The 250,392-nt window shown below is 41.4% G+C and overlaps 9 protein-coding genes and 2 long non-coding RNA genes across 33 annotated transcripts; 6 read left to right on the top strand and 5 right to left on the bottom strand.

Moving 5' to 3' along the window:
• Window positions 1-2,762: 2,762 nt before the first annotated feature.
• TPMT (thiopurine S-methyltransferase) lies at window positions 2,763-12,947 on the top strand. Of its 3 annotated transcripts, XM_082235061.1 has the most exons (9): window positions 2,770-2,954; window positions 5,018-5,173; window positions 5,971-6,063; window positions 7,703-7,832; window positions 8,345-8,397; window positions 9,400-9,474; window positions 10,364-10,449; window positions 11,228-11,272; window positions 12,578-12,947. In XM_082235061.1, exons 2-9 carry the CDS (start codon window positions 5,034-5,036, stop codon window positions 12,688-12,690), a joined length of 735 nt encoding a protein of 244 aa, XP_082091187.1. In that variant the 5' UTR covers window positions 2,770-2,954; window positions 5,018-5,033; the 3' UTR covers window positions 12,691-12,947. The 3 variants fall into 3 exon arrangements, with proteins under 3 accessions (XP_082091188.1, XP_082091187.1, XP_082091189.1); XM_082235062.1 differs by lacking the exon at window positions 5,971-6,063 and having other exon boundaries at window positions 2,763-2,954; XM_082235063.1 differs by lacking the exons at window positions 2,770-2,954; window positions 5,018-5,173 and having other exon boundaries at window positions 6,060-6,194.
• Window positions 12,948-16,332: 3,385 nt separating this feature from the next.
• On the top strand, window positions 16,333-23,244 carry NHLRC1 (NHL repeat containing E3 ubiquitin protein ligase 1). Its single transcript, XM_082235015.1, has one exon. The coding sequence runs from the start codon at window positions 16,764-16,766 to the stop codon at window positions 18,015-18,017; it is 1,254 nt and encodes a 417-aa protein (XP_082091141.1). The 5' UTR covers window positions 16,333-16,763; the 3' UTR covers window positions 18,018-23,244.
• Window positions 23,245-27,359: 4,115 nt separating this feature from the next.
• Window positions 27,360-101,047, top strand: KIF13A (kinesin family member 13A). Of its 6 annotated transcripts, none has more exons than XM_082234934.1 (40): window positions 27,360-27,949; window positions 29,305-29,398; window positions 41,077-41,089; window positions 43,009-43,069; window positions 44,828-44,920; window positions 46,511-46,691; window positions 48,868-48,955; window positions 49,541-49,675; window positions 50,980-51,092; window positions 52,315-52,426; window positions 53,002-53,214; window positions 53,577-53,687; window positions 55,621-55,755; window positions 57,426-57,556; window positions 60,551-60,637; window positions 62,101-62,267; window positions 62,708-62,918; window positions 63,663-63,825; window positions 64,257-64,397; window positions 66,711-66,860; window positions 67,489-67,650; window positions 68,165-68,338; window positions 69,244-69,395; window positions 69,761-69,893; window positions 69,977-70,123; window positions 72,262-72,306; window positions 74,174-74,273; window positions 74,645-74,771; window positions 75,583-75,638; window positions 76,123-76,247; window positions 79,952-80,128; window positions 80,729-80,821; window positions 81,014-81,166; window positions 81,489-81,566; window positions 81,985-82,029; window positions 82,643-82,754; window positions 88,052-88,200; window positions 88,666-88,770; window positions 96,502-97,564; window positions 99,473-101,047. In XM_082234934.1, the coding sequence occupies exons 1-40, from the start codon at window positions 27,895-27,897 to the stop codon at window positions 99,754-99,756; spliced, it is 5,934 nt and encodes a 1,977-aa protein (XP_082091060.1). In that variant the 5' UTR covers window positions 27,360-27,894; the 3' UTR covers window positions 99,757-101,047. The 6 variants fall into 6 exon arrangements, with proteins under 6 accessions (XP_082091060.1, XP_082091059.1, XP_082091063.1 ...); XM_082234933.1 differs by having other exon boundaries at window positions 96,499-97,564; XM_082234937.1 differs by lacking the exon at window positions 88,666-88,770.
• LOC309539178 lies at window positions 57,592-74,164 on the bottom strand. 2 transcript variants are annotated; one of them, XR_014222740.1, is made up of 4 exons: window positions 72,676-74,164; window positions 62,519-62,626; window positions 61,848-61,896; window positions 57,592-59,255 (listed from the first exon to the last, which is right to left on the bottom strand). It is a non-coding gene; the product is annotated as an uncharacterized lncRNA (long non-coding RNA). The 2 variants fall into 2 exon arrangements; XR_014222741.1 differs by lacking the exons at window positions 57,592-59,255; window positions 61,848-61,896; window positions 62,519-62,626 and adding exons at window positions 66,896-67,139; window positions 67,743-67,833.
• Window positions 101,048-104,181: 3,134 nt separating the features above from the next.
• SIRT5 (sirtuin 5) lies at window positions 104,182-115,506 on the top strand. 3 transcript variants are annotated; one of them, XM_082235301.1, is made up of 9 exons: window positions 104,182-104,361; window positions 106,603-106,734; window positions 108,177-108,310; window positions 109,651-109,876; window positions 111,273-111,360; window positions 111,947-112,000; window positions 112,171-112,288; window positions 113,343-113,458; window positions 113,805-115,506. In XM_082235301.1, the coding sequence occupies exons 2-9, from the start codon at window positions 106,620-106,622 to the stop codon at window positions 113,878-113,880; spliced, it is 927 nt and encodes a 308-aa protein (XP_082091427.1). In that variant the 5' UTR covers window positions 104,182-104,361; window positions 106,603-106,619; the 3' UTR covers window positions 113,881-115,506. The 3 variants fall into 3 exon arrangements, with proteins under 3 accessions (XP_082091427.1, XP_082091428.1, XP_082091429.1); XM_082235302.1 differs by lacking the exon at window positions 104,182-104,361 and adding an exon at window positions 104,403-104,581; XM_082235303.1 differs by lacking the exon at window positions 104,182-104,361 and adding an exon at window positions 105,175-105,281.
• A 725-nt stretch (window positions 115,507-116,231) lies between these two features.
• NOL7 (nucleolar protein 7) lies at window positions 116,232-133,747 on the top strand. 3 transcript variants are annotated; one of them, XM_082235068.1, is made up of 9 exons: window positions 116,232-116,454; window positions 117,608-117,668; window positions 118,530-118,588; window positions 119,852-119,883; window positions 120,541-120,622; window positions 121,543-121,664; window positions 121,741-121,818; window positions 122,574-122,671; window positions 133,059-133,747. In XM_082235068.1, exons 1-8 carry the CDS (start codon window positions 116,276-116,278, stop codon window positions 122,639-122,641), a joined length of 681 nt encoding a protein of 226 aa, XP_082091194.1. In that variant the 5' UTR covers window positions 116,232-116,275; the 3' UTR covers window positions 122,642-122,671; window positions 133,059-133,747. The 3 variants fall into 3 exon arrangements, with proteins under 3 accessions (XP_082091194.1, XP_082091193.1, XP_082091192.1); XM_082235067.1 differs by lacking the exon at window positions 133,059-133,747 and adding an exon at window positions 128,635-128,836; XM_082235066.1 differs by lacking the exon at window positions 133,059-133,747 and having other exon boundaries at window positions 122,574-123,018.
• Window positions 123,303-151,485, bottom strand: RANBP9 (RAN binding protein 9). 2 transcript variants are annotated; one of them, XM_082234983.1, is made up of 14 exons: window positions 150,929-151,485; window positions 145,434-145,545; window positions 141,845-141,897; window positions 140,646-140,813; window positions 138,693-138,715; window positions 135,294-135,478; window positions 133,770-133,882; window positions 132,160-132,268; window positions 130,390-130,580; window positions 129,620-129,767; window positions 128,641-128,714; window positions 125,165-125,316; window positions 124,709-124,820; window positions 123,303-124,266 (listed from the first exon to the last, which is right to left on the bottom strand). In XM_082234983.1, exons 1-14 carry the CDS (start codon window positions 151,356-151,358, stop codon window positions 124,136-124,138), a joined length of 2,001 nt encoding a protein of 666 aa, XP_082091109.1. In that variant the 5' UTR covers window positions 151,359-151,485; the 3' UTR covers window positions 123,303-124,135. The 2 variants fall into 2 exon arrangements, with proteins under 2 accessions (XP_082091109.1, XP_082091108.1); XM_082234982.1 differs by having other exon boundaries at window positions 128,593-128,714; window positions 150,929-151,479.
• Window positions 151,486-166,788: 15,303 nt separating this feature from the next.
• On the bottom strand, window positions 166,789-183,553 carry MCUR1 (mitochondrial calcium uniporter regulator 1). Of its 3 annotated transcripts, none has more exons than XR_014222706.1 (10): window positions 183,124-183,553; window positions 182,238-182,354; window positions 181,541-181,644; window positions 180,686-180,787; window positions 180,183-180,224; window positions 177,823-177,894; window positions 176,403-176,456; window positions 173,528-173,642; window positions 172,736-172,976; window positions 166,789-167,107 (listed from the first exon to the last, which is right to left on the bottom strand). XR_014222706.1 is itself a non-coding variant. In XM_082235031.1 (9 exons), the coding sequence occupies exons 1-9, from the start codon at window positions 183,419-183,421 to the stop codon at window positions 172,921-172,923; spliced, it is 960 nt and encodes a 319-aa protein (XP_082091157.1). In that variant the 5' UTR covers window positions 183,422-183,553; the 3' UTR covers window positions 171,585-172,920. The 3 variants fall into 3 exon arrangements, 1 of the variants encoding a protein (XP_082091157.1); XR_014222707.1 differs by having other exon boundaries at window positions 172,844-172,976; XM_082235031.1 differs by lacking the exon at window positions 166,789-167,107 and having other exon boundaries at window positions 171,585-172,976.
• A 12,961-nt stretch (window positions 183,554-196,514) lies between these two features.
• On the bottom strand, window positions 196,515-201,386 carry LOC309539710. Its single transcript, XR_014222973.1, has 3 exons — window positions 200,597-201,386; window positions 199,683-199,766; window positions 196,515-197,212 (listed from the first exon to the last, which is right to left on the bottom strand). It is a non-coding gene; the product is annotated as an uncharacterized lncRNA (long non-coding RNA).
• Window positions 201,387-202,658: 1,272 nt separating this feature from the next.
• On the bottom strand, window positions 202,659-224,215 carry RNF182 (ring finger protein 182). Of its 5 annotated transcripts, none has more exons than XM_082235056.1 (3): window positions 223,904-224,215; window positions 209,244-209,346; window positions 202,659-205,445 (listed from the first exon to the last, which is right to left on the bottom strand). In XM_082235056.1, the coding sequence occupies exon 3, from the start codon at window positions 205,211-205,213 to the stop codon at window positions 204,476-204,478; it is 738 nt and encodes a 245-aa protein (XP_082091182.1). In that variant the 5' UTR covers window positions 205,214-205,445; window positions 209,244-209,346; window positions 223,904-224,215; the 3' UTR covers window positions 202,659-204,475. The 5 variants fall into 5 exon arrangements, with proteins under 5 accessions (XP_082091182.1, XP_082091186.1, XP_082091185.1 ...); XM_082235060.1 differs by having other exon boundaries at window positions 209,251-209,346; XM_082235059.1 differs by having other exon boundaries at window positions 209,244-209,342.
• On the top strand, window positions 223,719-250,097 carry CD83 (CD83 molecule). 4 transcript variants are annotated; one of them, XM_082235042.1, is made up of 8 exons: window positions 223,719-223,812; window positions 224,381-224,586; window positions 230,963-231,110; window positions 232,060-232,178; window positions 237,047-237,177; window positions 244,365-244,581; window positions 244,668-244,765; window positions 246,998-250,097. In XM_082235042.1, exons 2-8 carry the CDS (start codon window positions 224,541-224,543, stop codon window positions 247,085-247,087), a joined length of 849 nt encoding a protein of 282 aa, XP_082091168.1. In that variant the 5' UTR covers window positions 223,719-223,812; window positions 224,381-224,540; the 3' UTR covers window positions 247,088-250,097. The 4 variants fall into 4 exon arrangements, with proteins under 4 accessions (XP_082091168.1, XP_082091167.1, XP_082091170.1 ...); XM_082235041.1 differs by lacking the exon at window positions 223,719-223,812 and having other exon boundaries at window positions 224,325-224,586; XM_082235044.1 differs by lacking the exons at window positions 223,719-223,812; window positions 224,381-224,586; window positions 230,963-231,110 and adding an exon at window positions 235,442-236,908 and having other exon boundaries at window positions 232,067-232,178.
• Window positions 250,098-250,392: the final 295 nt, after the last annotated feature.

The following is a 250,392-nucleotide window of genomic DNA, read 5'->3' as shown; positions in this document are numbered from 1 at the left end:
TTACTTCACTTTGGCCAAAATGGGCAGAGTTATATTCTATTGAATATAACACAAAGCTTCGTTTTATACAGAGGTCAGAACCCAAATTACAGACTGAAGTGGTGAGTGCACTGAACAACTCAGAAGCATATTTGATTTTTCAGGATGCACAAATACAAGGCAAATCTTGGGGCCTGTGCACACCTCTGGAATATAACGCTACTAACATAGAAGATATGAGCCTCTTTTAAGAACATTTCAAAACTTCCATGCCCTTGAATTCATACTTATTAACTTTTTCTCTCTAATATCAAGACCGTATTTAAGCTCTTGCTGGAATGAAGTGACACAATTCAGTGCACCTGAATGCAAATTTAGATTTATTTAGAATATTTAGGATTTAATGCACAGTACACGCTTGCAAGGGGCAGCTACAGTGGTACCTCCGGTTACAAACTTAATTGGTTCTGGAGGTCCGTTCGTAACTGGAAACCACTTGTAACATGAGGCGTGCTTTTGCTAATGGTGTTTCCCGTTGTGCGTGCACCGCCAGAGCATGACTTCTGCTCCCATCCTGGGGCAAAGTTCGCAAAAGGAGCACCTACTTCTGGATTAGCGGAGTGCATAACCCGAAGCATTCGCAAGGGGGACAGTACATAACATGAGGTACCACTGTATAGGCTACCAGCTCCAGAATAACCCACATAGGCTACAGATAGGAATGTGGGCTGCAATTATGCTAGAAAGATAATTATGTTCACTATGGGTAACTTCCACCACAGGGAGAGTAGGTTTCTGCTCACCTCTGGACTCAAATCGCCCAGCTTTCAGATGTCAAACTAAACAGAGCTGTAATAATAGAAAAAGAGAAAACATGGTAAGAAAATGGTATCTTTCTAGCCACTGAATCCTACCCTCCTGATTCAGACAACAACATGGTCTCCACAGGAAGAGTCTATTTCTAAAACCTCTGAATTCTCTGTACAGAAGGTGTAAGAGAAAGTACTCCCTGGAGCAGGACTTTTCACAATGAGGTATTTGGTCCCTTAAAGGCTAATGAAGGCCAGGGGAATATGCACACGTATCCCAATCAGCTTGATACAAAAGTCCATCTATGTGGGAAGTGGAGGCTTTTGTCAGAAGTGTGTTGACTTGTCGCACGCAGCTTCCCACAAGCTCTACTGCAACTATTTTGATACGTGCAGGCTGGAGAGTTCACAGGATCCAACCTTGACTGGGCTCACAAGTGGAATTCAGGGCAAAAATAACAACAACCACCCTCCGATGTGTAACTAACATTTTGAAAGTACTGCACTTCCCATTTCTGATGTACCATTTAATTCACCAAGCTGACAATGCAGAGAGTGGATACAGTCATCGTGGGAACACAAAAGATAAAGACTGCATCTGATCCTAACAGTCAAGATTTGGAATTTTGCGCATCCAAATTCTGAAGCAGAAGGCCCTTGAAAGGTCTGGAGATGAAACCCCTGTTCTAAATGAACGTCGAGAGCACCCCACAGCTTCCCCCAAAGCCATAAAACAAGTGCAGCCATTTAGAAGTCATTTACAAATGTGTGGCCTAGCATTTGGAAATTCATGGGCTGTAGCTTTTGACTATGTTTGTGGCTCCCCCCCCCCCAACTACTAACCTACCTTTCAGCAGTTAAAATACCATTTAAAATAAAAGCACACACTACTTACACTATCCAGGGTTAGCCCCTTTTCTTATCAGGGGTTTTAAAGTGCTACAGGGAGGTAATAATTGCTGGGCAGTAGATCAACTTTCCCTGACCCGGTGCCCTCCAGAGGCTGCAACTTCCATCAGCCCCGGTCACGATGGCCAGTGGTGAAGGTTTATTGGAGCTGTGCTCTAAAACATGCGGAGGCACCAGGTTAGGGAAGACTTCGCACAAGCTGCAAACTACCCCCCTTCCTATGCAGCGGGCATCTTTCGTGCGCCTCCCACAAACAAACAGACCCCAAGATACGAACTCAGGGTCCTGGTGGGATTACCCACAAAGCAAATAGGTAGCAGGGCTCAAGCCCGTCTTGAAATCACACCCTCTGGCCCTCTTCCTACAAAAAGGCGAGCGCTCCGTAGGGTTTCCTCGTCGTTGTGCACATTTGCTCAGCATGCCTTTCTCTCCTCCCTCCTCCCTGACGCTGGGAAGCCACTCTGCCATCGGCTCGGACGCGCGTCCCACGGGCTTGTTTTGTTACTCCAATGTGCACCCTAGCCCGGAAAACCGGCTGCTGCTAGTGGGGTGGGGTGGGACGGGCAAATCCCCACCCTACAAATAAAACCGTGCCCCGATTCCCTACAGATCCACGCTGGGCGACCCCCCCTCCCCTGTGTTCCTCCCCCCAGGAAGCGCTCCTCGCCCTACTACCCCTCAACGCACGCTCACACATGCAAGTCCCGCACCAGGAGGAGGAGCGGGGAACCACTCGCCCTTGCATCGACTGACCCGGTGCCCGGGGGGACGAGAGACCGGAGGCGGCGCCGCTCCTTTTGTTGCCCGGGCTGCCATCCACTTGCTGCAGCAGGTCGGAGCCAGGAGAGCAGAGCAGCGACGCAGCAGCAGCACCGCCCCCCTTTCCCCAGACGAGGAAATCCCTGCCTCCGTCCGCTTCCTTGCCCGGCCGAAGGAGAGCCAGCCCCCGAGCCGAGCTCACCAGCGTCCGGCTCCTCCCGTCGGTTCCTTCCCCCACCTCCTCCCCTTGCTGCTGCTGCAGCTGCAGCTTCCGCTGTCCTCAGCGCGTAGCGGGTGGGGCGAGGGGAGGAGACAATGTAGCCAGGCTCCCGTTTCCTTTCCGCGCCGCGTGGGGAGGCGGAGAGAAGAGCGCGAGCGCGCAGAGGCGGAGGCAGCCGCGGCGCGAGCAGGTGTCGCTCTCCCAGGGTTGCCGACGGTGAACCCGGCAGCCGGCGAAGCCCCTCCCTCGCCTGGACTGGGCCGTCCTGCCTCGTGAAGGTTACTTTTTTAATAAATTATTGTGGTGGTGGTTGTTTTTCTGTCCGGAGAACTCCCTCAGTTGTCTTATGGTGAAGCAGAAGCCCTCCACACCTGAGCGTGGCATTGCTTCTTCCCTCAGCACTTGGATGTGGTTTAGTTTATTTCGTGGCATTTTCCTTTTAAAAAAAAACTATTTTGGGGTCAGGAGTGCCAACCTGAATATTGTGGGTCAGCCGCGCACGGCATGAGCGATCACATGACGCGCCATTTGAATAGCAATGCCCATCAACTCTGTGGGGGCCCAGACCCCTCAAATATTTTATTGTGGGGGGGGGCCAAAGGCTCCATGGCCCCTAGGAGTCAGCTCCTATATTTGGGGTCACCAGAAACTCTACTTTTGCCCCAGTCCCCAAATGGATAAATGTCATGTGCAGCCTTGTGACAGTGTAATGCTTATCAAGAATTGAACCTGTGCTTGCCAGTTCCTAGGGACATAGCGTTTCCCTGGGCTCATCCAGTTGTCCATCGTCAAAGGCAGCGATAAGAGTTTATAGTCTTTCAAGTCAAGTCAGTCACTATCACTACCGCCCTCATTCCTTCTGATAATGAAGTTGGATGTGTGTACATGGTCATGGCCAAGGGGGGTCAGGGAGGGGCCTCCACCCATCACCTAAATCAATGCAAAATACTTTACTAACTGAGGTTCTGCCACCACCCCCAACACAAAGCCTGCCCCCCAGCATAAATTCTGGCTACACCCATGTGTATGCATCAGTTCAGAACTGAAGCAGGACCTCCCTGTAGTGATTTCTGAATTCGGGGGACTTATTTCAGTTGTAAACAAAATCTGCCCTTCTACCCATATGGGGTGTCCAAGAGCCCATATAGAGTCCTTACATGGGTTCCCTATTGGTAGGAAAAAATAACAGAGGCCAACCAGAGAATATTGAGAAGCAAAGCAGCTGGTAAGCCTGATCTTTATTGGTCTGTTGCAACACGCAGGAAAGGAGGAGGACCCCAAACAAAGGTGTGCCTGCCCTTATATAGACATTTTAAATTCCCTGACCTGGAGCTCAAGACCACCCCTCCATACATCATGCATGCATCACAGAAAAGGCGGTCTACAACAGAAATTTGAACGTTGTTGTTTTTCCTGTCTGTCGGGTTATCTGATAATGCCTTATCTGATTGCCTTTCCTGGTGGTGTGTCACCCTTTGAAACTAAATTCCTGTAACAATGGGAAGGTTCCCTGACCCCCTCCCTCCTTGCAGAGAAAACATTTGGTCAGTTTGGGAGTCAAAAATGGTTTTAGGTCCGTTTTCCTGTGCTGATCTATGTATGTGCTTGGTTGGTACGTTTATGAACATTTATTATGTATTTAAGACCTTAAAGTTCTTATAACATTTGCAAATAGCAAGCAGTTTTTTTTTAATGTCAAAAAATAGTCCAAAAAGGACTTACTGTATATTCAATGAACTACTAGGACCTATGGAAGGGTGAGGGCAGTTGAGCCATGGAATGTTGAAGTTGCCAGTTGAATGAAATGAGGTGGTTTCAGGAGGGTGAGGAAGAAGAAAAGGAGGTGTGTCACCCTCCCATGAACCCTAAACAGCACTATAAGGCTGTTGGGGATGTAATGCAACATTTTGCTGCAAGTCCCCATTGTTCCTTCTGACGCCCAACTTCCAATGTCTGCTTGGAAGCAAAATAGTGCCACTCACTTCCTGCATGTGCAAGAGACCACCTGTCAGTTACCTGACATCATACAAACATCAGCCCCACTTGTCAGGACTTCAGAGCGTTGTGCAGGACTTTCAAACAATGTATTTTGCTTCGAAAGGCACATTCTAGGAAGAAGACTCAGGCTGTGCTTTGAGAAGCTATTGTTATATGGTACAAATGATGCTTCTTTGCAGATTGTGCAATGCAATATTTTACAGACATTCCATAAACTTTATTTTATGAACTTAAGCAAGGGGTGGGGAAGCATGTAAACATGTACAAAGATCCTGGCTTAATGGGAAGGCTGGAACGTTCAGTCAATGTTTCACAAGTAGTTGCTGTTCATTTTTCTTTGTAGAAAGGTTGCCTGGGCCATGGAAAGTTCTTCAGATAGGTTTGGAAAGGATGACTCTGCTGATGCCAAGTTACAAGAATCCAGAGTAGTGACTGAAGAAGAATGGCTGCAGAAATGGGAAACTAACAATATTGGATTTCATAACGAGCAAGGACATCCGTATGTATTCTATCCTCCCATTTTATAATAAAAATTGTTTGTAGAGATATTTGGCTCTTTCTCACATACACGGCTTGTTTAAAATACTGTGTTGAGGACTTGTTTGTGAGCAATACAGCAATCTGTTAATTCAAGGTGACTAATCCAAATCAGATATTTTTGCTTCACTGAATCACAGGATGCAGGGGGACTCCAACTTTTTTGGCACTTTTTTGGCACTGAAGCCAAAACTTCTTCAGTTTTGAAGAAGTTCTGTGGACACTAGTCTCAAAATGGCTGCCATGCCCTGGAGGCATGGCATAACACAAAATTAGAATCTTGTAACCATAGCTCTCCCCCAGCCCTAGACAACCACATGCTTGCAGGGGGAAGTCCTTATTATATAGGCAGCCCTATATAATAATTTTTATTTTATTTTTTATACCCTGCCCAACTGGCTGTAGTTCTCCAGCCACAGGGAAGTTTTTAATGTCTGATGGAGCGTGAGAGGCAGAGGGGCACTAATGTCTGATGTTGTATTATGTTTTTAATATTATGTTTTAATATTTTGTTGGGTGCTGCCCAGAGTGGCTGGGATGACTCAAGTCAGATGGGTGGCATTTAAATATTAGTCATAGTAGTCGTAGTTGTAGTAACCTGGATGGTTTCATTTATTGTTTGTTTGAAGCTGTCCTTTGCAATAGTTGCAGTGGTTAAAGAATTAAACGTTCCCCTCACTAGCTATGATTATGTTCCACTTGTATACTCAGTCAGTAAAAATAAGATATGCTCTTAAAATAATTTATTTTCTTCTGCAGTCTCCTAAAGAAGTATATGGATATATTTCTCGATGGCAGGAGTGGACTGAAGATATTTTTTCCACTTTGTGGCAAAACCATTGAAATGAAATGGTAAACAACACACCTCTAGCTTTCAGAAACTTTATCTTAGTAGCTTGCTTTTTAAAGGGGTTCTGCTGGGTTAAACCACAGAGCCTAGGGCTTGATGATCAGAAGGTTGGCGGTTCGAATCCCCACCACGGGTGAGTTCCTGTTGCTCGGTTCCTGCTCCTGCCAACCTAGCAGTTCAAAAGCACCTCAAAGTGCAAGTAGATAAATAGGTACCGCTCCGGTGGGAAGGTAAACGGTGTTTCCGTGTGCTGCTCTGGTTCGCCAGAAGCGGCTTAGTCATGCTGGCCACATGACCCAGAAGCTGTACGCAGGCTCCCTTGGCCAATAAAGCAAGATGAGCACCGCAACTCCAGATTCAGCCACGACTGGACCTAATGGTCAGGGGTCCCTTTACCTTTACCTTTACTGAGTTGGAGGGGATACTGCTGCAATTTTAAATGCCTTAATGCTGTGCCTAGTCAATCCATAAGGGAATCCTATGCATTCCCCATTGGCATGAATGAGATTATGAGCAAGATTATAAGCGCTCAGGCCACGCTCTTAGCAGGTATCCATAGGACTCAGCTGACCATTCCACAACCATAGATAGGTATGATGCCTGGTGTTTGGAACAAATGGTAACCTGAAAACTCTAAGTTTGGCTATGGCTAATTGTTGTGATGCTGGACTGTTCAGTCCATCCAGATGCAAATGGGTTTGGAATGCATTAAGGTGGTCTGTCCGTGTTGGGTTCATAATCAAGTTTTTACCCAAATGAATCTCTTCATTTTATTTTTATTTTGTAAGCCACAGACGCGTGCACAGCTTGTTATACATCTCACTTTATATCTGAAAGGCATAGGCAAACACTCAGAAAGAACATCCATGATGTTCGGATGAGAGGCAGATTTAGGAGAGTGCGCACTAGGTGCAGAGCCCAGTAGCACTGCAGGAGGTTCTGTTATGTAGAATGGAGCGTGAGAGGCAAATGGGCACTGAATTTTGGGATCCCAGGGTCTTCTACTGTTGGGAAAGTAATGCAAGCATCCACACTTTTTTCATGGAACAGAGCTGGTTTAGATGATAGGGAAGTGACTTTCAAAATTTAAAAGAGAATGAATTAAGCCAAATTTCATTGTGGTCCTTAAATCAGAGAAGATGTCACCACCACACTTTGTATGTATGCATTTCTGTACATGGAACCTTCCTGTCTTCACAGGGAAATGTGGAGAGCCGATGTCTTGAGATTCTTTGCCTTTACATGTCTTCTCCTAGTCATAGGAGCACCTAGTGCACCATTTTCATGAATGCCCAGGGGGCTAACTAAAGATGACTATCAAGTGCGTAAAGAGGTCAGCTTAGAAAGTATCATCTCAGAAAGAAAAGCAGCTTGCATGAAAACAGAAAAGGAGGTGGACACCATCACTCATAGTTTCTCTGCTTCAAATTCCCTACTCCCAGTGGTACACTTCTTTGCTTTAAAAAGCATCAGTCCCGTGTTGGGGTTCTCTTGCACATACTTGCCTATCCTCAGACACTGGTGTTTGAGGTGTGGCCCTGCAGAGCACCAGCCACGTAGACTTTGACCATTTTTTCTTTGTCTTTGTTTTAAAAAACAGTAATAAAGCATAAGTAAACTTGCTGTCTTGTCAACACATAGGTTAGCTGACATGGGGCACCAAGTTGTTGGTGTGGAAATCAGCGAAAGTGCACTGAAGGACTTTTTCACAGAACAAAAACTTTCGTTTTCGGAAGAAGCCATTCCAGGCATCCCTGGTAAAGTACTGAAGGTGTGTATTGGAGATCAAGGAGATGTTCATTTTAATGTGAATATACCTGATTCACACTCCCTTAATCAATACAAGAACTGAAATGCAACTTTCTTTGAAAATTTGTATTTCTCCAAATTTCCCGGTGCAGTTGGTGGGAGCTAAAGTATGCATGGAAATGTATATATTAGTAAAAATAATATACAGTACAGGGATGCATTATCAGGAGAAATTTATTGCAAAAATGCATACACTAGGTAAAAGTGCACACAAAAATATGAATTTTAGGAGAAATGCCAACAAAAATGTATACAATGTTTTGTGTGGATTTTTCAAAAAAAATTCAGAAACTGATGCAGAAATGAGGTGAAATGGATTTAAGTAACTCCATGCATTAGACTGTTTTATGGTTGTCTAACAAATAAAACAATAGTTAATGTTAATTTTCAATTAAAATATCTTACTAATTGTTCTTTCTGCCTTGTTTTATTTAAATAATGCTAACTCAATGTTATCCCTATTTCTCACTGTAGAGCACAACTGGAAATATTTCTTTGTACTGCTGTAGTATTTTTGACTTCACTAGGTAGGAACAAAATGATTACTCTGAATATTTCTGCAAATTAGAATGGTGCTAAGCTCTGTTTGATCTGAACCCATCAAATATTTCCTAAGAAATAAGGACAGACGTTCAGAATATGCTGGATAGAGCATATTTTCCATCTTAATGTGGTAATTGCTGATGCATCATTATTTCCAGAACAGTGAGGTATCTTTTCCAATTAACTATGATTCAGTTTGCAGTTTGCAAGATTAAATATCTCTTGTGAACACCGAAAGTGCTTCAGAACAGTTATATGTACACAGATTGCAGTACTATTGGCTAAGAATTCTTGGTGCTGCCCATAATCTTTGTAAAACTAACTGTTGACTTCAGTAGTATGTGGCCTGCACCCCCAGACCAGATAGTCAAATTTCCCTAGCTGGGGTTAAATCTCTGATCAGTCAATTTTGTTCCTAAATAGAGTGGACTGATTAGGTGGACCGAATTATGATCATCTCTTTTGTTTCAGCATGGGATCTTTAAATAGCATTGTATTAGTTTTACTCTCATCATTCTGTTTAGTAACTTAAGGAAATTCCTGGAATGACAGTTTCCATCTCCTCATCTCAGCAGCTCCCTGCATGTTCTGTACACCCCAAAAAGCCTCTAAGGAGGATTGGACGTCCTCTTGAACAATGTGGGGTGGAACACAGGGGATTGCTGAAAGGGGAAGGATAAGTCAAAAGCAGAAAAAGTTCATTCCATGAACTTGTTTTTGTTCATGGAAGGCGTAGCCACTTTCATATGGGGCGGTTGCTTTCCTATGTTTACAGGATGCAGCCTGTTCATTTTGACCTTCAGCTTCATTGAATGCTCTGGATGAAAATCCCAATTGCATCATCTGGGTGGCTCTTGCTTAAGCAGACTGAGAGCTCTGTGCAGTAATTTAAAACCCCACTGCTTTTTTATGCAACATCTGTCTTTCCTGTGGTTGTTACAGCTTCTGATATGCAATGCTTCCTCCCTCTCTCCTCCTTCTTGTAGCGCCATCACTGGCAAGTTTGATGCGATTTGGGATAGGGGATCTCTAGTAGCTGTTAACCCTTGTGACAGAGAACGGTTAGTAACTATCGCTGAAATTTATGCTCTGTTGATGTTGAGACCTACTATCCTTTGCTAAAAGCCTCTGGCTTTATGGAAAGAATAATTTCCTCTTTGGCATCACTGAATAACTTATACAAGCCACTCTGCCACTTGAGGCTACTCAAGTTCCGTAATACTCAGTTCCATAATAAATGGAATAGCAATGGAAATCCCTGGCTTGTTGAAGTTAAGCCTAAAGCAGTTGCCTCACACACCAGTCCAACAGTGCAGGGGGATTGCACAGGCAAGGGGCCACATGGAGTGTGGGTGAAGTGCTCATTTTCAGGCCAGAAGGCCTGACCTTTTAAGGGACTTTTAATGGGGCAGGGCCTACGAGAGGTGAACTGGAGGCAGAGGCCCAGGTTTGTCCATTTCCCATTCTGTAACAATACTCTGTACTTTGTTGTTACAGAGCTCCACTAAAGATGAACCCACCAATATCAAAGTTTTGTGCTAGATTTTGGGAGATAATAGAGCTTTGTTACAGTGGCCCTGCAATGGAGATTTGTTACAGTGCTGGGGCAATCCTTTCTTTGTTAGGGAGATTGCTTGTTAATGGCCCAAAATGAGCATGTTTCCTTGATGAGAACAAATGCCCAGATAGGTTTGCAAGGAAGAAACTGAGTGGAGTAGCAAATCTGCTACTTCCATAGAAGTGCAAATGCTGCTTTTCTCCAGTTAGCATTTTTCTCTTTGTAAATAAACCAAGTATTTTTAAAAGGCCGTAAAACTCAAGTTCCCTCTCCTCCAAAGGGAACTGAATCCAGGAAGGTCTTACTGCTTGGGGAAGTGGGAACTGTGTGATTGTGTTAAAATCCACTGCCTGAAGTGACACAATGTTTGGGCTTCTTAATTTTCTTTTTAGCTATAGCCAGTTGATATTATCACTAATGGACAGCAGGTGTCATTGTCTACTAGCAACCTGTTTATATGAACCAAGCAAACATAAAGGTAAGATATTATGACTGAACTCCATCTTGACATTGTGAAAATCCTACTTATGAATCATGCAGCCTGGTTTCTTGGGAAGGGGTGACCTTTTGTGACTAGAGATGATTATGAAGCTCAGGCATGGGCCCAACATGAGATTTTGAGGCAGCACACGTTCAGCAAGACTGAAAAGTCAGGTTTCCCAAATGTCTGTTGGTCTGTGATCCCAGCGCACATTTGATTTCCCCCATTATTACTTGCCTACTTTTTCATTCTAAAATTGTGCTCCAGGCAACTTTAAAATACAACGGAGAAGGTTGTAGCTCAGCAGTAAAGCATCTGTGTTGCATGCAGAAAGTCCCAGGTTCAATCCATGGCTGGAAATGGCCCTTTGTGAAATCCTAGACAGCTGCTGCCAGATGTTGTAGACAATGCTCAGCATAAGGCAGCTTTCTATGTTCCTAATTCAATGCAAAAACAAGATAGCAGGTCAAGGGATAACAACATAAAAGAATGCACAGTCCAAGTGTTTGTGGATTTCTACTGCCAGTTGATTTCAAAAAGATGCAACTAAGGTTAGTATTTAGGGATCAGGAGCAAGCCACTGTACCAGGCTTACCCACTTTCTCATAAATTGCACCCATCCTTCTTAACTAGGTTTGGCGGTACAAGTGGCCCTCACTAAACTGGCTTGAAATTGAACAGGTTGCATACGTAAACTTGTGTAGGGTTCTTAAAGTGAGTTTATAGCCATACTTAGTTTGATTTCTCCTTATTAATTGGTTGGTTTCTTTTTCAGGTCCACCCTTCTATGTTCCTGATTCTGAAGTGAAATATTTATTTGGTGAGTCAGCTGAACAATGGTTTTGACTTCTGTCAAAATGCATGTGGCAGACCCAGCATGCATTCACGATGTAGGAGCAAACTGGGTGTTTTTCCACTGACAAAAGACAGTGACGCTGTTTGAGAATGTTTGCTTCCTAAGCAGAATCCGATGGCATTGGAGTCTGAAAATAGACACCAGAAATGTATCAGAGCCCTCAAAAACCATTACTTCCCCAATTTCTTTTTTCTGCTGATTATTTTGTGCTAGGGAAAAGAAACTTGAACCTGCACGTCTAGTCTAACAGATCCTGTCTCCTTGTGATGCAAGGTTACCTTCAATATGGAGCCCTAGTCATTTAACCTAAATTCTTGGACCATTCCTTATTCTCTTTAAATGTTTCAGATTGCCTACCCGCACATAAAGGTGGCATCCTTCACCTTGCTTCTCCCTAATTTCTTTAGACAATGCCTGCTCTGTGGATTTGAGCATGGTGGTGCTGTTTCAGTTTCATCTAAGTCTGGCTCCAGCCTGTGCAATCTGCACATCGTCACACAATTCTCTCCACTTCTATCAGCAGATGCAGGAGTTATACCCTAATAAAATACTGGTTCTGCTATCCCTGTCACTGCCAGGAGTGCTGTGGCTGCCTACTCTGGTTTCTTACTGCACAATATGTGCACAGAGGGTAATGTGATCACTGTATACAAGTATCACAGTGTTTGTAAATGCAGCCTCACTGTGTGTGTTTGTATCCCATAGCCCTTTTATCATATACGTGAACAATGCAGCGTGCCTTTTTGCTCACGTGATTTGGAGTCAAACTGTGCAGGCAAAGGAACATATTTCACCTGCCTTTAGATTAACCACAGTTTGTTGGGGATGGATGACCTGACAAGCAGCAGCTAATCTAAACTGGAAGGAAAAGCTTCCAAACTCCTCATGGCTACACAGAAGAAAAAGGTGGGGAGCACACTAAACTTGATGTGGCTAATTCTCATCATGCTCAACTATGATTTGACTCAGGGGTAGCCAGTGTGGTGTTCTCCAAGTACTGTGGACTACCACTCCCATATCAGTTCCAGCCAGCATGGGATGATGGGAGTTGTAGTCCATCACCTCTGAAGCGTGCCACATTGACTAACTTTGTTTCAGCATGGCATCCAAATGAGACCATTCATGGCTGTTGCGAGGGCTTAACTTCTACTTGCTTAAACGAATGAATGGCCCAAGTGAGAAGACTTTGTCTCTACCAAAATTTATCCCTGGCAAAACACAAAGCAAGCTTTACTTGTCCGTAATTTCTTGTTCTTACTTTCCTTTCAGGCAAATCCTGTGATATTACATGTCTTGAAAAAGTCGATGGCTTAGCAGAGAGGCCTAAGAAGTGGGGTTTAGATTACTTTTGGGAGGTGCTATACATGCTTGTGTTAAAATAGCCAAGAAAGATAATAAGCATCTTGGGCTGCAGGTCTGTACTCAATTACCTTGAAATAAGTCCCACTGAATGGAGAACTCTTCAGAGTAAACATGTATAAGATTTTCCTGTTAAAAGTGGGAGGGTGCAGCTCAATTACTAAACATTTGAACATTATTCAAAATGAATAATTCTCTAGCTGTTAGATTTGACTTATAAAATCTGTACTTCAAACTCATTTTATGTGAATTTCCATATAAAAATCACATTATTTTTGTCTGTTTTGCCTTCTGAATTATTTCACTATAAATACAGTTTTGTAAAGTTGCCAACCTTAGCCTTTTTCTATCTAGTCCTCAAATAATGCAAAGAGGCAGTCTCCTTAGCCATATTGATGCTCATCAGCAGACATGTATAGGGTTGCTATATTCAGAGAGATGTATTGTTATGTAATTGCCAGCTTTCCAGTTTTAGGAGATCCTTTCACAAGGTCTGCTTCAATTTAAGGAAAGGATACTGGTGACATACTGGAGTTAAGAGTTGTTGCTGTTGTTTTTTGTACCGTTTTTTTGTTTACAAATGTACAGGTTGAGCAGGAGGAAGCAAGCACACACCCAGATAGATTGTACTACTTTTGTGACAGCATCAGTTCATCCCTAATATCTGAGAAATTCCTAGCCCCACATGTCACCACCAAGATCAGCAATACTGAAGGTAAATTATTAGCAGAGCAGCGGAAAACTTTATACTCATTTGATTTCTGTAGGTTACAATGGAGACAACTTCAAGCTGTCAATTTCAGGGTACAGTCTAGGCGTAGTGAACACATCCTAGTGGAAGCTGCTTTACTTTATGTCGAAACAAAATAAAAAAAATTCCTTCCAGTAGCACCTTAGAGACCAACTAAGTTTGTTATTGGTATGAGCTTTTGTGTGCATGCACACTTCTCAAGATACATACTTTATATGGCATTCATACCTGCTATGGGTACATGTGCGTTTCCTACAGCAAACATATAATGTGTAAGGGTAGACAGAGTTCTGCTTGTTTGAAACCTTTTTACACCACTCTTCAGTCAAAAAAGCCTCTCAGTACAGCAGACATAAGCTTAATCATAAAAAGTAGCTCCTTCCCACAGAATTACAGTGGAAAGCACCTGATACAAAAGGAGAAATGGATGAGGAGTAAAGGGTGGGAGGGGGGAAGAAACAACAATGTCAGGCACCAGCTCCTAAAGTTACAACATTATTACAATGGTTAAGAGAGTGTAGGAGCCAAATGGAGGTGGCCTCTCAGCAGAGCCACTTGACAACACAGTGAGCATTTTCAGGGGAACGGCAGCAAATCAAGGCTTCCTGGTGTGTATGTCTGCTCCTCTTACTGTACTTTCACTAAGGTTTCCTGAAATAGTTTAGCCATAGGAAACATGAAAGTCATATAAAAGTGTGAAGTGCTTCTGATTCAGAAACCTTGAATGGATCAAACCTCATGAGGTATATAGCCACTCCTCCTTTGCCTCACTGAGTTATCACTTAAACCAGGCGTTCCCAATTTATTTGGGGCCCACTACCTGCTTGATTCCATAAACTCATCCCCATTGCCCCCTACCCTATAAAAAGCATTATTCAGACCCTGTAAGGATCCCACTAGGAAGATAATAACACAATGAACTTCAAAACAGTGACAATTAACTGCAGCATTGGATTCAGAATCCAGTTAAAACTAAAATTGGTTAACTTGATCCAGTGATACTAGCTATTCAAAGTCTGATAGTCTAGGGTTGCTATACATCTGGACATATCCAGAATACCGCATTTATCAGCAGTGTCCTTGCGGAAATCAGTCAAATGTCTGGGAAAATTTGGATGTATGTCAGCAGTGCTGATCTTGCAGATTTCCCCTTAAAATGACTTCGGCAACTTGCCACTGTCCCCTTTCCTCTTAGCGGCCTCCTTTGGGAACCACTGGCTTAAACCAATAGAACAGGGCAGTGTAGGCATTATTAGTTCAGTTGCTAGAATGGCTGGTGTCATTCATTACCTGAATTGCCTTGTGTCTATATGAACCCTTCTGATTCAGCTGTTCCCTCTGCTTCTGCCATTCCATACCTTTATTACAAGCGTCTTTTCCATACTGTGAAGAAAACCCTGCAGCTGAGGAAACAGCTGCTGCCACAAGAGCCCTTTCTTTTGCTGGCGGGGGGGGGGGGGAATTGAGAGGGACCAGCCGGGAGAAGCAGCTGGTGGCATATGTAGCAAGAAAGCACTTTCCCCCCTCTGTATTCCATCCGGGTGCTTTTCCCCAGGAAAGTGGAGAAGCATTCTGTCAAGGGCAGGATGGTGTTCATGCTGTTTTCTTTTTTTAACAGTTTGAACATTCACAAGACGGGGGGGGGGGGGAGGCTGCCTGTCATTTGAAAACAGTGCCAAACAGGCCTGGGATGGTCACTTGGCTTGAATGAGCAACTAAGTTGAGATTATGTCAAGAATGGCAACTTACCGTATTTTTCGCTCTATAACACGCACCCGACCATAACACGCACGTAGTTTTTAGAGGAGGAAAATCCGTAGGCATTACCTCCATAACACACACAGACATTTCCCCTTACTTTTTAGGAGGAAAAAAGTGAGTGTTATGGTGCAAAAAATATGGTAAATGAGGCAGGGCAGGACTTCCTTTAAAAATAAGACAGTTGATTGGTAAACCATTATTCACTCAAGCCCACTATGAAGGTCCCTTGGAAGGCATGGAAACAGTATTTTGTCCATGGGAAATGAGTGGGAATTTAAGGTACAACAGGATTGGCTAGGGTTCTTCTGTGCAACCTCCCAAAAGCTTTGTTAAAACACACACACACGAGGCTCTGTGTTTTTTAATCAATTAAAATATATCTGAAGTGATCCAGTACATGTCAAGCTGCACTCACACCCACACAAATATTCTGTCTGCTATGCAACGGTTAAAAGAATAGGATTAATACTACTACTACTACTAATAATAATTTATTTATTTATACCCTGCCCATCTGGCTGGGTTTCCCCAAGCACTCTGAACAGCTCCCAACAGAAAATAATAATAATAATAATAATAATAATAATAATAATAATAATAATAATAATAATATAATGCTGCGATAAAACATCAAACATTAAAAACTTCCCTAAACAGGGCTGCTTTTAGATGTCTTCTAAAAGTCAGAGAGTTGTTTATTTTCTTGACATCTGATGGGAGGGAGTTCCACAGGGCAGGCGCCACTACCAAGAAGGCCCTCTGCCTAGTTCCCTGTAACCTCACTTCTTGCTGTGAGGGAACCGCCAGAAGGCCCTTAGCTCTGTACCTCATTGTCCGGGCTGGACAATAGGAGCCACTCCATGGGGATGGGAGTCAGGAGGACAAAAGGGGGCAGCGACTGGGGGAGAGGAAGCACCAGCAGCAGGAAAGAGAACAGAGTTAGATATAAGTAGATCTAGAAGAAAGTGAGACAGCAAATTTGCAAAATAAATAGGAGTCAGCCACAAGGGCAGCCTTAGGTCAATGGTGTACCTGATCTCTCTCTAAATAATTAATAATCCCTATTTTTTAAGAAAACACTACCAAAATGGTTGGCTTTGGTTATACCTGAGGGCAGAGTCTCTAGTAAATCTATAAATGTTTCTCATGCTGAAGTCTGGAAGACAGCCTTTGAAACCAGCCTTTGCCCCCACCATTTATTTGTTTTCGTGGATTTTAATTGAACAGTGATCCTTGAGAAGTGGAATGGTACAGTAAACCCAAACATACTGGATTCAATTTATACGGGTAAAGATGGGCACCTTACCAGTATTCAGGTTCATATTGCAATTGAATCAGGAGCATATTTATTCCCATTTTCACGCAAGCTAAAAATAAACACTGGAAAGAGAAGGCGAATACATGAATGGCAGGTTGGTGCCCTTGTGAATCTGCTGCTTTATCGTAAAGCTTCCTCAAGGGGGCAGCAAACTACAACCAACGCTGCCATTGCAGAATATCGCTGTCGAGTTCACTGTACTCACTCTGCACGAAGGCCTCTCTCTCTGATGTAAGAGGGTCTTGTGACTGCACCCACGTGACCAGATGGCACAGGACACCACCAGCAGAACAACAATCCTCTTAAGAGTTGCACAAATGTCTGCCAAGGCCAGTGACAGCATGCAGACCACGACAGAGCTGCTGGACCAGACAGAGAACAGTCTGCTCGAATGCAAAGTGTGCTTTGAAAAATACAGCCAGCAGAAAAAGCGCCGGCCCAGGAACTTGCCATGCGGACATGTCATGTGCCTGGAGTGTGTCACATCACTGGCCCATCCCCGGAGTCTTAAGCTAGAGTGCCCTTTCTGCCGCAGGGCTTGCAAATCTTCCGAGACCAGCGATTGCTTGCCGTTGTTGCACCTGATGGAGATCTTGAGCTCTTCATCCATCAGTGTTCCGGTTTCAGGAAGGACCGTTGGAGCAGCTGAGGATGTGGTGATGCCAGGATCTCAGGTCTTAACATTTCACCTGTCTTTCGGAGGATGGGGGACCCTGGTCAACCCGACAGGGATTGCTGTGTGCCAGAGGTCTGCCTGCCTAGCGGTGGCTCACGACGGCAAGAAGAGGATTAAGCTGTTCAGTTTCAACGGGCGCGTCATACAGCAGTTTGGAGAAAGAGGGCAGGCAGGAAATGACATCAGGTACCCGACCGATGTCACCATCACGCTGGACGGACATATCGCAGTCACGGACAGCGGGGATCGTTCTGTCAAAGTGTTCGACTTCAACGGCAGGGGAAAGCTGGTTATCTCCGAGTCCTTCGGTTTACCTTGGGGTCTGGATACTACGCCTCAGAACGATGTGATCATGACCGATTCGGTGGCAGGTGCTCTGTATCGCTTGACAGCCGACTTTAAGCGGGGGGAATTAAAGGGGGTGGAAAAACTCTGTTCTAATTTGTGTGACCCGAGGAAAGTGGCCGTTTCTCAGGCCTCTGGGGCCATTGCTGTCATAGAGCATTTGATGGCGAAAGGACCTAGCTGCGGCTGCACCATGCTGAAAGTATTCGCTGCAGACATGCAGCTCATAAGCCAGTTGGACACTTTTGGCTTGAATCTAGTATTTCCTTCCAAAATATATGCCAGTGATGTGACCTTCAGCAGGGAAGGTCAAGTAATAGTAACCGATGGCTATAACCAAGCAGTCTTCTGCCTTGGAAAACCTGAAGAGTTCCCTATGTGTAAACCTATCATTACCCAGGGTCTTTCTTACCCTTTGGCATTAGCTTTCACGCCAGACAGTTCTCTGATTGTCTTGGATGGTGGAGATCATTCTTTGAAAGTATTCACGGCTAGCTGAAATATGGGGGTGTGCTGCTTTCACATTGCCTGATTCACAGCTTAACAGAGAGTATGTGGAAGCTCTTTGTGCCTAACACCCCAACTTCTCTAAGGATCGCTGATGGATTATGCCGAAATGGCTAAAATTACCGCAAGAATTAGAAATCAGGAAGACCAAAATTTTAATAAGGAATGGGGGAAATTTTTTCATTTATATTAAAAGCCATTGTAAACAGCTAAAATCGTTAGTAGGATTGGAATAACGCTTGTAGTTTAATGGTGAATTTTGAACACAACGGAGAGGTAAACGATTTGGATCATTATAAAAGATGCAGGAGGAAATTATTAACAATAGGACCCACAAAGGGGAGGAGGGAAGTCCAGGAGATTCTTTGGAATCTTGTTTCTATGTTGTATGTTGGATATGTGACGGAAAAATTTTAATCTGAAAAACCAAATAAATAAATTGAGAGAGGGAGAGAGAGAAGCTGATATGAGTCTTATCCATGTTGTGTATTGTGGAATCAGTTCAGCGGATGTGAACTAGACTACTTAAGGCTGTGATATGTACTGTAACCTCAGACTAGTGAGGAAATCCCATTGAACTAAGGTGCTGGACGTTTATGTTGGCCATTGCCAAAGGAGTTACTGCAGTTGGGTATTGCAGAAGCTGTACGTGAAGAATGCTGGTAACTTTCTATGCTGGGCTGTAGACAGGCTTGTGTTTCCCTTGGATTTTGGATGGCACATGTGAAAGCCCACCTTCAGCCAGAATGTATGACCGCCCCGCCCCCCTTGCATAAGCAAATGAGTGTTTAAGAGAATGGCCAGCATCTGTTAGTGCAGTCTTCCCCCTACCTGGTGCCTTCTGGGTCTTTTGGACCACAGGTTCCATTCACTCCAGCTGCATCGCCTTCCCATCTAGCACTGATGACAGTTGCAGTCCAAAACATCTGGAGGATACCAGGTTTACGAAGTCATGTTTTATGACATTGCACTGGCCATTGTAAGCTGACCCAAGAAATTAAACACTGTGGCAGCATTAGTCAGGGCTGGCTACACTGGGGATAGATGCCTTCACCAGATGTGTTGCCAGGTCATCCTGCAAAGCATTTAAGCGGAACAAAGCGGGGCAGAGAAGGGGCATGTTCAGGATGGTGGAGGCATGGGAATGACTCATGGCCATGCCATTAAACCAGCTTTTTCCACACACCTTGAAGCCAGTTAAACTAGTGCAAACCTGCCTTTTCAAGGGTGTTCCGCTGGGTGTATATTTTATAGAACAGATCATCTCCATCTGCTTTATATTGAATACCTCTGAATACCTCTGAGTTTGTCAGTGACCATTGTAACTACACATATTTATAGAAGGAGTGCCTGTTTGGCTGGTTATATATTTTTTCCATTGCAGATTTAAAAGAAACTGTGATTTAATTGTACTTTTTGGGTTGTTGTTTAAATATAAAAAATGTAAAAACTATTTATTTTGATGAATGTAAAGTGCCGAACTGCGCCTTACACACAGCTGTGCTTCTTTTTTATGAGTTTCAGTTAAAAAACAATGGGGGAGGGCTGCTTAACTATTTCCCTTCTGGCTGTTTTTCTGCAGCAACCCCCCCCCTTTCATTCCATAGAAGAAAAAATACAGGTGCCAATATAATATTTCCTGTACTGAGAAACACACCTGGGGTTAATTTTGAGTTGGGGGAGGCAGCTGGAAGAAAAGTTACATAAGCCCTCCTTCCTGCCATTTTTCGACTGAAATTTGTGGCCTCAAAGGCTGTTTTTAGTTTTTAAAAATCATACACATCAGAAAGAAAAATCCCTTTGGTTGCATCTTGCCCCCGCCCTCACTACAATACATAATCTTTGTTGCTGTTAGAAACAGAAGGCCCAGTGTATTGCTGGTAACACTAGACACAATTTATTTCTGTTTTCTTAAATATAACATAGAAGTGTTTTTAGAATGTTATTGAGATGAGCTTAAAGAATCTCTGATCATGGGATAATCAGGCTCTTAGGACTGGGGGGGGGGGGGGAATGCAGTGCCTTTTCCCCACTGGTTATTCTGGTAGAACTGTTACCTTACTCTTTGATAAATTAAGGAAGAAATAAATTAAAAACTCATGAAATACTACAAAAAAGTTTTAACATTACAGGTTGACCTGGAGGGAAAGGTTTACTGCATCAAGATGTTGATGACTTAGGACCTTGTGAGATTTTTTTTTAAAAACCCTCATTGTGTTTAATAATGAAATAAAGATAGTCATTTTCTCTTTTCCTTTGGTTGTGGGGAAAATGTTGGAAGTCCAGTACCTACTTGTGGCAAAAAATTGTGGAATTGCTTTAGCATGGAAAGGACCCAATGAACTCTGAGGTGTATCTTCCTTTTTATCTGCAAACGTGATCTTTTTAATGATGAAATTGTCACTGTATCATGCCATGCTGTTGTTGTTTAGGAAGCACTTTTCTCTGGCTGACTCAGCCGTTTACCTTCTACACACTGAGAGCCAAAACAGACACCATTGAGATGGTGGTAGGAAGGGAAGAGATTTGGATATACGGAAGATTAAACTGTGAATTATATATTTTTTAAAAAAGTTGGAGCCTAAGTTAGTTGTACTTAATAGCTACTGAAAAAATGGGATGAACAGAGTCATGACTTATGTTGCATTTGGGGGGGGGCACCAAATTTTGGCCTTGCACAGGGCTCCACTGAAATTTGAAAAACCAAAGTCCTCCCCCGATTTGTTACAGTTGTTTTTAAATATCCCACAAGATAAACTATGGCAACATTATTAATACAACTTGTCCAGTAGCTCAGGGCTGAAATAGACTTGATGTGAGGGAATCTATAACTGGATCGCAGGACTTTTTGTTTTTATTTGAAATAATCCACAAGACTTGAACCTTTCAGCATCCGACTAAAAACTGCCCCCACCGTGAAATCTGTAATGCCTTCACACCTACATTATGAATTTTATTTATGAATGTGCAGTTCTGTTTTCTTAGAATAGTCTTCCATGTTTTATGTCTCCCAGTGCATTTGGGAGTACTGTGGATGCCCCATGAAAATGATGGATGCTGCTGCCTCGATCCTTGAATTGTCACATGCTCCATCTATGGCCAGCTTTCTCTGTACATTGAAAAACACCATTATCATGCCTTTCTATTGGTCTATTTAAGTTTGTTGGAACTCCAGATAAATGTGAGCACTGTATGTTGCAAGACAACATGTACAACAGTGATTCCCCTCCCCACCGAGTGTTATCTTCATCACCCTGTCACATACAATGATTCACTGAGTTTCAAATCACATTGTTTTCTGTTAAGAGCTAGTAGTAGGCATAGCAACCCATCAACTCTTAATGAAAATAAGTGGCTTAGTCTAATGCGTTGACTATGCTTTGAACGCAAGTGGAAGAATCTGCAGTTTTGCAGGAGGAGGAGGAAGAGATGGGCAGTGAAAAGAGGATATTTTGCCTCCCACCACCCAAACCCGTGTTGGCACACCTGATCCAACTAACGTAACATGCTTTTTCCAGCAAGCACATCTCTTTCCCTGCACATACTATTTGCTAGATCAGGAACCATGGCTCAAAATGGGATCTGCATCCACTTTCCCATCCCAGTATGAATGCTGTTTTGCGCATCCTGCATTGCTTTCAGTGGAATCGGTGCTCAGGTGCATGTCCTGATGCACATTTGCATCCACAAGCTAGAGTGTGAATGCAAAACTGCTGAAAGCAACACACTGTAGACAGAGCACGTCTGATTTGCCTCTCAGTCATTTAAACTGTCTCAGAACCCCACCACAGATGTCCTTCCTATTGTGCATTTACAGTGATTTGTTTTTATGATGGTATCAGGATGGTCAATACTCTTTCTTCCTACAAAAGTTCGGGGGCAGCCATAGCCGATTTGTTTCCAGTTGGTGTATGACCAGTAGCTTCCTGCTGAATTTCATCCCACATATGGTTTGTGGATTTTCTTTATTCCCATATTGGTTGCACTATAGAGCAAGTGTGACTTGCCAGACAGCAATGCAGGAACATCAGGGGATATTGTGGAACAACTAATAAAGTGGACTGGCGTAGGGGCGATCCTTTATAAATCCACCACTGTGGATGCACTTATTGTGTTATTGCTCATGCCCCCTTGCCACGGAAACTATCCTTCAGAGGAGGAGAAATTGAGCTCCAAGAAGAAGTACACCACCCCCAGAAACCAATTGCCTAATCCCCATGATCCTTTAAACCGTGAAGGCTGTTAAGAGGTGCAAATTTTATATCAGAAACAGAAAATGTGTTCTACACAGAGAATACTGCATAAAAATACTTATTTAACAAATGCAAAGACTTTAAATTTCTACAACACAGCTCTCAGGTGGCAGCAGTTCCAAGAAGCAGAGATCTAAGCTCCAAATAGAATTTGGGAATAGAACTGCCAATTGACCTTTATTTTTATTTAATTTTGTAAGTTCATCCTTAGTTGCCAAGTAATGGCCTTTAGAAGAATAAGATATTGTGTAAGTGTCTCAAGTGTCTCCAACCCATCAGGGACGAATGCCAACAGGCTTCCTTTGGCCATGTCTGAATCTCCAGAGAGCTGCTTAGGGGATGGCCCTCATGCTTTTGAACAGAAAATGACTGGTAGGGAAAGGGTTAGGTAAAGACCCTTTCATTTCTCACTGCTTTGCTCAAAATCACTCTTTTGAAACTGCCTTCCAATATATATTCAGGCTTCCTTATACATGTACTTTGACTCTCATTCATGAAAAGAGTATTTGTGGTGTATTTGTTGCTTTCCCTGACAACTCTTGTAGTTTTAAGGTTATTTTTAATAACTCAAAGTAAGAGGCAGATACAGAAACAATACCTAAACAGCCAGTGAATGCTCTATCTGGATATTTATGAGAACTTATCAGCAAGCCAAGTTTATAAGTAGCTAGAAGCAGCAATGTATGTATTATCTCTGTGTGTGTGGACAGATACTGGCACACATACTGCCACATTTGGAGTAGCTTTACAGATTGTGGGATGCTACTATTATGGTGAACTTTACTACTTATTTGCTAATCCAGGAAGGTAAGCAAATGGGCTGCCCATTTTATAGAAAGCTGGTGCTTGCTCATTATAGTTTGGAATGATAGCTTTCAGGATGATCTACAGCTTTTCACAGGTCATTCTTAAAGTGCAAAGTTGTACAATTTCCTTCCTTATGTATTGCTGTCTGAAAATGAAATTTTTTTAAAAATAAATTTGTCCCGAATACATAAATAATAACCTAACAGTATTTACCAGCCGGCCTCCTGCTTTGTTTTGTCAGGAGCCCCTCATCTCAATTCAGGATTCATGTTCACAATAGAACTGTGGGGATCTGCTTCAGCCATACTTGCATACCAGACATTCTTTATTGTAATGATGAAGAGAGTGAATGCTTTTTTTAGGGAGGGGCGAATAATGGAAGGCTTGTCCTTTCCGCAGCTCATGCTCATTTATGTTGTACATGTCACAAACTGAATGTGGCAGTTAATTACTTTTTAGGGGGTAAGCAATTCATTTTCCAGAGCTGGGTGTGCAGAAACGAGAACTTAAAGTGAATGTGGTAGGGCAAAGAGCCTCAAATATAGGAACTTTGAACCTCTAATCTCTTTTTCAAAGGTAATCACTGTGTTCTACATTAGAAGAAAAGGCGACTGAGAGTCAATATCCTCCTTTCTCTTTCTCTCTCGCACAATGCTTCACTTATGATTCCTGTCTGCCCATCATAAAGCATACCACCACAGTGGCATTTACGGGACTGATTAAACTATTGATTAGACAAAAGAAATCTGTCCTTTTTTTCTCCTGTTGTCCGAGAGAACTGTGTGTGCCTGACTGTTGTTACAAACTGTAAAACTTTGTTGGTGGAGTTCCTAAAAAAACCTGAAGATTTTTGATGTGTAATTTGCAGGCATCAAGAAAACCTCATTTTATGGCTTGGCAAATGACATTAAAAAGAACAAAACACCACAAAGCTATTTAGCTTCCATCTGAGAACTTGTTAAATCGTAATTAACATTCTTGCTGCATCCTGAAATAGTTTAAAGCAGTGTGGCTTGGATAAAGGTTAGCCTGAAGACCTCTGGCCAGAAAAGACCCCTCCCTGACTTTTTGCGACCACCTGGGGAAATTATTTGTGGGAACACCCAAGGCCCACCCAGTCACTGTCAAAGTGGAGAGGGAAGAATGCTGGTGTCCTACAGCTCAACTGCTCCTTCTTCTCTCCCTGGATTCAGATGCCCGTGGTGGAGTTGGTAAGCATGTTTTGAGTCTGTTGCAGCTGGTCGCACTGCACAACCTACTTGTGGAAGTTGTTGCTTCTGAAGACAGCAAGGACAAGAAGAAAAGGCATTGAGGACAGAAACTAAAAGGAAATGAGAGACTGGAGGAAGGAAAAAAGAGAACATAAGAAGAGCCCTGGTAGGTCATATAATCTAGTCCAGCATCCTGTTCTCAGTGGCCAACCAGATTTTATTTATTTATTTGCCTTTATATACCGCCCTATACCCGCAGGTCTCAGGGTGGTTCAGCAGATGCCTATGGGATGCCCGCAAGCAAGACAGAAGTGCAATGGCACTCCCTGGGCTTATGATTCTCAGCAACTGATATTCGGAGGCATAATGTTTTCCAAAGCAAACCCTGCATACAAGGACTCCCCAATGCAACATTTTATTGCAGGTCCCATTTGTTTGTTATACAAATCTGACAGTTTAGAGGTACAGTGCAATTCTCCTTCCAACACTACTTGACGCCAAAAAATTGCTTTGTTGTTGTTTCATCCCTGGGATAGCAAAGAAATCATTTAAGTAAACATGTACCGTAAGTAAATCAGGGGTGCCTGATGCAAAATGGTTAATGCAGTTATATTTATCGAACTACCTTCTGATGACATAACAACACACAACTTTTAAAGCTATACACAGCGATTCCCCATTGCTTATAGCACAAGGCAAGTAAAGTCAAGACAAGTGGGATCAAAATTGAACTTTAACATGCTTTACTTTAGCTGGACTGTGCCTTTAACTTTGTTCTCTCTATATGTGATCAATATTGCATATGAATAAGTTTATTGTACATTGCTTATAAACAGAAATCACTTTCCCCCCTGCCCCTTACTGAAATAATCCATGGTTTGGGCCAGTGCCTAAGTCACAAATTTTCCATTGATATTTATAAACAAGGTTATAGTAAATATTTAATTTTATCAGGACATCTTACTCAACAGTACCACCTCATTTCTCTGGATGTGAAATGCTTTTGAATTGTTTCACATCCTACTTAAAACAAATTCCACATTGCCTATGGCACTGGGATCAAATGAGAAAAACATTGTTTTTGAGAAGCAAGTAGCTTTGCAGGATAATTTAGTAATAGTGCCAGTAATAGTAATAGTGCCAGAATAATTTAGTAATAGCTGGCTCATTTTGTCAGATTTAATAATAGATTTTTTTTGGGGGGGTATCATTGTTTCTCCTCACTATTTTGAGAGTATAGGGTTATTTTCTACAGAGTTTTAATTCAACATCATTAAAATAAGTTATTCATGCAGAGGTATTTATCAAAACGTTTATGTACCTTTTCTGTTGTGCTGCATGGTAACTGGAATGCACCACAAAATCCAAAATGGTTTGGATCCAGACTAAAGGAGGCTGCAATCTTCCCATTTACCTGGGAAAAGCCCCATTAAACTCAGAAGGATCTACTTATGATCTATCAGATGTCTGCACTATGTTAGTCATCAATTCCACTGAAATAAACAGGACTTGTTAGCTATATGACTAATTTGTCCAAGTGCTTTAAATGGGACTAATGTGTGACTAACATGCTTAATCCTGTGCTAAATCCCTTTACTTACTCCTGTGTGTGTACAGAACTGCAAATTTAAGATTAGATCAAATTCATTCCAATTGCTGGATTAGTTCAAAGATGTTACAAAGATGTATATCTAATTGCCTCAAGACCTCAGAAAGATATGGGCAATGAGCGATCCCACCTCAAAAATTATTGAGACTTAAAAAGGCTGCTTTTAACATTTCGGAGTTATGTAGATGAACTCTGGATCACCAATGATGAGACAAACCTTTATTACAATAGTTAAACTCAAATCTGTATATAGTTTAAAAAATAACACCAAAGAACATATGATACAAATTGTCCCAATGAAGTTCAGCAAGAATAAAGTGTAGATCTCTTCTTCCTTGGCTGGGAGGGAGGGGTCCATGATTCTGGGATCCAGCTCAGGTGCAAAATGTCTTGGGTAGGCCTCCACATCAAGTGACTGAATCGTCAAAAGGAAAATACATTTGAATGCACTCCTAGTTTTTTCTTTTGAATTTGCCACCTTTCTCTGTGGAGCAACATTTAATCCAGGAAGGACTTTAATATAGGGACTGGACGCTGGGGGAGCAGGAAACATTTTGGGGGAGGCCTGGGAGTAATCAGAAAGAATTGTGTTGAAATTATATATAACCAGTATAAAACGATACTTTGTAAGGGGTATGTCTTTTTGGATCTCTTTGAATACGTATTAATAAATAAATTTAAAAGAGAAAGAGGAGAAAGAAGGAAAATAGAAAGATAAAAAAACGGGTTTTATGTTGCAGGAAGGGGGCTAAAGATCTCAAAAAGCTGGGTCGCCCCTGTCATTCATGTTAAAAGTACAGTTCTTAAACCGCTAAAGATCTCAAAAAGTTAGGAAGCCCCTGTCATTCATGTTAAAAGTACAGTTCTTAAACCGTGCTGAGAAAGGGCTAAAGTGAAAAGCACAGAGTGGAGCAGAGTATCTCGGGTAGCTTTAAGATGCTGCGATCGTCCTTAAAATGGGCAGCTCTCATCCTCTGGCTTCCCATTCCTCTGCATCTCAACCTGCTCCTTCCCTCCGGGGCCGCATCCCGACCCATCGCTGCCTCAGCAACCCTCCTGCTGCCTTAAACTTAGCCTTGCGAGGCGGCTGCGGCGGCTGCCCGGAGGGCTCGTGCGCTTTTTGCCGCCTCCTCCCACTCTTCAACTTGACACCAAATTCGAAATGGTGGAGGCGGGGGAAGCGGAGCAGGAGGAAAACAAGCCTCTGCCGCTGGAGAAGCAAGCTTGAAACACACTCTACCCTCCCTCCCCGTCAGCGCTTCCATCTGCGCTTGCGCGAATTCCTATTCCTGGCGAGCGGAGGGTCCCGAGAGAACTCGCGCATGACCGTTAGGCTACCCAACTCCCGATCCCCTCAGTGCCGAAGACGCTCGGCTATCTCCGTCGTTTTCCGACGCGCCCCTTCCCTCCCCCGCTCGCCCGCCCGCCCTCGCTCCGTCTGCCTGACCCAGGAATCTCAGCAGAGACTGAGGAGAGAGAGGGAGGGAGGGAGGGAAGCGAAGGCAGGAGCCGCCGCCGCCGCGGGGGCTGGAAGATGGCGGTTGGAATGGGGAGGAGGAGGCGGAGGCGGCAGCAGCAGCAGCAGCAGGCACGGGGCTGTGGGAAAAGGCAGCGGGGCTCTTCGCGCAGGCGAGGCTGAGGGAAACGCCAACGCCGCCGCCGCGTCCCCGGGAAGCTCCTCTCTCTCCGCCTCAGCCGCCGCTTGGTGCCGGTACGCCGCCTCCCGACTCGCCGCTTCCCTGCCGGCGTGAGATGGACGTCGGCGCCGCCGCGCTTCCCTCGCTGACGGAGCCTCGTCGTCCTCGCCTTGAGGCTCCGCCGCGGTCCTGAGGGGAGAGGCGGGCTCCGCCGTGCGCCGCCTGCGAGCGAGACTCGCTCTCGCTTCTCTGCCCTCCGTCGCGAAGCGGCAGGGCGACCCCTGAGGGAGCTGGCTGGCTGCTGAGGGGGACGGGACACCCGGCGCTGCCTCCGCCTCCGCCGCCAGGGAAGATGTCGGATACGAAGGTGAAAGTGGCCGTCAGAGTCCGGCCCATGAACAGGAGAGGTAATAATAATAATAATAATAATAATGGGACGGAGATGGCTCACACTCGCCTCTCAGCAGTCCCCACTAACCCCGTCTTCACCCCTCAGAAGCACTCTCTCCCTTCCGCCCCTCCAACTTGTTTGCAGAGTTGAACTTTTTTCTCTCCCTTGGATTGGCGGCGGGGCGAGGAAAAGGGAAGGGTGTCCCCTCTGGCTTGAGTAAAGCTCTTGCCTAGCCCTTCCTGGCGAAAGTCTCGGGAGCGGGGAGCTCGGGGTGTGAGCCCCGCGGTGAGCAGGATGAAGCCCCGATCCCTCATTCGCTCCCTTGGTTTTCTTCGCTGGAGGGCAGCCTCCCTTTTCTTGCAGCGAGGGGCGTGGAGTTGAGGGCAAACCCCGTCGGCTCCTTGTAAATCTGTTTGGAGCTGGGCTGCTCGCTCGCTGGGTGGGTGGGTGGGGAAAGCTGGCTGGCTTCGGGGCGATTTCTCAAACCTGTCAGGGGTGCCAACATTTATGGAGCGGGGGGGCAGATGAGCCCCGCCCCGCATAATTGATCACATGACACAGCACACACCGTTTGAATGGCAGTGCCCATAAACTTGGGGGGAGGGGGTATATGATTTTTTTAATGGGGGTTTCCGAAGTAAAGTTACCGGATTTTTTTCAGACGGACTTTGGCCCCTAGGAGTTGGCTTCTATGCAACCTATCATAAAGTTGCAAGGGGCCACAAGGATTCAACCCCCTGCAATGAAGGAATCTTTTGCCCAATGTGGGGTTCAAATCCATGACCCTGAGATTAAGAGTCTCATGATCTACCCACTGAGCTGTCTCAGCTGACTAAAACCTGTGGATCTTCTTCTCTCTTCCTCACTTCCAGTGGAGGATCTGACACTATCATCTCCTAGTCTTGGAGAAATGGCTTACATGGTCACTTTTGGGGGGGCGGAGGAGATTTTCAACACCGCTCAGTGTGACCTGGTCGCCTTAACTTGCCAGCTGTTGTTACAAAAGGTGGTTAATGAAAGCAAGAGAGTGGTCTTCTTTCCACCCTTTTAGTGCATGGCTGGCTGTTTCATTTCACACGAGTAACATGCGGAGAACATACAAGCCAGGCAATGAGACTGGGCACTGGTGGAAAGCCTCTGTCAATCTGTAGGTCTCCAACTTTTTGCTCTTGGATTGTCCTTTTCCCCCCTCCCCCACATTTTTTTTGGAGAGCAACGCCCATGCCATTTCCTACACTCTTAGCAGCAAAAGGGAGTTGTTTTCTAGACACAAGAAGAAAGAAACAGGAAAAGCCCTGCTGGCTTGGGATGAGCTGTATATATCATTTTGTAAGGGAACGTTCTGAAATTCTCAGTTGCATTATGTTTCAGAGCTGGAGCTGAATACAAAGTGCATTGTGGAGATGGAAGGGAATCAAACTGTGTTGCATCCTCCACCTTCAAACAACAAGCAGGGAGAAAACAGGTAAACATCCAAATCTATATTCTCAATTCAAATAAATGATTTGTGTGCTTTGTTAAGGAAGCACCAGCTGTTTCTGTAACTTGTCTCTACTCATGGGAAAAAGTTATGGGAGATGATCCTTCTCTGATTCACAACCATATAAAAAAAGAAGAATTACAATTAACCTTCAACAAGCTGAGTGCTGAGTTGCATGAAAAATAGTTATGGATTCTGACTTAATGTAGAATAGTAATGATAAACTAGTAAAATAAGCTACTAAGAATGTCGGAAATCAAAACACTGTAGGTTTAAGTACAGTTACCTTGTAAACCACACTCCCCTCCCCCAATGTAGTATTCTTCGTTGATTCAGGAACGATAGAATACTATGGATTCTTCGGCAGCAGTGAAAATTGTTACTGATTTCAGTGTACATACAGCTGAGTAGATGTATTTCCTGGATTCTTTATTAAGTCTGCTTATTCTAATGAATGAAGAGTGAAGAACTAAATCATATCTGGCTTTTATTTGTAAAGGCCTGGAAAGAAATTGTTGGAAAATATCCAAAATACCAATGTGCTGGACTGTAAAAATAGATCAGATTTTTTCTTCATAAGGGGGCAGGAGGGAGGTTGTTCAGAAGAGACATAGAAGGAAAAGTTAGTGTTGTCTGTGTTTTTTGGGTGGGTGGGTGGGTATGATCTGTTGATTGTCATAAGCACTTCACTCTGAATGTCTTCTTTGAGTGTTGTAATTACTTTTTAATAGGAAAATGTTTCACATAGTATAGGTGCCAGTGTACTATTCTACTGAAACAGTTAGTTGAGAAGCAGCATTCATTACTGAGAACGGAGGAAGGTTGGCAGAATATATGATAGTGTTGAAGAGCTGTCTAATTGTCGGGCTTTTACTTGCAAACTGATGCACAGATTCCTGTATTTGGCATATTTATTTTAAAGTTTGACATTAGGAAATAAAGATGTATGAAACTACATACTTGGTTAATTTCATTTTTAAACAATAAAGATAGGCTTACTCAGTGCTATTTTCCTAGAAAAAGAGGTGCTGGAACTCACCATGAACACCTCTCATGTTCTCTTATAAGGCAGTGCCACCTATCTGAGAGGTGCCGGAACTGAGTTCCAGTGAGTTCCAGATGAAAAAAAGCCCTGGGCTTACTCCTGTTTGCCATTAAAACGGCACAAAGTGCCACAACTGATTCAGCCAGTGCAGCTTGTGACATGTTAGAATTTCAAGTGGACAGCAGCCTCCAGTCTTAAGATAAAGTAGACAGGTGTCATGTTTATGTCTTCTACAGCACAGAACCAAGGCTTGGTGACAATAAAATTGGAGTAGAAGTGGGGATTATTTGCATATGCAGCACATACAAGATATTTTACTGAACTGACCCGTGTTGCTGTATGCCTATATGTTTGTTAGATTCATTGATCACTTCATCCCAAAGGTTACAGTCAAGTAACAATCTGAAAGTATATTAAATCCCTTAAAAACAACAGTTTTGTATTTTTATGTTGGATTATATATAGTTGGTTGTTGTGTGCCATATACATAAAAGTTATAAATAATCAATTTTCTACCTACAAGTAGCCCTCAAAGTGGCTTACTGTCTATGCTAAAAGTATAATTTATATCAATAAACAGTACAAACTCTTTTAAATCCCTGTGCTGGCTGCAGTCCACTTTCTGATGCTGTGTAAATGTCTCTTTGTCTTGAAAACTTTTCCCTACACCCTGTATCTCTCTGTTCTTGCATTCTAAGAAATCCCTGCTTGTGACCCTTGGTTATCCAAAGGTATCCTGGCTGCATCCCAAAAAACATGATGCCCACTCTCACTTCCTTTCTTATGTCTGAAGCTACCTCCCAGATGTCCTCCACAAGTCCCTTTCTTCCATCAAATCCCTCATGAAAACCCACCTTTTCAATGAAGCCTTTGGAAGAACTCTTTAGAATTTAGATACAGTATAGAATCTGTGAACCTCTTTCTGGACTTCCATCAGGATACTGCAACTGTTGCATCCCATTTCACCCACCTTTAGGATTAAGATACTAACTTTTCTTCTTCAATTTTCCACCTACACATTGAAAAAGATTGTCCTAATATGGATAAGTTATTTTGTGAAGAAGGAAAATAGTTTTATATATTGTGTAGCGGATCTATTTTGGTTTTCGTCAAAGAACAAAAAGGCTGTTAATGACAATGCAAACAGATCAGCGACATTTATAATAGCTGAAGAAGTTTGTTCTTTTCTTTCAAGCCTTAGAGGAAGTTAGGAGGGAAAGGTTCCAACTCCAGGGAGTTGGTGTTTGTTGCAAAAGCCTCAACTTATCTAAATGGAGTGTCAAATGAAATGAGACAATTACCAGTTGTCTGTTTTATCCAAAGGAATTATCAGCAGGAAAGAAACAGCTATGCAGGCGCTCTTAATATTACCTGCATGAGGTAGCAAATAGGATAACAGCTGACAACAGTCTTTGTCTATTGGAAACTGTAAAAAAGAAATCTGATTTTGATCTTTTAAAAATTGCCTTTCCTGGTGGAAGTTATTGTTCAGCTTAAGAAGTGCTAGCTTTGATGTGAGTAGGAGATATATAGATATAGACAAAAAACATTTATGAACTGCTTTAGCAGTGTTTCACTAATCTCATTCTAGCTAGTGACCTAGATACTATTCCAGTAGACTATCCTCCTAAAACTGTGCATTATTAAAACCTCAGAGTTCAGGTTACAGGTTTGTGGTAGTGTTTCTGATACATATGAAATCAAAGTGGAATGAACTCTCACTTGTTCTTGTTAAGTATCATGCATACTTTTTAAATGTGTCTGTAGATATCAATGTTTAAACTTTCAGCTGCTCTTTTTCTGTTCAGAGAAACTAGACACATTCCTTCTACAGATTTAGAAATATGAGAATAGATTTCTGACAAAGACTTCTTCATGTTGTTTTTGAATGAGAAAATGAGATTTTTCTGTTGTAATGGGATCTGCAAGCTCTTGAGTGCACAAAACCCTTTAAAAATAGTTTATGTATTTACACAAGGCCAAATATCAGAGCAAAGGAAAATAATGACACAATAAATAATTAAGTGTATTAAATGGATTAAGTCATTATCAATTAAAACAGTCAAGTAATAAGCCAGTTAAAACCATTTCTTATTACTTCTGTGTAATAGAAAATCTTCATGACTATGCATGCAAAAGTTGATCTAATGAAATATTACATTAATTTTGCAAACTTTAGAAACAAATAGAAAACTAACAAGAATCTTGTTTTCATTAACCAGTTACAAAGTTAACAACTATGCAGCATGTTGTAGTTAGTGAGAGATTAGCAAACATTTTAATATAATTAACACATGTGGCTACAGAAGGGATGATTATACCTATACCTTATTATTATCCTTGCAGTTCAGACAGATCATTAGAGGTGTGGAACAGTTTTAAATTTAGCATTCTGCTTGTTACGTAGGCACTGTAAATAGTAAAAAAAGAAGAAAAGAACTTTTCTGATACTTTAAAGTTTTAATGTTACAGTAGCTATATGCACCTCCATATGATTTTGATTTATAAAGCACTTCATAGTTTTTAGTGCAAGGGTGGGGAGCCTTCTTTCCATTGTGATCTGCATTCTGTTAGGGTATGGTTACCAGATTTTTTTCAATGAATCCGGGAACACTTTTTTTTTTTTTTTTGGCTGAGTAGCAACAGGGAGTCAGTAGTGGGGATGGTGAGGCAAAAGACCCTGGCCCCAAGCACACATGCATATTGTATAAAGGTGCAAAGCCCTTCTTTTGCACCCTGTGAAACATAAACGCTCAGAGTTTTTTTTTAAAAAAAGGGAAATGGTGCGCCGTCTGCCAGTGACTCCCGAGCCTTCCCCGATCTCCTTCCCCCTTTGTTTTGACAGATCAGGGGAGGCTTGGGAGTCACGGGCGGGTGGCTGTTGCCCAGGAGGAGCCAGCCTGGTAGTGCAGTTGGCTCTGGCTGGCTTCAGGAGCTGCTCGCTGCCATGGCACAGGAAAAAATGGTGGGCCCCAGGGCAGCCAGCAGCTAACAGCTCCTGAAGTCAGCTGCTGAGGCTGCCTTTGCCACGTTTCCCGGGGACAGATTTGCAAATCTGGGGACATTCTGGGGACGGAATTTGTCCAGGGACAGATCTGCAAATCCGGGGACGTCTGGTAACCCTATGTTAGGGGCAATCTGTTGGGGACTACATCCCTACCCATTTACTGGGCCACTGGGGAAAGCATAGATGACTCTTGCCAAAGGTTTGAACCAGTTGCTTGTAGAGGGCTCTCCCTTCTCCATCCATTTTGACCTTGTTTTCCTGTCTTGCCCTCTTCTCTCCCTCCAAGCTCTCCCCATCTGTGTAAAATAAGGCCAAGGGCTTCAGGTCCCCCACCCTTGTGTTAATACATCTCTATAGTGGACCACCCCCATTTCTTAGTTGTGGAATGCTGTGTAATCTTTAGTACTGAAAGCTTAGGCAAATATTCGCAGTGAAGCTGTAAAATAATATTTACTGGACTGTTTTGGTTTTGAAGTCAGTAGTGTGATGTGGCTTTCAGCTCTCACATGGTGGGAGTATTTTTTCAGGTGACCTTCTAGGAAGATCACAGGTCATAGAATTTGTTTTAGAAAAGACTTCCCATCCTCCGTGTTTGTGAAAACTGGACTACAGAGGTACCTCCGGTTACAAACTTAATTCATTCCAGAGGTCTGTTCTTAAGCCAAAACTGTTCATAACCCGAGGCATTGTCGGGACAAAGTTCGCAACTGGGAGCATCTGCTTCCGGGTTAGCAGAGTCATAACCCGAAGTGTTCGCAAGAAGGATGGTATGTAACACGAGGTTCCACTGTAATCAGAAATTTGTGTGTACAGAATTTCAAAAGTATTATCAAATGGTTGCTTAATAAGTGAGCAAATTATAGTTCTACCAGAGCAATTTGCAACAGATTGTTGCAGTGCAGAGTTTTCCTATTCATTATGGCAGCTTGTATTCCATGTCGTTTTCCTACTCCATTCCTTTCTCCTGGTTTTCTGTTGTCTGCCTAGCTGTACTCAAACCTTTGCCACTTTCCCTTTTTGTGTTCCTCTATCCATACTTTACTCAACACTGTACCATTAAAAAAAATAAAATCCTTTCAGTGTCTTTCCACTTCTGCTTTACCCTGCCACTGTTTGAAACAGCTCCTTTCTCCCTTCTCGCTATACTTAAACTTCTCCCTCCTCCATTCCTCACTTGCTTCATGTGAGAGAGTTAAAGGATTTGGAGCCCTCAAATGTTCCATAGGTCATTCACACAGTGTATTTCACTTCTGGTAACATGCATTGTCTTAAGCATGGAAGTTCCATATTGAATGTAGTAATTTAAAATACATATTTCTTTCGCAAGCAAGCACCCATATGTGTACATCACAGGATATGGAGCCCTCAAACCTTCCATAGTAGTTTATTTAAACCTCTTCCATTGTTTAAATTTGCCAGTTTCCTCTTATTTCCCTCCATTCCTGCTTTACTCACACTTTTGTTTTAAACCATCTCTCCCCCCCACTTGCCTTTCCATTCTTTTTTCCATGCTATGGCCACTGTTGTTGTGCAACCTTCCTTCACTTCTGTTCCCCTATCTCACTCAGACTTAATGCAAATGCAGCACTACAAATCCTGTAATGATGGCTGCACTATGACATACTTAATTTTTATTATAGAGAGAGATGGAGGAATGCACAGATTTGATGAAGTGTCACCTACCTTCACCAGGAAGAAATGGGCTGCTGCAAACATAGCTTAAATATATATTTAACCCTGCCTCATTTCAATTTCCCGCATCTTCTAGTGCTCAAGAGCCTCTGCATTTGGAAAATCCTCATGTCTTACAAAACACATTTTTAGTTTGTGAATCCTTCAGGATTATTGTTTGCATTAATTGCTACTTTGTTACTCATTTTTGAAGAAAAGATTAAGCAAACCAGATATAAATGTTTATACTGTCTACATGCTGCTGTATACACCCATAAAATAACTTTGAGAAAATGTCTTCTTTCATTGCAGGGTGAAAATAGGGACTATGAAAAATTCAATTGCACATTTTTATTCTATTCATGCAGTTTGCCATTAGTCTTCTGGGGTACTCTAAAAATTGATGAAAATGAATTGTTCTCACAAAAAAACCAAGCTAGTACATAATACCAGTTTCAGAATTATTAATCAGAGCTGAAAGCTTTTAAAAGAAAAAACTCAAAGCAAGACTATGGGTGTAGACCACCCTGCAGACTCCTTCCTCATGCATATCCAAAATCTTCTCAGAGCAGATTGCGGAAGGCTGCAAGAGGAAGGAAAGAAATAAAGGTGATGTCCATTGTACAAGTACGTAGGCAGTGTTGGATGTAACACTAATAATTCAGGCTGCAGTCCTGACCCTACTTACCTGGGATTAAGCCCCATTTAATTCAGTAGAATTTACTTATGGGTAGATGTGGTTTGGATTGCACTGTTATGTTTTATGAACATAAAAAAAAGTTCACAGTGGGATTTTTTCCTTTTTCTTTTTTTTATATGATTTTTATTAGTTTTCTTACTTAACACACACACACACACACACACACACAAACACACAATATAATAACAAAAACAAAACAAAAAACCATACATACATCCATAAATCCATACGTTCTTACAAAAGAACTTATGCCACCATGTTCTTAATTCCAAATTCCTTATCTTACCCAATAGACTTCCATCTTCCTCAACTTTTGTCTTAACCAAACATGGAATGTAGTACTACCCATTTTTTAGTTGGAAGTCTAAATCCATTTTATTTCAGTTGGATTTGCTTCTCTAGTAAGTGTACAGCTGTACTCTTTTATTTATCCTTTCTGTTGTTGTGTAGTTTGGCTTGTTTCTGGATTTTCCAGAAAGAGATTATTTTTATGCTTGCTGTAGATATGCATAGGAAGCCTTTTTTGGTTTTCTTCGTACGTAAGATCTAGCTCCTTAGCTGATTTTGTTTAAACTCTGCCATCTCTCATAGCCTGGATTATGTGCTTTTTTATATATAGAGGGATGAAACTAAGGATGTTGGGTAAATAAGAATCAATGTGCTTATTCCACATTCAGTGGACAATAAATTATCCTTTGCAATCTGCATTGTGCTGTTGATGGATTGTACACTGGGTGTGCAACTGAACAGAGTGATCTTTGTTGTGAAGTATATTGCTGTTGGTACAACTTTAGTCTTGGCATTAGGTCTTGCTGAATATTGATGAAATTCAGGCATAACTAGGCACTTGCCTGATTGTGTGTGACAAACAGAAATAGTGACCAGGCAAAAGCCAAAAGAAAAATAGTTTGCTGTTTGATAAAGTGTGTGGCATCATCAAAAGGGCCTCCTTAGCAGACTGTAGGAATCAAATAGGTGTGTAGATGGACAGATGGTCTTTTAGGTAAGCTGGTCCTGTATAATTTTGGTATTATGCACATATTTCAGCATATTGACCATGTCAGCAAATCTTCACAAGGATCTCAAGACACATGCAGAACAGAACTCAGGATATAGACTACAATTGAAGTAATATGTATAAAATGTATATATTGAGGCTGCAGGCTTTAACATACCATCAAATAATTTACAAAACTCAGGCAACAGAGCAGAAAGTATGAGAGGTAGGGACACAGAACTTAGGACAGCAAGCACATAGAAGATGAAGCATCAGAGGGCAACATGAAAGAAGCACTGAGGAGACAGGGACCAGAGGGCAATACATTGTACACATGAAACTTTCTACTATCTGTTGAGATATCTACCATTGGTTTTTAGCAAATTCAGTGCTGTACACATTTGCTTGGACTATTATTTGGTCCAGCACTGGGAAAGCCCCACCTGCTTACATGGTTCAGGTATATTATTTTTCTTTCTACACCTCTACTGCTGAGCTGCCTGCCCCAAATTCCCAAAATAGGGATCTGAAAGTGAGAGAGAGATTGGAAATGCCCAAGCAGGCATCAAAGAGATAAAGGTGGGATATTTATTTCAAAGATTGTGAAAGCAGTTCCACATGCATACACAACTTGCAGGTTTACTGCTTCACAGCACACACATATGCACATCTATGCATGTGTAAAATGAGCAGTGTTTAATAATAACAATGGGAACAGAGGCTTTAGGCACTGAGGCAGAATAATCTGTCTACTGGTTGACCTTGATTGACCCATCCTTGATTTATACAAAGTTACACAGGAAGCTGCCACTATACCAGGAAAATTTGCCCTTAGATTAGCTTCACATTGTTCCTGCTAGAAAGCATTTTCAGTTTTGTAGCAGTCATATCTTTTATGGAAAGCTTTTATAAATATAGAAAATGGTTACTCAGAGTTTCAAGCTATTAACTATGCAATTTGAACTTATGAAGCAGCCATATACTGAATTAGAAGAAGAGAAAGAGTTTGAATTTGATATCCCGCCTTTCACTCCCCTTCAGGAGTCTCAAAGCGGCTAACAATCTCCTTTCCCTTCCTCCCCCACAACAAACACTCTGTGAGGTGAGTGGGGCTGAGAGACTTCAAAGAAGTGTGACTGGCCCAAGGTCACCCAGCAGCTGCATGTGGAGGAGCGGAGACGCGAACCTGGTTCCCCAGATTACGTGACTACCGCTCTTAACCACTACACCACATCATGCTGCCTAAGATTTTTTTATATATATAGGAACTGGGATTTTGTCCATGAAAAGTATATGCTTTATGACGAAGTCAGTGGCACCAACTTGAATAAAATATTTGGGGAGCCTGCCCCCCGCTGGAAGGTTGCAGGAAGGATGGACAGAGGGAGGGCACCCTGGGAGACAGGTGTGTGATTGGGTGCCTTATCTGTGCTTTCATGTGTGGAGATGGAGGCTGAGGTGGCTCAACACAGTCGGTTTTGGGAGTCCCCAGCCTGCCAAAACATTTGTGGGGGCGAAGGGGTCTGAACCGCTTTGAGTTGGCGCCTATGGTGGTTGCTCCTTTTGTGGTTGCATCCAGATATAGTTCCTACATAGATAGATATCTAATCCCACTAGAGAATACATTCCTCATTCAGATCCTCATTTCAGATGTTGAGTAATGTATAATAATAGACAAATAGTAGACAAAGCCTTTGTTGGCACTCCCAGTAAAAGTGAATTTAGCTTATTAATGTGAATGTCATTGAAATAGTTGTCTAAACAGCAGTTTTGCTCATCTCAAGCAGTTCTCTCACATGCTTCTGCTTTGTCAGTGCAGAATTCCTAGTGACTGTGTCTATCCGGAATAACACATGAAGTGTTGTTTCCATTATCGCTCAGGAAATTGAGATTGTTGTGTGGAAACATGAGGCTTGGAATGTTTATTTCTTCTGTTGTGGTTATAACACCGTTTCTGGAAATATCATTAAAAGCTGGTCCATGCATTCATATATCTCACTAGATATTTCAGCTGATTTGGCTTAATTTAAGTGTCTGTTCTGAGGTGATACAAAACTTCTGCCTGTGGTGTGTGTTCTGTGATGGCAGTTTTGTACATACAAGTCACTTTTTAAAAAATGAAACCAAATAGATTTTATTTCAGTTAAACATGCTAGCATCTTAGGACAACCAAGGTAAATAGAACAGTCCCAACAGATAACTAGCCCAGTAATCCAATCAGCTGAACACAATACAATGTATTAATGACCGTAGAAAGGTACCATGACATGTCACAACACATACTTTTGAAACAGTCTCAGCCAGCTACCATGCAGTCTTATGTACAAAGAGAGAAAACCAGTTCAGCCAGTGTGGTGTAGTGGTTAAGAGTGGTAGACTCATAATCTGGTGAACCGGGTTTGATTCCCCGCTCCTCCACATGCAGCTGCTGGGTGACCTTGGGCTAGTCACCCTTCTCTGAAGTCTCTCAGCCCCACTCATCTCACAGAGTGTTTGTTGTGGGGGAGGAAGGGAAAGGAGAATGTTAGCCACTTTGAGACTCCTTCGGGTAGTGATAAAGCGGGATATCAAATCCAAACTCTCTTCTTCTGCCTAAGATCTCAATGGATGCATGCAGAGCAAATTGACTGCTGTTTGATCAAAACTGACCAAAGCACGACACACTGTAGTAAATGTGCTTGCAATATGTTGCAATCTCAACTAGAAACCACAAAATAATATTGTTTATATGTTGCACATACAAGTCATAAATTGATTGGTTGTTCACCCTTATGCAGCTCTCTAATTATGTGCAATTACTTATGTGAAGAACTAATGGCCTCAGATGGGATTGAAGATTGACATCTGCATCAAAATATATATATTTTTTATTTTATTGGTTTATTGCAAGGAGCTGCACATATTTTCCCCATCTCAATTAATCCCTACAACAACCTTGTGAGGTAGCGGTAGGTTAGGCTGAGGGATCGTGGCTGGCCCAAAGTCACCCAGTGACTTCATGGCTGAGTGGGGATTGGAATCCTGGTGTCCCAACACTCTTAATAATTTATCCAGCACTTAACATTTTTATGTCCCCTAACTGAGCTATGGAAATTATATTTAATATAATATTAAATTTAATTAAAAATTAGTATCTTTGTCTCTGCCAATCAAACAACATGGAATTTACCTTCCATCTAATAGAAAAAACACTATTTTGTTCAGGAACTACCAGAACGTGCTGTGGGAAGTTCTGGATACTTACATCATATGGAAGTATAGAACTAGAATGGGTACTTCTGACCCACTATGCAAACCTGGTCCACCAGGCCTTCCCACTTGGCCTCCAAAGCTGTTTTGGGAAAGCCATGTCCCTGCCCCCCACCCTACACCTGATGTCATACATTTAGTCAGGTGTGGGGCAGGTAAGGGTGGGGTTTCAAAAGAGCAATCAGGAACTTAAAGTGGGCTCCAGTTTGATAGAGCAAGGTGTTCTTCCCACCAGAGGAGTGCAAATTGCTCAAAGAGGGAGAAGCAGCTTCTGTTTGATGGAAACCATTTCCCCTTCCCAACAGTGCTCTTTGAAGGTCCATGTGCAGGCCACTTCAAGCAGCAGCATGGGAGGGGTATGAAAGGGAGAATTCTTTCTTTCCTTCAGTCCCCTTTCCTGCTGGGGGAGGTAAGGGAAGAAAGCCTTCCTTTTAAAATGCTGACTTTTTTTCAGAGTTCCCTTAGCAAAATGGAGTTCTGAACAAGGCATACTCCCAACTGCTCATCAACTGATGGGCAATAGCATCATACTTTGCTCAGTGAAAGAAAAGCAGAAACCACCTCTTCCTTCCAGCACTGTTCTTTGCAGTGCCAATCTGCGGGAGGCAGTGGCAGACAGGAGTGCCTGGCATGCTCTGGTCCATGGGGTCACGAAGAGTCGGACATGACTAAATGACTAAACAACAACATGGGAATGAAGGGGGGAATTCCTGAATTAATACTGTAATTGCATTCTCTCCTGTAAGTTGTACAGGTGTGTTTCTTCTTAAAATCTTGTTAGTATGCATTATTTTTGGAAGAGAAATTATTGCTTTCCTAAGTCATTAAATATTGAATTCACTGATCTTTCCAACCAGAATAATTTATGGTGTATACAGAGTGTTCTAATAGTTTCAGGCACTAACCATACATTCCCTTTCTTTTTAATGCTTTCCAATCTGTCGATGATATACTGACAATCCTTTTCTGCCATCGCTGTATTTCTATTCCTCAGAAAGTCTCCTAAGGTAAGTGACTGATCTTTTAAAATACTGTTCCCTATCAAAATAAAGATAATTTGCTCACAGTATCTAGCATGCTTTTCCACATTCAGTTTAATAGCTTTGCTTTCTAATAGGATTTAGAACCTGCATTATTTCTATCTAATTTTGTTCTACAACCTGGTGCAGAGAAAAAGTTTGGAAGTTGCCAGCTCTGGTCTGTCTTTGTAATATGAATTTGATACATTCAAGTGTGAATTTTTGACAGTCACATAAGACTGAGGTGCATGTTAAGCAGACCTGCTTTGCCAGGCATACATACAGAATTATATGCATTTTACTGAGGGTCATTTCATATTTCATTGACACAGTGGTAACATACATGTGGTGTTGATCTGGGACCCAAGGTTGCATGTATCACCTTAGTGTGATGTTGAATTCCATCCCAGATTGCCATCTTCCACTAGGAAGTGTCAGGTTCACATAATCTTAGTAACTACCGTATTTTTCCATGTATAAGACACCCCCATGTATAAGACGTCCCCTGTTTTTGAGGACTCAAAATTAAGAAAACACCCCTCAGCACTACCCGTGTATAAAATGAGCTCCAATTTCAAACCTAATTTTTTGGTAAAAAAACCCTAGTCTTATACACAGAAAAATATGGTATGTCCACGTCCTCCTCTATGTAAGAATGGTAGCTGAGGGTCAAACACAATATATAGGATATCCATGATTAGATCTCCCAACACTAATTTTGTTTTTTAAATAGCTTTAAAGTGGATTGCCCATTTTTATTGGCGCATGAGTTTAGGAAGAAGGAATTTTTAATCCTTCTCTTTGCACAGTTTTCAAAACCTAAAATGGTCTTGCTAGAAGAGAAATATATAGATACTTGTATTTTTCCCCTAGTAGGGCTAATAGCAGCTTGGGGGAATTTAGTTTAGAAAATACTGCAGAGGAATAAACACTATTTTCCTAGAGCCAGTACTCCAATAAAAATTGGAGCCCATCAAAGCTGCATTTAAGAAAATGTTTGTGTGTTTTTAAAAAGTGGTAGTCAGGAGAGCTAATGCCCAATTTCCTGCATTATGTCTGGCTCTGATACATTTTCAGCCTGGAAAGATGGGAAATAAGTTAGACCTTTAGACAATAAACACCTGAACCTCGCAACTGACATGAATTTTGAGTAAATTTATCCACTTAATGTAGTGTGCATACAGAGAATGATATGGCAAGAAGCACTTTTAAAATGTTTATTAAATATGTACAAAATACAGTGGTACCTCAGGTTACAGACTCCGCTAACCCAGAAATAGTACCTCGGGTTAAGAACATAGCTTCAGGATGAGAACAGAAATCGCATGGTGGTGGTGCAGCGGCAGCGGGAGGCCCCATTAGCTAAAGTGGTACTTCAGGTTAAGAACAGTTTCAGGTTAAGAACGGACCTCCAGAATGACTTAAGTTCTTAACCCAAGGTACCACTGTAGTAATAATATAATGAGCACAGCTGTCAGAATTCTGATGATAAGCGATACATAATTGCATGCTTTAGTTTGTTGCAACCTTCCCCAACCCAGTGCCCTCCAAATACTTTGGACTGCAACTCCCATACGCCCCAGCCCACATGGTCAATGATCAGAGGCTATGGGAGTGGTCCACAATGGCTCAGTTCATATGTCATGGCATGCCACAATTAACTGTGGATTACTTTTACTACTGCTGCTGATGGTCACTCTCCAAGCCCACTAACAAGTTGTTAGTTAGTACCTCATATAAGAAGAAGCTAACTGCAAATAATCAGAAAGATCTGGGATTTTTAAAAAGACATTTGAATATAAATGGTTTATTTTGCAAATTGTGAATGTTGCATTTGCTCTTCAAAATGGTGTGAGTTTTCATAGTTTTTGGAAGTTTTTAATTTACTTTTTTCTATTCATATGCAGGTGTTTGCCTTTGATTATTGCTTCTGGTCTATGGATGAATCAAATACTGCAAAATATGCAGGTATGATTTGTAATTACTACAAGGCTTGATTGATGATTTATAAAATTCTACTTCCCTCCCCATATTTAATGGAACCCACATTTTCCTGTTTTCTCTGTTTACAAAGTTATTAATTTTATTTTGAGTTCTAAGTCCATTGTGATTTGGTTATGTACTTGACAGAAAATCCATGGTTTTTGTTAGTGTTTTAAAACCTGTAGATAAACCCACTGTGGGTTGATTAGTGCATGTCTGAGTATTCTTTTACTGCGACACACCCTGGCCTTTCCTTGTAGTCATCTTAATTTTCTAATTACATTTATTCTATTTGGTTTACCCACACTGAACTCATGACTTTAGACAATAAAGAAACAGCAGGATGAAACAACATTGAAACCATCCAAATTGTGTTCATTTCTACATTTCCTTCTCAATAGGACTGGGAAGAGAAAACTGACTATCGTAGCAGAAATATTCATTTAAAATACATCAAAGATTCTGTTAAAAGCAGATTACTTGAAAAATTAATTGGATGGTAGAAATACTGCATCTGACATGCTTACTTTAAAGTGCTGGACAATACCTGCTTTTTAGAAGCTGAAGCTTTCTCCTTTATTTCTTCAGACCTATATTTGAAAGCTTTTTTTCTCGTGTTGCTAGTTATTGGAGGAAAGTCAATTTTAGTTTTGTTATATAATAAAATGGTTTGGGCATTGTAGTTTTTATGTTTCATGAATGCACAAATTAGTGCTGTTCATTCACAATGTTTAAAAAGAGTTTTAAGGAGACACATTATCAACATTATTTAATTTAAAAACATAATCCACATTCTGTACGCATGTGAGAAAGAAAATACTGGTTCAGACAGAGGGACAAAAAACAGCACAATTTTATATATATCATAAGACTCACAAGTGGATCAATATTTTAGAAGCAACTGTTCTGGCAGTGCTACAACAGAATAAGTTGGTATAGGACAACCTAATGCTGTCAAGCTCTCTCGAGACAATACTGATAAAAATAGAGGGTTCACTCCAGACTTTGATGGTAATCAGAAGCTTATTTGTGGGGGAGTAAGTATCATTAAATGTGGCAGCACTGAGTAAATATGGCCAGGGTTGCACTGTAAATCATGTTTAGAGTAGACATATTAACATCAATACTCATCATTACTAACTTTAGGTCCGTTGAAATCAGTGGGACATTTCTAAGCATGACTTGTATCTGGATCCTATCAAGTGATTGCAAACTATGTGGTTGGTACCAGTGCACATATATCCAATACTCAACCAAATGATGAATTTTATGCCAATGTGGATGCAATGGCTTCTATCCAATGAAGCACTAAGTAAGTGGTTTGCCAGTGCAAGGATTTGTGGTTGTACAGCAGGATTTCCCCTCCCTCTCCTCCCCCAATATACCCCTTAAATCTCTTCTGGGGCTTCAACCCCTGGAGCAGACTTGGGGAGGATGTGGGGTGTGCATGGGGTAGGAGAAAGGGAAAGTCTTGTTGTGCAAGTGGGAATTCTTGCACGGGTGAAACACTTAGTGATGCACTTGATACAAGCCAAAAATTGCGTATCAAGTTGATACTTTTGATATGGTTAGAAAATCATTGTGTTAAAAACTAGATATGGATTTAGATGTCATATTTAAGCAATCTAAGCAAAGTTTTTCACAACTGCTTTATTATTCACTTTTTTAATTGCTTGTGGTGATAAAACTTAGTTTATTTAATTTTGAGGCTTTGGTTTCTCAATCGTGTATTAAATTTTGTAGGTCAACAAGTAGTGTTCAAGTGCCTTGGTGAAGGGATTCTTGAGAAGGCCTTTCAGGGGTATAATGCTTGCATTTTTGCCTATGGACAAACAGGTGAGAGGTTTTTACAAGTGGGGATTTTTTATTGTGCCAGGAGTGCTGCTTAACTAATGCCTTTCTTCAGCCCGAACCTCTCCTTGAGTGCAGTGTTGGACTTCTCCTTTGCCACATATATTTTCTCTCTTGCAACACATCCCAGTCACTTCTCTCTTAATACCTCTTAACTCAAAACCTAATAGCACTCATGACTGTCTTCCTATGTTCATCTACCTGAACTTAATAGAGCATACTCCTGAATAAATATACTCAGGATCTGGTTGTAGATCTTTCTGACTTTGAGACAAATGATCAGTAAATAGACAAAGCTTCACATCCTTAATCTGAAAAAACAAGCCTAGTTTCATTAAGGATAATCTTGAACTGTGGGATCAGTACTGTTCTATACAGACAGGTTCTTAATAACAACATTGAAATCTGAGACTATACAGATGCCTTCTCAAACCATTATGCTTTGGTTGTGTATGCATAATCTAATGAACTTAGTTCAGAAGAGGAGAGCACCAATTATTGTGCTAAGACAGTTGCATGTTCATTTTTGTACACTTGCAAATAGGTCAGAGGAACTGAGAGCTCTACTTGAAATAGTCCTCTAAACACTTAAATATAGCAAGACATGCATTTGATGAAAATTCACAAAGTTAAGTCATGTGCAGACGACAAGGTGCCAGCTTTTTATTTTACTTGTTTTGCATATGCTTTCCACAAAAGAAGCATCTATATATTTTCACAACATATTAGTTAAACTAATGAGATGAGAAAGCAATCTGTACTGTCATCATCATATACACTAATGCCATTGTGAGTTGTCTTGTGTTTGTAGAGCTAGAGTCAAAATTGCACCACCTGTGTACAAAAGAAAAGGCATCAGCATGCTCAGAGTAACCCTGAGGTTTGCAGATATGAAAAAATGGCTTAGGATAGTCCTGCAGTGTAGTTCATATTATATGCTGCAGTTCAGCCTCTAAGTAGTTTATGGTATTGTCTAGAGCAGTAGTTTCTGATCTTTTCAGACCTGGGACCCACCTTTAATCCAAACATGCATTTGGGGACCCATTTCTTAATATTTTGCCATATATTTAAAGAGTGTTTGTGATGTTTTCGCAACCCACCTTTCATCAGGCTGTGTGACCTGATAATAGATTCTGACACATCAGTTGAAGGCTAATAATCTGAGACCCCTATGGAAGGTTGGTTGTTGGGCTGAAGCTGAGAATTTGCAGATTATCCACATTGCAGATTTGGTTGAGAGAGTAGTATATAATAATCCTGTGACATAGTTCACTGTAACATCCCTGTTGTAGGTTGCAGGGCTGTGCTGAGAGAGCAGCTTCCAGCAGCCCTTATACTGTAGGCCACTGCTAATGTTGTAGGACAGAGGTGGGACTTCTTAACCTGCCCCTCACAGACTTCTTCCCAGGTCAAACCCAGCACTTAGGCCAAACCAAGTACTTAATTGCATGGAGAACCCTTAATTGCATGTTCCTTTGACTTACATGCAAACTGCCTTCACCTTTTGTAGGAAATAATTTGAAAATGCAAGTAGAGCTTTTATAATACATGTTTCTTTTCTATATTCTGTTTTAGGCTCTGGAAAATCCTTCTCAATGATGGGCAATGCAGAACAACTGGGTCTGATCCCACGGCTCTGCTGTGCATTGTTTCAAAGAATCACTTCAGAAGAAAATGATTCACATACTTTTAAAGTTGAAGTGTCCTATATGGAAATCTATAATGAGAAGGTCAGAGATTTACTGGACCCTAAAGGGTAAGGAACTTGTTTTCAATGTTGATCAACACAACAGGTTAGGAATGAGAGTATATTTTGTGCACTGAGACCCAAACTATACATGATTGCTTTAAATGTGACTGTGCCTCAGATGTGTGGGAAGGTTGTGATTTAAAGGACCAGAGGTTGTACTGAAACCTTTTCTGACAACAGCATTCCCACTTGCAGCTCCAGGAGTTCTCTCCCCACCACCAACCAGGCTCACTTCTGCTATCAGAGCTCAGTAGAGATAAAAATGTTTGGAGGAGTCCCCTTTGGAATTAAAAGTAGTGAGTGGGGGGAGGAAAGAAGAGATTCAGCTCCCTTTATCTGCATGTTTCGAATAGCACATCACCACCCATCAAGCAGACCCAGTCAGTCCCATAAGGTTATCATCTGTCACTTCCATGTGTAGTGTGAACTTATCTGCTCTTACTAGAGAGAGCTATATTTACCAAAGTGAAATGCCAACCATCTATGATTGGTGGTCATTAAGGAACCTGGTTTTCAGAATTTGCTTCATGGAATGTGAACAAAATGAGCTATGGGAGTGACTTTTACTGCTGCGTGGCTATTATGATAGCTGGATATCTGTACAATAGCAGAAATGAATAAGAGAACATGGTGGGGTTTTTTTTGGGGGGGGGAGTCTGTCATTGTCCTGTGTATTAAAGTTTGGGGCTTATGAGCCAGATAAAATGTGAGTAAGAAGAGACATAATAGAGGTATATAAAATTATGCATGATGTGGAAAATGTGCATAGAGAAAAGTTTTTCTCTCTTTCTCATGATACTAATGGTTGGTATCCAATGAAGCTGAATGTTGGAAGATTCAAAGCAAACAAAATAAAGTATTTCTTCAACAAACATACTTAAACTATGGAATTCACTTCCACAAGAAGTGTGGGAATAGTGCAAGACTCAGCGAATCCCTATTTTCTGTTAGGGGAGATTTAAGAATATGATTATAATATAATAAGTAGATTTAGAAGTGATTATTGATATTATTGGTATTATTATATTATTTTAAGGTTCATAATATTATTAAGTAGTTGTAGTTATGAAAACTAGTAAAATTGATAAATTAAATTGTAATTTAATTTCAAAATTAATTATAAATATAAAATCATTTAAAACAGCAATAGCACATTCATAAAATAAACTCAAACCCAAAACAGATACCAATTGGGATAAAGATTTAGAAGGCTTATTGAAAGAAGAATGTCTTTAGTAAGCACCAAAAAAGAATACCACCTCTCTGGTATTCAGTGGGAGGAGGTTCCAAAGTGTAGGAGCTGCCTCACCAAAAGTTGATTCTGACATCCTGAAATCAACCTTCTGTAGATCTTGTAGGTCATACCTACAATATGCCATCTCCTGAAGAATGATTGGTAGGGTATGTAGGGAATGAGGTAATCTTTTAGATAGCTTGGTCTCAAGATGTTTATATCAGCGCCTTCAACCAAGCCCAGTAGCTAATTGGCAACCAGTGCAATTCTTTCAGTAGTGCTGCAGTGTGATGGTGTGTTTCCATCCCAGTGAGCTACTATATTTTAAACTAACTATGGCTTCTGGGTCAAGGGCAGCCCCACATAGAGTGCATTTCAGTAATCCAATCTGGAGTTTACCAATGCATGGATTATGTTAGTTGGGCTCTCCTGATCCAGAATAGCTGTAGCTGTCTTACCAACTGAAGCTGGTAAAGGGCCTTCCTAGCCATTTAGGTAATTTGGACTCTTAGTGACAGAGATGGGCCCAGGAGCACCCTCAGACTATGAACTTGTGCTTTCAGAGGGAGTATTACCCCAGCCTTGGATAATTGTATGCCAGTTGTTGGAAATCACATGTGGGGAGAGTGCTGTTGAGTTCAGGTCCTGCTTTTGGGTTCCACATAGGTTTCTGATGTGCCACTTTGAGAACAGATTGCTGGACTATATGGGTTCTACAGCTGGTTCTTCTTACAGTAAATCTTTTCACATTGAGGCTATGAAGATGAGGGCAAGTTAGAGGTTAAAACAAGTTATAGGGAGAAAAATACCAAAAGTCTTTTTATAATGTTATTAAAAATTATTTGATTAAATAATTATCTTGGTAATTACCCTTGACATTTCAAGCAGATGAGCTTTTTTAGAAGTTGGTTGGTAAAATTTAGACTAAGTCCATTTTTTCTTTCAAAGGAGTCGACAGTCCCTCAAAGTTCGTGAGCACAAAGTTTTGGGCCCATATGTAGATGGTTTGTCTCAACTAGCTGTTACTAGCTTTGAGGTAAGTAAAAACCAAATATCTAATGATATTAATAGTATTCCTAGGGTATGGTGGGGCAGGGCCATGACACACTGCTTTGTTACAGGCTGTGAGCACCGTGAGCTGAGAAAAGAAACAAATGCATATACAATTTATATAATGAAAACAATTTGTCTTACCCAAAATTGAATAAATACATAAGTAAATATTAAAGATTGGTTGAAGAAAAAGCACAGGTGGCATAGAAAAACATTTTAAAGGAGAGACCTTGTGTATATTCGGGGCTGATGAGTGTTTTAAAGTAAAAAATGAACTTTCTAAAGAAATTCAATATGGAAATCATATTAGCAGTTTTTAAGCCATTGATTTCAATTATTCTGTTAACAATGACATTATATTAATCAGCTAAAGATAAATTAAGGTACCTTCTATTTTCTAAACTGTTTGTGGGTGGGGTAAGCCTGTGATTAGGATGATGTAATTGTCTCTGGGCTTTATATGGAGAAGGTAGTGATTTTAGGTGAATCAACTCTTTGAGCCAATGGAAACGTTGTGAATGGGAAGAATAAATTCTTTGTTTCATCCATTGTTTTCATTATGCTTCAGGATATTGAATCATTGATGTCAGAGGGAAACAAGTCCCGAACAGTTGCAGCAACCAACATGAATGAGGAAAGCAGCCGCTCCCATGCTGTATTTAATATTATAGTAACTCAGACGCTTTATGACCTGCAGTCTGGCGTAAGTGAATTGAGTTTAAGGGCCTTTGGAAATTTTATTGTGTGACTAATGTGATTCTAAGCATGTGAACTTGTAAATTCCTCCCCATTGATTTCAGGGACGCCCCAGTCCCAGACACATGTGTTTTAAAATAGGGATGTCAGATTAACAGTGTAGAAGAATGTTAATGGACATGTACTGAAAATGGTTAAGTCCCAAATTAAAATCTGTGATACACATATGAGTAGTATTCCTTAATCTGAAATGAGAAGCTAACACGATGGAGGATGATCTAAGATGCCATGCCAAGCAGATTCCAGCAAAGAGCGCAAATGTCATTTGTAGACACACATAACTATTAGACACTGTATTTGTTATTCTTCTACAGATTATCGAGGTTTGTAAAAATCCTTACAGCACTTCCTGTGTTGCTTTGGTTTGATGTGTCTTCATGGTGATGAAGACATGGGAATGGGCAGGTACAAACCAGCCTCCAAAAACCTTATGGAAGTAGTTCATCAAGACATGATAGTCAATATATATCAGATTGCCCCACCTTATGTATGGGGGCAGGAAGAGAAATGTAATATGGTCAATAAAGGTATTGGAATAGAACACAACCAGAGATCTGTTGCTTGGTAACCAGATTTAGGATTGGTTCCAGCAAGTCAGAAAATTTAACATCCTCTATTAGGGACTGATATTGACTGCTACTTGAGGGATCCTTAGAAGAAGAGTATGTAATACAGAACTCTCCAAATAAATTTCATCAGAATGGACATAGTGATCATTTGTGTGGAAGTGTCCTCATGAAACTTTTCATACACATGGAAAACTAAAATATTTTGGAGATGTCTAGGCTAAGTAGAAGGACAGAGATGCTATATATAGATCCTGAACCTCCAAAAAGGTTTCTACTGACTTTATCATGCCTGCACATGAATCTTCATGAATACACAATGAGTAACTTTTACAAATGTGTTAGACCCCTATTTCCTGGTAATGAAATAGCATGCACCTTTACTATAACTGTCTGGTGTTTTCAGCTTTTCCTTTACAGGGAATTGTGATGCCAATATGGCGTATATAATTAAATGTAAATTGGGCACAGTTATTATTAGTATTTACAAAGATTTGCTACTGTTAATTCTAAAGCTGTCTGTACTAAACAGTAATGTGAAAGTGACTTAAAAATATCACAGCAACTGCTTCTTGCTGTTGTTCAAGTTTATTTGCCAGTATTTTATGGTTTCTTGCACTGTGTGAAATCATAGTAGGCTATTAAAAAGATTGATTTGTTTTTGTATGTTTGTGTTTTTGCTTAGAACTCTGGAGAGAAAGTGAGCAAAGTCAGCCTGGTAGATTTGGCTGGTAGTGAAAGAGTATCTAAAACAGGAGCAGCAGGAGAACGTCTGAAGGAAGGCAGCAATATAAACAAGTAAGGGCATGAGTGAATTTAAATTATCCAAATAAACGTTCACTTTAGTTGTACTCATCAGAAGGCCCTTTAAATCAAGCTTCTCATCAGACTACATTCAAACAGCATTCAAAATTTTGAATGTTACATTAGGTTTACTTTTCTGCAAATTTTTTCCATTTATGATCCAGGCATGTGACTAATGTGAAATCGTTAACCTGAAGTGACAGCAGCACTTTATAGAATGAAAAGGTGCTTGCACATTGTAATTTCTTCACACCCATTTCCCCATGCAGTTGTGGATATTGCATTAAACAGCAACTAAGTAAGAGTAGGGTTTTAATGGTTGCAGAGTTCTCAGTAAACTTGTTGCTTTCCTTAAACATTCAGTGTATTGGTCTAAACTAGATAAGGAGCATCTCCACCCACATCGTTCAGCCTGGACACTGAGGTCCAACTCCAAGGGCCTTCTGGCAGTTCCCTCTTTGCAAGAAGTGAAATTACAGGGAACCAGGCAGAAGGCCTTTTCAGTTGTTGCACCTGCCCTGTGAAATGCCCTCACAGCCAATGTCAAAGAGTTAAAAGAACTATATAAATTTCCATAGACTTCTGAAGGCAGCCCTGTTTCAGGAAGCTTTTAATGTTTGATTTATTTTTATTTTTATTTTTTCTGCGGGAAGCCGCTCAGTGTGACTGGGGAAACCTAGTCAGATGGGCAGGGTATCATATATATTATATCATCATCATCGTGCAACAAGTAGTTACAGTGACTCTCAAATAAGAATTCTAAAAGCTGCTTCATTTGTTTGCGGTAAATTTGCTTTTGCTATCCATCTATTTTCTTAATAAACAAATGGCAGATAATTAACTCTTTTTTACATAGCTTTATAGTAGTAGGAGGTGCTCTTTCCTTCTAAAACTGAATATGCTTTTTCCTATTCTTGCACTGTTTGCTTGCTTGTGTTTTTGATTGTAGTGCTACAAAGCACCCTTTAATACTGTTGTTGCTCATTCTGACCTGTATGGAACACCTTTTAGTGTTTAGCTCCATAGGCTTTACAGAGCAGTTTTATTCTTCTACAGATTTCTATTACTTTTGAAATCCTTTTGAAATCTTCACAAGTTCTAGAATTTATCACACCCCACAGAAGCTACCTCCCCCCCCCAAGATTAAATTTCATTGCAGCTTTTGACAAATTGTATGTTACATGTTCTAGCTGATAACAATTTGCTGCTCTCCTAGGTCACTCTCAACACTAGGTTTGGTTATCTCATCACTTGCAGACCAAGCAGCAGGAAAGGGGAAAAACAAATTTGTGCCTTACAGAGACTCTGTACTCACCTGGCTTCTCAAGGTAAGACATGGCACTGTATCATTCTAAGTGGAACTGTCATGGGCTGATATGCTATCTTGCACACCAGTGTGCAAACTTTTTTGACTAATTAAGAAATATTCCAGATGCAACCTCTTCCTGGTATGATACATGCTTTTTCTTGCTATATTAGCCTTTTGACACAACTGTTTACCTGCCATTCTGATTTTTGCATGATACTTTGTAATGCTGAGAGCTAAATATACAATGTGTTGTAGATCAGATGCAGTTGAAAGCAATGCACCTTGATTTTAAAAGTGTGCATTATATTCAACTAAATCATTATGTGAATGGAATGACTTTTGCCCATGCAACAAAACTTCCCTTTCCTCTCCATCCCCCATGTGCCCTCTGTTCCACCACTAGATCTACTCTGGAGAGTTGGGGAAGGGGGAGGGGAAGTTCTCTTGTGCAAGTGAAAGTTGTTCTGCTTGTGCAATGACTTCAATGTGAGTGCAAACCTTTGTATGCTAAATGTAGTGAAATTGTGCGTTTAGAGAAGGGGGATATTTTCAAATTGCTTCACCTATTTATGAATTCCTTATTATACTCTTTAGGACAACTTGGGAGGAAACAGCCAAACAGCTATGATAGCTACAATTAGTCCAGCAGCTGATAATTATGAAGAAACACTCTCCACACTGAGATATGCAGACAGAGCTAAAAGGATAGTTAATCATGCTATAGTAAACGAAGATCCAAATGCCAGGGTCATCCGAGAACTACGTGAAGAAGTAGAGAAACTAAAAGAACAACTTTCTCAGGCAGAGGTAACTTTATGGTAATATTACTGGTGGGATTCAGTGAGTTGTCTTTTTTATTAGTTCCATACATATTTTACAAAGCGGGGTGGGGGGGTTAATGTTTTTGAATTGGCTATAAAATTTGTATCACAACAGGATTTATTTGAAGATGAATTGATGATCTGAATTTCTTGTGGGAAGGGGGAAATCCAAATGGTGAGCAAAATTAAACATAATGAAAGAGTAGTATGGGGTTCTAAGTATTTGCACCCATGTATGTGATTCTGTTCACAACCCAATTTGTTTGACTAGCAGAACAGGATTAAAATTTGTCATGGATAAATTGGGAATTATAAAATGTTTGTAACTGACATATTTTTGCTATGAAGGCTATGAAGGCACCAGAGTTAAAGGAAAAATTGGAGGAATCTGAGAAACTAATAAAAGAACTGACTGTCACTTGGGAGGAGAAGTTAAGGAAAACAGAAGAAATTGCACAGGTATTCTTTTCAGTATTCTTTCTGCTAAATGCTTAATTAGTGTAAGTTTGCATTACAGTACTTAGCCTGAGACCTGTGAATATAGGGCAGTATATAAATTCAATAAATAATAATAAGATAATAGTCTATGGGACAGAGATGGACAAGTTTTATATTTCCAAAAGTGATCTGGCTGTCAACATACTGTTTCCTGAAAATCTGTGGCTCTTGCCATTCACCTGGATTTTATGGATTTAAAATATTTCTTTACTGTCCTTCATTAAAATAGTCCACTATAGTTTACAATAGTGTGAATAAAACTAGGCAACAAACCAACAAATATGTATTGTGACATGCAACAAGACAAGATGCAAATTAAAAACTTGGAAAACTAAAGAAAATTCCAAAAAATAGAAAGTTTAAGAAAATCCTGAGGAAATAGGTTAATTAACACAGTTTATATTGATGTCACACAATGCTAGCATACTTGCTGTGGTTGCATAGGCTTTACTTAGGTATTAAACAAAGCTGCTCACTCTGTAGATGGCTGCAAAAATAACTGCTGGATTAAAACCTACAGTCACAGTAGGCAGCTACCCAAACATTCTTTGTTACAGCAAATAATGGTCACAGCTCACTGTATTGCTATGAGCATGCTCACTTGAAGCAAGGCTAAGGAGTTCTAAAGCTGAGGGCCAGGTATTAATATGGCTTAGTTTGCCCTAAATGAGTGGTTTTTCAGTGTATTTTTGTATTCCTTCATGTTTCATCAGCAAATTTTGCAAGAGAATATGAAGTAAGGCAAGTAATTGTGCCCTGTGTGAGGTAGTACTTCCTTTTATCCTGGGTTCTAGTATTATATGAGAGGGAGAGAACTTTTCCGTAGTCACCTTCTTCACCCCATTAGCGTATATGTGAAGTTAGGATTTTTCACCTCAGTGTGTTTTATACTTGCTCACATTGGAATCCATTTGCCATTTTAATGCCCATTTGCTCAGTTGGAAGAGATCCTTTTGGAGCTCCTTTCAATCCCCTTTCGTTTTTACCACTGGTGTCATCAGAAAACTTGGCCATCTCATTGCTCACTCCAGATCCTTTTGGATTAAGTCAAAATGCACTGATTTCCATAAAGGTCTGTGAAGGAACCCACTGCCTACTTAGCACCACTGCAACAACTGTCCATTAATTCCTGCTCAGTGGACCACTCTCATGACTGTTAAGTTTCCTCTGGCCAGAATCTAGTTGTATGTTCATTGGTACTTCTGTTGTTCTAAGTTATTCTGTTCTGTTGTAGGTTATTGTGAAGGAAAGTGAAAAAACAGCAAAGATGAGAAGAATTAGTTTACATTCTAAATGTATATTTTAAAAATATTTTTATTGTGGCATAGTGTCCAAACCACAGTTTATGAGAATGTTACAAATTGTAATAATATGTTTCATTGTTTTAAAAGGCACTGATAGGACTGTATGCATGACTTCACTAGTCTGTTTCATTGACTGATGATCAAGAGTCATAATAGATGAAAGGCTTACTGGATAGTGTTACTCATAGTTTTGCAACCTCTTTTGTTATCTGTTCTAGACCTATTATTTTAGCTGGGTGCAGATTAATGGTAACTCTGTTTTTACTTCCAATGGTACCCTTTCACCTGAGGAAGGCTGCTTCTGCTCACAGAAGAGTTTGTTTTATGTCTCAGAGTTGAGCAGTTTGTGAGAAAGGTGATTCTAAATCCAAATAGGTTTTCCCCCTTGTACCACCTTCTGGAAAAGTGGAAGCATGGAAACTGATATGGAACCTACCTATTATAGTGCTATGTGAATTCTTGTGTAAAGATTTGTAGAGCAGTGTCAGCAGCTGTTTTTCTTTTGCCCGTGATTATGTCTCAAGTCATAATATTTAGGTTTATTGGCACTTAGATCTGATGTATTAATTTTTTTCCTGTGTATTTTACAGGAGAGACAAAGACAGCTAGAGAGTATGGGCATTTCCCTTGAAACTTCTGGCATCAAGGTTGGGGAAGATAAGTGCTACCTGGTGAATCTAAATGCAGATCCTGCACTCAATGAATTATTGGTTTACTATTTAAAGGTAAAAAGGCATTAAATTCCGTAATGTTTTGGAACTTCCCTTGAAATATTGTGCTAAATTTGAATTTGTGGGACTATATCTACATTAGGGACGTGGGTGGTGCTGTGGTCTAAACCACTGAGCCTAGGGCTTGCCGATCGGAAGGTCGGTGGTTTGAATCCCCGTGACGGGGTGAACTTCCATTGCTCAGTCCGAGCTCCTGCCAACCTAGCAGTTCAAAAGCACACCAAAAAGTGCAAGTAGATAAATAGGTACCGCTCCAGCGGGAAGGTAAACGGTGTTTCCGTGCACTGCTCTGGTTTCGCCAGAAGCAGCTTAGTCATGCTGGCCACATGACCCAGAAAAACTTTCTGCAGACAAACAGCGGCTCCCTCTGCCAGTAAAGCGAGATGAGTGCCGCAACCCCACAGTCGTTCATGGCTGGACTTAACTGTCAGGGGTACTTTACCTTTGCCTCTTTATATATACATTGGTTCTTAAAGTGTGGGACTGAAACTTCCTTACTTTTTTTTAATAAAAAAACTTTTCAGTCAGTACTTTATTTGCAAAAACTAAAAGACATTGCAGAAAATCTGTTGCTCCTTCCATTCTTTAACCTGATCATTCACAATGATTTCTCTCAGTTTAACCCTTCCTTGTAAGTGTTCAAAAAGGCTAATATGAATTCTTGTGTAAGCACGTGCTCTTACTTCTAAGGCTTTATCATAATTTTGGTCCAGGAAGGAGAAATTTAGATTCTGTGTAAACTTCTGCTGTTTGTTATGCATATAGTCCATACTGCTGTGAATTTAATTTTGAGAATCAGTTCATATATCTCAGAAAAAAATAAAATGATGAGATAGTTTGCTGTATGTATTCAGTTTATTGATAGGCATACTAATAAATGTGTATGAAGATAGCTTTTTCATTCAGTGACCTCTATCTCTTAAGATTCAAGCCAAGTTTTTCTTTCTCGTATATAGTACTCAGTACTGATTCAGGTTTTTTGTTATAGTTAAATTGGATTGCTATCAGTAGATTTCAAATGGGTAATTATTGTAATAATTAAACCTAGCTCTTTTATCTTTGTTCTTAGGAACCTATTTTCTTAGACCTATATAATAAATGCAACCAAATGTTTCTAATGTTATAAGCAGAAATTACTGTGAACAATTAAGATGTGGAAATATTCCTAGTTTGCAAAGGCAATTGGTTAATCCCACGTACAGCATTATGTCTCAATCTTTGTATAATAATTAAATGTGGGCATATATTTCTGTGAGATCAGTTTTAGCGAGCTTGTACAGGGCCCTTGTTACCTCTTCCAGGCTAGCAATAGTTTCACTGTGTAATGAATATAGTGGTACCTCTGGTTATGTACTTAATTCGTTCCGGAGGTCCGTTCTTAACCTGAAGCACCACTATAGCTAATGGGGCCTCCTGCTGCCGCCGTGCCGCCGGAGCACAATTTCTGTTCTCATCCTGAAGCAAAGTTCTTAACCCAAGGTACTATTTCTGGGTTAGCGGAGTCTGTAACCTGAAGCGTATGTAACCTGAAGCGTATGCAACCCAAAGTACCATTGTATGGCCATGGGATTCCAGGGTGGATTGCACATACTTTGTGATGAATAAGTATGTGCCTATGTCAATAGAAGCAGCAGATTTATTTTCATTGTAATTGTCTTAACCAGGATCATACTAGAGTTGGTGCAGATACTTCTCAGGATATACAGCTATTTGGGATAGGGATCCAACCAGAGCATTGCGAGATAGATATTGCAGCAGATGGGGAAGTTTCTCTCTCACCAAAAGAAAATGCAAGGTAAGAGAAATGCAAAATCTGCTTCAAGCTACAAAAAAGGGCGGCATTCATGTTTGTAGAGAAATTTATGGAAAAGCACCCTGATAACAAAAGAGGAAAACTTCACATATTTAGTTTTGATACTGTCAAAATGATAAGAGCAATAAAATAAGTGCTTGTGCTGTTCTTGATGCATAAGCATACCGGGAGAGATGCTTCTCATATCGTATGAGAATTGAACTGCTCAGACCTTTCTTTGAAATATGGAGCAGTACATAAATTACCTTAAAAATATAACAACAATAGAAGGTAAAACAAAGCTATGTCCCAGAATATTTTTCTCTGTACTTTTTCTAGGTGTTTGACTTTGGAAATATTTGAGCATTGCCAAAAAAGAATGCTAAGAAAAAACAAATGTTAAATGTAGAGATGAACCACAACAAACTCAGTCAGTTTAAAGGAGTTTCCATAACTTCTTGATGCCAGCACTAGCAACATAAGTGAAACAGATATCCTGTAATCATGATTGCATACACCAATTATTAATAATCCAAATTTGTGGATTACTTAAGAGTAAGTTTTTTGAATACTATTAAGGGAAAGGATTACTACCAATATCACCATGTCCAAATAAAATCTAAATCTCTTTGAAGACATGATGCCAGCTTTAAGGACAAATTGGGAATGTAAATGTATAGAAATAAGCACAGTGTATTCTACATAAGCTTTATTTATACTTTTTGCATGGTATACCTTAGTGTGTTATACTCCAGTGCTGTAGCCATAAGAACAAAATTCCAAACAGATGGTGTTCTGTGTTATTATGATAGAATTACATTGCCAGGAGTTAGTCATTTTGACTGGCAAGAACAAAGAAGCATGTCATTGGAAAAAATTTATAACTAAATAGGCTTTGTTTAATTTGTTCTTCATCCAAAATGCCTTAATAGGCGCAAACCTTGTTACCAAAGTTACAACTGACAGTACATTGAATCATTTCATTGCTGATTCTCATGGAGATTGAAAGTAACTTCTTTGTGATATGGAGATGAATTAAAATACTGTTTCACTTTCATTCACTACACTTGGAACCCAGAGATTTTTTTCAGCAGTGAAATAAATAGAAGACAGCTGTTTTAAACGCTACCTTTCTAACAAAATTAGGTGCACAATGATTAATTTCCCTGTTTCTGCTTGCCTAAATTTAAGGGCAATGAAAATGTATACAAAGCTGCCTCTCTAACGTTTCCTCTAAGGTCTGCACCAAAAATGTGTTCTTTCTGCTGTGGCTAATGTGAAATAAACTTATTTTAATCAGAGTAACCTAGTTTTGGAAGATTGTTTTTTTAAACTCTGGGAGCAACATATGTACAAGTCTCATTAAGAAGGTTTTAACTGGGTTTGTGCAGACTGCTTACGGTAAACAGCCTGTGACCCAATTACTTAAACGTATATGCTGCATGTTGCATTGCTAAAACCAAGCCACTGTCAGTCCTGCATACAATAAAGAGGTGCTGCAGCAGCAATAATAATTTGTCAGTAGAGATCAGGCTCTTGTTACAGCCTTCATGACTTTTATTTCACACATTTTATGCATGTTTAGGGGTTTCTGTTAGTAGGCCTTTGTGGTGCTGAATCAAGAGAAAACACTTCTTCATTCTTCTCCACGTTAAATGAATAGGTAATTCATCCAAAAGTAGAGAGCTTTCCCAGTCTGCATCTGTATTGCAAGAGTTTTTTAAAAATATGTTTTAGTTGTTTTATTGTTTCTGTGTTTGTCACCCTGAGCACCTTTGTGAGGAAGGATGGGATACAAATTAAAAGTGTCTATTGACACTTTTATCCGTGAGCTAGGAACAAGCTGGCTGGAAAAAAGAGAGCACATGTCTATTGGAGTATCTGCAACACCCACTAAGACTCATAAGGCAATTACCGTATTTTTCACTCCATAAGGCGCACCTGACCATAAGGCACACCTAGTTTTTAGAAGGGGAAATCAAGAAAAAAAATCAAGAAGCCCGGGTCCCCCCCCCCCCAGCCCCAAAGAGCAAAGAAGCCAAGACAGCGAGCGGGATGCATCCTGCTGGCTGTCTTGGCTTCTGCCATAGCTGCACACAGCCTCTCCGGCCGGGAGAGGCTGTGCGCAGCTATGGCAATTCCTCCACCTCCCGCAATAGCCCACAGGAGCCGTGCAACCTTTAAGGAGCGTGCGGCTTCTGCAAGCTTTTCTACGAGGATGGAGAAGGGAGTGACTGGCCGCGTCAGTCCCTTCTCCCTCCTGGGGAAAAGCCCGCAAGAGCTGCATGGAGCTCTTGGGGGCTTTTCCTGCCTGCCTCCCCCCTGCATTCGCTCCATAAGACGCACACACATTTCCCCTTACTTTTTAAGAGGGGAAAAGTGTGTCTTGTGGAGCGAAAAATACGGTACCTCTTTGGGACACTGCAAAATCAAGTAATGCAAACTGTAACTGTCGGAGCTCAGTATGTAGACTTTTCACTACCTGGTCTGTTTAGCACACATCATCAGGTTGGAATGGGAAATTGTAAAGGGCCATTTTCTTATCCTTAAAACTTCTCATGCCTCTTCAGAGAAGCACACCTCACACTTTGAGAACCGTAGAAATGAGAGGCTATGAAGAAAGCACACGTGTTTGCACTGCTGAATGTGCATATTTCTGCTTGCCCCTTCTCACAAAGTATTTGTATGTGCCTTGGTTGGGCCCAGAAACAAAAAACCACCTTGCTTCTCCTGATGTGTTTCATGTGAGTAAGAATATATTTTATAACATGGTTCCTGGCAGCTAGGTGATACACACTCTTCACTGTCCCTGCTGGACCAAAGAGCAAGAGTGACCAGTGGGTAGGAGAGAATTTGTCCCCTTCTGCATCTCTGTCTTATATAGCAATTCCCGTGGACCAGAGTGAGTAATGGTTTGTGACTACTGGGAATTGCTGCTGGAGAACTCAGGTTTTAAAGGATAATTTCAGTCTTTTCAATCTTGTGCTTTGCTTTCAGATCCTGTGTAAATGGCACATTGGTGTGTTCTGTGACACAGTTGTGGCATGGAGATAGAATCTTATGGGGAAACAACCACTTCTTTAGGTAATATCTCTCTCTCTCTCTCTCTCTCTCTCTCTCTCTCTCTCTCTCCCACTTCTTTATTTACAGAGCCATGTCCAAATATTATTAGTGAAGAATCTTGCTTCCAAAGAATGATGCTAAATAGATCAACTTCTTCGTTACAGCTCAGACTTCTATAGTGTTAGCTTTTGGGCAACTAGTCTGTCTAGGTTTCCATCTAGTCCACACAGTATCTTCTAAGATAATATTTCTCCTGTTATGATACTCTGTTGTATAGAGCTTGAATTTGTGAGCATATTTTCATAAAACTGAAATCATTCCAGCCTTAAATACCGACCACTTGCTTTAGAGCAAGTACCAGGAGCTATGCATCCTGACATGAACAGCCTTGAACGGAAGATGGAAGCAAATTGGCTTGCATTGTGTTTGGCAAATACTACATTGTAGTGTAGAAATTTGTTGCTTTTAAGTCATTGTTATATGTACCCTTGTACATGGGGAGAACAATGTCTCAGTAAAAAGATAAATCTGTTGTGACTCATTGTTAGTTGTGGGATAACCTAACTACACTTGCTCTGGCAACCTCTAGGCTAGATTACTGCAACACATTATACTTAGGGCTGCCTCTGAATAGCGTTTGGAAGCTTCACCTGGTAGAGAATTTGGTGGCCAGGTTGCTGACTGGGGCAAGATGGTTTGAGCATATTACACTGATCCTGGCCCAACTGGCTCCCAGTTAGTTTCTGGGCCCAGTTCAAAGTGCTAGTTTTGACCTATAAAGCCTTGAGCTGCTCAGGATTGCAATACCTCAAGGACTGCCTCTCCCCACATGAACCAACCTGGACCCTGCAATACTCACATGAGGCCCTTCTTCATGTGCCTCCTCCAAGAGAGGTCTGGAGGGCGGCAACACAAGAACAGGCCTTTTCTGCAGTGATTCCCTGTTTGCGGAATGTGATTTGTCCAGGGAGATTCATCTGGCATCTTCATTTTACAGTTTTAAGTTCTAGGTGAAAACGTTCCTCTTCAACCAGGCCTTTGGCTGACTAACATCCTATATCCTTTTAAATGTGTTTTGCGGGAGGTTATTGTTTTGCTTTGTTTTGTTTTTGTTCTTGTTTTTCTTATATATTTTGTGTTTTTATCTTGCATTTATATGCTGTGAGCTGTCATGAGATCTATGGTCGGTATACAAATTTAATAAATAAATAAAACATATATATTACTGTACCTTTAAGGTGAATAGAATCTTAAGAGCAAGACTTGTCAGTTGGCTTTGTCTGTTAGAGAAGGTTAAAATTAAATTCAGTGAAGGTTGTACATATTTGTCTCCTTATTAATTTACTGTCAACACTGTAGCTTCCTTTGTTTTGGAACACCCTGCAGCATGCCTTTCCTCCCTGCTCATGGGTTGTACAAAATCCAGCATTTTTAAAATGGATTTACCAAGGTATTTCATAACTACTTTCTCAACTTTTTAACAGAATCAATCTGCCTAAGAGAAAGCGAAGAGATTGGTTGAAAGACTCTGAAAAAGAGCAGCAGTTAGCAGAACATGATCTAGATGCAGCCAGCGAAGCTTCTTCGGAACCAGACTATAACTATGAGTTTGCACAAATGGAAGTCATAATGAAAACACTGAATAGCAATGGTAAGAAGCTGGTGCTCAGCATCACTGAAAATGTCAGACAGGAGCACATAAATTTAAGGGTCCTAGCAATAGATAGTTTTTTTAATCTGTTCCTTTATCCTGATGGTTGTAAATAAGGAATGGATAATTTTGTTGTGTTCAATAACTGTTGTGACTTTCTGGGAATAGAGACTGTGGAGGAGTAAATCAAGTATGACCAACTGATCCCAATTATATTTACTAGGAAGTAAGTGGATTTTTATGGGATTTACCTCATGCTCATCTTCCTTTTCTTATATAGACCCTGCAGCAGAAAATGGTACTTTGGATCTTTTGTCTCTCACCTTCTGATCACTGTGGCTGTAGAACTGTGTGCTCTCCTGTGTTAAGAAATAACAAAGTGGAATTATTAACAATGTAGATAATGAATTTTAAGATATGCTGGTGCTTTCCTTATCTAGATCCAGTACAAAACGTGGTCCAGGTCTTGGAGAAACAATACTTGGAAGAAAAGCGTAGCGCTTTGGAAGAGCAGAGGATGATGTATGAGCGTGAGCTGGAGCAACTCCGACAGCAGCTTTCTCCGGAAAGACGGTATCAGCATTCTAGTGACAGGCTTTCAGAAGCTGCCCAGACAGCTCAGCAGAAAGTGAACCTCTGGTCAGAAGAGAGGTGAGAGCATTGATATTAAAACCATAAGTAACTATGAGAGAATGAGTGACGGAAGAAAAATACTATTCTGTGTGTGAATCTGTCCAGGACAATCTTTCACCCAGATCCCAAATAACTTTAGAACATCCTTCCTGCAAACATGTGCTATGAGTAAGCTAACCATACTCAAGCTGCTTGTTGTAAAACTTAGTACCATTTAAATTCTTCAAACGCAGGACTCATTGGGGCCCAGGCATTTGGTATGTACCTTCCGTAACTAGAATGTAGTCCTGCTTATCTAGTGATTCTGACTGATTTGGTCTTATCTGCGTTGTCTTCTCAGTTAAGGACCAATCATGTCATAGCACAGGCATTGTGCAGTGCCCATATGGTCAGAATTACTACAGGGCTTTCAAGGGAAACTCATTATAGCTCTTGTATAACTTGTAGTTTTCATCTTGGTATACATATAATTTTTCTCAGAATGCCTATAAAGACGGATTAGCACGGTGGGATTTGTTTTGTTACCAAATGGCATTTCCAAGATAGCCTTGACATGTATTAAAAAAATAGGAAGCATTCTCTCATTTGAAGCTATTATTTTCTCTTGTTAAAATATTTGAACATAATTTTTAAAATCTGGAATAATTAATATTCTTATGTTTACAACCTTGTTCATTGTTTCTGCCAATGTCTTCTTACCAAGTTCTCAATTTCCCAATTAATATTCTACTACTCCTCTCCATTTTTCTTTCCCACCCCTAGGGATGAGTTATTTCGACAGAGCCTAGCAAAATTAAGAGAGCAGATAGTTAAGGCCAACACATTAGTGAGGGAAGCAAATTTATTGGCTGAAGAAATGAGCAAGCTAACAGATTATCAAGTGACACTGCAGATTCCTGCTGCTAACCTGAGTGCCAATAGGAAGGTAAGAAAATTGATAATTGAAACTATTTTGTAAAAGCCCTTGGAAGTCATTTGAGTCCAGAAGTAGAGAATGAACGAGTGCATGAGGGAGAGAAAATGGAACATAAATTAAAGGAGTTGTATGGACTGAATAGATATAGCTTCTCTAAACTTTCTATCTCACTGAGCTGATACAATATTATAATACCCGTAAACATACAGTAGAAACAGGACATTCATGCCTGTGCTATCTTGATATGTTTCCAGTCATTTATGGTTTCTAGTTCTCAGCCACCATTATATAAATAATTGGAAAATGCAAGAGAATGGAGTACCAAAATATTAACATAGCTATGTAGCATATGTTGTTCGAGTTTAAATTTGAAAAATGGAATCACTTTGTTAAAATGCATATTTTATCTGCTTAAGATACTTTGTCTTGTCTTTGTTTAGAGAGGAGCAATAGTAAGTGAACCAGCTATTCAAGTGAGAAGAAAAGGGAAAAGTACTCAAGTATGGACCATAGAGAAGCTGGAAAACAAGTTAATTGACATGAGAGATCTGTATCAAGAATGGAAGGAAAGAGCCCATGAGGTATTCAACCTGTTTTTCAGTTTGGCCAAAATCGTACTCTTTTAATAAAAACAGAATATTTCTAAAAGCATTATATAGCACAGTTGTGCATATTCATGTAAGCATTTCTGCTGTTTATCTAACAGCAGTGCTACATTCAGTTGTATGTTTATCCTAATATTTGTAGTTTATTTCCCTTATACATGTCTGGGAACAGACTACAATGACTACATTTGGAACTTAGTATCTCTAAAACTATTTCAGTATTATGCAGAAAGATCGTGTCTTGCATGGAGGTTACATTCTGAGGATGGCGTGTAGACAAAAACCACCTCCTTGGAACTGCCCCCACTCAAGCACCCTTATCCTTTCTGGAGCCATGCCCCAAGCAGACCTTGCCCCACAAGCAAGGCAGAGAGCTTCTAAGCTCCCTTGCTTACTAGGCTCTGGGAGGTTCTCTCGCAGGCCATCCATGTTCCTGCCAGCTTATGCGAGAGCCTTCCAGAGCCCGATAAGCAAGGCAGAGAGCTTAGAAGCTCTTTCTGCACTGGCAAAACTGTCTGCAAAAAGTACTTTTAAGCGCTCTGGCTTCTGTGCATTTAATTTGAGTGACTTCAACCTGTCAGCCTTCAACTGTGTAAAGTTGAAATCACACATGTTAAGCTTGTGTCAATTGCAATCATCCTGCAATTTATTTTGCTCTGCATATGAGATTTTAAAATAGTGTGCTTTTGGATATGTTTACAGGTAAATGTATTTTTTAGTGTAAGTGAAGAAATATTTTTAGTATTCATCAGAAATTTTAATGCAAATGTTTGCTAATATTTGACCTACTATAAGGAATATCAGATTTTCCATAGTTTGTTTCTTCAAAGCACATCAGCACTGAGTCCTACTATTTTAAGTGAATGGATAACAACTTAATATAATTCAGGATTTAATTATACGGTTGTTTCAACATAAAATGCTATCTGCCTGAAGATGATGATCAACATAGTACTTCGTGCAATGTAGTATTTTTGACTGCATCAAAAACTAGTACAAACAGTTTTTGTTGTTAGTATTTTTGCACACAGGGAATTTAATTTTGGTCTTCTGTGAGGAACACAAAATTGTTGGAAGTGTTGCTACTCATTTACAGTATTTAAATGAGGAATAAGCTTTTGGTGTTAATAAGAGTTAGGTTTGTATACATAGAATCATAGAATCATAGAACTGTAGAGTTGTAGAGTTGAAAGGAACCTCAAGGGTCATATAGTCCGATCCTCTGCAATGCAGGAATCTCAACTAAAGCATGCATGGCAGATGGTCATCAACCTCTGCTTAAAAACCTCCAATGAAGGAAAGTCCACTACCTCCTGAGTGAGACGATTCCACTGTTAAAGAGCTCGTAGAAAGCTCTTTCTGATGTTTAGTTAGAATCTTCTTATAACTTGAAGCCATTGGTTTGGGTCCTAGTCTCCAAAGCCAGAGAAACAAGCTTGCTCCATCCACCATGTGACAGCCCTTTAGCTATTTGAAGATGGCTGTTATATCTCCTCTTTTACAGATTAAGCATACCCAGTTCTCTCAACCGTTCCTCATAAGGTTTGGTTTCCAGACCTTTGATCATCTTGGTCACCCTCCTCCTCCATACATTCCAGCTTGTCAATATCCTTCTTAAATTATGGTGCCTAGAACTGGACACAGTACCCCAGTTGTGGTCTGACCAAGGCATAATAGAGTGGGACTATTGCTTTCCTTGATCAGGTCCCTATGCTTCTGTTTATGCTTCCTAGAATAGCATTAGGTTTGTTTGCTGCTGTATCACACTGTTGACTCGTGTTAAGCTTGCAGACCAGTAAGACCCCTAGATCCTTTTCACGTGCTTCTGGCAAGCCAGGTGTCCCCCATCTTATATTTGTGCATCTGGTTCTTCCTGCCTAAGTGTAGAACCATACATGTGTCCGTATTGATATACATTTTGTTAGTTTGGGCCCAGTTCTCCAGTCTGCTCAGGTCATCTTGCATCCCGATTCTGTCTTCAGCAGCAATGGTGTCATATGCAAATTTGATGAACATCCCTTCAATACCTTCATCCAAGTAATTTAGAAATAGGTTGAACAACAACAGGCCGAGGGCAGGTGCTCTATATACACTCTAGTGCTCTACATATACTCTTGTCTTCTGCTATCATCTGACCTGCCTTGTTTAGACATGTTGCACAGTGGTGAAATGGGGATTTGAATATGACTTTATTGGGCGTAGCGCATAATTTTTTAGCACATCCATGTTGGATCACAATGCTAAATCATTTTTGTTTTTGAAATTTTAATTGTCTTTTAAAAAAAACAGATGAAGAGACTCACTGGAAAAAGAGGTGATCCTTTCTATGAAGCACAAGAAAACCACAATTTAATTGGTGTAGCGAATGTCTTTTTGGAGTGCCTTTTCTGTGACGTTAAACTTCAGTATGCAGTACCAATAATCAGCCAGCAGGGGGAGGTAAGTTTCAGTCTCTGGTGTCAACTATTCACATATGTATTCAGGAAGGAAAAGCACAATAAATCCACTATTAATGCATCAGTGATGTCTTGCTGCATACACCTTCAATAAGACAGCAGTCAGGATGGGCACACAGTCTTGGGACAAGAGAAGATTGGTGCCACTGAAACATTAAATGGAAATGCTTTGAATAGAGGGCAAATGACCAAGCCACTGAATTTCATGTACTGACGACCAAATTTTTGACTATAGTTCACTTGCTCCCCCGGTGTTCTAAATCTAGAAGTCAGATCAAAGGGGAAAGTTGTGAGTACACAGAAGGCAATTCAAAACAACTATCAATAACTTCCATTTTATTTTTAAATATGTAAATTTTGATAATAGCTGAGCAACGAAATGAGAATTTTACTGGTTAGATACTGAGCACCACATCTCACATGTGAACCTCCATAATGTCAAGTTGGATCTGAGACAGATTTGAGAATGGGCGTATGTAATGTGCAATTGTTATCTGCATGCTGTTTTTCTGTTCAGTTGAAGCTACAATTATATTATATATATAAGTGTGTGGATTACTGATGCTATGCAGTACTACAAGGTCTTCAATATTAATATTTTTGGGGTGCAGGTTGCAGGGCGTCTGCATGTTGAAGTGATGCGTGTCACTGGTGTTGTCCCAGAACGCCTAGTGGAAGATGATTCTTCTGAAAACTCAAGTGAAAGTGGAAGTATAGAAATCATGGACAACAATGGAGAAATTACTCACAGGCCAAAAAAACTCACCTGCAGGGTATGGACATACGTATATTAATATTTTAATAGGATATACCTATATAATACTCTAAACATTTTGCATGTCTTACAATCAGCAATGGGAAATACCTTGTCACTCATCCATTTCCAGTTGGTTTCCATACACCTTCGGAGATTTAGTTTATCTTTATTTGTCATATGTTCATACTATAGTCTGCACCTTGGATGGAAGTTTTAGACAAGTAAAGTCATCAATTTAAAAATGTAAGCCATTCATTGGGGTTAGTTAATTTACAGCAGTTGAAGTTTTCAATGCTTGTCCAGCAGTACATGTGTGTGGACAAGGATTACCAAATAATCTTACGATGCTTTTGTTTGTTAAACATATTGTATATATTGAGTGTTAATTTTTAGATTGTTTTATGAGCCTAGCTGTGAGATAAAATTGGCCTTACTTAGTCAACCATTGTCTAACTGAATATTCTGAGTATAGCTGAATATATTAATATAAATATGCCAGTATACTGAATTACAGTTTTACTGTTGTCTAGGTAAAAATTAAAGAAGCAACAGGACTGCCTTTGAATCTCTCAAACTTTGTCTTTTGTCAATACACCTTCTGGGATCAGTGTGAGTCAACTGTTGCAGCACCAGTTGTAGACCCAGATGTGCCTTCACCTCTGACCAAGGATGTCCAGTTTACAGTGACTTTTGCTCATTGTAAGGTAATTTAGTTTGGTTGGAATGCTAGAAAAATACATTTGAGTCCATATTTTACACACACACACACACACACACACACACACACACACACACATATGTATGATTCGATCCTACTGTACAGTGAGATGGAGATTAAACAAGGGGTTCTAATACCTTCATTAAACAACAACAAAAATTCATTTCCATTGCTTTCAAGTGCCTCCCCCACCAATTACCTTCAGTCCATTCCACTCACCTTTTGGGCAGGCCACCAGGTTCTTCACACACACTCTGGGCCACAGTTTGGGAACCCTGACATAGGTTAAACAGAATTCTGCAAGTCATTAGTGGCATTGAATGCTGGAGTTGTGTAACCTGCTCCTGGTACTTTTATTTGTGGTTTCCAGTGGAAAGAGGAAGGAAGACAGAACATACAACTTGGTTCTTAGGAAACCTAGTCAGAGAGAAGATGTGACCAGCCTATTCACTGTTATGGAAAATGGGATTGGATTAAGGAAATGAAACATTCATTCTTTCACAAAAACATATTAGTTAGGAGTGAGTTAGTCTGGCAAACTTTCTGGTCTCTGAAAATGGAGCTTTGTTATTCCTAAAATGTTTGGTGGTTATGCTTATTTCAATATATCTCATTAGAATAGGGACTACAATATTAAATATGTTGTAGTAATCAACACAAAATATGGAATTTTGACTACCTGTGCAAATATAACTGAAGTATTAATATAAAATAGTGGTCTGTTCAGTATTATACAAAATTCTGCATTTTACCTGGTTCATGGAATTAATATCTTCATTGGGAGTTTTTTTCTGCCCACAAGAACATTTGAACATTCACCTGGTTTTTTAATCATAGAGCTGATAAAAATCATGCTTTAAGTGTTTTGCAGTAAGTATTGCAATTTTCTAGGATTATGTGGTGAATGTAACAGAAGAATTTCTGGAGTTCATTCAAGATGGAGCACTTGCTATTGAGGTATGGGGTCACAGATGTGCTGGAAACGGCAGTTCCATATGGGAGGTGGATACTCTTCATGCAAAAACCAGGACCTTGAGAGACAGGTAAACCTATGTTGTATTTTCCTTATAGTAGTGAAGCCTCACTTCAAATATAGGGAGAAAGGAGGAAGTACAGCACATGTGCCAGAGATGAATTGAGAGCTAGAGGGTGATGGGTGTGTATGCCTGTGAGAGGTGGTAAGAGAGAAATTGAGTACAAAGAAGAGATTTCTCATAGTCTTCTTTCTGCAAGAATATTTGATTTGTTAATTACTAATTGTATTGTTGCTTCCTGCCCTTGGCACCTTGGGGAAGAAGGGTGGGATAAAAATCTAATAAGTAGATAAAATGAATGGTTCTACAAATTTCCACTAAAGTGTAAGGAGGAGTATTCATACTACTCTTATTGCTTTTTGGATTGTCTCTAGGTGGAATGAAGTGACACGTCAAATAGAAATGTGGGTTTCAATTCAAGAACTGAATGAACTGGGGGACTATACAGCTGTGGAGCTCCACCAGGCAAAGGATGTAAATACAGGAGGGATTTTCCAGCTTCGACAGGTACAATTAATTTTATCCCTCCCAGATAAGAATACTAATGTGTGTTTACATTAATTTACATGTTTCCCTACTTATATGACCAGGGTCATTCTCGCAGAATTCAGGTGACGGTTAAACCAGTACAGCATTCGGGAACATTGCCACTTATGGTAGAAGCCATTCTGTCTGTCTCCATTGGCTGTGTGACTGCCAGATCAACCAAATTGCAACGGGGGTTGGACAGTTACCAGGTAGGATAAGTGGCTTTAAAGTGCTAAATTATTTTATTGTGGTGCAGATTTGTTGTTTTCACTTGTGCCTTTGAAGGATACTGTGTGGAATTTGTATGTACACTTGAAGCAAGGCATGGATGATAGCTTCTCAAGGACCATTAGGAATGGCAGTTAAATGGAACATCATGTCTTGAATTGGTATCCCTTGAATGCCAGAAACAATATCAAATTGGTGACTTTCAGGGGCTTGTAATCTTTCAGGGGCATCTTGCTGGCCATTATCAGAAACTGAATGCTGAGTAGATGAAGTTTGCTGATGGGAATTGTAGTTCAAAATGTTTGGAGGACACCAAGTTGGAACAAGCTGATTTTAAAAGTTTATTGTAAACTAGTTATCGCAAGCCTCAGGTGCAATCTCTTCCTCCTTTGTAAGCACAATGAGGAAGGGCTACCTGGAGATGCTAGGAATTGAACCTGAGACATTCTGCATGCAAAAGCAGATGGTCTGCCATTGAGCTACAGCCCTTCCCCTCAACAACCACTTGCTCACCTCTTGGGCTCTGTGAATAATTGCATTTGCATAGCTGTCAACTGTCCCTTATTTGGCGGAAAAGTCCCTTATCCCAGCGCTGTGTCCCGCTGCTTTCCCTTATTGATGATGTCCCTTAAATTTCCCGGGTTTCAAAGGAAGCAGCTCCTCTCCCTCCCTCCCTGCCGGCCAGGGAGGAGGGAGGCTCCAACCGTGTTGCTTGGCTGCGTTGCTCACCCAGTAAGGAGTCTAAGAACGACTGGGGGGTGGAGCTTGCATGGCTTGTGCCGAACAAATCGGCCGCATTGCCTGGGGACTCACCTTTGCCCAGCGCTTCCCAGCGAAGAGGTGACGGTGGTTTTCCTTGCTGCATCCCCTTTGCCGGGTTGCTGCGCTGTGGGAACCACCGCTTGAGGCTTCGTTTGGCTACTGGCTGGGTTTTCTGCCTTTGGCTCGGAGGGGCTCAGAAGTTGAACATACCTGTGTTCGGAAAATCCCTTGTTTGGCTGCTGATCCCTTATTTTCGAGGCTGCTGGTCCCTTATTTTCAAATCTGTAAGTTGACAGCTATGCTTGACACAGCTATGATTGACACTTGATATGCTTTGGAGGGACTGAATCCAAGTCTTCCCTCCACCCACAATGGCCTTGTTTGCATGTAACTTTAAATCATAGTTAAAACAACAACAGCTCTGGAAGGGCTTTCCAACCTTTTTGGACCCATAGGCACATTTGCAAGCCAGACAAATAGTTGTTGGCACCTCCCCCTGCCCCCTTTTCAAGCCTAATTTCTACAGCCTCCTTTCTGTGACATGTGGTAGGACACAAGCCTGAATCTGCCTTGCAGTGGTGGGCAAAGCTGGACTCATGATTTGTATCTCTCCGTATAAATAAAAAGTGGTAAGCCAAACACAAATATTGGCTTCCACTCATGATTTATTTGGAAAGAAACAAGCCATGAGCCCACGTTTGCATGTCACTACAAGACAGACTCTGGCTTCTTTCCTTTCCTGCATGGCATAGTCAGGTGCGAAGGAAGGAGGAAAATGTTTGTGCACATGAAAACATAGTTTATTTTAAGCTACAGTTTAACATTGCACGTTAATCTGGCTATTATGTGATTGCTGAATGCCCACTGTTACTTCAAAGATGTGTAGACTGAGTGCATAATGATAAAGATCCAGCGTAAATTACCAGAGATATACCTTATGTAGAAGAACAGGTGGACACCTCTCCCATCAGTCATGTGCTTCAAAAAATGAAGTAATTAATTTAAAACACAACAACCCAATGCTTGAAAGCATGAAGATATCATATACATAATTTATGTCTCTAGAAAGCAAGGGAGCATCATTGCATGAATTTTGCTTCTACGTGATTAGGTATTAGCCTGGAGGTCCTGACTCTCAAACCTTTTAGCAGTAAGTGGTAAAGGGGAGTGGCACATGTCTGTTCACTTCACCATACGAGTGGGTCACTAAACCTTTATATAAACAATTAAATAAGGTTTGATGCTTTCTGTTCTGTCTTGTTCTAATTTGTGTCCATGATGTGTCCTCTTATTTGGAGTTTGTTAGCAAGAAAAATGCATGTTCTCTATGTTTATAAAGTTTATTTTTTTCTACCAGAGAGGAGATGATGATGATGATGGTGGTGATATGGATAGTTATCAGGTATTGCTGCTGCTGTTGTTGTCGAATCACATAGCATGGGGCACAGCTAATGCTAATAGTTATCAACTCCAAAGAGTCACTGAAATAATTTGCTCTTGGAACTTTCTGCATTAAAAGACACTGATTTAAAGAACAAGCCTCTCAGCTTAATTTGACAATACACTATGCTCTTTCATGTGACATTTCTTATAATCAATATATTAATGATTTATTTATGAATTAATGTTGAAAATTAAGAAAGAGCATGGTGGCTTGCAACTTAATTAAAACAACTGTCAATAAAACAATGTAAAACAGATGCAGGAGATACAAGATAGCAAAGAAATTTCAGGGAGGGAAAAGCCGAGGATTAAAAACCACGTCAAGTACCTGCCAGAAAAGGAATGTCTTCACTCACTGATGAAAGTCCATCAAAAAGGGAAGGAAGTCCCGCAGAGCCTGGGCAAGGCAACAGAGAAAGTTGTATTGTGTGTCGAATTCAGATGTTGGTGTAATGCAAGGGAGACGTACAAGAGAGATCTATAGACACCTCTTATATGGTAGAATTGAGGCCAAAAGCTGAATTCTTCATTTTTTAAACTAAATAATGTTTGAAATCATAATAATTTTTACATACAATTATTTGTCATCCATAATTTTTACAGGTTTCATTAAATCACATTTTGTTCAGTGCAATAACAAAAGCATCAAATATTTGTGCGTACTGTACTGTTAAACCATTTTTTAATAATAAAAAAGCTAGTCCTGTAAACTTTGCTTTCCTGATGCCTACAGCTTTAATATATTTATGAATTAATGAATTCTGTATGAATGCTTCCCAATATTAAGGGTTTTTAAAAAACTTTCTAACAAGCAGCAAAAAACAAAACACCAGTTGTATAAATGTAGGTATCTATGCAAATACCCTAGTAAGTTGTACAGTCGTTCCAAAAACCTACAGCTCAAACTACAGGTGATGGCTGATTCAAATGCCTAAAGCTCCTCTCTGACCCAGTCCTGTGAAACAAGGAAACTAGAAGTCCAATTTAGGAGTATAAGGAATAAATGGGTGAGCAGTGCTAAACACCCACATCCGCACACCAGAGGCAACTCAACACACACTGCTTACCTTCTTGCAACCTTCTCCCCAAGCACTCTTCTCACAGATAGAGACACTTCTGGTATTTAGCCTGGATGAGGAGAAAATGGCTTCAGAGAACAAACTGCAAGTAGATAAACCACAAGGAGAGGGAAGGCTTTGCACTTCCCACCCAGGAGGACCCCCACCTCCATAATTATGGTACTTCCATAAGTTAGGCAGATCCAGATTTAAATACACCATCCTGCTGTCAACGGTAGTTTGAGCCTGAATTAGCTACTAACTTGCTTCAAGCGGTTCATGGCACTTCCTGGTAATGAATTATGAAGAATGGATCAAACATTCCTTTAATACCAGAAAGCATGATTGCATGATGGGTTTTTGTTTGCATGTGGATGATTTAGTTACTCTGGTAACAGCTTCTCATAATGGAGTTAATACAGGTTTAAGAGTATATATGTTGATGTCTCTTTAATTGTTTTCAGTTTCATATGCTACTAAATAGTTTGTTGGCCAATGCATTATTTTTCTGCTTGGATCTAAATCACAAATTTGCAAGAGACAAAATACACAAAGAGCTCTAACTATGGAGTGGGTGGTGCAATTACAGCTTTTCATTCTTTATGCTCTTTGCAAGTTGGGTGAGCTTACCTTCTTGGGTTATGTACTATCTGATGTAAACGTGAATGAACACTGTTGGGTAACATCTTACAATCAAAGTTGAAAACTGCATAAAATTAAATGTGTATGTTGTATATGTTCAAAAGAAAAAAATCTCTTTTTCCATAGGAAGAAGACTTAAATTGTGTGAGAGAGAGATGGTCAGAGGCACTAATAAAACGCAGAGAATATCTAGATGAACAGATTAAAAAAATCAGCAATAAACAAGGTTCGTGGATCTTGTGAAGAACTTTTCATTCCTTTGTATCAAAAAAGAATGTTAGCCTGGTGTATTACTGAATTATTTTTAAAAGTTGTTTGTATTTGAAAGGCTTTTTGTGATGTTCAGCTTGTTATAAAGTGAAAAATTAGAATAACTTGCTCATTACAAAGTGAATCCACCTTTGAGAGCAGAATTCTCATTAGCTTTATTGGATCTAATCTGCATTCATTGGAATCCAAAACCAAACTGTCACTTTGCTACTCTTAAATAATTGGAAAATGTATTATTAACCCGTTGTTTTCTGGATGCCCCTGGAAAAAGTACTTCCACAGTATGTGACCAATATTCCACTCTTCATATCCGATATCACATTATAGATAAAACAGAAGATGACATGGAAAGAGAAGCACGTCTTGTAGAACAGTGGGTAGGGCTAACAGAAGAAAGAAATGCTGTGCTAGTCCCAGCACCAGACAGTGGGATCCCAGGTGCTCCTGCAAATTGGTAGGTTGACTAAAATGCATTATATTTCAGCTTGCTTGCAAAATAACTTTTGAGTGAATATTGTATGCAGTTAACAGGATAGTGAAGATCTGAGGGAAGAATAAGCTGCTAAAATGCTAAATGTGTGTTCACTTTTTTTAAAAAAATTGACCTTTATATTCCACAACACAGAACATTAGTGCCCTTAGTTCAGCTAGAAACATATTACAACTAGAAATAAAACTGCTGGTGAACTGGTTGTTTTATTGCTGGTCTGTGTATCCTGAAGATTTATCTCACCCAGATATGGTTGAATTAAGGGCAGGATATAAATATTTTAATAAATAGAAAATAAAGGTTTCTGGCGGTGTAATGCACAGTCATGTAATAATGTAGAACCGGGCTTTATATACAAGTTCATTTACAGGTTCCATAATATTTCCTGTTGTAGTAATGCTTGTAGTAGGTGTTAACACCTGTACTGGGGTCCTGAAGTAAAAAAGACACTTTCTCCTGTCTCTACATTTCACTCTATTATGCATTGAAGCAATTAGATTCAGGACTTGCCTCCAGCTCCAAACACTTCATTTCCATAGAACTAGGGACTGTTTAGGAGATATGGTGGAGAAAATATCACCACCCCACCCCTGTGAATTCTTTTCTCTTTTGTGAACAGGAGCTCTCCTGTTAGGGTCCAAGGATACACTGTAACATTTTGTTGTAGGTTCTCCCTAGTTAATGTCATTTGCTTTTAACGCTTTCAGTTTTCTATTAAAATATCTGTGCATGTGTATGGTTTATTTTATTAACTGGGGTGTTTCTTTACTGTTAGGATCCCACCTTCTGGAATGGAAACACATATACCTGTACTTTTCCTTGATTTGAACGGTAAGTTGCAGCTTATGAAGGGAGTGGAAGTATGAATTCCCTTGAATATGCTTGACGTATTTATACGCTTTCGTATTGCTAGCGTTTTATTGCTGTGTGGGAATCTGAAGTGCTTCAGATCTGGATCTGGTGGCTTTTAAACAATCCAGTTTTTTCGTTTATTGAATGTATTGAAAGAAGCACAGTTGTTGGGCATTAGAGTTCTTCCATCATGTGTAAAGACACATTCTTAAACATCTTCATCAAAAGTTCCAAAATGATATTTTGCAATAATTTCTATTTGTTGCCATGTACTTGCATTGTGGGGTAACAAATTCCATTAAGCTGATGTATACAAATGTAACATGAGAAGTGTAAGTCTATCCTATCTAAAGCATTGTTTTCCAATTATGCATGATTTCTGTGTAATATGTTTAAGACTGGGACATAGGAAATAATTAAAGCTAAAAAAAATGTCTTGTAACTTAATTTTATTTTTTGTTAGCTGATGACCTCAGTGCCAATGAACAGCTTATAGGTCCACATGCATCAGGAGTAAATTCAATACTACCCAAAGAGCATGGAAGTCAATTCTTTTATCTGCCAATCATAAAACACAGCAAAGATGAGGTAAATGTCTAGTGAGCTATTCTGTACAGCAGATGTATGGCTATCATATTTTTACTGTTTGCATTTCATCAATCCATTTTCTTTCTTTTTCAATACATTTAATGCTACATTATACCTTTGAAACCTTGAATTTACTCTTTTCTACTTGATTTTTGTTGAACAAGTGTGTATAGTTTATTGTTATTCAGAATAACCTCTTAACAAAGTGATCTTTGATTAGTTCTTAATTCATGTGGGGTTGAAATACTTATATTTTGAAGAATAAACATTTAATATTCTTGAATTGTATAAATGAAGTCCAACTTCTTCTTAAAGTCTCTTTGTAGGTGTTCCTTCCTTCTCATAGATACTTATAGCTAGTAACGTAATATTCCACACCCTTTCTCCAAAGCCTTAGAAAATGGTAAATGCACTGACTTTCATGCTAGCGCTAAAAATGTCTTAGTTAATATATCCATAGCTGTCTCCCTGTGTGCTCAACTGACTTACCTTTTTAGTTGTCATAGAATCATAGAATCATAGAATCATAGAGTTGGAAGAGACCACAAGGGCCATCGAGTCCAACCCCCTGCCAAGCAGGAAACACCATCAGAGCACTCCTGACATATGGTTGTCAAGCCTCTGCTTAAAGACCTCCAAAGTAGGAGACTCCACCACACTCCTTGGCAGAAAATTCCACTGTCGAACAGCTCTTACTGTCAGGAAGTTCTTCCTAATGTTTAGGTGGAATCTTCTTTCTTGTAGTTTGGATCCATTGCTCCGTGTCCGCTTCTCCGGAGCAGCAGAAAACAACCTTTCTCCCTCCTCTATGTGACATCCTTTTATATATTTGAACATGGCTATCATATCACCCCTTAACCTCCTCTTCTCCAGGCTAAACATGCCCAGCTCCCTTAGCCGTTCCTCATAAGGCATCGTTTCCAGGCCTTTGACCATTTTGGTTGCCCTCCTCTGGACACGTTCCAGTTTGTCAGTGTCCTTCTTGAATTGTGGTGCCCAGAACTGGACACAGTACTCCAGGTGTGGTCTGACCAGAGCAGAATACAGTGGCACTATTACTTCCCTTGATCTAGATGCTATACCCTTTGTCCCAAAGGGATGGTTTATGGATTTAATTTAATACCTTGGCTTATTATATCTTTGATACCCTGTGAAACATCTATCCTTTATTAACCTGAATACATTTCTAACAAAAGTGGGCCAATATTTCCTTGATTCTTCAACATGAATCAGATAGGTACACTGGGATACATTTTTGAAATTCTTACAGGGATATAATGCCACGTACAGTGGAACCTTGGTTCCCAAAAAGCTTGGCTCCCGAACAAATTGGCCCCCGAACGCCAAAGTAAGTGTTCTGGTTTGTGAATGTTTTTGGGAAGCCAAACACCAATTTCAACTGTCGGCATTGTTTCTGGGGCCAATCAGCCAATCAGAAGCCATGCCTTGGTTTGCGAATGTTTTTGAAGTTGAATGGACTTCCAGAATGGATTGAGTTCAGGAACCAAGGTACCACTGTATACAATATATTATAAAAGTTTCTATTGAATCCACACAAAGTAAAATAGTTTTTGGCTCATTATTTCTATATATAATGCCATTCTATACCTGTCATTCTAACAATTTCTTTCTCTGAATTTTGTTTTATTAGTTGTTTCTTGTAGATTTCTGATTATAATTCAAAATATGGAAGAAGTCTGCTTATGTTTGTTCCTCTTATAACATGTTTATTGGGCTTCTAGACTGGCAATTTAGCATTTGGTTTGTTTTATGCAAACTGAGCATATTAGAAAACAAGAAGTTGATTCCCTCTTCCTCCATGGCAAAATGTCATGCACTAGTGCAACTAATATCATACATGGTGATAATGGTTAATTTTTGGTGCAAATCAATCATCCAGGCTGGAGCTTATTCAGATTCTTTAGTGATATGTTAAAAATCAGCAATAGAAAAATAAATACGATCTTAGGCAGAATCTTCATTTTATAACTTCTGCTTTTACTGACAATGGAATTAGTAATTTTACCAATCTATACATACTCTGTTTGCTTTCTCCCAATAGGCACAAGCAGTTGGTTTATAATAGACTTGAAATATTGATAAATATATCCCTAGCTATTTTATTCTTGGTTGCTTAATGTGAGAAGGGAAGGGATATTTCCTTACTCACTTTATTTAAAAAAGCCAACCACCTTCTGCTCCAGCGGTTTTCCCAAATCCATAGTCCTGCCACCATTCAATATTACTTACCGTATTTTTCGCCCCGTAGGGCGCACTGCCCCATAGGACGCACCTAGTTTTGAGCTTCCCCCAATCCCAGCCCCAAGAACAGCCTGCTATCCGCAAGCCTAGGGAGGCCAGCGGTAAGTCGCGCCGGTCTCCCCAGGCTTCGGAATGCAGGCAGCTCTGCGCAGCCATCGGGAGGCGGGCGCGAAGTGGCGCCGGTCTACCGAGGGTTGCGCAGAGTTTCCTGAAGCCTGGAGAGCGAGAGGGGTCGGTGCGCACTGATGCCTCTCGCTCTCCAGGCTTCAGCGAAAGCCTGCATTCGCCCCATAGGACGCACACACATTTCCCCTTCATTTTTGGAGGGGGGAAAGTGTGTCCTATAGGGCGAAAAATACGGTATAGCCTTAGCACCCTTAACTTATCAGTAACCTGAGTAACTGTTGATATCAATGTAATACAAAGACTGTCAGGTATAGCTATTATATTTGACAAAGAAATCAATATTTATTTATAGCATTATGCGGTTCACAAGTGTATGCAGTTACTTCATACTACCTACTTAAATGGATATGCACTTTGTTAACATGTTGCTTAAATGCAGCTTATTTTACATTATTACTAAACTAAGACAGCTTTGAAGAACCTAATTTAAGATTCTTTTGCCAGATTGTTCTTCTATTTACTCCACCCCAGTTAAGCCTCACCAACTCTATAACTGAGGACCTTTACTGAAGCCTCTCTTTTGACCTGTACTGACCTGTTGGAAACAGGGCTGTTTCCGATGCTCTGCCCTGAAATCTCTCTCTCCTACCTGATACCAGACAGAGTCTGGCATTCCAAACTGCCTCTCTCTTCTCCCCCCCCCCCTCTTCAGCCTGAGCCAAGCCAATTCAGCTACCCCAGCCTTCCTTTCATGTCCTCTTCTTCCTTAATCTTCTTTGTTCTCTTCTTCTGGCTGCCCACCATGAACACCAAGCACCAACAAATGCTGGCTCCTCTCTGAGCAACATGGACTAATCCTAACTGACCCTAACTGCCATATATTCACTTCTTCTTCCCCCTCTGGTCCAGCCCCAGACAATCACATTGTCTAACTGAATATTCTAAACCTGCAACCACCAATCAAAATGTGGGTACCTTTTATCCTTCTTTTGCATACTGATAGTTCTGTCTCCAACCCTTCCTTGGCTGTCTGTTAAGCTCCCCCAGTGACAGTTAAACCAACTGATACCTGATCAGGCAGAGCACTTTCCCCATTAAGTACATTACAAAAAAATTGACAGAGGTACTATTCAACTCAGTTTTACTTAGACTCATTGAAACCATGGGACTTTAATCGTGTTCATTAATTGCTTTTGTTAATGTCGTGTTAATTGTCTAAGCATTTCTGTATTTCAGGAATGTTAAAAGGGTAGGGTAAACATTTAAGCAATTCAGATCAGTTTCCTTTATAATATTCTACCAAACTGTGCTCCTAGGTTTCGGCCACTGCTGCATGGGACCCTTCTGTGCATGATTCAGTGCACTTGAACAGGGTAACACCTCAAAATGAGAGAATCTATTTGATTGTGAAGATTACAGTCCAACTCAGCCACCCTGCTGCAATGGAACTTGTGCTACGTAAAAGAATTGCTGCAAATATTTACAATAAGCAGGTGATGGATGAATTCTGCTTAGTGTATCTTCTTTTGACTGTATTTCTTTTTTGTTGACTTAACTGTTGGGATAAAATTTAGAAATAATAAACTAAACCAGGAAGTATTCACATACAATGATGTTTTTTAAAAATAAAAAACCACAGAAATGTTTTATTGATGTTTAGTTTTGTTACTAAAGTAACATGCAGAGTAACAAAAGGAACATAAACAAAGGAAGGTATACAAAACTTGATAAATGTTTAAATAAAAAGGTTAGCTTATGGTTGTAGTAATTTACATTCCAATTTATGCAATCAAATAAAGGTGTTTTTCATAATGTTGCATGTGTTGATGGAGGGTGAAAACAATGTTCAATTGTTTTTACAAAGTAAAATAATACCATGTTTCTTTTAATTTTTTGCCATTCCCAGTGAGGTATCTGGTGGGATGAAAAATATGCAAAAATATGCAAAAATATCCTGGCTGAAATGGAATGCCAGGATGAGAGTTAGCCCCTACCCCATTGCATGTGACATGAACCTGCAAGAAACCATTTTCTTAGCTTGCTTAATCACACTATTCATCATATGAATACTTTATTCTTTAATTCCCTCCTAGAGTTTTACGCAGAGTCTCAAACGAAGAATATCTTTGAAGAATATATGGTATGCTTGTGGTGTGGCCTATGAAATAGTTTCAAATATACCAAAGGTAAATTCTACTGTACTTTTTCAAGAAGTTAGAATAAATGAAAAAATCAAAGTAAAAGAAATTCCTGTAAACTGCATCCTCAAAGTTCTGTTTTAGGCATTCTAAAGTAGCATCTGTATAAAGACTGCATAATGTTGCATTCTGTTTGTGTCCCAGTTTTAAACAGATTAAATTAAACAGTTTAATTTTTAGGCCACAGAAGAAATTGAAGATCGAGAGACACTGGCTCTGATGGCAGCCAGAAATGAAAATGAGGGTGCATCTGATGGTGAAACTTACATTGAGAAGTATACTCGTGGAGTGTTGCAGGTAGAAAACATTTTGAGTCTTGAACGATTAAGACAGGTGAGTAGAAAAAAGCTTCAGGCCAAATTAGTTTAGTTATTGTAAAACAATTGCCGCAAGAGATGTCTCATATTTCCATTTTCTTTACCGTTACTATCAGAATGCTGACAAACGTTTAATGTGATCTTGCTCTTCGGATGCCATTTTGATATAATGTTCCATTCTTGATCTGTCTTCAGAGACATCAAACCTGATTAAAGTAAAAATGATTTTTCTGTATTAATAAATATACCTTTATATATACTTTTTGAAGTGAGTTTTAATTGCCTAGATCTCTGTGTGAAACTACGGATTTCAATTTACTCATTCTATCTTAACGCAGGCAGTCACAGTCAAAGAAGCTGTTTCTACTAAGACTCGACACATGCAGCGGAGTGTCAGTACACCAAACGTCCACAATGTAAGATAATTTTTCAAGGTGAAAGACTCACATATTACTAAAAATGTTAAGGTTGAAGACAAAACGTATTCATTTTGACCCTGGAGAAAATGAGATTAATCAGTAGAATAAATTGTCAAAGGACATATTCTACATATTCCAGTAGGTATTTATCAGGGATAATTGTCAGGGATAATTTAGGTTTAATGCTCCTTTCCTACATGCAAGTATAACCCTCCTTTCCTTTAAATGCAGGATATACAGTACATGAGTGTTCATGAAGTTCTATTGCCATGTTTGTCAGTCTTTTGTTTATTTCAAATGCAGTCTAGGCTTAGCAGTGGGTGAGGAGACGGTGGTTCTCATGTGAAGGCCACCCTGCTGCTAAGCAGGCTGATAGCATTCATTGGGCTCATATTTATTTATTGTTGTGTTTTAGGTATCCTGTAGTCGATTAGATATTTCTGGCTGTGATGAAGATAAGGTATGAATATTAAGAAAAGTGAACAGGTGATGTGGCACCTTTTTGAAAATGTAGTCAAATAGACTTGCCTTTTCCTTCCTATTTGATACAAGAAATCCTTAACTTTAGTCTTCAGTAATAATGATAGGTTGTTTAGAACAGGAATGTATAATTTGATGCATTACTGACTTGAGAAAATTAAGTTGAGCTGATCTCAGGGTGCTTCACAAAATAAATTATTAAAGACTGTCAGTTATTTCTCTAGTGCAGGGGCATGCGGGGGTGCAATAAATTTCTCAGGGTAGTTATTATTGGATCAGTTACCAAAAAAGTCCTAGGAATCTTCCTGTGAGATAGGAGAGATTACAGGATATTTTTGTAATAGATTTTAACAAAATAAGACTCTACTCCTAGACACACCATGGAGCAAGTACCACTGAATGCATTGGGGATATACTTCTGAATAAAATGCACAGGATTGCGTTGCATAAAATAAATTTGAAACGTTTTGGTACTAATAAAAAACATGTATGTGTGAAAGAACAATGACCATTTTGAAAGGATCTGAACTCTTTTCTTGTATCTTGAAAATGAACATTTTCCTGTTTCTTTTCTTGGTTGTTTATGACTTTAGGGTTGGTCAGAAGGTCATCTAGATGTATTAGATTGTTCTTCCAGTTACCAAGATGTATCATGTTATGGTACTTTACCCAGAGATTCTCCTCGCAGAAGTAAAGATGCTGGTGGTAAGATTTTTATTGTGTTTAGTTTTAATTGGGTCAATATATGAAATTATTAATATACACACACACATATTCATTCATATATATATATATATATATATATATGCAGGTTTTGGTGTCTTCGGGTGTCTTCCCGTGTAAGAGTCGGGGTGTCTGTGCGACGTTTCGACGAGGTCTCACTCGTCATCTTCAGGCTGGTGCTTTCGGCTTCTTGTTACTGGAACAGAGCAGAGTCTGGTGTTTGAGTTCCTATAAATACTGTTGAGGGGTGTGGTGTATAGCCTCCAACGTTCTGGGCAGAGAGGAAGTTCCTAGATTAGTGTGCCTTTTCTTCTTTTGTTCCTTAATTACTTGAGGGATATCTTGGGTGATTTCATGAGTGATATTCTGAATACCACTGGGTGGGTCATTAAGTGTAGATTAGTTGCTAAAGCTTTCGTGTCTTGACCTCTTGAGCTTGTGAAGAGTTTTTCTGAGAAGATGGCTGTGCTGCATTTAGTTGTGCTCTGGCTTGGCTTCGTGTATAGGGGCGAGCTGTGGTTTTGTGCCTTGTGCCAGCCAGATCTGTGTAGGGATTGCAGGGGGGTGCAGCATCCGGAGGTGCCACTATAGTTTGGCTACTGGATGGAGTCTGTAATATGTCTGTGGAGAGGGTCTGGGTCTGGGTTTGGGTCTGGTGTGGTTGATTGGTGACGGCGTTCTGTGTGCCTCTGGTTCTGGTGTCGGTTTTTGTGGGGAGGGCTAATTTCCAGATGTCTGGCAGGCGGGACGTGTCGTCACGCTTGTTCATGTTGTGAGGGTGTTTCTCTATCTCGATGGCTTCCATGATTATTCTCTTGTGGTGATGTTCCATGTTAAAGAGCAATTTGGAATCTGCAAAATTAATTTCGTGTCCTGTTTCTTTCATGTGTTGGAAAAGAGAGGAAGTTTTTTCTTCTTTTTTGACGGCATTCTTGTGTTCTGCGATACGTACATTTATTCGTCTGTTTGTTTGTCCAATGTACGTGGCTGGGCAGACTTTGCAGGGTATTTCATAGACCCCTTGGTTTTCCAGCTGGATTTTGTCTTTTGGGTTTCTGAGGATATTGGCTATCAGTGAAGAAATCCAGCTAAGAATCATCCCCAGAGAAAAATCATCCAGATGCCCCAAACTCTACGGTCTCCCCAAGATACACAAAGAAGGAACACCACTCAGACCAATAGTCAGCTCCATAGGCTCACCTCTACAAAATCTCGCTAAATTTCTCGCTAAGCAACTTCAGCCCTATGCAGAATCCATCGCTTCACACGTTACTAACTCCTTCCAGTTCATAGAAACAATAAAGAAACAATACCTACATCCCGATGACCTACTTGTGAGCTTCGATGTTGTATCTCTCTTCACTCAAGTGCCCATTAATGAAGCCTTGACAGCCATTCAAAACAAATACAACCCCCCCAAATACATCCTGGACCTGACCAACCACTGCCTAACCAACACGTACTTCATCCACAATGGACAAAGATACAAACAGATAGAAGGAGCACCTATGGGATCACCCCTCTCACCGGTCATCGCAAATTTGTACATGGAACACTTTGAAACCAATGCTTTAGACAAGTCAGAACACAAACCCAAACTTTGGCTCAGATATGTTGACGACACCTTTGTAATTTGGCCACACGGGAAAGAAAAACTAGATAGCTTCCTCACACATCTCAACAGCCTACACCCCAAAATACAATTCACTATGGAAATAGAAGACAACAACCAACTCCCCTTTCTTGACGTCCTAATCTACAAAAAACCTGATGGCTCCCTAGGACACACTATCTACCGGAAAAAAACACACACCAACCGCTACTTACATGCACAATCACACCACCACCCTGCACAAATAAACTCCGTAGCCAAGACTCTCATCTCCAGAACCAAACGCCTGGCTGACAAAGACCACTTGACAACTGAGTTACAGAATCTCTCAAATGTGTTAATCGCCAATGGATACCAGAAAAACAGGGTTACGAAGCTAATCCAAAAAGAAACACCCCCCAAAAACCAAGACACAGAAGAAAACAATGGCATGGCCCTCCTTCCTTATATCAAGGGCACTACAGACAAAATCAGCAAAATCCTCCATAAACACAATATCAAAACAGCCTTCTGCACCAACCAAAAAATAGCCAATATCCTCAGAAACCCAAAAGACAAAATCCAGCTGGAAAACCAAGGGGTCTATGAAATACCCTGCAAAGTCTGCCCAGCCACGTACATTGGACAAACAAACAGACGAATAAATGCACGTATCGCAGAACACAAGAATGCCGTCAAAAAAGAAGAAAAAACTTCCTCTCTTTTCCAACACATGAAAGAAACAGGACACGAAATTAATTTTGCAGATTCCAAATTGCTCTTTAACATGGAACATCACCACAAGAGAATAATCATGGAAGCCATCGAGATAGAGAAACACCCTCACAACATGAACAAGCGTGACGACACGTCCCGCCTGCCAGACATCTGGAAATTAGCCCTCCCCACAAAAACCGACACCAGAACCAGAGGCACACAGAACGCCGTCACCAATCAACCACACCAGACCCAAACCCAGACCCAGACCCTCTCCACAGACATATTACAGACTCCATCCAGTAGCCAAACTATAGTGGCACCTCCGGATGCTGCACCCCCCTGCAATCCCTACACAGATCTGGCTGGCACAAGGCACAAAACCACAGCTCGCCCCTATACACGAAGCCAAGCCAGAGCACAACTAAATGCAGCACAGCCATCTTCTCAGAAAAACTCTTCACAAGCTCAAGAGGTCAAGACACGAAAGCTTTAGCAACTAATCTACACTTAATGACCCACCCAGTGGTATTCAGAATATCACTCATGAAATCACCCAAGATATCCCTCAAGTAATTAAGGAACAAAAGAAGAAAAGGCACACTAATCTAGGAACTTCCTCTCTGCCCAGAACGTTGGAGGCTATACACCACACCCCTCAACAGTATTTATAGGAACTCAAACACCAGACTCTGCTCTGTTCCAGTAACAAGAAGCCGAAAGCACCAGCCTGAAGATGACGAGTGAGACCTCGTCGAAACGTCGCACAGACACCCCGACTCTTACACGGGAAGACACCCGAAGACACCAAAACCTGCATTCCTGTACCCGTGAAAATCTACGAAAGCAAACATACATATATATATATATATATATATATATATATATATATATATATATATATATATATATATATATATATTTGCTTTCGTAGATTTTCACGGGTACAGGAATGCAGGTTTTGGTGTCTTCGGGTGTCTTCCCGTGCACAGACACCCCGACTCTTACACGGGAAGACACCCGAAGACACCAAAACCTGCATATATATATATATATATATATATATATAGCAGTGATGCAAAGGGTATTTCCCTCTGTTCTACTGTCTTTAAATTCTTGTGGTAAATGTGTATGTATAAAGGCAGCATTCAGTCCTAACCGATACAGTGTTTTAATTTGCTAGCAAAGGCTATTTCTCCCATGATGATGAAGGTTAGCTTGTGGTGCTTTGGTGCTGCAAGGGCCGAAAACAACTATCCCAGCACCCTTTAAGAAGGTTCTGAAGTAAAAATGGGATGTGCCTCTCCAGGCCAAGCACTTAGGATCATATACCAATACGTTTTATCTCCTAGAACAAGCATTATTATTTTATATAGTAGAATAAATGCACATAGTGCTTTATGTAGTGATATGAGCAGTGATATGTTTAGAGAAGCTTTTAATATACGTGCATTGCAAAATATTTTAATATTTTGTTAGAAGCTGCCCAGAGTGGCTGGGGAAGCCCAGCCAGATAGGCGGGGTATTAAAAATTATTATTATTATTATTATTATTATTATTATTATTATTATTATTATTAGACAGTTTCTCCCCTGAGGAGTTTACAAAAGCAGAGGAAAGAGAAGTAGGAAAAGAAAATGTGCATATGCATATTCATGACAGCATAAAGGAAGAGGAGGGAGATTTAGTGATAAGAAGGAAAGAAAAAAATTATATTGGAAGCTGCCCAGAGTGGCTGGGGCAATCAAGTCAGATGGTCAGGGTACAATTATTATTATTATTACCAATATTACTGTTGCTATTATTATAAAGAATAACTGCTTAGGGAACAAGTGATTAAAATTTGGTTTTAGTACTAATGTAGCTTTGTGACATACTTTGTTTTAAACTGCCAAATTACATATCAGTTGTCACCTTATGTTGACAGGTACATTATCATTTTCTCTTGGGTTATATTAACCAGCAGCTGCACTGAAATTCTAGTGATGCTACAAGTCATATGTAAATAATTACCACTATGTACTTCCACAAAGGGACGTGGGTGGCGCTGTGGGTTAAATCACAGAGCCTAGGACTTGCCGATCAGAAGGTCGGCGGTTCGAATCCCCGCGATGAGGTGAGCTCCCGTTGCTTGGTCCCAGCTCCTGCCAACCTAGCAGTTCGAAAGGACGTCAAAGTTCAAGTAGATAAATAGGTAGGAAGGTAAATGGCGTTTCCGTGCGCTGCTCTGGTTTGCCAGAAGCGGCTTTGTCATGCTGGCCACATGACCCGGAAGCTGTACGTTGGCTCTCTCGGCCAGTAAAGCAAGATGAGCGCCGCAACCCCAGAGTCAGTCACGACTGGACCAAATGGTCAGGGGTCCCTTTACCTTTACCTTACTTCTACGAAAGAATGGCAGACTTTTCCTTTTGAGACATCCACAGCTCATATTTAGTTCTCTTTGAAGTATGTTATGAATTGCAGACAAGCTTTTTGCTAAACTTCGTTTAAGCAAAACCTTCTTGATGCAAAAGGAGGGAGTTGTAGGTGATAAAGTATGTTTACTTTACAAATAGCAGAGAGCATGCTTTGAGACATGCTGGACTGGTTTGCATATAGCTTGAGCAAACCTCTCAAACAGTGTGAGAGATGGCACTGTGGCTACAGGAGGAGGGGAAATCAGCAAAAGTTGCCATGCCCCCACCCTGTCACTTAATTAAAAGCCTTTTTCCATGGTGATAAAGTCTGGATCCAACCCTCTCTGTTACTCCACTGTTATTTTGTTGTACAAACAACATTTACCATGAATGGTAAGCAGGGAAATGAACATATTTCATAACATAGCACAAATGAGGATCTAATATGCTCACCATCATGGTTATTTCCTGTGGTGCTTTATATCACTTTCTTTTTCATTTTTTACTTATTTTTGCAGTTGATGTTAGAATAACTAACCTATTTGTGTGTGTGTGTTTATTTTCATTATCCAAGGTTATGTATCAGAGAATCCTCATGCATCTACCGTCAGCCCATTTAAAGCATTTTCTCCACAGCCACCCAAGTTTTTCAAACCTTTAATGCCAGTAAAAGAAGAACATAAAAAGATCTCCTTTGAAAGTCGGCCTCTACTTAGTAAAGAGGTAGGTAGTTAAGAACTATTATAGTTTCTTAATCTTGATTAATTTATGTGCAAGTAGCTATTGTCTTTGCCAGTAAATAACTTGCAGCTTGCATTTGTGATATGGAGAATTTGGAATCCTACATTAAAATTCAGCAATTCCTTTTCTCTGTACTGGAATGATAATCCTATTTCAGTTTTGTCTCCTTTTGTTCAGCATGGAGTGTGTTTCTGCTTAATCATTGTCTGTGTAAAACAGCTGTCCTGAATTGTCAATTTCTTTTATTAGGCTATAGCACCATTTTAGGAAACGGTGTCATGTTTTCCACAACTGAAGACAAATGTGGTGTTGCATGGATTTCTGTAATTAAGCTATTTAACCTCCTTGCCTGAGTTGTTTTAAAAACGTGTCCTCCTGTCTTACTAACATGCATGGGTTTGTAAATACCTTATTTGTGTGATGTTTTGTGTGTCTTAACCTTTGCAGAGCATGCCATCATCTCAGGTACATAGCACTGGTTGTGTTGTGCCCTCAGGAAGTAATGCCAGTAGCATGCCGGTAGAACACAATAGCATACATGAGGAAAATATTGTAAGTTTTGCATTGGTTTCTGTCATAATGCCTGGTGGTGGTTTAAGGCCCTCTCATGGGATGTAATTTTTGCTATACTGTATAGTGAAGAAAACAAGATGTGCATACAATGTGCATGTTGGCTTTTAAATATGTGGCAAAATGCATAATTGGTTACAATTATTTTAAATTGATCATTCATATATTTTGAAATGATCATTCATATATAAGTTTTCAAGGGAAAAGGTAGAACTTTGTAGGGGTTATTCACTGGTAAATTCAGAATGTCAGCATTCATGAACTTTCCAGTACTTCCACATGTTTAATTTGTAGATTGGTTTAGACTGAAAAATGTAAATGTTGAAGTGTACAGCAAAGCAGACTTGCCATTCATTTTCATATATTTGAAATGTCCACCTTTCTTGGCTTCCTCACATAGACAATCAACTTTATAAAATAAAGTGTTGTATACCTAGCGTTGACACTGAAGTGGATATACTGCAGTCTTGGGTTTAGGCCTGGTTTGGGGACTGAATAAACTTTGGTTGCACTGATGGATGACCTTTACTAAGAGGTAGATGGAATTGGGACCCTGTTACTCATGGTATCCTCCACGATAAACTGTGTGGAGTGGGTATTAGAGGCACTGTATTACAGTGGTTCCACACCTACCTGCATAGCTGAGTCCAGAGAATAACATTGGGGGAGTGTTCTTTATCCCCTGGGGTTCTGACATCTATATGAAGTGGTTGGGTGTGGTCGTTAGGAGTTTTGGAGCAGTACATTGATGATATGCAGCTCTATTTATCCATAACATCTGAATCTGGAGAGATTGTGCAAGCCCTGGACCAGAGACTGGATGCAGGCTAATAAATTGTGTTGAAATTTTGTGAAGATTGAGGCTCTTTGAATAGGTGGTTCTCGTTTCCAAATGATAAGCCAGTTGCCTCTTCTGATTGGGGTTATGCTCCCTCTAAACATCAAGAGGTGCTCTAGGATACATCTTTGTCATTGAAGGCTAAAACATTTGCACTGGCTGCCTATATGCTAGCAGCCCAGGTTCAAAGCCCTTGTGATGATATGAAAGCTGTGAACAGGTTGGGTCCAAGATAATTTAACTACGTTGGTAGTTAATCCTCACGACCATCACAAAAGGCATTTTTATACCACTCATAGTCAAAGTGCTTACTTATTCTGATGCTAAAGGTAAAGGTAAAGGTACCCCTGCCCGAACGGGCCAGTCTTGACAGACTCTGGGGTTTGTGCGCCCATCTCACATCTATTGGCCGGGGGCCAGCGCTGTCCGGAGACACTTCCGGGTCACGTGGCCAGCGTGACAACGCTGCTCTGGCAAGCCAGAGCCGCACACGGAACGCCGTTTACCTTCCCGCTGGTAAGCGGTACCTATTTATCTACTTGCCCCCGGGGGTGCTTTCGAACTGCTAGGTTGGCAGGCGCTGGGACCGAGCAGCGGGAGCGCACCCCGCCGCGGGGATTCGAACCGCCGACCTTTCGATCGGCAAGCCCTAGGCGCTGAGGCTTTAACCCACAGCGCCACCCGCGTCCCTCCCTATTCTGATGCTACCTGACAGCAATTTATGGCCAATCTTGGCTTCTGGAAGCAGATAAGCTTGCAGTTACCTGGCAAGATTCTTAGAGATCAGATCTCTGCCTAGAATGGTATGTAGTGAAGATAGGCCAGAAAGTTTGAAGTTAAGCATAAAAGGAGATGAGCCGGAATCAGAAAAGATAAATAAAAAAAATCATTTGAGAGGTTTTGGGTGGTGGGAGCAAGGAAAAAAATATATCTTGAGGTGTACATTTAGCTGTTGAAAGCACAGGAGAACCTTCAGCCCAGGGGGGAGAAGTGTGGAGGGAGATTTAGGGAACAATTGTGTGCCTGGGTGTGCTTTATCTTCTAAGTTTCCTCTTTTTCCATTGCAGCCTTTATTGGCTTGGCTTGGCTTGGCTTGCCAATTGACCTGAAGACCCCATAGACAGGCCTGCTTTCATATCTTTAACATCTATACAATGTGAGAAATCAGCCAGGATGATTGTAGGGCATGGGAATCAATATGACTCGCTTCTAATGACACCCAGTGAACCAGTTGTTGCAGGCAAAGAAGCAGCCAGAAAAGTTGGCAACCCTGTAAATTACACAGGAGCCTGGTTAGGGAAAAAAGTTGGTAACCCTTAGTTCTAACCTTATTTCACTTAATAAATTAGCCACTTAATAGGCACGAACAGTTGTAAATGAATTATTGCCCTTATAAATGGTGTTATTTTATATCTCTCTTTCTTTCTGGGGTTTTTGATTTCAAGTTTGCCTGATGAGGGTACACGGATGGCACTGTGGTCTAAACCACTGAGGCTCTTGGGCTTGCCGATGAGAAGGTCGGCAGTTTGAATCCCCATGACGGGGTGAGCTCCCGTTGCTCAGTCCCATCTCCTGCCAACCTAGCAGTTCGAAAGCGCACACAAAAAAGTGCAAGTAGATAAATAGGTATCGCTCTGGCGGGAAGGTAAACGGTGTTTCCGTGTGTTGCTCTGGTTTCACCAGAAGCGGCTTAGTTATGCTGGCCATATGACCCAGAAAAACGCCGGCTCCCTCGGCCTGTAAAGTGAGATGAGTGCTGCAACCCCAGAGTCGTCTGTGACTGGACTTAACTGTCAGGGGTCCTTTACCTTTACCTTTACCTTTTTCCTGATGAGAGAGTTGTAGCATAGCCTTCTCAAAATGTAATCATATTTAATTAACAAACGTTCTGTAGTTATTCCAGTTTCACCACTACCTTGGAGCTAGATGGCTATAGGTGTCAGTGCAGTGGACCTAGGTCCCAGATTTGTCTGAGCAGATACATGAAGCTGCTATTATCCTTTTATGTTATGCTTTGTTTGTAGACAGCTAAGTGAACTTGATTATGGTATCTATAAACAGCAATGCATTCTGGTTTACTGCACAGCATAATTCATTTCTATACAAAGAATGTACAGAGAAAGCATTGAGAGGATTTTCCACTTCACTAGTGGAATATTATATTTAAAATTATCTAAGTTTCTTTTGGTATAAAAACATCAGTTACATTCACTGTTAAAATTACAATTATTTTCATATGTCAACAAACAGTTTTCTTCAAGGTATAGAAACCATATAGACTGCAGAGTAGTTACTTATTGTCGTGTTCACCTGATACTGCCCAAACCTAATTTTCCCCTGGCTTTTATGTTTTCTCTGAAAGGATCCTTCAGTGTAGAAAAAGGTTGCAAGAAATTTTCACTTTTCAAGGACATTGACTGGACATAGTGTGCTGACTGTTGATTACTGAGCTAGTGGAGGATAAGCAAGAAGATTCTGAAATGATTAGACCATGTTGGACTAGTTAAAAATGTCTAATGAATGGTGAGCCCTATCTTACAAATTACTCAATCTATGTCATAGAAATCAATTTTTAGTGGGTAAAACTTCATTCAAGTTCTAACCAGTATACCTCAAATGACTTTTCAGTATTGGCACTGTTCCACAAATTGGATCATATCATTATATTCAGACTTTATGTCCTGCCCATGTAGTGCTAAAAATGTTGCTGTGCAACTTTAGATTGATATATCAGTGAGAACAACTTAATGTCTCACCAGAGTGGTGCATGCTCTAGTTATCTCTCACTTGGACTACTGCAGTGCGCTCTGTGTGGAGCTACCTTTGAAGGTGACTCAGAAACCACAACTAATCCAGAATGCAGCAGCTAGACTGGTGACTGGGAGCAGCCGCTGAGACCACATACCATTGGTCTTGAAAGACCTACATTGGCTCCCAGTACGTTTCAAATGCAATTCAGAGTGTTGGTGCTGACCTTTAAAGCCCTAAATGGCCTCGGTCCAGTATACCTGAAGGAGTGTCTCCACCCCGATCGTTGTGCCTGGACACTGAGGTCCAGTGCTGAGGGCCTTCTGGCGGTTCCCTTGCTGCGAGAAGCCAAGTTACAGGGAACCAGGCTGAGGGCTTTCTCGGTAGTGGCACGCGCCCTGTGGAACGCCCTCCCACCACATGTCAAAGAGAAAAACAACTACTAGACTTTTAGAAGACATCTGAAGGCAGCCCTATTTAGGGAAGCTTTTAATGTTTAATAGACTATTGTATTTTAATATTTTGCTGGAAGCCACTCAGAGTGGCTGGGGAAACCCAGCCAGATGGGCCGGGTATAAATAATAAATTATAATTTTATAATTATTATTACTATGTGAATTATGCTAAAACAAGTATTTTTGCCTTTGGAAAATATATCTCTCACCATAAATGGCCACTTGATAGTGAAGCCATTGAATAAATCTTTACTGTTAACTATTTGGGACCACTGTCTCAGAAACAAGTAATTGGATACATGCCATTTAATCTCTACTAAGCATAAAGCTTTGAGAGCACTGCATGCTGTTTTTGGTTATGCAGAAGTCCCCTCCCAGCTGTTTTACTGAACTGAGATTTGGAAATTAACAGAAATGGAACATCTAGAAATTTCACAGAATGAATTTCTAAGATCTACACTTAGAACACTACATGGTACTCCAGTAGTTTGTATTACTGCAGAAGTTGGGTTAATGACCACAAAGTTCCTCACTCTCATGCTGCTTGTATATTATTACAAGTAGTTTAGAATAAATTGTGATACACTATTGCAAAAATTATTCTTGGCGCAAAGCAGACGCAAATGCAACAACAGTTGACTAGCTCACTGTGTGCAAATAATGTCACATCAACCCCTATGATACCAAGAACTAATATTTAGCTTGCCATGACCACCCCCCTCCAATTATCAAAACTAAATTAAGGGTGTATTTCTATAATAAAGTTAGCAAAACACCCCACTCTTCTATTTTTTTTTATATCTTTGATTATATATAGCATGCTTTTGAAGGTTATTTTCTATGATTTCACACATTTTGTCCTGTATGTGGTTGGTTCCAAATCATGCATACTCTGTCTTGAGAAATTATATCAGAAGTATCCTTTCAGAGCAATTGCTGTTTGTGAAATGCAGCTTGTTGAGGTTTCTCAATATGTACTTCATTTTGTTATTTATACTAAACACAAGAGGAAATTCCTATAACCATTTTCAGATAGCCTGGCCAGTTCTGATGATTTAGCTGGAAAAAACCCATCAACAACTGATAGAATTAGGTTACACTTAAGAGCTGCTAGAGTTGCTGTTACACAGAAATGGACAACATAATTTACTAAAACAAATTCTACAAAGTGAAAATGTGTGATATATGTAAAGATTTGGGCTTTGATCCTAACATCAATTCCATGGATGGAATGGAGTTCCTTTTCACAAAGTGGGTTTTTTCTAAGCCCTGAAAATTGTTCCTGAGGCTTAGGGGATTCTCCCAATCAGCATAGCATATGAAACAGGGGACTGCAGTAGGAAGCGGGTGGCATGACCATTTGGTTAAATGGAAGTGCCTTCTGCTTGTACACTATACCTTTTGGATGCAAATTCTAGAGTGCCTCTATATAGGTTGCTTGTTTTTACTTTGGGTGTATTTTTATAGGATCACCACCTTCTGTCTACTTGCAATGAGGATGAAGTCTTGTATAACCTACTTTGATTAAAGAACAAATATTTGATTAGTATATATTATTTGCAATACAGAAATCTTAGGAAGCTTTATTTAATCCCATTATACTCTCACAAAAATCCTGGCTAGCACACAGGTGTGTAGTGCTTATCAGCAATAAGAATTTTCAGCTCATCTGCATTACCATTACGAACTAGTTGGCTAGTCTAGGTCAGGCTTCCTCAATCTCGGCCCTCCAGATGTTTTGAGACTACAATTCCCATCATCCCTGTCCTGCTAGCTAGGGATCATGGGAGTTGTAGGCCAAAAACATCTGGAGGGCCGAGGTTGAGGAAGCCTGGTCTAGATACTCATAATTTTAAAGTGTAGAAGAAGCTTCGCAATGAGCAGATAGGTGAGAGAAAGAAGTATATCCTAGGAAATTCAAACAAAGGTAACACATAGAGTGGTATTAAACTAAGTAATTGCATGAGCAGAATGATTTCCATTTGCATAATGGAACTCTGAAATCTCCAAAGGATTGGGGAAACTCATAGAACATATTTAGGTGGGGGTGGAAAGGGTGGGGGAATTCCTTGCACTAATGGAACCAGTGACTTAGCACTACTTTGAATTCCACCCATAGATAGATAGCAATTTTAGCTAGATAATAGAAATTGTATACACAAATATTATAAAAGTTACATGCATTACTCGAAGTAGTACAGAAAGAGCAGAAGCATTCCACTGCATACTTGAATGGGCAGGACATCATCTGTTAATGAGAGCTGATTACTTGTTCTGCATTGCTAGAAAACTAAAAAACTAGAGCGACTATTTATGCTGCTGCTTTAAATTGCACATAACGTCAGCAGTATCCAATCCAGATAACTCTATTGTACTAGCTATTGGCCATGACAAATACTTCAGCAGTATAGACTTTGGACTCATTTCATTGCTTTAAAAGCAAAGCAATGCAGACCAATAGTTCCGTGGAAAGATGCATGTTTTTCCTAGTGCCTGGTAGATTTCTCATAAGCTCCACTGTTTCAACTATGCCAGTATTACCTATTGTTTAACACCTTGTCTATGAACACATAGTCCCGGACTAGTTTAATAGACTACTCCTATACTACCTTCCCTTCTTGTATCAAAGATTTAAAATCCACATGCATCTTATGATAAATGCAGAAAGATGTTTGGTTCTAAATATTGTGTATATGGCAGTATGGTGATTAGGATGTAAAACCGGGGTGTGCAGATGAATCAGACTTTTACAAAATATTTTGTAGCCTGCTTCACCACAGTTGGAATCCTGACAGAAATTTGCTGTAATCATTACACATGGCAGGAATTTTAATAAAGCTCATTTAATCATTATCTTATTCAATTTAACACAGCTGTGCAGGTGGCTAAAAATGGAGTTGCACAAAAACAAATTATTTGTATTGTATAAGAAAAAATAACTGGCACTACAATCTATACACGGCCAGTGAAACAATATTTGTATTGGACCAACAAGTGAGACCTGAATTAGGATCAGACATCGTTGCTTAAAATGTAGGGATTGAACTCCTTGATGATGGGGTATCTAGTAGGAATGGGGTATCTAGTACCACTAGCCCAAAATAGCTTTAGACTATTTTTTTCAGCTATACTGTGCCCCACTCCCACCTGTCATACCTCAGTTAAAACTGGGTGTTGGGTATGGCACGAGGAGTTGGCTAGTAAAAGAAAGTAAGAACAATTGGATGTGCTCAAATTCTTAAGTAGCAAATTGGATCCCAATCATAAGGTGCGCACACATACATGTACGTGCACACACACACTCGCACACACACACACAAATCTTAATTTCCTTGATAATCAAGCTCTTAGAATAAAGTGAATGGCAAGTGTTCTTAAAATAGCCAAGTTCTGGCAACATTCCGCATTACCCAAGCAGATTTTTGCTTGTGCAGCAGAACTTCCCCTTCTCTCCTCCCACTTGCAACCCCTCCCTAAAAATCTGCTCCGGAGGGTTGGTGAAACCCTCCAGAGCAGATCTTTGGGGTGCACAGGGGAGTGCAGGGGAGGCAAGAGGAAAAGGAATACTCATTGCACAAGTGGGCAGGCATTTATTTATCCTTCAGTGATAACTTGTCATGCCTTTGTTTAAAATGCAGAAGTAGTAACTGTAAATCTTTACAATTTTAGCAGGACTCTGAGGATGATGATGAGTTGGAGGCCATTAACAAGAAGCCTTATGTACCCGAAGAATTTGCTGACTTCAGTGTCTACAATGCCAGCTTGGAAAACAGGGAATGGTTATCCTCTAAAGGAGACTTTGTAAACTCTCGTGTTGTTGAAAAAGAAGTATCTCGTAGTCCTACCACTAGCAGTATTACTAGTGGCTACTTTTCCCACAGTGCCTCTAATGCTACTTTGTCTGATATGCTTGTTCCCTGTAGTGATAGCACAGATCAATTAGCCAATCAGATGAGGGATTTGGATTCTAATGACCATTCTGTAGCCCATCTAACTCACGATTTAAGACCTTCAAACAAGGAGACTTCAGAACCAGAAAGAGACTTGGCAAAATATAAGGTGCTCATGTCACCAGTTAAAGAAAATAGTGCCTTAGCAGCAGAGGTTCCACTGTATGAAAGTACTACTACCATTCCCACACAGTTACAGTGCACAGGTTTGGATTCCTCAGCTAATAAAAACACACCACATGGGATTGAATTTCCATTTCGAGAAGCAACAGTTGAACACACTTCAAATGTTTTTGAGGATCATGCATTTACAGAATTCATGGGTGCTGAAGATGGAAAGGAACTTGAATGTTCTGTAGGTCCACAGTTCTGTTCCAGCAGCTCTTCTAGTCAAAAGAAAAAGGTCTCAACAGCTGGAACGAATTGTGCCTCTGGTTTCTCAGATAATATTTACAACCAGGACAATCCTTTGAGCCATTTGCAATCTGCACCAGTAGGATATCAGCGGTCAAACAGTACTGAAAATCCTTCATTGTCTGTCAGAATAAAAGAGGCTTCATATTGTCAGATGTATGCAGACTCTTTCCTAGCAGATGACTTCATTGGAAAAAATCATTTAAATGTCTCTCATTGTGAAGATGTTACTTCTGAAGAACACCCTAGTTGGCTGGAAGTGGGGGAACAAGTGTATATTGGTAGTAACAAGCCAGGCATAGTAAGATATGTCGGTCCTGTTGATTTTTCATCTGGTACCTGGGTTGGCATTGAATTACATTTTCAAACAGGTAAGATATGGTCCTTTCCATTATATATTTAGAATCCTAGATAGAAGTTGTCTGGTGATATTTGTATATTCCAGTATTTTAGGACTGGAGAAGTCCAACTGGTGAAACTAGTAATGCCTGTTTACTTTTATTCATTTACATCCCACCTTTCTTCCTTCATGAAACTCAAGGCAGAGCACACACAGACATTTCATTGAGGACCCTAGAGGAAGGGGTTCAAAGTGGGGTTGGGTCCAAACCCTGGGATAATTGGTCAGAAAGACTGTTGTAATCAAAGCTAGTTGATAAAGAATAGAGAAAGCTGCAGCGTGCCTGCTAGGACCAAGCAGATGATTCCATCATCATGGGTGTAGAGCGCCGATGTGCAGTGAGGAGCTGTCAAATACTATTCCAATACTGGCCCAATCTGCATGCCACAGTCTTCGTTTGTCTTAAATCATGGTTTAATTGGATGCATGTGTCTCCCCTGCCTTGTTTCAAACAAGGAATACTATGGCTTATTGTGTTTTCAAACAAAACACAAATAGATTAGACTCTAGTCACAAATTTCTTGCAAGCTCTTCTCATAAGATAATCAAATATAGCCATACCTCTCTAAAACATCTTTAATTCCAACACTTTTTCTTACAAATTTTAATGATTAAATAAATGAATTTAATCAAGATTATCTCACTTTATGTTCTGGACCTTAATTCACCATATGAGAGGGAAACATTGATAAACAACTGAGGCAACAAAATAAACCATCAGCAGCAAGTCAGAAATATACAAAGTATGGGGAAGGGGAAGAAACTGCACAAAGATCTGCATGGTAGAAGAGAGGCACTTTCACAATTAAACCATGGTTAAATACAAACAGACTTACTGTGTCATGCAAACGAGCCTATTGATTACTACTGCATAGCAGAGACTTTTAAAGATATTATGATGTATTTGCATGTCACAATACTCCCAGCATACTTGCACAACCAGGGAATTTTATTTTAGAGAAGATTCATTAGTAAAATTGACAGCTGAAGATATTGAGAACTGGGAACAGGACTTTTCCCACAGGTTCCTGTAGTTAAGGACAGAATAAATTTATCCATAAAATCATGCAGTGCTTAATGGTCAGCAGCAGCAGAAAAATAAGCAACTGAAAATATCCCCAGACTGCTCATGGACACTTATATAGGGCACTGGTTACTAAAAAGTCACAAAAGAATCAGAATTGCAGAGTTGGGACTCAAGGGTCATCTAGTCCAATCCCCTGCAATGCAGGAATCCAAACTATAGCATCACTGATGGCCATCCAGCCTCTGCTTAAAATTTTAAAAAGAAATGCATAGGTCATTCAAGTATAGTGCACAATTGTTTATTAAATTGGTATGATGCACAACAATTGATGTGACCAGGCAAAAGCAGCATCATATATTTCTAGAAATTGCTGAAGTCTCTTTTCCCATTAAAATCATAGAGGAGCTGCTGTTCAACCAATTGGCTCATGAAGGAGTTGAGTAGGAATTGCAGCTTCCAATTTTTTAGATCAAACCACTTTACATACTGCAGAAAATATGAATGCCACAATATGTCAGTTGCATCTAATTTTGTGCCATTTCAATGTGCCCAGATGATACAGTTAACTGAGGCTCTTGTGTGTGTTTTCTGATCACATGCTTCATCCCGTTCGTGATGGTTTTTGTGCTTCCACCATGCTTGAGGCTTACATCTGATCAACCATGAGTAACACTTACCATTACTTCCTCTTAACCAACTGGTTAGTACAACACAGTAAAGAGTGAACCTTTGTAAGCATTAACCATGGTGAAGGCTAGTATCAGTCTCTATGCTTTAATAAAGATTTAATAATTCAACCCATGGTTTCAAACTTCTGTTAATTCTTACTGGAATTATTTGTGTTTATTTAAGGGAAACATGATGGAACTGTAAAAGGCAGAGAGTACTTCCGCTGCAAACCACGACATGGGATATTTGTTCGTCCTGACTGTGTCACTAAAACACCAGCTCCAACAAAGATATGCAGTAGCAGTTCACGATCTCAGGTATCATCCACCATGGACACACGGAAGAGTTCAGTTCTGCAGAAGGCACCCTCTTCCAAAGCAGAGGCAGAATCCTTCTGTCAATCAGGAGATGCAGCAGCTTCTGCTTTTTCTAGAAAACAGGAGATCAGGAAGTCTTGGATTAACTGAAGCTGCAGTTTTGTTCTTGTTTTTGCACTTGCTGCACACATCACTGTGTAGACATTTTTTCAAAGTAATTGTATAGTTTTTAATTTGTTACTGAATGTTTGAGTCATGGGCATAATTCTCTGGTTCTTTTTAAAAAATAAGTAATATATATATATAGAGTGTGTATCATTTGCCTGCCTAAAGGCAAACATGGCTGCACACTAAATTAAAGTCAGGCTGAAATCCTAAATTCTCTTACCTGGGAGCAAGCCCCATTGAACTCAGTAGGTTTACTTCTGAATTGAAATGTAAAGCATTATGCTGTTTGTAAATAAAACTGTGAGGTACTTGACCATTTGCTACTTAACACATTAGATCATACAAAATATTGTGTGGGAGGGCAATGGGATGTAAATATGTATCTGAGGGGAAATCTACCATATGCTGTTACTTACCAAAGAACATGTATTAGAATGATACACTTGCTGTTTATATCTTGGGTTGTATTGTATATGTTTGTTTTACTTGATAGCTTGGTGCCATATTTCTACAAGTTAACACCAGGCACCACGCTGCCTTATATCCTGTGTTTATTAAGCACACTGAAGAGACTGCTATCATTTTGTTTTCTATTTTGTCTTCCTATAGGCCTGCCACTGTGCCAATTTGACATTTATTGAAAATATTAACAATGCCTAAAGTTTATGTGTTGGGCATTTTTCATGTGCCAACCAGGTAATCTGGATGCAGAAACAGTATTACTGCAAAGGAGAAGGTGGACAAAATTTTCAACAAATGGCTTTTTTTTTTTTAAATGGGGGAAATGCAAAGCAGCAGTAGTGGATCACAATTACAAATCATGCACTGTTTGTTACTGGCAATGACCAATCTCAGATGAAATGTTCAGAAGTGATTTAATCTGTAAAGTTCATTTTTAATTGTGGATTTGTATTATGTGTTCGAAATGTTGGGGAACTATTCCATGTATAGATACTGTCTTGAATATTTGTAAAGTAGAAAATGGTAAAAAGGAAATATAAGAATGGCCTGCTGTATTCTTTATATTTTAGAAAGAAATTGAGATAATGGGACCTTACAGACAAGTTGCTGCTGTTCTTCGATTTATATGTATAGTAAGCTAACTCCTAGTATTTTGCAATTACTGTAAAGTGTAATTTATATTATATTTCTGCTATACTGTATTTAATTGGTACAGAACATTTGTGTGTTAGAATACAGATGGTTTACTTCAGATTTTATAAATGTTTCTGCCTATTTGACTTCATATTCTGTAATATAAGACTTGAACAGATATATTGCTTATTTGGTTACTAATTCATAGCTTCACATATGCTGTATTTACCTTTTATATACATACTGAAAAGATAATACAGTATTAAATGAGGTATATTCATCACTGGTCTCATCAAAAGCCCCTGCCAGGCAGTAAATGTTCTTCACATAAATTATGGGAAATATATAATGCTTGATACTTCCAATTTATGAATTGTTCAGATTATTAATATGGCTACAATTCCATTAGCAGTTCTTCATTCCAACAATAAATTTAGCCATACTTCTTTTCTATATTGGCTGCAACATCAGTGTAAAGGTAAAGGTAAAGGTACCCCTGCCCGAACGGGCCAGTCTTGCCAGACTCTGGGGTTTGTGCGCCCATCTCACATCTATTGGCCGGGGGCCAGCACTGTCCGGAGACACTTCCGGGTCACGTGGCCAGCGTGACAACGCTGCTCTGGCGAGCCAGAGCCGCACACGGAACGCCGTTTACCTTCCCGCTGGTAAGCGGTACCTATTTATCTACTTGCCCCAGGGGGTGCTTTTGAACTGCTAGGTTGGCAACATCAGTGTAATGTGTAGTAAACTACTACTGTTCATTACACTAGCCATATTTGGATGTTGCATTAAACTGACCTGAATAATTCTAACATTTTTCGGAAACTCTGATGCTCTCCTTTTCTCCTTCCATGCAGCCAGGAGGCATTTGGAAACTTTTGGTTTTGGTTAAGTATGGTTTGTCTTGTTCAGACGTGACAAACTCTAGATAATTGGCTTATTTTAAATGTCAAATAAATGTTTGTAAAACTGGTTTATTTAAACAAACCAAAATTAATGATAGGCATAATTCATAGTTTAGACAATTCAACAAGCTGTGGTTAACTGAAAGTAGAAGTGAACGTTTCTGAAACCCTCCTAGCCATGTGTGGGGTAGAGGGAAGACTGTAGTCTTGTTCATGTCTTACTAAACTATACAGTGGTACCTCAGATTACATATGCTTCAGGTTACATAGGCTTCAGGTTACAGACTCCGCTAACCCAGAAATAGTACCTCGGGTTAAGAACTTTGCTTCAGGATGAGAACAGAAATCGTGCTCCAACAGCGTGGCGACAGCGGGAGGCCCCATTAGCTAAAGTGGTGCTTCAGGTTAAGAACAGTTTCAGGTTAAGAACGGACCTCCGGAATGAATTAAGTACTTAACCCGAGGTACCACTGTAGTTTGGATGCATTTGGATGTCAAGCATACTGTGATGAAGTCCTTTATTGCTTAAATAGATTGCTTTTTGAGAAGGTAGGTATGAATACATCAGTATAAAGCACAGTTCTACTGAAACAAAAATATTTTGTAATCTGTAATAAATATTCAGAGAGTACTGCAAATTATAGAATAATGACTGCTTAAGTGATCTTAGTGTTCAGATTACTTGAGCATGTTTCTAAACCTGATTTTGGCAGAAGTCTTCAAAGTGGCATATAGTTTGTGCACACAATTCTATTTATATTATGCAGAGCTGGGACTTATGTTAAGAGCTTTAGATTAAAAATTGTCAAATTACTACACTACATGAAAGATTGCTTTTAGTTAATGCACCAGTTATGTTTTGCACTCAACCTGTCTCATTAAAGCATACACAATAATTTGTTTTGTTGGAATAGGTAACCTATGTATTTTTTTTAGTCTTGAGGCTGTTGGTCCATTAGGGGGCAAAGGTTTTTTGGGGGGGAAACATGCTAACAAAAAATAGATATGACCATTTAACAATTCAAAAATAATGTCACAACAAATTCTAATTCAGAGTTTACAGACTTTGTGAACTTCATCCTCTTCATTTTTTTCTTTTCATGCAAAAGTTGACAATTTGCAGCTATGGGACAGCAGAAGCCAAACAATGTTCCACTGTCCTTGAAACTATCGAGTCTGTTTCTTTAGCTGTGTTTATCTAAGACTAATGCAGATTCATTTCAACTAGATGGTGTCTGGTAACCTACTACCCTAAATTAGGGTTGCCATATTTCAAAAAGTAAAATATAATAAAAACCACTGAGCCTCTTGGGCTTGCCGATCAGAAGGTCAGTGGTTCGAATCCCCATGATGGGGTGAGCCCCCGTTGCTCAGTCCCAGCTCCTGCCAACCCATAGCTGTCAACTTTTCCCTTTTCTTGCAAGGAATCCTATTCGGAATAAGGGAATTTCCCTTTAAAAAAGGGAAACGTTGACAGCTGTGTGCCAACCTAGCAGTTCGAAAGCACACAAAAAAGTGCAAGTAGATAAATAGGTATCGCTCTGGCAAGAAGGTAAATGGTATTTCCGTGTGCTGCTCTGGTTTCGGTGTTCTGTTGCGCCAGAAGCGGCTTATGCTGGCCACATCCATGGAGGTGGGATGGATGAAGAAGATAAACTGAGCTTGAATCCTAACAAGACAGGCACTATGGGAGAGTGGTTCCCATGTGAGAGAAATTGGTCCACTGCCTGTCCTGGATGGAGTTGCACACCCCCTGAAGCAGCAGGTACGGAGTTTGGCAGCGCTTCTGGATTGTTATCAGGCATTTTTGTTTAGTCTACCCACACATGTAGAAGTTATAGCTATTGTTGATTTTAATCATATGTTTAATACCTGTTTTTAACACACACACACCCCAATAATTTAATGGTTTATATGTATTGTAAACAGCTCACCAACACATTCGGGCTGCAAATCTTTCAGTATTGAGCTAAGCAATATGAATCCCTATATTTGCATACACTTTCAGATCTTTAACCAGGCCTTTTTGGTTGTGACAACTTTAAAAATGTGCTGGGGAGTGGTTTATTCATTGACTTGTTTCTTGTTTTTACTTTAATTACGCATTTCGTTGGTTTCTATATTGTGATTTTATGTTGCAACCGCCTCGAGACCTGCGCGGTATAGGGCGGTATAGAAAGAAGGATTAATAATAACAATGTGCTTGTTTCCAACATAATTGTGAAACGTGTTTTTTAAACTCTTAAACACATCGATTACAAAAGCCTCTGGGAGCGAGTTCTAACGCGATTTCCAATGCAACCTTATACGTGCCAATGAAGAAGAGGGGGCGGGTGGGCTTTGCCCCCACAGCGCCCGACGCCTCGGGCACCATAGTAACCTCTCGCCAGGCCCGGAGCCGGGAGAGGGCGACGTGCCGGGCTCCACGCAGGCCTCTCTCCTCGCGCCCCTCGGAGGCCGCTCCGGCGGCTGGGCCCTCCCTCCGCCTCGCCTCGCCTCGCCCGTCGCCGCCGCTCCTGTTCCTGCTGCTCGGCCTGGCGGGGCGGGACCTCACGAGGCGGGCGGCTGGGTTGCGGTGCTGGCGGTGGTGAGTAGCGGCGGGCCGAGGGCGAGGGGCGCAGGTGAGGGTCTCAGGCCCTCGGAGAGCGGCTTCTCGGCTGCTTTCCTCGGCCAGCTGCCTTTCCCTCTGTGGCGACGGCGGGCCTCGCGCCTTTCCCCTCTGTTCCTTAGTAACCTTCAGGGCGGAGGAAACACATGTGAGAAAACAAGTTTCCTCGCCCCGATATTCACGGAAGCCACCAGGAAGTGTATGTGTATTTGTATGTATATACGTGTGTGTGTGTGTGTGTGTGTTTGTATATATACACACACACATTGTGAGTATAGGAGCCTATACTCCCTAGGGACTGAGGTCCCTACGCCCCCCTAATATTTGAGGGGGCTGCCCACCCCTAAAGTTGATGGGCATTGCCATTCCAATAGTGTGTGCGTGCAACGTCATGTAATCGATTATGTGGGGTGGGACTTACCTGTCCTTCCTCCTCCCCATATTTTATTCAAGTTGGCACCCCTGAATGTGTGGCGGGGGGGGGTGTTTCCCCAGGCCTCTTCCTTCGCTCTTTCATCAGGAACAGAAGTTGCTCTAATAAAAGGCATGGTGCTTCTCGTTGTGTCCCCCCCCCCTTACCCCCTCTCCTCATTTTACCTCGAAAGGGGTCCATCAGCTGCATAGATCCTAAATTTAAAGGGGCACTTATGTAAAAATAAAAAGGGCTTCGTAGGCTTGGCTCTGCAGATCCAGGTGCTGTTACTTCTGTTTTGTGTATGTAGCTAAAGAAACCAGATCCAGGTGCTGTTACTTCTGTTTTGTGTATGTAGCTAAGGAAACTAGCACAGGTACAAAATAGAGTTTTTTTCCAACCAGATAGTCAGTCAGTTGAGACTGGATTTCAGCATTTGTGGTCCACTTTCAGAGGCAAGCATACCAGTGCTAACATGGATCTCCAGGTATTGCTCTCTTTTTTCTTAGCAGCGTTATGTTTTTATATCCTACCTTCCAAATAATTCAGGTGGTTTCCCATCCAGATGCTAAGTAGATTCAGGCTTACTTTGCTTCCGATGGCATTGTTTCACCTCCAGAATATGCCCGCCCCCAGCCTCTGCCATGTACCTCCCCCCCACCCCACCCTAGATCTGAAACAAACTGTTTGGGATTTAACCTGGCTACTGTTAAAAGTGCTCTGTACTTGGTACGTAATGTTTTGAGAGCAGAAATGTCCATGTCCTGGTGAATGAGACTTTATTAAATATGGTGAAACTGTTTTCATCTGTTATATGCTAGTTGGCATCCTGAGTATCATTAGCTGGAGATCTTTGTAGCAAGCAAACCTTCAGAGTTTGTTTTGATCCAATTTGCCTAGCCTAGAGACACCTGCATGGCTCAACTAATAGTTTTTAAAATGTTCTAGCAGCTTGTATAAATCAGTACATAATAGTATTGCCTTCAGACAATAGACAAGGTTTTCCAGAACAAGGCAGCTCACTCCTGGGATAGGGGAACATCAGGTTAGGAAGCCTGGTAGAGTTTTTGTACGTGAATCAATCAGAATGGGGAAATTGCAACTCTTAGTTTCTGTGAAATGTGGCAAATATGGCTGGAGAATATCCAGTTGAAAGGTATATGTAATTAAAAACTTTGCTTACACAGGCAGTTTAGGACTAGAAGAGAATTCCTGTTTACAATGGAATTTTAATAGTCCCAGTGAAGATAAAGTATATACTGTAAAGTGTTGTAGAAAAGCTCTTGAGAATCATCTCATATACTTTATTTAATCCATGCCCCAGAGTGAAATTGATTAAAGAACTCGCGGACAAAACGTTAATTTGGCACCACTGTTGTCAAAGGCTAGGTTAAAGAACAGAGCCTTTCTGCTATGGCCTGCAATTCAAAGTCCACATTCTTCAATTTTGCAGCAATTGCAACTAGCAACAGACACACAGAAGTGTAGGTAGTCTTCTTTCTTCCCATTCTAGCCCTAAAGAAGTTGTCAGTACCATGAGTGTTGCTCTTCTACCACTCATGCTGGCCTTCCTGTTAGAATCTTCCCTCAGCTAAGTCTCCAGCTGTTAAGCTAAAGTGTATTGCAGAAATAGCTCTCTCTTTCTGAGCACAGTGGCAAGTATTTAAACAACCCAATGAGGAAGCAGGACACTAATCACAATGGAAGGGGGGTCCCAGATAACTCCAGAGGCAGACAGCAGATGGAGTTTCCTTTGCCATCTTGTCAAATACATTCAGATTTTTTAATTTAACTTTCTTCCATGTTAGGACTGTAAGGAATCCTGATGAATCTTTTCCACTTTACCACAAGAAGGCTGGTTTCTCAAGTATATTGTGGACTGAAACCTGCTTCTTCCAAGAAACAAAGGACGTGCTTTGAAATGGCCCGACCAAGTTCAAGTAAGATAAGATTCTGCCCATGTTGTATATTTGTTTTCGTGTCCACACACAATATGATTTCTGTGAACTGATTATTTTTGTTCCTGTTGTAAATAATGAATCTTGAAATCTTAAAAGTTTGAAACCTTCCATTTGAATCACTTGGGTTTGGAGAGCTGTGTTGGTGAAGATGATTGTACAGATGATATTTGTTTAATTACTCCTATTTTTTAAAATGTAGCTTATTAAATATAAGGGGACATTAAGGAGATATTAAGGAGACATCTATTCACCTTCCTGTTTAAGAGTAGAACTGCATGCTGTCTTTACAAATGTGTGTGCCTCAAGTCCGTCTGTGGAAAAAGGGAGTAATTGTAAGGGAGACTCTGTAAAAGGAAAAATTCTCCCTTACAAATATTTCCCAACAGCTGGGCTTTCTTCTGGTTTTAGAGCCCAGCTAGATTTAATAACAAAAAAATTAAAAAGATGGAGGAGGAAGAATATTTGTGTTCCTCATAATGTGCAACCAATGTGAGACAGCTTACTTTTTTCAATGTCTGGAAATTCTGTAAGTTGCTAATTCTTTATTTCTAAATCCATTTGAGATTGGTCTTGCTTTTATGGTTCAACATAATTTGTGGTCCTGCTGCTTTTCTTAAAACTGTACTGCATTGTGTTAGCCATGAATATAGAAATGCAATCATAATGGGAGGTAACCCAGAAGGCCACTAACTTGTGATCCTAAGAAGGCATCACTAATTTTACAAGAATAAATCAGTTAAAATAGTTAGATCCACACAAAGGAGCTCACCCGTACAACTTTCATTTTTTAAACTTATTTTTTACATTTAAATACCTTAAATAAAATGAGAAGTTGTATTCTGTTATGTTTAGACAAGAGTCTGTATAACCAAGTACTTCAGATTTGAATATCAGCAGGTCAGGTCTTGTTTCTAAGCACTTTCTAGTTTTGCTATGTAAGATTCCTTAATGAGCTGAAATGGAGGCCTCATAAAGCAAAGCGTACATTCCATTTATTTAATTTTTTAATCATGAACTGGCTAACCTTTAAAGATCAATAGGGTATATACTTCAGTACACCGAGTTGCATCATGAATGAAATTATTCATGCCCTACAGTTTTGCTTTTAAAAAAACCCTCCATTTTAGGACTCATCAAACTCTTAAATGTTTCCAGGGTCAACACGTAAACATAATTTTGTGTCAGACATGTCTTCTGATTATGGTCTGCAGAAGTTTTAAGATACAAAATTTAAGCACAGGCAAAACTAGTCAAGCTCAGGGAGACTGTTTTGTCCAGGTCATCCATTCCAGACATCTTTAAAGCTGAGGAGTTTCAAACTTTGGTTTTCCACTTTCAGATAAAAAATAGCTTTTGTATGTGCTTAAAATGTGTCATTTAGAAATAAATCTGACTTTTTCATCTTCTCTTTTTTTTTAAAGGTATGGCTGATTTTCGAGAAGTATTTGCTAAAGCAAAGCATATAGCTATTATTACAGGGGCTGGTGTCAGTGCTGAGAGTGGTGTTCCGACCTTCCGAGGTGCAGGGGGCTACTGGAGGAAATGGCAAGCTCAGGTGTGTGCTACTGACCCGTTTTCCCCCCAGGATGCTAAATACTGCTACTTAATAGCCTTTAAGTGCAATTCTACACACATTTACTCATAACTAAACCCTGCTGAGTTTAATGAGGTTTGCTCCCAAACAAGCATAGGACTGCAACCCTAGTAGCTTTGAGGGAATGTAAGGAAATGGTTTTATTTGTTTATTAAAACGTTTATTTCTCTCCTTTTCGTCAGGGAGCCCAAGGTATTGTGTATGGTCCTTTCCTTCCTCATTTCATCCTCACAACAACCCTAGGAGGTAGTTAAGGCTCGGAGATACTGACCTGGTTTGCACAACATGGTAAACCAAACTATGGCTTAGTTAAGGTTAGATATTGTAGCTATAAAGTTATCTTGTAGACTTGGTTCCAAAATGGTGATTTCAGGCTAAATAAGTATCTGCTAGGTCAGAGCTTTTCAAACTTCATATTGGTGACACTTTTTAGACATGCATCATTTTGTGACACAGTAATTCAGCTTTACTATAAGAGTACAGGGAGCGTTTGTGGGACACACCTACACACTGCAGCCAACACACTAATGTGTCGCGGAAAGCTCTGTGCTAGGTGTTTTCTAGATATCAGGTTATACACCTAGGATTCTGGGATAAAGAAACAATTGGCTACAACCCATTTTTAAGAATGTAAAGTCTGGCTGCATTCCAAATCGGTCCCATACCTTAAACAAAACACACAGATTTCCAGATAGGCAGTGAGCAGAAATTAATAGAAACTGCCAGTCTTTATATTGGCCAAGCTAGGGACTGATTTTGGTTGGCAGGTTAGATAAAAGACAAAGTAGTTACTGTACAAAGTGGTTATATTTACAGTGGCAGAAAAACTGGAGGGGATTTTGTGAAGCTGAATGCATTTCAGTGTTATAGTGACACTGATCTAAATGTTGCATTGTATGAAAGCCCTATTGATTGGCTTCTCAGTTCTGATCCCGTGTTTTATATTGTTCAATTGAGTTTCTGCTTTGTTATTGCATGTGATATAAAACAAATAAAGGGTGGCATTCATCTAAGTTTTACCCTTGAGTAGATTCAATGAAATTAATGAACACAACTAAGTTAGGTCTGTTAATTTCAGTGAGTTTTCTCCGAGTATAACTTAATTTAATACCACCCAAAAGACTTACCTCAATCTAGATTACTCCATTATTGTCTGTGAAGTACTGAACACACTGAAACACAGTATATAAATGCCAAATATTGTGCTTATGGCTGCTTGCAAATGAATGTGAGGCTTTATAATCAGGTATGGGTGTTGTATTGACAAAGCAACAAATGATTCCTCCCCCTCTACCCCACAGGAACTGGCTACTCCAGAGGCTTTTGCAAGGAATCCCTCTAGGGTGTGGGAATTCTACCATTACCGTAGAGAGCTTATGATGAGTAAACATCCAAACCCTGCACACACTGCCATAGCAGAGTGTGAGGCCAGGCTAAGCAAGCAAGGAAGGAGTGTTGTGGTTATCACGCAGAACATTGATGAGCTCCACAGAAAAGCAGGAACAAAGCACCTCTTAGAAATCCATGGTAAGGAATCCCCAGCAGTGTGTTACAGATATCTCTTTCAGCTATCTTTTATAAGATGTTTGTTGATATTTCCAATCATAAAGACATGGAAATTAAAGACCTGAGAATTAGCTGTGATGGGACATTTCCCCTCCCAGTTCCTCTCTCAGGTTTCTTTGAAGGCATGCACAAGACGGAACTTGCTTAATTGCAGCTGGAAGACTGAGGGTAAACATGTGATAGCGAAGAATCGCACCTGTATTTTTCCTTTACTGAATTAAAAGCAGAGGAGGGGTTTTGATTGGGAAACAATATTTGTTGTGTTGGAGGAAGTATTAAGCAGAAATGTTGCTTTAATCAAATTGGGAAATAGCATGGCTGCATTTCATTAAAAAAGAAAACACTGGGAAATTCAATAATAGTTCTCCTGTATAATGTGTAAATCAGCCTTGAAAGGCACATTAGAAATTACCATAGAGGGTAGGAACTTAATTAGTAAAGAAATCAGGGACCAGAAGGTCATACGCAGCCTTTCATATATGTACTAGCACAGGCATAGGCAAACTCTGCCCTCCAAATGTTTTGGGACTACAATTCCCATCATCTCTGACCACTGGTCCTGTTAGCTAGGGATGATGGGAGTTGTAGTCCCAAAACATTTGGAGGGCCAAGTTTGCCTATGCCTGTACTAGCATGTTGAGGTGTTTCCCTTTCCCAGTGAAACATCCTTTGTCCGACTGAGCTATTCTTGAAGGATGGAGGTCATTCAAGGGGCTCCATCAGAAAGGGAAAAATAGCAGTGCCCCTGCTTTAGGAATGGGATTCTGCAGATTCTGGCTGTAGTATTTAATTCACTTCTTTTAAGAAGTTTGTTTTCCCAACCTTGGGCCTCCAGCTGTTTTCGAACTACAATTCCCATCATCCCTGACCACTGGTCTTGCTAGCTGAGGATTATGGGAGTTGTAGTCCAAAAACAGCTGAAGGCCCAAGGTTGGGAAATGCTGGTTTAGTGCTTCTACAATGCATGATTTTTAGAAGCTAGAAAAGTAGCCTTACTAAATCTGCTGTTGACTATGTACTTTGTAGAATTATAGAATATCTGTGTGTATGACAAGTAGTCAGAAGAACAAATAGTTACTTGGGAAATGGTGAAAATTATTAACCTATGATATTTTATTTATTTTGGCTTGTCTTTTTGCAGCTCCTGTTGCTTAAACATTTCAGTAGTCTCCTTTGGCTAGCCAGTAGGTTGTTTCACTAATAAATATCTAATATTCTTCCAGGCTCAAAGTGCTGAATTAGGCAATTTTCAGTTCTTGTAAGAGGTATGAGAATCACACTGCTGGTATGATGTGTTAGAAGTTTTGTATTATCAACTGTGAAGTCCATGTTTAAAATATGGGATTGTTATTTACAGGTAGCTTATTCAAAACCCGATGCACCAGTTGTGGAACTGTGACAGCAAATCACAAGAGTCCAATCTGTCCTGCTTTGGATGGGAAAGGGTAATGGATCTGTGCTGTCTTACCTACAGTTTGTGTCTGTTGGCTCCCAATGTAGACATTTTCTCCTGTCAGATTAGGTGAACATTCAGTAGGTAAGATCCTGCATACTTCATGGGGTACTGATCCAGAGGGCCCTTCAACCTTTGGAAGGGGTTTTTCCCCCTGCAGGTGAGGGGCTGATGCTTAAAGGGAATGATTAAAAGCTCCTGTCCTGCTCAAGAGTAGAGCTGCCTTTCACACCAGTCTGGATCCCAGTAATAGAGTTTAAGTAGTCTGCTCTGAATAGGACCAGCATTGAATCCCACTTGATGAGCAGGATTTACCTAACCAGGCCCATCAGCAGAAGCCTTGAACAATTATTTCTGCTTGCTTATGGGGCTTTGCGTGCCCCTCAAAATTGGCTCTTGGAAGGTTGGGAGAACCCCAAGAACAGTGCAGGGGGGCAGGAGAGGGGGTTGTTCTATTTCACAAGCTGTGGTGCTTGCACAGAAAAAAGAATTGGAAGAGCATGACATTGAGTTCCACCCCATGTGATGATGGTGATGATTACACTTGCAATGTTCACAATCTTTATTTGCATTTATAGTGCTCCAGATCCAGATGCTGAGGACAGCCAGATTCCTGTAGAAGATCTTCCTCGGTGAGTGCTGAGCTGCTGAAGCATTCAAAAATTGCACGCAAAGGAGATGCTCTGTTACTTAACATATTGCAGCAGAATTTGTAATAAACTAGATGAAGATTTTTAATTGCTTTGCTTTCTTCCCAGCTTTGTGGCAGTCTAACATATATCTCCATAATTTTTCTTGGCAGATGTGAAGAATGCAATGGCCTCTTGCGCCCTCACGTTGTATGGTTCGGAGAAACTTTGGATTCTGATATTCTTACAGAGGTTGAAAAAGAACTTGAGATTTGTGATCTTTGTTTGGTGGTAAGTGATTTTTGGTCTGTTTCTTTGTCTTTAATTTGTTAGAGCCTATAAGTTAGTATCAGCTCATGCTTCCCAGGAAAGGATTCATTAGTTAACTGTCAAATGTAACAGACATGAAATGTCAATATTTTCACATAGCACAAGGTTGGGCATTTGAGTGGTCCAATTGAGTTGTTCAGTTGATGGCTCAAATATTGTCAACGAATGGTCAGATCTTTTTAAAGCATTCATTAAAATAACAAGCTTCAACAGAGTTTAAACTTGTGGTGATTACAAAAGGAAATTAATTACCAATAAATGTGAAGTTCCCTTTGCATTGAGGCTCTTGTCATAGTTTGAAATTTACAGTTTCCAGTAGAATTGGCAGGTTATCACATACCAGTGGCTTTCAGTGGCATATGTATAACTTATTTTACATTACCCACAATACTTATTTTAAGGGCGCACAGAAACATCCTAAACTGTGCTAATCTTTGATCCAACCAGATATGTCTGCAATGGTGTAATAGTAGTCATAGGTTAAGGTAAACGTACCCCTGACCATTAGGTCCAGTCGCGGACGACTCTGGGGTTGTGGCCCTTATCTCACTCTATAGGCTGAGGGAGCTGGCGTTTGTCCGCAGACAGCTTCTGGGTCATGTGGCCAGCATGACTAAGCCTCTTCTGGCGAACTAGAGCAGTGCAAGGAAACGCCGTTTACTTTCATGCCGGAGCGGTACCTATTTATCTACTTGCACTTGACGTGCTTTCGAACTGCTAGGTGGGCAGGAACAACAGGAGCTCACCCCGTCACGGGGATTCGAACCGCCGACCTTCTGATCGGCAAGCCCTAGGCTCTGTGGTTTAGACCACAGCACCACCAGCGTCCCGCAGCTGGTTTACAAACCCTTTTTTAAAAAGATCAATGCAGTCCTCAAGCTATAGTATGGTTAATGTTGAAAAATGTAGGGCACTCCCAATGTCTGGTTGAAAAAATGTGATAGCTGCAACAAGCCAAAGTTTTGGGCAGCTAGGTTAATGCTTATGAACCACTGCATTTTCTTCTCTTTCTCAGGTTGGAACTTCCTCTATAGTATATCCTGCTGCTATGTTTGCTCCCCAGGTATCTGCCAGAGGAGTGGCAGTTGCAGAATTCAACATGCAAAGCACCCCGGCCACAGATAGGTTCAGGTAGCACCCTAATATTCTTTAGAACTAGTAAATGCCATTATCTGCAGAATTAATTAAAATGTAAAACCTGCTGTATCTAAAATGTTTGCTAGCAAAGGCAATGCAATTTTCTCACTTGCAGCCTAATCTGCAGACCAGCAAATTTGCCATTAAACTTCTTAAACTCCATAGAAATAAATGGGATCTCAAACAAATGTAAAAGATTTACTGGTTTATGGAAGGGGGGGGGGATAGGTAAAAGGACTAACAATGTTCTGATATTTGTTTAGGGTTAGGGTTTTGGAATTATTTGCCGAAGTACAATTATATTTGATTAAATACTATTTATATCCTGATTCTGTTTCAGGTTTCATTTCTCAGGTCCCTGTGGAACCACGCTGCCCCCAGCACTTGCACGCCATGAAACTGAGATAATCTCATGAACATTTATCAGCAACACAGAGGAAAAAACCCAGCTGCTCATTCAGCAGGGTGCAAGCATAAGAGAAACGTGGGACTTGTAGAAAACATCATGCCTGCAAGTGAGCAATAGGATTTAAGGGTGACACTGAAGAAAATAGATCATGATTTTCCAGTTGGTTACAAGAATGAGCAAAGCAAAAGAGTTGTCATGGTCAAGGACATTGGATAAGCAGTTACATTTTTGTTAGACAAAAACGATTTATGTGAAATGAGAGCATAAAAATGCCAACAGTTCAAAAGAAGACATTTGTGCCCTGAAATATTAGACTACATATTTGGCAAATAATAATGGGGAGGGACTTCATCACGACCTTACACTTCTTTGTGACTACACAAAACAATTTTATAAACCAACTGTAAAATTCTGAGAAAGGTAAGAGTAAGCAAATGGGGCAAATGACAGCTTTTCATATAGCCTATACCAGTTTTTGTAGGAAAATGGTAAACAAGGTGGTTTTTTTCATGAAGCAGTGCAATCCTCTAAAAAGGTTTACTTCCAGGATGGTGTACATTTCTTTGTGGTGATCAGTATGAGAAAACAATTAAAGGAACATAGGTAACAGCATCCATGTGCAATGTAGACATGCTTAATTTCTTCTCGCTCTTGGACTTGTATGAATGTATCTGTGGGTTTGTTTTATTAGTCTTTTACTTGTTTTGTCTACTGTTCTAAGTCACTAAGATAAGATAAAGCAATGCTTTGTCTGTTTTGTTCCAAAGCAGTTTTCCTATCAAAACATCAATATGTATTAGCAGATCTCATTATATAATTAGTGCTGAAGTAGATACCACACTAACCATGTTTGCACTTCCTCTCAACTATGATAAAACATCAGTAACTGAGAAATGGAATAGAACGCAATGCTGAGTTACTGTGAAACAGAACTTCCAACTTTTTGATTATAATATGGGTCTGCGGTTTTCTTTTTTAAATTTAATATTAATATATAATATATAGAAGAATTTTGGAGTAATCAGTGTGCTTCACATATATTATCAATATCCATCAATTGTAAGAGGCTTTGTCATGAGCAAAGTTTCTGGAGCTACAAGGAATATAAGCTCTCTCAAAATTTGAAGTCAGTTTAAGCTAACATCCCCCAACCCCCATAAACAAACGGCCTAGAAGGGGAAGCCAGCAGGGCTTATGCTGGCACTATCTGCCAGAATGAGAAAGGAGTATAGCCTTGCACATGGTGCATTCATGCCAGTTTGGTGCTCAAAGATGTGCACCACCCTCAATCTTAGAACAATCATGTTGAAGAAATGTTAGATGGCAGCTTGGTGCAGCGAAAGCTACATGGCAGCATTCTGCATGGTTATATGGGAGCAAACACAATGGAATTTATATTTGGGTAAGCATGGATAGGCTTGTGTTGTTTTAGTATATGCTTTTGCCACGTTTCTTTGGGCTAGTGCCTAAGCGCAGTTGCATTCTGGATATTGGAATCTTTGGCAGCGGATCAGAAATGGAGTGGTTTCTACTGCGCAGACGCCTTATGCCCTAACAATGCGAGGGGAAATTATGTGATTTGTACTGTTCTTTCACAAAAGAAAATAAACTATGTATTAATCCGAAAACAGAATCACTGGTATCTAATTGACTGAATCCCTTGGTTGCTGCGTATGGAACTCAGACTGCCCCTTTCACCTCTTTCTGCATTTTCCCTGTCCAGAGGTGGAATCCAAGCTTTAAGCGTAGCTGTGACTGGACACCAGGGTGTCCATCCAGAAGCATGAACTGGTAACAAATAGCACTTTCTGTTCTTTCTAACTTGGGTCCTGTTGTGTGGGCATGTGTGTTGGGGTGGGACATTTGCTGTAACAATCCCGATGCAAACTGTTAAATACACCCGTACTTCAGGGTGGGGGGACGCTTGTGCTGAGAGGGGATTGTGATCGCTTCGCTGTGCAAACTCAGCCTTAACGTTGCAAATTAAAGAGTCGAGGCTAGTTTGCTTTACTTATAAAATCCTCAGTGCAAACTTTCCTTAAGCTGCAGCAAAACCCGCCCCGATCCAGTAACTGACTGAAGCAACGTTGCAACTGTCGCGATTTTAAAAAATCACGTTTCCACAAGAAATAAGAACCAAGCTGCAAAGAGCAACAGATATATTACTGTGTTGCCATCCCTTGAGGGAGAGCGAGGGAAGAACAACATCCCTACTAATTGACTTATTTTGGCTTCGACGGGCAACTCCAACGCTCTCGGAACCTCGCCGCTCGGCCAACGCCGCCTGCCCGGAAGCTTATTTTCGCGCGCCGAGTTCCGCTCTTAGCAAGTCCCCGCTCCGCCAGGCTGCTTCCGGGTCAAAGGGACGAAGGGTCAGCCGGAAGTTCGAGAAGTGGAGAAAGATGGTGGCGCGGAGCACTCGCTCGATGGCTAGGAAAAGAGTCGCTGCGGAGGCTGCTGCCGCCGCCGCTTCCTCAGAAGAGGACGAGGAGAGTGACGAGGCTCCCGAGGAGGTGACCTTCGAGAGCGCGCGCGCCGCGGCCGAGGAGGCGCGCCGGTTGGCGGGGGAGCGCGTGCGCAGGTAAAGCTCGGCGTGGGACTCTCTCCATCCCGCGCCTAGAACGAGGCCTTGCGCTTCGGGGGTCAGCCTCGTCGTGGCGGGGAAGGGCGGGGGTCGTAGTTGACCGGCGCCTGCCCTCCCTCCCTCCTCCTCCTATGGGGCGGGCGGGGGGGGGGGAGGCAACGCCGAGAGCCTTTTTGTGGGAAAATCGAGCCATTCGGCCGGACTGAGGCACCAGAACCGAAGAGAGAAGCTGACGTAGCTGCATCTTGGGCTTCAAGGAGCTGCTGCGTTCTTTTCTTGTTATCCCTGTGTCTTCGTCCCTTTCTGGTGTTGTAAATGGCCTTTGCGTAAAAGGTCGAATTTGTCCATGATAGGCCTCAGCTGTGAGAAAGTATCCCTTCCTTCGGTAGGAAAATAGTAGGTGGAGTTTGCTGGGAGAATAGTTTGCTGCATGCTAGAGAGAAGAGAGTATCAGTTCTTCAGACAAACAAGAGCCAGGATTTGGTAGTGTGATTCCACCTGGAGAAACGCTTGAATTTTCTTCATTCTACTCTTAACGGTTCAGTTCTGCAATTCCTCAAGGACCACCTCTCCCCATATAAACTGACCTGGACCATGAGGGCTTTTCTGCTGGGGCTCCCTAATCCTCTTCCACCAGGCCTCTGGCTGATAAATTTTCTACGGCCTTTTAAATGTGTTTGTGGGGAGGGGTCTTGTCTTGTTTCACTTATTTTGTGCTTTTACCCTGTATTTTTTTATCTTGTGAACTACCATGAGATCTTCAAATGTTATAATAATAATAATAATAATAATAATAATAATAATAATAATAATAAAACATCTTAGTCCAAAACTAAGGAAATTAGAGATTTTTCTTGGTAGATTTGATAATACAATGCTGAAAGTAAATTTTCAGTCATTCATATTATAAGGACAATTTACTGTGTTCACGTAATAGTTAAGTGTTTATCCCTCCTCTCTTCTAAATGTAGACAATTGTGGCCATTGTGAGAATGCATTCTTCTTTTCCCCTGACTGCACTTCTTAGCAAGTTTCTCTTAACTTTGTTGATAGCACTTGGAACAAGCACTCACAATTGACTATACACATTGATTCTTCTTGTGCCTATGTCTTCTCTTCATAAACAACATCTTATTATTTATTTACTCAGAGAAAAGGCTACCTTAAAAGAAAAGAGACGACAGAAAGAAGAACTATTTAAGGAACAAAAGGTAATGTTGAAGTTTTTTTATTTTTCATGCCCAGCAAACTTCCACACTCTGAAAATGTTTAGCAGTTGTACCATACTGCCCCTGCAGTTGCACACCATAAGACTGAAAATCACCATGAATAACATCAGAATTCAGTACCAATGTGTTCTTTTGCAGATACCTGTGTGAGGGATTTACATGTGTAATATACAAATGTTATCTACAAACTAATTTTCTAGAGTTTCCAAACGTTTTTAAATGTAAGTGAAATATTACACATAGTTTTGCACCACTTTTTATCTTAATGATTGCAGTCTATTGAGGTAAACTATTTCACTATACCCGTTAATGTATTTTTAATCCTAGCCCCTTCCTTTGCTTGTTGCAATTTATTACAGTGCACATCTTGGGTACAGCATAGGCTGTTTTGCTCAAACCTACGTGGTTCCTGTTTGTATGGTTTTATAAGGACCCATGAACAAAGTGGAGGCAGGATATAAATATGCAAGCTTAACGACTTAAGCTCTACCATTCTGGGTCAGACAAAAGCTCTATCTAGTTCAGTGTCCTTAAACAGCAGCCAATCAGATGCCTCTGAAAAGTTACAAAGTGTCCTGTTCCCTCTTCCCATGGCAAGACTTGTCTGGAAGTTTAATCTGGGATATACTGAACCTAACTAAAGATCTTGTACATAGCCCAGCTCATTGGTCATTCAGTCACAAAATCATAATGATCAAATGAGATATCAAGGCAAAGCCTATTTATCCCTTTCCCAAATTAATGCATGGTTTCCACTCAGCTGTCAGCTAGGCATGGTATATCATTACTGCTAGCATTGTCAGAGGGGTTGCTTAATAATTTGCTAATGTTGGTTTCTTTTAGAAAAGAAAGCTGCTTCCTGAAAATGTGTTGGAGGAGTTGGCATCATCAACACAGACTAGGTAAGCAAAGTATGTTCTGGAGCACCAATAAACATTTCAGTGAGATTGGGTTGTATGCTTCCTTTGGCTGCAATACCCATAAATGACTAACCCCCATCTACACTGATGAATTTATAATTTCCGGATGTCAGGGGCTCAGGAGCAGAGGCACAGGGGAGAGAGGAGATGGAGAGCGAAGAGGAAGGATCTGAGGGCAGCGTAGGGGAGTATGGCAGTGACCCGAGAGATTCCATGAGCTTCTCTAGAGAATCAGAAGATTCCCAGAAGGAGGCGCCGATGGTCAGGGCAAGGGGGGTCCCAGGGAGGACACACCAAGAACGGGGGGCCAGCGGGGACTCCCAAAGCAGCAGCTGGAGATCAGGACCAGCTTCCCCACCAGAGCAGAGTGGGGGGGAAGAGTCTCAGGTGTCAGGGGCAGCATCTCCTCCAGCAGGGAGAGAAGATGAGTCGGAACTGACCACGCCTCTGTCGGAGAGTGGGGGAACGGAGGGGAGGTCAGGTCCAGCTAGCCTCCCCGAAGGGGGAAGCAGTGACAGGAGCAGTGTAATGGTCAGGAGGAAGGTTGGCGGCTGGGCGCGCGCGCAAAGTTCAAATGTACAGGCGCGCGGGACAGCAGAAAACCCGGATGGGGAACCAGGTCCTAAAGCCCGCCGGAGGCAGGGGGAAGACTCAGCGGACTCAGCGTCAGAAGAGTCTAGAAAGGGCGAGACTCCAGCTGACAGGAGGACCCAGAGGCGGAAAGAACAAAGGAAGAGGTGGAGCAAGGCTAGAGTCTTAAACTGGTGTATGGGGGGAGGAGACTCAGACGGAGCTTCAGCGGTCTAGAGTTTCAGACGTAGAGATGCACGCTGCTGATGTGAAAGACAAACTGAACTTCAATAAAGACTCTTGTATATAACAACGAAGTGGCGTTGGTCCTTTGTGAGCTGGGACCTAGGGCAGCTCTGACACCAACCAACACCAATGGCCAGAACTGGGAGAGCAGCACATGAATCAAGTGTCATAATATGCAGCTGGTGTATGCCCTACCTTTAAAAATGTCTCTTAAATAGTAAGGGAATTGGAAAGTTGAGTTACTGGGCGCTTGCAGAAGCCTTCCTATCTTAGTTTTGCTATTATATTCATGATAGGTAAGCACAGCTATTAACAGTAATTGCTGTGCGTATTTTAATAGGTTCCATATGAATGTGCCATTTTTGTATTTGTGAATAATTGATCAAAAGGTTCCTTACTAAATGTCTTCCAATGTTAATTTCTCCTTAGCAGAAATCAGCCATCAGCCATGCAAGAGCAAGGTATGTGTACGGTTCTGCCCACGATTACATTGCATTTATTACGTACTTTGTATCATGCCATAAATATTAGGATCTACTTGACAATGCCCATAAAATATTATGACTATTATAATAATGACCATGCTAACAATTTTTGTGTTGTTCATTAATCTTATAGTTTGAAATAATACTTTCACTTCTCACAAAATGCATTAGTGCAGTAAACTTTGTTCTTTAATTCACATATTCATCATAAATGTGCTGGGTCCCCAATTAGCTGCACCTGTTTGTCTGATAACAGTGGTCATTCTTTCTCTTACCACATACATTTGTGAATAGTTTAGTTGCTAAAGAGGCTAAAAAAGCTACTGGAATGGGTTTGCAACTAGTTGAAAAGTATTACAGTGGTACCTCAGGTTAAGTACTTAATTCGTTCTGGAGGTCAGTTCTTAACCTGAAACTGTTCTTAACCTGAAGCACCACTTTAGCTAATGGGGCCTCGCACTGCCGGAGCACGATTTCTGTTCTCATCCTGAAGCAAAGTTCTAGAAGAGCACTATTTCTGGGTTGGTGGAGTCTGTAACCTGAAGCGTATGTAACCTGAGGTACCACTGTATAGTCCTGCATGGTATCCATTGACGTGTAAAGTTTCAATGAAAGTTTCCATTATTTTTATAGGTCAGAATGTTGAAGATGATTCTGAAAGTGAGAATGGCCAAAAAGATACAGAGGAAGACAGTGAAGACAACTTGGCAACTAGGTATGGCTGAGCGATTCTTACATGTCATAGTGTTGTAAGAAAAGCCCATTTATTTGATCTGTTCTGCACGTGCATATGATGTTCTTATTGCTCCGTGCTCTGCCATAACCATTTATTTGGTCACAAAATCTCAGGTCCAGCCGCTTAAAGTACTGTACACAGATAGTGTTGCATGTCAGTTGTATTGCAGGATTCTCCATGTACAAGATTTGGCTATTTCTGTCCATTAGTTCAGTAAGATTCAGGAAACTGCTGTGCTTGGCTTGAGGATGATCCTGGGTTTTATTACTATAATTGCCTTTTAAAAAAATCTTGGAGACCCACAGCCAGTCACAATAGATAGTACTGATATAAGGCATCTTTTATTTATTTACTTAGGAAAGTTTATAACCCTGATAGGTTTTTATACTGTTGATGAATTAGCGTTGTTCATTTTGAACAAGCCTGAATTATTATTATTATTATTATTAGTGAAGCTGAGGAGTTATTTAATTTTATTTTGATAAATCAAGGTTTTAGTTGTAACATTATTTTCCCCTCACAAGCCATTTCTAAAATCATGCAAGCTTTAAAATATGGTGCCACGTGTGACAGTGTATGTTTTCACAAAATACATCTCCATGTTAATACAAAGGCAAGCTTAGAGGCAGCTTCTGTTCTTGCAACAGTATCCTGTGAAGACTGTCAATAGTACGCAAAGTAGGACTGCCCACTAAGTAATAACCTCAATACCGGTTAGGTATTTTTGACTTGTCACTTAAATTAGCTTTATGTATGAAAACATGATCACATACATTAGATTACTAGGAAAAAAGGGAAATTGGAAATCATTTGACTAAAACTTTCTGCTCTAGTAGGACTAGGTCTGCTCTAGTAAGAAAAGTTACATTACAGAGAACTAAGTATCATTTTATCATTAGGCTCCAAGAAAGCTATATGGCTGTGCAGCTAAAAGATCAGGATTTAACCAACAAGCAGCAGCAAGCGGCCAAAAACTTCCTACAAAAACACCTCTATGGAAGAGGCTGCCACCGAACAACAGGTACAGTGGCCTTTTGCTTAACACATTTGTAGAGTTATACATGTAGCTTATGCTAATTGACTCTTTGTCTTTTCAGCAAACCAGTATTTTTCTGTTGGAAACAAGAGAAGTGATGTTAAAAAAGCTGCATTCCAGTTTGTGAATAAGTCTTGGGGTAAGTGTTTATTTTTTGAATGTGCATCCTATGTGGGGAATGAAGACGTGGTATGGATGCAATCCCCCAGGGAGCTGTTTGTTATGTAGGAGCGATGTAAAGGAGGTTTTCTTCCTGGGACAGTGCTTGTAAGTGTCATGTTCAGGTTTGACACTGATCCATCTTTAAAGGACAAGTGTTTTAAAAAAGCAGAAAACCCGGCCAGAATGAAGTGTAATTAGCTCAGTGGTCGAACACATGATTTGCCGAAGTTCCCAGTATTTCAAGATAAGCGAGGGAAAGGTTCCCCTGCCTGAAACCCCAGGAGAGCTGTTGGTTAGTGTAAACAATACTGAGCTAGACAGCAGTGGTTCATCTTGGTAGACAAGTCAGCTTTCTATGTTCCTAAAGAAGTTTGCTTTCTTGTTTGTGGAAGATTGGCTAGACATGCTAATATAAATAAAATAAGGGTTGATATAGTCCTGAGCATGGAGCTCAAAGCACCTTGTTTGTTGGTATTATTAGCGAGATCAAACAGGCCTCCTAAGATAGAGAATGTTGTTTTAGATACTGTGTTGAGAGAATGGTATCACACCTAGTGCTGTGGATAAGTTGATGTGAGACTTAAGCCAAAAACTGTCTGCCTTAATGTACTCAGTTACTGTGGCTTTCTCAACCCAGAGGTGAAGGGGCAGATTGGCACTTCTTTCATAGGCAATTTGGAAGGGACCTGGCAGGAGCTGTTACTTAATAAAATATTTTTTCTTTCCTACCAGGTGAAATGAAAAAGCAAAAGGCTAAGAAGTTAACAAAGCAGTGGGTTTCTTCAAAGACTACATTTTGACAAGTTGTGGAAAAAAATTGGAGTTTCTAAGTAAGAGCTGTTCAATATGATTTCTTACATGTATATTGAAAAGAGGCTTCATATAAGCCAATTTCTGTAAATACTATAAAGTATTAAGGGCACTGTCATATTTTTATCCTGCTTTTCTCCTCTGAATGGTGCAGTGTACTTTATTAGCTTTCCACATTTAAGCTAAATTTAATGCTGAAATGCAATTCTATTCCTTAAATCCTTAAAGGATTGGAATGTCTCCTGCAGGACAGCTTTTTCATAATTGTTTTTATTTAAACAAATCTCTAGGTTAATAATTGCATATATGCTTGTAAACAATATCTGCTGGAATCTCAATTGCTAAAATAAAAATGCAAAAGAACCAATACGGATTACAAAATCAAGTTTTTCTTGGCCCTGAATTTCAACTTTCACATACAAGCTGCACTGTGAAAATAAATACTTCTGATAAAGCTATGCCACCCCCATTGGTGTTCAGTTAATATTAAAGCAGTGTAAGACAAAAAGTGAACCTAGACTGCTATGATCTCTCATGAAAAGGTTCTTTAAACCCTTTTAACACAAAGGAATCCCCTGCAGCCCATGTCATGACTTTCATAACTAGAGATGTTTAATTAACTAGTCCCAAGTCCAAAACACAACACAAGCAAAGTAAGGTAGCCATCCATATGTAGAAGTATTTAATGGCTGGTTAATTATGGTATCACTACATTTTATTGCAATAGAGTACTCATTTAAGCACTTTTAAAAATGCAGGGTGTACAAAGATTAAATTAAGACTGAAATTGACTAAATATTTGGTTTTTATATAAATAGGCCATAACCACACTGTGTTGACATATAATACTGTTATAATACAACAGTTAAACAGGTGAGTCTACAACATAAGTTGTCTGCAGTTAAACAGGAAACAGAGTTGAAAAGACCATGTTAAAACAAAAACCACTAGGAAACAGGTTGAGATTGTAAGTAGCAACAAACATATTCACTCAGCTCCTGAGTATTTCAAGTTTTACAGTACACATTAAAAATATTTCTTCCCATCAATACTATACAGCCAAACTGTCAGGTACTTATGCATTTTGCAAATTACACTGATTGATCTATGTAATAATGGGGGTGGAAGTTGGCAAATTATCCTGCTTGAAGTTTACATCACCCACATACTAACACATCCACAACATCATCTATTTCGTCCAACCTTCCATGAAGGCAGGACTTTTTTGGTTTGTCTGGAACAATTCAAGGGTTTGTCAATCTGATGTTACCAATGATACTTAACTCTGGTTAAAGATGGAAAATTTAGCCTAACAGTAGGTTAGAAAATCATTTGCGTCATGCTGTAAACTAGGAAGCAATGTAAAGCAACAGACCTGTCCTTAGTACATAATTTAAAAAATCCAAACTCCATTCAGCAGAGCTGGTCTACTTTCATGTTGAATATAGCCACATTATACACCTTGGACATCATCATATGCATAGCTAGTGTAGATAATCTTCCACTGTGGCAAATGCACAGGATCCAATTCCTGACCGGGCCATCAGTCCTAGACACTGTGAAGCCTGTCCCATTGCAAGAGCAAGTGGAGGTTGCTTTGGTAGATTGTGTGTCTCTGAAAAGATTACATAATATGTTACACTTAAGATCAGGGGAGGGGGAAATCTTTCCTATCAGATACTTTCCCTACCAAAATATTGTGCCTCTGCAGTTACCAAACTGGACTTTAAATTCTTCCCAGCATCCCAAAAGAGACTGAATATTTCACATCACAAGACTTTACCAAAACCTTGTGAATCTTACCAGTCAAGATTGGTAAGAATTTAAGAATTGGACAAATTTAAGATTTGTGCCATTTGATGTACCACGTCATACAAAAAATAATCCTTCAATGAAAATGAGTGTGTAACTTTGACATTTACGGCAAAGGGATTTGGTTAAGTGCCAAAAATTGCCATTGCAATTTCAACAATACTGTTTTTGGCATACAACACCATAATTGCTTTAGGTTAACTTACAATAATAAATGTGCTATGAAATAAATTGGCAAGCCTTACCTAGTATTGCACTATTGAGAACTGAACACACAGGCTCTCTCTGAATGGGGTCCAGCTGATTTCCTACTGGACTGCTCCAGGGATCTGAATATGCAAGTAAACTGAATGCATCCTGTTGAGAAATCCGGGCTTAATTTTGTCATTATCAAATTAGTCATTTTCCACTACATTTCCTTAAGTATGATCCAATTCATTCCTCCACACAGAATTCAAAACCAAAGCTATTGTAGCTACCAAAAACAAATCAAACTGCTTTTCAGCTGCACATTGTACTAGTTTTGTTATTTGGGTGGCTATTTGACACAAATAGGTGCAAGCACATTAATGTTTCACAGATAACAAGCTAGTGAGCTGAGAACTGCAAACATCACCCTCTTCCTTGGCATAGACTGGATTGCACATCAGTGTGGATATCAGCGCAAGCTCATATTTTACTGGAAAGACCTTTTAACTTACTTTGAGCATTTTCTTATTTGCTGTGTTTTTGCCACACTCTCTTCTTAGCTGCTCACTCATGGCTTGCAATTCTCTGCCAAAATGAATCATTCTTTCAATAGCTGCTTGGCTACCTCCACACAGTTGACGTCTTAACTGACTGGAGTCAACCTCTGTGAGAATGATAAGGCACTATCACTAAACAGCACAGCAGTGAGAACACAGTGTTTTGATTACACACAAACTCAATGAATTAGGTCAAAGTAATAATTGTGGTTGATCAATTCAGGGTTTGGGCTTCTGATTTAAGACTAATTTCTAATCCATTTTTCAACTTTGAGAACTCTGCAAAGCAGCATACAATAAAAGTGACAACAGCCCAGATAAAACCACATAAAACACACACACACAGATCCAAAATTCAAAAGGTATGACAGAATGCTGGTTTTATTGTTCTTCCAAAGGAGCCAAGAATGTGGATCTGGAAAGCTTCCTTGGGAAGAAGTTCTACAAAACTGAGGTCAATGCCAAAAGTGCATTATTCTTAGTAGCTGACAAGTCTTGATAGCAGTGGTCTAATAAAAACACAAGCCGGAGCTGTTTAAGTATCTAAGATAGACTTTGGTTACAAGGAAGGTCTGCTGACTCAAATAAAAACTAATTTAGGTTTGTTTAGTGTATCTATACTAACCCAGAGGATGGAGGAGGGGAAGAGAGTCATCCAAGTCATATTATCAACTGCTTTTGAAACTTCCCTCAAATTCAGAAGCAGTTGTCTATGAGGTAAGCAAGACTTTCTTGGGCTCATGAAACTGGATCCTGACCACTGTAAATATTACTGCAAATGTAACGAAGCAAGCTTTATTTTGTTTTTTCTGTGTGTTCTGTTTTTAAATTTAGCCAGTCGTATCAAACATTTCTCATTAGGCAAGTTTGTATTGATTAAATGAATTTAAATATACTATTCTGTGATAAGCTATCTTAAACCATGCAACTGATTCTGCAACTTGCTCATGCATTAAAGAAGTATTTGATATGTGATATTCTGGGCTCACCACATAGCAAGGCATCTTGCTAATCTTGTAGACAGACGCTGGGTTTCACAGAATATGCCTTTTTGTGCATAAACATTTTTACAGGGCATGAAAGTGGTGACAATTTCCCCTGCAGTCTAGAAGTCCTTGTGCTGGGTTGGATCTCCTCCAAATCATGGTGATGGAAGTTTTATTACAAACAAGTGGGCCTTTATTTTAAATAAAACCTGATAAACATCTGTCTGTAATTTGACACACTATGGAGAAATACCAGAATGTGTTTACAGTACACCCTCTCTAAGATTATAGAAATAAGCACCCATAATTCTTAAAGCAAAGGATATTCACTAACTGTTCCCGATTCTTGGACTTCAGCTGAGTAAATATATTCCTTTCTTGGAAATGCCTCCCTTTACCACAGTTATGGCTCCAGACCTGATTCAGGCTTGGTAGCTATAGAAATGTAACTGCTTTCTGCAATGAAAACAATCTTTTTTTCTTATGAAAGTGCTTCTGAATCTTATATTTGGATATTCCCCGGAATTTGTTTTTTAACTAAGTAGTGCCAAAAATGTGGATGGGGGGGGGGTAGATAGAAGAGGTACATTAATTGTCACAGACACTTTTTGATACACACCTACAACAATAGCTAATCAAAAATTCTTAACAGTAGTGTTAGTAGGTGTGTGTTTTGTTTTTCAAGGTACAACTTGGGAAAGTATGATGAAAATTTACAAAAACTACCCAGAATGGAGCACAGACATTTGCTAAATTTGCTCGGCTCTCTTTTACATGTAGTTCTCCTTTATCTGATCCATTTAAACAAATTAAGTTTGTTCAGTACCTACCGTATTTTTCGCCCCATAAGATGCACTTTTTCCCCTCCAAAAATGAAGGGGAAATCGGGGTGCGTCTTATGGGGCAAATGCCTGCAAGCCTCGCGCGCCCGGCAGGAGGTCCCACCGGGTGCGCGAGGCTTGGGGCGGCAGCCTGTCGCCCGAAGCACGGGGAGCCCTCGGGAGGGCTCTCCCTGCTTTGTGCGAGTGTCTGCAAGCCTCGCGCACCCGGCAGGAGGTCCCACCGGGTGCGCGAGGCTTGGGGCGGCAGCGGACTGCTTGCGCGCACCTAGAAGCTTGGGGCGCGCAGCACGCCCCAAGCTTCTAGGTGCGTGCAAGCAGTCCGCTGCCGCCCCAAGCCTCGCGCACCCAGCGGGACCTCCTGACGGGTGCGGGAGGCTTGGGGCGGCAGCGGACTGCTTGCCGGCATGCAGAAGCTTGGGGCGCGCTGAGCTCAGCACGCCCCAAGCTTCTAGGTGCGCGCAAGCAGTCCGCTGCCGCCCCAAGCCTCGCGCACCCAGCGGGACCTCCTGACGGGTGCGGGAGGCTTGGGGCGGCAGCGGACTGCTTGCCGGCATGCAGAAGCTTGGGGCGCGCTGAGCTCAGCAGGCCCCAAGCTTCTGGATTAGCGCAGGGGTCCGCTAGCCCTGGGAGAGGCGCCCGGCTCTCCCACGCAAGCGGAGACCTTGCCTGCACGCAGAAGCTTGGGGCGCGCTGAGCTCCGCACGCCCCAAGCTCCTGGTGTAGCGCAGCGCACCTGGGGGGGAAATAAAAATTTTTTCCTTTATTTCCCCCCCTAAAATCTAGGTGCGTCTTATGGGCCGGTGCGTCTTATGGGGCGAAAAATACGGTAAATGCTCTATAAGGCTGCAAGATAGGAAGGATTTGGGGAATGACATCAAAAGCACACTTGCACACTACCTCAATCACGCAGATGCAGACAGCATCCTTGTACCTCATTGGTCTATGACACTGGGAAAATGAGTAACATAGCTCATTATGCAGATTAACTTTCCCCAACCTGGTCCCTCCAGATATTTTAGAGCACAGCTCTCATCATGCCTAATTATTGCCCATGTTGGCTGGGGCTGACGGGAGTTGTAATCTAAAACATCAGAAGGGCTGTGGCAAAGCTGATGTAGTTGTTTCTACCTTACTCATTAGCATGAAAAGTGTGATGCTGGTGTGAAGACATTCCACACAGTAAGAACCACTTAGGAGTTATGGTGAGCAAAAGGTGTAACGCTGAAGCCATTTCAAGCAGCATCTGTGTGACAATTCCATCTCTTCCAAGATTATGCAAACTCATATGATATTTTACAACAATGGGAAGGAAGTGTGAGTCTTTCAAGCCATAGTGAAGCACCGCAGAGTGAAAACAATCCAATGCAAACTAAGCAAATTATAAATGCAGACGTTACATATAAAGATTTTCCACTGACTATAGCACTTCAGAGCTATATAAACTGCCTGAAAACAGGTTAGGTATGCCTAAATATCATTTGGAAATAACTGCAAGTAAACAAAACAAAAAAATGGTGATAGTAATATTAAATATGTAAGAAATTTTGCTGCAGACCCATTTCTGTGTCACATTCTTCCATTTCGTGATCATGTTTAGAACTACCGTTAAGGAAGCCATTGGATGATGTCTCTGCAACCCCATTGGAGTAGTGATCTGTTTCCATGTCTACATCATTGCTGAGAAGAGGAAAAATGCATCATTAAGTGTATAAAGAGTTGGAATGGGGGTCTCATTTTTAAATGTGCACCTCACTATGTCCCACAATGCAACTGGGGAAGAATAAAAACCTATTTTACCATACATCTGCATCTGACTTATGGTAAAAAATAAAATAATCACTTGACTGATGGGGTGACAGAGCTCTTCCTTGCATAGTCTAGTTCTCTGTGTGAGCTTGTGCATCCAAAAGTATTGTAAGAAACATTACTATTGGAATATGAGAAAGTTGAATTTCATGAGGGAAAGGGATTTCACAGAGAAGTATGTGCTGTACAGCAGTTTCAAGAATGGTGGCTGCCTACAGTTGATATGAGATTGGGGAGAAAAGTCCCTGAATAGTAAGTGGTTGACGTGGGAAAAGTAGTGATTGATTAGTGCACACCCCATACTAAAAACAGAGAGAAAAATATTTGAAGTCCACCCACTAGGGTGATATGGAGGCACTGAAGCGTGTAATAATAGCCTATACAGGTAACTCACCACTTGCACTTATCTTACTTATGTGATCACAACTTTGCATGGGTGGGGAAAACAACCCACTCTCGAATTTACTTACTCCCCTACATCTATGCAAAGCTGTGATCGTGGCACCCAGCTTTGGGAAGATGGTGCAAGGGCTCTGGCAGCATCCCCAAACCCCATGCTGCCTTCCCAAAGCTGGACAAGCAACTCTCCACCTTGCAGTGAAGCCCAGTTCTGGGGGATCCTGGCTTTATGCAATTTCGCTTATATGCGTAATGGCTAGGAACGCAGCCGCCACATAAGATGCAAGTTACCTGTCCTAGAAAATCAGTACAATACATAAATCACGAACAGTGGTGGATGAAGAACAGTGGTATCAGGTTGGAATGAGTGTACTTACCTGGAGTAGCTGTTAACTTGCTGTGATCGTGTTACATTTATATTATTGAGCTCTGGTACATTCAAACTGGTGGACTGATGTTTACTGTGACAGTAAGACTGATATGCTTTGTTTGATATCACTCCATTACTGCAACTACTTTCAAAACCTAAAACCCAAAAAGCAAAAAATCTTTTTAAAAATAATCTAGTGTTTGAATTTACAAATGTGTGCTTATTTTGAATATTCATAATTCCATACAACATGGGTTTTGCATAGAAGGCAAGCTAACCTCAAAACAATACGGTTTCTGTCTTTCGGCACCTGAAAGGACTCTCCTCCCATAATCTCTCCTCCCTCCCCAGCAGTAGTATGAAGAAGCTGTCCATTATTTGATCTACTGTGGTCTAGATAGCATGGGATGCAGCAAGAGAAACCATTCCTTTTGCCTGCGAGACAACTAATGAGGTTTAAACTTTTGGAATAATCTCTTTGCTTGATCCTTATTTGCTTCTTAAATAAAATTATGACAGTGGCAATAGCTGCAGTGGTTAATTGAAAGAGAGGCCCACTTGTCCATACACTATGGGACATGTCTGTCTCTATTGTTAGAAATAAGACACGTGCAGAAGAAAAGTTCTTAGTGCCAGCAAGGAGCTGAGTGGCAACACTGCAGGACACCAGCCACAACACAAAGCATTTCATATGCTAATAGACAGATGGATGAAAAACTGAAGATTCAGAAGTGGAACACCTCTGTATAACACCAGCTTCTGCCAGCTCAAACTCACCAGAACAGTGTGTGCTACTTCCTTTGCCTGTTGCTAGACTGTGAATATTCATTCCATGGCTGGGGCTCATACTAGGACTACTAAACGATCGAGGACTAACAGGATAGCTATCTTGAGATTTTGGACTGTGACCTCCTAGACATCGTACTTCACTGTCTGTACCATTGACCATTTCTATGAATTGCCGTACCCTAGGAAACATGAGAGAAGAGTTAGTTTATGAAGCCAATATAATTTCAACAATCTAATAGCTCTCAGTATTATTAATAATTTGCATTATAGTAGTTTGGATGCTGTTTAATACAAATGAAGGTCAGTGAAACATATAATCATTACTGCAGAATGAGAGCATCTACTTCTTCCCCCGCCTTTCCACAGCTGTAACAGTAACTGCCACTTGGAAACCATTCAAAAATAGAAGATTGGGGAATAAATGAAGGAGCTTTGCAGCAGAGGAAGGGCCTTTTCTCAATTCCTAACTGCAGCTGCTTCCTCAAGCCCCATAAGCTTTACAGCAGGTTTTTAATTCTTCCTTTTTAAGTGGATTACATGGCCAGTAGTGGAGATTCACACACCTGAGTGTACAAGAAAAAGACTACTCCAGTGTTGAAGGAGAAAGCGGTGAATTGTATTGCTCATCCCCAGTAATAGGGGGACTATTTTTAATTCTTAAAGTGCCACATGACAGCACTTCACTATATTTTAAAAATCCGGTCCAGGTATTTCAAATTAGCACAGACCTATTTATGTACTTCATTCTCAGATAATGGGGGTGGGGTGGGGAGGGGCATTTGCTCCCTCTCTTCCTGGTTAGAAGCTGAAATTATAGAAGGAAAAAAGTAGTAGATTTCTGTGAGGTTGTTGGGCAACAGGCATTCAGAGTTGTCCAAGGCAGGGATGTGTGAAGGGTTATTAGCAGTTTCACAGAAACCAGGTACAGTGCTACCTCGGGTAATAACATTCCTGCTTACGAACACTTCATGTTACGAACTCCACAAACCCGGAAGTAGGTGTTCCAGGTTGCAAACTTTGCCCCAGGATATAAACGCAATCCGCTTCCGGGGCTGCGGGAGGCCTATGTAGGGAATGTGTGCCTCGGGTTAAGAACGCTTCAGGTTAAGAATGGACTTCCGGAACAAATTAAATTTGTATCCCGAGGTAGGTAAAGGGACCCCTGACCATTAGGTCCAGTCGTGACTGACTCTGGTGTTGCAGTGCTCATCTCGCTTCATTGGCCGAGGGAGCCAGCGTACAGCATGACTAAGCCGCTTCTGGCGAACCAGAGTAGTGCACGGAAACACCATTACCTTCCCACCAGAGCGGTACCTATTTATCTACTTGCACTTTGAGGTGCTTTCAAACTGCTAGGTTGGCAGGAGCAGGAGCAACGGGAGCTCACCCCGTCACGGGGATTCGAACCGCCAACCTTCTGATAGGCAAGTCCTAGGCTCTGTGGTTTAACCCACAGTGCCACCTGCGTCCTGTAACCCGAGGTATCACTGTATAATCTGATATTAACTTCACATTCCAAAAGTTCTGCTACAGAACTTTCAGGATTATAACTGTGCTCTTTAAAAAAATAAATTAAGAAGTTCTGAAGATTGAGGAATAAAAGTTAATACTCAAAGTAACTTTTTGCAATTCACTGCACTAACATAACCAATAAAATCATTCACTACTGTGGAAGCTTGAAAGTCGTAAGGGTGTCCACATAAACTCCTAACGATTAGACAGCAATTTACAGTACTAACAATTTACTTTAAGACTTACTTCAAAGCAAATAAGAGATTAGGATTTCTTTCTAATAAACTTGGATACAATTGTTGTGTTGTTTCAATGGCTTCTCCCATTCTTCCTGCTAAAACCAGTTTCTGAATTCCTGTGGAGAAAAAGAAGAAACAGATTAAGAACTGTACATTCCCCCTCTGCTTTAGCAAGCTCTTTCAATGCAACCCACATTGTCTAATGCAGCAGGTCTCTTTGAAGGCAACCATCAGCTGAATGGTGCTGGGAGAGTACCTTCAAAAGAGACCAATGTAACCATTCATAAGCTATGCTGTGGTTACGGAGATCACCTGACAGTGGTCTATCATCTGATGCCACTGTTACATTAGGTGATTGACAGATGTGTGTAGTCCTACTCACCTGTCAAATTTGGCCAGCGGAGGAATCCCTGCACCCCTGATATAGTTCCACACCCTTGATGTAGTTAAACATTTCTTGTTAAAAGTCCTCAACTTTCACCAGATTTTGCTAGACACGTTTGCAACAAATACTTTACATCAACTGTGAACTGCCCTGAGACCTCCAAGTTTAGGGAGGTATATAAATTGAATCAATCAATCAATCAATCAATCAATCAAATCAAATCAACAACAAAATCCAGTATTTTTCAGAACATCTAAGTTGGTATGTTGGAACAGAACGAAAAGGGGGGGGCGGAGCCTCTCTTATTACTGTACTTTGCTTTATTATATTATTTGGCAACACCCCCCCAAGAACCGTTTACATTAACTATAACAAGCGAGATTGGAAAGTTTTGTATTTGTTAATATAATATGGCTCTAAATATATAAACTGTGTGAAAATAATAATACTATATAATTAGGGCTTTTGATCTTTGATTTGATTGGAAGAGGATAAAAGATTCTCCAATGTGTGGACATCAGACAGAAGCAGAATCTCATTAACCGCTGGAGAGACATTAAAAAACCTTGGACAGTTTTCTGGAATCTGTGTGGGAGCTGTGTCACACTTTTAATTTGGAAATCCGCCATTATTGGAAGTCAAGACCGGGCTGCAGAATTACAAATCGTCATAGGGGGAGGCAAGCCTTTAATATGTCATTATATTTGTGTTTCCAGTTTGATTTGGTAAATTTCCCCTGGAAAGGCTAATGTTTGATGCAAGCGGTCTGGGAAAAGCAGACGCTTAGATTTGATTTTATCGGAACTGAGTAAAGATGGTGGCTGCCAGCAGCGAAAAGACTTTCGGATTGATTCGGCAGAAACACCAGCGTGTGAGATGCTGCGAACTTACAGAGGGGAATCATAGACATAAAACCCACACAGAAACACATCATTGTTTTAACTCGCTTGTGGGAACAACTCAGAGGCTGTGAAAGAATGAAGGTCAACAACAGAAAGAATTAGAGGAACCATCAGAAATTTCTATGAAAAGCAGTAGAAGTATGAGATGATCAGAACCCTCTGAACTTGAAGCATAGGAAGTCCTATTAAAAATTTATAATTTGGCAAAATATTCAGACAATTTGATATGTATAATTTGGAATATTTAATGTGATTTGATTGGATTGTTAAAGTGGAAAATTCAATAAAAATGAATTTTTAAAAATAAATTACAGTATTTTTCAGACTTACTTTGTCTATTTTTAATGGAAGCCAATTCTTCTAGTACAGTCTGATCAGTAGATCTAGCAAAGGCCTCTGCTGTTGCACAGTACCCATGATGTACCAAATAAGATGAAACCATCCTGTAAAAAGTGAACATATGCAAGTAAATACATAGCCTGGAGGCAACTTTTCAAACAAAGAACTCAAAATCCTTGAGAAGTGGTTTTGGTAAATTTACATTATGAAATATCCTGGGATAATATTCTAATATTCACTTTTAGCACTACAAATTAATTTAAACAAGCAACTTCCATGCAGAGTTACCACTTTTTCATGTTTTCAAATGAAACATGTATGCTTATGTATATTTTAAGTATGCAGCAACATTTATTTGGCTGCTTGTTACTAGGATACTGAAGATGCAAAACATGAGAGTGGCCAAGGTAACAACCCTGAGACCCCCTGCTCTTACTTCCTATTCAAGACAATGGAGCTAGTCTAGAAGAGTTAAGTGATTTAATGCTGCTGCTAAATCAAATATTTAATTTAGGCATACAAAGCAGCACTGAGCATAGGAAATTTCTTAAGCTCTGAAACCTAAGGCAGTTCTGGATATTAACACAGAAGAGGAGCAATCAGCAGTTCCCTGGAGGGGCAAACAAACTGCACTTCAGGTTGCTGGTGCAAACTTTAGCATCTTCAGCTGCAAGGTAGAAATAGGCTGATAAATGGTATGTTAATTTTGTGTTTACAGAACGGAGAGCATGTGCAGTATCATTCCTCCCTTCCTCATCCAAAGCAGAAACAGAGTAAAAACGGGAGCACCATGTCCATACAAAATGGAGGGCAAATAAATATATCAATCAATTAATTATATGCACATGGCCAAGATTTTCAGAAGCTACTCAAGAGACAAAAAACAACAGTATTTGAAGTTTGTATGGTGGCATCATTACTACTATAGCAAAAAGAGATATTGTCAGGTGCTTCTGTTGTTTAACTGGCACAATCTAGTATAAACTGATAGCACTGAATCAGAAATTAATGTGCATGTCATCATTCTATCATTATTGTCAGATACTGGCGTGACACAAAGTGTGCAAGTCTTTTAATTGTTTTATATATAGGAAGCAGACCTAGAATCATTGATTGACAAAAGGTAACAGCTACTTCTCATATTACTTAATCCAAATTTACACATATTGAAGGAGACTGTCAATGCACAGATTTTAAAAAATCAAGATCCATGGGATGATTTTTGCATTGCTGAAGTTTGAGAGAAAAAGATATTGCAGTTACCAGTAGGCATTGCTTTCACCTCTCTCTAGCCCCCTTCACTACACAAGAAGAAACATTATTCTACATGAAGATAATGTCACCAGACAAATACAAATGACAGTTTAACAGGTGTTGCAAACTTACCTCCACTGACATAAAAGTATGCAATGACATATATGCAGACTAGGATTTCTAAGACTGAAGAGACTAATCAAATCTCTTAAATTTGAATAGAAATTTAGGAAGGACTTATTATAATCTTCAAATGCTTACTTTTGAATCATAGTCTGCCATTCTCCTTCCCGATCTCCTATAGGAAATCGGTCAATCTGAGCTTGAATTTTGGTTCTCCATTCTCGCATATAGTCTTCAATATCAAACACAAATGGATGCTGTCCAAAATTCGCATCCACCACTTCTCCTGGTGTTTGAAGACCAACTGTAGGATACAGGTTTGGCTGCAAGAGATAATTGCAATACATACTTTAGTCTCTCAAAATCCAAATCTACTTTAAACTGGCATGAAAGCAAATTACTGGATATACAGAGCAACAAAATGAGTGCAAATGCCACTAGCAGAAAACAAAACTGAATCACACTTGCCCACCCATTCTCTAAGACAGTGGTTCTCACCCACTGGTGTGGCAGAAGAGGATGGCAAGTGTGGCGGGAAGAATCAAGGGCAATCTAAGTGATATTTAAACATTTCAATGTAGTGTAGTATAGTATTAGCAGAGAAGAAATTTTATATACACACAACCAGAAGCAGTATTCACGTCTCTCTTCAAGAGCATTGCCTATTCTTCTACATCCCCACAACATATTGTTGTGAACAGGGATTTCAACTGACAAATATGAAAAATCAGAAAAGAGAAAGGTTTCTTTGTGTTGTTGAGGAGACGAGAGTTTGACTCAAATTAGACCGAATATCAATGAGATTACCGCAAATAATAATAATAATAATAATAATAATAATAATAAGGAAGCCAATGTGTAATGGCTGTAAGTTTGTTTCTTTTATGTTAATATGTGTTAATCTGATATCTATTTTCTATTCTTCTATTCTTTTTCTTTTCTATTTTTTTCTATTTCTTTATTTTTACCTTTTAAATGTCTGTATGTTTTGGCTGATGTAGTTTGCAAGAATTTAATAAAATTTACAATAATAATAATAATAATAATAATAATAATAATAATAATAATAATTTATTATTTATACCCCGCCCATCTGGCTGGGCCTCCCCAGCCACTCTGGGTGGCTTCCAAAAGAATATTAAAATACTATAATACATCAAACATTAAAAGCTTCCCGAAACAGGGCTGCCTTCAGATGTCTTCTAAAAGCCTGGTAGTTGTTCTCTTTGATATCTGGTGGGAGGGTGTTCCACAGGGAAGGCGCCACTACCGAGAAGGCCCTCTGCCTGGTTCCCTGTAACTTGGCTTCTCGCAGTGAGGGAACCGCCAGAAGGCCCTCGGAGCTGGACCTCAGTGTCAGGGTAGAACGATGGGGGTGGAGACACTCCTTCAGATACACTGGACCAAGGCCGTTTAGGGCTTTAAAGGTCAGCACCAACACTTTGAATTGTGCTCGGAAACGTACTGGGAGCCAATGTAGGTCTTTCAAGACCGGTGTTATGTGGTCTCTGCGGCTGCTCCCAGTCACCAGTCTAGCTGCCGCGTTCTGGATTAGTTGTAGTTTCCGGGTCACCTTCAAAGGTAGCCCCACGTAGAGCACATTGCAGTATTCCAAGCGGGAGATAACTAGAGCATGCACCACTCTGGCGAGGCAGTCCGCAGGCAGATAGGGTCTCAGCCTGCGTACCAGATGGAGCTGGTAAACAGCTGCCCTGGACACAGATTTGACCTGTGCCTCCATGGACAGCTGTGAGTCCAAAATGACTCCCAGGCTGCGCACCTGGTCCTTCAGGGGCACAGTTACCCCATTCAGGACCAAGGAATCCTCCACACCTGCCCGCCTCCTGTCCCCCCAAAACAGTACTTCTGTCTTGTCAGGATTCAACCTCAATCTGTTAGCCGCCATCCAACCTCCAACCGCCTCCAGGCACTCACATAGGACCTTCACTGCCTTCACTGGTTCTGATTTGAAAGAGAGGTAGAGCTGGGTATCATCCGCATACTGATGAACACCCAGCCCAAATCCCCTGATGATCTCTCCCAGCGGCTTCATGTAGATGTTGAAAAGCATGGGGGAGAGGACAGAACTCTGAGGCACCCCACAAGTGAGGGCCCAGGCTTCTGAACACTCATCCCGCACCACCACTTTCTGAACACGGCCCAGGAGGAAGGAGCGGAACCACTGTATAACAGTGCCCCCAGCTCCCAGCCCCTCAAGACGGTCCAGAAGGATGTTATGGTCGATGGTATCAAACGCCGCTGAGAGATCCAGCAAAACTAGGAAACAGCTCTCACCTTTGTCCCTAGCCTGCCGGAGATCATCAACCAGTGAGACCAAGGCAGTTTCAGTCCCATGATGAGGCCTGAATCCCGACTGGAAGGGATCCAAATGGTCCGCTTCTTCCAGGCGTGCCTGGAGTTGTTCAGCAACCACTTGCTCAATCACCTTGCCCAAGAATGGAAGATTTGAGACTGGGCGATAGTTGGCTATCGTGGCCGCATGTAAAGATGGTTTTTTAAGAAGCGGTTTAATAACCGCCTCTTTCAGCGGGTCTGGGAAGGCACCCTCACGGAGGGAAGCATTCACCACCCCACGAAGCCCATTGCCCAGTCCTTCCCGGCTAGCTTTTATAAGCCAGGATGGGCAAGGATCAAGGAGACAAGTGGTTGGTTTCACTCGTCCAAGCAGCCTGTCCACATCCTCGGGGGTAACAGATTGGAATTGATCCCACACAACTTGACTAGACAGGACTCTAGCACTCTCCCGCCCCGGCCCTGCTCCCACGGTGGAGTCTACCTCTTCTCGAATCTGAGCGACTTTATCTGCAAAAGCAAGCTCACACCTCTCACTGAGTTTGAATATATACTTAAGGTACGTATGTAAGAGGCTCATTTATAATTATATTTTGGGAATGATTAATGTTCGTACATAACTGCATTGTTTTATACATTCTGAATGCCCCATGATCATATTAAAAAGCAGTTGTGTTCTATGTTATAAATCAAGCACTGCTAGGAGTTTTCTTTTTGTTTTCCAATGTATTTCTTATCAATAAAAAAATTGGTGTAGCATGAGCAAATTTTTATTCTGAAAGTGTGGCCTAGAGAAAAAAAGTTTGAGAACCACTGCTCTAGGGTTTCAACAGAGGTCTTTCCAAGTCTTACCTTCTGCTGCTAGAAATTATATCAGGGACCTTTTGCATGCAAAGGATGAGCTCTGCTACTAACTTATGTCCCCATACTTGTGACTCCTATGTAATCTAAATATTTGCTGAAGCATCAAAAGTCATAAATGCTAACACAATGTACTAACACACCAAATGGAAGGCAATGTTTATAGCATTTTGCCAATATTCTTGTGAAAATTGGAAGTTTCATAAAAACCTCCAGTAAAAATGAGAAACATTTGTTCCAATTGCAAATTGTTGTTTTGCTACCATTTTAAAACACAAAAAAGGAAAAACACATATTATACAAGTAGGGAAATGTATATTTTACATTGGAATGCTATTGAATTTTTTAGTATGTTTATCTTACCGGCAAATCCGTGAAAGCAATACCTGTAATCAAGAGATATAAATTAAGATTTGTGCTGCCACAGTCACATAGAAAAATGTATTTTAATCATACAACATACTTAGTGCTCATATAATCTAAGTTGAGCAGCTTAGATCTCAAGAGGACAGGAAATATTACTGGTTAGTTATTCTCATTTTTTAGAATTTACTTAGGTGTACTCTTATGCAGTTAAGAAGCAGGCAGAGTGTACCTATGATAATGCAACATAAAAAGGCAATAAAAACAGGGATGCAGAGTTGGCAAGGGGGTTATCAACTCCTGTTTTACCAGGTAAATAATAGTTTACACAGTTTACAGGAAAACTTGTTAAGAAACCTGTATCGCCAAGGAATGAACTAACATAAAAGTTAACTTTCAGCATCTGTTTTAGGGAGATGGCAACAGTATGTAGCTTACAGTGGTACCTCGCAAGACGAAAAACGCGCAAGACGAAAGAGTTTTCCGTTTTTTGAGTCGTTCTGCAAGATGAATTTCCCTATGGGCTTGCTTCGCAAGACGAAACATCTTGCGAGTTCTTTTCCTTTTTCTTAAAGCTGCTAAGCCGCTAATAGCCGCTAAGCCGCGCTTCGCAAAATGAAAAAACCGCAAGACGAAAAAACCGCAAGACGAAGAGACTCGCGGAACAGATTAATTTTGTCTTGCGAGGCACCACTGTATTTGAGAATTTGTTTTTTACTTTAAAATAACCAGCCCATGGGTTAGAGCTAGATTTCACCTCCACGAGCAAAAGCGATTCTTCTATCCACAAAATGCTTTTGACTCAGGGGAAACACATTGACTTTTGCCAATTTTCCCATCAGCCTCCAGCACATACTCCTACACTGCTCCACAGAGTATTCCAACCCTCTGGAGCAGACTTCCTGAAGGAGCACAGTGCTGCAAGGGGAAAGGCAAACTGGCAAAAGTTACCTCTCTAACTTCTGCCACAGCAGAAGTGAAGCCTAGATACAAACAACTGCAAAGCTATTACAGTGGTACCTCTAGTTGCGAACATGATCTGTTCTGGGGTGCCGTTTGCACCCCGAAAAATCCGCAACTAGAGTAGCACTTCCACGCAGAGCGCGATAGAGCGCTTCTGCACATGTGCAAAGTGCACAGAATGCTTCTGCGCATGCACATGCAGGAAAACCTGGAAGTATACACTTCTGGGTTTGCCGCATTAGCAAGCCAGAAATGCGCAACATGAACCTAACACAACACAAGGTATGACTGTACCAGATTACCAATATTTTTACAGTTTTCATTATTATATTAATTTTGTTCTATGTTTTGCTGATAAAAACCGTAAGAACTGTGCAAAATGAATTTTGGCTTGGGGAGCAACAGAATAGGAAGAAAATATGATCCTAATTATTGAGATATAGAAAGTCATACGGTAAGTTGCCTCTAGGCTGAATGTTTATTTTAAATTTGATTTTCTTCCACTTTTGAAGTGAGCCATTTTGTATATTAATGTTTGAAACCCCAAAGAGCTACTGACAAGAGCCCTGACAAGTGTCCTCCTAGAACTGAGGAAACAGTATTTGAACTTTCTTTAACGTTTTCTTTCTGTGCTGAGCTCCAACAACAAAGTAATACGTAACATCTTAGATTTTGAAAGAGTGCTATCACCATTTATTAGGTATCTTGATATACAGTGGTACCTCACAAGACGAAAAACGCGCAAGACGAAAGAGTTTTCCGTTTTTTGAGTCGTTCCGCAAGACGAATTTCCCTATGGGCTTGCTTCGCAAGACAAAACGTCTTGCAAGTTCTTGCGAGTTTGTTTCCTTTTTCTTAAAGCCGCTAAGCCGCTAATAGCCGTGCTTCGCAAGACGAAAAAACCGCAAGACGAAGAGACTCGCGGAACGGATTAATTTCGTCTTGCGAGGCACCACTGTACATTTAATTATCAGTGACTCTTCTTCATACCCAAACTATGTCCGTTCTTTGTGTAGAAACAGGTATTGTTGATAAGGTTTACACAACAGCCGATGACATCACCAGTTGTAAATGTTGGACCGTAGGGTTGTCCAGTTCCAGAGGAACAAAATGAATGTCCATCATCTCCATGGTACCCATATGAATGCTTATCCCAACCTTAAAACAAAACATGTAGCATTTAGCTTTGCAGCACATCAGATGATGCATCTGAAAATAAACACAACTGAATTCAAAAAGGTTAAGCCATAGGCATATGCCTAAATTAAGCATAAGACTATGCATAAACTGGAAACACAGTTTAACCTCAGGGCTGGGGGGCAAGCACAGGAGAAGAGTATTGGAATGCTGGAAGGAAATTCAGATGTAATGCAATATTTATCTTCTTATCAAGCTAAAACTTACTTTACTACTTTAAGAACATGAAATATATGGGTATGTGACTTGGAACATAAAACTGTACTTCAGCATATTTATGAAATTTTAGAGTATAAATGCTTTGCTGTATTAGAAAGACTACAAAGTAGCATTAGAGCTGCAGCAGCAAGCTGCTAAATCCAAAGGCCTCTTATCATAGAACAAGCAATACAAAGAAGCACAGAGATGAGACTTCGGAGTGTTTGGTAGCATATTTGTGAGGCTGGAGGAGAGAATAAGTTTTAAAGCCTGGGGCAGCAATAGGTGATGCAGAGATAGAGGATGAAACCATGAAGTGTCGGGATACTAGATTGGGAGGATGGGGAAAGTGCCTTTCAGCCAGCACCACCTTCAGTAAGCTCATTTAAGCTTAATGGACTTTACCCCTAAGTAGACATATATAGAATTGTACTGGAATGTGGATAGGAGGAGGAAAATAAAAACTGTTTTGAAATGGAACTTGGGGTGAGGAGAAAGATAAACCTTCTCATCACTGCTTATGGAGGGAAATTTAAGAAACTATTTGAGGGTGGGATCAGGTTTGGATAACTTTATTAAGTGATGGGTGTGTCAGCTGGAGTATTTTTCTTGCTTGGAGAGCATTTTTACAAAACCCTACACTCACATGTGCGGGCGTAACTTACAAAATGCTAGCGACAGGATTTTAAGGTTTTTACAGGTTATCTGGATTAGTATATAAAAAAGATGTACTGATCAGCATCTCACAGGAATAAAGCAATGTTTTAAAACAAAACAATGATTTCTTATCATACCTGGTAGTCTGTTCATATTCACACCTTGAGCAGAGAGCCCAATCCCCATATAACTGTAATATTGAAAAAAAAAGTTTATCCTTTTTGAATTTCAAATGACCACTTCAAAACAGCAACATTGCAAGAAAATCTATTTGCTAGAATTAAAGAGGTATGGATTGGCATGACAACTTAACAGTCAGTTTCTCATATAGCACAATATATCACACATGCTCTTTTGACAAGTACTACATACACATTTCATTGAGAGGTGTGAAGTTAGATTTGTGGTGCAAGCAATCTGGACTGGCTTCTGTAAACTTGGGCCAATGCAAATGCAGGATGTTTCTATGCATGTGAAAAGAACAATATTGAGAAAAAAACTTGCATTTTGGTTACACTGCTTTTGTAACCCAATAGGAGGTGATTTGGTAGATGGGCATGGATTGGCCAAAATGGTCTTTGGACTGGCCAAAGTAGTAGGCTATACTACAAACAGGAAGGGGAAATGGAAAGCTTATTCCTTCTTGTAACTTTTTTGTAGACCCAGTGGGACTCAAACCAACACTAAGAAAAAATTGCACAAAGCCACCTGTTACTTTATTTTTTCAATATCCACAACAGGAACTGATACCTTCAGGAGAAGAAAAGCCGATTAGGGGTCCCCAACATCCCTATCCATCAAGCTCTGATTCCCCACTACTCTGTTAGCTAAACAGGGTTTTCTGCATTTTCCTCAAAGAGCTTGCCTAATGTCTCAGCAAGATCAATACACAAATGAAATGCAGCATGTCAGCATTTCTAAGATAAAGTGTCATCATCAAACATGGACTGTTAGCTGGTAAGGCTATAGCTTAAGAGAAAATAAGCTAAGGAAGAAGAGAAAGAGCAAAGGAGCTTCTTCCTAACAAGGGAACATATTCTAGCATGAAGAAAACAAGTTATGTAATACCTCTTGGAAGTATAGGGACATTGTGAAATGCAATGACTAGGAGACAATAAAAAGGAGTAAAAATTAAACTACTGAGGTTAAAATCCTACACCTACTTTCTTGTGAGTAAGCCAGACTGAATTCAGTGGGTTTGACTTCTGAGTAAACATGCAGGATTACACAATCACAAGGCATTTTAGGCAAACCTATTACGATTTCTACCAAGCTGTAGAAAACATCAGGAACCTCGGTGAGTGTAGTTCTTCCCACATCCTAACCCACAGTCTATGATCGACATACTGTTAGCTACGTAAAAACTGGCATGAATCAGACACATCAAGCTCCAATAGCTGATCAAGTATACCTCCAGATACAATCACTATGGCAATTCATGTCTGATTAATCAATTTTCTTCAGATAAATGCAATAAACTATAGGAACATGAAATTCATTTCAGTAATAATTCTACTCTTCAAAATATATCCATATGTTATTCAGCCTCTTAATGCTACTTTGATATACAATGGTACCTTGGTTCTTGAACTTAATCTGTTCCAGGAGTCGGTTTGACTCCCGAAACCGTTCGAAAAACCAAAGCGCGACTTCCAATTGGCTGCAGGAGCTTCCTGCACTCAAGCGGAAACTGCATCGGACATTCGGCTTCTGAAAAACGTTTGCAAACTGTAACACTTACTTCCAGGTTTGCGGTGTTCGGGAACTGATTTGTTCGACAACTAAGCTGTTCAAGAACCAAGGTACCACTGTAGTTCACATATTCCCGTTTCACCATTGACAAATACAGGAAGGAAGGTAGCAAACTGACCAGGTATACCCACTGAATCCAGGCTAACCAAAGTTAATGTTTAAGATCAAAGTCCAAAATCAGCATTGCCATACAGTGGTACCTCATGTTACGGACGGGATCCGTCCCAGAGGCCCGCCCATAATGTGAAATGCAACTTGAAGTGCTGCACCTGCGATTTGGCGCTTTTGCGCATGCACGAAGAATGATTTAGCGCTTCTGCGTATGCAGCAAATCCTGGAAGTAACCCATTCCAGTACTTCCAGGTTGCCGCGGGAAATAACGTGAAAAGACGCAACATGAAGCAGATGCAACACGAGGTATGACTGTACTGACTTTCAGCTTTTCTAGCACTCGCCCATATCTACAAAAGCTGTGAATTATACATAGGTGCTTATTGTGTTATCCATACAGCACTTTACAATCCAAACCTATTGTCACACCCTCAACCACTGTCGTAACCACATTGCAACAGATCCTATCTGTTCACATTTTGCAGATAGGAAGATCTGGAATCAACCATAGTCACCAGACCCATACTTCAACTTAAAGGTAAAGGTAAAGGGAACCCTGACCATTAGGTCCAGTCATGACCGACTCTGAGGCTGTGGTGCTCATCTCACTTCATTGGCCGAGGGAGCCGGCGTACAGCTTCCGGGTCATGTGGCCAGAATGACTAAGCCGCTTCTGATGAACCAGAGCAGCGCATGGAAACGCCGTTTACCTTCCTGCCGGAGCGGGACCTATTTATCTACTTGCACTTTGAGGTGCTTTCGAACTCCTAGGTTGGTAGGAGCAGGGACCGAGCAATGGGAGCTCACCCTGTCGCGGGGATTCGAACTGCCGATATTCTGATCGGCAAGTCCTGGGCTCGGTGGTTTAACCCACAGTGCCACCCACGTCCCTACTTCAACTTAGGTCTTCCAAAGCCATCTAAAACAGTTACTTCATATTATAGCCTCCACCACAGATGCAAGTTTTGACTCTAACAATGCAAAACATTAAGGTGTTAAAACATTGCAGTATGAATGGCTTTATCAGCATAGAGAGCCTTTTAGTCAGAATAAGTCTTATTCTGAGATTACTTCTTTGAGATTCTCCCAAAGGCAATTACTAATTGAAACTCATTGTTGCCCATGCTGGAATTATCAACAACTTCAGTTCTGCACTCCAGTTATAATATTTCTAAGACTGGTTCTTTAAATCAGGCAGCAATTGAGACTTTTCAACATCAGTGCCCCAGAAAAAGATGCCACCAAAACAATCTGTGAAAGCTATGATCAATTTGTGTCCTAAATATTAATTTTCTGCATGCTAGATAAGCAGGATTGTAGAGTAAGACATATCAATTCCAATCACACGAGATCAGAATTTTCACATTCTATTTAAAACGAGTGGCAACATCTAAATTCACTAAAATATTATCACAGTGAAAGGAAACCCGAAGAATACTATACTCTGCTTACTAACACTCTAAGGAGTGCCCAGCTGCTGTTCCTATGTTCATAAAGGCCAGCAAAGAATACAACTCAAGCAATTCTGGACTCCATCAGACTGTTACAGTAAATACTTATCAATGGAAATGAATTGTCTGCTTAAAATTCAATTGTAACCTTTCATGCCAAAAGTGAATGGAGAATTTGATTTCTCTAGACTATTTGTGGAAACTTGGGTTTGCAACTCTAAAATCAATTACTAGGATTAAATTTTAAACATGTGGAGAGAGCTTGATTAAATATCTACTACTTTTACCAGATCTGAACAGAAAGTAGAATCTGGACATCTTTCAACATGAACACTAAATTATTGTTTTAGCAGAAATAGATGTATTGTATAAATTAAATTGTTTCTGAAACAAAGGTGCACTCAAACCTTACCCATCTCTTCCTTTGCTGACAATTTTAACTTCAAAATAGTATATTCCACAAGCTGCAGGTATGGGATGAGTAGCTCGAACAGAAGCAGCATCTTTTGGAGTTTTTCCATGGCCTGAAAAATATATTAAAATACACATTTACTACTTCATATAATATAAGAAGTGTGATTGTAAACGAAACAGTTAGGAAATGAAACATTCACTAAACTATTTCCAGACATCCTATTGGCACCTGCCTAGGAATCAATACTAAATCCATTGCAAAACCGATCAAATGACTGGTCCATTTACTAGCCTCTTAGCAGGCTAGTAAAATGTGCAGGTTGGTAAGTTTTGAAGGTTTATTTACAGAGTTCCATTGTTCCAAGTCTGGTCCCACTTGATATGTAGCCTCACATCAGACAATCTCTAGTCCAAATTTCATCATGTTTGATCATACATTTTGCTTAACCACATATCTGCATTATGCAACATGGTTTTTAATAATCTGAGCTGCAATTGTGCACATATGCTGCTTAAATCCCACTGACTTCAACAGGATTTAATCATCCCAGCTGTGCACACGATTGCACTCCTAGTGTATTGATATTGTGACACTTGGTTTCTGCATCGAGGACTTGTCAAATTAGAGAATATGAATTTTAAGTAGCCTCGGCAGAAAAACAGGCATTGGCAACTGCCACCGAGAAAAGCGAATTGTTGTATTTCCCAGACCAGTATCTTGACTGATCACTGAATGTATTTGCAGACATAGGAGTTACTTTGATACCTGCGTATCATCTCACTCAGAAATACAGAATCTTAAAAATGAAATTTGGGGTTACTCCCACATCTGCATATACTATGTAAGCATCAGCTGTCAAGAGTATTATGAAAAGCTCTGGTAGAATCAGTGTTTTTCTTTAAAAATGTTTAGGAGTACTCTCATTTTCCTACTCATATTGAAATACTGCCCCCTCAATGAGGCCAAACTTAAGATTCACAAAATGTTTAAGGATATGCGTACCCCTGCGTACCCCCAGAAAAAAGCACTGGGTAGAATCATAGAACTATAGAGCTGGAAGGGAACACAAAGGTTATCTAGTCCAACCCCCTGCAATGCAGGAATCTTTTAGCCCAACTTGGGGCTCGAACCCACAATCCTGAGATTAAGGACCTTTTTTTGTCTCCCCACCTCCAGCTACTCTCTGAAGACTGGAGAAGAAATGCTCTTAAGAATACTGCTACCATGGTGTCATTCAGATGTTGTTGGACTACAACTTTCATCAGTCCCAGATCAGGGATTAGAAGTTGCAGCAACATCTAGAGGGCACCACATAGGCAACCCTTGCCCCAGTCTGGAAGTGTTTTATTATTTTGATATCTGATTGCAACCCTTCTTCCTTTGCACTAGAGTAACGTATCAGTGAGTGAACTGGAACTTTGTCCGAAGCAAAACATAGAAGACTATTGCCACTAAGTTTTGTATCATCTTTCGCTTTGACATCTGCTATATAAAAATATTCCATCAGCATTGAACATCAAATATTTTTAAATTAGTAGTTCAACAGATATAAATCATTATCTTATCAGCAATGAATTATCTAGTTTCTCCAGAGTTCCTTATTTATTGTGAAGAAAGGGTTAAAAAAATACTTATTTTAATATATTATTTGATCAATCAAATAATATTTCAGCATGTCATCCAACAAAGATGCATTTTTGTATATGTTACTCAGCTGTGTCTCAGCACTTAGAAAATGTTAACACAAACATATTACTGGATTTACAACTTAAAAAACAAACAATCCTATGGATATTTACTCAGAAGTAGTAACTCCTGCAAAATTCCATGGTACTTACTCTTAGGTAAGTAGGCACAGGATTGCAACTTGAGGGTACAAGCAGACATGCATAGGTTGTGCAAGCCCACTATGAATGGTAATCACTGTACTTAAAAACATGTACCTTGTTCTTAGAGCAAACTTGTTATTCTAGTTTGGAGCTAAAGGTAGATTACACAGCACTGATTGGTCACTTCTTGTGTCACATGAGGAAGACCCTCTCCTCCATTTATTATGAGTATGGTTGTGAACAGTGCTAATTTGTTGAGTCATGTGACACTTACAAAGCTTCGCCCCCCACCCCTTTGGAGTAGATTAGGTGTAAAACAAACTAAAAGAAAAATAAAACATCAAATGTTTAAGCACATAGCATGTGGGTATTTTAGAAAACAAAAACAGAGCAGGTTGCCCACACAAGTTACAGCAAAACAATCAGCATTCAGTTCAGGGCCTAGCACATTTATGTATTAAAATGCATTATTTATGTTATTCAGGGTGCAGAAGAAACTTGTCCCCCTGCACCTGTTTCCATATATGTATTTTATTTACAATGTCTACACTATATTAAGTAGAATGCAATTTTTAAGTAGGGTTTTCATTTTATTTATGAATGTCCCAAAGCTAACTATATTATCAGTTCATTAAGAGTTAATGCTGAGATGGATAGGATTGAACAATCAGAATTTACACTTAAATGATCTGAAAATTAATGTAGGCACCATGAAATATAGAACTCATGCAATTCTAATTGTAACTTCTTGAAAGATGAGCAAACTTCCTCACTACTGTACATTACATAGCTGCACAGGAACAGATTGATAAATTCTTGCACTACTATCCATCCCAGCCATATTCTACATGAAAACCTGGCAACAGAGGTCTCACCCACTGACCAATTTTATACTTTTATGTGATCCTATCTAGAGTTTAGCAAAGAATGCTGTTATAATAGTTTACTTTTAGAAAATTTGTCCTTAAGTTGATATGACTAACCACCAAAGCAATAACTGATTAAGCACTGAACTTTTAAGAAATTTCATTATATGCAAAACTCAAATACCATTTTCTCCTAATCAATATTCTCTAATCTTCTAACACTTGAGTCACTGCGCAAGTTATTTTTCTAAATATTCTAAATGACAGTGGGGCTGCTGCTTGCATGAAGAAACTGCTTTTCTAGTTAGAAATATCACAACCCCACATAATGGAAAAAGAAAAGCATTTCACCATAGGTCCAAGCAAATCAAGTCTTATCAGATACAGGCCCTTGGTTTTCAGCGATGCCTACCTGCCCAGCTGGGACGCGGGTGGCGCTGTGGGCTAAAGCCTCAACGCCTAGGGCTTGCCGATCGAAAGGTCGGCGGTTCGAATCCCCGCGGCGGGGTGCGCTCCCGCTGTTCGGTCCCAGCGCCTGCCCACCTAGCAGTTCGAAAGCACCCCCGGGGGCAAGTAGATAAATAGGTACCGCTTACCAGCGGGAAGGTAAACGGCGTTCCGTGTGCGGCTCTGGCTCGCCAGAGCAGCGATGTCACGCTGGCCACGTGACCCGGAAGTGCCCCCGGACAGCGCTGGCCCCCGGCCAATAAATGTGAGATGGGCGCACAAACCCCACAGTCTGTCAAGACTGGCCCGTTCGGGCAGGGGTACCTTTACCTTTACCTGCCCAGCTAGTCAAAGCTTCAAAGACCTTTCCTCCACATTCTCAGTAAACTGAAGGTATTTTTCAATAACAGTAATTACAAAGTGGTCTATGAATAGTAAGTTATGAATCTGTCCCTTTTTCTCCACAGTTGTAGTCACAGCTCACTGTAAGCTCTGAAGAAAGAGAAATATGCTACTATTTCTGAGCAATGCAGTGCAGTGCAATACTATTTCTGAGCATTGCAGCACAAGAAAAAAGACACCACTAAATATAGTTTTACATTATGTCAAGCCATAAGACATAAGTATTCTATACTAAGAAAGTACCACACAAGGTAACACAAAGCAACAACAAAAGTGATAGTTGAGACAACCACAAATTAATCCCCAAAGTGTAGGCCACTACATAATAACCATACCTTAGCAAGCAAAAAAGAAGCTGAAAGCATTACACACATGAACCTAACAGGAAGTTCAAAGTAATGCCTGCAACCTTCTTATATACAGTGTTTCCATACAACACAGCACTTCCATATAACTCAGTGCATGGATGCATGAACACACACACACACACAAACACACACACACACACACACAAAAACCAACAAAGCAGAACGACACTCATCCTAAGCAGAGGGCTTGGGAAATTTTAGATTCTGGGTTTAGATTCCTTTGTGTTCATCAGTAATTTTACTTCAATTTTAACATTTTATACTCTTCAAAGTCTAACTACTGCCCTTCTATACTCATCTTATAATCTTACAAGAAGAACCTGCTTTTCATTGCCAACTCTTTAAACAGTTTCATATACAATAGGTATTGTTTTTTCTAGATTCTAGATTCACATTAACCAGCCACCTCCTCTATTTAAAATCGTATCTGGGTTTTGTATGCCATTTCCAGAAGCTGCAGAAAAAAAACAATCTGTTACAAGAAACCCCCACCCTAGTAGAAAATTCAGTTTCTTTTATTTGATAAAGTAATACACCCCACTGTTGCTTGTGAACATAAGGGGGAGAAATCTGTCAAAATAGATTTTGGGGCTACTTGTAATGTGATAAACATTTTCAATTCCTGGAAACAATGTTTTTCTAACCTATTTTCCTCACTTTTCCATGCTCAGTAGTTTTACATTTGTTCTTCCAACCTGTATTGACCTTTGCACTTTTGCTAAACAAACACACATTTCTTGCCATAACTGGTTATTTTTAATTGGACACGTCACAGTGACTGACTTGCTTTTCTCCTCCCCTGACCCCAAGCTGTTATTCAACAAGAGAACTGATCGGCTGAGTTTGTTTATCCTCTTCCCCCAAACCAGAAAGCAAAGGATCCTTCGAGTGTCCCTTACACATTTGAGACCAGTGGAGAGAGACAAGCAAGGAGGGAGGGATAAAGCCAGATTGTCTCCACTTGGCTGTCTAAATTCTTCGGAAGACCCAATGAGAGCTATTTCCTGTTGTTCTATTTTTCTACATTTCCCCCTCCCCCATGATGGCTCCTTCTCAAGATGCTTCTGTTCCCCCACTAAGGAAAGGATATGTGAGATTTGGGGAGTGGGGTAGAAGAGCAATGACCTCAAATTAAAGTCCCAAATGTCTTTCTTTACTCACACATATACACCCCACCCTAAGATTATAGGAGTGAAGGTTTGACTAAAAGGTAATCCGAGGCCTAGCTTCCGGAACAGGCCTGATTGCTCAAAGAGGTGGTACTGGGAGAGGGGGGCGTAGAGAAAGAAAAACAGAAAGGATCAAGGAAGGAGTTAACTGGGGAGGGGGGAGAGCAGGTGCCACCAGATCTATCTGTGGGCGAGTTGGGGAGCTTGCAGGACTGGCGTCAGCATTGTCTGCCGGGGATGGAAAGAAAAATAATGTTTGGGGGGGGGCGGAGAAAGGCAACAACCGAAGCCTCCCGACGGTTTCCGGGGAGACGTGCAGAGCTTCCCTGGGAGTTTCTCGGAGGAAGAGGCGGAGGGGGCCTGGGGATGGCGGCGGCGGCCTCGGCCTCGCCCTCCCTCCGTCCCTCTCACCTTTGTAGTGGACGCGCAGGTTGTTCTGTGAGAGGCCGATGTAACTGAATTTGTCCTTCGGGCTCCAGGAGCGCGGCAGCGGCGTCTCCTGCTCGTCCACGGCCGGGTAGAGCCGCTTGAGGCGCCGCTTGAGCTCCTTCTCCTGCTCGTTCAGGGCCGGGTCGCCGCCGTGAGGGAAGGGCGCCGGGGCGCTGCTGCTGCTGCCGCTCCCGGCAGGCATGGGCCCAGCTGAGGCGGCGGCGGCGGCTGTTGTGGTGGCGGCGATAGCGGGCGGAGGAGGTGGCGGCGGCGGGGCCGAGGTGGCCGGCGGCGGCGGGGGAGGCGGCGGCGGGTGGAGCAGGAGGGCGGCCGAGGCCGGTGAGGGGGTAGGGTTGCCCGGGGCTTGAGGAGCCGTCGCCGGGAGTTGCTGCTGCTGCTGCTGCCCGGACATGCCGGCCTCCTCCTCGTCCGCTGTCCCAAGTGAACTGAGAGGAGGCTTGAAGGAGGTGCAGTATAATACAAAACGGGAAGAGGAAGCCCCAAAGCGGAGTGGGACCCGGGGAAGAAGGAAGAGGCGGCAGAGAGAGGCTCCGCTTCTTCGGCTGAGGGACCCGACTGAGCTCGCGCGAAGGCGAGCAGGGGGGGGTTGGAAACAGACGGAGCCGATGACGAGCCGGCGCGTGCGTAGCAGCAGCGGCTGGCCTCGAGCTCGGGAAGCTGCGCGCGGCGATGTTGACGCGGGGCGCGCGAGAGCTTGGGGGGGGCGGGAGAGAGAGAGAGAGAGAGGAAGAGTTGGCAGCACCAGGCGCTGTTACTTATTGCGCTGCCAGCAACGGCGGTGGTTGTGCGGCAGCCGCCGCCGCAGAACGTCCTCCTCAGTCAGCTGAGCTGCCTGGCGGCGTAGGGAGCCGAGGGGCGGGGCTTCCTTTCTGAAGGAGCTGAGGGCGGGGGTCCCGAGCGCTTCTTTGTGCGCGACGTAAAGCCCCCTTTGCCTCCCTCCAGCCCCGTGTCACCTGTGGGAAAGGGGGCTGGATCCACCACAGACAACTACCTCTTCCTCCCCGCACCCACCCAGTACTTTCCGTTTCCTATAACTCATCAACAGACCAATGGGTGTTTCTTCTCCCTTCCGACGACGAATTTACTAAACAGTATGTAGTTAGCTGCTAATAGCAAGAACTTGCTCACTAACAGCCCGTCCTAAACAGGTTTACTCGAAAGGAAAACGAAGGGGGCTTAACTTAAATCTCAGCGTTAAATCCCTCCGATGCAAATGGCAGAGTTTTAACCACTTGCCCATTCAAACCAGTAGGGCTGACTATGGACTGGATCGTGTCCAGCGTTTAAATGCACAGCCCTCGTCCATTACTGTATACGGATCTAGCGAGGTTTAACTTCAAAAGAAACGCCAACAAGTGATTCTGCTTCCCCAGCTGGGTGAATCGGGTTGGGTACCATCACACGAACATCTCGATCTGTACAATGCAGTTCAGTCGAAGCGTTGGATTTACGCGCCTGACACCCCGATCCGGTTCATATTTATTTCGAAGCGCTGAAATGCGCCTGGTTTGCCTCCACAACACACTTCAGTTCAGCTTCCGACCTCCTTTGCCTATGGAGAACTGCGTGGGGTGTTTTACTAAGTCCATCTCTGGACGGTCAGCAGGAAAGCTAGACAGACGGACGGCTCTAGTACAGTACATTGGGAATCTCTTAGAGTGGCTGGGGTAACCCAGTCAGATGGGCGGAATACAAAGAATTTAATAAAAATAATAATAATCTACTGGCAGATTTCTGAGCGACCACCAAGGCTATTCCCACTTATTTAACAAATGCAACAAATTTCCCCTCCCCTAAAAAACCAAAACCAAAACGCAAGGCTACTAAAACAAAGAAAGCTTGGGGGGAAACCAGGAATGGAGTTTTGTGTGGAAGGATTGGGAGCTCAGTCACTGCTGCGGAAAACCAACGTCCTGGCTGAGATGTCTTCTCCTACATCCTGGACCTGACTCCCTCCCTTCCTAAGCCACTATTTTGCCTTTTTCTCCAGCTGATGGCTGGGAAGCGGTCTAATAAAAAGAAATAGGTCCCGCAGATGAAAAATCTGCCCACCCTTGCTCTGAGCTCGCCCAATCCCAGCCGGTCATGACCTCCTTGGCTATCCCTTCCTCCAAGCTGCAATTCTCCTTGCGTCGACAGAGACGCTTTTCTTCCGCTTAAGGGTGCCAGAAGGACAATCGAGACGAAGCTCGCACCGTTCCATTGATGCCAATGATGATATACAGTATACACACGTACACTACACATGCAGCTAATGCCGAGTCATTATAATGAAAGAGTGACTCAGCAGAGGGGTCAAGGCCAGCTAGGACTTAGGTCTCAATCAGCGCTGTAGAAATTGCGCGTCCTGCCAAGCACGTTGCATCTACCTCAGCGAATGCAAAACAATGACCTTCTGGCTCGGATGCACCAACAACGGGGGGGGGGGGACGGGACACTTTATCGTTGGTGGTTTTGGGGAAACCAGAGCAGCAACAGTACCCAAAGCACACGATACAGGCTGCCATTCTCTAAGGCACTCAGCGGAGGGACTTCAATCCAGGACTGGTGGCAGTGGCGTAGCGTGGGTTCTCAGCACCCGGGGCAAGGCAAGTAATTTGCGCCCCCTAACCCGTGGATTTTAGCACTCGAGTCTCTTCCGCGCGCCCCAGATGTTGCACCAGGTGCAGCAGGCCCCCCTGCACCCCCCACGCTACGCCACTGCTCCCACCACAAGTCTTCAGGACAGCCATCCGAAGGCTGGCGCGGGGAGAAGGTCTCTCCGCCCCACCGCCAGGCTTCGGAGCAGCCTTCCGAAGGCTGGCGCGGGGAGAAGGTCTCTCCGCCCCACTGCCAGGCTTCGGAGCAGCCTTCCGAAGGCTGGCGCGGGGAGAAGGTCTCTCCGCCCCACCGCCAGCCTTCGGAGGAGGTCCGAGGACAGTGGGGTTCCTGCTTCCTCGAGGATGGCCGGCCAAACGCGCCCCCCCAAATGTTGCGCCCGGTGCGGCCGGCACCCCTGGCACCCCCCACGCTACGCCACTGACTGGTGGGGTTCAATTCTAGCATGTATCCAAACTGGCTTCCTTCGTATAATTTCTACCCCATCTTTCCACTCAGTATTGGCCCATAAGCCGCTTTAAGCGGGTCGGGGGAGGCTCATCCCGCTGGCAAAGCCGAGTGTCCTTGTTTTAAGCAAAGAAACAAATTATTGGGTTCGTGCCAAGTTGGCACCCAACACAAACCATCCACCAGCTCCCAGTGAAGCGACTCGGATGGCAAGCACTTGCGAGTCAGCTCCTACGTTTCAGCAGAGCTTATTTCGAGGTAAAGTGCATTTTTATTTGTTGGCATTGATCTATATGCAAGCTGCCTGAAAGCCAAATACACCGACTCAAGATGCTCGTGAATCGGGCCGACCACTTCCCTGTGTGAACTGCTCTCCCCCGTGTGCCCACAGACAGATCAAGATAAACAAGCCTGTTAGGAGGCCTGATAGGCAACCCACGTTTTATCGGTCAGCGGTGGTTGGGCTGCAACTTCCACCATCGCTGGCCATTGGCCATGCGTGTGTACAAGCAGTGGGGAGCAGCAACTAGAGTGTTGGACCAGGGTTCAAATACCCACTTGCCTCTGTAGCCCACTGAGTGACTTTGGGCCAGTCACTCACCCTCCATCTAATCTACCTTTCAGGGTCGTCGTGGGGATTAAATGGGCAGGAAGAGAACCATGTACTATGTCTATTGAGCTCAGGCTTAGAGGAAAGAGAGAAGAAGAAGAAGAAGAAGAAGAAGAAGAAGAAGAAGAGGAGGAGGAGGAGGAGGAGGAGGAGGAATACAGGCTAGGTGTGAAGGGAGCTGGGGTCCAACAACATAGACGCCCCATTCTAGGGATTATAGGGAAAGAATTCCCCATCTGTCCACAGGATTTTGCAAACTGCTTTGAGAGTTGTTGTTTGCAATCAAGTGGTGCATTTTTTTTTTAAGTAAACAAATATTTTCCAGAAAGAACACATGATAGGACCCCGGGGACTGTAGCCACATAGTGCGGTAGGAATAAAAACACCAAAAGGTAATCAAAGTTTCCTTCCAACTGTGGGCTGAACAGAATAAAACACCATCTGTTTTTCCCACCCCACCCCCCATCACAGCTACTGCCTTCTAATCACTCAAGGCACGATATCGCTGCAAATATTTCCGAGAGATTCACAGCTATCTCCTTGACCATTTTAAATTGGGCTGCACCTCTGCCTCCTCCCCACCTGCTCCCTCCCTCACCAGCCAGCCAGCCGCGCGCCCTAGCCGGAGAGCCCCGGCCGTCCCCGTCACGCAATCGGCTGGATCTCCCTTCAGCAGGCCATGCTCACAACTCGGCCCAGGGACCCCCCAGCAGCGGATCTCCGGCCCAGCTGAAGAATCCGGCAACAAGCCCCCTCCTCCCCAATCGCTCCGCCGAAATACGCTCCAAAACCCCCCAGATAGGACGCCGGCCGCCAAGTCTCGTGGCGCCCTGAGCGAGGGTCTCTCCCCAACACCGCCACCTCGAACTGCGTTCTCCCGGCTACCCGAGCGAACCAGCGGTAGGACCCCGGTATGGGCCCCCCCAATATTTTTTATAAGTCGGTGCCCCTGCCAGTGACGTAACTCGGAAAACTGTTAGGGAAGCCAGAGCAGGAAAGTGAGTGGGGGGCGGCGTCGCCGCTTTAACCCACGTTTCCTTTTTGAAAGAGAAACTTAAGTGTATACTGTATTTCACATCAACGTTCCCATCCGGAACACATTTTTCTATGCAGTCAACCCTGCCGGGGTTTTTTTAGACGTTGTTTGCTTTCAGGTATGCCTGCTCACCGTCGCAGCCTTATTTTAATTCCAATTTACAATCCAGTTATTACTTCCATAAGGATCCAGCAATGGGATGGGTGGGAGACTCCTTGCCTCCCTCTCGCAGGATTTGCCAATAAATGGTATTTTAAGGAAAATAAAAATTGCTGTTCAATGTGCTAGGTTGCTGCCAAAGGTGAATTGGTTTTTAAAAAAATAAATATAAAGATTTTATTGGTTTACGAAAGTACATGCATTGCCTCCTTTTCAGGTTGTAAAGTATTTTCTACAAATCAGTTACATTTGATATGAGACATTAGTTTTGTACTCAGTATGTGGTCAGGGAAGAAGAGAGAGGAGGGGTGGGGAAACTTACAATCTTTTATATAGTGAACATGGTGCAGGGAGGGGTCAGAATTGGTTCTGTTTTCTTAACAGAGGGTGAGCCTTAAAGGAAAAGGAAGATAGCTTGGGTTTATTGTTACTTTATTTTTCTCCTCCCACAGAAGAAAACAAAAACACAAAATCCAAGTTAAGCTGGGATCTCAAAAGATGGCCTAATATCAACGATTAAGCAATCTTTTCAATACTAGGCAAAATATGATGATGTCACAGTCTTAAAATATATGTTTAGTATTATTAACTTGATTCATTAGCCCTAAGGTCCTAGGATGGGTCACAGCAATCTAAAACACAATATTACAAAGTTTAAAACAAATAACAAACATAGAGTAGGTCCCAATGATATCCATATAAAATAAAAAAATAACAGCTAGAAACCTATAAAACTCATAATTCCCCCCCCTAAATATAAATGAATAAATCATACAACACACTTCAGTTGGATAAGCACCATTCCGTGGGAGTTCAGTATAAAACACTGTGATACAGATAATCACTACCTCCGGTGTGGGCTAATTTTAAGATCCAAGTCCAATCCTTCAGTTATGAGTAATAGAGAAACATATTTTCTCACAGGTACTGCTTTCCACAGCTAGAAAATGTCATCCCTCTCCATTTGGATACTTGCCTTTTATTGCACATTCAGTGAAAGGCAAAACCTGAAATGCTTGCATATGTCATTTTTAAAAATGGGCCAAAGAAGGGAAACCAGCCAGGCCTCTTTAAGTCATGGTTCCTATAGGGAGAACTACTTGTCATACTGGGTTTGTTACTTTATTGATCTCAACCTCAACTAGACCTGTTCTGGTGAACTGTGGCATGATGTAGTACACCTTGCTTAAAGCAAATATAATAATAAAGCTCTCTCACTTTCTGGAAGAAGCTCCTTTGTACCCAGGTGCACCTCTGGAAGGCTGGAATCCATTTCAGAGGGGTGCATGTTTGTGGAACGATATCAGGATGATAACATTTCAGATGTAGACATGCTAGCTCTTCCAAAGTGTTCCTTTGGTAAAGTGCAGAACTCAGCTGGCCTGTGTTACTTTCTATTGATTTGCAGCCTCTCAAAGCCAAGATACAAGAAAGCCTCTCTTATCCCAACCCAACATAAGCTGTAGCCCTGTTTGATCATCCAAACACTAAAAGGAGGCTTGTGAACACTCAGGCCTCTGCTACCGCATTTTTTTTTGGGGGGGGGGGAGGATATGCAAAGTAAGGACTGAAAATAATTTGCCAATTGTACTTAAGGAGCAATCATCCTGAAGTATCATGTTCTGATAATAAGGACTTGGGGGGGAGGGGAGGGAGCAACAATTCAGCTGGCTCCAATTAGATAACAATTATGTAAGAGAGGTTAGTTTGAGGCCTTTTAAACAGAGCAGACACAGCCAACAACTCTCTCCCCACTGTCAAAACACCATGATTTTGTGCATTTAGGATATGTCCATTTTGGATATTGTGTGTATACATGGGGTGTGTGCTGTTCTGTTTTGTTGTTGTTTTTAATGTGGTGAGATACTGCATTGATTTGTGTTTTGAAACTGGAAATGCTTAGCCTAGTCTTCCATGCATTCACTACACCAAATTATAATTGTCTATAGGAATATTTTTCACTATAAAACTTTTTCTATAGAGCCTTTCACCCTCAGAATCCTAAAACATATATGGAAAAATGTATCAGTAAAATATTGACATCAGTTACGCTAAAAACTGGGATGAACGGCCTGGGAATGCCTGAGCAAATAGGTAAGTTTTTAAGGCCCGCAAGAAGCCCGTAACAGTTGGTGCCTGCCTCATCTTCAACAGGGAGATCACTCCATTGGGTAGACACTGCCCCAGAGAATCATCTTTTCTGTACTATCATACAATGAACACCAAGCCTCCTCTGCAGATCTGAGTGCTAGAGCAGGTATATAAAGGAGAAGGCATTTTCTTAAGTAACCTGGTGAACTATTTGGTCTTTGTAACTGATAAAAGAACCTTAAACTGGTCTCAGTAACAAACTAGCAGCCACTGCAGTTCTTTTAAGTATATGTGTTATATGCATACGGTAGAAACGCCCACTGAGCAACACAGCTGTTGTATTCTGCACTAGCTGCAACTTCCAGACCAATCTTAAGGGCAACCACAAATAAAGTACATTACAATAGTTCAGTTTACCCTCTCCAGAAACAACAATAGACACTTCTAGCCACTGAAGTCACTTGACCTTCAGTGACAACAATGGAAATAGGAGCACTCCAAACTATGTACCTGTTCCTTCAGCAGAAGTGCAACCCTGTATAAATCAGGTGCAGTCCTGGACCCAGGCCTCTTGGCCCAGATGTTTGAGAAAAATAGAGCTGAACATCATCAGCATATTGATGACACTTTGCTTCAAATCTCATAATGACCACTCCCAATGGTTTCATGTGGCTGTTAAGTAGCATTGAGGACAAAATAGTGCCTCGTGGCACCACACAGGATAACTACCAGGGGCCAAGACATAATTCCCAAATGCTGTTCCCTAGAACCAGCCTCCTAGGTAAGTATCAAAAGCAAATGCAAGACTGAGTGATTCCTCTCTCCCGTTCCCATTCCTCTTGCATTGGCAACAGTCCAGTATCCATTTAGGAAGAACAGCCACAGAGAGAGTATAGATCTATAGGAAATACTGGTGTCCTAGTCCCAGAGTGCAGCAACACCTCTACTCAGACACTTCTGTCAGCAGGTGGTACAATAAGCCAGTTAGAATCACCAGGAAGCGCAGGGTGTTGCTGTTAATTCTTCTCCCCCACTGCTGTTCCTCTTACCACCAGTGGTCACAGTCGAGTGTCCATTCATGGACAGCAGCTGCACAGATTACAAAAGAGGTGGATCGGTCAAGGTGGTCCAGACCAGAACATAAGAAGAGGAGGCAAATGGATCATCTAGTTCAGCTTCCTGTTCTCTCAGTGGTCGATCAGATGCCTGTGGGGAACCAGCAAGCAGAGCCTAAACACAAGTGCATTCTCTCCTCCAGCAGTTTTCACCAACTGGTATTCAGAAAGATACTGCCTCCAGCCTGCGCATAGAGGCACTTGCATGTTTCATAGATAATCTATTCTAAAGCAAAATGATAAACCATATGGAATGCTGAAGCCCCCATTGCCTGATTTGTAGTAGTAACCAGCTTCCAAGTTAGTGACCACTTAAGCAGTGATGGGGAAATTGTGGCTCTCCAGATGTTGGCTGGTGATGATTGGAGTTTGAGCCCAATAACATAGAGTAGGCAATGGTACCTACCCCAGGCAGAAAGCAAAGCTGACATTGTCTCTCATCAGGAAAGTCTACCCAGCTTACATCCCATCTATCATAGCACAGTTTGTCATTCCTCCCAGATCGGAGAAGCAGGGTGTTCCTTAAGCTCAACAGAACAAAATCCCAACCACAGTTTAAATAACATCTTTTCCATCTGAAAAATGCTTCAGGTGTTCTGATATGCTTAATATTCTGTTAAAAAAGAAAAGCCCTTTTGTGTAATGCCAAAGTTCTTTTGTTTCAAATGAGCATGCCTGGTCATGTGTTTAGGGCATACTGTATAGAGTTCTGAATATTCCATTCTGCCCCCTAGATGACTGAAACCCAGGCACTAAATTTACCTACCGTAACTGCCAAAAACCTACTCAAGAGGGGGGCAGGCTTCTTTCTCTCATTATGCTTAGTAGGGAGAAGGGAATGTGCACCACACCTTCTGAACAGCAACACTTCAACTGTTGTGAAAACTCTGTCAAAGATGCCTGGCGATCACAGATGGCGAGTCAGCTAGAAGTTAGGCAGGGTCTCGCACATCTGTAAACAACCCTTTTGCCTCACCCTACAAGCTACATTCTCACTCAAATCCTTTCAACTTTCAAAGTGTACAATTTAAACAACTTTCCAGTACAGGATTGGCTTTGGTAGAATCATGTGCCTTGGTACATTAGGCAAGATATTCTCCCTTCACTGCACAAGTACAATGCCAGCTTTGTGGCATGTCAGTGCAACAACACTGCATATTCCCAGCAACGATTATATTCACTCCTCACACCTTGTCAACAGATAGAGGGGTAACAGTCAAGCTGGGGCTTGTGCATATGATCATTTGTGTTGGGTCACTGTGCCCTGCTTTTGGGACCAGATTGCATGAGGCTCTGGTGTTCATTACTCTGCCATAGCAGGTGGAAGTGGCATTGGTGAAAAGAGGATATTCTAAAGCAGGGATGGAGATCGGCTTCCCATCATTGGTGACCATTGGCCATGCTGTTTGTGGATGATGAGAATTGTAGTCCAAGAACATCTAGTGTGCCACTGGCTTCCCCACGCCAGAATACCACTGGTTCTGTAGCCCAGATTTTTCCCATGATTATAACATGGTTCAAAGATAGGGTTCCATTTACTCCTACTTCCACATCACCCCCATTGCGGCTCCTAACCTTTAACAATAGCCTGACAAACATGAATTTAACAAGAGAAGTTTCTCCAACTACTTTTCTTCCTGCCAGAAAAAGCTGCAGCAGCGACATTTTTATGGGCAAGGGTTCTAATCAAGACAAAACCACCACCCAATGCAGATTTTGAGCCTTAACTCTTAAGCTGGAAATTCTGCAGCCTTCATCTTTAAAATCTTGATCGTTGTTGGACTCCAGTGGCATCACACCAAAGTTCAAATTCCCTTTGACACAAAGTTCACTGGGTGACCCTGAGCCAGTTACCATCTCTCAGATTAACCTTCCTCACGATTGCTGTGAGGGTAAAATAGGGCTGGGAAGAGAACCACAAATGCTTCTTGATAAGGCAGCATATAATATAAATCTAATAAAGAAATATTTCTGAGATTGAAAACTTTAACTCAGGAGTTCTGAGCTCTGAAAAATGGGATTGTGAATACATAAAATAACATTTTTTTAAATAAAAAAATGTGAAAGTGGAAGTTTCCAAAAGGCAAACCATACAATTATCAGCTCTTAACCTTTTTTCTCTAATATGCTCAAGCAGTCTGTTGCGCTAGATTGCCAGCAATTATAACTTGGGGAGAGAGACAAAAGGAACAAGCAATTTGATGTATAATGGTTATGTGTTTTTGGTGTGCTTTTATTCAGGACCACATCTGAATGGGCCCATATTCCAAAGACACATATGAAGCTGTCATTTCACTGATCTCTGCATGAGCATGTGCATATGCCAAACAGCAGTGTGGCAAGGAAGCTGTCGACAGAAATAAAGCAAAGGCCATTAAAAATGACACTGGTATACCTTTACGCAAAAATCAAACTATTTCTCCAGGTGCATTATGTAAAGGTTCAATGCTATTCTAAAATATGTACAGTTAATGGCAGTCTAGCGCCTGCATGCTTCAATACTTTTATTGTCATGCAAGAGCATTAAGGACAGTATTGCTTTCATGCAGAATAAAAGACCACCTCTCTTAGCGATATCAGACTGTTTTAACTAGGCTGCAAAAAAAATATTAAGAGCCTCTAATGAGCAGAGGGTTGCTTCCCCCTCCCCTTCTTGCAAATTTGAAGGACAGGGATGAGATGAAAGTATTTCTTAACACACTGTTGGGCTTCTTTTTAATGTTATCTAGAGCAAAGTAAAAAAAGAATACCTACAAAGAGCTCACAATGTCATAATTTTAATAGAAATTGAAAAACTTAGTAAATTCTTTTCAAGTTACTGTACTCCAGATTTAACAGTTTTTTAAATGGACGCACATCCTCATTTTTCTGCCTGGATGACACTTTTAATTTTGTCTTGTACATCCTTCACTACTGGCCAGCTGATTTTCTAATTCTGATTTTCATGATGTTTCAGGAGGTTCCTGCTAAGGCTACAATCCTTTTCTTCCCTACCTCAAGAATTGCAACAAGTATTGCTTCTATTATAAATAATTATTAACAGCATTTACTGATGCTGTTAACAATTATGCAAATCTCCCTCTCCCTCATGCCTAGGCAGCATGGGAAATACAGTGGTGCCTCGCAAGACGAAATTAATTTGTTCTGCGAGTTTTTTCGTCTAGCGATTTTTTCGTCTTGCGAAGCACGAAATCCTAAGGAATGCATTGAAATTCAATTAATGCATTCCTATGGTCAAAAAAAAGTCCTAACAAAGCCAAATTTGGTACAACAAGAGTTTATTAAGTGCTCTTTAAAGTCACACATACTGTAAAGAGCATTTCAAAAATTGAAGGAACAATAAATTAAGTTTCTAAACATGACAGAAAAACATTTAAAAATCAACAAAGTGTACAGTACATTTTCTAAGACTCTGGGGGACAACTCGAAGAAGGTTCCTCTTCCACTCTTTCCTTCTTGCTGAAGAACCCCCTCCACAACTGTTCCCCCAGCCACCCACCACACAGAAATTCAAATCCAGATTTTTTTTAAAAAAACAGCAGAGTGGCCCAATGGTCACAGAAAATCATAAAAATGCAGAAAAAAACACACAAGCTTCCAGATTCTTGCAAACCCCTCCCCAACCCCTCCAAACACCCCAACCCAAAATCCAACCCCCCCCAAAAAAGTTTTAAAAGTTTAAAAGAAGTTTTGGGAAAGTTTCAAAAATCACCAGTGTCTTCAAAAACCTCAAAAAAGGCTACCACACCGCGTTCTATGAGTTGCTCCTCGAAGTCAAGTCGCAACTGTATTAACGGTGTTAAGAAAAAGGAAACAAACTTGCAAGACGTTTTCGTTTTTCATCTTGCGAAGCAAGCCCATAGGGAAATTCGTCTTGCGAAGCAGCTCAAAAAATGGAAAACCCTTTCGTCTAGCGAGTTTTCCGTCTTGCGAGACATTCGTCTTGCGGGGCACCACTGTACTTGCAAAAGATTTTGCATAACAACGTGGGAGGGAAGTAGGACCTGTGGCCCTTCAGATGTTGTTCAGCTACCAACTTCTATCCATCCCAGGCAGCATGACCAATGGTCATTTGAATCATTAAATCATTGTGTCATTAAATTCATATTCCCATCTGCAACCCAGAGCTTTGCAGTGGTAGGCGCTGATTCTACACTCCCGATTTAGTTCTTCTGAAGTGTGATACTATCCCTTCCATGATAGCAATGGTCTACAGTTTTCATGAATAATTTCTTTTCATTTTCATTTTGAAGGACACATCCTCTCCTTTGCCCTTCAAGCACTACGGTTCTTCCCTTACAGCAAGACTATTTTGCTTATAGGAAGACTGGGAACAGAAATTAGCTTTCGCATTTCTGCTGCTATGCAGCTGTTAAAAATACAGAAGACTGGACAATACTACTTCCAGTTGCCTAGTTGGTCACTATCCTCTGCAGATAAACTTCTAAATTTTCAGGTTTCACAGGACACGCATGGAAAGACAATTACATTTTGAACGTAAAACGTCATAAAGCAAGAAAAAATGTTTTGCATTTGCTCTCTCCATTTAAAGAGTGATCATTTTTCTGAAGGTTACGCTGTGAGGTGAGCTACATTTATAAATCAACATATATTTAACAATGCTGCTTCTCTTAGACCTGGCTTTGAAGTCTGCTTTTGCTTCCCCTTGCTCATCCAATAGGAAGACACACACAAACACTTAAAAGTCAACCAGCAGCCTGACCTGGAACAATAAACCCGCACCTCAGCCAAGTGACCCAGTTCTTCCATGTAATCACAAAGATGGAAGGCAAACTGGTGAGCCCACGGAGTGAAAAATGATGCCCATTAAGATAATTAAAAACACTGTGTTCTTTTATCTCAGTTTTCCCACTCATTCCCTGCTTCTTTCATTAGCTTGCTAATTTTTTATTTTTAAAGTCCTGGTCTGTTCAAGAGGCTATCCTTCTTTGAAGGGCTTCTTACCATAACAGTTTGAAAATATTTCTGCCATCGCAAGTAGAAGAGTTTGGATTTGATATCCCGCTTTATCACTACCCAAAGGAGTCTCAAAGCGGCTAACATTCTCCTTTCCCTTCCTCTCTCACAACAAACACTCTGTGAGGTGAGTAGGGCTGAGAGACGTCAAAGAAGTGTGACTAGCCCAAGGTCACCCAGCAGCTGCATGTGGAGGAGCGGAGACGCGAACCCGGTTCCCCAGATTACGAATCTAAAGCTCTTAACCACTACACCACACTGGCTCTGGATCATAATCTGGATTCAAAATTCCATTCCATGCATCTGCCTAAAACAGGGAGGAGAACCATGTACACAATATTGAGATCTTTGGAGGAAAAATGGGATGTAAGTGTAACATACTGTAATTATCATTGAAGGCTGCTGACAAGATCTTCCAAGCACAGTAAATAAAAATGTGTTTCATGATGTAATGTTAATTTTGAGTAGCTATATCGGAGTGGGGAAACGGACCAGTTGTTTAATTTCGATGTTGCATAGTACATATTGTTTTTTAGTCTTAGCAGGAAAGCTGACCAACTACAATTGAATAGTAAGTGGAACTTGCATTACATGTCAGTTCCAAAATGCTGTGCTGTCGTTCTATAATGGGTAAAGACCATCAACACACCGGATTTGCTAAACCGATCAGCGAATTGGCCCATCTGTTCTATTTTCATGCCTTTACCAGTTGCCTTGGTTTCTTCTTTTCAACAAAAACAAAAACTAAACTCTTTTATATAGGAAGTTTCTTTTCAGTGAAACCCCTGATTACATTACCGTATACAATTATCGATTTTGCCTACTAATCTGAAGATATACTCCATGTGCACACGAGATCCAGATTTGTTTCTAGGAGCACATCCCTATCTCTTGTTTATTAATAAGTCAGGCCCAACAAAAAGTGAATACAAAAGAATCTAGACGCTGAATGTATTTGTCCCAAACTAGGAATTATTCTTGAAAGGCAACATAAAAATAGTTATAGTAAATACTTCTTGAAATATTCAATACACAATTGATTTTCATTTCAGGATTATTGTTTTTACTCATGTGAAAGAGCTCAATGGTTAAAATACTTCCAGTATTTCTTCTGTCTCTAAATTCATGTTGTTATGCTGAGCTTGTACCAAGATTTTTCCAACTTGGTACACTTGCTTTATACCCTTCAACAATGGAATGATCTGGGCAGTTGTCCATGCTTTAGTAACACCCAGGCTTTAGTACTGTAATGTGCTATTTATGGGAATGCTTTTTAAAAGGGTTCAGAAACTTTCAACTGTTCTAGAACATGGCAGCTGAGCTGTTGGCAGGAACTCACCATTGTGAATATATTACACTAGTTTTAAAGAAACTGTGCTATTTCCAAGCCCAATTCAAGGTCTGGTTTTCACTACAGGCACCCTGAAGATCACTTATTCCTGCATGAACCTTGTATGGCAGCCAAAACAGTAATCAGGGAACCTTACTTGAATGCTTGTAGTGGTTAAGTGGGTGACCATCAGCTACTGGGCATTTTCTGCAGTTGTGCCCCACCTGTTGAACTTTGGCAGGAAAATTTGCCTTAATGTCTTCTTCAGGTGATAGGGGAAGTCCTCTCTTTTCACCTGGCTTCCAATGTCTTCATCTGTTGGCTTAACTGAGTTTGTTTTTCTGGCACTACATTGGTCTGGTCAATTGCTTTTATGGGTCTGCTGCTTCATTCAGCATGTTTCTACTTGGACTATTTATTTTGTACTGTTATACTATATATTATTGCGATCTCTGTGTTTTTGTATTTCTATTAAAGATTTTCTTGATTTACAGAAGTATGTGTAATGTCTCTCTCTTGTATCTCTTGTATTTTTTCCATGTAACCTTTTTTCATTATTATTATTATTATTATTATTTTGTATTTTTATTGCAATCTTCGTGTTAAGTTTGGGGAAGGGCAGAAAGCACAGTAAACAGTTTCAGAATGAACGTGTGAAGAAATCCAGTTATCTGAATTAAGTTTTAATGGAAATTGTGCAATGTGCTCTGACATTTGTAACGTAATGTACATTGAAGTGTATTTGATGTTGGAGGGTTTCTGTCTGACCTGATGAACTGTCGCTTTAACTGTCGCTTGGGGCCTTAACTGACAGCTGTGAGGAAGGGTTGGCATTATAATTCTCAGTATGCAAAGTATATAAGGTTTGCATATTTTGATTGTTGGGGGCAGGTTTGGAATTTTCAGTTAGACAGTGTGGTTGGCTGGAACTGGAGGGGCCAGAAGAAGTGCTGGTCAGCAGAGGGGAGTTGGTGTTGCTGGTGCTTGTGGAGTCAGCCAGAAGAAGAAGATGGCAAAAGATGATTGGAGAAGACGGAAGACCTAAGATGCACATGGAGTTGCTTGGTAGCCTATGACTTGATGGGTATAGCTGAAGAGGCTAAGCTGTTTTAGGCTGAAGGAACCAGGGAGAACCTGCAGTGCTTAGAGGAGAAGTGAGAAGCAGTCTGGAGGATAGGTCACTGGTGTCTGGCAGTAGAAACACCAGAGGGATGACTACCACTTCCGGGGCAAGTACAGAAAGGCAAAGTTGCATTTCAATAGGTCAGTAAAGGGTTGGGGAAAGAGGCTTCCAGCAGAGCCCTCAGTTATGGTGTTGGTGAGGCTTGACTGGGGTGGAGGGGTGGGTAGAAAGGACAATTTTTATAGGGTAACTAGCTGCTTCCTTAAAACCACCTTAGCTTAACATTAATAGTTGAATATAAGCTGTTGGCATATAAACTGACAGTAACAAGTTAACATGGTTCATACTCATTTAATCATACAGTACTATTTAAAATAGTCAGATAAGCTTGTCCTAACTTTGTAATAAACATACATACCTTTGTTAAATATAGCATTTGTATATGACAGGTTTTGTACTATGCTTGTACCCCACAGTTACAAGGTTATTGGTAAGGGTTTAGCGGAAAGGAGAGTCTGAATGGTGGCAGTGGCACAGATTAAGTAGAACCATTCAACCAAGGGGGGTGCTTTGTTATTACAGTGCAAGTCAATACTCGCTTTCCCTCCATAGAGTGTAGGAACATTTTCTCAAGCATTCCTGTCTTCAGTGTTACTATGGAAAATGCAAGTAATAGGTCAACAGAGTAATAATGTACATACAGCACTGCACAATATTCAATATGTTTGAATACACTATTCAGTTATACATCTTACTCTTGGGCTTGGTAATTCCTGACCAGTCACTATGCTGGCTGGAGTTGTTGAAGTCCAGCAACATCTGAAGGACACAGGTTCCCCATGTCTGCCTTGCTTCGTGTTTACCAAGTTTTCACAGTCCCATATGTTTCTAATGAGGAGCACATCACTACTGAGCCAACAAGTTAACCAGCTGGAAAATTTGATCCTTACTTTTATCTATTGCAATTCCAATGCTTCAGTTTTTCAGAAAAACTTTCATATCCCACCATGTGCTTTAATTCAATTGAACTAAAATGGACCATAGACAGGATCTGCCAGAACAGATCTTGCACAACTTGCATTCATTACTCTTGTCCAGCCCCTCTGCAGTTCTTGCTTCTGAGCAAAATGATAAACCTGGAGCACAAATGGAACACAAAGAGATAAAACTGGAACACTAAGTATGAAGCTCCACACCAAATGGCAATTAGTCTATCTGCCCTTTCTGGAGGGGCACCATTTTTCCTAAGTTAAATGCAAGCCCTGTAAAGGACAGGAGTGGCATGAGCACCAGAGTTGGGGAAAGACTTCAACATCACATTTCCCCAGCATCTCTCAGCTCTCAACGGAGACAAATTAATAGTTTGTACTGAAAATTTAAATGGGAAGTTAAAAGGCTTGGGTTAAAAAAAAAATATTTGCTTTGCTCTCCTAAAATGAACATATGCATTTGGAATATGGAATAGAAATCAACTTTATAGATTTCACCACAGCAAAAGTATGTAGAAGTATGTAAACCTACATTATGCACACAAAGTGATGAGAATTCTAGGGAGATATAGATACAAGGAATTTAAATTCCAAATTAAATCAAGTCCAGCCTTTCCCAAACTGGTGTCCTGCAGATATTTTGGTGAGGCTTCCCTTTGCTTGTAATTATTTTTGATTTGGATTTGTCATGGCCAATGGCTAGTAGAATAAAAGTGGATTGGATTGGACAACAAAAATTCTGTCATTCCTATAACTATTGGAGATGTTGACTGGTTCTGATGGATACTGTAATCCAAATGATCTGAAGGGCACTAAGTCGGGGAAGATACAGACAGTATATAATACTAAGCAAAAAGACCACATTATCCTGAATAATATATTCATTTGTAAAAGTTTATTTCACAAAGAAATATTCTGGCATTAAGTCAATCCATGTTTCTAACCTTTCTCTCTCTATATATATAGATATGCAGTTGTTGTTGTTGTTGTTTAGTCGTTTAGTCGTGTCCGACTCTTCGTGACCCCATGGATCAGAGCACGCCAGGCACTTCTGTCCTCCACTGCCTCCCGCAGTTTGATCAAACTCATGCTAGTGGCTTCAAGAACACCATCCAACCATCTCATTCTCTGTCGTCCCCTTCTCCTTGTGCCCTCCATCTTTCCCAACATCAGGGTCTTTTCCAGGGAGTCCTCTCTTCTCATGAGGTGGCCAAAGTATTGGAGCCTCAGCTTCACGATCTGTCCTTCCAGTGAGCACTCAGGGCTGATTTCCTTCAGAATGGAGAGGTTTGATCTTCTTGCAGTCCATGGGACTCTCAAGAGTCTCCTCCAGCACCATAATTCAAAAGCATCAATTCTTCGGCGATCAGCCTTCTTTATGGTCCAGCTCTCACTTCCATACATCACTACTGGGAAAACCATGGCTTTTACTATACGGACCTTTGTTGGCAAGGTGATGTCTCTGCTTTTTAAGATGTTGTCTAGGCTTGCCATCGCCTTTCTCCCAAGGAGCAGGCGTCTTTTAATTTCGTGACTACTGTCACCATCTGCACTGATCATGGAGCCCAAGAAAGTAAAATCTCTCACTGCCTCCATAGATATGCAGTATAATTCTCAAAACACAGGTTTAACCATTAAACATCTGTTTACTAAACCTGTGGTTTTCACACATGAACCTTACACACCATTTTGGAAAGTAAGAGACAATACATCAGGGCTTGGTAGCTGCATCTTTGCTTGCAATAAAGCTTGTTTAAATAAACAGAGAAAAGAAGCAACCTAAGTTGATTATCTAAACAACGCAGGGTAAACTTTTTGGGTCCATGTGGATTAAGGTGCTTTAGTATCAGCACAGAAAGCAAAGTATAGAAAAGGAGCGGGAAAGCACAGAGGATCTCATTAAAAATGCCAATGAAGCAATAAACTGTTATCCTTCCATCCCCATTTATATCTCAGAACCTCAATGCTTACTTGGGATCACAAGGTTCTGGAAGAAAATAAACATGATGCAGTTATCTAACACATACACACACCAAGACAGTGTTAAAGATAAAAATATTAATCTCCCCCACCCCTCTATAACAAAGTAAGCTTCTAATGTAATTCAGTACAATATTCTAAAAATCAATGTAGATCCCAGTGTTAAAATTGGTTACTTGGAATCAGGTCACACAAAATCCCCAAACTTCCATGGGACACCAGGGTGTGATTTTAAGCATCTTGCTCAAAAGTACATTCCACTGAAATCAATGGGATATAATTCTAAACAGCTACATACAGGATCATAGGTACTGTTAAGCTTAAATATGAAGGATTTATATTAACTAGAACTAAACCATAACCAAGTAAGCTTTTTAGGGTATCTTGGTCCAGGAAGATATCTGATTACAAAATATTCTTTGCCACTGGTTTATATTAGATGGAATTTAGTTGGAAGTGCTTGTACAATATATCAGCTTACAATATAAAGAGGCTTTGGATCAGGTTGCAGTTACGTAATTCTTTTTAAAAAACCCATTGTGCATGCAGCATATTGGCAACAACAAAAAAGAGGTCAATATCTTCAGTGCTTACTTTTTTGGCATGTTGAATAGTCACTTGTATTATTTAGCAAATCCTGCTTGTCTATTTTACTGCTTTTTAAATGTTAATTAAAATGTTAAAAGTAGCAGCCAACAATAAAGTCACTATACAGTAACTAAACTGGGGGGGGGGGCATGTATTGAAGCAAACTAAGTACCACATTTTTCGCCCTATAGGACGCACTTTTTCCCCTCCAAAAATGAAGGGGAAATCTGTGTGGGTCCTATGGGGCGAATACAGGCTTTCGCTGAAGCTTGGAGAGCGAGAGGGGTCGGTGCGCACCCACCCCTCTCGCTCTCCAGGCTTCAGGAAGCTATGAGCAAGCCTGGGGAGCCCGCGGGAGTTCCTGCAGGGCTCCCTAGGCTGCGGATAGCAGCCTGCCACCCAGCGCGAGAAGCGCGCTGAAGCAGAGCGCCCCTCGCGCCGAGCAGACATCGGCCAGCCCCACAAGCTCGGGGGACAGCGGGGAGGCGCAGCGCCGCCATACCGCTGTTCCCCGACCTGGTTTGGTTTCCCCGACCTGGCAGTGCTAACATTTCAGTCCCTAAAACGGGGATGGTTAAGCATAGAAAATGAGTGGTATTGGGAGGTGCCGCTACAGAAAGCCTGAAGAAGAACACTAAGTGCTTACCCCAGGAAACTCTTACGGCCCATTCCATGTATTTCTTTCTGTTCGGGGATGTATCTATTCTGTATTATTATTGTTGTTATTATTATTTATTAAATATGTATACCGCCCTATACCCGCAGGTCTCAGGGTGGTTCGCAGGCTAAAATCACAATATAAAAACATAGAATCAAAATAAAAACAAAAACAACCCAATAACTACCGCCCCAAAAAACACATTTTAAAAGGGCACTGAACGCCTGGTTAAAGAGGAAAGTTTCAGCCTGGCGCCTAAAGGTGTATAATGAAGGCACCAGGCGAACCTCCCTGGGGAAAGCATTCCACAAACGGGGAGCCACTGCAGAAAAGGCCCGTTCTCGTGTTGCAATCCTCTGGACCTCTCGTGGAGGAGGCACACGTAGAAGGGCTTCAGAAGATGATCTCAGGGTCCAGGTAGGTTCATATGGAAGGAGGCGGTTCTTGAGGTATTGCGGTCCTGAGCTGTTTAAGGCTTTATAGGTCAAAACCAGGACTTTTAATTGGGCCCAGAAACTAATTGGTAGCCAATGCAGCTGGACCAGGAGCAGAGTAATATGCTCAAACCATCTTGTCCCGGTGAGCAACCTGGCTGCTGAATTCTGCACTAACTGAAGTTTTCAAACCATTTTCAGAAGCAGCCCCACGTATTGCAGTAATCTAACAGTAAGATTATCAGAGCACTGAATTATTATTATTAATCATATTTTAGTTGCTTTCTTCGCAAAAGCAACTTTCAAAAAATTCCAAAAGTCTCTGCAGGCAGTTTGTACACAAGTGTCTCTGGGTCAGAGCAATTATATGCAAGTCTGTTCTCCTAATCTCAGTGGAACTAATTTTCAGGTAAGTATTTGAGAACTGTGACCTAAAAAATATGTTCTAGCTGCAATTCCCAGTTCTACTGCATTTTTTATTATTATTTAGAATGGCTTGCTCTAAAAAAAGGTTACATTCATCAGCCATTAGTCTACATATAGATATTCCTCAATAATAACACTAGGAAGTACTTATTAATATTTTCAAACTGTTCAAGACACCCCACAAAATAAGACAATCATTCTAGTGAATTTTCCTACTACTGAGCTGCATCTGAGTTTGCTTTCATGCTCCAATGATCTCATCAGAACTTACTATTAATATGATTATCACTACTTTATACACTGCTTACTTACCAAAATGCCTTCTAAGTGCTTTTAAGTAGATATGTATAAGACTGCACTATCTGCTTCTTATTTTCCCTCAATGAACTCTACCTTATTTTTCGTAAATTTTTGAATGGAGGCCACTCTCTTCTATCAACCAAGAAATTTTCAGTGCCTATATAAAAAGCTCATGTATCTCACTGAGCTTTATTTTTTCCACTTTTATATCAAGGTAACGGCTAGCATGTGGTGGTTTCTAGTCTATCGTTTCTTTGGCATTTGCTTATGAACATATTTCTACATCTGCTCGTAAAACATTATTATTTGGACAGAATTTTACAACAGCAGACCACAATAAAACCTGTCAATCTATTAAAGTACAATAAAATATTTACAATGGGTGTGATTCAACTAACCAGCCCCATCTGTGGAAGCCCTGTGCTAGGATTTTTGTTTGCACAATGGGGCTTTCCCCCACCCTCTCCCTGTGATCCCCAAAATTGGTTCTGGGGAGACCAGGAGAATTCCCAAACAGTAAGTGTGTGGGGTGGAGAGGGGGAGGCATTGTTCCAGCTGGCAGACTGGAACAATTGCACAGATAGAACGACTGGAAAAGTGTGATGTTGAATTCCACCCATAGTGTTTTATCAACACTAGTGGAAAGATTACTTGCAATTTAATTGAATAATTTTTCACCTCTGAAGGAATGATGTCAAAAAGAATGCTTATTCCTCCCTTGGTACTTGACATATAAAACCCTAGTACATTCTACTATAACTTATCATGCTTGATATGTTTATAACCTGACATTTTAGTTTTACAATAGCCCAGAGACACACAAAAATTTAGATGAGTGGGCTCTGATGTGCAAAATACAGTTGCCTGTGATTCCAGGCTATGTTTCTATCAGTATTTCAGTACTTACATTTGTTCTGAGGCACATTCTTTGGCTACATTCTGTAGTCTAAACAAATAAATAAAATGGCAGTGACTCTGAAGTAAAGACTGCATTATTTCAATAAAGTGACAATACTTTTTCGTAGGGTTGTGGGGTTTTTTGTTTTTTTGGTAAGGCAAGACAGTACAAGTCCTTTCAAGAGAGATGCTTTGTTATATCCATAAACGGTAAAACCCCAGTGCGACTGTAAGGCATGTAAATACTGAACCTGGAAGAAAATAAGGGTGGAGAAGAAAGAATGCATATTGTCAGATTTTAATCCTTTTGAAAATGAAAGTCTGGCTAAAGAAAAGTATTTTTAACACTTAATCATTTTACTTGGATCTTGCCTGCACTGTTAGACAACATGGAAACTGATAGGATTTGCATGATTCAGGCTGGATCAAGGGGGCAGGGGCGAGATGGGGCACGTGCCCCTGGCAAAAGAGTCGTGGGGCTTGCTGTGCCTGCTCTTATGTGTGTGCCCCTACCCTAGACTTTTCCTTGCACTAGTGTGGAAAGAAGATTAAAAGGATCAGCGTGGTGTTGGCTTTCCAAGCTTTCCAGGTGCACACAACAGCAGCAAAAGATGCTAATATGCAGATACTAACCAGAGGTATCCGTGTTCTAAAATCAATGGATACAACTCCACTAGATAATTAGTAACTCTTAGACACCAAAAGCCGTCACACTTGATACAAAGAATATGAAACACGTGCATATGAGTACCAGACAACTGAGACAGTTACTAAGCATCTGCACCATGACAGAACTACATACCTGCTAAATATTTAATGGTGTCAAGTTTGTGCGATTCAAGCATTGTTTTCAGGCCTGCAACTTCAGTGTCTATTTTCCTGTACGTCTGTGTTAAAGCTCTATCCTGTTGGGCATGCTTTAAAAAAGAGAAAAAAGGGAACAATATCTCAATACAGTTTAAACACTGCATTCACATCTCTAAAAAGCAATACAGTACTGTAACTTTTAACAGAGTGAGACCATCTAACAAAATGTGGCTCCCCCTTCAGCATTCCAGCTCCTCCATTGCACTCTCTCTCACCATGATCTTCTGTTCCCTCTCTCCAAAAGGCAGGCAGTATTCCATGTCCACTATACATGCTCAGTCGTCTTTGGGCTGCTTCTGCAATTTTCCCCTCCCCAAAACTCTTTTTTTCTACTGAAGGCAAGGTTTTTATTTTCTGCAATACTCTGCCAGTTGCTTGTGTCCAACATTATATTATGGTTGGATACTTATTGGTAGATTCTCTCCAGTCCACTTGGGAATTAGCTTAAAAAGTCACGTCTGCTAAGACACACAAACCTCACTTCCATGCTGTGCAGTAAGAAACGGGATTTCCTTCTCACCTTGCGGGATGGAAGCAATAGGCAATCAGGCCAGCAAAGCAGAGCAAAGCACTCTGTCGTTGCTTCACCAATGTGATCTACTTCTAGACGCCACTGCAGGAGTGAAGCCACTTCTACCACTCAACACTGAAGCTGACTGGCCTCACAAAACAGGGATAACACACACTGTTTTGCCAGCATGATAGTTAGAACAGGAACACTGAGGACTGTGAGCTGGGGAAAGTCCAGTATGGCAGAGTATCTTTAGCCAATGGGTCAGAGGCTCCCCCCGCTCCACTATATAGCTTGTGTGGCTAACCTAGTAGTATCATCCAATTAGCTTTCTCGGAGAATACCCAAAAACCAAATAAGAACCTAAGCAGTTAAAATGTTTCTATATATGGATGGAGTAACACCCCCACCCCAATGTGAATGTTTTTTTTTTTTTAATAAAATTTTTATTGGTTTTACAAAAGTTTTTATAACAAACAAACATAAATAAAACAAACAAACAAACAAATATAATTTCATAATGTCCTTTCATAAACTTCTTTCCTCGGACTTCCCCATACCTCCCCTTTCTGCATCCTCATGTCCGAATTTTATAGCAACTTATAAATGTTTTCTCCCATCCTACCCAATGTGAATGTTGCTGTTATAGCAAGAGCACTTTTTAAGGGGAAGGGCTGTAGCTGATGGATGGAAGTGCATGTTACACATGGAAAAATGCCCCCGCTTCAACCTCCACTATCTCCAAGCTGAGCTGAAAAAAGATTCTCTGGGCAGGTTTAAAGGTTACACTTTTTTGAATGTTTCATCTGCACAAGCATTCCAGCTTTCATCCTTCCTTTTACATTGTTCCAGGGGCTCTCTAAATCCCTGCAAGCCAATTTTTTGGGGGGAAGGGAATGCAGGAGGAGAAGTGGGGAAACCCTGCTGTGTAAGTTTGTGTGCCAGGGTTCCTTAGGCAAATCTCACCTTCTGTCTGAAACAGATGCAGTAGATCATTTATTTATGGCTGCAATTTTAAGTCATTTGTTTTGGGCGTAATCTCTTTTAATCTCAAATGGGAGATACTTCAGAGTAAATGTAATTAAAACTGAACCTGCATGCTCAGATTTTTAAAGAAAGAATGTTTTTTTAAAAATTTTCATTGTTGGCTAGTTTGATTGTAATAAATGCTTCCTACACGCAAATACTGAACAAGCAGAAACAAGCCCAATTTTATTTATTTTCACACACATAAAAGCATCCTTCCCACATACTTAAAGCATCTCATGTTCAAACAGAGACAGTGCCAAGTAAAGCACACTATCTGCAATTATGCCTCCTTCTATATGCCCCCAAAGGCTCAGTAAATGCAAAAGGAACGATGGTGGTGTTATTCAGGCTACAGGTAGCTCCCAAGAGAAAAAGGTAGAATTGTAAACAGCACGTTGAGGCTAAGCCACTGACAACAGAAGCACACCAGATGGATTATGCTTTTTCTCTATTCATATCTCAAAACATGGCTACTTCAAATAATTATATGTTTCATTGGGATCTTTTATAGAAGTCAGGGTAAGTGTGTAGTTAGGTGACCAGCCACATTCACTTCAAATATTTTTTACTAGAAACCCTCAAAAATCTGTGAGGTTTTCATTCATATTGCTAGTGGATATACCATATTTTTCCATGTATAAGACTAGATTTTTTCCCTTAAAAAACAATGTCCAAAATTTTGGAGCGTCTTATACATGGGGGCCATCTCACCCCATTTTCTTAATCGAAGTCCCCCCAAATAGGGGGCGTCTTATACATGGGGGTGTCTTATAGACGGAAAAATACAGTATGTTTGTATTATGAATTAATCTGGTGAGTTAAAATATACTTGAACATGTACAGTACTGCACTAACTTACTGGGCTTAATTCACAAGCAAATACCTAAGATATTTGTCCAAATCCAAAATTCTGAAATATACAAAAAAATTAAGGCTGACTGTGCATAAAATTACTCTTCTAGTTTTGCATGCTTCAGTCCCATCTAAGCTTCATGTTTCATATTGAGTTGAATCCAGCATAGACCTAGGAGAAGTCCATTCTGCTCACACACCCAGCAGCGTTCGATTCAACCCATTGTGCTTACATGGTTTTAACAGAAATTCACTATCAAACTTTAAGCATCAGTTAACTGCCATTTTGCACTTATTTCTACTTCTACCACACAGATATTTTAATGCCATTCCCATAATGGTGGTATGCATGTAAGCCTATACAACAGATGTGAAGAGGACTATTACCCTGATTGAGCGTTAAGTTCAGCATTCTTACCAATTCCACTACTTCTGTTCTCATTTTCAACTGTTTCCTCTCATTAAGCGAATACTGAAATTTAAGAACAATGGATTACCTTCCGTGTAAAATAACCAACACCCTTCATTCATGTGCATCTTTCATTAACACTATGAATGTCAACCCACCTTCCAGTCTTACTGGAACAACTTCTACTGCTCATTGCAATATAGCTCAGTTGGTTAGAGCATGGTGCTGATAATACCAAGGTTGTAGATTTGATCTCTGTCTGGCTCAGCTGCAAATTCCTACATTAGAGGGGGTTGGACTAGATGATCCTTAGGGCCCCTTCCAACTCTACAATTCTCTGATTCTTTTGTGTCAGAGGTAGAAAACCTTATTCAGAGCAAGGGCCATGTTCCCTCACATGACTCACATGACAAAGGTGGCATGGCCAAAGGCAAAAGCGGGCAGGGCAACAGGTGTTTTGCTTTTTTATACAGCAGGCTACCTCCCAGCTATACAAAAATCAGAAGTTTATATTTACACTCACCATCCAGAGAAGCAAGAAGACCTACAGTTAAAGGACACAATCTAGCCAGGCAAAAGTACTTGAGGAGGGTTGCTGATGAGAGGTAAGGCTGGGGGGGGGGGAGAGAAGAGGGGCATTGTCTGGACAGAGTTCAATGGGCCAGATGAAGAGGTCTGGAAGGCTGCATTTGACCCTGTGTGTGTTTCCCTACCCCCATGTGATGGCCATGCAAAGATAGCAAGTTAACCATCACCCAAAATATCAGCTGTTGAGATTTAACATTCAACGCTTACAAACCTACAAAGAATTACAAATGCTCCTCAATACGTGCCAGAGGTTATTTTTGGACATTGCTTGTTATGAAGCATTTACAGGATGGCAAAAGACAAGTTTTCTTATTTAAAAAAATGCAGTACTGACAGAGTTCAGTGTTACGAAACACTCATCAAGATCCTAAAATGTAAACATGTCAATTTTTTTTTCATATTTTGCAAGAGATTGACATTCTACAAACGAATCTTGTTTTAAATCCAGCATTATGTCTAAACACTCTACACTACACCACCATTCCCACAGATGACTGCTATAATTCTTAATGCAAAAAGGCTAACAGATTAAAAATAATACTTTGTCTAAAGTTATACAGCATGGCAGTTTCTGAACAACCTTTCCTGAACAACCAGTGTGGTGTAATGGTTAGTGTTGGACTATGACTTGGGAGACCAGGGTTCAAATTCCCACTCAGCCATGAAGCTGACTGGGTGACCTTGGGTCAATTACTGTCACCCTAACCCTCCCTCACAGGGTTGTTGTGAAGATAAATTGTGTGCAGGGAGGAGACCACGTACTCCTCCTTTGAGCTCCTTGGTGGGAAAAAATGGAATATAAATGTAATACATAAATAAATCTTAAAGAAAGACTACATACCAATTCTTTTGTTCTGCTCTTTTCCAAGTTGAAATCTAGTTTGCTATCTGTACGAACTTTGGAAACTTCATCCTACAGAAAGATTAAACAATAAATAGACATACAAATTCTTAATTTCTTAAGTAAAGCACTACTGTTTTTAGCTGTCCATCATTGCCTATACAGTGGTGCCTCGCAAGACGAAATTAATCCGTTCCGCGAGTCTCTTCGTCTTGCGGTTTTTTCATCTTGCGAAGCACGACTATTAGCGGCTTAGCGGCTATTAGCGGCGTAGCGTCTATTAACGGCTTAGCAGCTTTAAGAAAAAGGAAACAAACTCGCAAGAACTCGCAAGACGTTTCGTCTTGCGAAGCAAGCCCATAGGGAAATTCGTCTTGCGGAACGACTCAAAAAATGGAAAACTCTTTCGTCTTGCGCGTTTTTCGTCTTGCGAGGCATTCGTCTTGCGAGGTACCACTGTACTGGTTTATTTCAGATGTTTGGGAGTGGGGAGGAATTCAACCCTACCAAGCTCTTTCTGCAACTGAACTACCGCAATACCGAGGACTGCAAAAGTGCCTAACTGGGAACTATACTCAAATGTTTATAAAAAGTATAGGTGACTCTAGATCCTGGTATCAATACAGCTAGTGAGGGTCTATCTTTCTAACAAAAAGTCATCCAACTTTAGAAATTAGCTGCCATAATTCTGAGCTCAAAACACAGTGACTGCAGCTATTATACAACTTCCTGTTACCTCAGTTACAGAAACACCAGTCAGCAAGTTACTTATTTAGCAGCTATAAATGGTTCAGCTCAGTGAGATGGTATTTTATAGTTTAACACCTGAACAATGGTTCCAACAAACCGCAATGCCACCATAAAGGTGCACAACAGACTACACATAAACAGGAGTTCATGAAATTCCACTGTTTTATACAATTAAAGTGTTTTCATTACCCCCCCCAAAAAAAAAACATTTTGATCCCCAAAGGGGATACAGGCTACATTGAGAACTTAACTGAAGAAAGTGGCGTGACAAGAGCAGAGCAATAATACAGAAAGGAAGACAAAGAAGTGAACTAAAAGAGGGCAAGGGAGCACATCCAAAGGGCATCCCTTCATGCACATGCTTGTCTCAAGAAAGATGGTTGCTATTGCCATGCTCTACCTCTCAACAATAACTACCCCAAACCTCAGGCCACAGGACTGCATGTGTCTAGGGATGAGAGAATTAGCTCTGTTTTATTGCGCTTTAAAATCCATTTCATTAGGCTTTTAGTTCTTTTATGATCCATTATCCTGTTTTTGTTGTATTATACTTTAAAAACAGCAATCAAAACCTTATGTAAACTGCTCTGAAAGGTCTGGTCTGAAAATCAGTATAAAAATACTATAAATAGAGATACTGCTGAAGTTCACCAGCCTCAGGCCCAGAAAGAAGATTGGGTTAGTCTCAAAGGGAGAGATAAGTATTATGAACCCAACTTCTCCAGCTTGGATTAAAACAGTGTTTCCCAACCGGTGTTCCGCGGCACACTAGTGTGCCGTGAGACACCGGCTGGTGTGCCGTGGGAGGGAGGCGGGCGAGTCGGGCGGTGAGAGGCGGCGGCGGCGGCGAGGATCCGCGTCGAGCCGGGGGCGGCTCCGCGGTGGTGGTGCCGAGCGGCGGGACAGCGCGCGCAAAAGGGAGGAGCGCGAGACAGCGGAGGAGGAGGAGGCCGGCATGTCCGGGCAGCAGCAGCAACAGCAGCAGCAGCAGCAACTCCCGGCGACGGCTCCTCCTCCGCCCGCTATCGCCGCCACCACCACAACAGCCGCCGCCGCCTCAGCTGCCGCCGTCCCTCAGTCCCTCGCTCTGCTGCCTCCTCCCACCCCGGCAAGGGGAAGGGAAAAAACGTTCACTTTTGTGCGTCCCTCCCGGCGTGACGCTGCGCGCTGACGTCACGGGGCGGGGCTTTAATGGTGGTGTGCCGCGAGATTTTTTTCCGGTAAACAGGTGTGCCGTTGCCCAAAAACGTTTGGGAAACACTGGATTAAAAAGAAAGCCAGATAAGATTTTTTCCATTTCGTATGTTGGCTCAAAAGAAAGCAGCTACGATGGGTCATAAGCCCATCCCCTGTAGTCGTCTTTTATGTGGATCAGTTTTCTAGACTAATGCTGTACATAGGTGTCACCCAGGAGAAAAATCCTGAATCTAGCATTGTGCATGTGTTGTGCTCCTTCCTGGATTAGCAGGTAGCTAGTCGAGAACATCACCTTTGACACTTGTTCAAAAGCAGTGGTAGTCTTAAAATATCTTCTTACAGAAAGATCAGACATGGTTAACTAGAATATTATGTTCAGTGTAGTTATATTATTCAAGTCCAAAAAATCTTACCATTACTTGCTTTCTTAGCTGGTAAAGTTGAAGTTTTATTTTCTTTTTTATTTTTGCATTAAAAAGAGAGAGAATACATGTTAAAACTACATAAGTACAAAATACAAAAATACTAATGCATACATATTGGTTGTTTTGATGTTACAGAGGGTCTAAGCAAGTGGAGACTTTGGAATTCCAAAGATAATATCTCCATCATCAGTGAACAACTTTGCCTATTTTGCAAGGATTGTATTCAACTCACTTTCTCTACATTGTACCCAATAAATTGTTCCTGTTAAATTCAAAAGCCATCTCCACATACTGGTTTCTAGTCTTGCTTTTACTGTGATATTTCCTCTTCCAAGCATCCCAAATGCTTTACTAAATCAAAGGTTAATTAAAATGCAGTAACTACAATATTTCCCCTTACTGCTAGATGTGGGTTGAGGGGGTTCACAATCTTATCCAATGTATGTTGGATAAATAGACCTGGATGTTTTATCAAGAATGTTTGCCTTTACCTCATTTTCTGCTCGAAGTGCTGAAAATTCACTCTTTTCCAAAATAATCATGTCTTTTTTCACACCACCAATATGAGACATTATCTGCTGAAGAGCAATTTCCTTTAAAAGAAAAAAATTACTTCAGTCTAATATCACCAATGCCAATAAGATATTTTCCTCTACTGTACAGCAAATCTTTTAAGCAACTAGTACTCCAGTATTTGCTCTGTCTGAAGGTTTCATCCAGCACCCAACCAAACTCAAAGAGAGCCCTGTTTTTCCTAGTCTTCCCAGCTAATGTTCAGAGGAAGAGAAGGATGGGGATAATATGGGTGGAAAGGGAGAACTTTTATTGTGCAGTAGCATCTAGACCATACTGCACAATGAACTAGGTCAGGTGTGGGGAACCCGTGGCCCTCCAGATGTCCATTGTTCCTCATCATTGTCCATGCTAGCAGAGGCTGATTGGAGCTTGAATCCAACACCATCCGGAAAGCTACAGGTTACTTGCACTCAGGCAGTCTATTCAGTTCATGCCTGGGCATTTTTACATCAGTAGCCAGACCATACACTGGCGTTGCTGAGGAGACCAATGATCAAGCCCCTCAGGGGATCCACAGCTGCTGGCATCCCACCTTGAAACCACCCCTTTCCAAGGGTCACTGCAGGCTACTGCTGTCAGAATCTTATTGCCTGACTGGGTGTAGTGCAGCAAAGGTAAGGGGGTTTAGCACTGGACAGAAAATGAAGTGATATCAAACTATTAGAAAGGACATATCGTAATTGCTAACAACAAAGGGATTTGTTTTTGCTCCAGCTTTTAAAACAGCAATTAACAATAAATATTTAAGAAATTTCCACATTCATTTATACCTGTTGCACTTTTGTGACCATGTCCTTGTATATCACATTCATGTTGTTATTTATGATGTTTATTAAAGCAGACACAATAATCTCAGACTGCTGAGTAGTGAATCCTAGAATACAGAATATTGCAAAATTAAGAAACCTCTATATGTTGCTAAACATTAGCTATATACATTTCATATATAACTAAACAGAAACATAACATTCACATAAACAAAGGCTGCTGTAGGAATTATTTACAGAACAGCTTGAAGTTTAAAATGGAAGATTGTAGCTTCTTTAGAGCCTCTATGAAGATTTGATGTCCTATACAAGTGTACATATCTAACAGCATAATATCACGGACATGTACTCAGAGGTCCCCCATTAGCAGGGGTTTAGGAATGCAGTATAAATAAATCTAGTCCTCCAAAGAGTTTTGCAATATTGGAACATGAGGAAAATTCAACCGTTTCACAAAAATTACATGAAAGTACTGGCACAGACAGAAGAGGAAAATACAGTTATCGCATGGAAACATTTTTGTGAAGTTACCAGATTTCATTCAGTTAGAGCTAATGCCCATAATCAGAACAACATGCATAGAAAGTGACTGCACTTTTGATTGAAGAGAAACAGATTTTTTTTGCGGGGGGGGGGGATCCACAGTTACTAATATCAATGTTTACAATTTACATATTAACAATCACTGCAAAAGAATTACCATTTTCTTCTAGAAGGCATACAAAGGCATGGGTGTCAAAATAAAGCTTCCTGTTTCCTGATGGGGGAAAACTACTCTTGTTTTCAAGTTGTGGATATGATGCATGGATATTCACATCTAATTAAAAAAAAAAAGGAAAATGCATAAAAGTAGTTAAGTGTCAACAGTAGAACAATAGCATACTGATATATGTAATTTACAAATCCCTCCCCTGGTTTACCGAACAATTCTACAGGATCCAACCCCAACCCCACCACAAACACCCAACATAGGCAGGGCCGGATTTAGGTTTGATGAGGCCCTAAGCTACTGAAGGTAACGGGGCACTTTATATGTCCAGCTGTCCTTTGTTAACAACGAATTGTCGCTGTTTTTTGTGTTGAATTTCTTAAATTACTTACATCATAGGAGCCTACACAACAACAACAACAATTTATTATTTATACCCCCCCCCCCCCAAATCTGGCTGGGTTTCCCCAGCCTATCTGAGGAAACCCAGAAAACACTGTTTTCTGTATGTAGAAAATACTGTATGGGAAAACACTGTTGCTGTATGTAGGTTTTATTTGGTTTTTATCTTATATTTTGAAAATGTACATCCAGTCCCCCCCATTAGAGTGGGGCCCTAAGCTTTAGCTTCTTTAGCTTATACGTAAATCCGGCACTGGATGGGCAACAAACAGGGCCCTGAAACCAAAACACATTTCACAAACATTTACGTATTTTATTCCCAAAGTAAGCAGGGGCGGCGCTCAAGAGGCAAACGTTCCTCTCGAGTTTGACAGCAGCCCTGAGAACCGAGTCCCAGAAGTCGCCGTGAAGCCCCAGCCTCGCCCCCTTCCCCGACCCCTCCGCTCCGCCGGGCTGGCCTTTCAACCGCTCTCACCTCGCGCCCCAGCGGCTGGGCACCGGCCCCCCGCGCCCAGGCTGAGGAAGCGAAGCCCCGTCCCGCGCCGGCCTCCCAGGAAGGAGCCCCGCGCCGGCGAGCTCGCGCCGCCGCCGCCGCCCCGCCCGAGTCCCGGCGCGAGGGAGCCGGTGCGCTTCCAGTCTCCTAGGCAACGGCGGGAGCGGGCGGGGCCCGGCGGGAACGGGAGGAGGACGAAGCCGCGCGGCCCTCGCGGAGCCAAAAAGCCCTTCCTCGCGCTCTCCACCGTCGCGGCGGCCGCGGCCTGACCTCGGGCCATCACCCCGCTTCGCCTCCCGCTCGAGGTCAAGGCCTAAGGGCTTCTTCGCCTTGGTCGTTTCGTAGCCGCGTCATCCCCTCCGTCTGGCTGCCCAACCCAGCGGCGCAGTGGTTCCGGCACAAACATGTTCCGGGCTCTTTTCGGAGGGTGCTGATAACGCGCCGCCACCCACTTCAAGTGGTGCTGCTTCTGTGACACACGGCGCTCCTCGCCGGGGTGGAGACTGGGAGGAGGAGGAGGAGGAGGGAGGCGTTGCTCAGCTCGCTCAGCCTCGCTGACAGAGGTTGACGTTTGCCAGGGAGAAAACTAACCCGCTGCTTGTTCCGGGGCGTCCGCGGGGCCCCTCCAGGAATATGTGCAAGTCGTGTTCCCATGAGCTTTAATGGGGAGGGGGGGGACAGCAAGGCTTAAACCTTTCCAGAAGGGAAAACGGACGCCCACTGTCTTCTTGGTTTCTTTCGTCTCCTCTCCCCTTTCAGGGTTTTTCGTATACAGTGCTTTTTTCTGGGGGTACGCATACCCCTAAACATTTTGGGAATCTAAGTTTGACCTCATTGAGGGGCAGTATTTCAATATGAGTAGGAAAATGAGAGTACCCCTAAAAAAAATTTAGGGGGGGAGAATGCACTCTCTCTGTGTGTATAAAAAAATTATTTGTGATTTTCAGTTATATATGTGTACATATTTATAGACACACAGACAAGAACACACAGTCTACAGAAGTAACTTTTAAACATTGGGGAGAAGTGAATTGTGGGGGTGGAAGGATGGGAGTTTATGATCTTTTTTACTCGATCTTATTTCATACTGCAAATATGACCCCTGTATATTGCAAAGGTAAAAAGATATGCACAGGTGTGAGGAAGAATCAGTTTATTGTCTCTTTAGCATATTGAAACAATTAAAACATTTTTTTTAAAAAAAGTGATTTTCAGTTATATATGTTTCAATAGTTTTACAGTCATTTTAACAGTTCAAAACTCGACTACCTTCCTCCTCTTTCTGCAGTTCCTTAAATTTATATTTATCATTTCCTGCATATTCTAAATTAACTTAACTTATTCTTTTATTCATCTACTTTATTTACTCTCATGAAGCAGCAGGTTGTTGCAGTAATCCTGCCAATTTACATTTTTTTTGTATATATTCAATTAAAACATTTCTTTTTTTTTATATAAAATTTTTATTGGGTTTTCACATTTTATATAGACAAAAACAAAAACACAAAAAACAAATAAACACATAAACAAAGAAAAAAAGAAAACAACAACAAACATATATACTTTCCCGAAGATATTATTTCCTAACCCTGGTCATTGACTTCCCCCTACCCCCTCCCCTGCATCCCCATTTCCAAATTTATGTCAGCAAATTAGCATTTCCCTGTCCTGATATTAGTCCTTTTATAAAAGCAAACAAAATTAATTTTTTCTAAGTTGGACCTCAATTCCCTTCCATCGATTTCCCATTTTGTCTTGAATAATGATCTTTTTAACCAAATCGCATAATCATGAGTGTTGTTAAAACTTAACTTTTCCCTCCCTCCCATCCCCGGTTTGCGTCCCTTCCCAAATCATGTCCAAAATAACAGTTCTTAGCCCGGGTTCCTCACGTCCGAGGCCCTCCAGTCTCTTTCAGTCCCTCTCCGCCGGTCTTGTTGGTAACCCTTTATGCCAGTCATCACATCTCGAAAGAGTTCTTTCACCATCAACCCAAAGTCTCTTCCCATATTTGCAAACAGCTGCTGAAGAGTTTCCACAAGGCATGAATCTTGAAGGTAGTCAAAGTCAGAGTCTATGTGGAGGCCCCAATTATATTTCTTTATTTTAAATTCCTTAATTTCATAGACTCCCAGGGCCTCCACTTTCGTCTTCTGCATCTTTCGTAGATTTATAATAGATTTACTCCAATAATCTCCTTGTTTGTATTCCACAGGCGTCAACTTCTGCTCAATATTTTCCCACATCACTTCTTCTCTTTCTTGTTTTGTCTTCTCCTCTGCTTTTATTATCATTTCTGGTTCAGCTGTGGATTCTTTCTCATTGAGGTCCTCTTTACATTCAGCAGGACTACTTGTTTCAGAAGTCAAGGTCATCAATTGTTCACTCATAGCCGTAGTCTGCTCTTGTAAGATTCCAACCAAATAAAACATCCTTTCGATTTCTCCCAGTATCTTTCCATCCACAGCCATTGTAATTCCACAGAATTCCCTCTAGAGGGAATCTGGTTACTTAGTATTCTTTTCCCCAACAGTCCTCTGTCTTGTTATTGTTTCTTTATTTCCAACAATTTTAGATCAATTGTAACTCTTTTTAATCCAGAGGTAACTTAGGTAGCAATTTTCCACTATTAACAGTCCGTTTGACAGCTTTGACAGCTGTCAAACTCTGCACTTCTTGAACCAGCTCCAAAGCAGGACGCTCCCGGGCCCGGGAGGGGGGGTTGTTTACAACAGAACATAAAACATCCAACACTCCTCTCTCCTGCTCAAAATTTCCAAATCTTGGAAGTTACTGTCTTTTTTAAAACTCACCCTTTACAGGGTAGGCACTCCAGCTTAGTTCTTTTTTCGTTGCTCTAGATCGTCTGCAAGGTAGGGGGTGCGGACTTCCCTTTAGCACATCCCCCGATCGTCTCAAATTCAGTGGATAAATTTCTTAAAAGCCAAGTCCAAATTACTCACGGGTTGTTTTTTCAGCCGAATTTCAAGGAAGGAAGTCAGCGCTCTCCGGTCATGGCTCGCGGCTTCGCTCAGCAGATACTTGAAGATGTGCTGGAGGAAGCAAAATAAGTCTTTTTTCCGTCCTTGCTGCCGTGCAGCAGGTACAATAATGTGCTCTAAGGTGTTTGGTCAGCTTCACACAGCTTCTAACCATCTTGTACATCATTCTAAACAGTAATGGTCACCAACAGCAGTGGTCAAGGGAATGCAGCAGTTTGACAACAAATCTTTCTGGATTCTCCATAATAATTGAGTTACATCAATGCCAGAGAGCTATTACTATTGCTATCACTGCCCTCTCTGCAATCTACAGTAACACTGTAGAGTGGCCAGATGGAAAAGAGAGCAAGGCTCTTTTAATAGTTGTGCAGAGGGGGGAAATTACAGGAGTTGGAGCTTGTCATGCAGCAGAACTATCAGAGATACAGGAACCCTATACTCTTTTTCATTTGGCCAGCCTATTAAACTGTTGTAAGAACAGCTGAAACAGAGGACAGAATGTACTTTGAATACTCAGGAGTTCTATATAAATGCTACAATGATGATGAACAATAGTCTGGAATGGTCCTGAAATCAGCAAAATGGTCAGTAACAGCTAAAAGAGCTGTTATAATGGCACAGTGTCCATGCGCACTTACAGTGCATAATTACACAACTCCATCCATTTTACTGTCAAGGATCCTGAGATCCCAAGATCTGCATGAGCATCTTAGCAGATCAGGAGTTTAGTCATCTTCAGAAATGGTTACTCCATCACACGAGGCATGATAGGAGAAGCTAGCATAGTCCAGTTGTTTAGCTCAGCAGCACATGAAATTTAGTATAGCTTTACATTCAGGGGCTAGGAGATAAAAGCCCTTTACTGAGACACCCAAGAGAGCAGGGTACAAGATACAACATTAGCTGGCCGCGATCAAGCACAGAATCAGCCCAAGTCCAAAACATGACCCGGAAGCAAGGCCTGGAAAACAACCCAGTTCAGCAAGGCAGGGGAACCAGAAGCATGATCAAGAAGCCAGAGACCTGTGCTTTTTACAGCAACTGTGAGACTCGGGAGGGAGGCCTTATATACTTTGGCCCCTTAAACCACCCTTTCAACCCAGCCTTTCAACCCACCCTTTCAACGGCTGCTGACAGTGAAGGAGCATTAGGGATTGTTCATTCACAAGTTGGCTGATGACTCTGGAAAGATGCAGATGCACACACACACACACACACACACACACACGTACACATGTATATATGCCGTTGCTCTCTGGCCTGGACCCAAAGCTGTTGCTGCTGGTGCTCTCAAGAACTGGGGTGGTTGTTTCACCTCTGACAGTTCTGACTATCTATTCATCAGATAGTAACCTGAAGGTCCCCCCAAGGGATCGTCAGCATTGAATTCAGGAGGCTCTGCCTGCTTCTCAAGGTCATCAACCTGTAGGGAGTGTCTGGTTCATCCTCAAAGGAATCAGTGTGGCATCAGGCCAGAGCTAGGAATGACACACACTGGGTAACTTGTACCAAGTCACACACACTCAGCATAATCTACCTTGCAGAGCTTTTTGTAAGAATAAAATGAGGGAATTGCATACACTGCCCTGAGTTCCTTGGAGGAAATTTGGGGCAGGAATATAACAAATATATTTTCTTTCCTCCAACCCAACTCAGGTTTCTTTTCCTTGGATAGCCTGATTATAGTAGATGAATGATCCGGCAACTTAATGCACATTTAATTGATGGATGTAATTGTGTGCTGGATGGCAGCCAGTGGTTTTATACTAAAAAAATTCAAGCTGACTAAAAGCAAGGAACATCTTTATTAGGAAGAATGTGGCAGATCAAACAGAGATTTAGCCTGTCGTATTACATCCCAGAATGTAGATACCCACGACATCCAAAGCAATTCTGTAAAGACAAGATGTATCGTTTTAGATTAATGAAGTTCAAATTCATGTTTCTGGAACCTTGCGAGAGAGGCAAACTTTCCATTTTCAATATTTGTGAGATAATGTTATTCTTACACACAATCCAGTAATGTGTTCCTTGTACTCTGAGTGGATGCAATTGATATGACAGAAAATAGCTGAAAGAGAGGGGGAAATGGAAAAAGGAAGCCAATTAGGATGATACTTTCATGTTCTCTCCAGCTGGTTGCCCATCACAGAGAAATTTTAAAAGAGCCGTTTGATAAAATGTTCGAAGCCAAAAGGTCTGTGGCAACTGGGTGAGACACCACAGCTGGCTTTGCTGAGCTAGGAACTCTACAGTCAGCTTTGCTGGGAATATGGGACATGTGAATAGAAATCTTTGGATGACTCTATAGTGCTCTTTCCCAAGCTGGTCTCCTCCAGATGTTTTGGAATACAACTCCCATCATTCTTGACCATTGGCCTTGTTGGTCAGGTCTGATGGATGCTGCAGTCATAGAATCATAGAACTGTAGAGCTGGAAGGGACCACAAGAGTCATCTAGTCCAACCCCCTGCAATGCAGGAATCGCAGCTAAAGCATCCATGACAGATGGCCATCCAACCTCTGCTTAAATGAAGGAGAGTCCACCACCTGCAAAGGGAGAGACTCTTCCCCTGTCAAACAGCTCTTACTGTCAGAAAGTTCTTCCTGATTTTTAGTCCAGAGCACCAAGTTGGGGAAAAGCTTACCTGCTCCATGTACTTAAGACACAGCAGTGACTAGTGTAAGAAATATTTCCTTTCCCCAATGACTCTTAGGAACTGTAAGTCTGCACAGGGAATATGGATCTCCAATAGAGAATTTTCAAGAGAGGTGTTCAGCAGGGCTGTCCCAGGACGTTTTGCTGCCCTAGGCAAAATTAAAAATGCTACATGTATGCACATGCACCACATGCACACTGCCTGAGGCGGTCCGGGAAGTAAAAGGGGGGTGGGCATTAGTGGCAGTGGTTGGGTGGTGTCATGAGGCATCGTGCAGATCCGCCGCCTGAGCCAATAGCCTCACCTCGCTTCATTGTCAGGCTGGCCCTGGTGTTCACCTTCATGTGTTGCATGGAGCAACACTGCCCTTGCTGGCTATGGTCTCCCATGGCTAGTGCGCCTGCCAGCCAAGCAACACACACAATAATTGTGTAAAGGGACTCACCCTATTCATGCACCAGGGTGAGTGTGTAGAGCTCCTCCACACAAGGGGACGTTCCTGGGCTAAAGGCCACTCCCAATTCTTCCTTTGTGGCCATGGCTCGTGTTTGCTGCTTTTTGAATTGGGAACTTTTTCTGCTGCCCTGGACAGTGCCAAATTCAAGCTGAAGCTGTAAAGAATCACTTGATGTCAGGTGATGGAAGGTTGAAGGCCCTGCCCACTTGTTGAAGTGGTCCATGTCCATAGGCGCCGACTCCATGGGGCCTGAGGGGGCCCGAGCCCCCTCAAAAATTCATTTGGGGGGGCTCTGCCCCCCCAATAATCTCGGGCGCCCCTCCAGCAGAGCGCCACCGCCGCCCCTCCCCCAGCCCAAAATGCACAGGGGCGGGCTGCATGCCTCCTGCCCTCCCTCCCGAGCAAAAGCTCCACCCAATTTCCTTCGGAGCTGATTAATAGGCGCAGCACGCTCTCCCCTATTCGCTCACGAGGAGGCGGCACCACTTTATCTGCATATTCATGAGCTTATTTATTATTCATGAGCTTTCGCGGGCTCCCCCAATATTTTTTATAAGTCGGCGCCCCCGTGACCATGTCTGAACCTGGCCTTCTAGCCATAAGTGATTCCTCACCTTAATTTACATTAAGCTCCCCCAGATGGTCATTGGGTTATTTCCAATGACAACAGATTATCTTGATCCCTTCTGAATTGGCTACATGGCAATATATATTATGAGTGATCTGGGGGCATGTACTGTAGGGAGTGGGGATGTCATGTAGAGATGGCCCACTTTCACTTACCATGTTGACTACCAATTTGAGTCAGGGAAAGAATAAGCCTGGGATATTTTGGGGAGTCTCTGCAGAAGGATAATCAACCAAGCACTGTCTGAGACTGGCAAGCATGCACCACTGCTACCCAGAAGCAAAAGCAGCTCATCCCCTTGAGCTTTGTTGTTACAAATACCGAGTACTGGCAAGTAACTGGGAAACCCCCAGGCTACCAAAACCCACCAGTTAAAGAATCGGTGTGCTGAACAACCTCCCATTTGACTGGCAAACCTCCAGAATTCCTTCCTAAATGAATGTTACCAGAGCCAAGAGAGCCTGCTGAGAAAGTGTCTCCAATCTCTAATCAAGACGGCTGTAACTATTCAGAGCGAGAAGAAGAACAAAAATTAACTGGCAACCGCTCTTTCTTTAGGCAATGGCTTTCGTTAGAACCTGGCTTCTCTGAAAATTACACAAACATTCCCTAAAGCACACTAAGGCAATTTCTAAATGATTATTAATGGATTTTGCAGTGGAAGGAGGAAAGCTAACAGGCTGCCTTTTGTTAATGAACCATGTTGCAGCTTTTCATTTAACATCAAGTGTGTCTGATGGGGAGAAGAAAAGCTGAATAACAAAAGAATTTGGAGTCTAGAAAGTGATTTAAGGATGCAGATTTCAACCATATGAATGTGCAGCATACATACAGCCATACATAACAAATCCAGGTTTTTTCAGCTGGTACAAATGGTATTTTTCAGATACTCAAACATGGTACGGGAGAGCCATCCTTGCTCATGGTATACATTGAGAGAGAGAGAGAGAGAGAGAGAGAGAGAGAGATATGAGGTTGTGGGGTGCCTGGACCTTGCTCTAATTCCTGGGTGTCAGACACTAGATTTAGCAAGCTAAATTCAAGCCAGACTGACTTCAAGAGATCGCCTAAGATGGACCATGAAGGCAAGTGATGAGCCATTAGGAATCTTTTCAGAGAGAGGGGCCCCTCCTCAGGAGTTAGTTAGCAGGACAAAGGCCAGTGTTTGAAGGAGAACAGTTGTTTAGGATAGCATTTGGCTGGGATGAGAGCTTGTGGTGGTGGTGGGGATGGCAGTCTGTTAAAGTAAGCAAGCAAGCGAGAGAGTCAGAACTATGTTTGATTTCTTTTTTAATCCAAGACTGCAGCAATGGGAGACACAGGACCCTCTTGGAGTGTTAATGCTGTGAGCCCCTCCATCACAGGTTCAGGTTGTATATAAGTGTCAATAAACCATATATCCTAAAGACATCACAGCCTTCACTGTGCCTCATTTCCAAAAGGAAACACGGAGCCTGGGTAGGCGCCTGGAACCCCTGGATTTTCACATTGCTCAGACAATGGGGTGGAGTGTAACAATATATATGCCACTATGGTCTCCGTCAAATAGGTTTTGCCTGTTTGTAGTACTTCAAATTTTGAATTATGGTGCTGGAGGAGACTCTTGAGAGTCCCATGGACTGCAAGAAGATCAAGCCTACCCATTCTTAAGGAAATCAGCCCTGAGTGCTCACTGGAAGGACAGATTGTGAAGGTGAGGCTCTGTCATACTAATGTAATCTCTGGAAAATGCTGCTGTCTAGTGTCGAAAGGATTGAGGATCTTAGCACTAGTTCAGATGGCAGACCACATGAGGTATCAGAGGGGAATCCAGCACCTTTACGGGGGGGGGGATGGTGAGGTGGTGGGGAGGCACAAAGACTGCTAGCTCAACTCCATGGAAGCACTCAGCTGCTGGGTGGCCAGCAGTACGCAGTGTGGGCTGCAGATGTAATTATCATTATTAACTGCTCCCTCCTGTGCTTGTAAGGGACGCAGGTGGCACTGTGGGTTAAACCACAGAGCCTAGGACTTGCCGATCAGAAGGTCGGCGGTTCGAATCCCCGCAATGGGGTGAGCTCCCATTGCTCAGTTCCTGTTCCTGCCAACCTAGCAGTTTGAAAGCACGTCAAAGTGCAAGTAGATAAATAGGTACCACTCCAGTGGGAAGGTAAACCATGCGCTGCTCTGGTTCTCCAGAAGTGGCTTAGTCATGCTGGCCACATGACCCGGAAGCTGTACGCTGGTTCCCTCGGCCAATAAAGTGAGATGAGCGCCGCAACCCCAGAGTCGGCCACGACTGGACTTGATGGTCAGGGGTCCCTTTACCTTTACCTGTGCTTGTACCTCTGCACTGCCTCACAATGCCCTCTAGGTGCAGCAAGCTCCCCTTCCCTCTTATTGGGTAGAACATGTTAAATGCCGCCATCACCCACTATATCCAAAGCCAAACTGAAGCTCTCCATAACAACACTTGAGTAAAATATTTTTTAAAAATGCTGTGAGATTCAAGATTGCCCATTCGCACGGAATTTATTCCTTAAGCACTGGTGTGTGTTGTTTTTTTACTTAAGTGTTTGCCTATTAACAACGACTGATGTTTCTATGACAAACATCCTGGTGGGAACAGGAGTCCAAAACATATGGAGGCCACCAGGGTGCGGAAGGCTCTTCTTAGGCATTTGTTGTTGGATGTTAGAAGACCAGGTTCAAATCCCTGCAGACTTGGAGCTTGGGTAGTCTCAAGCAGTTCAATGACAGTGTGTGTAACTCAGCCCATGTACACTACAATAAGCTCATTGGGGGAAATGGTGGGATGCAAATGCAATCAATGCTACGACTGTGCTGTCCATGCACATGTTGGCAATTGTCATGTGCAGGTCAACAGGTGCAGCTTTTATTTAGTATGTATCCCACCCTTCTTCCCAAATAATATATTCCTTAATTTAAAACCCCCTAAAGTGAACCATTGCATTTCAGATGTAAAACCTTGGAACAGTTAAATATTTGTTACAATACTCCAATTATTTTCGATTGAGACTTTGTAGTTAGCCAAGGGCATGTGCTCCATCAATATAATTATACCCCCTTTGTGCCATCTGCCCCCTGAATGTCAGTGCCCCAGCAATGGGCCTGGTGAGCATACAGACAGAAGCAGGAGGGAGACATGAAGTCATGCAGGGAGAGAATGACAGCTTTAGGCAGTCTTCCCTGAATTTGAAATTCATAAGCCATAATCTAATTAGCACTCAGCTGCTTCACTAGAGTGATGATTAAAATGCTGCTTCTACATTTCTTGGATGGTTGGAAGTATGAGGCTGAAGTCACCAGCAGCTTACTAATGGAGGCTCTGCCGTGGGCAATAGCTGTCTGCCTGCTAAACAATCCCTTTGTCACCAGTTGGAGCACAGGAAAGATGTGCAGGGCTATGAACTGATGGCTCACCCAATCACTTGCTGCGCTGTCACTGTCGCTCACAGAGAGTTTTCTCTACTACTGCTGCTGCATCAGCCTGATCAGGAACAGTGTCGGAGTGACTTTCCCCTCTGCACTCCCAAATCGGCAAAACCTTGCCAACACTGACAGATTTCAAGTTGTCAGCATTCACTCTTGTCCCTGGTTTAAAGGCAAGATTCATAACAAAGGAAGGGAAAACCTTTTTTTTTTTTTAAAGTGTGGCTAACACAGGCCCCAAATCTCCAAGCTAGCAAAAAGAAGCACAGGTCGTTTGCCCAATAAGCTTCATTAAGTGGAGGCTGTAGTAGTGTCTTCATGCATGTGGAAATTAAATCCTATTGATTTCAGTTCAGCTCCCAAGAACTGATGATTGCTACCAAAGAACCAGAAAGTGTTTAGGAGGTGCTGATTAAAACTGGAAGGCCAGGAGCTGCAAAGGGGTTTGAACTCTGTAGTGCTCTGTGTGGTTTTGTTTATTCCAAAGCCACTATTACTGTCCCTGCTATCACCCTGATTGACTCAGTGTGGAGTTTTTGTTCTTGAGCATTTGTCTGAAAACCTTTGCTGTGTTGGCTTTGAAGTCCACACAACTGGCACTTGAAGGTGTGATGCTTACTGACAGGTGGGGACCCTTGTCCGCCTCCATGGCGGCGGCGGCGGGGGGAGGATATAAGCATCTGATCTGCCAGCCAGAAAAAAATTTCCCCACCCCCTGCTCTTCATGGTTGCTTTTATCTGTAACTACCACAGTCAGGATCAGTTTATAAGAACTGATATTTATTTAAAGGAGTGACTTGTTTAGATGGCTCTCAAAAACACATATCCAATTACATGCACAGAGGTAGATATTCAATCTCTGGAATCTTTAGGTACGGTTGGGAGTGTTATAAACTCACCAGGGAGAACCAATTTGAGTCATTCTACCACCACTCAAAATTTCCCTGGGAGGGTTCTCTGCCAGTTGGGAAGAAGCGAGAGATTTGCAACCAAGTAAGCAAGTAAGGCGACTAGTAAGCCAGATCTTTATTTGAAATGCTGTTGCAACAGAATCCCCACTCACAACATGCAGGAAGGAGAACCATAGGGGGTTTCATATTTTAGGCAACCCTTGTTTTAAAGCCTATAGGTGCTGCATGTTTGTCAACTTGCTACAGTGGTACCTCAGGTTAAGAGAATTTAGCTAATGGGGCCTCCCGCTGCCACTGCACCGCCGCGGTGTGATTTCTGTTCTTATCCTGAAGTAAAGTTCTTAACGCGAGGTACTATTTCTGGGTTAGCGGAGTCTGTAACCTGAAGGGTCTGTAACCCGAGGTACCACTGTATATACTTTCATTCACCTTCATTAAAAAGATGGACAGACAGCTGATTCCATCTTGAATAACAGCTAGATTAGGCATGCCCAATGTGTAGAATGTACAAGAATGCAATGGGTACAGGTTAGTTTTACTGTATCCTTAGTGTAATCAGCTGTTTATTGAGCTGCAAGGGCTACACGGCTGTTCTAAAGTGGCAAGGAACATGTTTTAGGAAGTACTGCAGTGCTCGTATCTTTGAAAAGTACCGTAATTGTTCTCTTCGTTGTGACTGCAGTTTAAAACAAATCAAAGAAAGCTCCCTTAAGACTCATTAAGAGGCTTACCGCCAACACATTAGTGTATTGTGCTAAATATATTTGCTGAAACTGATGTCAACAGCAGCTAGCATTTAGGAAAAGCTTATGCAATATTAGAAAGAGTTTAGAAATATTAACATGTTTCATTTAAGAAAATCAGTTTATGCTTAGCAGCAATTAAGCATCTGCGGTGGCAAGCTATCAAAAATTAACACAACCCAAGTCTGAACAGTATCACTAGTGTTCATATATATATTGCTAGTTGGCTGATTTTTGAAAAGAAATAATATTGTTTAAACAGATGATTGTTAAACACTTGAACGATCCATGGATTACTGTTTGCCTCTGCCTTGGCAAACTACATGTTATGCTTAGTACACAGCATGCAGCTATAGCTCTTGTTTTTCTTTAATTAATTACAAGCATGGGGGGCAATTATTACTGTGACTGAGTGCACAAGAAGATGAGGATTGCCCCTTTCTTCTCCTTAATAGTGACTACCTGAAAACCAATCCCTCTGTATGGCTATGAGACTTGGGAACAAGTTTGTGTTGGCACCAATGAGAACATTTTTTTCAAAGCCACACAGCGGCACACCACAGTTTTTGGCAGAGGGGGTGGTTGCTGGCAGGGTAGAGAAGGGAAAAACCTCCCTTCTTATACATTGTTATTCCAATAGCAATCACCCTTTCACGTGTAATTAAAAGGAAAGCAAGAGCATTGAGTCTCAACATGCAATTTGGCCCTTGACTTCTTGGAACAACATGTTGTCTTGGAACAATAGCCAAGGTGTAATATAGAATGGTCAGAAACCACTACTGGCTTATACAAGTTTAAACTCAATTGATTCCATAACTGGGTGCACTGGATTGTGACCAAATGTGTCCAAAAGCCTTTTGTTCACGTCTGCAGACCTAGAGCCAATGTGTTGCAGTGGTTAAGGGTGTTGGAATGGGGTCTGAGATGCCAGGGTTCAGATCCGCACTTGGTCATGAAGCTCACTTGGGTGGCCTTGGACCAGTCACTGTCTTTCACCCTAGCCCAACTCACAGGGTTGTGAAGATAAAGTGAATAGGTCATGATGGCGAACCTTTTAGAGACCAGGTGCTCAAACTGCAACCCAAAACCCACTTATTTATCACAAAGTGCCAACACAGCAATTTAACCTGAACACTGAGGTTTTAGTTTAGAAAAAAACAACTCATACATTAACATCTTTTGTCTTAAAAGAAAAACACAATGACAGAGCTTTCAATGATACAAACCACTTTTTATTGAAAGGTAAAAGTTTGCATTTGGCATGCTTTTGAACAATGAATGTGAAACCTCAACCTCGCAGCAGCAGCAGCAGCAGCAGCAGGAGGAGGAGGAGGAGGAAGGTGCCTGCTGGGAGCTCTCAGCGGACCACCAACGCAGCAGCATAGCTTTGAGCATGCACAGAGTGCTGCACCCTCCTCACCCACAGTGGAGGCTCCCCAAGGGAAAATGCACGCCTTGGGGGTTGTGGCTCCATTTTGCACCCATCCGAGGCACTTCTACTCGGACACAAGTCCCAGGATTCACGCCCAGCCTCTGAAAACAACATGAGTGCCTGCTTGGGGCGTATCCAAATGGGACCAATGCCCCACCCGGAGCTTCCCTTTGCGCCTCCCTGGCTACGAGGGCGCCTTCTCGGTCTGGGCATCCCACGCTGAGCGGCTGAGCAAAAGGAGCCTTAAAGGCACTGCAGCAGACAGGCCAGTTTGGGGATTTCGGCTCTTTATTGCCCTGCATCCGAAACTGAGGGCCCACCATAATCATTGCTGGTGCTATTTCACAACCCGCTCGTGCAAAATACTAATTGCCACAATATGCTCCAGAAGCCTTTCCACAATTGGGCACTATGAACTCGGGCCAAAGAATAGCTGCGACCTCTGTTTTGGAGAAAGTTGGCGCCCTGACAGGCAGCGCATTCTGCTCCTGTGCACATGGCACTCCGGCTACCCAAGTTGAGCTGAGGACTCAACGTAACATCCTTGCCTTCTGCCGGCTCTGTGCTGGGGTGATGCAGTGCATGCCCACAGAGAGGGCTCTGGCACGTGTTTGCCACCACTGGGACAGGTGAGAATAAAATGGGTTGGGGTGGAGAATCATGCATGCCACCTTGATCTTCATGGAAGAAAAGTGGCATTATTATTACTACCTGCTAATTGGAATACAGATCACCAATCATGTATTGTTGGCTGGATGCTCAATGAGCCATTCAGTTTCCACTGTCTTTTGTTTTGCTTTTGAAGTCCTGGGAAGACAGTAAAACACAGATTAGTTAACTCCTTATAGAACTGTGGGACCTTACCACAGATGACTCAGTTTGGTCCATGAAATATACAGTGGTACCGTTCCAGAGCCCCGTTCGCATCCTGAGTAGAACGTAACATGCGTCTGCGCATCGTGTTTCACTGCTTCCACGCATGCGCGTGACATCATTTTGAGCATCTGCACATGCACAAGCAGCAAAACCCAGAAGTAACACGCTCCATTACTTCTGGGCCGCCGTGGAGTGCAACCCGAAAATACTTAACATGAAGCTACTTCAACCTGAGGTATGACTGTACTCGGAGGCCTGCAGTGATTTCATGCTCTTTATTGCAGCTTGTAAAACAGTGATTGCATTTCCCCCAAAACCTCAGGCCTTTATATATATTATTTACACAATGAGTCCCGTCTGACTGGCTGATTCTGCTTCCCTCCTGCAGCCTGATTGGTCTTCTCCTGCAAGCCAATCAGCTGTTGCATTCTAGGATCCTACCTGCCTATTGTTCTAGGATCCAAGCTTAGTACATAACAGTCCCCCTGATGAGTACTCTGATGAGGTCTGACTGGAGTTACATTAAATATTTATTTGAATTCCATGCCTCAGATTCACCTTCTGTTTTTTTTAAATTCCCCAGCTGGACCACAACACAGGGGGAAGAAGGTTAATCCTTCTCCTGGCTTCATTTTTTTTACACACCTACCTGTCCCCCTGCCTGCCTGCCCTGGTCATTGTTATTTGCAGCAGAAACTTTCCAGTAGTTAAAAATAACTACTAAAAGTTGAAGGCTTGTTGCTGGACAGCACAAGTCCTGCTTGTAGACTTCCCATAGGCATCTGCTTGACCACTGTGAAAATAGGATGCTGGACTAGATGGGACTTTGGCTTGACCCAGCAGGGCTCTTTTTATATGAAAAACCTGTGCTCCACCAATTGGACCCCTGGCCAAAGCTTACCTTTTGGGAGAAAGTTAGTGTCTTGTGTTGCTGCTCATAATAGCTAAGCATTTTGAAAGTTGCCAGGTGAATCTGCTTAAGCAGGTTCTGATTTTCTGTTGCATTGACCACCTGCAGTTCCCTATGATTTCCTCAATTTTGCACAATCAAGCCTCAAGTCAGTCAAGGTAGGAGGTAAGAGGCTCTCCCCCTCCTTTTCAGTTTGATTAAATGTCAACCAGCCAGGGGCGGGGGAATCATTTAAAGGGAGCACGTCTTGAGCTGCTGCTGGTTTCCCTTGCTGAGAGCTCTCTTTCTGAAGTCTGCCACTAAGGTTATGCATTGGTACTATTCATTTCTGTTTCCCTGCTACAGTCAAAAATAGAAGGATGGGTTGCAAGGGACTTTAACGAGAAAAGCAAGTACGGGGAGAAGGATCACAGCGCAATGGTCTGCTAGGGTTGCCATATTTCAAAAAGTAAGATTCCTGAGACCCGCAGGTGTTCAGCTTTGTAAAAAAACCCTACCCAAATTGTTGAGGTTTTTGGGGGGAACTTCCACCCAAAATAGACATCCAGGTTTTCCCTGACATTTTGCCCCCTGCCCCAGCCACCATTTTTACACCCAAAAACAAGGACATGGCAGGGATTTTCCAGATGCATGGCAAGCCTATGGTCTGCTGTCTGGAAGCCAATGCTTGGTTGACTTATTAGCCAGTGTGGAGTGGTGGTTAGTGTTGGACATTAACTGGCAAGATTCAGGCTCAAATCCCCACCAAGCCATGAAGCTTGCTAGGAGTCGTCGGATCAGTTACCATCTCTCAGCCTTACCTACTTCACATATATATTGTGAGGATAAAATATTGAGGAGTACCATATACGCCATCATGGGTCCCAGGAGGAATGATGGGATACAAGCATTATTGGATTTTTTTAAAAAAATTGATAGATGCACACAGAAACTGTCAACATAAAGCCAATGATAACATTTTTAATTTGCATTGCTTTGATCTTAATATCTGTTGGAATGAACTGTTGTTTTTAGTTTGCTTGTATTTTTTAAAGGACTTTTGTTTATTACTAGCTGCCCAGAGAATATAAATTTACATTGACGGCATGAGCTACAAAGTATGTTAATAAATGAAAATAAACATTTTTTTTCCTAACTTCCCTTCACCTTTGTTCTAACTGGGGATGGAAAGGTCTATCAACTTCTCATTTCTCCAATCTTAAATTTGGTTCTCCACATTTTGGCAGCAATTTGCAAATTTTCTTTTTAAAAAATCCTCATGAAAATTCTCCAGCATTTTAATGCTAATTGCCCCTAACAAACCCAATTTTGAATACAGTTTCAAGTAATAGACATTATTTATGCAAGCAATGTCTCCTAATATAATGCAATTTTAGGATGTCATTTCCACTAATGTATTCATTTTTATGCACACTTTCCCCAATATTTGCATTTTTGCAAAAAAAATTTTTGGTTGGAGAAATCTAGAGAAAACTCCAGGTAGGTGCACACCTCAAAGGATGGCAGTGTTTTAGGGCCTGTCTACACTTCTGCATGTTGCACCACTTTCCCTCTGAGAAAATCTGCTGCTTACCACTGAATCAGAACAAGATAAAAACCAATGCACAAAATGCATTTCATTCTAAATAAAATGAGCAGTGTCACTTAGAATGTATGGGCCTCCTATTGAGAAAAAGAATAGCATATTCTGGTCACTTAATATTGTATAAGATTGTGCCATAGATCTCTTCATAGAACTGGGGGAAAGCCAGCAGCTTGAGTTATTTTATTTAAACACCAGACTAGGCAAAAACACTCAGATTGTGGCAGAATACATAAATTGTCATAGCTGGATACAAGGAATTATCTGCTTCTATTTTTGCTAAATTCTGTTCAGTCTGTCATAATGACATCAGCACAGTTGATGGAAATACACCACACATGACCAAGAGAAAAAATATGCTATAGTAAGTAAGTAAGTAAGTAAGTAAGTAAATAAAATAAATAAATAAATACTCTGCTCTTCCACAGTGCTACAAGGAGTAGCAAAAAGCTACTCACTCTCACAATGTTGTTGCCCTTCAGTTTTTTCCTAGACTTCCAGCTAAGATGTGCACCATTTTCTGTACTTGAGGAGAGTATAATTCTTTTGCACAGTGTTGTGGGAAGAACTAAACTGGTGACATCCAATCTGACCTAAGGCACATTTCACCGCATCTCACTTTTGTCCATCAGTCACTTATGTGGGAGTGGGATCTTTGTTATTGTAAATACACATGAGCTTCCTCCACCAATAATTTTTATTTACATTTTAAATAATGACTTTCTATTACATACCAATTTATTTCCCTTTTCATAACAAGCACCCAGAAGGCAGATATTGAAATCAGAAAAAGTTGCTTTTTCATTCCTTTTTTGTTTCTTACCATTTCTGTCTTCTTTCTTTTGCCCTCCAACGCCTTTCTTCCTCCGCTTGCTTCCTCTTTCCTTTTTCTGTTTCTAATTGGCCCCTCTAGGAACACACCTCTGAAAAACAAACTACCAAGACATCTGAACAATAAACCAGGCAGCTGAGAGACTTGCAAGTAGACTAAGGCCATCTGAAGTAGAGCTGGACCAGAATCAGATACTTTGACTCTGTGGTTTTATATGACCAGGTTAAATACCACTGGCATCTCATGTCACATGGCCCCTGCTAACACAATGCTTGTTGTGCAGTTTTGAAGGGTTATCCTTTAATTTTGAAACTACACCCGCCACCCCTACACAGAATGGTGTTTCATGTCAAGAAAAAAATGGTTTGGCTCTTTTTCTTATTTACATAAAGGACAGCAGAAACATTCAACTAGATTAAGATTCCAGGCACTTGAGTTTTCCTTTTTGAATCTAAAATTTGCCTGGATCTGCGCTGCATTTGGAACCACAGGTGTATGGTCCAGGGAGGAGCCAAGTTTATTCCGCAGAAGAAAAAACAATCTGGCTCCTGTAAGGTATGTCTGTATGCACCCAAAGGTGGATGATGCATGAGTGCAATGGAAGAAATACATTACAATTATAAGAAGCATTTAATAACGGAGGCAGAATTGTGCTTGAGGTGATGCGAGTTGAAACCAAAACTCCATCTCTGATGCTGGATCTCTGGTGGTTGTGTTACGGATCCAACTCATGACTTCACATTGCAGTTACAGAGTGATAAACTCAAACAAGGCTGGCTCTGTCAAGTGTCAGTGGCGTAGCGTGGGGGGTGCAGGGGGGGCCGGCCGCACCGGGTGCAACATCTGGGGGGCGCGCGCTCACACTCGCAGCTCTCTGCCCCTACCTGGCTCACTCACTCACTCTCACTGCAGTGCTGGCTGTGCGAATCTGATCCGAGCCGCTGGGTCGCCGCCCACTGTGGAGGGGGTGGTTGCCAGGCGTGCGGTGCGGAGAGAGAGCGAGGGACTATCTGGGGGAGGGACAGTGCAGTGGCCGCCCAGCGCAGCGCTGAGCGTGGGAAAGAACCACACCAGACCAGACCAGGCAGCAGCAAGAAGAAGCTGGCAGTGGCGGCAGGTTAGGGGGCGCAAATTACTTGCCTTGCCCCGGGTTAGAGGGCGCAAATTACTTGCCTTGCCCCGGGTGCTGACAACCCACGCTACGCCGCTGTCAAGTGTTCACTGCAATTTCAGAGTATGTTATCAGGCTGGTATTGCAGTGGCAACTATGGCAACACTATTCTGTCATAGGTGGCAAAATATTTAAGACTATGCAGTATATCAAGGATTCTGAGCATTCCCCCCTATACTCACATTCATATTATCAGACTTCTGACTTCAGTGCACAGAGAATAGTTTACTCCCTTCTCTCTATTCCGATCCCTTATCACTGTATGTATCACCTGTACAGTGTCTACGATTATGATGCTGGAGAAAGACTACTTTAGCATCTCATGATAGGAGCATCTGAACACACCTCTGCCTTCAGATTTGTTTACACAATCCAAAGGCCATCCCGCGGGATGTCATGAAATTGAAAGGGAAGGGCTTTTGACTCATTCTGCTATTCAAAACTAGTTATGCAGTTTGTAGAAAGGAATGCTGATACTGTTATGTATTAAAAAACAATGCTTCAGGAACTATTTGGGGCAGAATGAGAGGAGAACTATAATAACAAGGTGATGAGGTGGTCTTAGGCATGTCGTTATTTTCTCAGCTTCTGCCTGTTTCCCCAATCTGCAATATAATACTATGATAGTGCTGGCCATAAAGAGTTGTTGTAAGGCTATGTGAAGACTTTGAGCACTTGAAATGAATTACAAATATCAAGTATTATTTCTGAGTAGACATTATAAACATTTGACATGTGTTAAAACATAAAAAGTATGTGTACTACATCCATAGCAGATCTTAAAAAAACATACAGGTTAAACACAGACTGATAGAAACATCAGAGATGATGACAAGCACAGTACACAGTCATGTACAGAAATGATACACATTTATACCTATATTCCATCCTACGTCAAGAACTCATTTATTAGGAGATAGTACAGCTTGGACAATTTTGAATGTGAATTCCCTACAAATATATAAATTCTTGTAACATGTATGCACACAAACAAATTATACAAATGTTACAGACACTATAAAACATATTTTCTTAGATGGACTTTTTCGTATCTGATGGAGTCACAAATTAGTTACACTTTGCGGTTTACTGGTGCTGGCCATGCCACTACCCATGCCTTGTTGCAAGCACTTTAAAGTAGTAGTAACAGATCATTCTATGAAATATTAAGTTTTCAATGCTAGCCATTAGTAATGGACAAAAGTAACACTTCTTTAGATGTGCTTTGAGTGCTTTCTTTTGTAAAATACAGGGGGGGGTGTTGGGGGGGGAGAGTCCTAATGGGACTTGTTAATTGAATCCCACCAGTTATTTCCTGCATCAGCTATTATGCACTACTTGCCTTTTCTCCTTCCATGACATGCTGCATGTCATCCCCAAAATTATATGCCTCTTATGAAGTCCTTAAAGATTTCTAAATGTTAATATCATTTGGCTTACTTAAAATAAAAAATAGGGCAAACAATTATACAGCTTAATGCATTTTCACACTTCAATACGTCATCCATCTTGGATGTAAACAAAAGTGAGACTATGTTGCAAAACTGAAACCACAGTTTTAATTGCTATAACGAGATTTGGTTTCGATTGTATAAACCATGAGGTTTGTATGGCCTCATAAAAAGAAGTTCAAAATTATTAGGTTAAGTAGGCAAGGCTGTGATCCTCTTCCAACCTGTTTTCTAGGGAAAGCTTAGTTTAAACCAACCTAAGCACTTTATAACAACCCTCTATCTGTTTATTATTATTATTTTAGCTTATGCATATTACAACACCACAACTGCAATCCAGAGGTCCACAAGTGGCAGAATAAGAAATGTGCATGGTTGTGTAAGACTTTGCACAAGCTATGGGCATACTAAACAGGTCACCACACAAGGAACAGACTCTTCAGGATGCAGCTGGATTTTTCTTGCACAAGGAAAATAGCAGCTCTTCATATTTCTGCATGCAGAAGATAGTCACAGGTAAGGCTTTGTAATGCTTTTAATCAAAAACATATTTGAGAAGAAATGTTAACAGTGAACAAAGATACATCCATGTATTGTTGTGGCGCATATGCCTCCTTTACAATTTTCTACCTATTCGGTTAGTTAAAAGCAACCATCTATTCCTCAGTCTCTTTCACTGTCTGGAAGCCTGGCAAAAAGTTCTGATGTGATGGTAGCACCTATTTTCTTTGTGCATGTTAAAGATCAGAGGCACCGATGAAATGTCCAATTACCTTGTTAGATCTCTGTTCTTGCCCCGTTTCAGTGGGACTTAATCATTAGAGGGTCACAGCTGATTAAATCCCAGAGCAATGTTACTCACCCACGTAAATAAGAGACATTTTAAAATATTAACAGGCATTTCTTCTGAAATGACTCCAGTAATCTTAACTGTTCTCTTATATGAATAATCTATTGAAAATAAAAATATTACTGCAGCATAGGATCAGGCACCCAGTTAGGTGGTTGTACTTGCCTCACCCTCTTTCTATTGCTTAGACTTAAAAAAAAAAAAGATATTTGTTTATTCATTGGTAATACAGGCTAGAGCAGAAGAAACCAACCATTCAATTACCCTTTAAATAATAAAAGGACCACTTGTCAGCACTCCTATTTTCCTTGAAGGATAAAAATAAAAAATACAAACAAGAAATTTAAGTTAACAGTGCTACATCTATGGCAATTTCACATGTTTCGTTTCAATTGCTATTAAGAAGACATACAGTCCAGAAACTCATGACATATACACTGGCAAAAGCCATAAACCATGAGAATAACAAGACTCGAGGGAACAAGACTGACAAAGACTACCCCAAGGGTGACTTTCTTTGATACCAGTAAGTAGATCCCTAAAGGCAAGGAACTAAAATATAGCAAGCCTAGCAACCAAACTAGGACTCGAATTGAAGTCTGGAAGAGCAAGGATGTACAGTTCCACACCGTCCAGTGATGAGGCACAGATGCAACAGAGTCAAAGCTTGTGGGCCTGTAGAATTCCACAACAGGGGTTGAGTTCAGGGTTGGAGGGCTCTCTCTCTGAACCTCCATGATAGTTATAACCAGACAGTTGGAGGAAGTGTGAGAGGGGCTAACGAGAGATGCCAGCCTTTTGGGAGTCAGCAGGAGTTCTGTGGGATTGTCTGGTAGGCACTTCTTCACCTTGCCTCCATAAGCCAAATTTACAAGGATATTGTTGTCATCAGGAAGACTACTGACCTCATCATCAGGCAGGCATGTTTCAAACCTACAGAATGGACAAACAATGACTCCCTGAGGAGAATCCCCAAAATCTATGATCTTGCAAAGACATTTGGCACATACTCTGTGGCAACACTCCAGTACTTTAGGTTTTCTCTGTCTCATGTTATAGCGGTTGTAACAGATTTTGCATTCAAGCTCATCTGAGCCCTGGGACTCCACAGTATCTTCTGGAAGTAGGCTGGTCATTTCTTTTCAATGTGCTTTAGACTTGTGGTGATGTCAGAAAAAGGCTGTTGCTTTGTCTTTCTTTCTTTGTGAAAAGAAAGATGTTTAGAGTGCCTTTCAGATTACCACAGTACTCAAATCAATCAGGGATGGGAGGAGTACCAACAGTCATAATTTTCAACCTCTTGCTAGGACTATCTGCTTTTTTCTTCAGTGTCTTTCATATACATAGCTTCCATATAATATGTAGTTTCTGTAAAGGGGAAGAAAAATAAATATATGAATTCAATTCAAGATGTTCCATTTTATATTTTAGCTACTTATTTTTCAAGGTTTTGCTCTTTCAGTCTCATAACAACTTTCAGAGTAAGGTTAGGCTGAGAAGTGGTGACTAGATCAGGGTAACCAGTTAGCTGTCCCAAGGCTGAGTAGGTATTTCTACCCATGTCTCCCTAGTTGTTGTTGTTGCTATTATTTTATTTCTGTTTAAAGACTGCTTAGGAAAAGGCAATGGAGCTGAGGTGGGTAAATGAAAGCAAGCAAACATAAGGTTGTATCCAGCAAACTTATACAGTAGTACCTCGGGTTACATATGCTTCAGGTTACATACGTTTCAGGTTACAGACTCCCCTAACCCAGAAATATTACCTTGGGTTAAGAACTTTGCTTCAGGATGAGAACAGAAATCGCACGGCAGCGGCGCAGCGGCAGCAGTGGGCCCCATTAGCTAAAGTAGTGCTTCAGGTTAAGAACAGTTTCAGGTTAAGAACGGACCTCCGGAACAAATTACCGTATTTTTTGCTCTATAACACGCACCCAACCATAACATGCATGTAGTTTTTAGAGGAGGAAAATCCTTAGGCATGCCACCCGTAGGCATTCCCTCCATAACACGCACAGACATTTCCCCTTACTTTTTAGGAGGAAAAAAGTGAGTGTTAGGGTGCAAAAAATACGGTAAGTACTTAACCCGAGGTACCACTGTACTGTTCATGCAAATACTTCTGCCTGTGCAATGGAACTTCTTCTCCTCCCCGCTGCACACCACCCTCCAATATTCTTCTGCAGTTTTTCCAAACTCTCTGGAGCAGATTAAGGGATGGAGTGCGTGTGGAGGTGTGAAAGAAGTCCTGTTGCACAAACATGTCTTGTGCAAATGGGATGTAACCCATGGGCACAAATTCTTTTTTTAAAAAAATAATATTTATTAAAAGTTTAAGAATTAAAGAAAAAAGTAAAAAAGAAAGAGAAAAAATAAACAGTACAAATCAATACATTACAATACATATAAAAAAGCAAAAAACACAATACATCAAAACAAAAACAAAAGCAAAAACAGTTAAAAACACATCCAATATTTCCATATCTTTATCTTTCATTAACTTGTTTCATCGACCTCCTCACACCTCCCTTTTTGTGTTCTAGTTGTTAATTATTTCAGCAAATCCTTTCCATCTTTCACTGTTTTCTGTCATTTAATTATCTTAATTTATTTTAACCTTATCTTACCATTAAAACCCTAAAACTTACTTATACTTAGCTCCTTATAACATTTCTACTAAAACCATATAATTTCATTCCAACATTTTTCTAACACTCATTAATTTTGCAACATTTCTCTAAATAATTTTTTTTAAAAAAACTTTTTTTCCAATCTTCTTCCACCGTCTCTTCTCCCTGGTCTCGGATTCTGTCAGTCTTTTCTATCAATACCATATAGTCCATCAACCTGGTGACCTTCTGTCCGAGGCTCTTAACTCTCTTCCATGTCCCTTCTGCAGATCTTCTTCATATTTATACATGCACTTTACTTTATCTTCTGCTGATCTTGTTCTTAATTTCCTTCCTTTGGCACTGAGGAGTAGATCTTGGGGAAGCTCCAACCTAACAATGTCTTTATTCCTTCTCGACAGGTCAGCCCATTCTCCATAGTCAGAACTAAAGTCCAAAAGATATTTCAGAGCGCCACTCTCCCCCTGACCCAAATCCAGATCCCAAAGGCCAGAGCATCCCTGCATAGGAGGATCTATCCAACTTTCCTTCTCCAATCCAAGCAGGGCTCCATCCCAGCAAATCTGGCTTTCTCTAGATTCGATCATAAAGATTCGATCAATTTGATGTTCATCAAATTGCCTCTGTGAGGCCGGGGCTCTCTCCACTTGAATTACTTGAGGTTCAACAACAACTTTCTCCTTCGTCTTCTCCACAGCTTGCCGTGTCAAAACAGATTCCTGGGTCAATTCCTGAGTAATTTCTGTATAGGTATTCCCTTTTTGTCCCAACTCGGTCATTTTTTGTCCCAAATTGTCAATTTTAATAATCATCACATCCATCTTCTCATGAAGCTGTTCCAATAAAGCACTTGTCTTGCAAAATGCAATCACTAAGGCTTCTTCTGTCAACATTCTTGTCCAAGGTCAGACTCTGATTCTCACGCTCTTTAATCTCTGCAGCTGGAAAATTCCCCAGCTCCACTCCTGCAACAGTTTCAAAAGCTCCCTCTAGGGGAAACAATTTCTATTTGTATCCATCCTTTTAAACGCAGATCCAGCAACAGAGTTAGTTTCGATTTTCAGTTACTTTTTTTGCTCCTTTTTAAGTGTAAAAGGAAACAATGGAAACAATGTATTTCTCTTATTTAACTATCTGTCAACATCGTTTTATTCACAGTCAATGAAGTTTCCCAAAATGTCAATCTTACTGGCAGTCCGTTCCCAGGTTCGAAACGGTGGTGATTTATCTTTCTTCACTCTCTCTCCTGCAGGCTTAAACGATCTAGAATTTCCCCCCTCTTCTCCTGCTTCCAAGGGGGGTTTAGTTATTTTAACCGATGGAGATTTAATCCTTTACAAAAGACTTTCCAGGCTTTAGCTTGCAACGTCTTTGCTTCAATCTATTTACAAAAGAGGAAGGCGGACTTCCTGTTTGAAACCTTCCCGTTTCGATGCCAAATTAAGAAGTTTAGAGATCCAATTTTCTGTTCTACTTACGGGTAGTTGTTTAGAGCCCAATTGTCCACAGGAAAAAGTCAGTGCTCTCCGGCAACAGCAATACGGCTTCACTCCGTGAAAGAAGCAGTCGATTCGAAGCACCTCGCTGCTCACCCCACGTCGCTCCGGATCCCTGAAACCGGGTTTCCCCGCGAGTAGGGGAGGCGCAAAAGGTGCCAGCCGAATCCCACGTCCACAGGCTTCTCCCGCCTGTGGTTTTTAGTGGGTCTCCACCTCACCGTTGCGGTCAGACCCTGATTTCCATGGAGCGGATTCCTCCCGATCAGAGGAAATCCGCCATTGCCGGAGGCGCTAACTTGTGTCCCATGGGCACAAATTCTTAAAGTCATAGAGGAGTTTTTTTTAAAAAAACCTATGGTATATGAGTTAAAAATATTCATTTAATAGTTTCATATATATTCACATATTTATATATAATATTTACATAATATGATGCTTATAATTCTAGGTGATAAGCAAATAACTAAGATAATATCAACGATCAGCAGCTCAATCAATTGTGAAAAAGGAAAGGAAAGAATCTAAATCAGTTTAAATTAAGTTAAACCAAACATATGATTGACAATTATCTTGAAATTTCAAGTTCTAGTAACTTACAAACAAACTATTTACTTTGATAAATTTCTTACCACATCATTTCTTACACCTTTTATAATATATTAACTTACTGAAAATAACTATATTCCAGATTTTCATATACCATTACATTATATATGGCCTATTAGATTTTCACTTACCCAATATTACTAGTTTCATTGCTATTAATAATGTTGTATGAGTTCTAGTTCTACATCATTAAGAGTTCCTTGTGAACAACCAAGTAACATTTGCTTTGGATTTAATGCTATATTCCTCCCAATTATATCATTTATTATATTTAAGATCTCCAGAAGGGCTTTACTTGTGCACCATTTTAAAATATGTGCATCATATCTGTTCTGAAATCTCCAACATGTATCCTGCTGAAGATTACAACTTTAAAAAAATAAAAAGTAAGTGCCTAATGCCATCAGTACTGTATTTTGCAATTTAAGTCTTACCACAGACCCTGAATGGATATGGGGCAGGGACTAAAGAACAACTTTAGAAGATTCCTCATGTGGGCAGCCACTTCTTTAGATGATATCCCAGTCTCATTGCTATCTGCAAAACAAAACAGTTCATTTACAATAGGTTCTTTCATCTAGAGCTGTGTCTTGTAATATGTGTGTCTGTGGCAGGCCAGAACATGGGTCAATTGGAACTGTGGAATTGACAACCATAACAGGCACCCTGGACTACATGCTCCCCTCCCCTTTCTGACCCATTACATTTTCCACTCTCTTGATGTGACATGGATTCAGGCAGTCTGACTATATAATTTGCCATAAACAAATTCATAAATTTGGAAGCTCCCCAAGGTACAGTAAGTGCAGGACAGGAGTCATTCTTTAACTTCCATGGCTGTTTCTCTTACACCTGGCAGAAAATCCCATTGTTTAAGATAGCAGAACCAGTCATTTTCATTAAGTGCCAAAAAATATATTCTTCCAGCACAGAATCACCTCATAACCAATAACCTCTTCTTTCACATGAGTTTGCTGAGAACGAAGTGCTTACTATTTAAATAGTAAGATGGAAATTTTGGATGATTTTTTGTAAGCTGCCTTGGGAGGCCTATCCTGAAATGCAGAATATAAGTACTTTAAATAAACACACATACATATATCCCATACATATGTGCCATGCTGCTAAACCCTGCAAATGTCCCAGAAAAAATGGGACATCCAAATTTTCCTTGTGAGAGAATGATGGCCATCTTGCTCAATTTTGCACTATGATTCCCACCCCCAAAAAAAAGCACGGGGGGGGGGGCTGCAATCTTGCATAGCACTCCAAAATGTGTGGTTTTTGGTGCCATGACGGAAAAAAGCCCCTTTTCAGGGAGAAATTGTGCAACATCTATTGTGTCAGTAATAATCTCTGGATACAATTATCTTGATGTTCACCTACATCTTCAACTCTGTAATCAGAAGCACCATTGACAATTGAAACAGTCATGGGACTACATTTAAGTTAGGACTATCACCCAATTAAAGAAATCTTAGTTGATGGTTTCAAATGTCTAATAGATTAATTGACCAAATTTGTACAAATTAACCAATGGTTCTAAACAAAAAAAAAAAAAAGGGGGGGGGGAACCCTCTGTTTTTAGATGATACACACCTCCTTAGTCCAAGCCTATAAAAATCAAAGTCTGATATGTTTGGGGCACATGGAGATTGCTGCATTCATGTTCAAAAGTCTTATCTGATTCAGAAGAAAAAAACCACACTGTGTTACTAACTTTTAAAGCTGCTTTACTCATCCTGATGCTTGTATATACACATTCCTAGCAGCAAGTGCTTGCTCAACCTGTTTCATGCCACATTTTCTGCTAGCTTTAGTCAGCTTTCGACAATAGGCATTTCCCTGTCAGTTTTAATCAATGTGTTACATTGCACTAAAGTTACAGGACATGGCATATTGATCTGCTTTTGGTTCATAGTCAGAAGGAAAATGGCCTTATACACTCTTTGCATGATAAACAGATTCTTACTGGCAGAAAACAGTAAAGGATTTTTTTAATGCCTTCAAAAGAGCACCCAAAATATAATGCACATGGAAGAATGCAGCATCAGCAGTGTGTGCAGCAGAAGTGTTACATTTTATTACTGTGTCAAAAATACTTAATATTGCTAGGTTACTGAAATATTAAAACAAATCTGATGGGACCTGAACTGGCAGAACACACCATTTTCTATGGTCTATGGTGCATGGATAACAAGTTTGGTGATATGGTCAGCAATGCCTTTGCTTTCCCTTACCCAATGGATCAAACTATTGCTATTAACACCACCCTGGGTAATATTAAGTGCATTGAAACTGACATTTCATGGTACATAAAGATATTTTGGTTAATTATCCTTATGTCAATAAAATAAATGTGTATGTTACAAAAATTCCAATCAACATGACTTTCTGATGGTCTTGTCAGAAACGGGCAGTCTCTCATAAGGGTAAAATTAACCTGCAGTTCACTAAAGAAAAGCTGCACCTTATACATCATTGATATTACCTTTTTCATCAAATTTGGGAACCTGAAATATTATTTTATACAGTAGCATAAAAATACTCAAGATGAAGGAAGAGCCATATATAAATTATATAAAAAGCAGAGTAAGGAACACTCAGTCAAATGAAGTCCTCTTCAGCTTCCAGCTTCTCAGATATAATTAGCACTTTTGAGTTCAAGAAAGCATCTTCTTACAACTTTGTCACTAGTCCCTCATTGAGGTGTGTGTTTGGGTCCCACATTATCCCAACACGAAAAGAAATAGGCATATTAGTATCACTGTACCTTTGCAAGCATTCAGTTCCATACCCTCCACCTTTCTCTGATGAAAATAGGAACGTCCTATTCCATGATGATAATGATAATGATAATTTTTATTAATTGTACCCTGCCCAGGGCTGCCTTCAGATATCTTCTAAAGGTTCTATAGTTACTTATCTCCTTGACTCAGGGGTCACATAACTCAATTACCTCCAACTTTTCTTCAATGAAAATAGGAAGGTCCTACCATACACTCCAGGGACGCGGGTGGCGCTGTGGGCTAAAGCCTCAACGCCTAGGGCTTGCCGATCGAAAGGTCGGCGGTTCGAATCCCCGCGGCGGGGTGCGCTCCCGCTGTTCGGTCCCAGCGCCTGCCCACCTAGCAGTTCGAAAGCACCCCCGGGTGCAAGTAGATAAATAGGTACCGCTTACCAGCGGGAAGGTAAACGGCGTTCCGTGTGCGGCTCTGGCTCGCCAGAGCAGCGATGTCACGCTGGCCACGTGACCCGGAAGTGTCCCCGGACAGCGCTGGCCCCCGGCCAATAAATGTGAGATGGGCGCACAAACCCCACAGTCTGTCAAGACTGGCCCGTTCGGGCAGGGGTACCTTTACCTTTACCTTACCATACACTCCAACATTTATGTGATAAAAATAGGGATATCCTAAGGAAAAGTGGGACATTCCAGGATCAAATCAGAAACCAGGGTGGCTTCTGTAAATCCAGTACTGAGCCTGGAAAATAGGGACACTTGGAGGGTCTGCAGTTCTCAGCCAATAAAATTCATTGGCAAGATTAAAAATGGGTCATGTTTCAAATAGCAATCCAATTTATACAATATAATGATTTTCAAGGTTTAAAGGAGATATGTTGCATGAAGGTTTGAACTATTAATTCAATCTAGTTTACTTCAACCATTTCTAAATCCCACCCCACCCCCCATGGCTATACCAGCATACCAGTTCAGGAATGACATTTGTTTAAATGAATGTGTATTGACAGAAAGACAGTTGTGATTTCCTATAATTCCGGGTTCACAACAGACATAGGGTGTAGTCTGCACTCTACTGAAGCCAATGGCAAAGCTCCCATTGATTTTATTTTTATGCTAATTCAGATACAGATTAGGAATATATGGTTTACAACCAGATTTGAATACTGAATGCTGACAAAGCTTGTAGTACACAAACTGTGGCCTACAATTGTGTGTGGAAATAAGATAAAGCAGTAATTGGTTTGCATGAGACACACAAAAACATGAAAGCTAATTAGAAAAATGTTTTATTTGCTTGTGCAGTCATAATCTACCATTACCTCAAACGTGCAGTGTAGCCTCTGGCAACAGACATTTATACAGTATCAAATAGGGCCTACCTAGTAAATGAACACTTTCTTAAAATTGGGATCAGATGCAAGTACTTTCTGAGAACAATTATAATTCATCACAAATTATTAGCTGATAAAGCTAAGATGGTAAAATAAAGTGCTGCATCACTAGTCCTAGGATTGTTGGAGTGTTGCCGTGCTCAAATTAATGCTGTGTTGGAATTTTTCGGGCTTCAGGAGAATTTAAACTTCATTGCTTAGACTGAACATATTCTGCAGTACAGAAATGTGATGGACTTGTTCAGTAGGGAAGGAACACTGACTGCAATTGTAAACTCAGACTATTCTTTTGACTCTAGCAAACATGCTTTGATATTAGACAATGGACTCCTTAGTTCAACTGAAGGCCAGGTTCCTCACAGGATTATTTTTTTTATATATAGCGCCAAGGAACCCGGTGATTCCACTAGCCAAGCCAAAAAGTATCTTTGACTAGAATGTCATTGTTTGAATGCCCCCAAATAGGGGTAGATGAACCAGCATCAACATAAGCACCTCACTTAAGCATCTATTGCAGATATAATACACTGTAGAAAAGGCAGAGCCGGCCTAGCCATTTGGTGAGACCACCACTGCATCAGGTGGTAGAACACCCCCCCCACACACACACACCTGCCCTGCTGCTGCTGACATAGCTACTAGTTTTGGGCAAGATCACATCAATCGGTGCCAGGGGGCAGCAGAGCAGGTGGTGGCAGGAGCAGGTAGGTGGTGGCAGGAGCTTCGATTTCACCTCAAGCATAGAATGGGACATGCCACCCCTGAGAAAGGCGCAACCACAATGACCAAGGGGCTCGAGCAGGTTGCAACATCTGGTGCTTTTAAGGTTTAGGATAAAGGGAAAACAAGAGAGTCAGGAAAGAGGTGTGTGAATGGATGGATAAGTTTTTTTGCGCTTTCTCATGACTCAGAATGAAAATTCAGAACAGACGAAAGGAAGTATTTCTTCACTCAGCTCATAGTTAAACATAGTTGCCTGAGCTCTGTGAGTGCAGTTTTCTCCCAATTGAAGCACACAGTGTTTGAGGACTGAGACATTCGAAGGGAAACCAAAATGCTCATTTACAAAGCTATTGTACCACCATCTTTACTGTACACTTGTGAAACAGACCATTTATAAACGCCATCTCCAACTCCTCAGAAGAGTCCATTAATGGTGTCTCCAAATAATTTTACATATCCCTTGGGAAGACAGGCGAACTAATGGTAGAAGCAAAGATCACCAGTGTCAAAGCAATGATTCTTCAACATCAACTTTGTTGGACTGGCCATGTTGTTCAGATGCCTGATTATCATCTTCCAAAGCAACTACTCTATTCTCAAGCAAAATACCAGTGGACAACAAAGGAGGTTCAGAGACTCTCTCAAGGCAAATCTTTAAAAATGCAGTATAAGCACAGGTAATTGGGAAACACTAGCTTGCTAGGGCTGCAACTGGACAATAGCCTCTACCAAAGGCCTCATGGACTTTGAAGAAGCACAAACTCAGGATAAAAGGGAGAAATGTGCTAAGAGGAAGGCACGCTTGACAAATCCTCACCATGATCAACTCCCACCCGGAAACCTATGTCCCCACTGTGGAAGGATGTGTGGATCCAGAATTGGCCTCCATAGTCACTTACAGACACTCTCACTTAAGACCATATTCATGGAAGACAATCTTACTTGGCTATGAGTGAGCAACAAAGAAGAAAGAAGTTAAACAATGCAATTCCCTTCTGCAATATGTGGATGATGGCCGCTAGAATAGATGGCTTTAAACTAAAAAAAATTAAAGCATAAACTCCAATTTAAAATGCTGTTAAATGTTGGTCTGCACTCTGTTACTCCATGCTTCATAATATTGTTGTGTGAGTTTGGGGAGTCAGACTGTATGATGCCCTTCTAATTCCTGAGGTCCTGGATACAGCAAGTGTTAAAATCCAATGTAGGATTCCATTGCTGAATTAGCCAGGCAAGGGTCATAGTTACCACCTAGGTATGATTGTTAGTCTGACAAAGGAAATTGCTCTGTACCAGAGGGCAAATGGGTGGGCCTCTTCCCTCATCTGGCTGGTAGTGAGAAAGATAAAAGTCAGAGTAGTGTGTGAGAGCTGAAAGCTGGGCTAGACACAGACAGAAGCCAAAGAATGAGCGCCACACTTGATTTCTGCTTGAATCTACAGTTGTGGCTATGGGAGACTGTATATATGTGTAAATAAGCCATATACCATAAAGATACCACAGTCTCTGCTGTCCCTCATTCCAAGGAAACTGAACCCTGTGTAAGTGCCTGGAACCTCTGGAATATCCCACCACTCAGAGATTGGGGTGGCGTGCAACAATATCAGTATGAAACGGGAAGGACATTCTGCTTATTCCATCAGTGTTCTGCAGAGTTGGATGTGCTATAGAAAATGGTGCTCACTTTCATAATTTGGAGTGAAGAAACACGACAGGCAAGAGATTGGTGAAATCATTATGAATTCTTGAATTGTGGCAGCTCTTTTGGCAAGGCTTCAAGTCTGAAGGACTCTGTAATTCAGTATCATCTAAATCAACCATTTAATACTCCTGTGTTGACATTGTATTGTGCCTGAAAAAGCCATTATTCTACACCCTCAAACACATCTATAAATTCACTATGTGAAATATACAATGATTCCATTTCTATGTGGGGTCTGAAAGGCATCCAACTGATGGCAAACTGCAGCAAGGTAATTGATGTAATCTTTAGTGTTCACTATTTTTTAAGGCTGAATACTGCAAGTTATTTAAAAACAGCTATACTAGAAAACCTCCAGACTGTCATCTGTACTTAACACCATGGATCAAATTCCAATTAGCTTTTTAAAAAGGGAACTAGCAGCTCATTTCCATAGGAGTGTTGGGCTGAACAGAAAGGCAAGTTATAAAGAAAACCCTGTTCAGGAAGCTAGTTTCACTCCTACAAGGTTATGTGGTACACAGAGTATTCTCTGGTAAAACAGGGAAATCTAATTGAGTCTCAATCATAAAGGACGAAAACCTTTTCTCTTCAAGGAATTGCATCTGCTGAGGCAATTATTTCTGTAGAGCATCCAATTTCTGTAGAGGTCTTTACCCTGAGTGGTCTAGTGGTGACTGGCCTCATAACCTCTTTTGTATAACTGTACAAGTGTAATAGGGCAAGGGTGTAGGAGAGAGAATATCCCATGATTTATATTTGAGATTCAGTTAGGTCTCTGTGTTTTATTGGATAATACTGCACCACAAGATCCTGTAAGAGTGAAACCATTTTCTTAAGATCCCATAACAGCACATCATGTAGCTCCACACAAACCATTCTTTACAAATAGGGAAATCGATTAGCCATTTCTGCAAGCATCTTCTAGTCTAATCCATTTCACTCCTGTTCACACTTTAAAAAATATTGTTATTTTTATGGACAGGATTCATTTAAATGTTGAAAACATGGAGCACATACTGACCAAAGAAAAACTGATTTTAGAAATAAAATATTATTCAAATCATAGGAACTAGCTCCTAGGGGCCATGGGGTTTTTGGCATCCACAATAAAATGTTTGAGGAGGCCAGGCCCCCACGAAGTTGATGGGCATTGATGCAGTGTGTGCACTGCATCAAGTTATCGATTATGTGAAGCGGGGCTTACATGGGCCCCCACAATACTTTATTCAAGTTGGCACCCCTGATTAAAATGGTGGGCATTGGGGGGGGTCACATGGGGACCTTTGTTGATAAGCACCTTTTGTTATATTCTAAAATAAAAAAGCTTTCAAAGCATTTTCAAAACTTTTTTGGACACTGAGGTTAGTGGTTGGGTAATATTCATCTTGTGCACAGTTTATTAACCACATGTTATATATTTTACATTTCTTGCCCTGGTAGTGGATATTTTGACTCAACCATGTGCATAGTGATAATTTCTGGCTTTTGAATATAGTACTTGAATGACCAGAATGTGCTCTGTCTCTCTCTTTAATGTCCCATTCCCAAAGCCTGTAATATCATCAAACTTATTTCACCACAATCCTCCCAGAACTATTTGGAATTGAAAGGATTAGAGGCTTAGAATAGGATTTCCTTCAATTTTGCTTCAGTTGATATTGCTCATGTGTAAATAAAATAACACTTTCAAGGCAGAGAAACTGCCTTTCTGAATCAGCATTTTTAATACTCTTAACCAGTGAACTCAGTCAAAAGAAATGCATTAAGGATGTGAAAAAGCAGGAGATTCAGATCTTAGGGAGGCAGGGAAGACAGTGGAAAAGTATTGTTAAACAGTTTCCCAGTTGTAGATTACTATTTTATAGTTGTGTAGTGGTGTGTATTTTCTTCTGACCTCAGGTATCTAAATATACTGTGATATCTATCACATTGTGTGAAATTACATGTCAACCTTGAAATATTATAGGCATACAAGGGTTGAAAGACATGAGATATATTGGCAGATACGTGTGCAAATTTCAGTCTCAAGGCTACATCTCTGATCTTACCTGTAAACATTTATTTTGTATTAAAACTACTTGTCAAAAGCTGTGCACTTCTTCACCCCACCCCATTCCTCCTTTTTGAACAATCCAGTGATTTGTATGTAGATGTCCACTTCTGCCCCAGAATAGACAATTTATATTATCTTCTGTTAAAAATGCACTGAAGGCATAACTTATAATTCATATAACATGAGGTGAATGATTTGAAAAAAGCCTTCTTGGCAGTCCCTTCCTAATAGCATTTTACTAACAAGACTGCAGTGACTCACAATCACTGAGACGCAGTAGCCTCTTCCTGTGCATGACTGTGTCACAATGCAAGACTAAATTTAGAGTAAAAAAATGGATATATGTCTAAATTTAGTCTGAACAGTATATATGTATAGTCAAGAACAATATCATACTAGAATGCATTAACAGAAGTGTCAAATATAATCTCTGTAAACATAATATACAAATTTAATAAATATGGAAGAATTTACATTTCGGAATGGGAGGGAGCTACAATGTCGTCTAAAGGAATTCCTTATGGTTAACAATCTTTCTAATGGGATTCCTATTCCATTAACAGTTGGGTAACAAACTAACTTCACTGGAAAATGTTTTCCTACCACATAGATGCAGTGAGGGGAAAAGCTTGGCCAGTTAAATTTCTACTGGTTACACAACTGTGAAAAGGCAAAGCAGTTCTGCCAGAAAAATGCTGGCAACTCTACCTCTGCTCAAAGGCAGGACTGTTGCCATACCTAATCATCCTATGACATTCAAATGACACTGTAACAAGCAGGTGCAACACAAGAGGTACCTAGAGAACAATACCACAGGATGGCTCATGCAAACATGTAGCCATGGTTCACAAATAGCCAGGGTCAAAGGGAGGACATTGATTATGATACCATAAAGCACTGCCTCCCAGAGCTTTTTGCTCACCCCAAATATTATGTGTTGCTTGCACTTCATTAATCACACACCTACTACTTTGAATCAATTGACAGTGTGGAAGATTAGGCTTCCAAGTGGTTTTGTGGCAAATACCACCTTTCTTAACCAGCAGTTAGGTAATGCAGCACATCAGTTCTTCCACTGTGCCTCTGGTGGCAATCCTATAGTCATTTACCTGGGATTAAGCACTGTTGTACTCAATGATATACTTCTAAATAGGCATGGATAGGATTGTATTGTCTTTTACAGATATCGCCCCCAATTCCATTCACTACCTGTCACACAGTGGCCTCATGCATTCCCTCTGAAGGGATCCCAGGGAGTTATAATGGGCTACTGTTTTTCTTCCCTGGATGTATACTTGCTCGTTTTCACAGGAATTAATTTCCCTGAATTGCACTGATATGAGAACTTTGAAAACACAAAAGGCCAGCTCTAGTGCATAACACTGCCGCCAAATTTAACTTAATGTGAAACTGGATGCAAATATGGAGCTTCCAACTCAGGAAAAGCATCAAATAAATATTTCACCAAAACTAGATGCATCTTTCAAGGAAGGTGGGGGTTTATATCACTAACATATAGAGTTATCTCAAGTTATATTGCCACTCCAGGGCAAAATTATTTTTGCTGCCTATGCTCCATATCATGCTTTTTAGTAATGAAGGAGGACTGTGTTCCCCTTAAGGATTTTCCTTTTCAGCTCCTTTTCCTTGCTTTGTATGTGAATGGAGCAAACAGAATAAGCAGCAACTGGGAACACTACAGGGTGAAACCTGCACCAGATTGTTGTTCTGAGATCCTAGGGTAATGCCAATAGTGTTCCACACTTGAGGGTTTTCCAGAGCAGTCTAATTGCTACTCACTAGGTTGTCCTGCCCTTGTGGATGTAGTATATTAGTATCATATAACTTCATGTCATGCAAAAACACCTTAAAGACAGAAGAACATATTCAACAATCTCTTCTAAACATAAGCTCTATTGCAGGGGAGCTTGATGGAGGCAAATGCCCAGCCAGAATAAGTTCTACTCACTCTTTACCCTATTTGTATATTAATTTTATTTATTTATATATCCCACTTGTCTGCTGCTTAAAGTGGCTTATCACATTCAGTAGTTTCAGTCTTTTCAGACCCAAGACCCATCTCTAGCCCGAACGTGCACCTTGGGGTCTTACATGGTAAAACAAAAACAAAAAACACAGATGTCTGTGTATGGTGGGAGTGCTGCTGTTGCAACCCACCTTTCGGTTAGGTAATGGCCAACAGTGAGCACCAATCAACCAAAATATCAGGTCAGTTTATCCTCTTGGCTAGAGGTGGGATGTTCTCATTTGTGCGCATGAACTAGCTCAGTGGTTTCTGGGCAGGAATTATTGAGAAAAAGCAGAGCTCACAGCACCAGCCTAACAATGTCTACTCAGAAGTAAATCCTGCTGAATTCTATGAGGCTTACTCCCAGGTAAGTGGAGTTAGGATTGCAGCATAAATACCAAAGACTAGTCAAGCACTCTGTTGTTTTTCATTACGTTTATCAGATCAAAATGTCAAAAATGAGAGACACTGTGAACTTGATGTTCTGTAGAGATGTAATTTTCTGAAATATGGAACTCTTCTGGAACAGTGATGTTTTTCATTAAGGGCCATTTCCTTAAAATATGAGATGCCACTAAATTTAAGACACATCTGGTATTCAGCAAGGAACAAATGGTTTCAGACATGAAATCAGAACAGAGCAGTGTTTTAAAACAGGGACACAAGCTGATTCTGTGTCTTATTTGAAAAATACCTTATGATGCAGCTGTATATCAATAGCTTGTTGCTGCAGCATCATTGACTTAATAAATAAATAAATAAATAAATAGGTAGAAGTAACTACTCTTCAGAATGTCTATAATGGCCACAGGAGATTTTCCTGAGACACCTACTGCTAGGTCCCATCAGTGTGCCATAGCAACAATGAAATCACAGTCTCTAGGGGGTCATTGGTAAGTGTCTGAATATGTGTCTGAAGTCGCTTCTGGCAGGTACCCAAATCTTCAGGAGGATACTGTATTTCTAACAGCTACTTTACATCTTTCTTACTGACATTTCAAAGCCATGCCTTCTTCTCTTCACCCAAACAGATTGTCAGGTGGATGGGGTCAAGAGGGTATAGAATAGACATTTCAGAAGATCATGGATAAGATGGATATTTTACTTTTATCCTAAAAGATATAGATAGTGTACAATAATGTGAAGTACAGAAATTAGGTACATTCTGAGCACCATATTGTTCTTATAGCTTGAAAAAGTATTGGACAATCCTACATACTGCATACGGTTCTTGATATCAACTAGCAATTTTACCATATATGTAATATCTGCTTTTATTCATATAAGCATGAATTATTATACACATGCAAGCAATAAGCTTATAATGATATCACTGAAGGTTTGCTTCATTTTCTTTCTGGGTTTTCATCATGCTTGCTTTTAAGACCAACAGAGCTTTCAGAGCTATTACTCTATATAATTGTTACAGTATAGTAGGTTGTGATCCTGTGCACACTTACCAGTACTTTTGAGTAAGCTCCCATTGAACTCAATGAAAATTATATTTGGATGAAGAAGCACAGAATTGGGCTGCTGTGATATGAAAGGGGAGGCTCTGACTTTCTTTTGTGTTTTTAAATATGAATTTTTATTAGGTCCCTATGTTTTCCTTTATTTGTGTCATGCAGATGGTGAGGGCCATGGTTTAGTGAAAAAACATACACTGAGCTGTTTTTTCACCATCCAGATATGCACATTCTGTTTAATATCACTTTTAGGAAAAGGTCTAGCAACATCATGGCCTTTTGTGCTACAATACTAACACAGGTCATTGTTGCAATGAATTTTACAAACACAAAAGGTATCACAATGTTACATAAGAACAAAGGGAACTGGAAAGGAAATAGCTTTCTCAACAAGCCAAGTGCACTATGATGGACAATTAAAGAAAAATATCATTGACATAGAGCATGCTACAACACAAAACCAATCTTACCAAGTGTATTTTGTTCTCTTACTGATCAGTATTTCAGCAGTCATAATTTCATACGTATTTAAAGGAAGGATGTGACATCTTTAAACTGGGGTGTACTCATGTATAAACCCTAATAATTATTCTTTCATAAGAAAACTCACTTAGGATTGGCATCTCATTGAAACAGATAAACTCTTAGGCCACAATTCTATAAATACCTATCTGGAAAAAGTCGAACTGAACACAATGCGGGGTTACTTCTAATTAGTACTTTTAAGTACAGTGGTACCTTGGGTTAAGTACCTAATTCGTTTCGGAGGTCCGTTCTTAACCTGAAACTGTTCTTAACCTGAAGCACCACTTTAGCTAATGGGGCCTCCTGCTTCCGCCGCACCGCTGGAGCACGATTTCTGTTCTCATCCTGAAGCAAAGTTCTTAACCCGAGGTACTATTTTTGGGTTAGCGGAGTCTGTAACCTGAAGCGTATATAACCTGAAGCTTATGTAACTCGAGGTACCACTGTACATATATAGGACTCCACTGCTTAGCTGATGCCCATGCTACTAACTGCTAAAGAAATATTAGTTGCCAACTTTTAGGAGTGAGGATAAGGTTCTAAATTAGAGCTCTATTAGAGCCTCTAATACCCAAGTGACAAACAAAATTCAACAGGTGAAATATTACATCATTACTACATTTCCATACTAGAAAAAGCTTCAGTTGCTAAACTGATGCTTGTTGTCATGCAACCTTTAAAGATAAAGGAATTCTGACAAATATATTATTATATATTTCTTGCCTTGGATTATGAACAAAATTACTGTACACAGAATTCTGGTTCTTGGGTTGATATTTGCTATTAGCTATCCTTTTTGCCCCATGCTGTCTTCTTCTATATTATATCTACCACATGCATCCAAATATTCAGGTAGGTAACTGGTAAAAATTTATTCTGGTCCAATAAAACTCCCCTAAATCAAGAGTTGTCAACGAAGTGCTGTCCAGATATTTGTTGCACTACACTTCCCATCAGTGAAGATCATTTATCATGCTGGGTGAGGCTGATGGGATTTGGAGTCTAACAATACCTGGAGAGCAGAAAGATGGCTGCCCTTGTCCTAAATCATAGTACCACTGAACCATGTCATAAATGATCACAGTAATGTAAAACTACTTGGTATATGATCCAGTGAAGTATTAAATTATTCAGTTCCAGTTGGCTTCCAGTATTAAGCACTCTGGGATTTTCTCAGGAGTAAAACAGTAGTGATGTTAGAAATTAATGTTAACTGTATTATCAGAACTAACATACTGCAAACTTGTAGAAAGTTGTAAATCATTCCTGGTTTTGCTCCTTTTTGTCACTGAACAAATAACCCAGCTATTTCACTTTCCAGGTGGCAAAGTTATTTCCTTCTGGTTTGACTTCATCCTTTTTAAAATAAAAATTAAATTTATGCATAAGATGGTATTTCACATAAACTTCCCAAATAGGTCTAAGTGTATATTTAATCCCAATAACTCAACAGAGTAATAAGGCACACCACGTTTCAGCCTTTCATATCTCTGTGTGTTTTGATTATACAGTTCACTTCCAACCACAATACACTTTTCATAAGGTCAAAAGTCAAACCAGATACAGGAGAGAACGTCCAGGAGGAAAACATGTCCCCCCACCCCCATTTGACAATCTATCGCTAACTTACCCCGGCATGGATGTTTAAATATAGAAACGAACATAGCTCCCAATAGAAAGGAGAGAAGCGAGGTCCACCAGTTGCAGGCAATGAAAATGGCACAAACCCGTCAGCATCACTCCCCTGGTATCTTTGAAATCATTGCAAGGACAGCAAATCAACTTGTTGTAACCCTATCAGAAAAAAGTTACCCCCATCGTCAAGGGGCTGGAAGCGCACAATTGAAGGTGGACCACTTTCATCCTCCACACCCTTCTGGGAGGGACATTAAAAAAAAGAAAGCAAGCAACAACGGACCTTACGCTCCCGTTCAGCGATCGCTTCCAATAAACCTGGACAAGCCACCCCTGTGCAGACTTTTCGATACATCTGAGGAAAAGCAAATTTGCAATGCAGCCCAGCTCCTGTTTTGCCACTGATTTCAGAGAGGGGCTGCGAGGAGTACCCACCCCAGCCTTTGAACTCCCCACCAAAACAAAACTTTCCTCACTTCTTTCCATCAAGGCTTCATCTTCCCCACACCCACTCCTAGCCTTAGTCACATTTATTTCCGAGGGGAGGGCTGCCCCCCCCACCGCGACCCTACGAGTTTGACCCTCGACGACCAACAGAAAGTGCACGGGAGGCTGTGTCAGGTTGCACGTTGAAGGAGCCTCCGCCTCAGGCAGGGCTGTTTCTGCAACCCCCCCCCCCTTCCCCGCCGCCACCAGCAGCAGCAGCCCCGTTTCGCGAGGAGACAAGATACTGGTGCAGTAATAAAGCAGACAGAGCTGACAGACTCTGCGAAATGGGGGGGGGGAGTGGGGGGCCTGACGGGGCGAAGGGCGCCGCACCGTACCTCGCTTGAGTCCCTGCCGGCTGGCGGGCGGGAAGGCAGGCAAGCAAGCAGGCGGGCTTTCTTCTGCAGACGGCGCTCTTTCCCCCTCGCCTCTCTGCTCCGCAGCAGCACCACCAGCAGCGAGTGTTTGGCAAGAGAGCAGAGGGCTGCCAGGCTTTGCCGTTACTACCGCGAGGAGCCCCGGATCAGCGCCGTCGCCATGGCAACCTGCCCGCTGCCGCCAGCGACGCTGACGGGAGGGGGTGGGGGGGTAGGCGGCCTTTCGCCATTCATTGAAGAAACGTCCTCCCGCTCCCTCCGCCTCAGCCCAGCCCTCAAAACAGGGCGAGAGAGGAGGAGGCGGAGGTAACGGTCGTCGTTCTCTCCCCCCCCCCCCGCGCGCCCGTTATATATTGTCGTACACAAGCACCTCACACGACCGTTTGAAATGCTCTCCCCCCCCCCCCACGACTTCCCCTCCTGTACTTTGTCCAGCAGGTGCCGGGAAGCAGCCGCTGCATGAGGCAGAGGGTGGTGGGGGGGGGGAACGACCGTCCTCTCCCGCCACGCTCTCCAAACGCCTTCCCAGTGATGGGGAAGAGAGAGGACTTGTCGTTCAACCCCAAAAGTAACGGCTTGTCGTTTCCCCGGCCCCCCAATGGATAGGCAAGGTCACATCTTGGCAAGCAGTGTGAAAAACGAAGGTGACTGGAGGTGCCCTAAGGACCCAAACAGCCAATGCTGCGGAGTTCAGTTGTTTTCCTGGCCATGTGTTTGTGTTAGCTCTAGTTGTTGTTGTTGTTTTGGTGCTCTCTATCTGATTACAACCCACAGCCCAGTGTGGTGAGCCAGAACGTCACTATGTAGAGCCATGATATACCTTATTTTGTTTTTTTGGAGGGGCATCCCACTTCTCACATAGGCTTCAAAGCGCCTTACAATTTCAGCAATTCATCCTAATGTAAATGGCACGTTCTGCTGTAAAAGCTTCGAGGCGCCTTGTTCTGATTGCTTTCAATATATTCTGTTGGTTGGGTTCAGCCTACTCTGCTGTCGATTTCATGTGCTGATAACTGAGTGTCTCCAGATACTGCAATCCCAACCGTGCCAATTTCACCAGTTTATGCTTCTACTTAGTTCCTCAAGGGTTTTCCCCCTTTTTATTATATTTATTTAATCTGCGTACCGCCCTATACCGGCAAGTGTCACATACCCGCAGTTTTAACCTATCTCAAGCAAGATCAGCTGATATTAAAATCACATATATTTTAGCAGAGTGGATGAATCAATTCTTCCTCTCCCACCCCCACCCCCTTTACTCTACGGACCATGTAAGATACTGCATGATAGGGAAGGGATAGCCTATGCAGTATGCTCCCTGGCGCACAGGCACCAACTCCAAGGGGCCAGATACCTTTGGCCCCCGCAATAAAATTCAGTGTCTGTTGCGCCTCTCTTTGTGCTCTGCCCCGAGCAGCCAAGGGGTTCCTGCCACTCGGCTCTGTAAGGGTTAATAGCAGCAGAGGAGTTGCCGTTCCTCTGCTGCTGCGAGAGAGGAGCTTCTCTGCTCATTCCCCCGGGGGAGATGCTTGCAGTGGCTGCGTCTGTCCTTCCTCGCAGAGGCGCTGGAAGTGGGGTGGGGGTAGGGACCTGCCTTAAGAAGCACCAAAGACACCATAGCCCAGGCTCTTAACCACTAAATAGTTAAGCTCTGTATATGGTTTACCCTGCTAATCAATCCAGGATGTAACTCTCCTGGTTTCACACTCACAGCCACTAACTTGAATTACTGCACTCCACCCAGAAACATTACAGTATGCCAAGTGGTTACAGTATGTTAAAGTGCATACTACTCTATATTAAGGGACCTCTGGATATTTTAGGAGGGAAAAGTGTCTTACCTGTCAAATTCACTGGGATGCAGCAGGGGGCAAATTCTTCATCATCAGTCACTTCACTGTCAACCCTGTGCTATAGTATTTATTAAGGGATTGCCCGCCTCCCCTTCACAACCACCAACATTTTCTAGCAGCAGCTACTGATGAGTAAGCACTTTTATTTACATAAGCAAACAAATGAATCAGTTCCCTCCTCCTATGCTCCCTTTCCAAGCAGGTAGGTTCATTTACACACACACACAATTTTTTTGAGACTACAGGATGCCCATTCAATAACATTTTATAAAGATCTCATAATGTGCTCCACTAATTTATAAAGGTCTCACAATGTGCTTTACTAATTTGTTTGTACAGGAGATCAGAGTCATACAAGGGCAATAAAAAGCCAGACATTTTCACTCATTTGGTGCAGGTTTATGGATTTGAATCCATTTACTCTTTGAGCGAACAGAGCTAGTAATGTAAACATGGCTTTGAATTGACACAAGGCCTGGTATTGACTATAAGCTAGTGTCTGAAAATCACACATTTATTTTGTACCTATTTTATAATGTATTAGTGGATTGGACCATTAGGTAAAGGTAAAGGTACCCCTGCCCGAACGGGCCAGTCTTGACAGACTCTGGGGTTTGTGCGCCCATCTCACATCTATTGGCCGGGGGCCAGCGCTGTCCGAAGACACTTCCGGGTCACGTGGCCAGCGTGACAACGCTGCTCTGGCGAGCCAGAGCCGCACACGGAACGCCGTTTACCTTCCCGCTGGTAAGCGGTACCTATTTATCTACTTGCCCCCGGGGGTGCTTTCGAACTGCTAGGTGGGCAGGCGCTGGGACCGAGCAGCGGGAGCGCACCCCGCCGCGGGAATTCGAACCGCCGACCTTTCGATCGGCAAGCCCTAGGCGCTGAGGCTTTAGCCCACAGCGCCACCCGATTGGATTGGACCATTACAATTACTGAAATAAATATCAATAGAATATTTACATTCATTCAACTTTACTAGCAGGTGAGACTACAACTTAAATATTCATTAAAATAATTACAAAATGTACCTTAGAGATATCAGTTTCAATATCTAGAAGTAACAGGGAGTTTAAGCAACCCCCCCAAAAACCCCCCACAGAACAGACAGAAAGAAAATGAAATGGACAGAAAATAACTAAATAAAACAAATAATGAAAAATGTATCAAATAAATAAAAAGCAGATATGCTGGCATTTAATTTAAGGGAGCTGCTACTGCCACTGTACCTTGCAAACAAAATCACAGGAATACCTGGAACTGATGTGTGAAGGCTATGGCAAACTCCTAAAGGGTTAGACTTCTGAATAGCTTAGACTTAAAGTGTAACCTAACGTGTCTCCTGAGTTATTTGTGCTTTTCCGTCAGGTATCTTCCTTTTACCTAATTTCATTGCTCTTCAGTTGTGTGTACAAATGCACACGGAGTATATTTTTTCTTCTTCGGTCTTTAGTTTCCCCCTCACCGTTGCTTAATTTTATGCTGGCAGCTACATATCAGGATCTGGTCTGTTTGATTCCCTTCCCCCTTGCTTCTTCTCTCCGAAATAGAGGTTGATAATAATCCTTTGAGGAAGATTGATACCTCTCTCTCCTGCATCCTTTGCTTATATTGATGAACTGCTCTCTCAGCATTGTACTGATCAGAGTGGGAAGAAAAGGAACACACACACAACACAACTCTCAAGGTGCATTATAAATCTTAGCTGCTGCTGTCACTGAACTCCGTTACTGGTGGGGACTGTTAAGTAGGAGCATTTCAAGTCACTGCAGAGGAATTGATTCTTTGCCAAAAGCTGCTTGTGGACTGTAGATTATGCATTCCTTCAGTGCATGTGGCCAAAATAAGGAATGTTCCACATGCCCTCTAGACAGCACCTGGCTTAGAACAAAACTTTTGGCATATTACAAAAGAGAGGCACAGCCTGAAAGATACCTGTAAGTGGCAGCAGCCAGGGTGAGTAGGGTAGCTGCAGCAAGGAAGGAGATCCTACTCTGACCAGCTGTCAGAATGGGAAGAAACTTATTATTCAACTAACTAAAGGCCAATAATAATGAAGGGCGAACATATGGGCAGAGAGAGAATCTATGAGATTCCTTCTACTCAAAAAGGGAATTAGCAGAATGAATACCATATTGACCCAAATATAAGCCGCACCCAAATATAAGCCACACCTTTAAAATTGAAGGGGGGGGCTCCTGGCTGCATACTTGGGGGGTGCACTGTGTTGCCAGCGGCCTTTCCCCTTCCTTGCTCTCTCCCTTCCCGCCCTTGTGGGAGAGGCCGGGGAACCACACACGGGGCTGGCGCCGCTTTGCCACACTCCTGGTACTGTTTGCCCACACTCATGGCTAGATACCATAAGGTCATGAATATAAGCCGTACTTTAACTTTTCACGGTCAGAATTTTGGGGAAAAGTGAAGCTTATATTCAGGCCAATACAGTACTAGAGGAAAAAATATAGAATGTTTATACTATGGGCACTTCCATATTTGACCCTACCCCATAATAGTGATGATGATGATGATGGTGATGATTGTTATTATTAATTTCATTTCTATACCATTTTATATTTTTAATTAAAAAACCTCAAAGTGGTTTGCAACCTATATTAAAAGATAATATAAAGCAACCCAGAATTGAACATTACTAAAGAAAGTTAAGTATACATTCAAAGCAATAATTAAGAATCATATACTAGCAAATTCAGGTTACCTAATTTAAATTAATTTGGAGCTCTTGTGCCGCTAACTCACTTTTTATATAAGGAAAATGAAAAGCTGCAATAGCCAGGCGACCCTGGTAATGGCAAGCTAAGTATGGGTCACTAAGGTAACAAAGGGAGTGACTCTGTGCCAGAGAACAAATGGATATGCCTCCCTCTCTCAATTCTCTGGCAGTTAGGAAGACAGAAAGGCCAGAGTGGAGAGCTCAGTTACACAAACTAGAACTCAGCTCTCCAAATTGTGTGTCATGACACGTTAGCGTGTGTAGGTGTGCCGCGCGAATGCTCCCCATGGGACCGGAAAGGGGTTCATTTAACCTCCTGTTTCCTAGTAAAACTGAATTACTGTGTTGCGAAATGAGGCACTTCTAAAAAGTGTGTCACCAACATGAACAGCTTGGAAAGCTCTGAGCTAGAAACTGGAAGCAAAGCCGCAGCCTGGAAAGGCAGAGGGAGAGCCAGGCCTGATCTCTGCTGGGATCCAAGGCAGTGGGAGAAGCAAGACCTTATTGGGGTGTTCATGCTGTGAACCCTTCCAATCGCAGGCTCATGTTGCATATCTGTGTAAATAAACCATATACTGTAAAATAAGCTGCATTTAAGTAACATGTTAACGAAGTGCATATTCATTTAAAGCAGGGGTCGGCAAATTTTTTTAGCCACGGGCCTGTCCACCGTCCCCCAGACTTTGTGGCGGGTTGGAGAAGCAGCATGGGGGGCAGAGCTGGAAGAAGAGGCGAGAGGGGGCAAGTTGTTCTCCTCTCCACCCTCCAGCCCCAGCCGCTCTGCTTACCTTCCCTGGGGTTGCCACCACCACTGCTGCTTCTTGTGGGTAGGCAGAACGAGCTCGTCCGCTCTCTGGCTCTCAGGAGCACCAGGGTGGCGGCGGTGGAGGGAAGATGAGCAGCATGAAAGGGCTGGCTCCGGAGAGAGGCTGCTTAAAATGGCACTCAGCCCAGCCCCCTCCCTCCTCTAGGCAAGGCGGGGAGAAGCCAGGAGGAGGGAGGGTGGGTGAAGGCGCCACCACAGTGTGCGTGAGGGAGAAGGGGGGAAATGGAAATGGTACCGGGGGGGGGGGAATGGTGCAGCCCAAACGAACAGTATCCCCACACCGATCCATGGAGAGTTTGCGGGCTGGATCCTGAAGGCAATTGGGCCTGATCCAGCCCGCAGTTTGCCAACCCCTGATTTAAATAGACAGCAGTATATTCAAGTAACCACATAAGCTTGTGTAACTACATCATCTTGTAATAAATAAACATTGATTTCTTTATCATATAAAGTAACTATATCTGGCTGGCTTATATCCCACAGTTACCAGTGATATTAAATGCTGGCTGCAGTACATTTTTAGAGAGAAAAAACAAAACACTGGAGGGTGGGAAGTTGAGTTTTGTTAATAAAATAAGTAAGGGGGGGAACCCTCTCCTGCCACAAGGACTCAGCATGTTCAGTGCTCAAGGTCACAAAATGCTGACTCATTGTGTATGGCGTGTCTGCGTGTGTGTAAAAAAACCAGGAGGAAGAGGGAATGGATATCCTGAACAAGAGCACTCTGCACTGCAATATTTTGTAGGGGCCACGTGTGACATCTGTAAGGCAGTGAGGCTAGATACAAACTCAATAGGAGGCTCATTTGCATAAATTTCATTCCACAGAGGTCGAAATAGAGTCGAACTGTCTGCAAGCTGAGGACACTTCCGTCTGGCTAGATCTACTGAGAGGAAAGGCAATCTTGGAGTCTACACTATTAAAAGCATTTTCTTTTCACACAGGGCCCACAGTATTTGTCTGCATATGTGATTGTTCTTAACAGTGTTAGAAAGCCGAAGAGAAGAAATGTAGGAAAATTACAAATTGGATAGTAAAGCAAGGTCCAGCTTCTTACCCATTTGGGATGTATTGCCTTATATCTTTTCTTAGGGCTGCGCTCCCAGGGCTGCACATTGCCCAAACTGTGGATTATTAGCAAACAAATAAGGGCATCAGAAGTGATTCTGATTGTCAGTGGATGTGGGTTTTAATTTGTAAATCATTTCCTAATTTATATTAGGCTACAGTAGTATCTTTTGACTGTTTTGCTTTCAACATAAAATAGTAAATTGTTTCCCTTCTAGCTGTTCCCTGGTCCAAAAAAGGTTGTACAATAATTAATTGAAATCAAGTCAAATTTGTGGGGCAGATGGATTATAGTAGAACGACAGGTGGGTTCTTTTGTATGCGTCTAGAAGACATCTAGAATAAATGTGTTGGGGAAATTACTGTGGAATTCTCCTAGAAATTGGCTGTACGGCAATGAATTATCCCAATTCAGCTGTTAGCAGCTAATCAGACATAACCAGTGGTGGCCCGTGATGCATATATCATCCCCATTCACCTCAAAAGACTCATCCTACCACTTCAAGAAGGGCCCTAATGGCATTGCAATGTATTTTCAGATCCACACTGGCAGCACAAGGGGAAGACTTCTAATGCATGCAGACTTCTCTTCCTGCACCTGGGCAAATGTGTTTACTGTATTTCTGGATGCTCTGTTCCTTTAAAGATAATACTTAAACAGAAGCAATCAAGAGGCAGGAAGAAAAGGTACTTTTTGGGGGGGGGAAGCATTTTATCTGACCTCCAAAATTACTAAACAATCAATTTCTCCTAATTTGGCACTTGCCTTAACTATCCTTAGATCTGAGTCCAGATTCTACCCTTAAATCTTGCCCACATCTACTGGTATTGTGCATTTAACTAACACCCCCAACCCCACCCCCCAAAAAATCAAAATTCAGTGAGTAGTAACTAAGAAGCTGGACTATTTCAATTTTCTTCCTTTATTATTATTTTGATGTCATGACTTCTGGAAAATACTGTGGTAAACTTTGGAGGCAGCACCAATGTTAAATAAAATTTTATGCATACACTTTGGAATCAAGGGACAGGCTGCATAATAATATAACTAGATTACCGGTGCCATGAGACATGCAGACAGGTTGAAATAATGTCACACCATTTTGATTATTTATGTAAATTGAATATTGAGCTATCTGTGCCATTCCCCAGAAGAATGGAAAGCTTTCACAGCCTATTACAACCTGCAGCTTAACTTCTCAGGTAGCTAAAGTCCTTTTCTAGAATCAAGGATTGACACATCTTTTCTGTTGATTTGTGGTTGAGATTTGAAATATGATTAGACTGGTTCTGCTTGCTGTATGAGAAATGCAAAACATTCCTTCTTTTTCTATGCTCTTACAAAAAACAAATTAATTTCTCAGCAGTGGTGGAAGTAAAATTGGTTTGGAATATTCATAGCAAATCTTTCCTGATAAATATTGCCCTCAATACTGATTTTATCTGTGTATTATTTATAATTGTTTTATATTGTTCTATGTATACTGCTTATATATTTTCAATTACATGGTTTACATTTTTTAAAAAAGTAACATAAATGCCAAATGATCATCAACAAGTAGCTAGAACAAGTGAACTCCTGATGTTTAGCTCATTACGTTGTATTCATGTTTAAAACTCTACCTGCTGTCATTAGTTCTTTTCTTCAGCTGACCATAAGAACAATCTTATTGGCTCAGATCAAAGACCCATCAGGACCTGAGTGTGACAGGATTCTCCCCATCTGTGGTTCTCAGCAATTGGTATACAATAGAGGTAAACCATAGCCATTATAGCTAGTAATTTCTTTTCTTGATAAGCCAAATATGATTCAATCCTTTCCTAATAATCCCTCATATGGAACTTGCCTTTTCCACGGCTGAAACACTGGGTTGATGCTATTCACTACCAACACAAGGTCTCATTCCTGGTCAGGCACCAATTTATCAGTTTTCATTTTGTCTTCGCAACTCATAGGTTTGTAAAGAGTTATACACATCCTAAAAGCAACAACTAAGAGACGCGGGTGGCGCTGTGGGTTAAACCACAGAGCCTAGGACTTACTGATCCGAAGGTCGGTGGTTCGAATCCCTGCGATGGGGTGAGCTCCCGTTGCTCGGTCCCTGCTCCTGCCAACCTAGAAGTTCGAAAGCATGTCAAAGTGCAAGTAGATGAATAGGTATCGCTCCGGCGGGAAGGTAAACGGTGTTTCTGTGTGCTGCTCTGGTTCGCCAGAAGCGGCTTTGTCATGCTGGCCACATGACCCAGAAGCTGTATGCTGGCTCCCTTGGCCAATAAAGGGAGATGAGCGCCGCAACCCCAGAGTCGGTCACGACTGGACCTAATGGTCAGGGGTCCCTTTACTTTTACCTCTAAAAGCAGCAACCAGTTTTGTCTACATTGACATCAAGTTCTCTTTCTCATACCAGAGCTGGCTTTGAATTCCCGAAGTTCTAAAGAGTTTATTTAAAATCAGGTCAGCCTGTTAAGGAACAAGTTGGTTTACAACAAAGCAATCCTTATACAAACAAAGCATATTTAAGTTTCTCTGTCTAGACCAGCCTTTGATATCCTGGTGCCCTTCAGACAGCTCTGCTGGAGCTGATAGAAGTTATAGTCTGAAACATACTGAGGCTATAATACTATACCCTGCTGCTGTAATCCTATATATACTTGGGAGTAAACCCTGTATATCTAAATGGGACTTCTTAGGAGACACACATTGGATTGCACTGTAACTGTGTTAAAATAAGGTAAAACCATGAGAAAATTACCACCCTTATTCACAGCCATATATGCACTCAGATATGCACAGAGATCTTTTCCATGCATGGGCAAAGGCATATACATACACACATATGTGCTTCCTCCATTGAACTGAATCAAACTCAAAGAACTGCAGATCCAAATTTACTGTTTATTTGAGTTCTTAGCATAATCACACGTTAATCCTACAGTACTTCTCATTTATATGCTAAATGTGGGGGAACTGCAGAGAAATATTAAACATGATTCTATTTTTACTGCCTTTGCAAAGTATCAGAATCTACTGATATTTACCAGAAGCTTCTGAAGATGGGTTTTTCCTGAAAAGGTCTGTTAGCTCCAGCTTTTAAGACAGCTGTTATATTATGGTAAAAGTATACAGTGTGCTGTTGCCATCTAGAGTTGGTTTATGGTATTTTTAAAAAAGAATCTTGATGATAACTCCCCTATTTTTAAATATCTCAGCTAACATAGAATCATAGAGTTGGAAGGGACCCCGAGGGTCATCTTTCCTATTAATTCAGACTAATATTATTAATTGGCATTTTATAATGGGAAAATGCTTTTGACTTTTGCCCAATACAGATTACAAAGCTTTTTTTAAAAAAATAACAATACTACCAACACAAAGTATGAAGGCAGACAAGAAGTACAATACGATTACATCTTATGCACATTTAACTTGCACGATTTCAACCATATGCAGTTGAAGTTATGCTGGCTGAAATTGGGCAAGTTAAATCCAGTCAAGGTGGAGAACTTAAAAGTTATCCATGCAGTGGGTCCACTTGGGTTCTTGTGAGCATCCCAGAGTGAAACTTGCTTGGCACATGGGCTTCGGGGAGTACAGTGGACTCTCTCTTCCCTCCTCTATGCTATTTTTGTGTATATGTTGAACCCGCGACGGGGTGAGCTCCCATTGCTCGGTCCCTGCTCCTGCCCACCTAGCAGTTTGAAAGCATGTCAAGTGCAAGTAAGATAAATAGGTACCTCTCCGGCGGGAAGGTAAACGGCATTTCCGTGCGCTGCTCTGGTTCACCAGAAGCGGCTTAGTCATGCTGGCCACATGACCCAGAAGCTGTCTGTGGACAAATGCCAGCTCCCTCGGCCAGTAAAGTGAGATGAGCGCCACAACCCTAGAGTCGTCCGCGACTGGACCTAATGGTCAGGGGTACCTTTACCTTTACCTTTAGGAGCAGAACCCTTGTATAAGATGCGGTTGTGCTGTATTCAAATGATTACACCAGCAAGTCAAACCTCCTTGCCCAATTGTAGTTTGGATTAAGGTCTCTACTTTACTCCAGTCCTGATCATATGCTTGGTTGGTTTTTTGTTTTTATTACAAAATGTGTTTATAGTACCCACTTCTTTATAAATTAAATGTTAATCCGCCCACATACAGTCTCTGTTTCCAAAACCACCTACGTAGTCAGCAGTCAGTGCTTCTCCTTTAAAACTCTCACATCACCCACTCACTTAAGCAGAATTTCGCTAACAGTGTCATTGGTCATAAACTGTAACTGTTGTTATTCACTGCTGTTGTTCAGTTTTTCTGTCCAGTGGGTGGGTAACTCTGTCACCGTACATACCAGTAGGTACATAGGCCAAACTCGGTCACTGAAATATCCTGCACATTTTTACCATACCCTCCAACATCCTGGGAAGGCAAATCGGGACATGACCTCCCCGCCCCCACCATTCTGCCGCCACTGCCACCCTGCACCATCCCTCTGCCACCTCACACCCCCCCCCCGCACTATCCCACCACTGGCTGCCCTTATGCACCACCATCGCTGCCTCCCCACACACCATCCTGTTGCCAGCTGCCCTTACACGCTGCCGCTGCCTCCCCCTATACCAAAATAGTCCAAAATACATGGAAGGCATGTATTGGCTACCCCTGTCCCAGAACTTTTAAGTATGTCATATGGTCAGGTCCTTTGAGGGTGTGCTTTTTAAAAAAGCGTTTAAACTGTGTTTTGAGTTTTTAATAGTTTCTGTAGTTTTCTAGTGTATTTTAATTATTGTTCAGTGGTACCTCAGGTTACATACGCTTCAGGTTACAGACTCCACTAACCCAGAAATATTACCTCGGGTTAAGAACTTTGCTTCAGGATGAGAACAGAAATTGTGCTCCAGTGGCGTGGCAGCAGCAGGAGGCCCCATTAGCTAAAGTGGTGCTTCAGGTTAAGAACAGTTTCAGGTTAAGAACAGACCTCCAGAACGAATTAAGTACTAAACCCGAGGTACCACTGTATTTGGTTTTTATTAAGTTGCCCAGAGACCTTATGTTACAGAGTATCTATATAAATGCAGAAGAAAGAAGGAAAGAAAGAGAAAACTGACATTTAAGGAACATTTATAAAGCAACTCTTTCCACACCTAAAAGTAAGCTCTCTTGAGTTGATTGGGCTTATTCCCAAGTAGGTTTAAGATTGCAGCTCTAGTATTCAACCACATATACATGCTATTAACTCAATGTATTTATAAGTCTCTAGCTACCCATTCCCCTTCTTATTTAAACTGCTATCTGCCCTTAAAGGTGAGATTGTAGCAAATAGTAAGCTAGAGGATGTTGGGGAGAAAACAGCATGAGCAAAGAGCTTGAACTGAATGCCACCCCAGCAGCTATTTCTAAATGGAAAACAAACTTAGTCTAGTCCTAGTCTTTATAATTACTAACTCAATTAGGGATCAAAGCTGGCCTTGTTTTTGAAATAAGTGATTTTGGGCTATGGGAATCAGTAATCAATCATGCGTGTATGTACTGGAAAGTACAGTCTAAACATTACCCAGAGGGGAAAACCCACTTGTGGAAATTTTTCAGAGTTAGATGACCTCATCACATCAGCCAAATGACTTTCATTTCCCTTTTCCTGCATTGTTTGTTGCCCTGATGATATTTCATGCAAGAAGTGCTCCATTCATTCAAAGAGAATATATAGTGATTATACTTGCAATTGGTTTTGAGGAAAAACAGAAGGGCATCCGAAGAAGGTTTTGAAATGTAAATGCATTGGTGGATAGGGTTTTGCTATAATGACATCATGTAGCGACAGTCCATGCTACAAAGACGTTTCTGCACAAGCAGTTTGAGTGTTTACAAAAAAAGGATTGAATCGTGACATGAAATGACAGAATAATAAAGACACACACACAAAAATCTGTGTAGATTTTCTAACAATATAAGAGCGCAGATGATGAAACATCTCAAGGTCAAACTAGATATTTGTGTGGTGAATTGCAGCATGTGGAGTGGGGTTGTCAGGAGTGCAGGTGGCGAGGGGAGCTTTAAATCTCCCCTCCTCAAGCCGAGCCAGATTTAGGGCAGCGTGGCTGGTTTCCCCGCACTGGGCATTGAGCCAAGAGGGCACTGCAGGGCACCATGACTATGACGTAGCGCATGCACAAAATGGGAGGGGCTGAATTTTGGCCTCGCACAGGGTGCCGCTGAAATTTGAAATACCAGATCAAGCACTGTGGTTCCAATTACCCCAGTGGCCGAAACTAAGGGGAAAACACATGGGACTTCCCCCTACAGCCAGAGACCTTCCTTAGCTGGAGTGTAGGAGGGGGGGGGATCCCCAGTCATCTGTTTCCTGAGTTGACTGCACACAGTTATAGGCATAATCTCTTTCACATCTTTTCACTTACCATCTCCTGAAAAGAGTAGATAGATCTCAGCTACTGTGTGCCCATGGCGTCCATATATTGCTATCAGCTTGTCTTCCTAAGTCAAGGTAAATATATATATTATTTTTTCTAATTTTCATCACCCCATGACTTCAGGTTCTGTTTTTGCTTCAAGATTCTGCTACAGCGGATCATCTGAGTGGCCTCCCCATAAATAGCCTGTCTTTGTGTTTCCTCTCCTGTAGTCTGGCATGTGGTTCATGGGGTTGCTGATGCTGCAGAACAGGTTGTGGCAACGTGCGGTGAAGATGTGTCGCTCCCTTGTAAATATTTTCAGGATATACAAGTCTCAAAAGGGGCAGTCTCCTGGTATAAGGTAAGTACCTGTTACTTTCATTCCCCTTTGATTTCCCATCTGTATCTGCATTTTATTTAATCTGTAAGTGTGGTTAAAAAACGTTGGTGGAGACATTTGTATGGATGTTGTGATAGGTGAATCAGATCTATCATGAACATTATTCAGCTGTTTCTTTGAATTCGTGTGAGCAAAAAAGGAAGAGTGTGAGGAGTGGGCATGCAATCACTGCCCCAACATCTCTGTTTAAGCTGGCTTGATTTCAAACTACTGCATTGAGAGGGAAGGTCTGAAGGGAGATTTTCAGTATGTTTGGCTGAGCATGCTTAGAATGCTTTTTCAGGGTTACCAGTTGTGAGAATTCTTGGCATGACAACCCAAACACACTCAGAATCTCACTTCAGATCTTCCTCCTCAATGTGGGGAATAATAATAATAATAATAATAATAATAATAATAATAATAATAATTTATTTCTACCCTGCCCATCTGGCTGGGTTTCCCCAGCCACTCTGGGCAGCTTCCAACAAAAGGTAAAAAATACGTTAAAACATCAGCCATTTAAAAACTTCCCTAAACAGGGCTGCCTTCAGATGTCTTCTAAACATCAGATCGTTATTTCTTTGACATCTGATGGGAGGGCGTTCCACCAGGCGGGTGCCACTACTGAGAAAGCCCTCTGCCTGGTTCCCTGTAACTTTGCTTCTCACAGTGAGGGAACTGCCAGAAGGCCCTTGGAGCTACATCTCAGTGTCTGTGCTGAACAATGGGGGTGGAGACACTCCTTCAGGTATACAGTCACACCTCGGGTTGAAGTTGCTTCAGGTTAAGTGAATTCGGGTTGCGCTCTGCGGCAATCTGGAAGTAACGGAACACGTTACTTCCACGTTTCGCCGCTCGCGCATGCGCAGATGGTAAAAATGATGTCACGCGCATGCGGTGGAAGCAGTGAATCGTGACCTGCGCACGCGCAGATGCCCAGACGCCGATTGCGTTCACTTCAGTATGTGAATGGGGCTCCAGAACGGATCCCGTTCGTATCCAGAGGTACCACAGTGCTGGGCCAAGGCCATTTAGGGCTTTAAAGGTCAGCACCAACAATTTGAATTGTGCTTGGAAATGTACTGGGGTTGCGTGTGTGCTCCTACACCCTCCCCAATTTTAGCACAAATGTGTTTGCTCCAAGTGCCTGAAGAAGGTCATGAATAACAGCAAAAATTATTGTGGAAGTTGGAGAACGTCTTGTTGCTATCACAGGAATCGTTGCTAATTATAGCAATGATTTCCCAGTTCACATGTTGTCAGGGGCAGCCCATCTCATTTCACCACTTGAGGTAAAACGAGAAGGTGCCACCTGCCACCCCCTCCCCCGAATCCTGGCTTACCAGGGTTGGTTGGCAGTGGCTGGTGGCGCAATCTTACTGGAAGGTGCTGCCGCCACCACTTCCTGGGTGCGGTGGGTGTAGCACCCATGAGGGTACCGCCCAATGGGATTCTGCTACTGAGACAGCTCCCTCTGTCTAACTTGTGTTCTCGTTTGAGAACATATGAGTACAGAGTGCTGTGAAAGAAAACATTTAATGTAAATTGCTCTTGAGATTCTAACATTCTGGGCAGAGAAGGCCAAGTTCAAGCACGTTAAACCATAGTTTAGCCTGAAAAAGCAGGAATGACTCTTGGGAAGCCTTGGGCTCATGCCCTCCCTCCACCCCTTTTCCTGTGTGGCCAAAAGAATGAGACTGGAAATTTTTGCTTCCGCTTTTGCTTAACTCTGGGTAGTAGTGCCTTCCAGACCACAGTTACCACAGCGCCTTCAAACCACAGTTACCAAAGCTGGTTCCCTTTAAGTTCAACCACAGTTATGGGCCTGGATGTAATGCTGAACTGTGCTTAAGTGAAATGGAAGCTGAAGCTTTCGAATTTCTGGCTGTGCCAGAGATGAAAGGAATGGGCAGGGCAGGGCAGGGCAGGGCAGGGCATGAGCCCAAGATTCACTGTGGCTCATTTCTGCTCATTTGTATACAACTTAACTACAGCGCTTAACTATAGTTTAGCATGACATGCAAAACCAGCTCACATGTCAATTCTGCATTTTGTGGTGTGCTGTAATCCAGTAGCCACCAATTAAATCTTAAACAATTAATAGCAGTTGTAGAAGTTCAGAATCATTCAAGTTTCAGTGCTCTGAATGGCAAAATGGATACAGCACAAGCAGTGAAGACATACTTTGGCTTATCCACCAACTGCATTTTTGCAGCATGATCCTGCAGCATCCAGGCTATGGAATGGCAGAAGCCTTGGCAAAGTTTACATCATCATTGCAAGAGAGGATGGGTCCAGGGTTTCTGTTCATCTGTCCGTCCATTCATTCATTCATTCATTCATTCATTCATTCATTCATTCATAATATTTATAGACCACCTTCTAGGGCCAAACCCTGATAGCTGCATTAGCATGGCTGCAGTGAGCTAGTCATAAGAGCTGGATCAAACCAAATGTACGTCTAGTCCAGCATCCTGTTCCTCACAATGACCAACTAGATGCTTATGTCATAAACTTTATGGAGAGCCAACAAGAAGGTCCTGGATACAATTGCCCTCTTCCACTGTTGTTCCCCAGTTTAAAAAAAAAAAAGTTTCAGTGCTCTGCAATGCCTCTTCCTTTCTTTTGCATAACTGACATTTATTATTATCACTGACAACATTTCGGGCAAGCAGTGTGAAGATGACAGAGCACAGCTAGGCAACCGAATTGTAGAATTAATCACTTTAAAAAAAATCTATTGAGGGCCTAATCAATAAACAGTATATAAAGCCCTCATGGGGCCAATTAAACAGTAATTCCAACAAATGGTATGACATTTTGGAATGTAAAGTTCAAACAGCTCTCAGGTTAGATCTTTAGCACAGGGTCATGTTGAACTGTATAGTAAATGCAAACAATTAACCTCTGACTTCTGCTGCCCCAAAAAATATGATGAGGATGTGACTGTGCAGTGTGAATTGCTGTTTTTGTGAAGAATTAATGATCAGATTATTCAGCCAACAGGGGGTGATAAGCATCCTCAGGTCATCTTACCACCCCCACCAGCTACTGAAATCAGGATTTCAATTCTAGTCTTGAAACTAATTTGAAAAATAATAACGACGAAGTGTAAAGGAATGTAAATTCTACCATGTCTCTCTCAAGTATAGTAAATCAGAATTGTGCACGCAACTATATCTATGAAGGGCTTAGAAAAAGACAATATATAACTATTTGTCTCACTTCACATTCTCATGCAACTCATCCAGGGTACATTCATACTTACAGTTCATTATTAGCATAACCCCCCAACCCCCCCCCAACATTCTGAAGCCAAATGATCTGAAATTCTGCACTGAAATCCTGTTATGTAAATAAAAACATTGCAAAAGCACAAGTCTAGGCAATTTTCGTGTTGGCTTTGAAGAAAGGCAGTGTTTTGTTGTCATGCAATAAGGCTATTTCAAATACAGTGTATATTCATTGAATTTGCTATCAAATGGCTTGGCTTTCTTTTTTGTTTTTAACTTTCCAGCCCATTTCCCCAACTATAACAAAGTAAAGCGTGCACTCATCCATTACATTGTGTTAGAATGGAGACTAGTATGTAGAAATTCATTCACTGCATCCCATTTCTTGTCAGCAGCATTTTTATTCTGTGCCACTATTGCCATGCATTTATTCTCAGTGCAGTTGTTTCAGCTGATGCCTAGAGGCTCATTCCACTTGGAAGTTGAGCTATGTTTTCAGCCTCTGCCTGGCTATAACTCAAAGCAGCATTTTGAAACTGCTGTCCCCTATTCCCCCCCCCTTAAACGATCCATTTAGGATACAACCCCCAGAGATCCTGCCTCTATCTTTTGTAGCATACACAATTTACTGGGGGTTTTTTGGGTAAAATTTTTGTATGTTCTTCATTATTTATTTGTGGGTGCCATTCCTATTTCATATAGGCAAAAGGTTATCTGGGATTTCTTCCCTGACCACTAGAAATCTATGCCTACAACTGAGGGAGGGGTAGTTGGTTCTTTAGTCAGTAATGTTGTGTAATGTACAGTGACTGAGTATGAAATGAGAGTGTCTGATAGTGAGGTGTATTGCCATGGCCCTAACCTCCAAGCAGCGGCATCAATGTCATAGGCCAGGACAGTGCAAAGGCAGGGCATGGTGTGTCCATTTAGTGCTGCCACTGATGTGCCAGAAGCATCCTATCTGAACTGCCACACCTCTCCTGCACCTTTCTAGTCTGTGGCAGTGACATTGCTGCCAGGAAGCCAGGTCTGCAGCACTGCCCCTCCCTGCCAGCTGCTCCCGGCATGGAGACACTGCATTTCATGCAAAGTTTAGATTTTAATTATTATTATTTTTAAAACCCATGGTTGACTACAACCATGCATAGTTCAAAAAGTAACAACCACACCTCTCGATCCAGAAGCAGCTTGGTTTAATTCTCCTAAGAAATTTTAGGGTTTTAGTTTTGCAGTTCATTTACAAGCAATTAATTAAAGACTTTCCCTGCTAAACCCAAGTGAAGATGAATCTTTCTATCAAATCAGCAATTTGCCACTAGATGTCTCCACAGGCAAAATGTTATTTCTCACGTGCTCATGAAGGAATTAGTGATGGGCAAACGAATCCCATTAGAAATTGCGATTAGCCAAGTTATGAATCTCTTGTTACAAACTTAGATGAAAGCTATCCTTTATTTTGAGATTTCGAAATATCCATCATGTTGGTATTCTTTTGCATGCACATTACCAAAAAGCGCTCTCGCTCTCTCTCTCTCTCTCTCATTATGTGTCACAGTGCATCCTTGCATGGTGGCTGTTTTCATATGTGCTTTGTTTACTACAGTGCTACCTTGGTTCTCAAACCTAATCCGTTCCAGGAGTCCGTTCGACTCCCGAAACTGTTTGAAAACCAAGGTGCAGATTCCGATTGGCTGCAGGAGGTTTCTGCACTCAAGCAGAAGCTGCGTCAGACATTCAGCTTCTAAAAAACGTTCACAAACCAGAACACTTACTTTCGGGTTTGCAGCGTTCAGGAGCCAAAACGTATGAGTACCAAGGCGTTTGAGAACCAAGGTACGACTGTGTAGTCAAACACCATGAAGGCAGAGAGAAGTTGAGATGCAAGCTGAACAAGCATCAGAATGAGCAGAAGCACCAACAGACACAATGCCTATTTGTTACAGCAGGACTCCTGTTTCTTGGCATCAATCTGTCTCGAGAGACACTGGAGTGCGCCTCCAGGGGTGAAGTCAATCTGCTGTGTTTGCAGCACCAAAGTGACTTCGCCGGGGCGTAAGCCTGGGCAGTGTGAATGGAGGTCCTGGGCTGCCCAGAATACAAGACCCCCTCCCAGCCTCGCTGATGTGCTCCAAAGGAAAGCAGAGCAATATGTTTGGCACCAGCTTGGCTGCAGAAATTGTTGGAATGAGGTGTGCAAGGCACCATCCAACCATCTTAGGGACTCTGCTCCTGATTTGTGTAATGTTTACTCCTTTGTCATTTCTTCTCCCGAAGATATTCCACAAGGCAGTGGAAGTTTAGGACCAGAGTTTTCCTTCTCCTAGATGAGATACCTTCCCTGATTGATGAGCCCCATCTGGCCCTGGGAGGGGTAGTACCTGTGGTGGGGGGCACGCTGTGCTCCTTCTGGAGTAGTTGTCCACCTGGGGTCCGTACCCTACACTAAGCTCTTACCTGTGACTTCCTAGAAGTTGCCAGCACACGACAATGAGCATGCCCTGGGAACGGAAGACTCCTGCTGCTGTTCCTATAAACCAGAGTTTGCTGGACTACAAATCCCATCATACCTTACCATTAGCCATGCAGGCTGGGGGCTGATGGGAGTCAATCAACCTTCTGGAGGGCACCATTTTGGCTTCCCTGCTTTCTAAATGCTTTAAGCAGAAACATTATATGTGCAATGGGACTTTTTCAATTTCATTGGGAAGGAAAGGGTTACAGTAGCCAATGTCTGAGAATGTACAGAAACTGGCAGAATTTGAATGCTTAATCATGCTGGCTGCACAGGCAAATAAAACATAAATTTAACTTGAAATCAATCTTGGTTTGAATTATGAAGATACTAGATTTCACTGAAACAAAGCCAGGGCTTTTTATACAGTTGGGAAGTATGACTCTTGCAGGTTTGAATTATGAACTAACTAATTTTGAGTTTTGGCATTCACGAGAAGTTGTGTGTATAGCAAAGAAGAACATTGTGATTGAAATGTATTCAAAAGGGCAGTAAGGGAGCTTATCCAAACTGTAAAACATTTGCAAGAATTCAGAATGAGATCATTTAGACAGATATTTCAGCATTTAAATGTATAATGCATTTCTTCAATAAATTAGGGTGTATTGGGGATGAGTTTCCTGCCCCCTTTAGTCTAGATGTATCATCTACTTGAACAGTTCATATTGATAAGTGGAAATAAATGATGACTTCCCATCTGCTTTCCTCAACGAAATTAATATGAGCAGTTCTCTTAGACTCCTATACACCCAGTCATCTCATGGGAGCTAAGCAGTAGGCATCTTCATCATGGACAAGTAAACTTGCCCACTGGGCAAATGAGGTTTGTCTCAGCACCACTATGCTTAGAAATTTAATCACCAGTGTTTCTTAGCTTTCTGCTATTTCCAGTTGTGTGCTCCCATTCTACAGGAGTGTTAGGTTGCTAGGCAACTGTAGGAGAAATTCCCTAACATCTAGAAGGAGGAGAGCAGGAACTCTCATATGCTCCCAGTAAGTCCCAAGGGAGTCACTACTCCATGGCTTCCAAGTCTCTTTCCCAATGCCAAATGGGCACTTGCCCTAGAGATTCCTTGCATGACCCTTTCCTGCAAGCTCTTGTTTTCTGAATGGAGGAGCATGCGGAGGAAGGGATGGGGTGCAATTCTTTTGCTCTCCTATTAGTACCATAGTTGTCAGTGGAAATAAAAGAAGTACCAGTTTGTCACTGCTCTGCTCCTTCCAGGAAATAAAATGGACCTCTCCCTTTAAAAAAGTGATTCTGTCCTTCAGCTGCTCATGTTCTTCAACAGAACTGACCCTATAAAGCAGAACCATAAAAGTGTGACATACTGCTACCCTGTATTTGCTTAGGACTGGTGTATATGTACATTCTGGTTGGTTGGCAGCATACTACCCGCTCATATGTTGTTGTTTTGCAGACTGATGAAATTGGTGAAGAATGGACAGATCTGCAATATAATACAGAACATGAATATTCAAGAGATCTTAACGACTCCTCAGAGGTCTCTAACAGCACCTGGCATTATCTGAAGATTAAAAATACTACAAGTCTTAGCAGTGGGACATATGCATGCATCATAAGATCACCAGTCAAAAAAGTTAACCAAACTAGTACAGTTACATTAAAAGTAACAGGTACAGTATGATGGACTGTTTTTTAACTTCTATTGCACACAAATCACTCAAGGTTCCATAAATTAACTATCTATTTTGCCTTCCAGACTGTCCTGAAGATGCAAAATTTCAAAAATACAGAACAGAACTTGTGATGTTGTGCTCTCTTGGGTTTTTCTACTTGCTGCTCATCTTCTTTGCTTGTGTAAGTACTTTCAGATTGTTTCCAACATCCCCTTTGGGACCCATTTCAGATGCAGTCATCAGTGTTGTCACGAGGGGAAGTGTGAGTGGGACTGTGTCATAAGAGCTTTGTGGTTTGCGTGCTGCAGTTTAGGGCTGCCCTGCAACGTGCACAGGCCATGCTCTCCCACACACCCAACTCATAACAGTTTTATTCTTACTTGGTGGGAAAATACAAGTGCAAATTGTATCATTGTGAATGCTGTGTGGATTATGGCTGTAATAGAAGAAGAAGAAGAAGAGTTTGGATTTGATATCCCGCTTTATCACTACCTGAAGGAGTCTCAAAGCGGCTAACATTCTCCTTTCCCTTCCTCCCCCACAACAAAAACTCCGTGAGGTGAGTGAGGCTGAGAGACTTCAAAGAAGTGTGACTGGCCCAAGGTCACCCAGCAGCTGCATGTGGAGGAGCGGAGACGCGAACCCGGTTCCCCAGATTACAAGCCTACTGCTCTTAACCACTACATCACAGTGTCACAGGCACCTGATGGATGGGGCCAGTGTGTCACTGTGGCAACTAACACAGGTCTATCCTCTAACATCAAGTAAGGAGAGATGTGCAGCTAGAGAAGGCACAAGGCTGATGACTTGGAGCCATACAAACAGTCAGTTAGTCCAGTAGGGAGAGGCTGTCTGAGCTGCAACCTTTACTTTGACAGAGAGGAACTAGACCAATCAGCAGCTCTGCAGGGCCAAGCAGGATACGATTGGTTCCCTGTATCACCTGACGCCCTGGTTCCATACCCCTTGTTGGATTATATTCTGTATATATTGGTAGATAATATTACAAAAAAGAGAAATGACGAAGACAGTATCTTACTGTCTTGGAACTACAGCTTTTCAGAACTCCACTTATAACCTATTATTCATTTATAAATTGATGATTTGTTACCTCTGAGCTAGGGCTCTCTACTAGTCAAAAATAAACTTGCTGTAAGGTTCATTAGAAAACAGTAATTCATATACAATACTTTTTCATTATCATGACCCCATTTTGAAGCCCTGGAGGGCTAATACCAGTCACTTTAGACAATACTGTGTTAAATGGACCAATGGTTTGACTCACAATAAGGTGGCTTCCTATGTTCACTGAAATAAATGTTTTCTGGTGACTGTGGTGAGAGGATAATATAGTTTGGCTAAAAGATGCCTTTCATACACATTTGGAGGAGCAGCTGAAGTTGCTTTTGCTTTGTTTTGGATACTCACAAGACTTTGGCAGTAATTTGTGCTGAGGTTGACTTGATAAATCTTGAAGGAAGTTGCTAAATTGAAAACAGAGGAAGAAGCAGAAGATTGATCTCTTTGGCTCTCTATTGTGAAAATTGCTAAAATCAATAACAAGGCCTTGTTGTTTCTCCACATGTAAAAATTATAAATTCCCTTTGCTGTTGAAGCTTTGTGGGTATTTTGGTGTGCTGTTTTTTAAGCAGAACCTTATGCTGCAGATGACCATCTCAATGAAAAAATTAATGTGACATATTCCCTGTATGGGAATAGAGGCTCACAGACACTAAATCAGTTTTCATTAATGTTTAATATTGCCTAAATCTCAAAAAGGAAATGTTTTACTGTTTAATATACCCATTGCTATTTCTGTCTGTTGACCTTCCGATGAATTTAAAGGTACACATGTTTATGGCGTAAGTTGGAACTAGATATTGATACTGTTTCAGAACTGACTTTGAATCTCATAATGGTATATCTGCAGTCACATTTCAGACACCCCTGTTGAAGGGGTTGCAATATATTTCAAATAAAGAAGAGGTAAGTGTTTGGGACAACTGGAAAAATAAAGGAATGAGAATCAAAAAGCGAGAATCTGATAAGGTTTATCAGTTTATGACTAGTGTGAAGGGCAAAGAAGAATTGCTTTATCTAACTCAGATCACTCATTACAACTGACTGACAGGACAAAGAAGAGGAAGTATATGTTTATACAACACATAATTCACTTTTGGAATTTGCTACCATAACAGATCACACTTCCACTCTTGAAGACTACTGTTCCGTGAAAATGAAATGAAATGAAACGGTTTTTTTTTAAAAAATGCAAGTTTCAATGGGGGGAAATGAATGAAAAGGTATTCTGGGATTTTATTGCTAGATTCTTAACACTGTAAGACTGTAGTTAAATATGCATTTTCCCTACAATTCTTATAAATGCTCATTTCAGCAATTCTTTCTTTCCTAGATATGCCTAAAGAAGGATGGATCTTCAGGTTATCAAAAGGCCAGAGAAAAACACATAGACAACAGTCGTTACCTCGTCAGTATCTGTTGAAAGGATGGCTTCCAGTGCCCAATATGGAACAGCACCGACAAAGATAAACTTCTTCAAGGTTCTGTCCTCGCTGATTTTGTTGAGCGCACTGGGGGTTCGTCAACAGTCATTACAGCAAGACTATTGGGTAGTGTGGACATTTAATGCACTGTTTCACCAGAGTATTCTGAATGTTTTTAAATTGCTCACTCCAGCTGGGGAAGTTTTCAGAGAACATAGTTTCATTCACAGTTTCATTCACTACAATATGAACTTTTAGCATCAGCCATACCATTGTCACGGAAGATTATAAGCCTAAGATTGGCATCCCGTCTTGTTTATGTATCTTAATCTCTTTTGAGTCTTTGTTCTTAATATGCAAAAATGTGCTATGGACTAGGCTTGGCCCCTTAACCTGGCACATAAATTATTGATTGAACCAGCTCTTTCAATAGCCACAGCTATTGCAACATATATTTTAAGAGAATAAAGCGTCTTCAAGTGATCGAACAGCCAAATGAGAGGAAACATCACTGGAACCTCTGTCTCAACTGTAGAGCTGATAGTCTGCATTTACATGTATATCTACTGAAAATTATAGAGTGCACAGAAATGATTTCTTAGACGAATCTTCACTTAAAGAGAAGGTATCTGAGTATTACTATTTTTATTTTATTTATTACATTTGCATACTGCCCTTCATCTGAAGACCACAGGGTGGTTCAGAACATAAAAAACCAAAATACACAATAAAATAAAAGCAAACCAATAACCCCCCAACACAAACACATTTAAAAGACCACAGAACGTTATTCAGCCAGAGGCCTGGTTATAGAGGAATGTTTTCGCCTAAAGATATGTAATGAAGGCGCCAGGAGAGCCTCGCTAGGGAGAGCATTCCACAAACAGGGAGCCACTGCAGAAAAGGCCCTTTCATGTGTTGCCACCCTCCAGACCTCTTGTGGAGGAGGCATATGAAGAAGGGTCTTGGATGATGATTGCAGGGTCCAGGTCGGTTCATATGGGGAGAGGCAGTCCTTGAGGTATTGTGGTCCTGAGCCGTTTAAGGCTTTATAGATCCAAACCAGCACCGGTGTAGGCAGGCCAGGATCAGTGTAATATACTCAAACTGTCTTGCCCTGGTGAGTAACCTGGCCGCTAAATTCTGCAGCAGCTGAAGCTTCTGAACCATCTTCAAAGGCAACTGCACATAGAGTTGCAGTAATCTGACCTAGAGGTTAGCAAAGCATAGGCAACAGAAATTAGACTACTCTGTCCAAATAGGGGCACAGCTGGGCCACCAGCCGAAGCTGATGGAAGGCAGTCCATGCCACCGAGGCCACCTGAGCCTCAAGCAACAGCAAAGGATTCAGGAGTACCGCTAAACTATTCACTCCACTGGGGACACCTTTACATAATGAAGAGAGTGTAGCTTTCAAATAGCCACGCACCACTCCCATTTTTTTAAAAAATATATATATTCTGGATCTCTCATTCATGCATCTGAAGAGTTATTTAGTCCACACATATACTGTTGTGAGCATGACAGAACGGAAAGCATTAAAATGTTGTGCCTATTTGATTGAAGGTTTTAAATCTTCACCAACTGGGAGCAGTATTAGAATTTTGTAAAAATCCCCTGGTACTTAAACAATTCCCTCCAGAAATCCTGTCTTTTTAGAAACTCTGAAAATATCTGTTTATTCAATCCATCACTGTAAACAGCAGATGATTTTCTTTTTTCCGTTTCCAAATATCATATGGAAGCAATTGCAAGAATGTAAATGTGAACAACAAGGGACAAAGCAGAATTTCAAATATGCCCTATTGACTATTTGGAGAGACCATGGTTCAGAAATGCAACTCATAATAGATGTTGCTAGGGAAAAAATGTGTAAGCTGCAATGGGAACTTGTTGAAGGGTGGGGTATAAATCTGTGAACTTAACAAAAATAATCATATGGTGGCTCCAGTCCTTCCTGGAGGATCAATCCAAGAAGGTGGTGATGGGGAAGTTCTGTTATGCTCCATGGTTACTGGCTTATGGGGGAATAATTATTTTTAACATCTGTAAAACTGCAGAGGGAGATCATCTGGAAGACTGGGCTATGATAACACTAATATGGGGATCACATTTGGTTCTACCTCTCTTTTCCATCTTCAAAAGGCAGGAGGCTGTGGGACTTTTGAACTGGTTTTAGGGTGGATAAGGGTGAACAAGCTGAAACCAATCAGATAAAGCCATGGACTGGGAAATCAGCCCAAGTGGATAGAGGTGTGCACTTGGTCATGGATGAGGCTGTACTGTTTCTGTTCCAAGCTCACAGCTTTGTGGTTCTCCAGGAGAGCACAATCTATGGAAGTGCAGGTGGCATTGAAGGCTAGCAGTGCCGTCTATCAACTTAGACTGCTACTCCATCTGTCAGACCTAGCCACGCGCTTGTTACATCTAGGCTAGACTGCTGTGATGCTCTCTGTGTGCGGCTGCCTTTAAAGATGGTTTGGAAACTTACGTGGATATAAAGAAATTTAGTTGGTGGGGTGGCGGCCAATCAGTTATGGAATTCACTCCTCACTGAACTACACCTGGCCTCTTCTGTGCAAGGCTCTAACAGAACTTTAAAAAGCTCAAGTATCCTAGCTAGGTTTCCCATACCTGGGCCCAGCTTTCTTGCCACTGTGCCACCTGTTCTCCACTGAAAAACTGTGTCCTCCAAAAGGTTACCAGAGTTCTGTTACAACTAAACATTCCATGTGATGTGTGTGTATGTTCCAACTAACTACTGTGTTCCCGTCATTCATTGGAGCTGTGATAAGAATTATCCACATGTCTAAATCTGCATTACGAAAAAAAGCTTTTAAAATATGAGACAATCCTTAAAACACGCAACATCTGGCAAACTGTGTGCTAGCTAGGAATTGAGGAATTTGACCTTTAATATGCTTTTCATGTATGAGTATCCCTAAGGTTTATACTGAACTATATAGATTATGTATTAAAGATTTGCAACTTCTTGGTAACCTGTAAGTCGCTTGGAACACCCAATTTATTTTTACCAGGCTCCTTCCCAAATGAGAATAAAGAATTCAGCTTTTCAGATTTTAAAGGCTCTCCTCTCAAATTGGAACACATCAAAACTGCTTCCTGAAAATGTTGGGGAATAGTTGCACTGTGTTCCCATGTACTCTTTGGAGACCGTCACAACGCATCATTATTAGGTCACTTGTAAGACAAATGCCTGGAGGGAAGTATGAAATGAATTGAGTTTTGTAGATTTAAATTATTGTGTGGGATCATTCTGGTTTTAATATATACCCAGGGGAGG

This window comes from Podarcis vaucheri (genome assembly GCF_965113315.1).
Source record: "Podarcis vaucheri genome assembly, chromosome: 8".
NCBI lineage: Eukaryota > Metazoa > Chordata > Lepidosauria > Squamata > Lacertidae > Podarcis > Podarcis vaucheri.
The sequence above is the reverse complement of the archived record's forward strand: the minus strand, read 5'-3'. Positions and strand labels throughout refer to the sequence as shown.

What these genes read in the sequence shown, in the direction of transcription:
- TPMT (XM_082235061.1), top strand. Translation starts at nt 5,034, where the DNA reads ATGGAAAGTTCTTCAGATAGGTTTGGAAAGGATGACTCTGCTGATGCC. An exon ending in TGAACCAAGCAAACATAAAG is followed by an intron (nt 10,450 to 11,227) that starts GTAAGATATTAT and finishes TTTCTTTTTCAG; the next exon opens with GTCCACCCTTCTATGTTCCT. An exon ending in TGAAGTGAAATATTTATTTG is followed by an intron (nt 11,273 to 12,577) that starts GTGAGTCAGCTG and finishes CTTTCCTTTCAG; the next exon opens with GCAAATCCTGTGATATTACA.
- NHLRC1 (XM_082235015.1), top strand. Translation starts at nt 16,764, where the DNA reads ATGGCACAGGACACCACCAGCAGAACAACAATCCTCTTAAGAGTTGCA.
- KIF13A (XM_082234933.1), top strand. Translation starts at nt 27,895, where the DNA reads ATGTCGGATACGAAGGTGAAAGTGGCCGTCAGAGTCCGGCCCATGAAC. An exon ending in GATTTACTGGACCCTAAAGG is followed by an intron (nt 46,692 to 48,867) that starts GTAAGGAACTTG and finishes TTTCTTTCAAAG; the next exon opens with GAGTCGACAGTCCCTCAAAG. An exon ending in GAAGGCAGCAATATAAACAA is followed by an intron (nt 51,093 to 52,314) that starts GTAAGGGCATGA and finishes CTGCTCTCCTAG; the next exon opens with GTCACTCTCAACACTAGGTT.
- SIRT5 (XM_082235301.1), top strand. Translation starts at nt 106,620, where the DNA reads ATGAATCTTTTCCACTTTACCACAAGAAGGCTGGTTTCTCAAGTATAT. An exon ending in GGAGGAAATGGCAAGCTCAG is followed by an intron (nt 108,311 to 109,650) that starts GTGTGTGCTACT and finishes TCTACCCCACAG; the next exon opens with GAACTGGCTACTCCAGAGGC. An exon ending in TTTGTGATCTTTGTTTGGTG is followed by an intron (nt 112,289 to 113,342) that starts GTAAGTGATTTT and finishes TCTCTTTCTCAG; the next exon opens with GTTGGAACTTCCTCTATAGT.
- NOL7 (XM_082235068.1), top strand. Translation starts at nt 116,276, where the DNA reads ATGGTGGCGCGGAGCACTCGCTCGATGGCTAGGAAAAGAGTCGCTGCG. An exon ending in ATCAGCCATGCAAGAGCAAG is followed by an intron (nt 119,884 to 120,540) that starts GTATGTGTACGG and finishes TTATTTTTATAG; the next exon opens with GTCAGAATGTTGAAGATGAT. An exon ending in AGGCTGCCACCGAACAACAG is followed by an intron (nt 121,665 to 121,740) that starts GTACAGTGGCCT and finishes TTGTCTTTTCAG; the next exon opens with CAAACCAGTATTTTTCTGTT.
- RANBP9 (XM_082234982.1), bottom strand. Translation starts at nt 151,358, where the DNA reads ATGTCCGGGCAGCAGCAGCAGCAGCAACTCCCGGCGACGGCTCCTCAA. An exon ending in AAAGAACGGACATAGTTTGG is followed by an intron (nt 138,716 to 140,645) that starts GTATGAAGAAGA and finishes TCTTGATTACAG; the next exon opens with GTATTGCTTTCACGGATTTG. An exon ending in CAAATAAGAAAATGCTCAAA is followed by an intron (nt 124,821 to 125,164) that starts GTAAGTTAAAAG and finishes ATTTCTCAACAG; the next exon opens with GATGCATTCAGTTTACTTGC.
- MCUR1 (XM_082235031.1), bottom strand. Translation starts at nt 183,421, where the DNA reads ATGGCCCGAGGTCAGGCCGCGGCCGCCGCGACGGTGGAGAGCGCGAGG. An exon ending in AGCTAAGAAAGCAAGTAATG is followed by an intron (nt 177,895 to 180,182) that starts GTAAGATTTTTT and finishes ATCTTTCTGTAG; the next exon opens with GATGAAGTTTCCAAAGTTCG. An exon ending in AGAGCAGAACAAAAGAATTG is followed by an intron (nt 176,457 to 177,822) that starts GTATGTAGTCTT and finishes CTTAAATTTCAG; the next exon opens with TATTCGCTTAATGAGAGGAA.
- RNF182 (XM_082235056.1), bottom strand. Translation starts at nt 205,213, where the DNA reads ATGACCAGCCTACTTCCAGAAGATACTGTGGAGTCCCAGGGCTCAGAT.
- CD83 (XM_082235042.1), top strand. Translation starts at nt 224,541, where the DNA reads ATGGATAGGCAAGGTCACATCTTGGCAAGCAGTGTGAAAAACGAAG. An exon ending in GCAATTGGTATACAATAGAG is followed by an intron (nt 232,179 to 237,046) that starts GTAAACCATAGC and finishes CCTCTCCTGTAG; the next exon opens with TCTGGCATGTGGTTCATGGG. An exon ending in GGGCAGTCTCCTGGTATAAG is followed by an intron (nt 237,178 to 244,364) that starts GTAAGTACCTGT and finishes GTTGTTTTGCAG; the next exon opens with ACTGATGAAATTGGTGAAGA.